Source organism: Zootoca vivipara, chromosome 8 (assembly GCF_965207765.1).
Source record: "Zootoca vivipara chromosome 8, rZooViv2.hap1.1, whole genome shotgun sequence".
NCBI lineage: Eukaryota > Metazoa > Chordata > Lepidosauria > Squamata > Lacertidae > Zootoca > Zootoca vivipara.
The window spans coordinates 65815076-66103433 of NC_142591.1; the positions used below are offsets into that span (position 1 = coordinate 65815076).

A 288358-nucleotide genomic window follows, 5' to 3' on the forward strand; every position below is an offset into this window, starting at 1 on the left:
ACTCATGCTAGCTCATTAGCTTTCTGTTAATATAAAATTCTAAAATGGGTTTAACGTTGCATCAGAGAAACCGAAAAGCTTGTTAGAACTGCATTCTGTTATTGCAGCTGCAGAAGTATTTGATCCATGCTAGGGATCATTTGGAAAGGGGCTGAAAATAAAAGTGCCAATATAATAATTCCACTATATAAATCTATGGTGCGACTGCATTTGAAATACTGTATACAGCTCTGCTCTGCTCTGCTCTGCTCACCTCACTTTAAAAGGGATACAGTGGTACCTTGGTAGTCGAACACTCGGCTCCCGAACAAATCGGTTCCCAAATGCCACAAACCCAGAAGTCAGTGTCCTGGTTTGCGAACGTTTTCTGGAAGCCAAACGTCCGATGCGGCTTCCGCTTGAAAGTTGGATAGTTACAAGGGAATGGTCTCAGTCGTCGGGTGCACATTTTTATTCTTATTTATTTATGATTATTACTTTGACAAAATAAAATAATTAAACTTAATTTAAAAATTTAAAAGGTGATTAAGAGGAGCTATGATAGAAGTGCCCAGTTACTTAAATGTACTGTGTATCCCACATGTAATCTTACCCCACTAACAAAGTCACGGAAAGGATGAAGTGCAGATACTGCTAATACTACTGTAGATCTAAAGGGGGAAAGAATCATTGTTCATTCAAATGCACATTAAAGACCATGCAGAATTTTGCAGATGTGGGAAATGCAAATAGCAATTTAAGAGCTGCTTGTAGAAACTGCTTATGTAAACAGACAACTTAGATTAGTAGAATGACCTAGCATCAGGTATCATTGAGAGAAATGTCAGCAAAGTGCAACACATTAAGAACATTTAATATGAACAAAGTGATTACCAAACGTTTGATTCTTCTCAACATCCACCTCTGCTCCTGCAAACACTTTTTTTTAAAAAAAAAAACACACAACCCAATGCATCAAAACACATCAAAAATACAACTAGGCAATAGTCATATTTCATGGCATTAACATAAAACCATTTCTTTAAATAGTCACAAAGAGTGATACCAAATGGTGTCCTTCCACTGATCTCTGTAATCAGTGCAGAGTAAGAGGGACATTTCAGCAGTAACCCTTGCAGCTGTGCACCCATTGGAAACTGCACCACAGGGGGGCCCAGTCTTCTAAAGCAGATTTGGGGAGGCACAGAGGGCTGGGGGGGGGGAATGGATTGTCCAAGGAGGGGCTGATAGCTGAGTGGTAAAGAATCTGCTTTGCATGCAAAAGACCCCAGGTTCAATCCCTGGTGTCTCCAGGCAGGGGTGGGAGAGAATCCTGCCTGAAACCCTAGAGTACAGCTGCTGCCTGTCAGTGTAGGTAATTCTGAGCTAGTTGGACCAGTGGCCAGACTCAGTATAATGCAACTTCCAATGATTCTCTATACCAAAAATTGCCACTCAATAAATCTGTTAGTCTTTAGGTGCAATAATGCTGTTTTTTAAATTTTAAATAGCCAGTTGGGAACAAAACATATGGGGCACGATAAGAACACTTTTTAAGTTCAATTGATTTGCAGGGAAGAGACTTGAGGTCATGATAAACTTTCTCATTAAAATCAATTGTATTCAAAAGTGTTTAACTTGGCTGGATCATAACTTGGCCCAACTGTTAGCTGGATCTATGAACATCAACATCAATTTGTGTATTCTGGAAGACTTAATGTTGATAAAGGAATGAATGAATTACAGCCGGTCATGCAAAATTCTACCTATGCACCAAAGCAATTCCGGCTCCTTTATGACAGGCAAATAAGACATTCAGTTACACCACCTCCATCAAGACCACAAGGGAAACAAGTCATTTAACTGAATGGGTGGATATAATTCTGAAAGGCTGGATAGCATTCATATGACATTTTATCCTCTCTGACATGTATCTGGATAATATCCTTCATATAACAAGTCCACCTAGTATAACTCAGAACAGAGCTACCAATTAAGATATACAGCAGGGTCTTTAGTTATTAAGTTCCTCAGAATACAGTAGACAACATGGAAGAATGAACTGGTGGACATTTGGACATGGATAAACCAACTGTTGGGTGTGTAGATAATTTTGGATTGTACTTTTTTATTGTAAAAATAAAAAACGGAAGCTACCTAGAAGGCTCTTTAATAGAATGTTGATCCATTGCTACTGTAATTTCTACTGAGAAAGGAAATGATCCTGATTGCTTATCATATGCCTAAGGAAGCAATCTGCCAAGAGATGGATCCGAACCAAATCATCAGTAGTAAAATTATTCATCATTTAACTGGAATGGTGAAAAGGGAAGGAATATCTAATATGTGTGGGTCCTTCCCACCCCCACTTCACATCACCTGTAACCTATAGAAAGAATAGGCTGTACTGTAGCTTTAAAAACAATATGATAAACACTGGTACAGAACTTGCAGGGAATTACAATCCCTCAGGAGTCTTCACATAGTGGGTTTTTCATATATTTCTAGCATTTGCTGAGCTACGGCCTCTGTCCTTAGGATAGCTCTTTCTACTGATACTCCAACATGCCAGAAAGCAAGAGGCAATGCCTTGATTTTCCTTGTATCTTGATAATCAGAATAAGAATGGTGCTAACAGACCCTCTTGCTAATATCATTCCCAACCATCAGCAGACACAAGCCATCTGGATCTCTCCCCCTTTGGCTCTGAGCAGCACCAAGATTTATATTTCAAAGGGAAGTTGAGCACAGATAGCTATCTTAAACCAAGGCTATTAGTCCATATAATTCAGTATTGTCTACACCAGGCATCCCGAAACTTCGGCCCTCCAGATGTTTTGGACTACAATTCCCATCTTCCCCGACCACTGGTCCTGTTAGCTAGGGATCATGGGAGTTGTAGGCCAAAACATCTGGAGGGCCGCAGTTTGGGGGTGCCTGGTCTACACTGACTAGCAATGAGCCTTTCCCTACCTGGAAATACCAGGGATCTAATCAAGGAACTTTTCCATGCAAAGCATCTGTTGAACTATAGCCATTCCCTTACACATACTTCATACTGTTGTGTTGATGGACAAAATCTCCACCCCAAAGTGGGGGGGGGGCGGCTGTAGCACATAATAGCACAATAAATAAGGCCAGTGCCCCCCTTTACCACTGAAGGAACCGGGGTACAAGCAAATTGCCCACAATAGTTTATTTCTGCATTGGATTGCTCCCAGAGTAGCAGCAAATCCATCATGTCTTCATGTCTTCATCACATTCCACACTTAAAGCTTTGGAGTTCCTGGGCAGGGGAAAACAAACCAGAGCATTAATATAACATGAAATAAAAGGTGACAACTGGATTCTGAATCCCATCAGCCCCAGCGAACATTGGTCAGTGGTCAGGGGTGATGGGAACTCCAGTCAAGCAAAAGATATGGAGGGTCACAGGTCCCCCAATTTAGATAATTCACAACTAAATACTATAGAGATGATCTTATTTGAATTAAAAGCTTAGAAATATCTCTACTCAAACTGGAATGAGTTTGCATGTTTTCATGCTTATTGTGCACAGATATGGTGAAAGACATTATAAATTGCCAATTGCCATCTTTACCACAGAGAAAAATAACACCTCCCAAGAAGAAAACTGATTTTCTGCAACAGCTTGATCCTATGTGTGATTACTTAGAATAAGTACCACTTTAAAAAATAAATAAATGAACTGACTGAAGTAAACATTTGTAGGATGGCAGTCTACACTGAACCAAGGGGGCTTGGGGATCGTAAAGAAGAAAATGCTTTGTAGCAGAGAAAGCAATCTGATTCAACATATGTTCACTCTCAAGAAAGCCCCACTGAATTCCATTTGACTTTCTCCCCGGTTAATGTGCACAATATTGCAGTCTTACAGCCTATTGCAATGCATGTCTATTTGGGATTGTCCTATTCTGCCCAGTGGGGTTACCTGCAGGTGGGAGTTCACAGGGTTGCAGCCGAAGAGCCCAAAGTGTAAACGAAATCAGTGGAAATGTTAAGTGCAAGCCTAAGTACACCCCACTGAGACCATCGGGGCTTAACTTTGGGCTGGGTAACACCCTCAGAGTGTGAAAATATTAATATTTATGAACAGGAACCCTGCTGTGTTGGCACGACGCCACTGTGCAGATGGGGAGTTCTGCAATAAGACTAATTAAATCACCAATGCCAGTGTTTCTTGTGAAAGTGGACTTTGGCAAAGCAAGAGGTGGAAGAAGCAAGCACAGCAGGAGCAGCTTCTCCACAGGGCAGGCAGAATGACAAGAGTATGAAGTCAGAGCAGCACAGACGATGATGATGATTTATTATTCTGGGCAGCTTCCAACAAAATATTAAAATACAATAGTCCATCAAACATTAAAATCTTCCCTAAACAGGGCTGAAGGGCTGCCTTCAGATGTCTGGTAGTTGTTTTTCTCTTTGACATCTGGTGGGAGGGCATTCCACAGGGCGGGCGCCACTACCGAGAAGGCTCTCTGCCTGGTTCCCTGTAACTTGGCTTCTTGCAGTGAAGGAACTGAAAGGAGGCCCTCAGAGCTGGACTTCAGTGTCCAGGCTGAATAATGGGGGTGGAGACACTCCTTCAGGTATACTGGACCAAGGCTGTTTAGGGCTTTAAAGTCAGCACCAACACTTTGAATTGTGCTCGGAAACGTACTGGGAGCCAATGTAGGTCTTTTAAGACCGGTGTTATGTGGTCTCGGCAGCCGCTCGCAGTCAGCAGTCTAGCTGCTGCTGGATTAGTTGTAGTATCCAGGTCACCTTCAAAGGTAGCCCCACATAGAGCGCATTGCAGTAGTCCAAGCGAGAGATAACTAGAGCATGCACCACTCTGGTGAGACAGATGGAGGCGCAGAAAGTGTTGGTGGACAGGCTGCAGCAGTACCTGGGCTTTCATTGCCAGTCTGCAAATGCAACTTAAGACTGCATCACTCATCAGGCTATTGCTCCATCAAGCTCAGCGTTGTATATACTGCCTGGTAGCAGCTCTCCATGGTTTTGGACAGGGGGTCTCTCACAACCCCAGCGAGGTGCCAGGGATTGAACCTAGGATGTTCTGCATGCAAACCAGCTGCTCTACCACTAAACTATGGCCCTTCCCATAACTTGGGCAAGCCACGTATGCAACAAGACAAAGATAACTTAATGAAGCACCAAGGGGATTAGCAAGGTATTGGTCCATGAAGCATGCAGAACAGCTACAACATTTTAGATATATATTTACTTCCTACAACAGACTTCCCTAGTCTGAGGCCCTCCAGATGACACCTCTGCCTTGAGCATCACCTGAGAGCATCAACAGTATTTCAGTTTGTTTAAAGTAGCAATAGGAAAACACAGTTTACTGAGCATCTGATTATATCACACAATTCAAACCGGAGAATTACGACCCCACCCCCCTTGAAACCTACTTTCACTATCTTTGGGATGTAATAGACGTTGTTTCACAAAAGCACTGCTGTAAGTTGTTGTGATCATGGGTTTTTCTGACTGATCGCTCTTCAGCGTGAGAAAGTTTGAGAGCTCTGAATGCCAAAGAAAGAAAGAAAGAAAATCCAAAAACGTTTCAGGCAATGCAGCGTTGAGAAATGCTGCTATTTTTTGTAACTAGCCCAGCAGAATACATGGAAGGCAACTGTTGTCATGATCTGTGGGACACACAGTGAGATGCTCTAGCAAAATTACAAATGGGGTGGGTGGGTGTAAACTGGGAGTACTAGATGGTACCAATAGCAGCCAGTTCCCCTCTCCCTCTGCCCTTCTCCTGCATTACAATCGTATTCTGCCTGTCTTCCTGCTTTGAATCTGCATTTCTATGTTCTGGCCTCCTTTCATAACTCTCCAGGAAAGAGGGGGAAACACACATTTCCCTATGCCCATGCTATTTCCCTCGAGAAAATGGAGACAAGCACTTCAGAGAAGCACGTCAAGGGCAGATGACTGTTCTCAGAGGTCTAAGCACTCTCATCCCCCCCACACCTCCAAAGGGACCCTAAACTCTGACAACCCTAGAACTGGTGTAGTTAATTCCCTCCTCCTGGCTACAATGTGGGTTGGGAAAACCAAAAAGCTTCCCAAACCAAAAAAAGGGAGGGAAGCTTCCTCCTTTCTGATAAGCCACAACAAGTCTGTGTAAGATAATGTCAATCCTTTTGCAAGCAAAACAGGGTTTTTTGTTTTGTTTTCAATGAAGCAGATTAAAATGCTGTAGCACTAGAGGCAAAAAGAACAACCAAAACCTCTATTGCAGCTCTCTAATAACCACCTGTGACCAGCAAGGCATATCTTTGAGATTCATGCAGTTGCTCCACCATGAAATCTTACTGCTACCACTAACAACCATCCTGCTCTGCCCGGGAAGCTCCATGAAAAGTATTCCATGCATAGGCAGCTGTGTTTCATACATTTAAGTGAGAAAATGAGTCATAAGTGGATCCACAGCAACCTCTCTCTAGCAACAGAACCTGATGAAAAGCTGACCTGTATACGCTGATGATGCTATTGATTTTTTATCCAGTTCATCTTGGATCTTCAGAAGAACTCTTTCCTGCTGGAGAGCTTCTAGGTACTTTGAATAAGACCAGGCCTACATTAAAAATAAAATAAAAAACCAAGAAATTAATTGTGGCACAATGGTTTAGTGGGCTTTTGTTTTGCTGTGTAAGATAATGTCAATGTTTTTGGACGCAAAACAGGGTTTTGTTTTGTTTTTAATGAAGCTCTAAAAAGGTCTATCATGCTGTAGCACCATAGGCAAAACAGACAACCAATTCCTCTGTTGCAGCTCTCTAATAATCGCCTGTGACGTATCTTTGAGATTCATGTGTATTACCCAACCACAATTTCAGCCTGTGTTGGACCTCTCCTGATTTATTTTGCACAAGTAAGTAGGAAAACCACAGCAGGCTGCGCTTTGTAGATGCAGTCAGATGGAACGCTGACATAGAGCTGTCCCATATGGTGCTGTATGTTCTCCAAATTCCCACTTTGGAGATAAGGGGCTGAAACTCAAGCAAGAGACGGTCCCATTTAAATGTATCTCACATTCCTATTGAACCTACAATTCCACCAGGCAGTTCTCTTGAGCAATCCCCAGTGAAATACATGAGAGCCAGCCTCGTTCATTTCAGTGGAGCTCACCTATGAGACGTCCTGTGAGGGCTTGTATATTTTGACTCAGATCTAAGTCCCTCTAAGAGGTGAAAATACAACCCTTCCTTCTGCAGCTACCATGAATGTGACCAGGAAGAAAACATAAGAGAGGGGTTTCTAGACAGGGTACCCGAGTAAAGTATGTTGGGAAGGCAAATTCCCTATATACCCTGGGTCCAAACCTGTAATTTTTCATTAAAATATGTCAATTTGGATTTGACATTGAATTAGCATTCCCACTTCAGTCCCATATTACGTAAACTGCTTAGAAATCTTGATTAAGTGGTATATAAATCTTGTTAAATAGATAACAATAATAATGGAGAAATCAGAAGTCATTTCTACAGCTCTGACTTCTCCGATTGTTAATAGATTAAATATGATAAGAAGTACCATAAAAATGATCATAATACCTTGCTATGGCATATTAATAGCTATTGGAGGATCAGTCCCTTTGCTTATCAGCTCAAAATACTTCAATATGTGTGGAATATGCTAGGCCACATTTTGGGCTTTCTTAGGGATCTGGAAAAAAGTGCTCATGGCCCTTACACAGGCCTAGTGATCCTGTATTTGATCTCTTATTTCCAAAGGACTATTTGTGTCTCTTCCTTCATCAAGCATAAGGACCATATGCAACAGAACAAAGTACATATGTTTTGGTATTACTGTCGTAACACTCAAGGGGTACTGCTTGCACTGGGTGTCACACCTTTTCGTTTTGCCTCTGGAGAAGTTCTAGATTGTGTGTGTGTGTGTTTTAATTAAGGAGGTGAAAAAAAATTGGGGTTTATTCATCTGTTTGCACCCCTTCAAAACAGTAAATGTCCCTCCTTCTTTTTACAATGCCCAGCATTTAAAAACATTTAGGGTATCATTGTTAGTGTAAACAGAGCTACAACTAAAAGAATGGGTCCTTGCCCAAAAGAGCTTACAATCTATATTTTGACAAAGTGGAAGACAAAGGTGGAAGGAGGGAAGGAAGAACAGAAACTACCAAGTAGCGGGGGGGGGGGATTAGCAAGTGCAATTACGTGTGGGCAAGCTTCATTTCAGTTCCATGTACTGTACGAATAATAATAATAATAATAATACTGAAATATTATTTATTATTTATACCCCGCCCATCTGGCTGGGTTTCCCCAGCCACTCTGGGCGGCTTACAACAGAAAAATGAAATAAAATAATCTATTAAACATTAAAAGCCTCCCTAAACAGGGCTGCCTTCAGATGTCTTCTAAAAATCTGGTAGCTGTTTTTCTCTTTGACATCTGATGGGAGGGCGTTCCACAGGGCAGGGCCCTCTGCCTGAATGAAATCAGTTGGATCAGAAACTGCTTGCAAACTGCTCTAAACAATATCACTGATTCATAACAGACTGTGATAAATGCAATTAGAAATTGAAGAACTAATAGGCATGTCCTCCGCCTTAGCCTTTGTACAAATATCAAACAACCAATTCAGATATGGGGCTAGTAATAGCAGCAGCTTCAACCTCCTGTTGACTCATAAAGGAACAACTTTACATAGTTTATCACCAATCACCTGTCGGCCATATTCAGTAAAGCTCGGCGAAGATGAAATCTCACTTTTACTCATTTTACTCTCAAGAACAGAACCCATCTTAACAGACATGGGAGTTTTCTTCCCTAATGCCTAGCAATAAAAAGAAAACTTGATTAATCTCAGTTTAAGGTGAGTTAAAGCACTGTACTTTATAGGCTTCATGAGATTTTTTAAAGCTTTGCTCTACACCCTTTTATACTTTATGTTTTCAAATTCCCAAAAGCCAGTAAGAGCAGGCATCCCCAAACTGCAGCCCTCCAGATGTTTTGGCCTACAACTCCCATGATCCCTAGCTAAGAGGACCAGTGATCAGGGATGATGGGAATTGTAGTCTAAAACATCTGGAGGGCCGAAGTTTGGGGATGTCTGAGTAAGAGCAACCTCTCAGTAATACCACCTGTCTGGACAGCTAGAGGAGATGCAGAAGTGTCTTTGGCTGCTACCCTTCAGTGAGATAACACTTTCCTTGCAAATCAAATGAGACCTGTTTTATACAACTCTTGAGACACCATCAACAGAAGAATCAAGAGCTTGGAAAGGAACTTCAAATTAACATTCACATGATGTGAACATGGATCAGACACAACACACAAATGTTCATTAATTTATATTTCGGGTGAGGGTTTTATCTTTCCTCCTTCTCAGGTGCTCAGCCTCCACCTTCAGGGTGACTACTATGGGGAGAGATTGGGCTCAGAGACAGCACACTGCCGCTGTCTGAACCTATTCCCCATCCCTTCTGCAATCACTTGAGGGTGTTCAGCCTCCTTTCCCCCCCTCAGCAACCTTTGGGGAAGAGGAGAGCATTTGCTGGCTCTTGTGTAGGCTGAAGGAAGCTACCAAAGTTAACCCCCCCCCACACTCTAATCCTGGTTCCTGGTCAGGGCTAGCATCTGCATGTTGCCTCTTGCTGCCCAGTGGTATTCCAAGAAGGATACATGCACCACTCATGGCTGCAGCTTGAATAATATCTACTGCTGGTAGATTTCCTATTCTAATCTACCTTCCCATCCAGTAAGGGCAAGGTGTATATCTGCTATTGCTAAAGACCCTGCCTGGATTCCTCCCCTACCTTCCCTTCTGCTGGGACTCCCAGCATTCCAGGTGTGGCAGAGCTACTTTGCTACTACATGTATATTTAGATGAGTGGGCCCATGTTCATATGGAAGCAACTCTCTGAAATGATGGAACACCTTTTCTCTGGAGATGCTTGAAAGCCCAGGGTTTTCTGGCATCGCTAGAAGCTGCTTTAGCTTGCAATGTTACATTTCAGCAACATTTCAATGTATGCTTTATATTAAAATATTGTACCTGCTTCAAGTTCCAAGGAGGGCTGAAAACAAACGTAATGAATGAATTAGATTAGCATTTATGGGAGGGGGGAGGGGGAGAAACAGAGCGAAAGAAATACTATTTTTTAAAATCTGGACAGTGGTGTCTTTCCGTTGACTTCAGCAGAATTTGAGTCAGATCCATATCAAAATCGTTTTCACTGTCCCGCCTGCCTAAAGTTGGTGATGCTCTTTTGTGTCTTAGCTTTTCTCACCCCGTCATCTGTTTCTCTTGTTTTTCTCAGCTTCTTTTCTCTTCGCTTCTCCAGAATAGGCAAAATCTTCTCGTCAGCCAAATTGCTTCGGAACTCACAAAATTGTGGCCAGAATTTAAACAGAAGAGCAAAAATAGTCATCTGAAGCAGGAAAAAGAAGAGGGGACTTTTATTTGTTTTAACAGCATATAGCAGGAGTACACAGAAGGTGGATCAGGGTCTACTAGAAGATCTCAAGCTGATCTGAAGCAGATTGACCGGGGTTCTGACTTCCAACTGTTCAATAACAGGAAATGCAAAACAGCTTTCCACACCTAAGTTGGGCTGCTGAAATGGAGAAAGCTAAGAAGGGTCTCCTCCTGATGAACTGTGTTAAATGATGTTTCATCAAGCATTATCCCACCTTTGCAGTATGCTTTCCCATCAATTTCCTTCTCACAAAAATTTCAATTTGGGAGTGGATTTCTTGAGCAAAATCTCCAAATCATCTCTAAACCTGAATTTGCTGGTACATGATAAGAATCCCACCTCAAAATAGGAACAGCCTGGAAGTGTGAAAGGACTTGGAGTTCAGATCAGCTCCAGTTCCTAGCCTTACAATGTGCTCAGAGACACCCTGTTCCTAAATTCTAGTTGTCTCTCTTTTACCCTTGGCTCTGGTTAGTAGATCTTGGGAGTTCTAGTAAAAACCAAAATAGCTCCAACAAGCCTGGCGCCTGCTCATCCCTGGTATAAAGAGAAACCGATGGTGCTGCAGACAATTGGAATATTTGCCATAAAAACAAAGCACATCTCTTTTTCCTAATGCCCAGCACAAACCACCACCTCCCTCCATATTGTTGCCCAGTATTTTGCTTCAGACCTGCACATACTTCTCATCAGTATGTGTTTATTGCTGATGAGAAACCTACCTAAAACCACAGTTAATAAGCATTTCATTAAAAGAATGTCCTAAATAATTGCTTGCATTAATAAAAGCACAGAATGGCAGGTTTTGGTTTTTTAAAAAATGTTTTGTGTGTGTGTGTGTGTGTGAGAGAGAGAGAGAGAGAGAGAGAGAGAGAGAGAGAGAGAGAGAGAGAGAGAGAGAGAATGAGAATCATGATGGTTGTTTTTAACCCAACTATTTTCAAGAATATTCTATTTACAAAGGCAAGGGAGCTTTTTAAAAAACTAAAAAACAAACAAACAAACAACAACAACAACACATTGCTTTTTAAGAGAAAGGGATTTCATCACTGTATAAGTTCTGAAAGAACAGAGCTGACAGAAAATGTTTCAAGCGATATCTTTTTGCAATGTATGTTTTAAACTAGGTGGGGAAACCCACACAAATCTGAATGCAAAGACCAATACTGTATTCAAAGGCTGGTCTCAATTAAAGCATTAACGCATGAACCTATGTTGTGCGGATACTACCATTATATAGTTTAGCCAATAGGCGACACTGGACTTAGTTATATCGGGGTGAAGTTGGAAGTCACTGTCCATCTAGCTCCCTGACAGGTGTGCCCTTTAAGCTTCTATGACAAATGACAGTTCCCAGGATTCTTTGGGAGAAGCTATGTCATTGTTAGCATTGTAAGCAGCCATTGCGTGGACAGGCGGAGTCTCCCAAAGCCCAGGCGACCCCCTGAGCAGAATACCAACTGGTGCTTGGAGGTAAGATTCAAATTCTATTGTGTGAGCTGGAAAGTCCCTCCCCTTACCTGGCCATCCCCTGGCAACACCTCCCCAGGCAGGATTGGACGCTAGGCTGGAGTAGGCAGAGACCCCTGGCATCCTACCTGGGAAGGTGGTGCCAGCACCGAACTACCAGGGAGTCGCCTTATGGGATCAGGGGGCTGCGCGTGACCACGCAAAGGTCGCCCCCCATTTGATGTGTCAAGCAGTCATTGTTATGAAGCTTTGTGGCCTACTCCAACATGCAGATTGCCTCTAATGATGTTAATGGCATATGATCCACTAGAATATTGTTGGTTCTCACAATAAATACGTTGAGTCCCAATTCAAAGAGGGAGATGTGAGACAAAGCACTAGGGAACACATTGTGCCTGGAGCTGTGCATGAATTCTTGGCTGAGGTGACATTTGAACCCAGGTCTCTTGGACTCAAGGCTACCCACTATCCATATCGGCCTGATGAAAGTATCCACCATGACCTGGATAAATTTGTCCGTTCCAAATGGCATCTCTGGGTTTAGCTGCATTTCTCATTCATACATTGGAGCCCTTTATCTACCCCACAATCTGTTCCGACTCTTGCCCTCAGGGATGTTTTACGGATTCATATTAATATCTGTTTAAAAGGTGAGGGGTGTTGGTAGGGAAGAACTGTTGGTGGTATTTTGTGGAAGTGAAGAATTAGCTAAATGGCCTTTCAAAACAGAAGCATAAAAGGTAGTCACTGCTGGTGGTCGACAGTACTAGTTTTTACAGATGACCCTATTTGGTCAGTACAGCAGAACAAGCATACTTTTTTAAATAAATAAAAAAAGCGGGGAGGAGGGGGAAAGAGCCTACAACCACATCCAATAACATCACTCATCTAAAGAAAAAGGGCAGTGCATCTGATCAAGTTAAGCTGCCCTTGTGCATTGCTGACATTTGCAAAATCCCTGACTCAGATCCAAAAATCCTTAGGTGTCTGCACTCACACAGTGGGATACACTGATTTTTCATACAGTGGTACCTCTACTTACAAATGACTCGACTTACGAATGTTTCTACTTACGAATGGAGCTCTGTCCGCCATCTTGGATGTGTTTTAGATAGGATTTTTTCTAATTACGAATTTTTAGATAGGGTTGCTTCTACTTACGAATTTTTTCTCCCAATGCATTCCTATGGGATTCGACTTACAATTTTTTTTTACTTACGAATGTGCGTTTGGAACGCATTAAATTTGTAAGTAGAGGTACCACTGTATTGGCAGCAGCTTTTATGAACTACATTGGTGGTAGAGGGAGAGAGAGAGAGAGAGAGAGAGAGAGAGAGAGAGAGAGAGAGAGAGAGAGAGAGAGTCCCCTAACTTTCTGGAGTAGTTTTATAAGGATCACAAGAAGCTGCAATGGGAAGGAGGCTTCAGCAGTGCCAGAGCATGGGCAGAGTTTTCTGTGCATGGCTAGAAGGTCAGTCTATGAGTGACTACTTCAATCTGAATCTTTCATATTTGTTACTTAATGCACTAAATTCCGATCTTGCCCATGAGTAAAGGTATGCCTATGGCTCCTTAAATCCAGTTTCATACACTAAAAATCTTGTGCCAATAAATAACTGTGGTGGATGCAAAGCTGTTTCTAGTTTTTTTTAAAAAAAGCTTTGCATCCACCACAGTTATTTACTGGCACAAATCTCAACCCAGAAAACCAGAACCTACCCCTAAGTCTCATTCTCAACACCTCCCAGCTAAACCCAGGGTTTTCATCATTCTGATTATACCTGTGCCTCTCTAAACACATAAGGGCCTAGCTCTTTCCTGTGCTCAATGATCTTCTGGGCCTGCTCCTCAGGTATGTCAATCTGAAGAGCTGGTGGGATGGCAGAATCTATGAAGCAGTTGATGATGGTCGTGATCTTATTCTGGATGATAGCACTGTCACAGTGGGAATGGCACAAGTCCTGAAACGGAAAAGTACAGTAGGCAGGGTAAAGACTCTCTGTAATATAAATATTTTATTTCAGGTAAAGACTCTCAGAGCAACAAACAAAAAAGAAAAATAACACAATGCAATAAATACATTAAGAGAACGTAAAGCAGCAGCAGCAACAACAAGAAGAGAAACAGATTAAAGCAATATAGAAGCAGATTTCTTTAAAAGCTGGGGCAAATAAGGCTTTACTTGGTGTTCAAAATACATTAGACTCCGTGCCAGATAAGCTGCCTTGGGAAGAGTGTTCCATCATTGGCATCTCGTCTATTCAGTTCCATTGCATGTACAGAGCATTTCCCAACATTGAGAGAGATGTGGCAATCTTATACTGTATACTAAAGCACATGGCTTCCCCCAACGAACTGTAGTTTACCCACCACAGAGCTAGAATTCCCAGCACCCTTTGCACACTACTTTTTAGGGGAAGCCATGCACGTTAAATGTAATCGTGTAGTTGTATTAAACACTAACCACACCCAAGAGTGAGGTCTATAGCAGGTGGATAAGCTCAGCTGGCTAGAGTGTGGTACTGACAACGCCAAGGTTTCAGGTTCGATTCCCGTAAGGGACAGCTGCATTTTCCTACATTTACGGGGGGTTGGACTAGATGACCCTCAGGGTCACGCCCAACTCTGTGATTCTATGAGATTTCTTTGAGATATCTATGAGATAAGCAGGCTTGGTGGTGCCCCAAGGGTTGAGGAAATGCATGCGCGCACACACAAACAATTATGTATATAAACAAATACAAAGCAGGGAAAACTCAAAATAGTCCAACAATGACTGACTCTTTTCTGGTTTTGAGCATGCTCAAAATGATGAGCGTCTGTTGGGGGGTGAAACAGGGGTTGGGGCATAGAATGGAGTATCATGGAAAGAGGCTGCGAGGTTGGCTGGAATTCTGAACAGAAGCACTCCACACACTGCAATATTCTGTTGCAGGTCCCGCTTGCCTACTTGAATGCCCAGACAAGCCTTCTGCATATACCGGTACATGTCTGGCTACCAGAAAAATGGATTCTGAAAACAGAGCAATTTTTCAAGTCTTATAGTTGCACGATGAGCCTACAAATGGATTTCAAACGTGCCTCATCTCTATGGCTGTGTACTAAGTATACCTTTACAGCACACCGGAAGCACATTCTCATTTCCCTCAAATCATTCCAGGCTCTATAGTTTATCCCTCACCGATGCACAATTCCAAAGCTGCCCTTAACAAACCATTATGTGGGCACAGACTTATGTTGAATACTTGTGGTCATCCAGACAAGGGCTCCTTGTTCCCTACAACTGGAGGGATGTGTCTCATTAAGAACCACGCGCCTGTCATCACAGAAGAATTCAACATCTTTGACACAGTCCCTTGAATCTTATACGAACAATGTGAGGCATTTTTTTTGCGTACAAAATGTGAAAACGAGCTACAGGCCCTCTGGTCTTCCGGCCACATACTTACTCCCTCAACTCTGCTGGAGGAATGATCTTTGGGGAAGAAAAGGAGGAAGTCTTCGCGATGGGTTGCATCGATAGTCTCAGCAGAAATAAAGCAATGGCCCATCAGCAACCCATATGTTGAATTGGGCCTCCTGAAACCCAGCCAGTCTACCAGCTCAACGGACTGTGTGTCACCAACCTACTGTTGGTGTCCTTGCCTCCCACACAACCAGTCCCAATGAGCACTGGTCACCACTAGACCCTTGTACCTTGTCGAATTCTTCCATCTGTTTGGCTAAAGTAAAGATGAATATTCAATATATAAAATGTATAGCAGATAAGCAGATTTACCATATGCTTTATCTCAGTTAAAAAGGTAAAGGGACCCCTGACCATTAGGTCCAGTCGTGACCGACTCTGGGGTTGCGCGCTCATCTCGCATTATTGGCCGAGGGAGCCGGCGTATAGCTTCCAGGTCATGTGGCCAGCATGACAAAGCCGCTTCTGGTAAACCAGAGCAGCACATGGAAACGCCGTTTACCTTCCCGCTGTAGCGGTTCCTATTTATCTACTTGCATTTTGACGTGCTTTCGAACTGCTAGGTTGGCAGGAGCTGGGACCAAGCAACGGGAGCTTAACCTGTCACAGGGATTCGAACCGCCGACCTTCTGATCAGCAAGCCCTAGGCTCAGTGGTTTAGCCCACAGCACCACCTGGGTTGTTATTATTATTATTATTATTATTATTATTATTATTATTATTATTATTACATCTGTTAGTACCTTTTTTAAAAAAAACTCAAGGCAACTCACAAAACAATAAAATGAGTGACAAGTTTAAAAACAACAACAACCCAGCCCTATAAAAACAACACAAAACATTAGCTAAAGCCACACTAGCCTATCCCATATTGAATCTGGCAAGCTCAGAGTGATGAAGTGTGTTATGATATCCAGCTCCAAATCAGAGGACCCTTAACTGTCATCCACCTAGTGTGGGGAGCCTCTTACTCCAAAAAGCCTAAAGGAATCAAGTGGTCAGGCCCAGCTTTCTCCTATCCCAAAGAAATACCATTGCAGACATAAATGCCACAGTTTATGAGAAACTGAGTTGTTTCCATTCCTTGATAGCCCTGTACCTTATATTTCTGCACCTCCTGCCAGAAGATCACTCCATTCTCCAGTAAATCTCCTTTCAGAGACACATAGCGTTGAAACTGATAGGCTGTGATTGGATTCAACAGGGCTTTGCGGAAAGTAATTATTTCCCGAGATGAAGAAACCCACTTACTGTCCAAATGCTGTCAAAAGGAAAGGGGGGGAGGGCAAGGAGAAAGCACAGTGAGTAAATTTTGTTTTGAAAAGCAATACTACAAGCATTAGTTAGGGTAAACTGCCTGATGCTTATCTTTGCACTGACCCCCAACTTTCAGTAGTTTATTACAGGGACACAATAAGAACTTGGCAACCATTTTCTCCCTCCTATTCTTTTGTTTGATTTGGGCAACATTTCTTTGGAAGGGACGAAAGGGAAAAGGAAATGACTAACAGTGATTTAGAACATATGACTCCATAGTGTAAGTATGGAAAGAGCCATCATTGTTGATTATGGCAAGAAACTTTTTTTTTCTTTTGCAGGCAGAGTGGAAGGGGTTATGAAGAGAAGGGGAAGAAGATCAGTTTGAGATCTTGTGGAAACAAACAAGAGCTGGGAAGAAGCGGGCAAACCACACAGCCTACACATCTAAAAACTCCCCTTGACAGCAACCTCACTAATAAAAGCCACTTTGAAATCCACTGCCACAAGCACAACGGAAGCTGAAGATTTGTTGTTTCTGGAACTCAGTTTCACCAACAGTAAAACACGATTTAATGTCATCAAGACATTTGGAGGATCTTACACTGAGAAAATAGGAACGCATAAAACAGGTGCAAACAAGGAGAAAGCTCAGAAATAAAACTTGAAAGAAATGGAGAGAATCTATGGGGATTAAATAAATGACAAAAATGACTGCATTAACAAAAAGCTTCCCTTCCCCTGTTCCAGCAAATCACCTTTAAGTCACTCATCACCAGCAGCAGTAGTCTGCAGTACAAATCTTACAGCAAGGTGTAAACCACTTAGGGGTTTATTTACAATTAAGCGGTATATGAATTCTGATAAACAAATAAATAAACTACATTTGAAGGTGGAGCTCTCACAAATACAGTGTAAGCACTCGCAATTCCTCTTGCCCTCCTCTGTCAGCATTTATAAGACAGGAAGTTACTAATGGGAATAGAAGACTCTGTTCCCTGTTTCAAAGCTATTCTTTACCTCTCATATGAAATCTCTTGAGCAAAGATCTCTACCCACGTTTTTAAAGAAACTTCCTACCTTTCTGAAACAGCCCAGACAGCTGGGAAATGAAGTAAGCAGAGATAACGGAGGAGTTATGAGGAGGGGGCTTCACATGGTTCACTTGCCCTCGACCCTCTTTAGAATTTACACAAACACACTTTCCTTTATTTCTCAGGCTCAAGGTGTGAATCACAATGCTTATGCAGCCAAAACAGCAGCACCCATATAGAAGATAAAGGTATCAGAAGGTTTGGGAGAACACCAGATTTTGTAGAAGTATCTTTTTTTAAAAAAATCATTGGGGGTGAACCCTGTAAAGGGGAGCCTGAAAAGCAGCCGAGAGAGAAATGAGCATGGTCAGTGGTCTCAGAATGCTGCCCAACTGTTTCCCGGCGGGAGGGATGCAAAAAGAGGGGAAGGAGGACAGACAATTGGAACAATTAGCAAGAGCACTCCACACCGCAAAATGCTTTAGCAGGCACTATCGTTCCTCAGCATTATACAACACACTAGAATTCCATCATTATGCTAGAGGAGATATCTATTACACTTTCTTTGGGCACTCTTGGAGCAATGTGCAAACTTACCCATCTCACCCGTTAGCATGTGTGAGGTGTGCCTGCCTCCAGGGGTCCCATACCTCCTACGGGGGAGGGGAGCATGAATAGGTTTCCCTGTTGCAGGGGTGCCATCTTGGATAAAGCATTGTGGTGGCCCAGGAAAGCCCCACCCTGCATAATCAATCACATGACACAGTGCACACACCCCATTTGAATAGGAACGCCCATCAACTTTGTAGGGACCCGACCCCCTCAAATTTTGGGGGGGGGGGCAAAGCCCCCATGGCACCTAGGAGTTGGTTCCTATGCCCCATTGCCCATGATACTGGAAGTGGAAAATGAAGAAAAACAACTTGCATATTAGGGCACATACTGTGTGCATTTTTGGATGTAGCCCACTGACTGTAAGAAATTACTGCTCAGCTCAGCTCAGTTCCTACAATAGGAAGCAGAAAGAGCTGCTGTTTGTAGGCTGGTTCTTGCTGAGAGCACACTGGCTTTGCATTTTACCAAGGATGGGGGAGCTGTGGTCCTCCTGATGTTTCTGGAGTAAAACTCCCATCATCCCTAACCATTGACCATCTAGCTGGGGCTGACAGCTGTTGAAGTCCAATAACATCCAGAGGTCCAAGCTTTGCTTCCTTGAATTTGCCTGGTGCTTTTTGGACCCTGCAAAACTTGGCTCTTGGCCCTTGCTGCCTGCCATGACGTGCTTCCCAGTCCTGCCTTTGCCTGTATTCCCTGGTTTTCCTACACCTGACCCTGCCAAGATATACCTCTCTGTTTCTGATCTAGCAAATTGCCTTCATATCTCAGCTGGCTCCTGGCACTGGCAATATGGAGCCCAGACAAAAAAGAAAAAGGTCCCCCACCCCTTGCATAATGTATACAACATGTGTTATGCAGAGCTTGCTGCTCTCTGACAAAGAAAGGAAAAATAGAACAGAAAGGCAAAAAGCCCTCCTGAGATGACATGTTGCAGTGCTTTAAGATGTTTAACAATTGATATGATCTTTGCATTAGAATGCAGTTCTAAATGAAACAGATACTGTGAGATATGATTAATCCTGCCCACTTTGCTACATGCTTCAGATTCTTTTTTGGTGACTGCATTTAATCGCTCTCAATAATAAATTATCTTCCAGATGCTGGAGAGAACAGCTTGTCCCAATGAGTTTGGTGAATGCAAAGTACTGAAAATGTGCATTTAGGTTACCACATTAATCCCTGACCTTACAGTCATGGCAAACAATTACATTTCACGGAAGTCCAAAAAAATAATAATGGAGTGGAGTTGTCCAGAACCCAGTTGTCTTCTTGCACATGCAAGAGCTTCCTCGTGTACTGCAGCTTTGCTGGCATGAAATGGGGGTCCAGATCCAAACCCCAGTCTGCCAACTGCTGGCATCTGCCTCAGAAGGCAATGCAATGAAGCAAAGAACTATGCACGCCTTTGCAAGAGTCTGCCCTTGCTCAAGAGGGAATACTGTGGCTTGCACAGAAAGGGATATGTCTAGCTCCCCAGGAATTAAAAATGCGTGCCTATCTCCTCAGGAAGCATTTACGTGCCCAGTTATGCAATGAGCAGTTTCCTGTGTTAGGTAATGAATGCATCTGCAAGTCGCTTCCATATATACCGGTATAATTATAAATCACCTTCTAAAAAACTGTCTCAAGTCAAGCAGATCAATAAAAACAGTTAAAAACAGCTAATACATTGAAAACAAAACTGAAAACATGCAAAGTAAACATTCGTGATAAAGACTCATTCATCCAGCTGGGGAAACCTGTTGGAACAAAAATGTATTTGTTCCTGGAAAGTGCAAGTAGCAGGCACCTGTCGTATAATAATAATAATAATAATAATAATAATAATAATAATAATAATAATAATATTTTATTTATACCCCGCCCTCCCCAGTCAAAACTGGGCTCATGGCGGCTCACACCAATAAAATTACAATAAAACATAAAAAGCAATTGATTAAAATACAGATTTAAATACAGTATTAAAATTTAAAATGCAGCCTGATTTTAAGTAGTCCATAAATCCAAGCCATGAGGGAGGAAAACACAGGGGTCAGACTAAGTCCAACCCAACCCAGGGATGCTATTCCACAGAACAGGGGCAGCTACACTAAAAAGCCCTGCTATAGTTACTGTAGAGTGAGCTTCTGGTATCTTTAGAGAAACTTTCAGGGAAAACTCTCCCACCAACTGCACCATTCTAAAAAAAATGCATACACTACAAATATACTTGTAGTGAACTCAGTTGTCTGGCTGCTGCTCCCTCTGTGGCCAAAATACCATCCATGCAGAAGAGGGAGGTTATCGCCAGGCTCAGAGGAACCCTAGGGCTTGCAGAGTACAAAAAAGAACTTGGTCGTGGGGGGAAGGACTCCTAAGGGTAGGGCACCTGAAAACAGCCTAGTGTGCATGCTCAGTAGCCACAGAATGCTGGCCGACTGCTAGAGGAGCCAGAAATAAGCAAATAGAAAACTGCAAGAGTGGGTGTGCTGGCATAGAGTTTCCTGGAAGAGAGCATGACTACCTGGCTAGAAACCTGAATAGGAGCAATCTGCTATCCTGCTGCAGATTTATTTATATTGACTTATTTATTTGTATATCCATGTTTGCAGCTCGTGGCAAAACATGCATATGGTACCCAAGTAGTCTCCCATCCAGGCATAATCAGGCCAAGACTTCCTTAGCTCCAGCAGCAGTTATTGTAGCTTATGCTTTCAGATCACGTCCCCTGGGCTCACTTAAGCTGGCACGCTACATCCTTCTTAAGTTAGCATTTCAGATGCAGGAGCGATGTAAGAGAGTACTGCTGCTATGCCATGAGAATGACTGACTGGCATCCAAACCGTGACCTCCTGTCCACATTTTGTGGAGCTCCATTACCAAACTGTACTGCATTATCAAACACAATGCTCACGTGGCAGGGGTTGGCAAACCAGGCAGTGAAGGGCAAACAAGGAACTTCGGCAAAGAGCTTTGCAGCCATTCAGGAACCAGCCTTGGAGCTGCATGCTGACCAGACAGGAGCCACCTTCAAGGTATGCTAATGTGTGAAGCAGAGCGTCTACATGGTGACTGCACAAGCAGAGGTAGGTGGCAATTCTGGTTCAGCTGATAGATGGGAGGGGCAAGGAAGTGATCTTGCCTATTTGATTTCTTTGCCTCCTGTGGGTTCTAAGCAATACACTGCAGCTCAGGTTGTTTTGAGATATCAGTGCCTGTAGATATCAGCAGCGTGGGAAAACAGGGTTTCGGCATAAGGAAAACGTTTAAAGACAAGATGACTAATTTAGAATGCAACAATTACTTTGAAGAATGACACCACTATGGCTTCCCCATGATCTGAAGGCCATAAGAGTTTAAGATGGAATACCCACAGACAGATAAATTAGACAATGCTGGATTCTGGGAATTATTCATCACTCAGCACGGTGCTGAAAGTAATAATTCCTCCTCACCTCCCTTTTTCCTTCTCACAGCCCCTCCCCTTTCCATGTTGCCTGCACTGCCTTTTGTTCCAGATACTCTCCCGAATGTTTTCTGGATGCACATTGGTAAACATAAGCATGTATCCAGGTTAGGGATAGAGGAGAAATTCAGTTTGGTTAGGATTTTAATGTGAACCTAACCAACTCCCACTCCCCTTCCCCCCCCAAAAAAAATCAACACTATTCTCACTATCCTTCAAAATGCTTACTCCTCCAAATTTTGTGAGGTCGTTCTCCAACCAAATTATGCGAACAAAAACACAGATATTAGGGGGAAGTGTCTGTGCAAGTGCATATATTAGTGAAAATAACATGAAATGCATTTTGTTGGGCAGAATTGTTTTCAATGATGTCTATATTAGAAGAAAATGTCACTAAAATTTGCTCTAACAATAACTTTCTTTAAAAATTGCAAACTGATGTGCAAATGTGGACATGGAAGTGTTAATCTAGTGACATCTGGAGGGCTGCATGTGCCCAGCACCAAGTCTTTGTGTCCAAATGTGCAAGGGTTTACACTGAAAGCACTGAGCATTCTTACTAAGAAGTAAATCCCACAGAGTTCAATGGGTTTTACTCACTAGAAAGTGTCCTTAGTACTGCAGCCTTAGAGGTATGTAAACCCAGAATACAATCAAGGACAAGAGGTAACAAACATAGCTTGCCTTCCACGCTTCTGCTCTCTTCTCAAGTCTTTGAATTAAGATATCTTCTGCTGCATCTTGGAAGTGTGGCTGCAAGGAGGGGGTAGGATGCAACACAGTAGTTATTGTTGATGATGTGCAACCTCATACTTTATTCAAGTGCTTGTTATAACAATGTAGACTGGTGGACAATGAATTCCGGGGGCAAGGAGAGGGTTGGTAAAAATTAAGAATGATTGTTCTGTCCCTAGGAAAGCAGGTGACAAGTTTCCATTGAAGTTAGGGAAATGTTACATTGCGTTTGCAGATTGCTTATGTTTGTCATCTGAAAAAGAACCTTTTCCAATCTGAGGACAGGTAGCTAACCTCATGGGAATTGTGGGCAGAGCTAAAAAGGTGTGTGTAGCCAAAGCCTACAGGGCCAGCTCACAATCTCTCTCACAAATGCATATGAACACACTTTGCAGATATACAACACACATACACACTCTCCCATATAAGCCGTCTTGTAATGGCAGGAGGTTGTGTGGGAGTCATCCTTAAAATATGACAGGTATGTGGGAAAACCACAAGAATTTGTTTCCTGAAATAATCTGAATCTGGTTGCTTTCAGAGAGAGAATACTGAACTGAACGGACCACTGCTGAAAAAGTACAGCTGCCCATATATCTGCAGATGCTCTTGCCAAAAGTGATTATCTTTCCTGGTCAAAAAACCCCCAAATATATAGAAGAAATCCTGGAAAACAAAAACAAAACCAGGTTTCACTCGTTCCTTGCTCTGGCAAGTGTGTGAACAGCCAGCAGCACTACCATAAAAATCAGTGAAGTGAAGACTATGCAAACTCAGTAGTTTTTTCCTCTCTGATGTGGCACCAGGCTCCGAAGCTCATCCCACCCAGTAGACTCGTTGTGCAATGTAGCAAATAATAATTCTTTCATAGTCTGTCAAAGGCCTGGCTGATAGCCAGTCACTGACATTGCCTTCCTTAACAATTGTGCAGAAGAAGAAGGGATCAGAACCATTCTTAAAAGAATAGATAGCCCCAGATGGGAGGATGAGGAGGGAGCAGTGTGAGAAACAGACGGGGTGGGGTGTTGGGAAGCCAGCTCATTTTCTTCGGGCTCAGGTTCCTCTGTGCTACTCAGCAACTTCCAGCTTCCAATGTGTGGCTGGATTGCATTTGTGTGCTCTAGAGAGGGAGGGACCGTGCATGGAGGGTGGAATTCTACAGCAAAAATCAAGCTCTCTGCACACGCAGAGCACTCCCCCAATACTCACTTCAAAAGTTGCCAGATGTGGAGCCAGATTCAACATGTCTTTGGTTGCTAATGGGAATACCTGCTAGATGGGGGTGCATTAGAAGCAAAACTGCATGCAAAGCTATGAGCCTTATTTGGCTTTCTTCACATATTCTCCTGTTTGCAACTGGCCATTCTGCTGTGCGTCTGCCTCACCCACAAGTGAACGACAGGCCACCACAAAGAAATAATGAGGCAACGCAGGCGGGTCAAGCCTTACCTTGACCCTTGTCTGTGGTCCTGATTCTTCGCTTGCATAAAACAGTGGCATCCACTGCTTCTCAAGTCTCCTCTGTACGTACTTTTGAACCTCCAGCAAGATCACAGGAACAACTTGTTCGTGAAGTAAATACCCCCAGCCTCCATTCGACTTCATTATCTAAGGGAAAAGGCGAATATATCAGCAAAATATATTGCCCTTTACCTTCAAAGCACATTCCCCCTCTCAGAGCAGTGATGTATTTATTGTGTCTGCCACCTCTGGGCAGAAAGATTTGCTGCCCTTGAGAAGAGAGAGCTGCACACAAAACTGTCTCTGATGTTGAGGTGGCAGACTCCCCAAGAGCCACTTCAGAGAAGCCACACAGCTGGTATCTATCAAAGGGGGCTGTGGTGAGGAGGCTCTTCTGACCTTCTTCTTTTGCCTCACTCTGAGGAAAGGGCCTCAATTGAGGGGCGCTACCCTTCAAGTGTCATTGCCAGTGCAACACCCTTGGCATGGCCTCCAGCTGCAGTGGCCCAGAAAACACCATCTCACTAGCAGGGCCAGCTTCTCTGAGGAGAGATGGCAGGGCTCTGATGGTGCTGCAGAGCAAGGAGTTGGAATAGGTGCCCGCATCCTGGTGCCTCTTCTCTCTCCCCAGCTGCGATGCGACGCCTCCTCAAATTCGCAAGTGCACCAGTTTGCCCACCTCAAGGGTGCTGTAATTTGTGTCTCTGTGAGGGCTAAACTACAATGCCCAGAATGCTTTGAGGGAGAGAATGTGCTTTAAAGGTACAGTATAGTGTGTACACAGCCATAGTCCAAAAACAACTAGAAAAGCATGAATAATTTCTATGAAAAACGAAGCCTGGCTACCATGCAAAGTAATAATAATAATAATAAAATTTTATTTATACCCCGCCCTCCCCAGTCAAAAACCGGGCTCAGGGCGGCTGACACCAACAGAATTACAATAAAACATAAAAACAATTAATTAAAATACAGATTAAAATACAATGTTAAAATTTAAAGTGCAGCCTCATTTCAAGTAGTCCATAAATCCAAGCCATGAGGGAGGAAAACACAGGGGTCAAGCTGAGTCTAACCCAAAGGCCAGGCGGAACAGCTCTGTCTTGCAGGCCCTGCGGAAAGATGACAAATCCCGCAGGGCCCTGGTCTCCTGGGAAAGAGCGTTCCACCAAGTTGGGGCCAGTACTGAAAAGGCCCTGGCTCTAGTAGAGGCCAATCTAGCCATCTTATGGCTCAGGATCTCCAGAATATTGTTGTTTGTGGACCTTAAGGTCCTCCGCGGGGCATACCAGGAGAGGTGGTCCCGTACAATCTAGAAATTCTCTTTCCTATCAAATAATTGTTTGTGCAGACAAAGCTAAACTCAGTAACGCCAGGATGGTGGTGCAGTGGAACAGGGTCACCAATATGACACCCGTGTGTGTCTGTGTGCTCACTAGTTCTCCCATGGCAGCTGTGAAATTATCTTAGGAAATATCTCCTCAAAAATCCAAAATGCACAAGAGACTTTATGCTCGCCCTGCTCATTCCCTGATTTTCAGCCTATTGCTGCTCTGTGTCAGCTTCATTTCTGTTCAGTCTGGATCATTCTGTACTGGCTTTTTAAAAATAAAAAAACACCCAAGAGCTGCATATAAATTGTGTGCACCTTTCGTATGCAGCCAGATGGGTGGAGTATAATTATATTATTATTATTATTATTATTATTATTATTATTATTATTATTATTATTCCCCTAATTTTATTTATTTAGTTCCATTTTTAAACCACCCTTCACTGGTGAAGATCCCAGGGTGATTTCGAAAACACAGCAAAGTCATTCAATTAAAAACAACAGAAAACCTTAATCTTTACCTAGAAACAAACAGACACAACAGCAGAAGGCAATATCAGTGTATCTGCCCTAAAACACATTCCTCTCTTAAAAGCTTGAAAGTAGAGATTTATATGCTTTTTGATGCATTCGTTCCCTCAAATATATGTTTTTAGAAATATTTTCCATGCAAAGCAAGGGATTTCAGTGCGGTTGGTTTGTTGTTGTTGTTTTTTTAACAGTGATTAGATTGCAAAATTTGGATGCACACATAACTGGATTAATTGCTGTGTCCCAATCCACATATAAATCCAGGTGAATTACATTGGTGAATTATGCTGGGTTTGAAATGCAGACGGAACAAATTTTCACCACTAGTGGAAGAATACTTTTGTATATATCTTGTCACCTTCAATGATTTTATACCAGGGATTTTATATATAACAGAAGCCACACAGAATAAGTCCTCAGTTCTTCTTGGTTCATACTTTATGGGTTTGAACTTCTCTCTCTTTTTTTTATGTTGATTGTAGGTCTTGGCTCATTAGGCAGTGGGAAAATTCTTGGCTGTTTTCACATAATATCTTGGCTAGTTTTTCTTCAATTCCCTTCGTCTCAAGGCTAAACTTAGCGTTCCCTGACTCCAAGGCACACCATAAAGTCTAATCTCTTTCTACACTGTGGTAAAGCCATTGAGGGATTATTTCAACATATCGATTTCTTACCAATGCAGAAATCTTTCTGCATTTCTTACCCCTCTCCCCGCTGCCACCACCGAAATGCGTGCACACACAGTGGCAGCTGATGGTACGAACCACGCTATAAATTAAACCTGAGAAAGAAGCACATCCTTGGGAATGTAAAATGCCAGCAGTCCACCAGATGGAGGTCAGTTTTATGTCATGGAGTTCCAGGAGTTTCCAGTCATGGGGACACAGCCAAACTCTCCACACACACCAAGCATGGAATGTTACTTTAGCTGCAGTATAACGGGTCACTGCAGCACAGTTTGAATGCTGTAATAGTACGGATAGGGGAGAATCGCTTCACTTTTAAAGCTGAACCTACCTACAGTGGTGCCTTGCTACATGGGCGTAGGCAGGGGGGCAGTTGCCCCCCCCCAGAAGCAGGGCCGCTGGCCAGCCTGCCCCACTGTCCGGTGCCGTCTCCCTTCTCCCTGGCTGGGCGTGGGGCAGGTGGAGGGAAAGCCAGCCAAACGCTTTGTGCGGCTCTGGGGCTTTCCCTCCACCTGCCCCACAGCCAGCCGGTTAGAAGGGATGTCTCCCTGGCTGGCTGTGGGGCGGGTGGAGGGAAAGCCAGCCAAACGTTTGCGTTTGGCTGGCTTTCCCTCCACCCGCCTCGGCAATCGCAGAGGGGGAGGAGGGGATCGGAACAGCCTGATTTCGGGCTGATCCTGGCGCCCCCTCGCCCCTGCCGATCGCGGAGGGGGTCGGAGGCAACCTCTGCTCGAAAAATCCTTTTGTTAAGCGAAAATTTTGTTGAGCAAGGCACCACTGTACATTCACACACTCCAAAACAATACACGAACCAAAGCACAGCAACCCTTTGAAATGCACACTTCTCCAAATTTTGCAGCAAGCTGGGCAAGGGGAAGGTGGCACAGGCCATTAGTGACTGTGCCGTGTGCCAGCTCCTCCTCCAACCTGGGGAATTGCTGTTGTCCTATCAGCTAGCCCTCGGGACCTGTGGCTGCTGCTGCTGATGATGATGATGAATGCCAGGTCGGCTCTGAGTAAGACTTCCTTCATCCATGATATGATTGTGGGTGAGAGGGCTGATCTGGTCTGCATCACCGAGACCTGAATGGGTGAACAAGGTGGAGTTGGTCTTACCCAACTGTGCCCACCTGGGTACTTGGAGCAGCATCAGGGCAGACTTGTGAGACAGGGAGGAGAAGTGGATGTGGTCTATAGAAATTCTCTCTCTCTCTCCAGGCTCTGTCTGGTTTATGGGGGGGAGGGGATCTTGTGCACGTGTTCCTGGCGTTGAGCAATCGGAACAGATTAGTGATTCTGCTGGTTTCCCACCTGCCTCGCTGCCCAGCAGTCTCGCTGCCTGAGCTGACAGAGCTGGTCTTAGAGACAGTGTTAAGGACTCTGAGATTGCTGGTTTCTGGTGACTTCAACATCCAAAGCGGAGAGACTGGTTGTGGAGGTGGTTCAGCACTTCATGGCTGCCATGACAACCATGGGGCTGCCTCACTCTGTTTTCTCAGCTGGATAGGAAGAGAGTGATCTGAAAGTGGGGGACATTGACCTCAGTCCTTTGTCATGGTCAGATCACTTCCTGTTGAAATTGAGGCTTTCAGGTCCTCTCTGCAGAGGCAGGGCACCTATTACGACGGTCTGCCCTAGGAGGCTGGTGGATCCAGTGGGCTTCTAGATGGTTCTGGGGTATTTTCTGGCTGATTTGACTGACGGTCCTGTCGAAGCCCTGGCCAAACTCTGGAACATGCAAATGGCTCAGGCTATTGACACCATCATCCAGAGCTTGGGAGTACATTTTCAGCAATATGCCGATGACACACAGCTCTACTTCTCTTTTACATCCGCAGGAAAAGCAGTGGAGATGCTGGACCAATGTCTTGCCTTGGTAAGACTGGAGGAGAGCCAGTAAACTGAAGCTCAGTCCAGATAAGACTAAGGCACTGTTAGTGGGCAGTTCCCTGGATGGATGAGAGGTAGCCTGCTCTAGAGAAAGTAAATGTTAATGCAGGGGTCCCCAAACTAAGGCCCGGGGGCCAGATGCGGCCCAATCACCTTCTAAATCCGGCCCGCGGATGGTCTGGGAATCAGCATGTTTTTAAATGAGTAGAATGTGTCCTTTTATTTAAAATGCATCTCTAGGTTATTTGTGGGGCCTGCCTGGTGTTATTACATGAGTAGAATGTGTCCTTTTATTTAAAGTGCATCTCGGGGTTATTTGTGGGGCATAGGAATTCGTTCATTATTATTTTTTTCAAAATATAGTCCGCCCCCCCCCACAAGGTCTGAGGGACAGTGGACCGGCCCCCTACTGAAAAAGTTTGCTGACCCCTGTGTTAATGCAATGCGAGAACTGGTCTGTCCAACACAGTCAAATCTTAAGCTCTTAATACCAACTGATTACCTGCTCTTGCTCCATTTTTGTAGCTGGACTGCCAGGCCCAAAGAAGTATTTCCTATTCAAATATTTATTCTTAATGTCCTTAGATTTTGCTTCTCTCAGTTCTTTATTTCTGTGAAGCATCCTACGGAACTGTTCAATGTCTAGCCAGCACGTGAGGTCAATGCTGCAAATAAGGTAAAAGAGTACTTATTTTCATCTCATTACAATTTCCATTGACCAGTTGACCAATTAGGTCCTCAACAATCAAATATCCATTATCATGTGAAGGCTACAATCTTCAACAGAAAAACCAAGGGGAATTGCTTCTGAGTAAATACACATAGGATTTACACCAGGAAGTCACTTTGTACCACAAGTAGTTTACCAACCAAATTTATTTTCCCACACCTTCACAGCAGTCATGAAGAAAGTCTGGAAATAGCGTGGTGAGAGCAACAAAGAACCTTCTAGCACCTTGATATTTAGCAACTCAGACACTATCTTCACTATGCATTTAAAGCTATGTAATACCAGAGTGAACAGTTGTGGCTTCCCCCAAAGAATTCTGGGAAGTTTGTTAAAAGAGCTGGGGTTTTTTTAGGAGACCTCTGTTCCCCTCACAGTCATACAATCCCCAGACGTCCCTGGGGAAGAGGTACTGACTGTTAAATACTCTGAGAATTGTTTTATCTGATAGTTAGATGTCATTTGTATATGTATATTGTTTTGTTGCATATTTTAGAATCTCTAACTCTTTGACTCCATCTGTACCTTACATTTAAAGCTCCCTTATACAGTGGTACCTCTAGTTGCCGATCCATTTCGGGGTGCCGTTTGCACCACGAAAAGTCCACAACTAGAGTGCCTCTTCTGTGCATGTGCATGGCGCAATCGAGCGCTTGTGTGCATGTGTGCAGATCGCTTTTGCGCATGCACGTGTGGCAAACCCGGAAGTAAACACTTCCGGGTTTGCCGTGTTCGTAAGCTGAAAGTCCATAACAAGAGCGGAACACATCTAGAGGTACCACTGTACCATTTTGACAGTCATGGATTCCCACAAAGAATGCAGAGAACCACAGCTTGTTAAGGGCCCCTCACAGAATCCCCATAGTTCCCTGGGAAGACTGATTGAGCATCCTTAACCCCTTAACCAACCATGGAATCCCAGGGTTTTTTTGGAGGAAGCCATGACTGTTAAATTCAGACAGTAGTACTTTAAATGTATGGCTATAATCCCAGAATCTCCTGCGAAAAGCCAGCCAGGGGAAGGGATTCTGGATGGAAAGCTTCAGCTGAGTAAGACAGCAAAATGTCTTGGACCAGCCTTGCACAGCTTTTATATTTCCTTTCAGTTATATTTTCCTTTCTAGTGAGAAATTACATCTGCGGACATGGGCGTACCCAGGATCAAAACTAGGGGGGGGCAAGGGGAGGGGCCAAGGCACGGAAGGGGAGGGGCCACAAAGTGGGCGGGAACAGCGAACTCGCGCTCCGCCGGGCTGTGCCCCTCCCTAGCAGCAGGGCTGGTGGGCGGAGGCGGAGCCCAGCCCAGCGGAGCGCGAGTTCAGCGTTCCTGCCCGCCGCGCCGCGCTCTCTGGTTCCCCGCCGCGCTTGGCCTTGCCAGAGGGCGCGACGGGGAGCTGGAGGGAGGGCGCAGCGCGGCGGGCGGGAACGGCGAACTCGCGCTCCGCCGGGCTGTGCCCCTCCCTAGCAGCAGGGCTGGTGGGCGGAGGCGGAGCCCAGCCCAGCGTAGCGCGAGTTCGGCGTTCCCGCCCACCGCGCCGCGCTCCCTGGTTCCCCGCCGCGCTTGGCCTTGCCTGAGGGCGCGCCGGGGAGCTGGAGGGAGGGTGCGGCGCGGTGCGGCAGGAATGGCGAACTCGCGCTCCGCCGGGCTGTGCTCCGCCTCTGCCCACCAGCCCTGCTTCTAGAGTAGGGCAGCTGCCCTAACTTGCCGCATGGTGGGTACGCCCTTGTCTGCGGATATAAACGCCATGTGCCTCCCCCACTGACATGAATGAGAAAGACATGATGAGCAGGCCGGAGTAGAGTGGAAGGTGCCCCACGTGTACCTGGGAGCATACATAAGGCTCTGGATTGGAACACATGTGTGTCTGTGATACACCAGCACCACCACATACCCACAAAACCCTTTCCTGAGATGGAATTCCGAGAAACAACTGAGAGGCTCATTCCTTCTGGGTGTATGAAAGAAATGACTTTTTTCATTACAAAAAATCTAGCTCAGCCTTCCCTAACCCAGATGCTTTAGACCAGACATCCCCAAACTTCGGCCCTCCATATGTTTTGGACTACAGTTCCCATCATCCCTGACCACTGGTCCTGTTAGCTAGGGATCATGGGAGTTGTAGGCCAAAACATCTGGAGGGCCGCAGTTTGGGGATGCCTGCTTTAGACCAGTGGTCCTCAACCTTGGGCCTCCAGATGTTTTGAGACTACAATTCCCATCATCCCTGACCACTGGTCCTGCTAGCTAGGGATCATGGGAGTTGTAGGCCAAAAACATCTGGAGGCCCAAGGTTGAGGACCACTGCTTTAGACTACACCACCTATGTGCCCCAGCCATATCTGGAGGGCACTACATTGGAGAAGCCTGATCTAGTCACTGCAGCAATAATTTTATCATCAAGATAAGATACCAAATATCACAGGCTCCGGTCAAGAAGGCACACTTGCATTGCAAGGACATACTAGCACAGAAAAAAATACCTTGCAGACTGCTGTTCAAGGAAGGTCCGGAAAGCTTCCAGCTCCAATTTCTTCTTTAACAGGTCCTGAATGCTGTATGACGTAACTTCTTCAGGAAGTGCTTGACTTGGGGGTTCTGTGACTACGGTAGGTTCAGGGTGCAATGGGATCTCCTCTTCTTTGACAGCTGAAACCTAATGAAAGAATTGTACCAAGCACTCTAGATAATCTAATTAACGACCCATTTTCATAAGCCTTATAGATTTTCCTCTGCCTTCCTCCTTTCTACAGATTGCTGTTGTTTTCTGCTTCTCCATGGAATTGCATTTCAGGACCAAACATGAAGGGGCAATTACATGTATCAAAATACGGGACAGGGTGCACTCCACCAAGGATGACTGCCAAGCGACCGACAGTTATTACAAAATGGCTTCTATGGGAGCCAAGCACTGATGAAGAGGAGAGGGAGATGTTTCCTTATCTCTGAGATGAGACTTATGATATGACTGTAGAAAGCCTTTAGATCACATTTTCTGGCCCAACCCTCTGGGGCTTGGCCAATCCTCTGGGGCTGCATGCCAGCAATGGATGTGGCTGAAAGTACATGCTGAGGTAGAAAAATAAAAGTTGGTAGGACCAGTTTAATTGCTCCCCTCAGAATACTACTGATTAAAGTGGGGACCCTGATGTAAGGAAGGAGAAGACATTGCTAGCTAACTAAGGCCACATTCACTCAGTATATTTTGAGCACTAAGATGCCACTTTAAACAGTCATGGCTTCCCCCAAATAATTCTGGTAAATGTAGCTTGTTAAGGGTGCCGAAAGATGTTGGGAGACCCCTATTCCCCCTCAAAGAGCTGCAATTCCCAGAGTTCCCTGGGAAGAGGGGTTGTTAAACCACTCTGCGAATTATAGCTCTTGAAGAGGTATCATGGCAATCAAGTATAGCCTATTGATTAAAATATTCAGAGGAGATGTGGCTCTGTCTTTTAAGGCAGCCTTTCCCAACCTGGTGTCCTCCAGATGGACTACAACTCCCATCAGTCCCATCCAGTATGGTCAGAGATGATGGAAGCTGTAGTCCAAAACATCTGGAGGGCAAAGGTTTTAAGGAACCCTGTTTTGAGGCAATACCCCATGGATTAATCCTCACCACCTAGACAATTCCATGTAAAAGTGATTTACATTCTCCTAGTGTAAAGACTTGGGCACTATCCACACTACTTGAAATGCAAGCAAATGGAGGCTGTCCCATGTGTCAAAGCTGTGCACCACTTGGGTCTCGTGACTTTTCATAGACCTTGTTTCTGTGTTTCTCCCCTCCTTTTGTAGTTTGCATGATGACTATTACTGATTTGTGTGGCTGGCCACTTCTCATGAAACACTTGCTATCTAAGTTTCCCAAGGAGATGACATGCTGTAGCTTGTTGTCATGAGCTGGACCTCAGCGTGGGTGGTGTGTCCCTCAAAAGCCAGTGGTGCCGAGCCACAGAGTGTACAAGTCTATAAGGGTCTCAAAGTGTATTTATCCCACCCGAGAAATACAAAGAGTTAACCTCCTGGTGCTAGGCAAAAATAAAGAGCTTGTTTTTGTTAATAGGTGCTTGCCTTACCTCATCCTTCTTGGAAATGCTGTCTCCATGCAAAGCCTGCAGCTTTCTAAAGTACACTGAGTCCAGCTGTCGAGTTTCTTCCACCAGCTCCACCTAATAAAAATAATATCTTATGTCATCCACACAGGACACATTATAGAAAGGAAGATGAAGGGGTTGGAGAGGCAGCCTGCCAGTGACAGTGGGTAGAAAAGAACGACATTTGCCAATAACAAGACAGATGTTTAGGAGGCATATCACTGGAAGTCGCATCCTCTGGAGCAGATGGTTCAAGGAAAGGATTCGCTGAAACAGCTAAAAGGAAATTCCCTCCCAGAGCTGCTGGTGCTTCTCACTCGGGGGCGAATGCACCAGCAAAAAAGGAAGCATGATAAAGTTGTTGCAAGCTTTGTGCAAGGACTGATTTTTTATTTTATTTTAAAAATGCATTCAGAAGGAAAACACAGCAATTTTATTTAAACTCATCCAGGATAATGTTTTATCTTTCAGATAAGTGACAAATACATATACATATATGTAAAGAGGAGTTATTCTGATGCTGGAGGCACAGAGAACTTCACTCCTTCTAATAGCGAGCTCAGGCATCTAGTGTCGCTAGGATTGTAGCCAAAACAGGAAACAAGGAAAACAAAAGTAGGTATTAGCATCCTTGGGGAAACCCTGAGATTTGCAAAATACCCAGAATGATAACAAAAAGAAACAAACAAAGGGGGCAAAAAATCTAAAACGCAGCCCAACATGGACTGAACACGCTCAGAAGCAAAAGGTCCCACCTGTGATGACTGAACATTCAAACAGCTGTTACTATATAATAAAAACTGGACAGTGTAGCATCTTGTTACCCACGCTGACCTGGATTTCTTTCTTTCTTTAATAATGTTTTTATTTGTTCTTCATGGTACAAAAGATACATTTTGAGAAAACAATTATTAAACCAGTCAACAGCGAACTACTTGTCCCGATAGAACTAGAGATTTTTGTCTTGCTATGTAATAAAAGTTTCATTTTATTACTCTAAAATACCACGCTAGATCTGGATGTCTTGTCGTGGAGAATTTGTCTAGCCCTCTCTGTGCACAATTGGGAAGGGCGTGATGACCATTCTCTCCCGGACAAACAACAACATCTATCACCCACGGGGCATCAACATTACAAGCAAGGGACCCGAGGCAAGATGATGAACAGGCTTAAGGTTAAATCCTATTTTATTAGTTGCTTAGAGCCCTCAAAAAGCCAATGAACACCCAGCATGCTAGAAAATACCAGTGCTTTACGGGCACAGATAATAAATTAAGAGCCGGCACTCAATTAGGGGAAAAAAGAGGATGAAGTTCTTTGAAGTATTTTGTAGCTTAAGCAGTGTTTCCCAACCTTGTGCCTCCAGATGTTTTGAGACTACAATTCCCATCATCCCTAGCTAGCAAGACCAGTGGTCAGGAATGATGGGAATTGTAGTCCGAAAACAGCTGGAGGCACAAGGTTGGGAAACACTGGCTTAAGGGTTGCTAGCCTCCATACACAAGCCAACAACCAGTTCAACACTGCATGACTCCAAATGCAGGGATTTCAAATGCAACAGCTTAGCAATTCAAACAAAAGGGGCCATTACCACTTCTTTCTCACTTCTTATAGTATATCCTTAAATTACCTGCCCATAAGTTTTTCTGTCTTGTTCTACCATCTTCATCCATGGATCTAAAAGAAGGGTGAGGATGTATTCTTCTGCCGAGTCAAAAAGATCCTCAAATGGTGGCTCAATTTTCTGGTAAATCTCACTTTTTGTGATCTGTTGTAGTCCAATATCCATGCTAGCAGAAGGAGCAATGTAATTGGCATATAGAAACTGTGTTAAGTGGGAAGAGAAGCAAACAGTTAGATTGTCATCCTAACAGACACAATAAATTCATTTGTCTAACCGCTTTGAGGTTGTTGTTGTTTTTAAACAATCAAGTGGTATTTACAATTTATGAAATAAATAAATAAGGGGAAAATATTTTAAAAAAACATATTTGTAATTTGTGTATTCTGCAACATTAACTCTCGTTTCCTATTCTCATTCTGCTATTAATTATTCCAAAATTCAATATCTGCTGCCAGTTGTTAAGCTGTTTATCAAAAATGTTTGGTTTCCCCTCCAAGTTTGTTAAAGGTGCTAGAAATGGTAGATCTGTGAAGGGGGAACTACAGGTCCCCAGGATACTCTGTGGGAAGTCATGTGCTTTAAATGTGCATTGAATCTGCTTTAAATGTACATGCTTTATTGAACATACAATTGCATAAATATTGAATATTAAAAACATAAATTGAATATGCTTTAAGTGTGGATTTGCTCTTGGGTGGCTTTTGTGATACACACTATTTTAGCACAACACAGGAACTCTGTGACCGTTTAAACACTAAAAGATTTGTTTTAACAAAGTTAATGTTAATTTGACATGCATGAAAAATGAAAACAAATTAAAACTAAGTAGAGCTAAGAGAAAGCAAAATGGAATGATATATCCCACCTCTTATTGTGCTCTACCGGCTGCAAAATAAAATGCAATTTTCAGATTCACAGCAATACTACCAAAACTTGGAACCTTTATGGAAAACTAATGCTACAGTTACATCAATTTTTGATATGATCTACACTGTTCAAATGTAAAAAAAACTACATTAGCAAAGAACAGAAAAAGCTTTTAAACAATGCAACATCTATAAATGTTTTTTCTTAGAAGGGGATTAGCTATTTTATTCAGACTGAGCTGGGCAGCTTCAAGGCTAAATTGATTGCCCTCCTATGACTCATAAATTAACACATAGGAGCTGAGAATAGGAAAGGATGAAAGAAAGAAAGTTTTCCTTGCCTTGCTGGAAATGTTCTCTCGCCAATGTGTGTGTTTTTAGAAGCTCAAATATCATCTTTTTGTTTTATTCGTTGGAAAAGTGGTAGAAGCAGGGCCGTCTCAAGCACGTCGGGCGCCCTGGCACCGTGGTGCGGAGATTGCTCCGGCGCCCCCGCCCCGCTCCGTTTCTTGCCACAGCTGATGGGCGGGCACCGCACACCGTGCGGCGCCCCCCTACCGGGCCGGCACCCTGACACCCCGCACCACCCAGACTACCCCTAGAGCCGGCCCTGGGTAGAAGCTGTGTATCCATTATTTACAAAGCCATTCTGCAGGCATGCATGTGCACTGTACAGAACAGTAATCCTTAAATTTTGTTACGTTACGAACATTACCTTTTGCATAGCAGTTGATACAAACAAGGCTGCCTGAGAAGCTTAAATTTAGAGGGCTTTTGGGCTGTTGCTGGGACGGCTGGGTTGGGATTCAGTTGCACTCCAGAAAATTCAGGCTGCACAATTAACACTGAATTGGAGCGCTTGCACCACAAACCCACTTCCCCCAAATATCAGACTTTTTGCAATAAGTAAAGTGAGGGGAATCGTAGAACCACAGAATCACAGAACTGTGGAGTTGGAAGGTACCCTGAGGGTCATCCAGTCCAACCCTCTGCAATACAAGAATCTCAACTAAAGCATCCATGACAGTTGGCCACCCAACCCCTGCTTAAAAACCTCCAGAGAAGGGGACTCCACCTTTGGAAAGTTTGGAGTAGCATTCGTTAGGCACAACATCATGCAACCCTCCCACAAACAAATCAGAATGAATGCTCAATAAATAGCTGGCCTAAGCCTGATATCCCTGAAAACAAATAAATAAACATGCTCAATAAACTGGCCATCTGGAAGTGACCCATATTCCTACTTCATTCTGATGCAGAAAAACATAGGGACATGGGAAGCTGCCTTATACCGAGCAAACACAGCAGCCCTCCAGGGTTGCAAAGAAGGGTCCTGCTACGCCCTATTTGGAGATGCCAACCTGGGACTTTCTGCATGCAAAGTCAATGATCTACCACTGAGCCACAGCTCTTCCTGAAAGGTTCTTTACTTGTCTGACAAATGTCTGAGTGGCACAAACACAGGAATCAGCTTTACTCAATGTCAGATCACACTGGTCTATCTAGTTCAGTACTGTTTATACTGGCTGGAAAATGACAATACGTAGGGCAGGACTGAGGAACCTGTGACCCTCCAGATCGTGTTGGCCTCCAACCCCTATTAGCAATGGACCAATGGTCAGGAATGATAACAGTTGTAGTCCATCAACCTCTGTAGGGCCACATGATCTCCCTGCATCCCACTTTTCTGTTAAAAGCAGAAGCAATTAAAACAGTGCAGTCAAAACCATACAAAACAAAAATCAAAATGAAGATGATGGAGTTTATGGAACTGGCTGAGATGACCGGAAGAATCCGCAACCAGGGAGAAGAAGTGATGGAAGAAGAGTGGAAAGATTTTAAATTATATCTTAAAAAATATGCTAGAGTAAATTATTAAGATAGAAATTAAGTGTAAATGAACTGTGGAAATTTTTCATATGTAAGATGATAGAGGAAAAATAGGATTTATAAGGTGATTAAAATGATATAGAATTTGCTAATAATAAATTTAATTAAGGACCACAGGGAGGGAAACCCGAGGGGGTCCCTATAGACAATGTGAAGGGATTAAGGGATTAATAATTTGATTTTGTATTTTTTTTTATTTTTTTTTATTTTTTGTAATGTTTCTTTTGTCTTTTTTCTGTGCTTTTTTCTCTTTTGTACTTTGGAAAACTTTAATAAAAAATATTTTAAAAAAACCATACAAAACAAAAATCAATCTATGCATAAAAGGTGGCAGGCCTCTCCATCGCTTCCCCTCGTATAAACATTCATTTCTGTGGTCCCACAGATATCTATGGCCCAACAAGTGTTGCAGTACCACACAAAGCCAGAGGTGATCACAGGGTACAATATAAAGTAATATGGTTACTTCAGGTAACCATATTTCTATCACACAACTTTCAATTTCAGCTCACGCAAAAAAACATCCACATAGTTTACATCCAGTTTAATAATGCAGCCTTTTTCTGATGCAAACCTAAGTTTGAACATATGATGGCAACAATTGACAATGTTGTTCTCACTCTCAGTGGTGAAGATTCTCCTTTAAAGATCACTTTATTTCCCACTCCATCTGTGCTTTCCAGACTTTTTCTGGGGTAGTCAAACTTCTAAATGCCCCATGTACAGGAGGAGAGGGCTCTGAACAATTAGAGTATGATACTGTCCATTACATGGAAAAAATGTTTTAATGGGGTATCTATAAACACCTGAAAAGTTCAGAGAAAAGTCACAGTACATATAACAACATATCAGACTTCATTTATTCAGCGATTTTTTTTCTTCAGTAAAAAGAAGAATGCATTTCCCTATATTGCCTCTATATAATTTCTCAATAATATAAAAGCAAATTCCAGATGTGGACTTGTGTTCAGTGTTTGCATCTTTATACTATTTATAAAGATAAAATCTGGAGGCAGTAAATTTATCCAGCACCTCCCCTTATTCCCAAATCAGGTCAGCATTCAGGTATAAAACCTTGATCCCAGGAAAGTAAATTGGGCATTGTTTTGGCTTAGTACAGACAAAACTTGTCCTCAAGTCTTTATTTCTAAACTCCCAAGTATCCTGGTTGAACCAGAATTAAGCATTAAATCTCTTTGAAGTAAATGAGAAAGTTAAGCATGTAATGGAATGAAATGTCCAAAAGTTAGGAGATATATTCGCGAGCACACACACACACACACACACACACACACAATTCAAGTTGTCAACATTGTTTTCAAGCAATTTAATTTCTGTACATAAAACAGCGATAGTTCTTTTCATCTAAAATTGTCCCTGGCATAACAGCAGCATATTTCCCATAACAGCATTACATTTTTCTACCTCTAAATAGCATTTCTTCCTCCGGCCCCGAGCAGATTTCCACATGTGTTTGTCGTTTTCCTTTTCCAATTCATTTTACACTTTACTATATGTACTTTTAGCAAAATAACCACAGTGCATTCCTTTCGCTGTGCATACAGTGGCGCGCGCGCACACACACACACACACACACACACAGACTGAACCCCCTGGAATGCATTGTTGTTTCTTTAATATATCACAAAGCTTGAACAGAAATAATCAAATAAATTATAAATGCTTTTTTATTTTTTTAAAAAAATCTAATTTAGTGCTTATTTTCAGTGGCATAATTAGCACTCCCACATAGCACATATGAAAGGCTTTGGGCACAGTAATTCATGCAGAAGTTGTCCTATGCAGGCCTCAACGGACGGAATGAGTTTTACAATGTCAAGCCCTGTGAAGTATTCAATTCGCTTGTACAAGAGAATCAATCCCATTCATAAGGCTCAAGGAAAGTTACAGCACAAAAGCATCCATTTAACAATAGGATAAAACCTTGTGCCCAATTATGAACTCAAAACCCTGACCACCAAAAGCCAAACTAAATAGAAAGTTCTTTAATGCTTCCCGTGGAGGTTTGTGAGACAGGGCTTACGGCAGGGGCAGCCAATATTATACCCTTCATGATGTTGGAATCCAGCTCCCATCAGACCCAACAAACATGGACAGTTGCAGAAACAGCAGCCTTTTGTCATCCCCAACATGTGGAGGGCACCAGGCTGATTCTCCCTGTTCTACAGCGGGGTGGAGTGGGGAATTGATCCGGCCAGTGGGCCAGATCCTTTTTGGCTCTGACACAAGTGGGTGAGTTCGCCCACCTGTCAAGCGCGATGTCATGATGACATCAGGAGACAGCTTCCAAGGCACACTGTCAGTCCTAATCAGACCACATATTCAGAACCAACCATCAGGTGAATCCAAACCACACCTACAAATTGCCATTTTTCCTCTGTAGGCAAATGCCGTTGCATTTCTACATTTCTTTAAAATGTATTAAAATACAATAATTAAACACTTTTTAAAAATAAGCATTTATATGTGGATTTGGTCTCAAGGCATGTATTTACATGCATGGTTTGATACCTTTAAGCTACTGCAAATTATTTTGCCACTTTCAGAGAAGTGCAAAAACCAATGGATTAGCTAAGTTTCATTCCACACATGAGGTGTGGATCAGATAGTTTTGCACAGGCATTCACAAATATCAAGTTCCTCAAACACCCCTTTTTGAGTCGTATAATGCCTAAAAATCTGGATCAGCCTCTGTGTTGTTGCCTAGCAGGGCTACCTTTCTTGGAAACAGCCTCTGAACACTCAAACATGAGTAAGCCCTGCTTACTCCTAGGTCTCCAGGCTCAGACTGGCTTCCTTCTCCCACTCCTATCTACAGGAAGTTCTGTCTTCAAGTACTTCCCCTTGACCCAGAACTAGTTATATACATAGCCTCTAGGCTGGCATGCTTTGCCCCAGGACTTCTTGCTTTTCATAGTCAATACTGTTTGCCTTCAGTGGGCTCTTTCAGATGTCACTATTAACAAAGATTTTTGGAGCTTTTGGTTATTTCATTTTACAATATTTTGATACAGTTTATATTTTAAAATTTCAAAGCGGTGTACAGAGACAACAAATGCCTAAAATAAAAGCACTGTGGAACTATAACACACGATTCATAATAATGTAAAATTCACAGTGACTACGGTAACTGGCAATATGGGCAACAGTAACTGGCAATATAGCCAAGAAATGCCTGGATAAACACATAGGTTTTCAGTCAGTGCATACCTTATATCTGTGCCTTATTTATTTACTTTTTGCTATGCTGGTTTTTATATTAATTGTAATTATTGTATTGTGGTACCTTTACTGATTGTTGTTAGCTACTGGCAGTATGTGGAAAAATAAAATAAAAATGGGATAAGTCAGTCTCTTAAGATATCTCCAGGGCACAAGTGACATAATTTGTTATAGTTTAAAGCTTTCAAACTAAAACAATAATGAACAGGATTGTGCATACTCTCCATTAAATATATATACCAACTGCACCAAAGTAACCCAAATTCTATGCCGATTTGAGCTAGTATACAGTACATATATTTTCTGTGAATTGGGCTACTTTGCATGCATTTGATTAGTTTGTACAATTTATTCTGCTTCTGCTATTCAAGGGGAGGGCTAAGGAGCTCGCAGAACAGTATCCCCCACCCCCAACCACTGAACCTTCTATTGAAGCCCACTTCTGATAACTATTTTCAAGCTTATCTTTGAACAGAGTTGAGGTAGAAACTTGCTCAAAAAGTGGGAATTCTCAAGACTGATGAATTCTGCCTCCAATGCCATTTACTGTGTCATCAGAAAACTGCAGAATACACTTAGCACTGTAGTAATAAATGTTTGAAATAGAAGCACAGAGAACACAATATGCTTCTCAAACCTCCCCATATCTGTTCACGGGCATAATCAGAATAAGCATATGAATTTCCATGCCAATGGTGAGGGCAGAGTTTGGAAAAGCACAGTGACCAAAAGCAGCCTCTTTTCTTGATTGGATGCAGCTTGAGACTCATCTGTGTTCCAATCGTGTTATATATATATATATATATATATATATATATATATATATATATATATATATGATCGTGGTGCCATAAAAAGCAAACTCAAGAATGATACCAAATGTTGCTGCACATGTGTTGATTTGCTATGTTACATTTGGGTTGTTAGTTATGCTAATGGAACAGTCTCACATATTGCATTTTGATGTATTTGCTTTTAATGGTCATGCGGATATCGCTTTCTGCAATTTCCTAGTTACACTCTTTGTGCAATGTTCTGCTGTCACCACCAGGCCCAGCATGGAAACAAGATTAAGAAGGAGAAAAAGAGTCAGGGGAAAGTCACAGCGCCTACATATATTCATGCACTGCCTGGCATATGCTCCAAATGCCCGAGTTTAAAGCAGTATTGAAATTGTACTAACACAATTTCTTTCTTTCGTTCTTTCTTTGAAATAAGGCTGACAGATCTAATTTACACAACAATTTTAAAAAAATCAAACAAGCATGATGGCTAAATGGAATGTTTAGGCAGACTAGGATTGTAGTTTGGTGACAGAACATCTGCTTTGCATGCAGAAGGTTCCAAGTTAATTGTCAGCATCTCCACCAGTCTGGTGTTGACCTATAAAGCTTTAAACGGCTCGGGACCACTTGCATGATAAGCACAGTACACTGTGGAAGCGAGGCATGGAAGTGAGAAATGGAAGTGAGAACAGAAAGAAGAAATACTATGGTACACTTGCATTGACACAACCGGATGCCTTCATCAGCCCCTTGTTTCTTGATCCATGATCAGCATGCTGGCTGGGGATAGGATCGTGGAGTTCAACCACACAGGGGACGACCAAGCTTTTGGGAAAGCTGGTTTAAATCATGACCCCCACCCCCTTCGAATTATCGTGCTTGTGATTGACAACATTCACACCCAAAATACGATGGGTGCAAGGAAATGCAGTAATAGCTACTGAGGCTCCATTTCAACTGGGAATAACTAAGGACATACAGTGGTGCCTCGCTTAATGAATGCCCTGCTTAACGAAATTTCCGCTTAACGAAAGGATTTTTCGAGCGGAGGTTTCCTCGCTAGATGAATTTGTTTTATAAAAAATTTGTCTAGCGAATCGCGGTTTCCCATAGGAATGCATTGAAATTCAATTAATGCGTTCCTATGGGCAAAAAAAAAAAAAATTCGAAAAAAAATCAATGCATTCCTATGGGATTCGCTAGACGAATTTTTCGTTATAAGAAAAGACCCGTGGAACGAATTAAATTCGTCTAGCGAGGCACCACTGTACTTCCAAGGCATAAATTTAACTGTTGAAGCCTGTGCTACAGAAATGGGGGAGGTCTTGTTGGACCTAATAACCATTCAACCACTCTGACTTTTTCACTGATAAGAGTGTGCTATTTCCAAATAACAAGCAGCACAGCGACTGCACAAGGATTACACAAAATGCCTGGAGCCCAGATACATATCTGAGCAAACACCATGCCCAGATCATCTACAGAAACCATTTAAAGCATCTTTTGTCGATAGTGACTCCAGAATAATTTCCTTGGGGATAGACATACTTGGAAGCAGTCTTACTGTATATTTATGACTTACTTGAGCTTGCTGGCCCACTTTGAAAGGATGGATGGTTTCTTGATAGAAAAGCTGGTGATAATCCTGCAGGTCAAACCAAAAATACGTGCTGTTCTTCCACAGCTACAGATGGAGGGGGAAATAGAAGTTATTGCTACCCAGTTTTTGTGAAGTTCCCCCCCCCCCAAAAAAAATATATTTCCAGGGTTAGTTGACTGCACAGCTCCTTGGGGTTCACCATAAATCACACTTAATTGAGAAGAGCTTGAGTCATGTGTTCCATACTGGCAGCAGGAGAGCTCACATAAAAGAGCTGCCACTGTAATACAAGTATTTCCAATACGTGCTCTATCTTTTATTGTATCCTTTTGCATATAATTGGCTATTAAAATTGTTAGTGTGGTGGTTAAGATTCGAAGATTAACCCACATTTGAATGGAATTAAGCCAGGGGTTCATAATGCACATCTGAAACTTGCGCTGTGCTGGGACAGCATTTTTCTGCAATTGCTGAGATCATGAAATGTTTTTATCCTGACTATCTTACATTTTTTAATTATGCGCCTTTCATCCGCCCCTCACTAAAACTTGGTGCTGTTGCGCAGAGCCAAGTATTTCCAGAGGGACAAAGCACTTAATGAACTCCATTACCTCAGAGGCTCTTGTCATTTTGAAACAAAATCAAGGAAATTTATTCCAAAATGTTACAACAGGCATCAGTGCCCCAGGTTTTGACACTTAGGTTTGAATATTTTGGCCAGCCGGAGCCAAGACAAATGTAAATTTTGACTATGACGTCTGCACTGTGTGTGAAATGATAGAGAATATTTTAGTAAGTCTGCTAGTTTGCTGGATTATGTTTTTAATTTATGTCCCTTTTTAAAAAAATCTGATTTATAACCTTTTCTGAATAATGAACAAGCAACCATAACATATTATCATCTTAAGAATTACACATCATCAAAGTATATATAAAAGTCAATATTACATAGTTCATACGTGGCATTTCTCTTGCAGAGCTGATTCCTTCAAGAGGACTTATACATCCCGGGGGGGGGGGTTGAGTTTCTGATTCTTAATTATTATATGTTCTGAAGAATTAAAAGTTTACACTACTCTCTGAATTGTGTCTGTTAACTGGATAAGAAATCCAAATGACTACAATGAAGAGTACTTCCAAATAAACCTGTTCAGAGTCTATATAGGTAAGTCTCACTGATATCAGTGGAGTCTAGGGCTTGATTACGTTTAATGTTAAAAGCATCACCTGGTAATATTGTATGAGGTATTTCTACTTAATAGTAAACACAGGGGTGAATTGGAATCACAACATTCAGACAGAAGTTTAACATTTATCTTCCCCACCACAATGCAGACAAAAACCACTCCTTGGTTAGCAATTAGCAACATAAAAGAAAGCTTCCATTGGTGCCAATGGGAGCTTCTTCCTGTTTCTATTTGTAGCATAAGGAATATTCTTTCCCCAGGTAAATTGGAGGTATGTGTGATGTGTTTCCAATTGAAAACAGACTCTGGCCTTGCTATTAAACACACACACACACACACACACACACACACACACACAGAGAGAGAGAGAGAGAGAGAGAGAGAGAGAGAGAGAGAGAGAGAGAGAGAGAGAGAGATCGCTATAGACGGTGCATTTTATGTCCCCTGTTGTTAGGCCCTAATTCCCAGGTGTGTGTTAAGATTCAAATTTTAGAATGAAATTTTAAAACACACCTACATGGAAGTAGGGATGAAGGAGCAATTCAATTCAGCGTTCGTGCAAAGAGAAAAAAAACTATTTACTCTTTTTGAAATAATATGTGAGCTGAAACAAAGCTATCCTTCTGAATTTACAATCCGAATTTTGCAATGCTGTTCTCCAGTCAAGAAATATGTACAAAAATGCTTATGCTAAGGGGAAGCATGCATAAGAATGCATGCTTTTACTATTTACTATTACTATATACTGTGTTTCTCATATTTTAAGGCATCCCTAAAAAATAAGGCATGGCAGGATTTTCATGACCTGGCAAAATATAAGGCATACCCCGAAAATAAGACGTAGCAGTACCGGGTTGTGGTGGGAGCAGGTCTGTGCAAAATACGGTACCGTAAGAAGACAAGGAAGATGCCTCCTCGGAACCGGATGCCGCTGCCACGTGGAGCTCCGTCCGAGTGGGAGCCAGCAAGAGCTGCAGCACGCACAGCAAGAGCCTCAGCGCGCAGCGCCGGGACCCTGCTAGACCCGCAGCTCAAGCCGCGCAAAGCCCGGCAGCCGGCAGGAGCCGCGGCGGGCAAAGAACAAAGGATCGGGACCCTGCTAAGCAAAGCCCCGGCAGCCGGCAGGAGCCTTAGCGGGCAGCGCGTGAAGCCCGGGAGCTGGCTGGAGCCGCAGCTCAAAGCGCGCTCCTGATAAGCCCTGGCAGCCGGCAGGAGCCTTAGCGCGCAGTGCGCGAAGCCCGGGAGCTGGCTGGAGCCGCAGCTCAAAGCGCACTATCGGTAAGCCCCAGCAGCCAGCAGGAGCCTTAGCGGGCAGCGCGCGAAGCCCGGGAGCTGGCTGGAGCCGCAGCTCAAAGCGCACTATCGGTAAGCCCCGGCAGCCAGCAGGAGCCTTAGCAGGCAGCGCGCGAAGCCCGGGAGCTGGCTGGAGCCGCAGCTCAATAAGACATCCCTTGAAAATAAGCCATGTTGTGTTTTTTTGAGAAAAAAATAAATATAAGACATGACTTATAATATGAGAAACACGGTATTTACTATATATTTACTATTACTATAAATACTATTTATGAAAATAGTATACAAAAAATTGCTTTGTAAAAGTGAGTACAGTAAATTGCATACAAAAAGGTGTATAATACAATTTTCATGAATAATAATTAAAAAAAAACCCAAACTGATGTGGAAACATGGAGAACGGAACTTAAGTTTGGGAGGAAAAAACCAATATTGATAGATTTGCCGACCCCTACTTTAAAGTAAAATCCCAGAAATCAATGGGGCGCACTTCCAAGTAAGCATGTTTAGGATGGAACTTCCAGGATGGCAATTATCTTGTCTTTTCTCACATTCAGTCCACCCTAAACAGAATCTCCTACATACATACGGTAGGCTTTGGAGGACTGGAATGGGTGGGATACTTCAAATGTTTGATACTGTCACTTGTCCTCCATGGATAAATCCTGCTTTTAAAATCCTCCAATGTGGATGATCCCTGACATCTCAGGTACCAAGTGACAGGAAAGACCTCTGCCTGGGACCTTGGAGAGCCACTGATAGTCACTGTAGACCAGACTTCCCCAATACAATACCTTCCAGGTGTTGTTAGACTACAACTCCTGTCATATATATCCATTGGCCATGCTGACTGGGTCTTATGGGAGTCGCAGAGCATCTGGAAGGCACAGGATTGGAGAAGGCTTGCTACATTTGTCCATATTTTTAAGCAGGGACTTTTTAGAAATACCTTCTCTAGCATCTTCCTTTACCAATCAGCTATTTCCCAATCCCCAGCCCAATCTAGCATCGCCTTATTTAAAGGGAGATTATAAATATTTAGGCATGATAAGATAGCTAATGTGTTTCTGGGCCTCTGAGGTTCAAAACCATTCTTAGCAGCTCAGTTCAATGAGTTGCCTTGGGCAAGCCAGCGTTTTCTAGCCTAGCCATCTTCACTGGGCTGGAGAGAGGCCAAAATGCTTCTGCATATTCCTAAGAAGAAGGTGCAAAGTACCCATCCCAATAATAAAATACTTTGATAAAGAAAAGATCCTTATACCTTATTTTTCGACTTTTCACAGAATTCAGTAAAGATGTAGCCTGATCTGCTCTCCACGTTAAGGGACTGAAGCATTCTTTCCATTACAGAACTTCCCAGTTCTGAAACGGCTGCGGTCGTTGTGCCCTAGGATGACAGAAAGCACAGTTCAGCAAGGCATAAAAGTCTCATTCTGTCTCAGATTTAAATAGCGGCAGCCAAATAAGCCAGATGAACGGTCTCATCTTGTTTTTTAATCTCAAGTTTCTTGAATGTGGTACTTTTATCTCTATAGTGACACATTGCAACACTTGCCTCTCTCATATGTCCCCATCTTCAGATCTTGCCCTACTATCAAATTTTAGGAAAGAATAGTTTTTTTTAATCCTCCCCGTGTGCCTGAGGAGCACTGGGGAACATGGTGACACTTCATAAATATATACTAATAATGAAATGGATGTTGCAGACTTAAAACATTTTCGTGTGTTTTTACTGCTTTGTGATAGGGCTGACAGGGTCCTTAGGGGCATCTAGAATCTGGGAAATCTTGGGTGATGTTTGGTTAAAAGGAAGTAGCATCACATCAACTGTCTTCCCTCCCGTGGGATTCTCAATTTGCATTCAGAAGGGAAATTAACTGAGTATGCATCTGGGATGTTGTAGGGCAGGGGTCCTCAGACTTACCCGGCTTTGGGCTGGTGCCCGCCGCACCGATCGCGCGGCGGGCCGGAGGGCAGAGTACGCGCCCGTGCGCATGCGCACACACACATACTGGCGCGGTGGCGCGCGCACAAATGATTTTCGGCGCTTTTTTCCTACATGGAAGAGTGCCGCCGCGCTGTGCGCCGTAAGAGCGGGCGGCAGCAGCGGGCTTCGGGAGTCGTCACGGGCCGGATTGGGAGGCCAATTGGGCCGCATCTTGCCCGCGGGCCGTAGTCTGGGGACCCCTGTTGTAGGGTAAAAAAAAAAAAAGTTGCCAGGAGGGAAAAGGAAGAGAAAATGACTTGTTGGGAAGGGCTAAATATCCCTAAAACTCCCCAACAACTTTCTCAGCCAAAATGACAACTTTTCTGAGACTGCTTTTCATTATTTCTTTTCTTTTCTTTTTTAAAATGCAGTGTCATGCAGTGGTTCCGCTCCTTCCTCCTGGGCCGTGTTCAGAAAGTGGTGGTGGGGGATGAGTGTTCAGACCCCTGGGCTCTCACTTGTGGGGTGCCTCAGGGTTCTTTTTAACATCTATATGCAGCCGCTGGGAGAGATCATCAGGGGGTTTGGGCTGGGTGTCCATCAGTATGCTGATGATACCCAGCTCTACCTCTCTTTTAAATCAGAACCAGTGAAGGCGGTGAAGGTCCTGTGTGAGTGCTTGGAGGCGGTTGGAGGATGGATGGCGGCTAACAGATTGAGATTGAATCCTGACAAGACAGAAGTACTGTTTGTGGGGGACAGGAGGCGGGCGGGTGTGGAGGACTCCCTGGTCCTGAATGGGGTAACTGTGCCCCTGAAAGACCAGGTGCGCAGCCTGGGAGTCATTTTAGACTCACAGCTGTCCATGGAGGCACAGGTCAACTCTGTGTCCAGGGCAGCTGTTTATCAGCTCCATCTGGTACGCAGGCTGAGTCCCTACCTGCCCACTGACTGTCTCTCCAGAGTGGTGCATGCTCTAGTGATCTCTCGCTTGGACTACTGCAATGCGCTCTACGTGGGGCTACCTTTGAAGGTGACCCGGAAACTACAACTAATCCAGAATGCGGCAGCTAGACTGGTGACTGGGAGCGGCCGGCGAGACCACATAACACCGGTCCTAAAAGACCTACATTGGCTCCCAGTACGTTTCCGAGCACAATTCAAAGTGTTGGTGTTGACCTTTAAAGCCCTAAACGGCCTCGGTCCGGTATACCTGAAGGAGCGTCTCCACCCCCATCGTTCTGCCCGGACACTGAGGTCCAGCTCCGAGGGCCTTCTGGCGGTTCCCTCATTACGAGAAGCCAAGTTGCAGGGAACCAGGCAGAGGGCCTTCTCAGTAGTGGCACCCACCCTGTGGAATGCCCTCCCACTAGAGGTCAAAGAGAACAACAATTACCAGACCTTTAGAAGGCATCTCAAGGCAGCCCTGTTTAGGGAAGCTTTTAATGTTTGATGGATTTCTGTATTTTAGAATTTCTGTTTTTTTGGAAGCCGCCCAGAGTGGCTGGGGAAACCCGGCCAGATGGGCGGGGTATAAATAAAACATTATTATTATTATTATTATTATTATTATTATTATTATTATTATTATTATTATTATTTAAAAAACTATTGGGGCTTTGTTTTACATTTGTAGTGCCTTAACATCAAGGTTTTGGCCTGAAACAGAAACGGCCAGTAGGACAATTCTGGCCCCTGTAGGAACTTCATCTGACTGCTGGTAGCTCTGCCAGTTTTTAATTGAGGCATGGTAAAAAGGTTTGCCTCAGGTTCACTTCTAAGGAAAACAAAACATAACAAAATAAAAAGGAGGTTTTGAAATTGTGGAAATAATATATTTCACAGTTTTATGCCATCTCTCCCTCTCTCCTTTTTATTTTGCATATAAAATAAATAATATGAAAATATACTTATTTGTGTGGTCAATGCTATGCCTGGCCACATGTGGTCCATTATAGTGAAACCCTTATAGTGTGACAAATTCATTCTGCAGCTTGTCTGATCATGATAGTGATGGGGGGTGAATTTTATGCAGCACAACGTACAATTCAGACCTGGAGAACAAAGTCAGCTGCCTCTTGCCTTTTGTAGCCAGATTTGATGTTATCAAGAGGGTGGGGACTCAGAGGTGGCTACCACAGGGTAAGCCCAAACAAGAAGCAATCATACCTCCACTCTGGTATGGAGGGCAGTATCATAGTCACCTGGTCACCAAACCATTTTCAGCAGATCCAGGAATTCCAAATGCTACTCACGGGGATCATTTCCGCGTAGGTGTATTTTCTATCTAGCTTTGGCATCAGATAATCTGTTTTGTCAGGAATTGTTGTCATATGAGCTGTTGCTGGCCTGGACCCATGAAGAAGAAATAGGTTCAAAAGATGCTTGAGGAGATAAAATAAGTGAGTTCACGGTTAGGGTCATTGAGTTCTACTCCAGGAGACCGTGTCCTTACCTTTAAATGTTCCAAGCAAAGAGAAGATGCAGACAGTGTACCTCCAAACTTATTCCTCCTCCAGCTCTTGCCCTGCATCCCAGGTGTGGGGAACCTTTGACCCTCCAGATATTTCTGAACTACAGCTCCCACCAGCCCCAGCAAATATGGCCAATGGAAAATAGCAGGGATGATGGGAGTTGTAGTCCAGTTACAGTGGAAGGAACAGAAGTCCCCCACACTTGCCTAACCCTTTCCCAACACTTGTTGGGGAGCATAATTAGAGCCCTGCTGGCGACAGCAGGTTGCAGGAGAAAAGAGGAAGGCAGGCAGTGGGGCTGGTGAAGGAAGAGAATGAGAGCCACCAAAATGGTGTCCTTTCTCGGTGCCTCTGAACATTTAAAGACACATTCACCATTTCCAGGCAAGGATCTATGACAGGTGCTTATGACAAAATATTAAATGAAGGTGCTGTCAGATGAAGAATAAGGAGGCAATGAATGAAACTAAAATGTGGTGGAACATATTTTGAATGAAAAGAATAAACGCTTTTTGCATACAGGCAACTCCCTGTTTGCGCCGGTGCTGCATTCTGGGTCACTGCACGTGCCAGTGGTCATGTGTAAGCCCGTTCCGCCCCCGCCCAGTTCTGTCCCCTGCTGGGGCTGAAGATGACACACATGCCAGCGGTCACACATCAATTAAACACATGCAAAATGGTGCATGCAAAATATTTTATATGTGGAGATCTGAGTGCTTACCGCTTCTTGTCAACATCCATTGAACTTAAGAGGAGGGTAGGATCTTCCTGAATAGCACTTTGGCTCCGGGGCAGGACTGCTGATAACAGCCTGGAAGGCATCTGCTGATCTAACATAGCTCCCTTTGGTGGTGGTGATGATCCCATTTCTCCTCTCTAGAGAGAAAGAACTCAGAATTAACTTGTCCTGTTCCCTCTACTGCATATCTGTTTTCAATAGATACAGTCTAGACTTAGTAAAAAAATTAAAATATTTTGTAATAACCCAAAATTATTTGTACTAAAGGTAACTACAGCATCAGACCGAAACCATGAACTGCTTTTTTCAATACAGGACAATTTTAAAGATCAGTTTGGTGGTTCTGTAGAAGAGACAGCTCTTAAAAAGAGAACTCACAGACACGTTTAAGTACACATACCCAACTGGCATGGCTTATGAATGCCATATATTTCTACTTGATAAAAACCATCAAAACAATGTGATGGTTCCAGGGCCAGCTTTTGTAGGCCAAGGGAGCTGCATTTGATCCACTAGCTGAGTCAAATTTCCTGCTAGCTGCCTTTCCCACCAGCACATTACAGGACTATCTTTCTTGACCAGGCCTCCACTATCACAGTTCTTGCAGATCAAGTTATATAATGGGGTCCTGCCCTGTTCACCACCTTGTACAGGCAACATCTATTATGGATGAAAGACCAAGAGTGACAGTAGCAGTACCTGGGGCTGTGCTATTTTTGGCATGCAAGATTTAGCTCTCAGTGGCAACAGTGACACCATCTGTGGGAACGGATCCACATCCATACGTGGCTTCTGTTGCCGAGAATGCCAGATTTTCAGTTTGGTGCTGACAGCCTGTGTGGCTCCTGTATGGATAACACAAAACCGGGGACCCCTGGAGAAGATACAAAGAAACAAGTAGTTAGATGGACATTGTAAGTGGGCTCAGGTGAACCAAGAGGAACAATACTGCCTTTTGTTTCTCTTTGTGTCAGAGAGAGCCCTTGACCAGTTCCTCTTGTTGCCCCCAACAGGCAGGGGTAGCAGGGAAATGGGAAGGATGACAGGAAATATGTCCTGCTGCAGAAACTGAGAGATGCTCTCACTGTTTTGGTCTCTTATTATTTATTACTTATTGGTCGCTTGTCACCAAACAGGTCTCCAAGCAACTTACCGCTGAAGAACACACACACACACACACACTTTAAAATAGGAGGAAAATCATATAAACATTGACATACCATATATCTACATCTATATACAGCCCCCTTCCTAACAGTAATAACAACAAGCAAGAATCTTCACTAGCTCATTAACTTTTAGGCCAGGCATCCCCAAACTTCGGCCCTCCAGATGTTTTGGACTACAATTCCCATCTTCCCCAACCACTGGTCCTGTTAGCTAGGGTATCAGGAGAGTTGTAGGCCAAAACATCTGGAGGGCCGCAGTTTGGGGGTGCCTGTTTTAGGCTACCTTTAAGGGCAAAAGTCACAAGGCAGCTTGCATAAAAATGTAAGAATAACAAAAATCAGTGCGCCAAAAGCCACCAATGAAGCAGCAATATATAGCATCACCCCATTAAAAGTAGCATAAAATACTAGTATAATTTCAAGCCAACAGACCATGACATCCTAAGAAAAAGCAGTTCGGTTCTTCAGTCATCAAGCTCCATGTTCAGCATTTAGCTGCTGATGTAGCAAATGTTTAGTGGCATATTTTTTTTCTCTCCTTCCCTCAACTTCCCACAAAGTGTTGAGACAAAACAGGATTTGATTGAATGGCTTTGATTTTCATCCTCTTACCAGTAAAGAAGCAAAGGTTTCACTACTTCAGGTTGAGCACGCCTTAAGTTATACATGTTCCACTGGTCCCCATCAATCAGGTTTAGCTTCATCAAAACTTCAGTGGTAAGGAAATAATCTCCATTGCTCACTAAGTAGATTTTTTTCATTTTATCAAGCTGTCTTGAATGAAGGAAAACATTCATACAGAATATGCACAAATGCACTGCAGCCAACAACTCAGAAGCTGTCATTTGCAAACTATATTTTCAGATAAAATTCCACACAGCAGAAGATAGAATGGTTCTCTTCCCCAAAAGAAAATAAAAAAATAGGTGTTTAGTATAGGGCAGTGCTGGGGAACCTGCAATCTTATAGATGTTGTTGGACCCCCAATTCCCATTAGCTACACACTGTAAGCATGACCAATCATCGGGGATGGCTGGAGCTATAGCCCATCCTGACATAGGGACCAATCAAACAAACAAACAAGATGTGTGTTAGCTAGGATGCTTACTACGAACTCAAAAATCAATTTTCCACAGATCTTCTTAGGTGCTAACTAAATCCAGTATTTGTTAACCTGGTGTCCTCCTGAGCTGGTTGGACTCCAACTCCCATCAGCCCCAGCCAGCACAAGGATGACGGGCAATAGAGTACAGCCCCATCCAGAGGGTACCAGGTTGACGAAAACTGGATAAACTGATTCAAAATCCCCAGCCTCTTTTGGAAGATCCGAAAGGCTCAAGTTATAAATATTCAAAACAGGAAATAAGGGAAATACCTTCTCTGTCTTTTAGGATCCCGCAGAACCTTTAGTCTTTCAATGTCCATCCAAAGCCGCAAGTACCTTTCTCCCAAAGTTCCTTTGATGAACCTCTTGAACCTTTCGAATTCATGCCTGTTGCCAATATCGTAAGTCTTGTGGCTAAGACACCAGGCAGCCCTGCTTTCAGTGCTATCCTTTTCAGATTTTGTACTAGTGCTTATTTCGCTCCCCTTATCTAGTATATCATCCGCAGGAAGTAGGGTTTTTGGTTCAAGTGGCTCCACGAAAGGTTGAATGTTTGCTACCTCAACTATAAACACTCTAGACATTCTGTCGAAGTCGATAGCAGTTGGGCTGGCTTCGGGCGGCTGCCCAGTAACCTGTGCTACAGAGCTTCTAAGTATATACTGAGCATAGGCTAATGAAAACTCATCTACTGTTTGAAAATACATGGGTTGTTGGTCAAGTTCCTTGCTCTTTCCTGCTTGAAGGGCAGCATCCCAGTCCTGCCCTACGTATGCTCTTAAGACAGTGCTTGAAGGAGTATCAGGAAGAGACAAAGAGTGGCCCTCATCTATGCTTCTTCTAGCTACTACCCTCTGAAGAAGTGATATACCAGATTGGGCGCGCTTCTTCCTCATCTTAGTTTCCAGTTCTGCATTAAAAACAAAAGGCTTTATTGAGAACTTAACTGACTCACCACCACCCCTTTTTTAATATGCAATAGTTGAATGCTGTACTGCATTCTCAGTTGCTTTCAGGTTTTTCTCCCCATTGTATCTGTCTTTTATTTTATTTTTTCTATTTCTGCATTCATTTGTATTGGTTACACTTATTACTTTTACTGTATTTGGTAAGAGAGAGAGAGAGAGAGAGAGAGAGAGAGAGAGAGAGAGAGAGAAAGAAAGAAAGAAAGAAAGAAAGAAGGTCAGTTTTGCAAAGCCCCCCGCCCCACCCCAGGTCTTTGCATAACCTAGCACTTGACAATGAATAGAATTGTTATTTATGGGCTTTGGGGCTACCGCAAGCCACTGGAATTTGTGCCACCTCTCACTTACCTGGCATGTTGTTGTTTTTCCCCTCAGCGCCTACGTGTGCACAAAAGAGAGTCACAATGTTGAAGCTGCTCAAACAGATTGCCATGAAGTTTCTGGCAATCCCAAACAACTTGCTTAAGACACCGGTGTGAGGGGCTGATATTGCTTGGAAACTAGCGCTGCAATACCTTTCCGTTTGCCTGCTTGCTTACCCTCTGCTCCTTCTGTGTAAGTTTTAATTTATTATTTTTATTATATTTATATCCCACAATTTTTCCAAAGAACTGAACTGCATGGCTCTCCCAACTTCTCATTTCATCCTTAGAACAACCCTGTAAGAGAGGTCAGGCTGATATACATTGATGGCTGGTTTAGGGTTTGATCCCTCGTCCCCCAGGTCCTAGTCCAGCATGCTAACCATTACATAACTCTGGCTTTCTTCTTCATTAAAAAGTAGCCGTCTATTACACACACAAAAATGTTTTTAAGTATTCAGTAATATTCCACCATTGCTAGGGGTCTGATGCTACAAGCCACTTTCATCTCAAAATTCCTCACACTCAGGGAAGTGGGGAGCATGGCACCTCCTTTTTCTCCATTTCTGCTTTATCCCAGCAAAGAAGGCTCCTACACAATAAATGCCACTTACCTCCAAGGGCAGCAGCATGGAGAACGGTGGATGAAACACTAGGCATCCCTTGTACTCCCCTGAAATCTAAAGTAAAGGAAATTAAACATTAAAATAATTACAAGATGAATCTCAAAACTATTAGCACCCACCTTGGTATTTCCACTTGGTTATTTGAACTGAGAAAAGCAATGACAAACCTAGACAGCATCTTAAAAAGCAGAGACATCACCTTGCCTACAAAGGTCCGTATAGTTAAAGCTATGGTTTTCCCAGTAGTGATGTATGGAAGTGAGAGCTGGACCATAAAGAAGGTTGATCGCTGAAGAATTGATGCTTTTGAATTATGGTGCTGGAGGAGACTCTTGAGAGTCCCATGGACTGCAAGAAGATCAAACCTATCCATTATGAAGGAAATCAGCCCTGAGTGCTCACTTTAAGGACAGATCATGAAGCTGAGGCTCCAATACTTTGGCCACCTCATGAGAAGAGAAGACTCCCTGGAAAAGACCCTGATGTTGGGAAAGATTGAGGGCACTAGGAGAAGGGGACGACAGAGGACGAGATAGTTGGACAGTGTTCTTGAAACCACAAACATGAGTTTGACCAAACTGCGGGAGGCAGTGGAAGACAGGAGTGCCTGGCGTGCTATGGTCCATGGGGTCATGAAGAGTCGGACATGACTAAACAACTAAACAACAACAACAATTTGAACTGAAGGACATCTAAAACCTGCCTATGGTGAGAACAGGATGAAAGACTAGATTGGCCTTTGACCTGATATATCTTATATTCCTATTACTTTTTGCCAGCCCTTCAGACCCCCCTTTCCCTTCTTGGAATTCCTGCGAGGTGGAAGTTTTCTATTGTAAGATTATTTAGACAGCAGACTGGTTTTGTTCCTTTTGGGATGGTACTTTCTGATTCCTCCTCTTGTTAAACATCCTTAATGTTTAACAACCCTATTAAATTTGGGTTTGACTGTGTGTTTTGATGTCCCAAAGATAAACTCCTCCATGTGCTAGCTCACTCTTTCCACACTAAGCATTTTGTTAAAGGGGAGGTAGATGACGCCAGTGGAAACTGGAAGTGTTTGCTAAATTCCCCCACCTCAACCTGCCTAGGCATTCAGATAATCTCAGATGCTCTCCCCTTCTGAGATGAGTCAGGCCACTATAAATGTCAGACAATTCCACTGAGATAAGAAATGGTTCCCGGAAACTGCATAAGTTCATGTGTCTGTCTGCAAACAGGAAAGGAAATCAGGCAGGCAAATACGATTGGTATTTGCTATCACCATTCCCCCCCCCCCCAGTCTGAAAATAATAAGGTAATGAATTACATAATCAAATTTGGCCACAGCAAACAGTGAGCTGAATATCAGACCCTGCAGAATCCGAACTGTAGCAGAACAAAACCAACACCGCATGCAACAGGTATGGGGTGGAATGGAAAACAATGTCTTTTTACATCCCTACACGCCGCGTCTGAGAAGACCAGCCTTTGTAGTGGAGACCTGCTTATGAAACTCCCTCTGCAAGGAGTTTCCTCTGGCAGCACCAAGCAGAGTCATTTTTTTACAGCACAAGCCTCTACATATTGACTCGAAAGTGAAGCCCCATTGAATTCAGTCAGATTTACTCCCGAGTAAATCCCACATAGGATTGCAACCTTATTTTCCCAGGCTGTTTCTGGTTTTTAAGTTCTGCATTTGAACTTCTTTGAACTTCTGCTTTCAATTGACGGGTTTTATTGTGATGCTATCTTATTCTGTTCTATTCTTGAGATTTTTATTGTTTTTATGTTTTGTTTGTAAACTGTCTTGGGAACCGTTTTTGCTGAGGGCAGTACAGAAGTGTTCCAGATAAATAAATATTGCTTCAGCTGGTTCCACTTCCACTTTTGGTAAGCTGTGTTGTCATTGCTGTTTGTTTTAGCTGTTCTGCTGCTGTTAACTAGTGCTTGTTTTTGAACTGCGGGTGGCGGCCATTTTAGGAGAGTTCAATTGATGCGCAACCACTGACACATGGGTCCTTTTGGACCTGGAAGAGGGAAGATTGGGGATGGAACGGGGTGGGGGGGTGGAACAGAACCCCCATGCAAAATGGTTGCTGCCTGTATTGGTTTTTATTATGATTGGTTTATACTTGCCCCAGGAATGGCATTACTGAAGGGCAAAACACATCATTCTGACATCAGGTGAAGTGACAGGTGAGCGGCCTCACCCCCTGTCAAACTTGACCCATGGATGTGGGGAGATAAAAATCTGGTCCCTTGGTCAGATCCTGTTCCCCACCCAATATAGATCTCAAAAGCTGCAATCCTCTGTACACTTTCTTAAGAGTTAGTCCCCCTGAAGACAGAGCAACTTAATTCTGAGTAAGCATGTATAGGGTTGCACTGCAGATAAAAACAGGCAAACATAAATATGCAAACAGCCATTAATTAACAAATGGTGATTTGCAGGATTTTGACAGGATCCGATATGCATCCAAGGCGCTATTGACCACAGTAGCCTAGAAGCATTCTGATATTCATCCAATGCTAGTCTTCTGCCATGGTTCCAATAAAAATGTCAGAGACTGACAGTGTACATATTTAGCCCTGCTCAAAGAATCTCAAAGGCTCTGGAGGAGTAATAGTGATTACCCAACACCTTATTTTTATATCAGTTCCCATCCCTGTGTGGCTCACTAACCCATAATCTAAAGCAATTTGTGGGCTGGGGGCAGGGTAGGGAAGACAGGGAAGAAAGGAAAAGAAATGGAATGTTAACATGATGTCTTACAAAGAGGATCAAATATGACTTTAAAGACAAATCAACCCTTTACCAAAATAAAAAAATGTTCCATATGGAGCAGCTCAACCATACAGGAGGAACCATAGCTTAGTGGTAAATAGGGATGGAGGAGAAATTTGATTCAGCAAGCATTTAAAACCAGCTCGTTCAAACTCACTGTTTCCAAGACAATATGGAAATCAAACAAAAGTACCCTTCGAAAATGCAATGCAGTTCTCCAACCAAATGACGTTTGCAAAAATGCTCATATTGGGGAAAATGTGCACAAAAATGATGACATTAGTGAAAATAACATACAAAATGCATTATATTAGGAGAAACTGCTTGCAAAAATGTGCACAATAGTCAAAAGTACATAGAAAAATGTATTTATTAAGAGAATATTGCATTAAAATGCTGATGAATTTTCATGCAAACTTTCTTTAAAATAAACCCACAAATGTGGAGGACTGAACTTAATATTCGAAAAATGAAAAATGGAGAAAACAAAAATGGACAGCTCCTTCCATCCCTAGCTGTAACATGCAGAAGATCCCAGATATGCCCCAACCTTCCCAGTTTAAAAAGCAACAAGTAGCAGGAGAAGAGAAAGGTCTCTATCATGGCAGATATTAGGTTAGGTGGACAAATAGTATGACAGCTTCCTATGTAGTCAGGAATGCAGATATGTGTAGGAAGTAAATTCCAAGGATATAAAATTGTTATTTAAACTTTTGGTATTATATGATTCTCACCATAGAGATGCATGGATAGGATGGTGCCCTATACGGGTCTTGATCAATAGTAGTGTCCAATTTACTACCAGAATCTCAGGATGTGCAGCAGTCTATTTTTTAAGACTATGGTATCTTTTGATACCCCTCCCAATTGCTAATTCCAGGGGGATGGGGGAGTTCACCTGAGTGCGGCTGCATGTTTTGCTTAATAACTTATCTATGTTGATGACATTACCTAGGACTGAAGATGACTCTGAAGGCCAAGGAGAAAAATGAACGTGGGAAGATGCCACAGGATGAGGAAAAGAATCCGTAGTAATCATACGCTGACTTAGCTTAGCTAAAGTAAACCAATCTCGCGTCTGGGTGACAGTAGCCTAAAAAATAGAACATTCAATGGTTTAAGTTTATTTCAGTGCAAACTTTTATAGGTTCAAAAAGAGGAACAGATTTGCAAAATTTCATTGCTTTGACACTTGTGTGAATAATCAAAGTAGAGGTTTACAGTATGAAGCTGAGATGACACATTGTAGAGCCCAATAACACAATACAGTGGTACCTTGGTTTAAGAACAGTCCTGTTTACGAACGATTCAGTTTACCAACTCCGCAAAACCAGAAGTAGTGCCCCAGTTTGCGAACTTTACCTCAGTCTAAGAACAGAATCTGAATGGTGGAAGGGCACCGGCGGCGGGAGGCCTCATTAGGGAAAGCGCGCCTCGGTTTAAGAACGGTTTCAGTTTAACAATGGACTTCCGGAGCGGATTAAGTTTGTAAACCGAGGTACCACAGTATGTGAATGTTTAAGCAGGTAAAGTTGTGTAAATGCAGTATATGCCAATTAAACTATACCGAAAGTGGTCAATGATAGCTACAGGTTACAATAAATAACACTACTGAGGTGTCTATCTGACAAAAATACATAGATCTGCATTGTGATGATAGGGAGCTTAATATTTGTATTCATCTTCTTAACTGTATCCCAGCATGTTGTATATGCACCAGTGAAGGGCATTCAATTCTATGTTCTTAAATCTGCATTGTTGTTGTTGTTTAGTCGTTTAGTCGTGTCAGACTCTTCGTGACCCCAAGGACCATAGCACGCCAGGCACTCCTGTCTTCTACTGCCTCCCGCAGTTTGGTCAAACTCATGTTCGTAGCTTCGAGAACACTGTCCAACCATCTCGTCCTCTGTCGTCCCCTTCTCCTAGTGCCCTCAGTCTTTCCCAACATCAGGGTCTTTTCCAGGGAGTCTTCTCTTCTCATGAGGTGGCCAAAGTATTGGAGCCTCAGCTTCACGATCTGTCCTTAAAGTGAGCACTCAGGGCTGATTTCCTTCAGAATGGATAGGTTTGATCTTCTTGCAGTCCATGGGACTCTCAAGAGTCTCCTCCAGCACCATAATTCAAAAGCATCAATTCTTCAGCGATCAACCTTCTTTATGGTCCAGCTCTCACTTCCATACATCACTACTGGGAAAACCATAGCTTTAACTATACGGACCTTTGTAGGCAAAGTGATGTCTCTGCTTTTTAAGATGCTTTCTAGGTTTGTCATTGCTTTTCTCCCAAGAAGCAGGCGTCTTTTAATTTCGTGACTGCTGTCACCATCTGCAGTGATCAAGGAGCCCAAGAAAGTAAAATCTCTCACTGCCTCCATTTCTTCCCCTTCTATTTGCCAGGAGGTGATGGGACCAGTGGCGATGATCTTGGTTTTTTTGATGTTGAGCTTCAGACCATATTTTGCGCTCTCCTCTTTCACCCTCATTAAAAGGTTCTTTAATTCCTCCTCACTTTCTGCCATCAAGGTTGTGTCATCTGCATACCTGAGGTTGTTGATATTTCTTCCGGCAATCTTAATTCCGCCTTGGGATTCATCTAGTCCAGCCTTTTGCATGATGAATTCTGCATATAAATTAAATAAGCAGGGAGACAATATACAACCTTGTCGTACTCCTTTCCCAATTTTGAACCAGTCAGTTGTTCCATATCCAGTTCTAACTGTAGCTTCTTGTCCCACATAGAGATTTCTCAGGAGACAGATGAGGTGATCAGGCACTCCCATTTCTTTAAGAACTTGCCATAGTTTGCTGTGGTCAATACAGTCAAACGCTTTTGCATAGTCAATGAAGCAGAAGTAGACGTTTTTCTGGAACTCTCTAGCTTTCTCCATAATCCAGCGCCTGTTTGCTATTTACGGAATTATACCAGAAAGATATGGAAGTCTCGTACACCCTAGGTAGTGTGGTTGCTGACCTTGAGCCAGACATCTTGGAGAGTGAAGTCAAATGGGCCTTAGAAAGCACTGCTAATAACAAGGCTAGTGGAAGTGATGATATTCCAGCTGAACTATTTAAAATTTTAAAAGATGATGCTGTTAAGGTGCTACACCCAATATGCCAGCAAATTTGGAAAACTAAGCAATGGCCAGAGGACTGAAGAAGATCAGTCTACATCCCATTCCAAAGAAGGGCAGTGCCAAAGAATGCTCCAACTACCACACAATTGTGCTCATTTCACACGCTAGCAAGGTTATGCTTAAAATTCTACAAGGCAGGCTTAGGCAGTATGTGGACCGAGAACTCCCAGAAGTGCAGGCTAGATTTCGAAGGGGCAGAGGAACCAGAGACCAAATAACAAACATGCGCTGGATTATGGAGGGATGACACAATTGTATTCTTCCATAGCTCTTGTGCCTTTAACATCATCGCAGCTAGAAAATGTTCAAGCTTTTCCAGCATCGCAATGCTGAGAAAACATAATCTAGTTACATTCCCCTGACAGAGTTGAAATTCCAAGAGTTGCCTAGGAGGAGGGATTGATTGTTAAACTACTCGGAGAACTGTAGCCCAGCGAGGGGAACAATTCTCAGCAAATTTAAGAAATTACACTTCCCAGGATTCTTTGGGAGAAATCACAATGGTTTAAAGTGGTTATGATACTGCTTTAAATGTAGAATGCGGGTGGAACCAAAGAGTCAAAGACTCTAAAATAAGGAACAGAACAATACACATATACAAATGACAAATAATCAGCAAAAAAAACTATTTTTAAAAGGGGGGTATCAAATAGATTACACAATTCTAAAAATAATAAATGCAACATAGTAAGACACAGATAGTCAACCTGTGGTCCAAAGTCTTAGCCAAATTTCATGCAGGTTGCAAGGAGAGATACAGCTGTACACATGGGGAAAGGCTATCCTGCACCTGTTTAAGTCACACGGCATCTATTTTACCTGGCCAAGAGAGACGTAGAACTTTTTCATAATTAAGTCATTTTCATTCTCTTCAGAGGCTTCTGAGGGTGGTAGGCTTTTGCTGAACCAAGGATAATACGTTTTATCTATAACAATGTTGACACCAGTTCTGCTCCACTCCACCTGCGATATCAGCTTAGCTAACCTACAGCGAGGTGACAAATATTGTATGTTTACTTAGATTATCTAACTGGTTTTAGCAGCAGCATTACTGTTCTCTTAAAGAAACAAAAATGTTAGGAGACACTTTAGCAAATGGCCTTGTCAGGATGCAACCCAGAGAACCCCTCCCACAATGCTTATTTCATAGCTGCCAAGTTTTCCCTTTTCTCGCGAGGAAGCCTATTCAGCATAAGGGAAAATCCCTTTAAAAAAGGGATAACTTGGCAGCTATGGCTTATTTCAGTCTACTGCCCGGTCGCTCATTCCTCCTATCTGCTAGGGAAAGCAGGGGATATTGTTTTTCACTATAGCAGACTAAGAAGAAGAGGTGTTAGGTGCAAGGACATGAAGGATTGCTGGGCTGGAAAAGCAGCAGATGCACCTAAATATGCATCTCTGGGAAGCTGCTAAAAGTGACAGAAGGATACCCTGTAAATACAGTGTGACCTTAGCCTCAGGTCATTCTGGAGATAGATTGCAAGTTAGCAGATTCCATCTGGGCTCTAATTGGTTTACAAACAAAATTACAGGTAGCACTGATGAAGGAGTCAAACCAGGATCAGTCAGTATGTATGGCCAGCTGGAACCCCATTGGCTCATGTCACCTGATCCCCCCCTGGGCTGAAAGCTGCAGTACATCCTCCAGTCCTCCGCTGGAGCTGTAGTGCCAGAGTATAGGCCTATGTTTCCCTCTGTTTGTCAGCTGCCCTGCTGATGCACTGAGTCAGGCACTCAGACCCTGCCTGCCAGAGTCCCCATTTAGAAACCTTTGGAGCACTAAACTGTAGCAATTAATTATTTTTAATTTTATTTACAATAAAATTGGACAACACACTCTCCCCCTTCAATGGAGATGTTCAAAGCAAAATAAAACAAATCCAATAAATTATAACAAGTAAAAACATTAAAAATAACAGCTCCTCCACACTAAAAACAGCTTTAGAAATCAAGGCGGGCAGAACCAACGCCAAACCGCATGGAAGCAGCTGTTCCGTTTGCCTTGATCTCCTTGTACTTATTGTAAAACAAATATATGTATTTTCTGCCATCAATCACTTCCATTTCCTCTATAGTTTTCTTGACGCCCCTGGCTACAGACTCTGTTTTTGTAAACTACCCTGGAAGCTCTGCTGAAGGGCAGTGTAGAAATATTTTTAAACAACTAAACAAACAGTGGCTAGATTCCCCCCCCCTAAAGAAAATAGTAGGTTAGAGGCATTGCTGCCCCTGGTGCTTGCACACAATTGCCAATCATCTGCCTTGCAGGTTTTATATTCGTATTAAAGGGACCCCTGACCATTAGGTCCAGTCGTGACCGACTCTGGGGTTGCGGCGCTCATCTCGCGTTATTGACCGAGGGAGCCGGCGTACAGCTTCTAGGTCATGTGGCCAGCATGACAAAGCCGCTTCTGGCGAACCAGAGCAGCGTATGGAAACACCATTTACCTTCCCGCTTGGAGTGGTACCTATTTATCTACTTGCACTCTGACGTGCTGCTCTGGTTCGCCAGAAGCGGCTTTGTCGTGCTGGCCACATGTCCTGGAAGCTGTACGCCGACTCCCTCGGTCAATAACACGAGATGAGCGCCGCAACCCCAGAGTCGGTCACGACTGGACCTAATGGTCAGCGGTCCCTTTACCTTTACCTTTAAACCATGCAAAGAGGATCTGCCACAAAATGAGGGAGGCTGAGGGAGGAAGCCCATGACCTAATGGCACACTCCCGCTTCTCTTAACCATGGTTAAGGAAGCTGCCTTACTATAAGACTACTGGTCCACCTAGCTCAGTCCTATCAACATTGACTGACAGCAGCTCTGCAGGGTTTCAGACAGGAGTCTTCTCCAGTCTTACTTGGAGATGCCAGAGTCTGAAGCTGGGACCTTCTGCATGATAGAACACATGCTCTACTGCTGAGCTACAGCACCCTCCCTCCCTGGATTATGTCTACACCTCCTCTTAGATTAGGGACAGGGAAACCTGTGGCCTGCCATAAATTGTTGGATTCCAGAGTATGCCTCTAAATGCCCATTGCTGGAAACCACGGGAGGGGAGGATGCTGCTGTGTTCTTGCATAGGCATCTGGGTGTCCACTGTGAGAACAGGATGCTGGAATGGTTGGTCCTTTGTCTTGATCCAGCAGCATCTTCTCACGTCCTTAACATTCATCAGCCCCAGACAACATCAGTGAAGATGGAAGCTGCAATCAAACAACATCTGGAGGGTTCCCCACCTCTGACTTAGATGCAGTTGCAATTTGTGTTTTAAAGAAAGGCACAGAGATATACGGAGCAGATCAGGCAAAATGAGCCACAGTGGGAAGGCTGCGGGAGAGATCTATTGATTAAACACATGCATACCAGTAAAGTTCGGTAATGATTAAATGTGGAACATCGTGTACAGGCGATAAATTAGGACTGCCTGTAAAAATTACAGAATGAGAGGCCATAAAAACAGCATCAGTTTCATTATTCACAGAAATCATTAAAATATGTAAGCTAGGCCAAAAGTATCTGAGAATTATTATCATATTTGTTCAAGAGAAATGTACAGCTTTAAAAACCTGCAATCCAATTAGAAGTTGCAGTACCTGTATTCAAAGTAACAGTCGCTCTCTAAAAACGATGGGAATCTCTCCTTCTTAATCCACGCAATAGCCTGCTCTCGGTCCAGACACTAACATACACACATAAAAACTTTTGTAAATTATCTTTCACTTCAGGTATCATATGCCATGTAGTCAATAAACAGATTTGCTTAGAGACTAAGGGAGCAATCCTAACTCCCTTCACCAGCAGTCTGGCAGGACTTTATGAAGCAGAGTGAGGCCATGGTGGAAGAGGGGGCAAGTCATAATTTGGCAGCAGTGGAGACAGCTTGAGATCCAAAGGTATAATTTGAAAATCATTGGATTTCAGAGGAATCCATACCCCACACGGTCTGTGGAGGAGATTAGAATAGGGAGAAGTGGTCCTCTGCTCCACACCCTGCTAGACACCCCCCACCCCACCCCACTGGCACAGAGCTCCCTATCTTTCACCTGCCAAAAGCTCTGAAACAGCAGTCTAATTGAATGCATCTTCTGTTTGACAGCTGTCCAGTCCAAGACTGGTTTAAGAATAAATAAAAATTAAAAAAGGAGAGAGGGAGCTTTAAAGTTGCCCATTGACAGCAACACTAGGACAGCAGACTGAGCAGCAACACGTGTCACAAGTCTCCCCCATCAGAGTGAGATAGAACACATTCCTATTTAAATTATAGTTATCATTTCTAAATTCACATCTCTATATATGAATCACCACATTCAAATTGGTGGAGTATTTTGTCTCCTTTTTTGTGATGTTGCAGTTAATCATGCATGCCTTCTTTGAAATGCAGGGTGAGCTGAAAACAACATGCTAGAGCAGGGATGGGAGAACACCTTCTGGCTGGTGGACCAGATCCTTATCTTCCCAACTCTGGCAGGCCAAATATGACAGGTGCTTGGGCCCATCTACCTGTCAGTCATCTAATGTCACCATGATACCAGATGACACTGCACTTTGAAGCCCTGGTTGTCGAGCGCAGCACAGGGCTGTTTAAAAGCCCTTTTGGAAACAGCTCCATGCTGCTCTTTGAATCTCTGAAAGCCAGACTTTTAAATAGCAATGCAGGGATATTTGCAAAAGGGCTTTCAAACAGTCCCACACTGATTCCGAAGCAGTACCCAGCAGTACTGTAGTCTCAATTCATCAGCTGGTGAATGAAGACTTCGAATCTGCTCTCTGCAAGGGTCTGAGCAGGATTTCATTCCCACCCTTCAGCTGAGCGTTTATTTATGTATTTTTATTTAATGAAGTATTTCTAATTTGCACTTTCACGAAAGTATAACAAGACAGTATATAGCTCACAATATATATAATGAAATCAGTAAAAGCTTAACTAAAAATATCAATAAAACATCAGTGAATATGGGTTAGTGAAAAATAAAAAAAGGCCTGTCTAAACAATACAGTTTCAGAGGATATCTAAAATAAGGCAGGGCTGGTTCCTGAACCTCTACTGACAGGGAGCTCCACAGGGCAGCAGGGTCTGTCACATTAAAGGCTCCATCCATAGTAAAGGCCAAGAAAACCTCGGGGGTGTGGGGGGAACCACCAGAAGTGCCCCATCAGAGCAGTGATCAAGGTGGAGCATAAGGAATCAGACAGTGCTTAAGGTATTTTGGTAGGTTGTCTAGGACTTTGTAAGTAAACACAAACACCACAAGCCCTTTTACATTTTCATTAATAGTCACCGCATTGGCCCGAAATTGCTTCTTTGTGTCTATTCTAAGTGGCAAGGAATTGTTCCCAAAGGAAATAGTGAAATTCAAGAAGCCCTGCTACTTGGCAACCTTCATTTGGTTCTATAGGGTTGTGTGGGAAGCATGCTCCCTGGTGCCCCTGAACATCTGCAGAGGAGAGGGGGGAAGCCTCACTCTAAACAACGTCCCAGAATAATGAATGCTGATGTTGGCCATGGATCACATAATACTTTTTGCAGAGGCAAAGGATGTCTGTTCTTCTCCTGTTAGAATATGCCCCCTATGGTTTACTGATAATGGTTCCTGGAAAGACTGAAGACCGCTTCTTTATTTTGGCCAATTTTTCTGGATGTAAGAAAATAAATTTGTAATTATTTATGTTCAGCTGAAACAAATTCCAGCCTTTTGTCTGCAGTGTTCCTGAGAAAAGATGATAATGCCAAAGTCAGATTTATCATGCTAAGGGAAAACAAACGTCCAAAGTTATGTTCTAAATTTAATAATATGGTCATCCTATGCATGTTTAACTGTTCACTGGGGTCTATTCCTTTGTAAGCCTATTTGGCATTGCACTGAAAGTGTTGTTGTTGTTGTTAAGCAGATTATAAGGGCAGCCATCCTATTAAATAAATATTAAGCCCTTATCACACAGCAAATGCATATGAAAGCTTGAAAGGAGAGGGTGAGATCGTGTCCACCAGTGCCCCCTTTCATTTCCCTGCATTCCTCCAGTGGGGATGTGCAAAGCATAATACGTAAAACTGTAAACATAATACTGTATGGCAGGCTCTATGATCATGCAGGGGGCAGCCCTTGGTAATATAGCACCCAGTGCAAGGCCAAAATTTGATACCCCAGCCCCAGCCCTGCCTTCCTAAAGCCACCAATTGGTTAAACACAGGACCCCACCAATTGGATAAATATTTTGGAATTGCTAATATATAGCACATCGTATTGGGTTAATACCTCTTAAATGCATAAGAACAACAATAAAAATAACAGCACCAATCATCATCTTACCATTGTGGAATAATTCGGGTCAAAATTTAACACTGGTGGGGGAGGGGGAACAGGTCTGAGGTCTGGAATTTCTTGCTTTGCTGGCCTTATGACATCGTAAATGGGATTCCGAGGTTTCTTTTCACGCAACATCTTTTTCAGCTGGTTTTCCAGATGCTGTGGGGCATCGGTAGTAACTTCAAAAACGCCAAAGTCAGGATTAAACTTAACTGGCTCTGCAAAGGTCTACAACAACAAAACGTAAAGATTATAATAATTATCACGGCACTGATCGGTTGCAGTACAGCTGTGTATTGGGGGGTGTTCCTGAGGATGGAAGTCCAGCTGCTTACTTACCTGAGTGCAAGTTCTCTGGAGTTCGGTGGGACTTACATTTGAGTAGGCTTGTATAGGATCGGGCTTTCTTTCTATTCCTTTCAACCCATGTGATGTAGTCATTTGCATTCTGGATGGGTTTCTCGCTGATTTTTTGTTGTTGATGGCATTAGGTTTTGCTTTAGAACATTCTGAGATTGTGACCCTTCACCGGGGATATGGAACCTGTGGGCCTCCAGATGTTGCTGGACACCCCCAGTTCCCATAATCCCTGACCCTTCACCATGATGGTTGGGGCTGATGGGAGCTGGAGCCTAGCTACACCTGGAGGCCCACAGATTCCACTTCCCCCTGCCTTTCACCTTCTAAACTTACTAGAAAGATCTTTCGTGCACTGTCAACATAGAAACCTTACTGGTTATGGGCATCTGGTGGCTGGTGACCCTCCTTCTCCTCCCTTCTCGTTTATGTTATTTTGACATTTCTTAACTTTGGGTAGGCGGGAACCTAATTATACAGTATTTGCAACGTAAGAATTTAAAGTTTCCTGCAGTTATTTAAAGAGGAGAGAAACACAAATAATAACAATAAATTCCAAATCGTTGAACCCTTGCTAGTTTATATGAGCATGCAAATGAAGCACGTAAATTCCATAATCTGGAGCTATTTGAATAGACACTAGATAATTTTAGCTGTACAATATTTACATAGAAAACTAACCAAGGATAACATTAATTAATCACTTGTATCTATTTTTAATTCAGTCCCTAGCTGTAGAGCCCAAGGGCCCATTTTCCAACATGCATTCCAATTAGCAAAATTGAAAACATCTGGTTCCTTTAATGTAGTTAAAAAAAGATGCCAATAACAATGTTTTAAATATAAATCGTATTGTCATTTTGGATGCTTCACCACCAATCACTTACATGATATATACAGGAATGGAATGAAACAACCAATTGCCTTCGCCAGTATGATTAGCACCAAACTACTAAGTTAATCAAAGGCACATTCCCGAATTCAACAACTGACTTCACTCTTCTGAACTGGGCCTCACACATGCAAAAGGGTTCAGTGGTATTGGACGAGACGCCTCACATTTTGCATCCCAGAGCATTGCACAAGCATGGCTGAACATATGAGTAGAACAGTGATGATCACTTGGTTGACTGACAGTTGGGGGAACTAAACCCATCTCTGCCCCCCTGGTGTATGGCTTACTGTGACTACGTGAATATGCTGGCTCCCAAAGAGGAGCTCACGTTCACTTTCCTCCTGCCTGGGCTTTTTACGTCAGTGTGGGATGCCTGCTAAGCCAAGATTTGACTTAGTGTATCAACTACACACGAGATCATGGTTAAGGTCTCCCTTTCTTAATCATGACCAGTAAACATATGACGAACCTTGGGTACAGATTGCAGTTAAGGAAGAGAGACCTCAACCATAATCCCAGGTTTAGACAACAAACTAAAACAAACCTTGGCTTAGCTGACATGCCCCAATGAACCAAAAACCAAGGGAGGAGCAAAAGGGCTATGATCTCCTCCCCAGGAGCTAGTGCATTTCAGTTAAGCCACCTGGCTAAACAAACCATGGCTTAGCATTATGCTCAAGCCACACCTATGAATAAAATTACTAAAAAGATCTCTATGCAAGAAGTGCCACTCTTCTCCCCCTTAGAAGTAGGCCATCCAACGACCACCATACCACTGAAATCCCCCACTATATAAAAATCACAATGTATTGGTTAATTTTGTCAGATGATCACTTCTGGCATCTATGTAGGCTAGCAACAATTCTTTCTCCTCAAGCGCATGCTTCCTGGGGTAGATGACATTCAGCCCAATGCTATTCCTTAATTTAACCTCTTGCCTACATAGTAATGCTGGGTCCTGTTTCTAGGCAACGGCTGCATAAGCACAACAAAGATAAAAGGCCAAATTGTAATGGTGTTTTAACAGGGGCGTCACATTCTTCCCGAGTAACTCGTGTGATGAGCTGCAGGAGAGTCAAACTGGAAATATAAAAATGTTCACATTAACCACATTAATGTTGACAAGAGAAAACCCTCCTGAGAAAATCAAATCATGATGAGGTCAGGATTTCTCAACAGCCACGTTCCATTTTGTTGCTTTGACATGCATTGTAACATTGTTCTCTCAACCTGGAAACCCACTGGGGTTTCCCGCATGAGATAATTCTTACAAAGTCAACATTCTCTCTGTGATATTTTCATGGGCAACCAACTATGTGTGCTCACACTTCGGAAATGCAGTTTAGAATCTGCAGTGACCTGGAGGCAAGCGGGAAGGGCTATTCCACTTCACCTATTCCACTTCAAGAATACAGACGTCACCCTATTACCCTATATTATCTCATAAACCAGTTAATATTCACAGTTAAGTGTTTAAGGAAACGTTTATATAAACATACTTACGGGGAGATTCAAGAATTCATTAAAGAAGTCTACAAGCATATCATCGGTTGCTAAATAATCCTCCTGCAAGGGCCAAAAAGAACAAAACTATTTGATGTGATGAAGCAAGAGCAGTTTACATCTAACAGGAGTAGGGATGTTGGGGAATTGAAAAGGTAGCAAAAATTGCTGCAGCGTGCACTTTCTTCAGGAATGGAAATCAGTTAAATATGATTTGTATTTGTTCACATTGTTGTTTCAAGTCTGCAAACTACATGTGGTTAATTATTTTTATAATCGGCTTTTACATTTCCTTTGCACTGAATAACAATACCCCGCCCATCTCACTGGGTTGCCTCAGCCACACTCGGCATCTTCCAATAAAATATAAAAGAGCACAACAAAACATCAAATATTAAACGCTTCCGGAAACAGGGCTGCTTTTAGATGTCTACGAAACAAATGCAAGTTATATAATTTACATTCAACAGTTGGCGGCAAAACTAATAATGTAAAATTTGGTTCAACAGAAACAGTGCAGATTGTGATGAATGTAGGTTGGAGTGGAAATTGCTGCCTTCTTAGAGGGGTTGGCAATTTCCATACTGTCAGTTTGCTGTTTGTGAATTGTTTTCAACTTTCTTTACAGGTAGATAGGAGGCTGCCACACCAGGTGAGACCGTTTGTCCATTTAGTTCAGTATTGTCAGACTAAACCAGGCATCCCCATACTGTGGCCCTCCAGATGTTTTGGCCTACAACTCCCATGATCCCTAGCTAACAGGACCAGTGGTTGGGGAAAATGGGAATTGTAGTCCAAAACATCTAGAGGGCCGAAGTTTGGGGATGTCTGGACTAAACCATACTAGATTAGAAGGATAAATTATCTGGCCCAATATACGGCCAGCAGCTGCTTACTGGACATTTACTACAGGACATTTACTACTACCTTGTTCGCTCACATTTTATGAAAGATTCTCCTCTCATGGTTTCTTTTTTATTATTTATTTTATGATTTTCAGTTCTATACATTCCAGTAATTTTATAATCATTTTAACATTTCAAAACTTGACTTCCTTCCCTCTCTTTCTGTGGTTCCTTAAATTTATTTTTAATATTTTCTGCATATCCAAATTACGGTAGCTTAATTCATCTACTTTAAATATATACTCATAAAACTGCAGGTTATTACAATAATCCTGCCAATGTTCTTATCTGTTTACAGTTCTTTTTGTAAATATTCAATAAACCATTTCCATTCTTTTATAAAAAGTTTGTTATCTTGATTTCTTATTTTTCTGGTAAGTTTCGCCATTTCTGCATATTCCATAAGCTTTTGTAGCCATTCTTCTTTCACTGTATCCATTTCGTATCCATTCCTTTCCATTTGTGGCCTCTCCTCTCATGGTTTCCATCTTGTTTCCATTTTTAACTAAATGCAGTAGCTGTGCAATTCCCTCACATGGCTGTTGCTAGTTACAGGTGCTACTGAAGGAATTTTTTTATTATGGCTGTTGCTGATTGCTCTAGCCATTTTCATTCTCTGTGGTCTGCTTCTCCTCTCTAGGAATCGGCTCCATCACTTTAGCTCTTCGCTCTTCAAATAGAATTGCCCTGATACCTTTCTCCTCTGCCCCTCTGAAGTAGGGGGCAATTGTGATGGGGAATGCAGTGAGGGTGTATTTAAATACCCTTTCCCCACACACAATGGTCTCAATGAAAATCATGCCTCCCTCAAACATTTGGGGTTGAGGAAATTGGGGGGGGGCTACTCACTTGGTGACTATTACGGTAGAAGTGTGACAGAACAGTTCCCATTCCAGCTAAAAAAAGGAAAGCTGGAAAGGGGTTGATCATTAGGTTAGGATTGCTTGGGAGTGGGGCAGCAGCAGCCTCTATCCCTTTTGAGCCCCTCAGCTGTTCCTCTCTCTTAGCACCAACTTGTCTACTGCCTCAGACAGCAAAATGCCTTGGACTGGCTGGCCCTAATGATTGAGTGCTGCTAAACCGTCCACATCTGGAAGTACTCAGGGTCTCTAGCACAGGTCTGTCCTTGCTATCTGATCCTTATAACAAAAGGAATCAGGGCTCTCCAGGGGCCTTCTACATTCAAAGCATGTGTTCTACCACCCAACCAAAAGTCCTTCTCCCAATGACTAGAATTATGGCATGTTTCTCCGGACAATCCGTTCAGAGAAATTACCCACCTGCACCTGAAAATAACTACCTTTAAAATAAAGGACATTGGAATTATTATCAGAAGGCAACTATATTCATCTTCCTATTTCAATTTCTCATACCTACCTAAAAACATCTGGGCCACAATGGTGCCAGATGCTGGGATTTAGAGGTTTGCACGAACCTCTAGTTCCTAAACTAGAAATTTTAAGATTGAGGATAGGGCCTATCCTGCTCAGAGGCAGATTTAGGGGAGTGCGACTGGTTCAGTCACACTGGATGTCAAGCCTTGAAGGTGACCCGGAAACTACACTTAATCCAGAATGCGGCAGCTAGACTGGTGACTGGAAGCGGCCGCTGAGACCACATAACACGTCTTGAAAGACCTACATTGGCTCCCAGTACGTTTCCGAGCACAATTCAAAGTGTTGGTGCTGACCTTTAAAGCCCTAAATGGCCTCGGTCCAGTATACCTGAAGGAGCATCTCCACCCCCATCATTCTGCCCGGACACTGAGGTCCTGTACCGAGGGCCTTCTGGCGGTTCCCTCGTTGCAAGAAGCCAAGTTGCAGGGAACCAGGCAGAGGGCCTTCTCGGTAGTGGTGCCCGCCCTGTGGAACGCCCTCCCAACAGATGTCAAAGAGAAAAACAGCTGCCAGATTTTTAGAAGACATCTGAAGGCAGCCCTGTTTAGAGAGGCTTTTAATCTTTAATAGATTATTTTATTTTATTTTTCTGTTGGAAGCCGCCCAGAGTGGCTGGGGAAACCCAGCCAGATGGGTGGGGTATAAATAAATTATTATTATTATTATTATTATTATTATTAGCACAGCAACTATAATTTAGTATGTAGAGCGAGAAGCTGGGGGAACCAAATTTTGGTGCCACACAGGCACTACTGAAATTTGAGTGCCCAAAGTCTGCTACTGCCCTGGTGAGCTACTGTGAGCTGCATATAGCTCTCTACGCTCTCTTTCAATTTCAGAAGGGAACAGGAGCCTCTGTGAAGCATAAGCCTGGGATTGGCAGGAAGTAAAAAGCCTGGCTCAGCCAGGTCTAGTCTTAAGATCAAGCCTGGTAGAAGACAGCAGCACATTTTCAGCATGCAGTTTCCCGGTCAGGCCACTGACTTCAGAATGTCAATAACTGGATTGAGGTACAATCGCCACAGCCCCATCCTGGCCTTGACATCCCCATTGCAAACACATTTCTCACGTGATTAGATAATGATGATCTCAAAGCGTAACAATCTCTGTGTAAACCTCTGAGATTAATGGGCTTCACACAGCAGCACACTAAAACAGGCAATGATCTGAGTCTTAAATGCTTAGTTGTGTTTTGCATGAAAAATTATTAGAAACAGGCCACAGTCAATAAACTGCCATATTTCATGTTTATTCAGTCATCATATGCAGATAGTTTAGAAATCACCCCATTGCAGATGACTGGATTTGAAAAATTAACAAGAAATGCAGATTTTTCTGTCCCCAGGGAACTGTATAAAACAAATCGCTTCTTAATAGAGGAATTAGAAACCCTTTAGAAATATGCAGACGTGTGCTTTTATTTGGCCATAACCATGTTATTTAGGGGACTAAAATATGGGTAAGAAATATATACAAATTGTATCAATTAAGATATTTTACTACATTTTACACACATTTAGCATATTAATGGAATTATCTTTTATTTTTTAATATAAACAAAACTTCCCCATAGATTGTTAATTGTTATTCCCCTTTTAAAAATCCACCTTTACTCCCCTTGCAACAATGGCAGCATCAGAGGGGGGGAAATAGAGAGAAGGGGAGAGAAGGAATAAAGTAGATTTTGGAGGGAGCAATTCCCAATTCACATCTTACAATTTAAGGCTTAATCTTCTCAGATGAAAACAGCTGCAGATATCACGTCAATGTGTTTCACAAGTTACTCAAAATTCCATAAGAATTAGATTTGAGCAATTACGTTTTGAACCGAAGCCTTGAAACTTCTAATTTAAGATTCTGTTTATCTTTGGATTTAGTTGTTGTCCCTTGGTGCTGGTAGAAACACAAATCTTTTTTTTCTGACTAAAGAACAATCCTGGGAAACCTTGATCCATCTTGTACAAATACGTTTGCTTTTAACAATTGTATGACAGAAGTTCAACAGGAGGAAGTTATTGCTAACACTTTATGTTACACTGATGGGAAACGTCCCTGGGAAGTCTTGCGCAACAAATCCATTTCCCTAAAAGACTGGAGTCTTAAAATAAGAAAAGTGATGAGGAAATACACTTGGAATTGTGAGTAGCACTTGCTTTGACACAAGGTCATCTAATCTTCCTGCAAATCAGAACAAATGCTTAATATAAACAGGTCATCTGGAAGCGACTGCAGTTTGGGATATTGTTACCTCCCTTCTCTTCCCTATTGCGTAAAAACTCATCCAAGGGTCGTTGTGTCCTCATCTCAGGCAGATTTAATAACAGAGTGCTTCGAACCCTTTGATAATACAGCACTTAGTACATTCTGGATCAGTCCTGGCTGTGCCTACAGGGAGCTATCCCACCTTTCTAGAACTGAGGCAAAATGTACCAAGTATTTTATCAATAATTTTGCTATTTTTTTGCCTGAGCCTTGAGTTTGAGCTAGCAGCAAAGACAAGTAAAAGCACTAGAAACGGACTATCTCCTCTTCAAGGATGTAAGATAGCAGAGACTTCTATTCTGACCTGTATTCATCTTAATCAGTACTGTTTCCTTTCCGCTGCATTTGGGTTTCTGCCAAATGCTACCATACTCATCTCACTGTCCACTATTTAACATAAATTGTATCAGTTAGGTAACTATTCATGTAACTTACCGGTATATTCATTTCCATGTAAAGGAAACATCAAAACAACATAAAAATGACTTAATCATTAATTATGCATCATTTGCAGACTTCAAAAAAACCACAACAACCAAGTGAATGAATACTGATCGTATTCACTTGACTGATTTCCACTCCTGACCATAGATGAGCTTCTTAACTGTAGCTATTTCCATTTCCAATTTCATTGGAATTCTCTGACATCCCTAGCTAACTGGGGAGAGGGCTCAAAGAACAGGTAAGTCAATTTTCATGGGGACTTGCTCGCCTTGTGATGCCATCTATACCTTGCAAAGATAAAGGGGAAAGAAAAACCTTACTATATTTAAGCCTATACAAAAAGTGGGTGGGCAAAAGAAAAATGGGAAAGTGTTGACAGGGCCAAGCTCTTAAAGCCGCAATGTAACAACACTATGAGAGCTACATGTTTAAGGGAAATGATGGATGATATTAACATGCAGCATTTCAGCTGCAGTTACAACCTAAACCTTTGTTATCTTATCTTATTTCAGGGCCCACCCTATTCCCATGATTGTAATCCAATTGTAATCTGTTTAAACTGTTTTTAATTTTGAACTTTAAATTGCTTTAACCTGCCTTGGGACCTGCTGGTGAAGAGCAGGTAAAATTAAAATTTAAAAAATGTGTGCCTAAGGTTGCAATCCTATACATGTTTACTGGAAGTAAGTCCCACTGAAATTCTGAATAGACAAGAATAGGATTGCACTGCAGGTATGTGTCTAGTAATTAAATGCATATCTGGCAAACCTTTAATTCACAGAATCAGAGTTGGAAAAGACCACAAGGGCCATCCAATCCAACGCCCTGCCAAGCAGGAAACACCATCAAAGCATTCTTGACATATGCCTGTCAAGCCTCTGCTTAAAGACCTCCAAAGAAGGAGACTCCACCACACTCCTTGGTAGCAAATTCCACTGCCGAACAGCTCTTACTGTCAGGAAGTTCTTCCTAATGTTTAGGTGGAATCTTCTTTCTTGTAGTTTGAAACCATTGCTCCGTGTCCGCTTCTCTGGAGCAGCAGAAAACAACCTTTCTCCCTCCTCTATACGACATCCTTTTATATATTTGAACATGGCTATCATATCACCCCTTAACCTTCTCTTCTCCAGGCTAATCATACCCAGCTCCCTAAGCTGTTCCTCATAAGGCATCATTTCCAGGCCTTTGACCATTTTGGTTGCCCTCCTCTGGACACGTTCCAGCTTGTCAGTATCCTTCTTGAACTGTGGTGCCCAGAACTGGACACAGTACTCCAGGTGAGGTCTGACCAGAGCAGAATACAGTGGTACTATTACTTCCCTTGATCTAGATGCTATACTCCTATTGATGCAGCCCAGAATTGCATTGGCTTTTTTAGCTGCTGCATCACACTGTTGACTCATGTCAAGTTTGTGGTCTACCAAGACTCCTAGATCCTTTTCACATGTACTGCTCTCATGTGAAAAGAGCAGTAATTAATATACAAATTAGTATGCTTTTGTTAGTTTAATTAGTCGGTAATGCAATTTATCCTATTGTCCTAATTTTGAAATTTGTCCTAATTTTGAAATTAATATCCCCTCTGCTTTGTAATTTAAATTTTCTTACATCTGGGGTCTAATCCTATACCAATTTACTAAGGAGTAAGTTCTATTGGACACAATGTGACTTACTTCCAGGAAAATATGCATAGGAAAGTGTGCACCATTATAAAGAAAATTATAATAATTTTGAAATAATATGTTTAAAGAAATCTTTTTTCCAATTTCTATCCCTGTCTTGTGATATAAGAAGCTAATTTTCTTGGTTGAGTGGATGACAACTAATAGGGAGTGGAGTGTGAGGTTTTGTTGCTCCTCTGTTCCACTCTTGCTTCACTTAAGTAATTGCATGACATATAGCAATTATATTTATATCATATTTATATTTATAATTACAGGTAGGTAGCCGTGTTGGTCTGGATCGAAGTAAAATAAAAAAATTCCTTCAGTAGCACCTTAAAGACCAACTAAGTTTTTATTTTGGTATGAGCTTTCGTGTGCATGCACACTTCTTCAGATACAGTGAAATGGAAGTTTCCAGGCACTTATGTAGAGAAGGGGTGGGGAGGGGTGGGGATGGGGAGGGGGGATCACTCAGAAGGGTGGTGGAAATGGGTGATTGACTGACTGATAGCTGTTGATGACCGCAAACGACTGCAAATGGTTTTGCATGAAAAAGCAAGGGTTGAGATGGCTGAAGATCGCTTATCATGTATAATGAGATAAGAACCCGATATCTCTGTTCAAACCAGGTCCCTCCATGGTTTTGAGCTTGGTGATAAGTTGCAATTCAGCAACTTCTCTTTCCAGTCTATTTCTGAAATTCTTTTGTAGTAAGACAGCTACTTTGAGATCTTGTATAGAATGTCCTGGGAGATTGAAGTGTTCTCCTACTGGTTTTTCTGTCTTCTGGTTCCTGATGTCAGATTTATGTCCATTTATCCTTTGGCGTAGGGTTTGGCCTGTTTGTCCAATATAGAGAGCTGAAGGGCACTGTTGGCATTTGATGGCATACACAATGTTAGAGGATGAGCAATTAAATAGTCCTGAGATGGTATGTTGGATGTTGTTGGGGCCAGTAATGGTGTTGTCTGGGTGTATGTGGCAGCAAAGTTGGCATCTGGGTTTATTGCAGGCTCTGGTACCAGTGTCCATGTTAAGTCTGGTGGTTGTATTATTGTGGGTGAGGAGTTGTCATGCAATTACTTAAGCATCTGTTCCAACTCTACAGACAGAGAATCTCACCTAAGAGATCTACAGCAAACCTTTTTAGAACTAAAATATCCACCTGATGAAGTTAAACAACAGATCAACAGAGCCAGACAGATACCTAGAGAACCTGCTGCAAGACAGACCCAAAAAAGAAAATAACAGAACACCACTAGTCATCACATACAGCTCCCAAGCTAAAACAGTACAACGCATCATCAGAGATCTACAGCCTCTCCTGGACAATGACAGCTCCCTTTCTCAAGCTCTGGGAGGAAGACCTTTCATTGCCTACAGACAGCCACCCAATCTTAAACAACTCCTCACCCACAATAATACAACCACCAGACTTAACATGGACACTGGTACCAGAGCCTGCAATAAACCCAGATGCCAACTTTGCTGCCACATACACCCAGACAACACCATTACTGGCCCCAACAACATCCAACATACCATCTCAGGACTATTTAATTGCTCATCCTCTAACATTGTGTATGCCATCAAATGCCAACAGTGCCCTTCAGCTCTCTATATTGGACAAACAGGCCAAACCCTACGCCAAAGGATAAATGGACATAAATCTGACATCAGGAACCAGAAGACAGAAAAACCAGTAGGAGAACACTTCAATCTCCCAGGACATTCTATACAAGATCTCAAAGTAGCTGTCTTACTACAAAAGAATTTCAGAAATAGACTGGAAAGAGAAGTTGCTGAATTGCAACTTATCACCAAGCTCAAAACCATGGAGGGACCTGGTTTGAACAGAGATATCGGGTTCTTATCTCATTATACATGATAAGCGATCTTCAGCCATCTCAACCCTTGCTTTTTCATGCAAAACCATTTGCAGTCGTTTGCGGTCATCAACAGCTATCAGTCAGTCAATCACCCATTTCCACCACCCTTCTGAGTGATCCCCCCTCCCCATCCCCACCCCTCCCCACCCCTTCTCTACATAAGTGCCTGGAAACTTCCATTTCACTGTATCTGAAGAAGTGTGCATGCACACGAAAGCTCATACCAAAATAAAAACTTAGTTGGTCTTTAAGGTGCTACTGAAGGAATTTTTTTATTATATTTATAATAACTCCCTGATTCATCTATAAACTGAGGGCAGGAGGAAAAAAATGTTTACTTACAAACTCATCATCTCTTATGCTGGGGGGCACTGAAACACAACACAAAAAGAGAAAGGGAATAAAAGTTATTCAGCCAAAGCATTTTTCATTTGTTTTCAATCTTACCAGAGATCAATGATCACTAACTATGCAAATGTCGTTGTGAATATTGCGAACAATGTACATTTTAGAACCAAGAACCCATTTACATATCAAAAAAGCAGCTATTTCACAATTTTTAAATAAATATATTCCTGATTATTTGCAAGATACAGACTGATATACTTGTTTGTAAAGGACAATAAGGAGGCGGTGGAGATATAGATTATTTTGGGGGACTCATTCCCATATTGGGGACCTCACTGAGGCCCTTTTCAGGATGTTTGGGTGTGTAAATTTAGCCTTGGTAACTGTCATCAGCTCGTTTCTTGTATATTTAAGAGCAGTTTGTTTTGCAAATACAGTATTAACATATCATCTGCTTATTAGCTCTATATACCACCCACACACAAAAAAGTTTCACCTGCTGATTCCTGCATGTGAAGCTGCAGCTAAAAGCAAAGGAACCATTTTGGAATGAGTTTGTTTTCTAGCTAGTGGCCAATTCTAATGCATTATTCCAAAAATTGATGTACAGAAGTGAAAACATGTAGTGGGCCTAAGCAATAAAAAGAACAACGGTTTCCTGAAATATACTTTAGGGAAATGACAACTGAATCTGCCAACTTATGAGTTTGCAGTATCCACCTATAAGATGCACAGACACTTGATAATTTGATTTGTGGCATCAAAATTAAAAGCAGAAGGCTTTTAAGAACATTTGCCAATGCATGTTGAATAATCCTCATTTCAAGCGCCATAGATGAATTCACTAAATCCTTGTCTAGGACTTAGTGCAGACTTAGGCAACCTTGGCTCTCCAGATGTTTCGGAACTACAACTCCCATGATCCCTAGCTAACAGGGCCAGTGGTCAGGGATCATGGGAGTTGTATTTCCAAAACATCGGGAGAGCCAAGGTTGCCTATGCCTGACTTAGTACATTCAAAATCTAATGGGTTCAACTCCTGGATGAATCCTGCTAACAGAGGCAATCCTGGATGGCCGATACAGTGGATACAGAACTGGACTCTAACCCAGGAACCTTTAAAACAGGTGCAGCTAACCTGTGGGCCACAACTTCCAACATCCCTGAGCATTGGCCATGATGACTGAGACTGATGAGTGTGGGTGCAACAACACCTGTAGGACCTTAGTTACCCCTGCTAACTAGGCTTTTCCCTGCACAGCCTCAGTATCTGACCCTGTGCAATAAGTCACAGGTTAATGCAGGCCCGGGTGGAAAGAGCAATGTTCACACGTGACGCATTCCAATCTAAAAAGCGCTTCTGAGCATCACTTGTGAACATGCCCTTTAGGGTTGTGGGGCTTGGCTGGCTGACAATGTATTTTCCTTTCAGCATCCATCTCTCTCCCTCCCACTGAAACATGATCTGTGTGATTGGATTAAAGCGGAGCGCATCCGATCCTCTTCATTGTCTGGCACGCTCTCCGGCCGCAGTACATACCCGTGGTGAGCTTCTTCTCTCGCATGGTGAGGATGGGCGCACTGACTCTGTACAGCGCCTGAGCTAAAGCCTCATGGTCCCCAGGGGAGCTCGGGGAAATAACTTCTGCTGGGCCCGGGGCAAAGAGACTGCAGCGGGCCTAAGCGTAGGCACGCACGAATTGCTCGGCGTTTGCAACTTGTCCTAGTTACTGGGCGCTATTACAGCCAAGCTGGGTTGCTATGGAGCTGCTGCAGGCCGTGCACAGGGAAAACAAGGCTTCTTGACTCCATGAACAAACATTTGTCTTCTTGGGGGCGAAGGCTTTCTCTCGGCTTGGCTAGCCAGCCGGATAAAGCGAGGCGCGCGGAACCAATGAGCACAGTTCCTTCCAATGTGCCTTGCCTTCACTTTCAGCCTCGAGGGGGCGCAGGACCGCCCTGCCGGGTCTGCAAACGACAGCGCCCTCTCCAGTCCTAGCCCGTTAGGAAACAGCTTGAGGGTCTCTCCCCCCCCCCCAAAAAAGTCCGCTGCGTTTAGACGGCTGCAAAGACTTGCGTTGGTGATAGGATCCTCCAGGTGTTGCCCACGCTGCTTGCAGCTCCCATCACCTGCAAGAGGAGGGGTTGGTTCGCCGATATTGTGATGCATTTAGCAACGCGTAATGCTGCCTTGGTGACGATTATACTGGGTAGAATTCTTATCTGCGCTTGCTTCTGGCAAGCCTCCCCCCTCTCTCCTTTAATCAAACAACTCTTTGTCATGACCCCTCGGCTTCAAAATAACGCCGACCTGTCTGGCAGGAGCACGTACATTCCTTCCATGGAGGAACTTTGAACAGACTTTTCTTAACTATCCTGGTGCAGATGCCATTAGGTTTAGGGCTAAACAGGGGCAAAAGGTCTTCTCCATTACTTGAAGAGGAACGCCATAATTTGAATGCAAAAAGGGTATGGCCTTTGCTCTGGATTGACTGATTCAGAATAAATACCTCCAACAATTCATCCTGGTACAGCTGAGATTCAAAATATCTCTGCAAAAGAAACAGGTGCTAATGACATTTCTAATCAGAGTTAATTCCTCCTTTGAGACCGAGTTAATTTTAAGGATTTCCAGGCTCCCCGCTGGCCCGCTCCATTTAGCATTCCCGCCCTCTTTAGCGATATGTGAAAATACGGATGGTTTAAAAGTGATAGTTTAATCCTGCGGAAACTTACTTTGGGCTATGGAAAAGTGAGAGGTGAATAGTAAGTAGCATCAAAGGGTTCCACTGTCTCACTAAAGTATTAATTCTGAATCCCTGCTCCTGCTTATGCCCTTATTTCTATCTCTGCTCATGGGTTGGCTGTCTGCCATTTATTTTCTTAACTCATGCAGTCTCCTTTGCGCTGAGATTAGTAGACTCGCTTTAAATTAATTTTCATAGTGGCCGTAATAGCCTGTAATTTATATTTCTCCATATAAATTGGAAATTTAACGTCCAAGATGCCAGTGGATTTGTGCATGTTAACACTTTGGTAAAGGTAAAGGGACTCCTGACCATTAGGTCCAGTCACAGACGACTGGGGTTGTGGCGCTCATCTCGCTTTACTGGCCGAGGGAGCTGGTGTACAGCTTCTGGGTCATGTGGCCAGCATGACTAAGCTGCTTCTGGCGAACCAGAGCAGCACACGGAAATGTCGTTTACCTTCCCGCCGGAGTGGTACCTATTTATCTACTTGCACTTTGACGTGCTTTCGAATTACTAGGTTGGCAGGAGCTGGAACCGAGCAACGGGAGTTCACCCCGTCGTGGGGATTCGAACCGCCGACCTTCTGATCGGCAAGCCCTAGGCTCTGTGGTTTACCCCACAGTGCTACCTGCACTTTGGTAGTAAACAATAAAATCAGATTTTATTTTATTGTTAGTAGAGTCTGACAGTGCAATCCTTTCATGTTTATTCAGAAGTAGCCCAACTCCATTCAAGGGGGCTTGCTCTCTCAGAGGAAAAAATAAGCCTTCTTGTCCACCCTTCTTCCATATCTGTGGGGGATTATCAGATGAAATTCATCAACATAAGTGGACAATACTGAGCTTCTGACTGCCTCGAATCCCAGCTTCAGACAACTAGAGTTCAGACAAATCAGATAAAACTATCACTGCAATCAATATACAGCTCAGGTTAAGTAGCCCATTTGCTTCTTATGCTAAGCTGTGTTGGATAGCACTTTACAATCATAATGATTCCAACGAAGACAAATCTTTTGACACTACTGTACAATGAAATTGATATCGAAACCTGACTTTACTGATGACCAAAGTGTATTATTATTTTATAATTCTAAGAGACCAACAAAACATCCACTAAATGAGAGGATATATTCCACAGAGTTCTGGAGGCCCATGGTTAGGCTATTCGAATCACACAATCACCACAAGGAAGCAACAAGCCTGGGATTTGTCAGCAACCTAATGACACCACAACTTATTGGAATACTTGTGTTTCCAGAGCTATGCTGAATATTCTTATTTCCAGCAAATGTCCTCCTATGCGCACTAAGCCAGCTGAGCTGTTAGGGAGACTAAGAAAGATGTCATAACTTAGTCCTGATGAGCCAGCTTCTTCCTGCCTTCCAGGTCTTTAACATGATCTCACTGAAACAAACAAAGACTTCTCAGAGCCATAAGTTATAACTGATAGCCAAAGGAAACACATTTTAAATATTAAATACTCATTGGCTATAGTTGGCAGGCAAGACTGGAGCAGGAACCTACAATGCTAAGTTTACAGATGCACTGAATAGCCTAAAAGCATTAGTTCAGGTTCCACACACCCCCCAAAAGCTTTTGCGAAGTATTTTTCGAATATGAATCTTTGATGTCCCCTAGCGGTGAAATTGAGTATATTTCAATGAACAATGCACAGAAGAGCGTCAGATATCAAACACCAAGGGAATAGAAAGATGTTTGGTACTCTGAACCTACTCACTCCAAACCCTCCTACACGCCTCTTAGCACAGGCTCCACTGAAGGTCCAAATTCAACAAAGAAAGAATGCCCTCCATTTCTCACAAGATCATCTGGCAGCAACTTAAAGTACTCAGAGGGGGAAGAGAGTAGGCGTTTCAGTGTCTGGTTTATATCACTTGGGTTTGTATGGCATGGATACTGCTGTAATTAATTTCATTCTTGTAATGGAAAAGCATAGGCAATTTGGAACCATATTTCCATGCTGCGACAGAACTTTTTTTGGAAAAGATTTATTATGGCTTGTTCTCTTTGCCCCTTTCTTATGAAATCTCATATCAACGTTATCATTATCTGCTTCAACATACTTCATGTTGAAACAGTTAAAGTTGCCATCTTCTTTCTATGTATTTTAGAAACACTGTGCCCTTATTTATGCCCATTACAAATTGCCATCTATGCTGACCCATAATTTATTTAGGTAAGCACTATTGTGCTCTCTCTGTGTGTGTGTGTCTCTCTCACACACCAAGGCATTTCCACACGCAACAACTGGTTTATGGACAAATAACCACCGACTATGTGATCCTGAAGCTGAGGCTCCAATACTTTGGCCACCTCATGAGAAGACTCCCTGGAAAAGACCCTGATGTTGGACAACAGAGGACAAGATGGTTGGACAGTGTTCTTAAAGGTACCAACATGAGCCTGACCAAACTGCGGGAGGCAGTGGAAGACAGGAGTGCCTGGCGTGCTCTGGTCCATGGGGTCAAGAAGAGTTGGACAACAACAAATGTGACTGCAGAAGAAAGAGGAAACACACACATCAGCATAGCTGCCAACCCTCCCTTTTTTTGCGGGAAACTCCCTTATTCCAAGCCACCGCTGTCAACTTTCTCCTTTTTTTGCTGGAAATTCCCTTATTCCAATGCCGTTTCTTGCTGCTATCCTGGATTGTTAGATATACCGTAGACTGTCCCCAGGACAGGTGAGGCTGCTGATCCCTTATTTTCAAATCCGGAAGTGGACAGCTATGCACGTCAAGGACTTTGAAGATGCACAAATTCAGGACAAAAGGGAGAAATGAGCTAAGAGGAAGGCACATTTGACAAATCCTCACCATTTATCATCAACTCCTGCTTGGATACCTATGTCCCCACTGTGGAAGGACGTGTGGATCCAGAATTGGCCTCCACAGTCACAAGACTGTGTTCATGGAAGACAATCTTACTCAGCTACGAAAGAAGACTGTGTCCATGAAATATACTCGGAGTCGAGAGTGAATTTCATGCTCTTCATTCAGCTCATAGTCATCAAGGAGAAGAAGAGAAGAATGGCCTTTTACCAAAACCATCTGCTTATATACATTATTTACACAATGGGCTTTGCGTGATTGGCTACTTCAGGGCTACACCTGTGGGCCAATCAGTTTGTGGATTGACTTCTGCCAGCGGCCTGATTGGCTGCTCCTGCAGGCCAATCAGGTTGTGGATTCACTTCTGCCAGCCACCTGATTGGCTGCTCCTGCAGGCCAATCAGGTTGCGGATTCACTTCCACCTGGAGTTGGATTGGGTGGCTCCTGCGGACCAATCAGACTGCTGGTTCTGGATCCTATTGTTCTATGATTCAGCTCAGTACATAACAGTCCCATTCTGGGCACCACAATTTAAGGAGGCTGACAAGCTGGAACAAGTGCAGAGGAAGGCAGTCAAGATCAAAGGTCTGGAAACCTTATGAAGAATGGTTGAAGGAGCTGGGCAAGAGGAAACTGAAAGGAGATATGATAGCCATCTTCAAATATTTAAAGGGCTGTCACATGGAAGATGGAACAAGCTTGTTTTGGCCTGCTTCAAATGGTAGGACCTGAACCAATGGCTTCAAACTACAAGAAAGGACACTCCAACTAAACATATTAGGAAGACCTTTCTGACAGTTGTTCAACAGTGGAATGGACTTCCTCAAAAGGTGGTGGACTTGCCTTCCTTAAAGTTTTTTAAGCACAGGTTGGATGGTGTTTCCTGCATTGCAAGGAATTGGACTAGATGATCCTTGAGAGAACTTCTAACTCTACAATTCTATGATCACTTGTAGAGCTTCACTTGCATTAGCAGCACAGTTGGTTAGGAGGAAATGCCTACTATCAATCAATTTCTGTTCCTGTTGAAGAGGATGTACAGTATTATAAACACAGCTTGGAATTAAAGCAGTCATGAATGAATAAATTACATTTGTTTATTCTAAATTGATTATTTTGATGTATTTGTATATCTTCCAGATTGCCTTATGTTTGATCTCTTGTGGTTTTATTGAGCTGCAACTGCCAGCTGCCTTGGAACTGTGGAATGGTGTGAAATGATGTTCTAGCAATAGCCATCAAGCAGGCGGCTATGGACTGCCTGCATGCTTCTGCATACTTAGAAGCAGGGAGTGTCACACCTCTGTCCAGCTCAGATGATACTGCTGAGATTATCAATTTAAGGAGTAACAAATTTTATTAACTTGCCAAAGGAAAGTATTCCTCTATGCGACAACAGCTGCTCATAGCAGTTGCCCATCAATAAAAGAATGGCAAATTAAACTTTGTGAATATATAAATTTGGCAAGATTCACAGCATTGTTAAGGGGACAATCGGACCAAAAATTAGCAAAAGAATGGGATTGTGTTAAAGAATATATGAAAACAAACGGTGCAAAAGGTATAAAGATAGAGGTAATTTACATTAGAGACAACAATTCAGAAAGATTAAAAATTTTGAGGTCTCAAAACAGAGGAAGGAAGTCAATATGTGTATATGTACGTAAAGATTATTATGATGGCGTGGTTTTCTTTGTAGGTTTTTCTTTTCTTTTTTGGTTTCTGTTTGTTTTGCTTTGTTTTTTGTTTGTTTGTATTTTGTTTGTAATTTTTGTTGTAATTTTGCATAGAAAAACACACACACACAAACCACCAATTTTATTAACTTGCAAGAACTGTTACCTAAATTTACTTGGTTTTCTCTTTCTTACCCACACCTTTTTCATATTGCAGTGTATCTATTAGATTGTTAACTTGGGCAACCAGGGAGTCTTATCTTTTGATCTCTGTATAAGACTTCAAAAATAATAATAGTGATGCTTGATATTAAATAAAATAACTTTTGCTTGATTTATGTATGTTTTGCTGTACTATTATCGCAATATCTTCTCACATTCATCATAAAATACTCCTTAAAATGTAACAAAAATTTAATTATTTTTAATTTACCATTGTGACAAGAACTGTATTTAAAATCTCAGAACACGGTTGTAAGATGTAGTGAAAACTACATTGAAAGTACTTTATTGAAATCTCATTGAATGTGCCTGGCAAAGTGACAAACACCAAGACAAAAAGAGTTTAAAATGTTTTCACTTTTTTTCTGAAATGTATCAAAAGTCAAGTTTAGGATATTTACACAGAGAATTAAATTATCAACTTGATTAATGGTCAAAATTACAATATGTAATACTTTCAAAATGCATAATTATTTAAAAGTGCTACCTATACAAATAGAGAATTGAGGGGGAGGGTAAATGCGTTGCATTCATTCGAAGATATTTAGAGACGTTTTAAGTTTCTCTTGCTTTTTGCACTTCCTGGCAGAGCATCGTTTATATTTTGTCGTTTAGCAGATGGACTGCAACAGTCTCTTGATCCATGGAAGGCATAAAGACATAAAGTGCAGAAGTCAAATGCACAGTCTTCCCGGCTACAGAGTCCTCTTTTTTGAAAGGCTTGGTATTTTGCAGGACACCGACATCTTGGACAAGGTTTTAAAGCTTCGTCACTGAAGAGGGATTGGGCAACCTACATCAGGGGAAGAGATATTTAAGATTTGGTCATGCATTCATTTTTATAAGGCTGCTAACTACCCCGTCCTGTTTCTTTAATTTCTAGAGAATTGCAACGGAATGAGTAAATTAATTTTCACTATAGAAATGTATCAAGACAGAAGAGTCAATAAAATTTTATCCCAGATGACGAGATACAGCAAAAGAGACAAATGGTAAATGGAACTTCCCCATCCTCTCCTCTCTCCCTGTGCAACCCCTAAATCTGTTATGGAGTTTCCCCCAGCCCTCTGGGGCCAACTTAGGGGGTCACATAGGAAAGGACAGAGTGAGGAAGGTCCAGCTAAAAGTCCTTGCACTAGCAGAACTGTCTACTTGGATAGCCCCATCACTTTCCCCTGATACTTCTTGTGGCTGCCTTCACTTAACCTGTATCTGGCAACATTCATTACTAAAGCAATCTTTCTCACACATACTGCAGTTTCCTACCTTTACACACATTTCTTTTTTACTAGCTGACCGAAGAACAGGGCTGCATCCACGAGGTGTCAAAGACTCATCACAAGAGGGCTGCATTTGTAATACAGCTGGTTTTGCTTGAGCCTGGACTGATCGTAGTGCAAATCTGGTCATCAAAAGTCTAGTGGCAGCATCTTCAGTATCTGGCAGGTGTCTCTGGTAAAATAACCAAACACCACAAATTACTTCCTCAAAGAACAAACCGAATGTGCTGTTTACTGTTCAGTGCCAGCTATGGCTTATAGCAGAAGCCCATACTGGGAAGAAGGGGATGCCATGCGGTCAGAACCACCTTGGGTGCTGGCAGGAGAGGTGGCAACACAGAGACTGGGGAGCACGGCTGGCTGCTCTAGACTCAAGCTGCCTGAAGCCATGAGAGAAGCAGGGAGAGACACCCTTGAGGGGACAACGCTGTAAGACCTGCAGCTCCCTCCAGCTACACTCAGGTTGTATATATGTGAATAAAACCACTACAGTCTACGCCACGTCTTGACACTCAATGGATACAAAACCTTGGGTGAGGGGCTGGAACCCCCCATAATTTTGTGCACTGCTTGGCAGAGATTGGGGGTTGGTGTGCCACCTTTGTTACAATACAGCTTGAAAAATAGTTTGGCACAGAAAGGAAATAAAGATGATTCGAGTATGGGTCAAAGGGAGACAACTATGAAAAGGACCAGGTTTAATCCAAAACTGATCTGCCAGAAGCATTTTAAAAAATCAAAAGAAACCCGCAACAAACCTCTAACAGGTCTTGAAAGAACTATTTAAAAATAAATATGCTAAATGTGTGGCTAGACACTAAAGACAGTGGGTTATATCCAATTAAGTCATACTGAGTAGGCCCACTGAAATCAATAAACTATTAATCTAGTTTATAGACTCATTTCTATTCTCAGTATTAATTTGTTAGTTATCACCCTAAATCTTTTAATCAATAAGTAGCACATGTAAGCAGTACAGTGAATTTCATCTGATGAAATGTCTATTAGATATGGAGTTTTATTTCTGCTTTCCCTCCTCTTCAACCCATACTGCCTCACCAAACACCCTCAATAATGCCCGTGCAGTGGTATATTACCTTAGCTTCAAGTGTCAACTGTTTTATGTACAACTTTCTCCTCCGATTTGCATGTCTATCTTGTATAACAATTTCTCGCCAGTTCTTGCTTACTTTCCACATACTAAAATAAAGAATCGCTATCAGCCACAATTCAAACATTTTGTTATAATTCAGAATGGGGCTGCTTTGTCCTCAAGGAACCTGATCTGCATTAATGTCGTCACCAAGAATGAATAAATCAGCTTCAATGATAGCTGCAGCACAGGATCAAGGGGACAAGTGCTCTGAAGCTGATATACATCATAGTATAGGGATATTTACATATACATATACATTTGTCACTTTTAACCATCATACCCTCTTGTCACAGAGGGACAGACAATATTATTTTATTTGCTAATATTTACCATTAATACATAGTATTTTTAAATATTTATGCTTCAACTTTGCGATGCATAATAGTTATATGCCAAATTCCCAAACCTTAATTAATGGAGGAATCCAAAAGATTTGTCATTTTGTAAAAGGTTATCATGATACAAAAAAATGGTATCCAAATGGGAAAACTGAAGTTGTAACTGCAACAAAACATGGAGTGCTTCAGGAAAAAAGGAAGCCACTCCCTTCCCTTTTTCCTTCCTTTCCCTGTTTTTCATCCCCCACCCCAGGCAGCTAACACCTGTGCCCACTAAGGATGTTCAGTCTTCTGTGGCTTGCTCTGAGTTTTCCTTAGAGCAGACATCCCCAAACTGCGGCCCTCCAGATGTTTTGGCCTACAACTCCCATGACCCCTAGCTAGGAGGACCAATGGTCAGGAGAGATGGGAATTGTAGTCCAAAACATCTGGAGGGCCAAAGTTTGGGGGTGCCTGCCTTAGAGTTTTCTCTAAATAATTTTTGTTCTTCTGCAAATTGTGATGCTCCCAAAAGCCTCATGGTGCCTCCCATGTGTGTAGATGGTGCCATTTTGGCTACATAAGCATAGGCACTCAGATAACTGAGTTCACTGCTAGTATACAGAATTTCAATTATGTTACACTTGTACAGTACAATGTCATTAGGGGGCACCCAGTGAAAGTCCCCAAGTTGTTTCTTTTACCTGCATAGGCTTTCCACAGTCAGGATATCTAAAATCAAAGTAAGAACATGTCTTAAGTCTCTGATTCTTAATTCTGTTAATATATCTAGTTTCTCAATGCCCATTTTCCTGCCAATGAGTTGAGCCACAATACACTTCAGCGCAGATATGTCAGCTCCATCAATTTCCTTCAACAGGTCATCTTGTTTTGTTCTTTTACTTCTGTTTTGCATAAAAAGTTCACACACTATCTGCAAAGCAGGGGTTCTTGACAGACTGCCCAAATCTGGAGTCATGCATTTGTCATCCTCATGAAAAACCAATTCATTGCCTTCGGTGATAGAGCCAGCTATCTTTAGTATGCATTTTGAATGAGCAACAGTGGTATCACAGTCCTCCTCTTTTTCTGATTGTGAACCACATTCTGAAAGTGTGGATAATCTTCTTGAGCGTTGTAGCTTTCTTACCTTTCTTTTAGAGTTTAGAGTGCCAGATGATTCCGTATGTTTCTGAAGTAGTTCTTGGAAAGATCCCTCATATTCTGACAAGGACTCCTCTGATTTATCTAAACTAAGTGAATTATAGCTGCTGCTGCTACCAGGGGTTGATAGGCTCAAGTCACTTATTTCTTTAACTGGAGGGGTATTTATTTCAGATATATTAAGACTAAATCCTTCTACAAGTCTATTGATGGGTGTGATAAATCTATCATCATTTGTCTCGGACAATGTACATTTAGGAGTTTCAATCAATTCTGGACAAGTGCTTTGATCATTAAAACTATTAAGAACATTGTCAATAAAAATATTAGGTGTATTTGTAGATGATTTAGGCTGGATTGGAGATAAACAACCTGGCTCGGACAAGCAGCCGCCTTTAGATTTTGAATCATCTATTGTAGATGTCCTCTGCTGAGAGAAAACAAGCCTGAGTTTCTGACAACCAGAAATAGGTTCCTCACTTTTTAAAGTACTAGTAGCCAAAGGCTTGTAGTTCTCTCTTGGAGAATCCAAGGGACATTTTGAAATTATTTCATCAAGACCAAGAAAGTGAGGTAAACATGCTTTTTTCTGACGGCTCCCTGAAGATACTTTTTTTTCAGAAGATCCCAAAGAACCAACAGAAGCTGATTTAGACACAAGCAATCTTCTGCGGAGTGACAAGTCTTTTTTAACAACTTTTGGCGTTTCATATAAGTCTGTATGTGTAATTGGTTCCTTTCTTTCTGATAAAAAGATAACATTTTCATGGTCAATGGGAGACAATGAAGTGCTTAAACTAGAATGTGCATGTTTTGAATATTCAGGCAGGCCTGTTTCATTCTGTTCGCCTTTATGTTCTGCATCATTATAATCAAAGCTTGGGTCTTTTAATGATCCATTGTATCCACTGTCATGAAATATGGAAGGGGAGCAAGAATCTTTAAAGCTGAAGTATCTTGCACTGTTGCCGGGAGAGGTCAGTCTGCCTCTTTTAAGAATACTGGATAGAATTGAGTGGCTTTCTGACATCTTGTGCTTGGAACTGGTTATGATCTGTAAAGTGAAAACAGCATTTTACAATTAATAACATCATACCTGGAATCTCTGGGTACCAAACAAAACACTTATCTGGAGCTATTTCATCAGAGAAGGAAGCCAGTCACCACAGTTGAATGCTGCTAGAATGAGGATTGGCTATGTGCCTATTATAAAGTTATAGGAAAAATGCTCCACTATGTTGGTAGTAAGTAAGAGGTCACTCAAGTTATCATTTACCATTCAGTTGCCTCCTTTAAAAAATCATGACATTACATATTCACAAATAAGGGTTATAGTTTTTTAAAAAGTTCATATTTAAGTAACTGGAAGCCCCCGCCGTGCAATCTTAACCATATCTAATCAGAAGTCCTATTTAATTTAATGGGGCTTCCCCCTCTGGTAAGTACAGTTAGGAATGCAGTCATAGCCTTCATTTGAGTGATATGGCTTAGTAACCTTGCATATATAGACAGAGAAAAACAAAAATCTGCCTTATCAATAAGCAGCAAAATGTTGTACTGCAAATAGAATGAGGGGCATTACGAGAGATTTCAGATTATGCTCCTCTGTGGTATAAAGGCTCTGCTTAACTACAAGCAAATGTGTCTTGATTTTTATAGCAGTCAGTTAATAAAAATGATTTTAAACATTGGCTTAAATTGGTCTCTGTTCTTAGTGATTTAAAATCAATCCACTCTGGGGGTGATGCATTCCATTTTGCTGCTTGCTGCTGCCTCGCCATACCACACTTACCTGTGTTGTGCGGCGGCACCCACAAAGCACCACCAGCAGTGCTGGCTTCCATGAGATTTTGTGAGATTTCAGAGATATCTCATTGGATACCAGCCCCACTGCCAGAGGAGGCAGAGAGGCAGGCAATGGAGGAGAGGTGGGTGCCGCCTATTGGTATTCTGCTGCTCAAAGTGGGCGCCTCACCTTGCCTTTCCAACAGGCCGGGCCTGAAACACTCCGCTCTCTCCCTAAGGCTTGCCAGTCTAATGGAATCGTTTTATTTAAACCGCTGACTCTCATGACAGATCACAAATTATTTTTGCAAATCCACCCAGTCTTACAAGTGGTTTGCCATGCACCTTTCAGGAGCTGTTCAAAAACAGCAACAACCCTGTTCTTGTGGTATAATAGAACTAAATGCTCAGTTCTTTGAATCCTGGCCAGTATTTGCAATGACTCTTCAACAAACTAAATTTTGTACTTACCCTGATGGAGTCACAAGGAGGCTGAAGTTAAATAAATACTCCACAACTGTACAGGCATCACCTAGGATGCTGAGGGACAAAAACATTTGATATTACAAAACATAGCATAGCTTTCTTAGACTTCAGTATATGGTATGCCAAAGTTTCTTATGATTGTATGGGAATCACAGATTGTGCAGAACACAGCAACCTATCCCATGGTAGGTCATCAGCTGACAGTATAAATGAGGTCTCCCAAGTCCTGCACTGCCTTCCAATTATAATCCAAGGTAGACCTATACAGTCTCAAAATACATTTGTAATGCAGTTACCGTACTACCTCCACCCTCCAGTTACGGTAAGTTTGTACTGTGTGCTTGGGATAACATTTCATGTGTTTGATGGGACTCTACAAAGGTATTGTGAATTATAAATGTTTCACTCTTTAAGGCACAAGACTAACACAACGACGCAGAGAACAAACTGACATTTTTAGTGTCTTCCTTGTTTAAAAAAATGGCTTAAGTAGCTGAGTTTTTAGCTTAAAGTAAAGACAGCTGAAGGAACATGACTCAGGATTATAAAAACCATGAACAATATAAAGAAAGTAACTAGAAGAAGTATTATTCACGTTCTCAACACAGGAGAACCAAGGGTCATCTAACAAAACTGGTTGTTCTGAACTTGCTACTAGGGAGATGGAAGTGCTTCAAACAATACTGTACAAACATTTACCTAGAGAATCAACTGTCACAGTTGTTGTAATAGCCACTTGCACAGATGGCTTTAGGGTTGTCAAATCACAACCCGAAGGTTCCCCCTGTACTTTTAATCTAAGACTGAATCAGAAGACTAGGTTAATTTCTCTCTCCCCATTTCCCTGTCTTTTTGCTTGTGTCATGTCCCTCTGTGTAAGCACTCCTGATCAGCTGCAAATCATGCATGACTAGTCTCATTCAGTGGTGGACTTAAAAGTACAGAGGAGCTTTTCAAACGAGACCTGGAAAGTGGAAACTGACAGTTTTTTAAAGGCTTAGATATATACACACAGTTTATTGCTTAGAAAAATTGCAAAGTGGAACCTCCATTGGTAGCAAGTTCTAATTACCAGCTATCTGGAGCAAACAGGAAATTATCATCACCTGTACACAAGATACCAAGTGTCATCTTCCTCACTTGCTTGGAAGATGTTTAGAATTTAGGACTATGATCCTCTGCTTTAAGTAAGAAAGAAAAGAAACAGTTATTAGTATAAATGCAGAGCCAGTAGAAGACACACAGAAGGCAATAGTGTGTGTTTCTGGAAACAACTAGGTTGGGATCATAATTTCTTAAGGCACCATCCCCATTATGCTCTATTTAAGTGGCCTGCACATTAATGTGAAAAAGGATAATTGTGCCTAAAAACAAAACTACAAATGTAAAGTCTTAACTTTATAGCTTTCTCTATAGTGACTTTTAAAAATACTGAATATAAAAACATGTTTGTCAATGTGTCTGTTTTAAGCAAGAGCATTAGAAAAGCAGGATTTTCTAGTGCAAAAATGTATTTTCTTCACTCTCATCATTTCATCACCTATACCACAGTAACAGTACAATCCTACAGGTGTCTACTCAGAAGTAACTCCCATTGTTATTCCCAGATAATTGTGTACAACCTCTACAGAACACTTTCTCTTCCAGCTAGAATTTCATTAACTCCATCATTCAGGACTGATTTAGAGAACAGTGGCTGTGTGAGATCTCCTTCAAAACACACAAAACATACTTACCTTGTGAATTTGAAAGGCAGGAGTAGCTTCTCATGAAGGTTGCCTTATTGTTAAAATCAGAATACCTTTTTAACCTGGGGAGGAGGGAACGGTGAAATGGAGGAAAGGCCTCCAAGATGGAAAAAAAAAGAAACAGAACAAGCCAAGCACTCTACCAAACATATAATCTTAATCATGAAACTGATAGGTATGGTTAGTCAAAGTATGTTCAAATAAATGGATTAGCATTAGAGCTAATTAACTGTACTGTTTTCTTTTAGTAAATGGCCTAAAATAACAGGGACAGAAACGGGACTTTGAGGGGTTCAGTAACCTTGAGTGCAAAACATCACCAGCAGCAGTTCCACACACCCCAAATCCTCGCACAAGTCAATGGAGACGGTGAAAAGGGCTCTGCTCCCAAATATGGAGCAAGAGATGGGGGGGGCTGGGAAGAGTGATTAAAGAGGGCTTTTAAAAGGCAACGAATTCGCACCCATCCTAAGAACTGGCAGGGACTGAGCGCAAGAACTATGCAGAAAGACCGCTGCTCTCTGCCTGTTGGAGAAAAAGCAGCAGCAGCAGCAGCTCTCGGCTTCCCCAGCTCCAGCTCGCCTCAGCCCCAGAGCGTTGCCCTAAGCCAGAAAGAAAAACGCCTCCCGCTGCACTGCCCGCGTGCGCCTGCCGTGGTTTTCCCTCGCTCAGTTTTGAACTACCCGCCTTTTCCCAACTGCTGCAGCTTCTCTCCTCCGCTCCCTCTTTCTCCGCGTTGCCTCCCAGGAGAGGAGCTCAGAACGGACGCCACGCGCAAGACCAGCAGAGAGAGGGAGGCAGACAGACAGACAAACAGAGGGAAGAAGTTGCAGTTGTGCATTAATTGCAAAGGACAGAAAGTTTTGTGAACTCAGGCTGGGCAAGGAGCAAGTGGCAGAGCTTTTCTCTGAAGGCGTGCTAGCTAAAACGCGTCCTTGGTGTGCATTTTTATAACCTGGGGGCCGTGTGAAGGAGGGGCTTTGGCCTGTCAATTTCCTATAGTTGACCTCCTTACCCCATGACCCACTTCCTTTCACAAGAACTGGATTTCTCCGACCGTCTTCGGTGTTTTTCAACCACACAGGAACACATTTTGTACTCCATATTAATTGAGGTGGATGTACACCTTCTCCCCCTCTTCCCTATAGTAGATTTCCACTTCCCGCCTATTAAGGAGCAGAGAAATGTCACCTTTCACAACAGACAGAACTAATGTTAAGAATGAGCCAGGAAGTCAAGGTCCAAATCCTGCAAGAACCACGGATTGTAGTTCCCTCACTCCACCTGCAATGTTGACTAGCTGTGACTGTATTTTTTAATTATATACTGTACTGTATTTGGTTTACTCCTAGTGAGTCTAATACTGTGTATAACTACTCAGAAACAAGTCCTGCTACGTTCTGTGGGGCTTACAGGAAAGTGCATAGCATTATAGCCTTAAGGGCACCTAACCATATGTTCAGTGATCTGAAAGATACAGAACTAATTTGCATTAAAAGACGCCTTGTGACAATACACGCTGCCTCCTAACTCTTTTTTTTCTTGGTGGGGGTGGGAATTGGCGTGGCTACTTGACGTGAGAAAAATACACGTTGCAAAGCTCAGGTCCATTTTTCATTTTAACTAGCCTATAAGCTTTTAGAAGAAGAAAAGGAGGGGGCGGGAAGTAGACTACAGGTGGTGACACAAACACTGTATAGATTTTGGGTCTCAGCTCCGAGCCACAGTTCAAGTTTTACCTATGAGTAATGTTCAAAACGTACGTTGCAGTGCAGTGTAATATTGGAAGTTAATATACTGAAGTTAAAACCGGGAAAAGTTGTTCAAAGAAAAAACTGCTCCTTTGAATTACTATAACAAAGCGCAATCCTAAAACATGTCGACTCAGAAGTAAGTCCCACTGAATTCAATGCGATTTAATCCCAGGTAAAAGCGATTAGGATTGCAGCCTCATAGTTTACTGAGTAATTGCGAAAGATTATAAAGCGCTAAATGGGGTTGCAACCCAGCTCTTTAACAACACGCCTGAACTACCGGTATAAACCTTCCTTTTGCAGAAGCAGCGGGGCGGGACTTGCCGGCTTGTTGCGTGTGCTTTTACGTCATCAGCCTGCGCCCAAGACCAGTGCTCATTAGGCTGCGCCCTAGAGCCGTGCATGGGAGATACGAACCGGTAACGGAGCTGGTTTTTAAAAACCTGTTTTGGGGGGAATTGTTTCTGTTGAAAGGTGATAAATTCCCTAATCAGGTCCTTCCCCAAATGTTGTAGCTCATTCGTGCAATTTCCTGCCTTCCGGGATGAGACTATAGATCGACCCGCGAGGGTTGAGTCATGGGTTGGTTTGGGGAGCGGGTAGATAATGTAGCGTCTTCCTCTTGCTTGGTTTTAAAAGTAAAAAATCGGCGTAGTAAAGAAATCAGGTAGAAACCTTCCCTTTTCCAGCCTGTAACACCATCACCCGATTTTATTTAACAACAAGCCTGAAGTGGACTTGTAAGAGAACTATGCGTACGAAACTCATAACAGATGTGAATGATTTGCCTTCTTTTTTCTGACAGACTATGGACACCCAGAAAGACGCTCCTCCTCCAAAGCAGCAACCTATGATATACATCTGTGGAGGTAAGATCATGTCATGCCTACGGTAACTGGTAGGAGTTGTCTTGGTAAGATGGTTGTTCCGTAGAGTGTTGCTGAAATTGAGTTTTGTCTCACGTTCATGCAGCCTGTCATTAATTGCATCTCAGAATTCTGTAGGTTTAAATGAGAGGGAGGGAGATGAAGATGACACAAGTGCCTGTGGCTGCTTTGATTGGGGGTCTCTGCTCCCCACCACAGGGCCATTGGCTACCAACTGTCCTGTGGAAAAGGAGTATCAGATCCCAGCTTGTGCTCCAGTGGAATTAATTTTATTGGTGTATCTGTTGTATTTTATGAATGCTCTAGGCCACTTTGAGGACTGATGAAAAATCAAAATATAAAATATAAATATTCTACATAAGTATTGAACTCAGATATTGAACCATTCTAATTTGACAAACTCCAATATGAAATGTTAAGAACCTTTCAGAATTCTAGTGTAAACTAATTTATAAAATACAGTGTGAATACAGTATAGGTTTTCTGGCCTCACAATCTAAAGCATAACTGAGGAGTAGAGGGGTTTAGCAGAGTGGCAGGGCTTGATCCACAACCGTGATTTAGGGAGCAATCCTATGCACACAAAACTGGCATTAAATAAGCTATTGTAGTTATACCAGATCCAAACCCTGTTGAGTAGCAGGCTGTTGCTGCTCTGTCGAAAACAGAGGGGAAACAAGCCTTTAAAATGGTGTTCTGCACTGGACACATGACCAAGCTGGACAAGTTTAGGATCCAGCCCAAGCCCCCCCCCCTTTCTGGTTGCAGACCAGGAACACCCCTGTTTTTGAACCTACCGTACATGGGTCTCGGCTCAGCTCCAGCTCAACCAAGATGAGCAAATTACACTGTTGTATCTTCAGCTGAGCTAGGAATTAGCCAGCTGAACCAGAAATCGCTGCATTGTAAGCTGCTAATCACAGCATGTCTTGCCATAGAATTTCCCCCTAAATTTGGATAATGTCTGCTGGTGGCAGAATCCCCCCCCCATTAGCACCTGCACCTGCATGTTCAGTGGAATGGAGAGTTGGATGCATCACTCCACAATTAGAGGCTGGTAAGGCTGGGTAGAGGGACACCTCCACTCAATCCAACTTTCCCCATAACCCCCTCAGGACTAGGATTGCAGCCTAACTTCTCTAACATTTTAGTAAAATGAGTTAGCCAGACTCTGTTCTTTTCAATAAAATGTGACATTGTTTATAATATTTTGTTTGTTATAATAAAAGGACAGTTTTCTCTCATGTTTCTATGCTTGTTCTCATTGCTTTGTGTCAATTTTCATTTTTAATATACTTTTAATATATTTTCAGAATGTCACACAGAAAATGAAATAAAAGCGAGAGATCCTATCAGATGCAGAGAATGTGGATACAGAATAATGTACAAAAAAAGAACAAAAAGATGTAAGCTATGTGGGCCTGTTCATTGCTTGATTATTGCATGCTGATCCTATCTACCTAAACTTTTAGAATTTGTTTAGAGTGACAGTAATGGCGTAATTTTACACTAATAAAGGCCTACAAACTTCATCAATACTAAAAATACTTGTGCTGCGGTACTTTGATCCACTTTATTTATTACAAATACATTTCCTATATAGATACTCTGGTTGGTAAATGTGTTCTTTGCCTGCCTTGGATGGATTAGTCATACTGTGAAGTGTAATGTGTAAACTAGTCAGTCATAAATATTTTCAACTAAGGTTGTTACACCACATAGCACCATACTTGTGCATATGTATATAGTGTACCCTAGTTGCTTTTATTTGCATGTCAGTGCCATTGCATTCAGGAGTGTTTAAATAGAACAGCTGACTGCAGAGGGAGATGTGAAAGTTACATCTTGAACATTGGAAAGCAGAGAGCACAAAGCACAAACTATTTCTGCTTCTTGCTTATGCCTCTTGTTGAAATGTGTTAGGAGTGTGAAATAATTATAACTAACCATTTTTTTCTTATGCTCTCCAACTTTTTTCTTTAACTCTACTATAGTGGTTGTGTTTGATGCCCGATGAAGAAAACAGAAGATGCATCTGATTTATCGCAATGTACTTTAGATTATTCATGTTAGACTTTGATTTTCTTATGGGCATATGCATTCTTCCATTCTGACAGTGTGTAAGTTATTCTGTTATGACAATAAAGTTTTATTCCAGTACTTGGTTGACATTTTTGCCAGTAATGAAATCTGAGAAAACTTTTAAAAATCTTTTAAAGTTCTATAATATCACCCACTACCCTAAAATCTAATTCTTTTCCTAACTGGGAATGAAAGGGATACTATTTTATATTAACTGGGAATGAAAGGGATACTATTTTATATTAATAATGATCCCGTTTCTTTGGAACAGCTGGTAACTAATACAGGAAATCTGAATTTAGAGTGGTTCCAGATACACCAATGACAACATTTGTTATTGGACCCAGGATTAAAAACACAGGCTTGTTGGCCATTAACATGGTTTGAGAATTTAATATCTATGTGTGACCATGTAAGGGTATGGTGTCATTAATTTATGGAGGATTTGTAAGCAATTTGATAGGGCCCTCTAGAGGGATTCTGGGAGGGTATGGGAGTCAGTTGTGAATGTGACTGGACACAACTTTAGACAAACCAGTTTAATCTGTCTCAGCATATGTTTGGGAAAATTCTATCAAGATAATCCATAGATGGTATGGACACTGGTGCAATTACCCCATAGGACATATGGACCTTTTGGGGGGGATGCAATCACAGGGAAACATGTCCCCTGTGATTGTCTTTCCCTATGGCCCAGGACTATTGATCGACAATACGTTCGGAAGTACTACAAATTATCCAGGAGCATGTGTACTTCACTGCTTAGTGTAGTGGTTATGAAAAGGAAAAAGAAACAACACACACATTTTATGCTGTTTGATGGTCATTTATTACATTGGCCAACAAATCAGGTTTACAAAACAACTTATCACCAACATCATCACAAATTTGTATGTCATTATATTTCTGCTCTGAAATTTATCCTTGGATATTTCAATCTCTTCTGGCTGAAGGAAATGGTGACATTATCTCGGCAATATACTCTGTAAGAGCAACACAGCAACAGTGACTATGAACGTGCTTACTTGGCTTCTGACATGGAGGGGGAATTCTTTTTGTGTTTCTTGTTACAGTCAATTTCTATTTTGTGACTTTGTATATCATTGAAAAACCAATTAAAATGGTTAAAAATTCATTTAAGGTCTAATGTGATTGTTGCATCTAAGTCAAACAGGTGGCTAAATCTTGTTGATAGAATCACTTATGTTTGAGGGGATGGAAAGGAGCATGGGGTGATGATAGTGGATTTAGAACCAGCCTGGTTAATGTAATGGTTAAAAGAATCGGATCTTCAAATGCTTGCTCAGCCTTGAAGCCCTCTGAGGACATCAGACCTATTTTTCCTTAGCTTTGTGTACTTTGCAGAGACCTAATAACTTGTCCTAAATGCTATTCCATCTGATGGTGCAGAAATAATACAAATTGCCACCAGCTGAGTGAAGAACCAAGGATTGTCTTATACCATCAATTTCTAGCAAGCAGATGGAGGAAAGCTGGATCTCTTTATTCTATTTTGTGTTAAATTGCAGCATAATAACCCTAACATCTACTCAGAAATAAATCCTGTTGAATTTAATTGAGGGTTAGGCTAAGGCTGCAACTCTAACTCCACCTAGTTGTGTGAGGCCCCATTGACTTAAATAGGATTTGCATCTCTGTGTACAGTACTGTACAGGGTTAGAATTGTGCTACAACTTGTGTATTTATTCCATTGTGCAGGTATCTTGTTTACCTCCTTGAGCCTACTAATGAAAAGCCACCTTTAAGGCAGCATATAGGTTGTACTGTTCATATAGCAAAAGTTTGGTCCTGGGTGGGTTGTTTTTTAAAAAATTATGCTTTTTAGTTGCTGAACTTCATTGTTTTTATTGCCCACTGGTTTTGCTCGGCGAATGTAAAACATGGTGGTATTGGGATATATTTAAAACAAATTCAATAGGCAAGACGAAACATTAAACCGTTTCTTAATTTAGGCTTTAATAAAGTGCGGGAGGAGGGGAACGAGCGTCTGCCTTCACAACGCTGGCAAGACGCCCTTTCCAGAGACGGAAGGGGGGGGGGGCCTGCGGTTGCGGCGGCGAAGCAGCGTCTCCTTAGCAACCGCCCCGCGCGGCCCTTGGTGGAGACTTCCTCGGGTGACGGCGCTGAGGAGGTGGTGGGCAGCTCGCCTCCTGCGCATGCGCTTGAGGGGAAAACGTTCTGTTGCTCGAGCGAATTCTGTTTAAAAAGTGGCTCTCTTGGCGGGGCCACCTGTAGGCTCTTCTCCGCCGCTGGCGCCGGTTCAAGGCCGCTCTGAGGGGCGGCGGCAAAGCGTTGCTGGGGTCTCTCTCTTGTGGAAAGGACGTTGGAGTGGCGGCGTTCGCTGGGGAAGGAAGCAGGTACAGTAGAAGCATCCGGTGCTGGGCAGGGGATGCTGTGTGTGGCCGTTTGACGATAACGGCAGGAGGAAGAGGGAGGGCGAGCAGTCGCGGAGGGTGGATGGGGAGGGCTGTGGGAGATTCGGGGGGGGCGCTTCTATGGTGATGCAAACGGGGAAGGTGCGATGAGGCTGAGAAGCAGCTATAATTGGTAGAACAGGCTTGGGGGGGGCAAACAGGTTGTGGGACCAATGAATGTTTTTCTTTTTCTTTTCTTTTTTTTAAAAAATGATTTTTCTCTCCAGTAAGTTCAGGGTATGCTCTTCTCTGACTGTCTTCACAGCAATCCTGTAAGGTAGGCAGATTGTGGTGGCAATTGGCCTGAAGTCACTCAACTACATGGGCGTAGCCAGATTTCCCTCCCCCCCCCAAAAAAATCAAGTAAATAAAGATACTTAAGTCACTGACCAATTGTGTCACAAGGAGCTCAGTTCTGCCCCCCCCCCAGCATAAATCCTGCCCCCCAAACATAACTCCTGGCTATACCCATGCACGGGCATTTGAAACTGCAAAACGGCTCAACAGTATACGTATACAGTATTAAATGGCAGCAGATACTCATGTGCTATTTCTGTTACATGCACAGCTGTATCTCTCATGCTCCTTTTCTTACCCCCACCATGGACCCCCACCAAGGGGGGCAGCTGCCCCCCAATCAATTAAAATCAATACAAATTCGAGGTTCTGGCCCACCCTAACAAACGCCTGCCCCCCTAACCAAAATCCTGGCTATGCCCATCCCTACCACCACCACCCTCATTGCTCGAGGGTGAACATAGGGGTGTGACTGCTGTTCCTAAGGTCAGTTTTTCATTTCTGTGGGAATTGGGGCTAAGGCTGTAGAAATTATTTTGATAAAGGGGTGCTGGCTAGGCCCTTAAAATATGGTACAGGTCCCTACCACAAATTTGTATGTGTTGCTATATACAGATAGATACAAACTTAGACCTCTGGGCACATTTAGATAGTTGGTGGCTGGAGTCTTGATAACTCTGTGCTTTACATCGATGCCCAGATGCCCTGTAAGCAAATAAAAGCATTATTTATTTATTTATTTATTTAAATAAGGAGAGGGGAGGAGATCGGGGACCCAACACAAATGATCCAGTCATTTCAGACTTTCATATAGAATAAAGTGGAATACATTCAAAATGTTGTTTTTTGGGGGGGAGCTTGCTGCATGTAGTGAAAAAGTGAGGCTTGCCTCCATGGTGTTGTGAAACTGCGTAGGGCAGGGCCTAATTTCAGGAGATGTTGATCTCCTGAAATTTCTGAGCTTTGTGGCTCCCTTCAGTACATAGCAACAGTTGCTAGTGGATTATTTATTTATTCGCTGCAACCTGTTCCTTTTTTAACTGTAGGGGGCATTGTCCTTGAATTATTCTTTATAAAAAATGTATTTCCCTATTACAGTGCTGAAATTGTGTTTTGATGCTATGTTGTGGGTTTAAATGATTCTTGTTTTGTTTTTTACATTTCAAAATGGGGAGGAGTCAAAATTTTCTGGCATTCCATTTTCATGGGAAATTACAGGGGGGGTTGGGGGGGGGGTTGTATTGATGCTGACATTTTGCACTTGTTAACCAGTACACGGTAAAATACTCAGTTTTCTTATAAACTGTAGCATTATAAACCATGTTCAGGAAATGAGCTTGTAGGTATTCTGTATGATTTGTATAAGGAAAACAGAAGGTAAATAATGTGGAAGATCACAACAGATAATTCACAATGTACTCTGAACCTATTATTCTCTAAGATCATCAGTCACATAATTTGCAGACATAATTCAATAAATGGATTTATTTATATGCAAAAGGATCTGAGAATAAATTCTCACAAATAGGATTATGTTCAATTACAGTAGTCTCTATTATGGAGAAAAGTTTTACATTCAGATGGCTGCCAAATCTGAATGAACATAAATGTTATGACATCTGCACTTGGCATGTTGTAATAAAAAGCAACTGTAATTGCAAATACAAGTAATAAAACAGTGGCTGCAAAGATTTAGAAACAAAAACAGAATTATACATGTGAAAAATTCTGAGGAAATTCTTTTCACTTAATCATGGTTTTTTTTCTAGCAGTAGCTATTTATTCATGGTGCGTAAAGTACTACCCACACAGAAAGTCCTGGTCCTATAAACTGTTCCATTTCAATGGACTGAAACTAGAAGGATTTAAAACAGTTGCACAAGCAAGTATGTTTGAAGTAGTTCGCAGGGTCAAAAATTAAGGCTGCAATCTAATAATCTTCCGTAACTGAAAAATATTTGCAATATACGTAAGAGATTATAACACATTCAGTCAGCTTACGCAATTTCAAAATATATATGAACACTGGAAAAATGTAAATATTACCTTTTATATTTCTAGTTATGAGTGCTGACCAAGTTTCATGCTTGTTAAGCCAAGGAACAACAAAAACATATCAAATTCCTATTGAGCATCTGGACTACAAATTCATTGAAACATGCAAAGATGTTAAACATTTGGAAAAGATTCTTAAGATATTAAGGTAAACATTTAAATTACATATTTATTTTATTATGGTTTACATATTTCTATTAATATTAACTAAACATTAACTAGAAACTAACAAGGCCAACACTTCTTTTGTAGACCTTGTCAGAAAACTTGTTTAAAAGCTAAATAGTGTCATAATTTAAAATACTGTAAGTGAAAATAGTTTATCCTTGCTACCATGGCATTAGTATAACATAAATTGGTTGTTTGGACTGAGAAGGTGATATATTTATACTAGCTAAGGCTGGGATATTCAGATTTAAGATTTTACAGACCTTTTGGTCATGCAGAATTGAGTTATTGAATGGTTATTGAGCTTAAAAAAACAATAGAAAACAATACAACATGTAGCAATGTCAGCTGTAAACTACTTACAAGTCTAGAGCAAATCAAACAAAAGTAGTGGAAGTATTTATCTCAGAAGGGGGTTATTATAACAACTCCTGAAGTTAATATTTATGGTTTATGCTTTAAAAATTGCTATGGGTGATATCCAGTGTTGTATGTGCAGAGGTCCACTCATCCAGCAGGACTTATTCTTTCTCTGCACACTCTCTTGAGTTTCCCCTAACCTGTCATAGCATATTTTGAGGATGCATTGGGGAGAAGAATGATAATTCCTGAGTTGATATAGATTTGTATATAACTGAGTTGAGACTGGGTCTGTGGGGGAATTTCCATACACAAGTCTAAGAGTGAGAAAGTGATAAGGTGGTGGAGTGACCTTGAGTTAGAAGTGTTTTGAAGCAATTGTTTTGAGAATAGACATGGCAGAGAAACCTAAACAGGAGTCAGTAAGACAGAAAATTGTTGAAAAGAGAAGAGCGTCAGCACAAGAGGATATTGAAAAAGTAGCTAAACACACATTCCAGAACTCATGACTTTATACTTTTTAGAATTAGGAAAGGGTTGGAGGAATCTATGAACAGACAGTTTTCGGAAGTTAGGTCAGATATAGGGAACTCTAAGGAGGCTCTATCACAGAAGTTTGACAAACTAGATGAAAAAGTAAATGCCCTAGAAGGGAAAGTGGTGAAACTGGGGGGGGGGGAAACAGCAGAGTTGGTTGAGGGTATAAAGGAGAGGACCAAGGGGTTCTTGCTGGGGCAGTAGGGGGAAGATTGAGAGACAAAATGAACTTGAACAACAGAGCCTACTTCTCCAACTAAGATTAAATGCAAACACGGCGCGAATAAGGATGTTACCGGAGAAGGCCTTGCTAGTTATGTGAGTGGGATTTTGGCGTAATGGAGTGGGGGAAAGGAGGGGATGGAAGAATTTATTGAGAACATTTACAGAGTTTGGATGAGAGCTTCAAGAGAGAAAAGACAACCACCAGATGTACTTCTGACTTTTGTAATAAGGAAAGTTAAAGATGCAGTAATGCAAAAAAGCTATGAGGGAGGTCTGGTGGTTGATGGACAGAAAGTTGACATCTTTAAAGAAATCCCATTCAAATTGAGAATTAAAAGAGGGAAATATGGAAATTTAACAACAATCCTTAGAGGGGCAGGGATAAATGACAAATGGGAATTCCCAGAAGGACTTTCCTTTACCTACAGAAGGAAGAGATACAGATTAGTAACAGAGAGTCAGGCACAGGAGTTTATACAAAAACACAGCAAGGATCCAGAGTTTCAAAGTTCAGGAGGAGATTCCAGAACCCCTTATGAGAGGCAAAGAGGTGAATTGGAAAAAATGGAAGGAGCAGGGCAAGAAAGCAAAAAAAAAATTAAGTGAAGTAGACAGTGGCAAACCTTAAATTATTGACCTGGAATGTGAATGGCTTAAACAATAATATAAAAAGAAACAGGGTGGAGCATTCAGGAGACGCATGTTGCGAGAAAACATGAGAAAATCTTGATTAACAAGAGATTAGGGAATGAATTCATTGCAGCAGATACTACTAAAAACATGGAGTGGTTTTTTACATTAAACCTTCACTTGAACCACAACTAATTCAAAAGGATGAGAAAGGGGGGAAATTGCTTATGTTTGAGGGGATGGAAAGAAGCATGGGGTGATGATAGTGGGTTCAGAACCAGGTTATCTTTACAAAAAGGGACCAGAGAAGATGACGACGTGGAAGATTATATCAAAAACAGTTACCAACAGTTACCAAAGATAACAGAGGAGCAAATGAGAAGATTAAATATAGAAATAATGTCCCAATGAGTAATTGAAGCAATAAATCAAACAAAGGTAGGGAAGTCTCCAGGACCAGATAGAATAACAGCTAAGTATTATAAAAAAACTGAGTGACCAACTTGTGAACCCATTGAAAGATACTATGAATGAGGTTCTAAAAACGGGAAGTTTCAGAAACATGGAAAGAGGCTTATATAATTTTGATACCAAAACAAGATTCAGATGTAACATTGGTAAAAAATTATAGGCCTATATCATTATTAAATAATGATTATAAATTGTTTGCATTTGTTTTAGCAAATAGATTGAAAAAGATTTTAAAATATTTTATTCATTATGATCAATCAGGATTCCTTCCAGGCAGACAAATTAAAGATACCTGTTAGGTATTTTAGGTCAAGATTTGCCGAAAGAGAACAGCACACTATTTATGTATGCTACCGGTACTACGGCAGCAATAATTTTGATAGCACAAAAGTGGAAGACTGGAGAAATTCCAACTAAAGAACAATGGCAAGAGAAATTGATGAACTATGCAGAACTGGCAAAATTGACAGACAAACTTCGAGAAAAAGACAACAGTGACTTTGAAAAAGAGTGGGAACCATTTATAACATACTTGCAGAAACAAAGGAATAATATTGACTTGATGGCAGGATTTAAATAAACATTCACATCTTTATTAACAAAGAACATTTAAAACAATATAATAAATGATATAGTAGACGTTTAAGAAACAGCAGCATGTAACAAGAGGGAAACAAACCAGAAGTGGAAGTTGGGGGAAGCCCAAGAGGGGGAGGGAAGATGGGATGTAACATAAATGTTATTGATATGAGATGTATGTAATGATAGAAAAAGAAAAGTGAATAAAAATTTAATTAAAAAAAAGAAAATTCCTGTTGTGCTTGCAGAAGTTCGTATAATGTCACATTTACTAATTTTCAGGTCTGGTGAAGAGGGCTTCTATCCTGATCTTGTACTATTTTGTGAAAAACGCATTGAGTGTTTGGCTCCAAATAGCAGAGCTCTCCGAAGAGATAAACCTGCAGCCACTGCTTCTGATTTTACTACTGAGGAATGGGAAGAAATAGAGAATGAAATGAAGGTATTGCACTTCTTCATTCTGTAGCATGCTAATTTTGTATGCGACTTTTAAATAACAAATAGTTGTTGCCTGGTTAAAAAAAACGATTTCAGATTTTGAAATATGTTTATGTTTTCTTTCAGAGCTGGATTACTGAAATGAAAGAAGATGAGTATAAAATGCGGTATGCTACAACAGAAGTATTCAAGGAGAAAGTGGAAAATTTGCCACCAGTTCGTAGTTCAGATAGCACTCTTCCTTCTAGACAGGTGTGAACTTGTGTTTCTATTCAATATTCAATACCCTACATTTAAATTCTGTGAGTGCCAATCCTGTAAAAGGAAGCTATCATTAGGTTCAGGGCATATCAAAGGTTTGCAGAAGTAGGGAAAAAAGTACAAACAAACCCCAATCAGCCCAGTGATGACAGAGCATTCCATGCCCACTAACTGGAGGTGAGGAAGGGAAAACTGGGGGAGGAGGGGCTGGATTCTTGTATGAGATAGCACTATGCGCTGCAATGTTTAATTGCAAGTCCCACTTGGTTATGTATGTTTGAAAATGATATGTTTGCAATTCTCATTTTTTCCCATATGAGAATTTTAAATATAGAAATATTGACATTTATTCTTAGTTGATAAGCACATGATTGTAGAAAGGATAGCAAGTGATTGAGTTACTTACTGAACATATGTGAATTCCAAGACCTCAGTTTGAAGTAGCTGAAACATGTTATAATGCTCATATTACATGAAATGAAAAGTAACAAAACAAATTCTTTGATGAAGCTTATTTTTTATATCTTGTCTGACTTCTCATTCTAGAGCAAAACTTCAAGAAATGGTGTAATAAAGAATAAAAATGTACCAAGGGACTATAGAGAGTGGGATAAGTATGTTAGATACCTTCTGCATATTGTTTAACTCAAATATTTTCTGATGTTCTATTTAGGTTGGTTTTGAAAAAGGAAGGTTTGTTTCCATGTTAATGTGCCCTTGAGATTCTCAAAATCTCACAGGGCTAACTATAGACAAATGGTATCCGAAAGTCTAGTATTAATGGAGACCTTTACACAAAAATTGCATGTTGGGAGAAAGCGCTCTAAATATGATGAGTTGTATTCAACATCATACTAAGGCAACATTTGATCTGTGCAAGAATTTTTCCTTGCACAACATCTTGCTTGCCCTGCCAATATCCTCAAATTGTGGTGCCCAGACCGGGACACAGTACTCCAGGTATGGTCTTTCCAAGGCAGAATAGAGCAGTACTATTACTTCATTTGATAGGGGCACTATACTTCTGTTGATACATGCTAGAAAGAGCTTTAGCCTTTTTTTCCTTTTGCTGCTGCATCACACTTTTGACTCATGTTAAATGTGTTGTCTACTAAGACAAGATCCTTTCCCACATCTTATATTTGTACAGCTGGTTCTCCCTACTTAAGAGTAGAACCTGCCAACTGCTTCAGCTCTGTTGGTTAGAGCGAGGTGCTGATAATGCCAAGAGCGTAGGTTTGATCCCCATCTGGGCCACCTGCATATTCCTACATTGCAAATTAATAGTCCATCATAGGTAAAGGAACCCCTGACCATTAGGTCCAGTCGTGACCGACTCTGGGGTTGCGCGCTCATCTCGCATTATTGGCCGAGGGAGCCGGCGTACAGCTTCCAGGTCATGTGGCCAGCATGACAAAGCCGCTTCTGGCAAACCAGAGCAGCACATGGAAACGCCGTTTACCTTCCCGCTGTAGCGGTTCCTATTTATCTACTTGCATTTTGACGTGCTTTCGAACTGCTAGGTTGGCAGGAGCTGGGACCAAGCAACGGGAGCTCACCCCGTCACAGGGATTCGAACCGCTGACCTTCTGATCAGCAAGCCCTAGGCTCAGTGGTTTAACCACAGCGCCACCTGGGTCCCTTAATAGTCCATCATACCCTTAAACTATGTCAGTGTGAAGTCTTGTTATAGTTAAACACACATTTGGATGTTTATTATTATAATGTAAATATATAAAATGCTTTTACATTTTTAAAGGTTTGATGTGGAAAAAGAATGTTCCAAAATTGATGGTTATGAGGAAAATAAGAGTAAACCCAGATTTAGAACTACTAACAAAGGGTTACCAAAAGCTGATATAGACACAACAGGTAGGTTTTCACTCAGTACTACAGTGATTTTGGTTGCTGTTGCCTTTTATCGAAAAATAAGAAATCTACTACTCATAGGAATCCCTGTTTTCAAAAATACTGTGACTTGATTCTCATATAGAATTATGAAAATTTTATATGAATTTGTTTATCAGTATTGTATGCATTATCAGTAACTCCTATATATATCCAAAGTCTGCCTGTTCTTTTCCAGAAACATTTTACCATGTTTCTTCAAAATTCAGTAATGCAGTCAGTATTGCTGAATTACACTATTTAAAAATCCTGTGTTTTTGATTGCATAATTCTGCTAAGGTAGTAGATAAATCAGCAATATAGCTAGAAAACACTTTTTTTGTAAACAGGGTTTTAAAATGTTATAACCCTTACCTTGAAAAAAATAGCATACCCTTAAACAATAAAGCAGAAAATTCCAAAGTGTAGTTTCAACCACTGTAGGCTTAGTGCTAAAAGAATTGAGTATATGAAGCTTCCTTATACTAATGTTAGACTGACAGTCAGTCTAGTCCATAAGTGCCTACTTTGACTGCTACTAGTATTTCAGGATCTCGGAGGTGCTTCCCAGCCTTGTTACAGGAGTTCCTTTTAACTGGACAGACTGTTAATTAAATTTGTTACCTTCTGTATACAAAGTATGTGTTCAACAATTGAGATACAGTGGAACCTCGGTTTATGAACACCTCGGTTTATGAATTTTCAGTTTATGAACGCTGCGGACCCATCTGGAACGGATTAATTCATTTTCCATTACTTTCAATGGGAAAGTTTGCTTCAGTTTATGAATGCTTCAGTTTATGAACAGACTTCCGGAACCAATTACACCCATGCTTCAGTTTATGAACGTTTCAGTTTAAGTACTCCGCGGACCCGTCTGGAACGGATTAATCCACTTTCCATTACTTTCAATGGGAAAGTTTGCTTCAGTTTATGAACACTTACTCCGCGGACCGTCTGGAACGGATTAATTCACTTTCCATTACTTTCAATGGGAAAGTTCGCTTCAGTTTATGAACGCTTCAGTTTATGAACAGACTTCCGTAACCAATTGTGTTCATAAACCGAGGTACCACTGTATAGCATGTTGCTTAAATGCAGCGGATTTCTGCCTGAAGTGGGTGGATGCTCAAATCAGAACAATAGAGCACTTGTATATTATGTCTTTTACAATATTCTCTCTCTCTCTCTCTCTCTCTCTCTCTCTCTCTCTCTCTCTCTCTCTCTCTCATATTCTTTCTCTGTAGTGTTAAAGAGAAATGTTTTGGGTTTTGCCTGCAATTTTTCTTCTTTTACTATGTAATAGATATTTTCTAGGTTTGACTACAAAGGAAAAAATCTTAATTGCTAATCGTGAAAAAGAAAAAGGAAATGAAGCATTTGTTACAGGAGACTACAAAGAAGCAGTTATCTACTATACTCGGTGAGTCAGCTACAGGTATAGTAATTATTAGCCTGCTGCAGTAGCTACAGTAGCAACCTGGATGCAAGGCAGGCATTAATATGTAGTCTTAAAAGTTACAACTTTTAGCTGCTACACTATCAACTTTGTTGTTTGAAAGTGGTTTAAACAAAATTTGTACTAGTATACATATATCAATTTTATGGTATGCATTTTTCTATGTACAGTGGTACCTCGGTTTACAAACAGTCCCGTTTACAAATGCCTCCATTTATGAACGCCGCGGACCCGGAACTGTTTACATTTGGGTTCCGCGGCATCGGATGCGCAGACGCGATCTGCACAGCTTGCACGTGCATGCGCGTGCAGAAGCGCTCTATTGGTGCTTCGCGCACGCGCAGACGGGTGCATTCGCAGAGCGAATGCCTCCGTTTACAAATGCCTCCGTGGAACGGATTGCGTTCGTAAACCGAGGTTCCACTGTGTATGTTGTTTAGCCACACAGCAATCCTCACAATAAGGCATTCTAGACTGAGACTGTACTGACAAAAACTTCAGGAACTTGAAAGTGTGACATGACACTATTTTTGGGCTTCTTATCCTGTCCTATCAGGCAGCAAAAATGGCTTGGACTGATCCCGATTGTATTGAATATGGTATATATAGATGCCTTCTTCCTGGTGGTCTTTGCAGTTGTGCTGGGCTTTGTTGGAGGTTTGAAACCTGGCATAACTGTGGAAATGACTCCCGCCCTTCTCCAGTTCCAACTTTGTAGGTGGATAACTAGAATTTGTTTCAGCTCTGGACAGCTGATGTTCTTGATGTACCTCTGCTGCCCATTACCCAAATGAGCCTATGCCAACCTTCACCTCCAAAGCCAGAAAGAAAACTTGTGCTTGTTTTGGTACTAGACAGCAGAGGCACTTTGTGAATCTTTAACTGCCCAAGGCCAAGCATTATGACTTGTAGTCAGTTTTCTATATTGAGTTGCATGGAATCAGTAGAGAATGAAAATGGCTAGGTAACTACAGAAAATAATATGTTCCTCTTTAGGTCTTTATGTGTATTCTTTATCTTCCTTAGCCATTTTCATTAGCAGATGGGAGGCCACACCCACACTGATTGGATCTTTTACTCTTTTGACCTGTACTTGTTTTCATTTGTACTCTGTACAGTATTGTAACACTCTTATCTTTTTCATTCTTGGGCCTTCTGGCTTTACTTTGTAACAACATTCCCGCACTTTAGGCTTTAAGGCATCACCTGACTCTTTTCTGAAGTGTCTGTGTTCATTTCAGCCTGCCTAATGCCTCAGTATTTTGCAGGAGCATATCTGCATTTCCCACTGTGGCTGCATACAATAATAAAGCTCAGGCAGAAATAAAACTTCAGAATTGGCATGTTGCTCATCAGGATTGTGAGACAGTGTTAAAAATGGACCCTGAAAACGTAAAAGGTAAAATTAAAGAAATCACTTTTGAAAAATTAATGCTAGCAAAAAATCTTTTTAAATTAATGGAGCAAAGTCAGCATAGGTGACAAACACTGTTTTTTGAAATTTGTGGATTGCATTCTGATTTACGTCCCCTGCATTAAGAGTACTGTGGAATAACCACTCCCAACGATTTATTTTTCCACTACTGCTATAGTGGGAAATGAATTGTTCAGCACAATAGCGGCTTAGTACTCATGCTAAGTGCTTTACATGGTTTAGTGGAAGGGAATTTATGGGGGTACAGTATCTGTGCTTTGCCATTAGAACCCTGAATATTTTCCCACTCATCTCCAATATTCAATGTAAAAGCTTGTATCTCTTCAATTCAAGGTAAATTCCGAGACAGGGCTAACCAGGCAATGGTGGGAAAAGTTTATTCCAAGCAACAAGAGTTCCCCTCCCAACTATTAATCAGCAGAAGGAAGTTCAGCCTACTTTGTCTAAGGCAATTTATTGCAATCCTGACATGAAAAGTTGGCTTTTCCTAGACAGTGTAAAAGGGAAGTCCCCACATGTCTAGGTACATTATATAGGTTATTGCAGCTGTAATCACATCTCTTTTAGTGGGTTAATTTTTGGTAACAGATTATACTTTGATGGGAGACTGGAACAGAGTAGAAATTTAGTACAATAATTATGGTATTAAAGTAAGGGTTGAGGATCCTTTTTCAACCTAAGGGCCTCATTTGCTTTTGGGCAGCCTTATAGGACCTTGTGCCATTGGTGGGCAACAGCAGAGGCAAAAGTGGGCTAAGCAACTACTGCCATTTTTGCCTTGTGTACTGTAGGTTGGCTTCTTCACACTCACACATCTCTCTGTATTCTCCACTGAGGGAAGCAAGAAGCCTTAACAGAGTTAAGGACACATTCCAGCCAGGCAAAAACACTAGAGTGCGGTATAAAGAAGGACTGGTGGTGGATGTGGGTCAGAAAGGGGATGTGGCCTGGGGAGAACTTCAGGGGCCAGATGGAGTGGCCTGGAGGGCTACATTTGGCTCCTCGGCCTGAGGTTCTGCATCCCTGTACTAAAATGAATCATTATATGTGAAGATGGTTTGCCTGTGTCAAATTGAGATTATTTTTAAACCATGCATCTTTATTACAAAGCTATATTGCAATAGTTGCAAGTTATTATATCATTAATGCAGAATTATTTTACATTTCCACTATTTCACATTATATTGACATATTTATTATGTAACTTAGAACATTGCAATAAAATAATGCATTATTTATTGATCTGCAGCTTTTATGCGCCGTGCCACTGTTTGCACTAAGCTAAATAATTTCAAAGCAGCTGCAGAAGATTTGAAGAAAGTGTTACATATTGAGCCAGAAAATGCTATTGCTAAGGTATGTATTAATTGTTGACTTCATGGACGTATTGTAAACTATGGATACTGTTTGCATTGGACATATTTACTATTGAAAGATGGTACACAATGAAATATATCTAATACAAATACTGTATTTGATACAAATACTGCCATCCCACAGACGGCGGCAGGTCAAACTGGTTTCTCAAAAGGGAAAAAAGCAATACGTTTCCATCAGCTGATCCAGAGTGGAGAGCACCACTCACCCAACTATTACAATACCATCTTTCTTCCAATTTTGATGCTGCTCTGCAAGCTAAGTTATCTGATTTGGAGGGAAGGTCACACATAAATAATTTGCACATTTTGAGGGTTCAAGAGAGATCTGAGCAATTGAATACCTCTGTGCTTGTACCCACTCTCTTGTGGATATTGCTATGGTTCTATACACTGAGTGGGCCAATTGCAGCCCAGTTACTTCCAGAATGAGTATCTCTTGTTCCAGTGGCATAGCACGGCTTTCAACAAATCCTGTAGCCCTCAACCAGTGGAGTACAAGATTTCTGGCTGAGCCATTGCAGCAGATTGAGTTGGGCAGTCTGGTATTGTGTATGCTGGGGATGTGGTATTGTGAGTTCATTGGCTCCCTATGTGGGTGTTGTCACTGGCACCGTCGCTGATTGGTGGGCTTTAGTAGTGTTTCTCTTGACACTGAAGGCATGTCAGCCTGCAGCTTATTTACCCCACTCTGGTTTAGTGCAGGTGACCTAAGTGGCACATACATGTCAGGAGAAGTATGGTAACGTATAATTGCTCCACACAATTTATATTTATTTATTAAATTTCTATACCACCCTTTGTCTGAGGATCACGGGGTGGTTTACCATTTTCACATGATGAATTTAATATAGAAGATATTCTAAATGGGAAAAACAGAGTCTAGTTTTTTGTGCCCTTTCAGTAGCTTAAGTTGGTGAGTGAGCCTTTCTAATACAGCAGTATTCAACAGATCTTTGTGCCAAATTGAGAGAGAAATCCTGAGCCGATTTCTAATGATGAGCTATAGTCACTCTGGTTCTAAAGGCCATCTTGATAGACTTGATAGTAATGAAAGCATCAAACAAACTGTATTCAGTAATATCAATTGTGGTACTAAAACAGCTGCCTCATTCAGGATTTTTGACATTTCTACTTTAACAATCTCCCACTACAAAACCACTACAGATAATTTAAAGCACCACTCCCAATATAATATTATAACTGTATTATCTGAATTTATTAGAGAACTACTACTGTACTGAACAGGTTCTTTTTAAATGGAATTTCCTATAGAGGTATATGTACTTTCAGTTCTAAGTACTTTGGTTCTGATCTCACTTCTGACACTAGGTTCTCTAATTTTCTCCTTTTGCAATTACAGTATTATGTAATGTTGAAAATGTTGAGTGTATCTTTCAGTGGTGGAAGAATTTGTGTATTTAAAATAATAATAAAAACTAAATATTGCTATATTACTACAGAAAAACTTGTTGGATATTGAGAAGAAGCTGAAAGAGTTGGAACCTATTTCTCAAACTAATAGCAAGGGGAAACAAATACTTATTCAAGATATAGAAGACTCAGATGGTGATGAAGAACTAGGAGGAAATGAAGCAGAATGTGAAAATGCCAGTGGAGATAAAAGTAATTTTAACTTGTTAATTGTTTTAAATGGACGGGCATGGAGCTGACTGTAGTGTCACCTCACTGGAAGATAGTACAGTGGAACCTCTACTTACGAATTTAATCCATTCCGAATGCACATTCGTAAGTAGAAACATTCGTAAGTCAAAATGATGTTTCCCATAGGAATGCATTGGGAATGGATTAATTCGTTCTGGGGCCTTAAAAAAAATGCACTTTAAAGGCCGGTGGGAGACAGCGATGGGCCCGATCAGGCCCTATGGCCGGATTGGCAGGTGGGGAGGCCGGTGGCTGCGGCGGCGATGGGCCGGATACGGCCCTCTGGCCGGATCAGCAGCTGGCGAGGTAGCGCAGGATCGGGCCCCCGCCGGCTCTGCTGCCACCGCCACTGTGAAGCCGGCCTCGTGCGGGATCGGGCTCTCGCCGGCTCCGCTGCGAGCCCCAAATTGTGGCGCGGCGGGGGCTTTTCGCTGTTTGCCTTCGGCTCGGGGACTGGCTTGGCGGCGGGGGAAAAATTCTTTTCCCCCCCCACCGCCAAGCCAGTCCGCGGTGGGGGCTTTTCGCTGTTGGGAGGCAAACGGCGAAAAGCCCCCGCCGCGCCGCAATTCGGCTCCGTCCCCCAGGCGCTTCGGCTTGGGGAAGCAGGCAGGGGGCAACAGCCCGAGAAGCTGCGGGCTGTTGCCGTCTCCCTGCCTGCTTCCCCGAGCCGTAGCGCATCGGGGGACAGAGCCGAAGATCTTGACAAGCCCGGCAAACAGCGCCCGCCAATCTTCGGCTCTGTGCTGTGTGACAGGCGGGGTGGGGGGAAAGCAGAGGATCGTTCCTCCGCTTTCCCCCCCACCCCCGCCTGTCACACGAAGATCGGTAGGTGTTGCCGATCTTCGGCTCTGTGCTGTGTGACAGGCGGAGTGGGGGATCATTCATCCGCTTTCCCCCCACCCCCGCCTGCCACACGAAGATCGGTAGCGGAGCCGGCGAGGGCCTGATCCCGCAGGAGGCTGGCTTTGCAGCGGCGCCCGATCCCGCGCGAGGCCAGCAGAAGGCTGGCTTCGCAGTGGCAGTGGTAGGGGAGCCGGCGAGAGCCCGATCCCAAGCGAGGGTGGCACACAGCGGTGGCGAGCATGGGGCAGCGAGGCGGTGAGGGCCCGATCGTAAGTCGAATAATTTTTTTTTTGAATTTCAAAATAAACTTTATTGATTCACTTTAAATCCATTACAATAAAAGAAAAACAATACAATTTCCTCCAAGTCTCATTACACAAATCAAGACCTTATGTATAAATAAAATCAGCTTCCAAACTTTAACACATCGCTTAACTCTATGATTCTCCCATATCTTGTGTTACAGTTCTCCTGTAACATATTCTTTTATATGTTCCTTTCTTATCACATTTCCCTCTAAATTCTCCTGTGATCCCCTAAGCCAAACAAACAACTAGTTCCGTTTTAATATTTTTTTCCCTGAAATAATCCTCTACATATTCCCATTTTTTGATTAATATTTGTCTTGGTATATTCCTGATTACGGCAGTCATTTTGTCCAAATTCATAAACTCCACTAGTTTTAACTGCCATTCTGATATTTTAGGTGCCTCTTCATTTTTCCACTTTTGGCCTATTAATAATCTTGCTGCTGCACAGCCATGAAGAAATATATTTTTCCTATCTTCTGGAAAGTTTTCGGGTAGCAAACTTAATAGAAAATATTCTGTTTTTTTTTTAAAGTAATATTTACCATCTTTTTCAATTCTTCATAGACTTCTCCCCAAAATTTATTAATTTTAACACAGCCCCACCAACAATGTATATAATCTCCTATTTTATTATGACATTTCCAACAATTATTATCTCCACTCTTATAAATTTTGGCAATCCTATCCGGTGTAAGATGCCATCGATATAGCATTTTCATCATATTCTCCTTTATTCCGGTACAGGCTGTGAATTTCATTGTTACCGTACTTTCCACAATCTATCCCACTGAACTTTATATATTGGCTTTCCCAAATCCTGGGCCCATTTGACCATTAAGCACTTTATTTCTTAATCTTTTAGCTCCCACTCCAGAAGAAATTTATAAATCTTTGATAAAGGTTTAACATTATTTTCAATTATTAATTCCTGTACCTTGGACTTCTCTCTTGCAAACCCTATTGCTTTATGTTCTTGCTTTATGTAAGTCAAATAAATTTGTAAGCCCGCCCCCATTTTTTCCCTTCGTAACTCGAAAAATTTGTATGTCGAGTCATTCGTATGTCGAGGTGCCACTGTACTGCACATCATCCCAGTCTTGAGCAGTGTGAGATTCCAGGGGTTCCAGACACTTACCCAGGGTTCGTGTTTCCTTCGGAATGAGGCACAGTGGAGACTGAGGTGTCTTTATGATATATGGTTTATTTACACATATATATGTACAGTATACCTGAGCCTACGATGGAGGGGTTCACAGCATTAACATCCTAAGAGGGTCTTGCTTCCCCGATAGCTGTGGCCTGGAATTCAAACAGAAATCAAATATCTCTCTGACTCACCAGCTTCCCAACTTGTTGTTTTTCCACATCTAGCTTCTTGCTCACATCTCTGAACTCTCAACTCTGACCTTTTGGTTTTCCAACTACCAGCCAGCTGACAGAGTGGGCTCCACCCATTTGTTATCTCACTCAAAGCCTCTTCCTTTGTTCCCTTTATTCCCTAGGCTATCACCTCACCAGGAAGCTACTGGTAGCTTGGCTATTTAAATACTTAGAAGGGGGCCCAGGCATTCAGCCTAACTCCCCACCCCAAAGATCATAACACCAGAAAGCTGTCTGTACTGGGTGAGACCTTCAGTCTATCTAGCTCAATATTATTTATACTGACTGGTAATGGCTCCTTTTCAGAAAAGAATCTTTTCATCTGGAGACTGAGCCTGCGATCTTCTTCATGTGATTAAATGTGTGCTCTACCACTGAGCTAAGTTTGTGTACAGTTCTTAGACATATTTTCAGTCTGTAATATTGCACATTATTCCCCACCCACTCCAATTTTCCTTTAAAATTTTTTTCATAGCATAACCTCAAACAGTTGTTTTGAATTCATGTGTCTTTTAACAGTAGATTTGCAGACACTGGAGCAATTTTAAGAGGGAAACCCTCATAAAGTTGTGGTCTTCTATTTTTGGTTTAAGATTGTATTAAACAATTTTGTTTAATATTTTGTGTCTAGATAAGTAAGAAATAAACATGTTCAATATTGCAAGTTTTACTTTTAAAATCTTGAATTATTTGTTTTAGGAAGATGCTGCAAAATGATTATTTTACCTTTTTACTATCTCTTTAAAATGTCTGCTGCAAGATGATTATTTCATACTATTATAGGGGCTAACTGAGATAAGAAGGGAGCCAGGTGGCGCTGTGGTTAAACCACTGAGCCTAGGGCTTGCTGATCAGAAGGTCGGCAGTTCGAATCCCTGTGATGGGGTGAGCTCCCGTTGCTTGATCCCAGCTCCTGCCAACCTAGCAGTTCGAAAGCACGTCAAAATGCAAGTAGATAAATAGGAACCGCTACAGCGGGAAGGTAAACGGCGTTTCCATGTGCTGCTCTGGTTTGCCAGAAGCGGCTTTGTCATGCTGGCCATATGACCTGGAAGCTATACGCCGGCTCCCTCGGCCAATAATGCGAGATGAGCGCGCAACCCCAGAGTCGGTCACGACTGGACCTAATGGTCAGGGGTCCCTTTACCTTTTTAACTGAGATAAAGCATATGGTAAATCTGCTTATCTGCTATACATTTTATATATTGAATATTCATCAAGTTTCTAAAACTGATCTCCAAATTGTTTGCTTTAAGCAATCTATTCCTTTTTTCAGAGAGTAGCAAGTGAATACAGCTCTACTAGTATAAAGACTGTTAATTAGTTTATCCTGTACCATTTTGGCCCCTGCTATCTATTCCAGACCATTTGGATATGACTAGAAAGCCTTTTGAAATAAAGGGTAGAAGAATTTATCCTGACCTTTTAGTGGACGTGAAACTTCACAATATAGAACATGGCTTAATCTTTTTATATGTTTGATATAATCTCAAAAAGGTAGGTTGCAACTGTGACTTAAAATGCAGTTGTGATTTGCTGTCTAATTTGCTTGTCAGGCCAAATTTTTAAGTTGGGCATCTAGTATTTAAAAGGTTAATTTCAAGGTGATTGTATATCATTCAGAAGGGAGCAGTGCCAGTTCTTAAAAAAATACTGATTTGACAGTGTTAAATTCCCACAATGGCAAACCGTTTACACTTAGCTGTGCAGTCTAAAAAGACTGCAGAAAATGTTGTCTTTCATTGAATTCATCTCAGTAAGCTAATATGTGTGATATACATGCTTTTAATCCACCCCTCCTTTGCTTTTACAATGGTTCCTTCTGATGATGCAGAGTCTAACCTAGCCGATTAACTTCCTTGTAGAAACTGCTGTGCTAGTGGGAGGAGAGATCACAACTGAGAAGACAGAAATGGGGAATGCACAAAAGAAGTCTCCCAGCAAAGGAGATGGCTGTAAATGGGAAAACAAGGAAGCACAGAAGCTCAGGGACCCTTTGGAGAATAGTGTTAAAAAAGGCACACCTGAAAAAAAGACATCCAAGGTTTTACGGGATTCTGAAAATGAAGTAAATGGCTTTCTGGGCAGTGACAAAAATAATACTGAAAACAAGGAAGTAATACAGAAAAATGCAGAATCTTCAGCAGCTGGGGAAAACAGTTCTACTTTGCTCCCTTCCACTGCAGCAACACTGAAAGCTGAAGGAAACGAATTATTTAAAAACGGACAATTTGGAGAGGCTGTCCTCAGATACTCAGAAGCAATTGAAAATGTAATTAGTTCTGGTGAGTTATATCTTTATGCAATTCTTATGGTGATTTTAAAATGTATCCTTTCTTCAATATTTTTCTAGGAGAAAGCTGAATTTCTCTGTAATATGCAGTTGTGAAAATATTCATATACAGTTGCCATGAGAATCAGATTTATCATGTAGAATTTCATTGTAACTGAGTTATGGCTGCATATTAAAGCAGTAGGATGTAGTTATAGGTGATCCACTAAAAAAAGATCCTTGAAGCTTTGCTTCATCAGCACAATTGCACTACTGCAATGCAACTTGCAATCTAATGAAGTATTTTATACTAATAAAACTTGATTTCAGTTATCATAATCCACCGTAATTTTTTGTAATTTAAGGAATCCAAAGTCCAGAGGATCTAAGTATTTTGTATTCAAACAGAGCAGCATGTTACCTAAAAGAAGGAAACTGTGTTGACTGCATTCAAGACTGTAACAGGTAAATAACAATCTTATGCAGATAAAGAATTCCCCCATGATTAAAAGAGCATTTAACCTTCCTTTAAAGAGTTTAAACAGTTTGAAATGTATAACCCCTATGAATATGATAGTAGGTGTTTCGTCAGAATGTGTTGGAAATCACTTCCTTGCTAAGAGGGAGGAAGATGAGAAAGATAGTTAATGTTTCTCCCAAATATAAACATGTAAGGTTGTTTGAATGTAAAATTAAAGCAAGTTAATTACAGAATTGTATGTAAGTTCCTATAGCTATTAATGCATTTTCCATTTGATACTTTAGCCTAGAATTATGTTTGATATTATCCAGAACATTTTAAAGTAGTTGCATCATAATTGCAACATGACTGCAATTGTGTTGCAGTGGTTCCCAGAAAACACATTCTTGGTCTCAAGTATGATGCAGTATAGAGTATAATTCTGAAGGCAAATGTCTTGAATCCCTTCTCTCATCTAGAACATGAGGGGAAGGGTGTAGCTCAGTGGTAGAGCATCTGCTTTGCATGCTGAAAGTCCCAGGTGCGGTCCTTGGCACCTCCAGATAGGAGTGGGAATGTTCGCACTTTGAAACCTAGGAAAGTCTGTGTATACAATACTGACCTAGATTGACTAATGATCTTACTCAATACAAGGCAGCTTCATATATTCCTAACTTGCTGCTGACTTTTCTGAAATGTATTATCTTATACAGTAAATGTATTTAATCAGTATCTAATGAGTTAGACATAGCAGCAGAGCTATAGCTGTCCAGGCCTTGCCTTGTTAACTGTAGACATTAGACGGTCAATGTATTTTGTACAGGGATAGCCAGTGTGATGCCCTCCAGGTGTTATTAGACTGCACTGTCTGTAAGCCCCAGGCAGCATGGTCATGATAAGGGTTGATTGGAGTTGTAATCCAATAACGCCTGGACTCTGGAGGGTGCCATGTTGGCTACCTTGTGTTAGGATTTCTGATTTGATTTCTGTTTTAATATAGTTAAATCTCTGATTTAATCATTTTTGGATCACAGTTTAATTTAATAGCTCTTGAATCTCACAGGTGACATATAATTCATAATTGTTAGGCAACTCACACAAGCTTTCAGGTGTCAGAGTTGTCTGAGACAACTAATCATTGTTATATAAAATTAAGTACAAATAGGTTAGCATCTTTAATTGCACCAACTTTTGTTGGTTTAGAAATTTGACAGTTTTAGAATTTACAAAGAACTTTTAGTAATGGGTAGTGATAACACTGGAGACCATGCTTAACTCTGTCATTACTCATTGCTCAGAACTCTGCCTTGAAAATAATGGACAGATAGTGTACCTAATCATAAAATTCTTTTCTGAGAATTTTTTGTTACTTAATGCTGAAGAAGGATGAGTGGTAGGAGTAGGGGCCAGTTTTAAATATTAAAACTGTACCCCAAATTACTGAATGGTGAGATTGGTGAGACTAATTTCTAAATATTATCCAGGGGAGGAATGGAATTATCTGATGCTTCAGGAGGGGCTCAAAAAAGGAAATCACCAGAAAATTATTTGAGAAATTTCAGCTGAGCCACTCACCCACCTGCTGAAGTTCCTCACCACTGAAACTATGAAGATAGGCTTGAAAGTTGTGTGTAGTGCTTTAAGTCTTAGAAGGCAGAGAGTGGCCACAGCAGGATTTCCAGAGCTAAGGACCTTGGTTTGGTGTTTGCATAACTCTTGTCCCTCCCTATGATTGTATGCAAACAGAGGAAATATTTCTAAACAGTCTTAATTTGCATAATTTATATAGGCCACAGAATTCAGCTTTTCTTTATTCAAAATGTTGATTTGAATTGAAGCCCTACCTAGCATTGTTCATATTATTACATAAATGCTTAGAATTATCAGAACAAGTGCTTCTCCCTCCATTATAAAAATCCCCAAATGTTGGATGCTACTCTTTCATGATATCTTTATTAAAGCTACAGAGTTCATAATAAAATGGGTGAACCATTTGTCGGTAAATTCTGTACATAGCAGTATTGTGTACCTTCACGTAGGGGTGACAAATTCAGGTAACATTACTTGTAAAGATATTTGGACCAAGTAATTGGCAGTTGTGTATATTGCTAGGAGAGAATAATAAATCAATCGTCAAGCTATTAGGCTCTGGGTGTACAGTGGTACCTCTCTAGTTGCAGACTTAATCCATTTCAGGGTGCCGTTTGCACCCTGAAAAGTCCGCAACTAGAGCGCCTCTTCCGTGCATGTGCGCGGCATGATCGAGCTCTTCTGCACATCCGTGAAGCGTGCAGATCGCTTCTGCTTATGCGCGTGTAGCGAACCCGGAAGTAAACACTTCCAGGTTTGCAGCGTTCATAAGCTGAAAGTCCGTCACAAGAGTGGAACGCAACTAGAGGTACCACTGTATTTTGTACCTGTACATACTGAATGTTCTGCGACTATAACAATCTGCAAGCTATATAGATATAGATGATAACAAAAACAACAAATAGTAATAAATAATAATAATTAATATAATTTATTATTTATACCCTGCCCATCTGGCTGGGTTTCCAGGGATGGGGAATCTGTGGCCCTCCAGAAGTTGTTGACCTCCAACTCCCACTAGCCTCAGCCAACATGGCCAATGGTCAGGGATGATAGGAGCTGTAGTCCAGTAGCATCTGGAGGGCCATAAATTCCCTACTGCTGACCTAGATACTACTTTAAGCGCGATAACCATTAATCCCCTGAGTTGCTTCTCTGCAAATAAGTATCACTCAGTTTAAATCTGTCTCTTATCTATATGATTAATAGACTTTCATTTATATTGTCCCAATATAAAAAATAATATAATAAAATAGCAATAGACTGCTTGGTCCATTATTTCCTTTTCCTTCAATTTATTTTAGGATAGGCCCATATCTGAAATATACATGTTTATAAGCATATCAAAATTCTGCATGTTTTTTTCTGTGTTTTTCTTTCAAATATTTGTAATAACTTCTGGCCATTTGTCCTTAGTGCACTAGAACTTCATCCATATTCTCTGAAACCTCTTCTGCGTCGAGCAATGGCCTATGAGTCTATGGAACGATATCGGCAGGCATATGTTGATTATAAAACAGTACTACAAATAGACAGTGGAATCCAGGTAGCAAATGACAGTGTTAACAGGTAAAACCATTTAAAACATGAACATAAAATTGTAGCATACCAATGTGGAACGACTACAAGCTTCAGTGTCAGTTCATCTAAAAGGACTTCATATACTGATCTGTTGTGTGGGGTCCAAAATCTTTTGTGGCTAGGTTCCTGTTTAGTGATAATATAATTCTGGTTATATATAGCCATATGATGGGTTGATATAATTAAAAATGGGGGCTGTATACTGCCTCATTTACTGTATACCCTCCTTATAAAATTAATCTACTTTTTTGTGCTGTTTTTAGTTGCTTTTATTCTGTTCTGTATGTTACCTTGAGATATATTTGTGGAAGGTGATTTAGTAAATATCCTCGCCACCATCAGTTTCTCTGCCTTATTTAGCAGTAGTGGTTTTGATGTAAAGTGGTTTGGAGTCTCCCAGGTTGGTGACCCTGAGGGAATTAATTATACATTTGTCTGGAGAATTTCACGATTTCATGGCTGCATGACCACCATGGGTCAGTATCAGTCATTATTGAGCTTCATGCTTCTGGCAGGTTATAATGTTGATCTGGTGTTTTGTACTTGACAGAATGATGGGTTCTAGGGAACTTGATGTGGTCCCTTTATCATGAACAGATTGCTGCCTCAAAGTGTTAAGGTTCACTGGGACCACTAATCTCTGCTGGGGTGGGGAACCAATTTAGAACACTTTGTCTGGGAATGGATGCATCCAAATGGATTCCTGGTGCTCCTTTGGGAGTTTCCTATTGCCATGTCTAGCAGTCCTGTTGGAGCCCTAGCCTACCTCGAGAATGGGGAAATGACTAGGACAGTTGACATGATTGCTTCTAAATCTGTACTTCACAGCTCCACAGTTTCTGGGATGATTGAAACAGTGAAATAGCAGATACATCAGCTAGACACACAGTGGTGAAATATTCAGAGTGAATCCAACCCAACATGGACTAGAGCCCATTTTCAGACTCATTGGTGGTACTCAGTGGTAGTGGTGATGGTGGCTATTAAAAGTTACTGTGCCATCATAATTTGGTCCATGTGATTTTGGCAAGTGTAACTTTTCCAGGTGGTGAGAGGGCATTTACCCTTTTGTAACTGATTTCATAGAGTATTATAATCATATAATTGTAAAGTTGGAAGGGACCATGAGGGACATCTAATCCAACCCTCCCTTCAATACAGGAATCTTTTTGCCTAATGTGGGGTTGAAACCCACAACCCTGAGATTAAGAGTCTCATGCTCTACCAACTGATCTGTTGTCTACACTTGTTTACAAGGCATTTCCTGCATAAAGTCGCTCACATCCACTCTGTATTGGATGCCAGAGTAATTGCACAATCATTACATGCATTTAGAACTCTTGCTCACCCTGTTATTATGGATACACTTCAGCTTGTGCATCACTGGAGGTTTGAAGCCTACAACAGGCAAGGATTGATTGTACACATAATAGCCTTATATCACCAAGGATCTTGCAGCAAGAGGTGGAACGATTGGTTGGGTGAATCAGCAAATGCTTCTTTGAGAGAAGACAGGAAATGAAGTTATGGTGAGAAGGTGACTTGCAATGTTTTATTGGAAGCCACCAGTCTGGGCAATTAGTAGTCTGTGTCCTGCATACCATTTTTGGACAAGGTGCTTAAGCATCTAGTGATGGCACCCAGCAACAACAAATATTTATTACAGCCGTAAACCAGCATAAATGACACCCAAATTCTTTATATTTCTAGATGATAGGAGGTATCTAGATCCTTTTCAGTCTGGTTTTTTGTTTGGATTTGGGACAGAGACTACCAGTACTTTGGTTGTCCTGGTAGGTGACCTTCATAGAGAACTGAATAGTGTCCCTCTTGGACAGATGCTTTCAATGTCTGCTGAAGACTTACGTTTTTGCCCAGGCTTTCCCTGACTCATAAAGTTTTACAAGTTTGAAATTGTCCAGATTTCTGCTTTATTTGCTTTTACGTGTTTTTCTATTTCTTATGGGTTTTAGGTTGTGTTTTTGTTTAATGAAATATTGTTCCTTTTTAGACTGTATACCATTAGTTTCTTTAAAAAATCTAAGTGGTATATATGTACATGTTTTTAAATAAAACATGCATATCATCTTGTGCAACATCCTTTTCTGTGGATGTAACTCCCATGTTGCTGGGGATATTTGTATGAAGTAAGGCTGTGTGTATTGGAGCAGAATATCATTGCCGAGGTTTGCTATGAATGTAGCTTTCAAAATGAAACCATTTGGCCTAAACATCTTGATTAATGTACTACCGTGTTTCTCATATTTTAAGGCATCCCTAAAAAATAAGGCATGGCAGGATTTTCAAGACCTTGCGAAATATAAGGCATACCCCAAAAATAAGACATGAGCAGGACCCGGCAAAGGCAGCAGTGCGCGCTTTGCCGAGCTCCAAGCCGGCGGCGGGCTGCTGCTGTCCCGCTCAATTTCCCTGCCCCCTCTCGCGAGACTCGCCGCCGGGTCCGCTCTCGCGCACATGGCCCGGTGAGAGGGAGCCTCCCCTGCGCGCGCGTCTGCGCTCACCCTCCCCCCTCCCTCCCCCTTTTCGGCCCAGCGCGCCGCCTTGCCTGTTCGTGTGCCGCGCGTGTGAGGCGAGCGGGAAGGCAGGAGACCCAGGAGAGCCTGGCGGCCGCCGAGAATCCCGCCACCGCTCTTCCCGCCCAGGACGAGGGGCCCGGAGGAGGAGAGCCCGGCGGCGGCGGAGAAGGAGAAAGAGGCGGCAGCAGCAGCGGCGACTCAGAGGCCGAGCTGCTGGACGGGCCTTCCGCGGAGGAGCCTGTGGGGAAGAAGGAGCTGGAGCCCGAAAAAGGCGGCAGTGAGGAGAAGGAGGAGGAGGAGAAGCCGCGAAGCAGCAGCCCGCCGCCGGCTTGGAGCTCGAGCCGGCAAAGGTACCGTAGCAGCGGCGCTTTGCCGAGCTCCAACAGAGCGGGAGCTGGCAAAGGCAGCAGCGCGCACTTTGCTGGTTCCCGCTCAGTCGTGGCTCGGCAAAAAATTAGACACCCCCGAAAATAAGCCATAGGCTTATTTTCTTCGAAAAAAAAAAATATAAGACATGTCTTAAAATATGAGAAACACGGTAATAAGTTTGCTTTATTGCTGTGATAACTGTATTGGCACAATAAATTTAGTGCACTTTTAGTTTCCCCATAAGTTGATCTCCAATGTACTGCCAGTTTTAATCTTAAGATCTGTACTGTACATTAATAGGGAGCCTTTAAGAAAAGTGGTTTGTTGTTGGCCACCCAGTTAAGTGTTTCATGCACTGAAGGCCAATTATTAATGTACATAATATACCTATATGTCTGTCACCACTGAAAGTCTAATATTAGTTTTGAGGAACCATAATAATAACCCCACACCACTTTTGGGACACACTACTTGGAAACTGAACTGACATGCCCATTAGGGAGCTATCTACCAAGATCTGCTACTGTAAAGTTTTTTTCTTCTTTCCTAGCCCACTTTGGATGTTATTAAAAAGGGGATAATCATTAAAAAAAATTCAAGTTATAAAACTGCTTATATATAATAAATAAATCCCTTTTATTTTTGTCACCTGAGATGATTATACATGTCTCTTAAGTGCTACCATTCTCCTTAATGCTGTATAATTGCTATTTTAGTTCATGTTTTAAGTTTTATTAAATTTGGCTCTTGTGATTTCACAAAGTACGGTATTACCGTATTTTTCCATCATTTCTCCAAACAGGTTAGGTTCGTGTTCACTAGAATTTTAATGAGTTTACAGTTGTAGCTTTGTAAGAGTTTAACATTCCAGCACTAAGTCATATGTGCAGTATTTCCATCTTCTCTTGTACAGTATTCATCACACTGAATTACATTTTTTAATGTTCAATGCAGCTAAGCATTTTGTTTCCCTTTATTGATTTCTTTCTACTTCTCAAAACATTGTGGGACATACAATGTATTTTAGACTAGCTTGGATAGCCTTTTGTATTGTGGTGGTCTGGCTGCAGATGTAAACCATTTGAAACTAAATCCTGTGATATTTAAATAGTAAATAAACAGTGTTCATGGCATGTTCATCACTCTTTGAAAAGTACTTGAGAGATTTGTGTCTTGCTTTGGTTAAACAGAAAATGTTTTATTCCATATTTGCTTTGAGAAATGGTGGGAGGCACCCAGTGTTAATAGACCCACTGAAAACTTTGGGCTTAACATACCGTAACTTGCCCATTGATTTCAGTTGTCCTGCTCTGAATATGACTGACATAAAACATCACTTAATATCTTTAATTGGTGCTATATATAGTCAGGTGTTTTCTGTCATGTGAAATAGATGAAGTAGAAATTGGAGGTCATAAACTTAGGATTTCCATTCTTTTCATCTTATATTTGCATTTAGATGTTTTAAGAATTGCTCCAAATACCTTCTACTTTCTTGCTTCTTATGATGGCTTCTCCTGCGTAATTCTGAACACATGGACTCCCCAGCCCCTCTCTAGGTCTTACTTATGCTTTTGCTTCACTGCTTATTGCTCTCTTCCTGGCAACCCATCTCCTTATTTCAGCTGCTTCCTTCTCCTTCTGGTAATTCATTTTCAGCTTGCAAAGTATTTGTTTCTGCACTATGTGAAATAGAATTAAATTAAGTTGACATGGTATTATAAAACATGAGGTTTGGAAAAAAAATACTCTTTTGGTTGGAATTTGATTCCTATGAAGTAATTACAGTGGTACCTCAGGTTATGTACCTGATCCGTTCCAGGGTGCAGTTTGTAACCTGAAAAGTACGTAATCTGAATGGCGCTTCTGAGCATGCGCAGACCGTGCACGCGGCAAAAAGCAGTGAAAAATACTTGCGGGTTTGCGGAGTATGCAACCCGAAAGTACGTAACCCAAAGCAAATGTAACTTGAGGTATGACTGTATTGAATACCTCAAAGTATATGAGTGGAATGCCCCTAGCAATACAAAATTAACAGAATCTGATTATCTTGGGGCTGATTTGTGTGTACTATGCAAGTGGTCCTCACAGGGTCTGAAAGAGATAAACAGTTCAGTGTGGCTTTCATGCTTATACTTAGCTGGACCTAAGTTGACATGTTCAATGGATAATGTTATTGTTACAAGCATTCTAAAGATAACATGGGTATGGATAATAATGTGATTTTTAAAAATATTTTTAAAAGCTTGAATGCATACGATTTAAATTCTTGCAGTTTTTTAATTACCTAGTTAGTTTACTGCATTTTATTGCAATCAGTGAAAAAAAAACACCTTGTTTTTCTCTAGGATAACAAGAACTTTAATAGATGTAGATGGCCCAAATTGGAGGGAGAAGCTGTCCCCAATTCCTGTTGTTCCGGTTTCTGCTCAGTTACATTGGTGGGATGGAGGAAGTGTAACTGCAGAGCCAAAGCAGAAGAAAAATGCAGCCAGGCATGGAGATCAACAGTCACATCTTCCTAGTATGTGTAACAGCATTGCTGATAAATAATTTATTGGAGAAAGCTTAATACTTGAGAAATTCCTGCTACTAACAAAAGAGCTGCATATATAGCTCCCATACTCTCACTGCAGTGTCCTTGCATGGGCTGGGGGAGGAAGTTCTTAATTTTTGCTGCTTCTACAATTTATTGTTCCCCCAAAGCCTGGATTATCCAGTGAAAAGTGTGATGGTATGAACTTGCTCTTAAGAAATAGATCCATACTCTATGAATTCCAGCCTTGCTTTCTGAATGCCGCAAAACTAGTGCATGATTGTTCTCCCTACTCAAGTTTGCCGATGACTGACAATCTCTTTATCTGTTTGGGAAAATAGAAGAAAAACCAGAAGAAATGTTCAAGTCACTTAAGAATAAAGGAAATGAATTTGTGAAAAAGGGTAACTATGAAGAAGCATTGATAAAGTACAATGAATGCATCAAATTAAATTCCCAGGAACAGACTATCTACACTAACAGGTAAGGAGAGGTTTAAAAGACTATCAGATGCAACCCAGCTTATTCAAATCAGCAGGCATTGTCATTCATTTTAGTGGGAAATTGATTTTATCCAACTTTTATAATTGAAAGCTAGTTTCACTGCAGTTCTGTTATATGAAAGTATGCCTTTATAGTAAGACGTTTATACTGACCATAAACATCCGGGCACACAATTCTCATATTGCCTTTCCAACTAGTACAGTTGTACCTCAGTTTTCGAATAGCTTAGTTCACAAACAACTTGGAACTCGAATGCCGCCAACCCGGAAGTAGATGTTCCGGTTTGCGAACTTTGCCTTGGAAGCCGAACGTCTGACGCGGCTTCCGATTGGCTGCAGGACACTCCTACAGCCAATCGGAAGCCACACCTTGGTTTCCGAATATTTTGGAAGTTGAACAGACTTCTGGAATGCATTCTGTTTGAAAACCAAGGTACAACTGTATATCAGAATCAAACTAAGTTGGCCATTTAGCCATTCTTATTGCTACAACTATACACATCATATACAAATAATGGGACTTTGAGAATTGGCCTCAGGGTTCTATGGGTGCTGCCCTATGTTCTTACAGTGCTTTTTCTTTTTACTCTATAGGGCCCTTTGTTACTTGAAGCTGTTTCAATATGAAGAAGCCAAAAAGGATTGTGATCATGTTCTTCAGATTGATGACTCTAACATAAAAGCTTTATACAGAAGAGCTCTAGCATACAAAGGATTACAGGTAAGAAAAGAGTTTCAGCTCTTAACTTGCTCAATGTTAATTTAAATGTTATCATTTATGCTATAACTATCAAAAGTTTGGAGGAGGGGGAATTCCTGTTATCTGAAGAAATAGAAATGGAAAAATGCTGACTGCTGATTTGTAGGGACACTGTGTGGTAGTCACAGCATCACTTGACCTAGTCATAAAGCCAGTTCTTACTACCAAGGTTTTGCTATGTTTCATATTTCTGAGTAGTCATACCTCGGGTTGAGTATGCTGCGGGTTGCGTACTTTCAGGTTGCGTACTCTGCAGACCCAGAAATGTTTACTTCCGGGTTCTGCTGCGCACACATGCGTTTTGTGCGCTTCGCGCGTGCGCCAAAGCACTGCTCGGGTTAAGTACTTTTTGGGGTGGAAACAGCACCCTGGAACGGATTGGGTACTTAACCTGAGGTACCACTGTATTGTAAATTTTGTGATATTCCAGCTATTCAGTTTATGAGGCCAATAATTGACTTTTTAAACATTTCAGAACTACAAAGCCAGTATTGATGATTTGAAGAAAGTTCTTCTAATAGATTCAAATATTGATGAAGCAAAGAAGGAGCTGCAGGAAACAACACAGTTGCTAAAACTGAAAAATGAGCATACAGTCAACGGGCAACAAAAGCAAAGGAAAAAAATTGAAATCCAAGAGGTACTGAGTTTAAAAAAATCATGTACTGGGCCTATAAGTGTCTAAGATTCAGACCTCCTTATGAAATGTCTGAATTGAACTGCTGAGTTCTCAAGCACTTTGTGGTAACTGGCAAGCTAAGTAAGTTGTTGCAAGGCAGTTGTAGCCCTGCTAGTTGTGGAGACTCTTTCCTGAGAAAATAGTGGAAGGCTAGGACCAGCTAGTCTATACCTTTGCAGATCATGCTTAGGGTCTTCTGGGCTTGTATTTTATTAACAGGATCCTGTTCAGTTTGATGTTATAAACAAATGTGGCTAGCCACCAACTGATTATCACATAGTAAATACCATATTAAAGTTAATAGTTTTGGCTTACTTATTGCTTATTATACAGCAGTCATATAGAGAATCCCATTACAGTACAGTATTAAAGTAAGGTAGTTTAGAATGTTGCTTATTACAGCCAAAGTATTTTTAATGATTTAAATACTGATGCTATATTTGAAATTTGAAATGCCCTCTTAGTCCCATTGCTTTCCTTTCTATATTACAGGTAACTCAAAACTTGTTTGCATCATGTGCTTGGCAAATTTTCTTTAAAAAAACTATAAATGTGAAAATTGAACCACCCTGAGATCTTATGATGAAGGGTGGTATATTAACTAACACACACACACCAGTATTTTTTCAACTTTAAACCCAAATATCATGTGTTCATTTTCCTTTTCACTCAAAAAGGGGTTCCCAGTTAATAATGATAAATGACAAGAATGTTTCCCCCCTCTAATTAAATGTTTTAAACTTTGCCTCCAATTTCCTTCGTGCATATAAGTCTATCTGCTGTGATCATATATTGAGATATTCCAGAATCCTTTTATTATGTATCCATTGGCCCACACCCAGTTCTGTATACAGTGGGACCTCAACTTACGAGCTCCTCGACATCCGACGTTTTCGACTTACGAGTGGAAAAAGTGGCCGCGCGCTTACAATTTTCTCGACATCCGAACGGAAAACCCGTTCGCGGCTAGATGTGGTTTCGACTTACAAATTTTTCCGTTTCCAATGCATTCCTATGGGAAACCGCTTTTCCTATGGGAAACTCAACTTACGAAGTTTTCGACCTACGAGTGTGCATTCGGAACGGATTAAATTCGTAAATCAAGGTCCCACTGTATTCAATTTCCACTTCCTGTTGTATTTGCTATGTTTTTTTCAGCCTTATCTAGTACTGACTCTTCCTTTTGTGTTTTTCTTTCCAAAAATAATGCCAGAGATCTAATAGCTTTATCCCTAGAATCACTCCAAGTCATAGGTAGAACTCTTTCTCTCTCAATTCCATTGATGTCAGATTATCAAGATCTCTCTTCATTTATGTCATTTTTGTTTCCCAAAATCTTACCTTCTCCAAACACTTGTATAGTGGGTACTTCCATTTCATCAGTTGTTCCTTCTAGTTTTGCCATAGTTTCATCTTTCAGTCCTGCCAGTTCTGTCATATTTGTCTCTATATAATTTCTGATCCTAATTTCAATTTCATTAATCTCTGGTTTAATTTCATTCCCCATTTTCATTTTTTGTGAAGCTTTATTATGATGATGATTGTTCCCTGTTTTATATACATTATAAAATTAAATAACTATACAATAGGCATGTAGAATGAGCACATTAGTATTTACTTGCACTTTATTTTAACTGTCAACGTTGTTATGCACTTGCTGTTGAGTCAGGATTATTGTCGAATGATTGGGGGACAGCAAAAGCCCAAATCAGCAAGTGGGCAGGATGGAAGCTAGAGGGAAATTCCCTGAATCAAGGGCCACCAACATTGCATTGCACACATGATCACCAAGGGCTTCCCTGGCATCTGCAGGGTCTCCTCTCCTTCACTGAAATTACTGTATTGGCCAAAATATAAGCCACACCTTTAAAATTGGAGGGGGGAGGAGAACCCCCCCGAATATAAGCTACTTCTGGCTGCATACTGGGTGGTGGCGGAGCCGTGCTACGTTGCCGGCGGCCTTTCCCTTTTCTCGCTCTCTCCCTTCCCAGCCTTGGGGGGGAAGAGGACGGGGGACTGCACGTGGGGCGGGCGCTGCTTTGTCTCTCTCCTGGATGCATACAATAAGGTTGCAAATATAAGCTGCACTTTTAACTTTTCATGGATGCACTTTTGGGGGGAGGTGAGGCCAATACGGTAGGTTTGAAAGTAGCCTTCTGTTGTAGCTAGTAGAATGTGTTACCGTGTGGGTGTGATACCCATGGCAGTTTCCCTGGTTTGCAGATGTGCCCACAGGCCTCCAAAGGTTGCTAACTCCTATCCTAGACTCAGCCCAGTCTCGCAGTTCTGAACAAAAGTTTTTTGTTGCTGGAGTTAACATTGAAACTGTTAATCATCCCTCCTTCACCCAACCTCTCTGATTTTGTACCATGTTTCTCCAAAAATAAGACACCGTCTTATATTTATTTTTCCTCAAAAAACCCCACTATGGCTTATTTTCAGGGGGTGTCTTATTTTTCCCCCTCCTCCTCCTCCTCCTGCCGCGGCTGACATTGCTGCTGCGCCTATCACTATGTCTTATTTTCGGGGTATGGCTTTTATTCCCTGAATGCTTAAAAATCCTGCTACGTCTTATTTTGTGGCTACGTCTTATTTTCGGAGAAACAAGGTAAGTGCACCAGTTTGTTTACCGCTTTTAGTATACGCTGCTCTGATCGCAGAAACCCCATCACATGTGCAGCCAGCTATGTGGAAGTCAGTTAAACATATGAGACCTGCACGGCATGGGCATGCAGAGGATGAACATGAGCAAATGGGTGGAGCCAGGCATGATTTTTACATGCTTCTTTACCATGCAGTCAGCACCCCACTGAGAGGGATGGAGCCACCACAATCAAGATCACCTATGTTATAATCTGGCAACTGCAATGTGAACAGGGTCAGACATTGAATATATCATTTTGATGGTGTCTAGGACAGAATTAACTTATGAAAATCTTTCTCCCAAGAGACCACCCAAGGTGGCAATAATTTCTCTGACTGTGCTCCTGCTTATCACAATTATTACAGAAATATTACATGTTGCATACATATATCAAAACTAACTGGGCATGCGGTTATTTCTTTGTGAAGGTGAATGAGGAAAAGGAAGCTACAGAGACCTGTGCTTCAGAGAAGGCTACATCAAATCATGACAGCGCTAAAGGAGAGCCTGATGCAGTGCCAAGGAATAGTTCAGAAAAACTCATTATTTCAAAGCCATCTAATGCCTATGAATTTGGTCAGATTATAAATGTTGTGAATGCCAATAAGGACATCGCTGCTTGTGCAGAGCTCTTAACAGTGATTGAGCCAAAAGATCTACCAGCCCTTTTAAGCAACAAACTAGAAGGAGACATTTTTCTGCTCTTTATCCAAGCCCTGCAGTCGTATGTATTTTGCCAAGACCCTGGACTGGTGTACCAGCATCTTGTCCACCTGAGTAGAGCAGAAAGGTTTAAGGTGAGGAATTATGGCATTTGCTGTCAATTCTTTCTGAAAATGTACATGTTCATGAAATGCTAGCATTTACTAGGCATTTAGACAAATACCATTTGCAGATACCATTTATAAATGCTAACCACACATTTTTTCCCTTTTCAGATGGTGCTAACACTACTTAGTAAGAATGAAGTAGAACAGGTTCAACAACTGTTTGATTCTCTTTCCAAAGAGCAAAACCAACAATTTTCTTTAGATGATCTGAAGAGCCTTAAGAGAGACTTTGAACTTTAAAGAACTTCATTTTGGAACTGCCTCTAGCATGCATTCCCTTAATGCTTGTAGGACGGGCATATAAACTATGCAGACTTGCATGAGGTAAAGTCAATCTTTTATCTGGACTGTTCAATACGCTGTACTTTTTTTTTACAGTACTTGCACATGGAAAAATCTGCTCTTCCGTCTTGTATATATTTTATCCTACAGAGTACACACGCATGGCTTTATAAGTAATGGGCCTGTTCACTCACCATTTTGTTCCTGTAATTATACAATGAGATTGGGAGCACAGGACTCAGGCTTGCACATTCTCTTCAGAGGGGAGAGAACACATGAGCTAGTGAGGACATGGTTCTCTGGGACAAATCAACAGTTTCTAAAATGTGGGTCCCATATATAACAGTATATTTATCAAATAATTAGAATGCATTCAACGACATCAAGTTGTATTAATGGGGCTGAATATAGCCACCTATGTTGTATTCCCTTTCTTGTAATACAGGAGAGTCTTCTGAAGATGCTACTATTTCAGAAATGTCTTTGGAAATGCAGCAGAATTGATGAACATCTTGTACAAAAGTCCCATTGACTGAATGGAAATTATGCATCATTATCTTTCAGTGGGGCTTATGCCGAAAAATAATCCTAGTGCATTTGTGCCTATAGCCTTCATTTTCTTCCTGCTAATCACATCTAACTGCAGTGCAGCTGAAACCTACCTAACTTTCCATCAGTCGCCAATGCACTTGGACAAACACTTGCATCTAGCTCCAATTCTGTGTGGCTTCAAAGGAAAACACTGGCACACTTCTTAAAATTCAATGCTAACTTAAATATATGCAGTAAAATGCTTTATGGTACTGAATGTGTAAGTTACATCTGCACTTTGGTAAGCAGGTTCCAAGAAGGGACAGTTTGGGCGTCTTCTACTTTGTGTCTTCTAGGTATGCAAAAAAATCATTTTATATGGCTTGTGGACTACTGGTGAACAGCAAAACTGGAGCAGGATAGACTATGTTGTTAAATGTTTTAAAGCAATAGAACTGTTATATTTTTAAACCAGATACTCGTAATTTATTGTTAGTGTGCATATGAAAATTTTATTATGGGAGGGACTGCTCAGGTACTTGCACTATTTTGAAGGTGATCTTAGTAACTTTCCCCATTATTAAATAACCTATGTATGACATTTCTGTTACCTTAAGACTTTACCTGGTTGAAAGTTGTTTCCTTGAAGAACCCTTACAAGAAAATATTTAAAAATAAATATATTTGGCATATTTGTGTTTTTGCCTTTTCCTTGCCCTAGCATAGCAAGGCAACAGTTTTAGGATGCTTTCTACACTGGAAAGACACCTTCTAGAAGACTGCGGTAATTTAGATATTGTTGGTAAATATGAAATGGGGACTTTTATGCTCCCAATTTAACTCTTGTTAATTGCCCAGTCCAAATGTAGGAATGTCCTCTATAATAATTTGGTATCCTCTGATAACTGGCTACCTCAGTTCTGTTCTCTCTGTCACATATCAGTTTCTAGCTCATTTTTAGAGGTCAATTCAAGTAATAACAAAGAATAGATGTTGCATTCTTAAGTAGGAAGAGGCATAAACTCTCTAAAGACAGCTCTCTTGCATAACAGCTTCTATAGGCAGATTCACATTAGAAACCTATTTGTGAGGTGATGCAAGGCTGTGTCCTAAAAGCCCATATAAACAAAAAATTCAGGGTAAGCAGTTCATCTGCTCCAAGTAAAATCTACTTAAGGCAGCTTTCACTGCCATTTATTATAAGCAGTATTTTCTTGTTTTCCTTGTATATGTTTTCTGGGGTCTAGGCTTAGCTTAGCAACCTGAACCATGGTTTCAGCAGATGTTAGTTAATAAAATACTGTCCACCATTAGTTCAAACCAAAATTAAGTGCTTTGCTTATACCAGACAACAGCATAAGCAGATTTAATTTTGAAAGATATCTGTACCTGAATGATTTGTAACTTATAGTGTTGAACATTATCCTAGTACCATGAAATTAGTTATTGTCCCTATTAGGTTTCATTTATTCATATTATATATTATCGTTGTGTGTGGGGTAGGTTAGTATTAAACATTAATCTTTTTAACTGAAACAAAAAGCTGCATTGTCCATAATGTCTCATCTCTTGGACAAATCTATCAGAAAGTCCTATCCTACACAAGACACATGCACACACAGCTTGCATTTTACCTACTTAATAGCCTTGATAGGTCTGATTACAAAATTCTCAGGGTATTGACAGCTATTAGCCATTGATAGCCCTATAAGTCATTATTTCGTTCAGTCAAAGGTTGACAATACTGAGGACAGAGAAGACAGTTTACCATGATCATATTGATATTCAACTTTTTAAAAGTACTTCAAAATCATTTTCCATCTTCAGTGTTTTGGTAGTTGTCACTTGACCACCTTGTCAACCCTAAGCTAGAGTTTTGTTCAGGGCTCTTCCATGGACACTGATTTGCAGATAGGTGCATGGTACGTAAATGGTATGGTTTTCTTCCTGGAATGCTAATAGGTTTACATTAAAATGCTACTAGTGTTCTTAATTTAGAACTTAAGTAGTTTTAGCTTACTCATCCTTTGATCTCTGGTTCATTTTCATCTTAAACTGAATTAACCTCATTATTGCAGTCTAAAAGTTAAGATGTGCTTCTTAATTAACACACTCACTTGATTTGGTATTTATTTAAAAGCCTTTATGTATCACAATATTTCAAAAAAATATGTAAGTTGTGGCTCTTAAAAGTATAGAGATTAATATTTCATGTGCAGTGCGGGAGGCACGTTCGCAACCCATGTCTGCACACGCATGGGTTGTGATTCAGTGCTTCTGCGCATGCGCAAAGTGCAATTTAGCGTTTCTGCGCATGTGTACACTGAACCCAGAAGTAACAGGATCTGGTAGCTCCTGAAAAGACATAACCCGCAGCGGGCGTAACGAGGTATGACTGTACAGCCTAAACATATATCTATTTCACCATATAAAGAACCTCTTTTTCTTAGAAAGTCAAAGAGTAACATTTCATTTCAGTACAGTCATACCTCAACATCCGAACGCTTCGACTTCCGAAGGTTTCGACTTTCTAAGTCGACAACCCCCGGAAGTCCTTTCGGCGCGCGTGTTAGCATGCGCAGAGCGCGAAATTCGTAGTGGCGCTTCGACATCCGAAAACCTCGACTTACGAAGACGGCCGCGGAACAGATCGTCTTTGTGTCGAGGTACCACTGTATTTTCTTCTAACTCAATCATTAGACAAAGGAGCATATTTCCTTTGCTCAACAAGTTATCCTGACTTGCAGCAACAGAGTCATCTAAACATCCTGCAACTTGCTCAAGGTTGGACAGCAAAATGTCCACTCTGAAGATTCATGTGATGGCTAACACATTGAATGTTACAAAATTGCTATATGAAGAATAAAAATTGCTATTGGTGTGCATGAATTGCTACTTATATATTTAGCATAGCCATATATATGAATACCTACAGCAATTATAGTAGTTATCAACAAGTGAGACCTATTGCAGTATATCCTTACCCAGTAACAGAAGTGCTCCTTTTCAGGAATCCAGACAGATGTCCATGCCTTCCTACAGAACACAGTACTGTAAACAGCTAAAGGAAGCCAGCCAAATTCCCAACCTTCAACTTTGTTTGGCTTTTCCAACTTATATAGCATTTAAGAAGCTCCTTCCAATGATCACTGAGGAAGGTCAACTCTCATTGGGCTGTTTAAGGAAGATGGTCCTGTTAGGGTATTTGCTTTTTAGATGTTTTGTACTTCTGGAACCTCTGGCATCCCCAAACATGCTAATCTCTCATTTCTCAGTAGCCCCACTTTTGATTGAGTGTATATTCAGATGCCATCCACACAGGTATGTTATAGAAGGCTAAAAAGCCGTAACTCCCCTACTAACTCCAGAGAAGACCCACTCTCTGAAAGCTTGTTTAGAAGTCTTCCACAAAGTAACAGAAATAAAACAAGGTCAGTAGAAATAGCCTCAAGGAGCTGGCAAAGACTCTGAGAAAAGGCTTATAGTATTAAAAGCTCACAGTTGATCTAATATTCTATGGAATTGTAAAGGCAATGCATATTCCAGTTTTCCATGGGCTTGTTCCACAGTCTGGCAGGTGACTCTCCTAAAATTTTAAAAATCTTTAAATCCTGCTGCCAATAGAGAACATGAATTTAGAAATGGCTACTAATAGTCCAGTGTCAGTCACAGATCCTTGCTTCATGCTTCCAGTCCCGATTTGTCTACCTATTCCCCATTGCTATATCCTTCACCAGTATGCAAATATAGACAAAGGTGCACACGTGCATAACTTACTGATTCTGTCAACATATTTAAATGCCAAAAAGTGGCATGCATATGCTGGTTTCTGGAAATACTGTGCCCATGGTTCTTGCAGCACAGCCCATCCACCTTCCTGCGGATATTCAGCTAACCTTCCATGTGAGGTGAATTAACAGCACTGCTTAAAATTTGGCCTTTGCTACTGATTGGTTGAAAGTGAGTTTGGAGAAAAGATAGCAACAATTATACTCTACAAAGAAGAGGGTATATTTAAATGGGCTTTTCAGGCAGGGCTTAAATGGAGGCATAGACACTGGAAGCCAAAAGCTATGCAAATGAACCCTGTATTAACACTGTCTTCCCATTTGAGGAAGGATGATTCACAACCACTGTTTTAATTGTACAGGTATGAAAATCGAGTAATAGAAATACTGAGCTTTCATAATTGCTTAAAAAGAATCCAAACCAAGAACTGCAAGACTCAAAACTTAGTGCACTCCAATGGAAATTCCATAACTCCTTACATTTAGTCAGGTGTGGAGTACGAAGAGAACGCATGAGCTTTTTTCTATCTTGGCAGCAGCTTCTTTCCTAGCCTGGGCCCTGCAGTCACACAGAAGCATGAGTGAATTAAAGAGATTCAAAAATGATGACATCTACACACTTCAAACCTTGTTGTGCAAGTTTCTTCCGCTATAGTGGTTCATAAAGCTAATTCTTTATAATATGTGGAACCTGTGATCTTACTTAACAGCACTGTCAGATCAGAGCAAAAGACTGTTTCCAACAGTAGCCAACCAGACATTTCTTAAGATTCTGTACCTTCAAGTATGGCCCCAGCCCTCAGGTGCTTGTCACCAGCAGCTGGGGTTCAGTAGTACAGTACACTACCTCTGACCAAGGAGACTCCCATTTAGTTTGTTGTCTAATCAACACTGACTGATAGACAAGATTCATGGATAAATGATGTATTTCCCCTTTGAGTCAGTGGTCATCACATCTTGTGGCAGTGAATTCCTTAATTATGTGGTATGTGAAGTACTTGTCTATCCTGAGTCTACTTTTAATGGATGACTCCAAGGTCTTCGTGCTTTGCAAAAGAGAATAATTTGTTTACCTACCCTCACCATACATTTTATAAACATCTATCGTGTCCCCCTCCCCACTTAGGAACTTTTGTAGTTTAGGGGAAAAATACTAACAGTTCAGTCTTTTATTTTTCATAAGGTACTGCATAGTGGGTCAGTAAATATATGGTTGCTGCAGCAAAGGAAATAACTGGGAGCACATACATACAGTTATACCCAGCCTGACATATGTCATCACCACTCATATGCTATCAGAAGTGAAACTACCCATTAGGAACTCCTACATCAAGCAGTTTTAAGGATGTTTTGACTATTTTGCAGTATCTGACTAGGAAGATAAGGAATTTAACAAAATTCCTACCTTATTATTATTATTATTATTATTATTATTATTATTATTAAGTCTTCTTACCCATCCTTCATCATAAGATCCCAGGGTGTGCTACACAAACTGAATATACAATTATAAAAACATATAAAACAATTAAAATGATAAAACACTCTTTAAATAAAATGTTCATGTTTCCAATAAAGTTTAAAAAAATGGCAAAACATGCCAAACTTTCGTTTCCAAGTTTACATTTATCTGTAGGATAAGACATACAAAATTATATTACACAGTGTTTGCCATAAAACAGTTTTAATGTAGTAAAAAATACTTACTGGAAATAAAAATAAGATGCTATATTGAATATTTTCTGTGAAATGTCACAGGAGAGATTATTTGCCCATGTAGCCCCGTATTGTGTACTCTGGCTGGCAGTAGCTCCCCAAGTCTGACAGACAGAGCAACTTCACATTCCCTGCTACCAGATCTTTTTAACTGGAAATGCCAGAGATTGAACATGACATTCTGCATGCAAGGCATGTATGTGCTCCACAGTTGAGCTATGGTTCTCGTCCTATATTCACCACAATAAACTATTTCTGATGGCCGCACCCCAACTCAATTAAGTAGCTGAGAAGGGAGAGGTGAAAATGCAAGACACACTACTTTTGGGGGGGCCATTATTTGAAACAGCTATTTCATCCCACAGCAATAGTGGATATGCTTGATCTCCAGGCTAAAGGTTCTTTGTTCAAATGGACAGAAGACAACTAAAATAGTACTCAGACATTTATTTCAGGTATGCAGTTTACACACATCATTGAGCAAAAGAAAGGAGCAAATATACAAATATTGTAACAAGCGTTACCAAATGACATATCTGGCACTAGTGTTATAAGCAGATTAAAGAAACTGGTGAAGGGAAGTCATGGAAGAGGGCTGCAGCTCACAGCAGCCGTCTTCCCATCCAACCAAACTTTCAGTAGCACCATAAATGGCAATACTTACAAAAAAACACAGAACAAAAATTGGAGGCTATTATGCCAAGGATAAACATTTTTTTTCTTTTGGGGGAGGGGCAGAGGGCACATATCATTATGGATTGTGTAGCAAACATCTAACAGTGCAGGCGCCCGTTTAGCTGAATATCTTCCATAAGGAAGATAACATGGGAAAGCCCCCAAAGCCAGCCAAATTTGAAGCCCAACTTTTGTATATGTGCAAGCTCTGCACTGTGCTTTATTTCTGTGCATGTGACTCGCAAAAGGGATGTCAGAAAAGTTATCCACTAAAAGCCTGAGTGAGTCTTTGGTAGGCTAATACTTCAGTATTATGATACCCATTAATCTACCACAGTCAGTTGATTTTCTGAAGTTTTCCTTTAGCTTCCAAAAAAGGTGGCAAGAGAAAACATTCTGGAAAACTGTACAGTGAAAGCATCAACAGACCAGGCACTTAAACCCCCAGTCTTCTCCAAAGGCACCAAGAATTAAACAGCATAACTGAAGTCTCCTGGGTGAAAGGAGACTATATCAGCTTCACTATAATGGATTACAAATTAAAATGATCTTAAATTTTACAAAAACTTTTATACAGCATATCATAACCTTACCTTCTGCTGTCAGTTGCAAATATAATTAAATTACCCCCACTTGCTTGATAAGGAGACGTCACCTTGCTACCTATCATATATCAAGTACCAGCTTTTCATACTTAAAAGGTATATTAAATGCCATAACCTTGCTCAAAGAATTTTGTGTGTCTCAGCATTGCCTAGAACAGAGTACATTCTGTCCCAGACAATATTAACAGCACTGAAATATTTGGTATGATAAATGCAACTTATTTTTGCTAGGTGCTATTCACCAGAGCATGAAGTTAAGTTACTGCTGGGGGCTTGAAACCACTTACTGAGTTTTTACATGATACCTATTAACAAGTGGTCACTTGCGCAATTGACACGAGTCAGCTTTTGCCCCTACCCAAATGCAGACCTTCAGCAAAGTTATGGCAATAATACAAAACATCAACATATTCATTTCTTTGTAATGCACTTGTTTACACCTTCATGTCACTTCACATAGTTCTGCAACAGAGTTCCACGCAAAGCGTTCTGCCTTAACAGAGAGATATATAAAATGTAAATTGCATTGAAGCTTTGCTTCTGATGGCCGCTGAAAGCTACCTGACCAGCTAACAGAAAAGGGCTCTTTCGTGGTAAATACATTTCTGCAGCACTTACAGGTTTAAATCTCAGTCTGAATTGCAGAGTTTAACTCCACAGCATGCTGTGAATGGTTGTTGTTTGCTTCTTTCAGTGTTTCACCAGTACCCATATCTGCAACACTTGAAGTCCCATTATAAACACATTCTTCAGCAATGTAACTCAGCTGTGGAGCCTCTGAGTTTGGAGCAGCTGGAATCAGCAACGAATTGCCACTTTGGTGTGGAGAGTTTTCTAAACGGTCATTTTCTACCTCTGGGAGAATGTTAACTGTGGTAAACCGGGTATGATAATCGCTGGAACCATGGCTACATGAGGTTTTCATACTCTCCATATCAGAGCAACTAAACTCAGAAAAATGACTTGAGTGGGAATCAGCTACAGATGGGATACTGTCACTGAGAGAGGGAGAGTCAAATTCACTGGAGTTTGTGCTTTGTTGCTCTAATAACTGAGCATCCATGTCCTCTCTGGTCTCATTTATCTTCATGCTACTCTTTTTTCTTAGTTTACCTTTGCATTTTTTCCCTGCCGATGCATCTTTGGACCACTTGGCGGCACTAGATTTGTTTTCTGACAAGCAGGCTGACGAACAACCAGCATTACTTTGACCTGCAGAACTACCATCGTCAACACTACTGCTGCCACTGTTGTGTCTGAATTTTGTGGGCTTTGATTCAATGTCTACTTGTACCTCCATACTGCTGCTATCTCTAGAAAGGGTAGAAGAGACAAGTATTCATTAAAAATGTTTCAATTTGTGAAATTAAAAATGGAAAAATGCAATTTAAAAGCATTTTAACACAATTAAATACAGCTTCAGAAAAAATGGTACTAAAAGCGTGGTGACTAATTCTGCTAATATTGCCTTTAATAAAATGATGCACTGTAATACAATACAAACACAACTATTTCAGGTGCTGAAACATTGCCTCTATTTATCTCTAAAAAGGTAAAGGGACCCCTGACCATTAGGTCCAGTCGTGACAGACTTTGGGGTTGCACTATTGGCCGAGGGAGCCAGTGTACAACTTCCAGGTCATGTGGCCAGCATGACAAAGCCGCTTCTGGCGAACCAGAGCAGCACATGGAAACGGCGTTTACCTTCCCGCTTGGAGCAGTACCTATTTATCTACTTGCACTTTGACGTGCTTTCGAACTGCTAGGTTGACAGGAGCTGGGACCGAGCAACAGGAGCTCAACCCGTTGCAGGGATTTGAACCGCCAACCTTCTGATTGGCAAGCCCTAGGCTCTGTGGTTTAACCCACAGCGCCACCTGCGCTACCCATCCTTTTAAGGAAAAATGAGCCACTATTACTCAAATATACGTTTATTTTCTTTCTTTTTTTAGAACTGCAGATATAAAGCCTTGTGAACTGCAACTGATTTATTTGTTGAAACTCTGCTTTAAGAAAATAATTAACACAACAGATTTCTCACTGGACCTATCTTCACTGCTCACTTCATGGATCAGTTGCAGTAGGGTTTTGCCTTAGCAGTTCTTGTCACAATCCATTTTAGTCCTTGAAGTGTCATAGGACTTTCCACTGCTTTTAGTACACATATCTAAAAAGCACATTATGAGAATTCCTTCCTAACTTTAATGTGCCACAGATGCACAAGCATACATTCCAGAGGCCCACCACCATTTGTAAAAAACATCCAGAAAGAAAACCATATAGGGTTCGATCCAGACATGCCAAATGGAAAAGGGTGAGGGGCAACTTTCAGCAATTCCTCCTTCCTCCTGCAGCCTGCCAAGAGTCAGAGGACTACCTGGAGGCATTGGGGGGGGGGGGCTGCAGGAAGAATTGGTGGAAATCACTGCTCCTGTCCAGCAGGAAGTCTCTACAAGACCTCAGTCCTTTCTGTGAATGGAATAAGTCAGAAATTCACAGGATAGCCAAGCTGGATCTACCTTTACCAAGCTTTGCAAACTGTGGGAGGTGGGGAGATTATAAAGACATCTCACACCAGTTTGTCAATAAAAAATAAATGTGCAAATTTAATTCTTAAAACCAAGCCAGGAAAAAAATTCTGCCAAGAGCTTTTATTCCAAGGCAAAACAGATGCACTAAGTGGATAGTGAAGACTTTAGATAGTTCTAGCAAGAAATCTGATTGACAAAGTTACTTCATAAAAGCAGAGATCCAAAGTTTTTTTTTAAAAAAATGAATGTAACAAGGTTTTGTATCTGCAGGTCAAGAAAATTATATTTAGTAATAGCAGCTCAAACCAAGAAGAAACTAAAAATCCCATCACCTCCCTGGCTCTGAAGGACTGAACTTCAGAAGGGCGTGGCAGAAATCTTCAGAAGGGTGGGGCAGAAATTGGATAATAAATAAATAATATTGTTACATCCAACAACAATCATACCAGCAATTTCAAAGAAGGGGAATTCATTAATGCTGCTTTTGCAGACTTCAAGGTATGCATATTAAATACTACATCATTCAATTAACAGAGTTGAATAAGCTGCATTTCTATTCACATTTCCACTACTTAATTCTTACCTGTCCAATGGGATATATGCATTTAAAATGGATCCAGCCATCGCTTTGGTGCTGGCATTGTCACTAACTGTTCCTAAACTAACGGTGCCAGACTCTCCACTCAAACTGCACCTTTCCTTCTGCACGTCTGCTTGAACTTCCAACCTTGGGGAGAAATTCAATTTTAGTTCTGTTATTATCTTTCAGCTTTCATATCACTTGGGAGTCTTTTAGAAGCTTCTGCTTGCAAGCTACTCACAGGCATGTGGCCAGAGCATGAGACTCTTAATCTCAGGGTCGTGGGTTTGAGCCCCACAATGGGTTGGATGATATGATCATGGTCCTTTCCAACTCTACAATACTATGATTCTATTATCTAGTTGGCTACTATCAGAACAAAAGCTTCCCAGACTACAAAAGACCCATGTTTAGACAATATTTTCCTGTTGTCCCTGAAGCCATACACATGGTAGAAGGCAGAACTCCTTATGCTATTTTGGTACATTGCTCACTGTAGTTGAGACAGAAAACCAACTACAGAATAATAGCACTATTTGGAAAGGGGGGGGAGCAGAACATATCATTTATTATGAGCCCAACTCATTTCAGAAAAGAAATCTTCTCTCAAAGTCCCCACTTTTTAGCAACAGTTCTGACACACCAAACACATTGCACTAAATTCTGTTGCCAGAAACTTTCAAAGTGGCCTATGTAATTTGTAGCACCTGAACTTCCTTCCCTTCCTTTAACCGTAATTGAGTAACCGAGAAATCAGGGATCAGAATTCTTCTTTAATCCATGTAAACAAAGTAACTGTTTTGGACTACATAAAATAAAAATAAAAAAGTATCACATCAGAATGTACAACATGAAAAAGTTCATCCTCTCAGAGCTAATTGTAGTTTGTATACAAAAGCAGACACAAAAGCTGAACTTTGGACACAAATTATCTTACCTGTTAAAACAGTTGACCATTGCACTTCCCGACAGACTCCCCGTTATACTGGCTCCAGCCAGGGCCATAGTGCTGGCAGTTTCACTCAGATTGTCTCGAATTGCTCCCATTCTGTCCATATGGCTACCACTTGCACTCAGGCTTCCAGTCAATCCTCCAACACTTTCTTCCCCTATGCTGGGGTTATTACGTGCCTCTGCTACTGATGTGGTATCTAAATATGAAAAGGGGTGGTACTTAAAATTAATAGGAAAAGCATTTAACTGAAACTCCTTCAATGTAGAGAAAGACATTGCTCTTGCAAAAGCTGGAACAGTGACTACTAGGGTTGCTGCTAAGCTTTTCCATGTGCCCTAAGAATCTGGGTTAGTGCTGGTCCTAGACTGATATAACTACAATGTCTGCAAGAAGAGAGCATGTATATCATCTATCAACTGAAGACACTGAGAAGAGACTGGAACAAACTTACCTACTGCTGCATTTGTTCCACCAACAGTTATATCATTTTCATCATCAAATTCTATTCTGACACCCTTTCCATTGCCAGCCGATACACCGCAACCTCCGCTTCGGCAGAGAGAGATAGGAACTACTCCATACACATAGGCCAACATAATAGGGACACCAATTCCTGCAATGAAAATGTAGAACACTATAATCAGTACAGAGTTGTCATGTTGTATGATATATATGTCTGTCTGTCTGTCTGTCTGTCTGTCTGTCTCACTCTCTCTCTCTCTCTCTCACACACACACACACACACAAGAGAGAGATCACTATATATCTCCTTATTGTACAATTTAATAGGCTATCACAAAAAGTGGCAAAGAAAAGAAAATCTGTATTACTACTATAAACACCTCCTGATGCCAGGAGTTTCCATGTGACACTGAGATCCTCTGCTTCTAATGCCTCACCCATTCATTTCAACTGATGAATCAGGTCTGTTTGTACACTGTTTTGTACCACTGGGTGTGTGGTTCTTCCACTGGAATTGATGGGGCTTGATCCCAGGGCTCACATACATATTGGAACACACACACAGGTATCTTGTACTGAGGCCCTAGTTTTCAGAGAGAATCTTACCAAACCTACAATAATTGGGAAGAGTGCTTAGGCACAGGGATTGTTTCAGCTCCACATACTTTTATAAGCTAGTAATGAATTTTTGAAAAATAGGGTTCAGAGCTGTAAAATGAACTGCTAGCAGCATCGATAATATCAATTCTTTACGCCTCACCTTTACAGCAAAGTGTAAACAAAGCTTTTTATAAACCAGTACAAATAACTAATTCTGAAAGGGCTTTCCTGATATTTAGGTAAAGGGACCCCTGACTGTTAGGTCTAGTCGCTGACGACTCTGGGGTTGCAGCGCTCATCTCGCTTTATTGGCCCGAGGGAACCGGCATACAACTTCCGGGTCATGTGGCCAGCATGACTAAGCCACTTCTGGCGAACCAGAGCAGCACACAGAAACGCCGTTTACCTTCCCACTGTAGCGGTACCTATTTATCTACTTGTACTTTGACGTGCTTTCAAACTGCTAGGTTGGCAGGAGCAGGGACTGAACAACAGGAGCTCATCCTGTCGCGGGGATTCAAACCCCCGACCTTCTGATCAGCAAGCCCTAGGCTCTGTGGATTAGACCACAGCACCACCTGCTGCACCTTTTTATCTGCACCTTTACTTACCAACAGTTACTGCAGCTACAACAGGTGAAACAATTACAGACAAGGTTACGCCACCTGCAATGGCCAAGTTCCTCTTGTGCTTTGAAATGTCTTTACCTTCATAGCGATTGTGAATCTTTAAGAAAAAAGAGCACTTCAGAATGCATCACACATCACATGGAGTGCTACAAACTTTGTTTTTATTTTGAGCTGCCTTTTCTTAAATGAAGCATCTTAATGCTACAGTTTTATAGACAGAAACTGTTTGCAAATATTACTAGCTTATTTAATTCTATGCTGCTGCATTATACGTTTTTTTAAAAAGTGTTTTTAAAAAATCATAAATTTTTCCTATTTCTAGGTACATTTTATTTCTTTATGCAAGTTGACTAAAGGCAGTATATACATATATATTAACTGTAATATCTTAAAGAGAGCCAGTGTGGTGTAGTGGTTAAGAGCAGTAGACTCGTAATGCCTTGAGTGATTCAGGTAGTGATAAAGCGGGATATCAAATTCCAAACTTAAAGTACATGTTGCTGTGTGAACAGGCCTTAAATATGTGTGCAAAAGTATCTAAGTCCTATGTAACTGAAGACTCTAAACACACACAGTCACCTTACCTTACGTCCCACATATACGGGTATTCCAATAATCATAGCTGGAATAGCAATGCCTGCTATTAAGGCGATTCCTACAGGTGCACCCACAAGCGTCCCTAGTTGCCACAGTATTTTCTTCTTCCGACTCCATGGTTTTTTCCCCCAGAATGTACAACCTGATGGACTGTTTGAAGAAATTTTCCATAAGTAAGGCAAACTTAAGACTCACAGTGAATAGTCTTAACTAACCATCAGTTTTATAAGAACCTTATCTAACAGAGAGAGCAAGTATCCTTGAATCTGCAATCCTGCTAAAAGTGTTAACATAATGTAACATTTCAGGTTGTGGGGAAAGTAATCTGAAACTAATATAGTACCAGACCAGCAGTACAACATTTATATCCAGTGCATTTTCTTTTTGGTTCCATCAGATCATGGCTCTTCCCAGGGCTGATGCTAAAATGTGCAACTCAGGGATTGGAACAAAGTTTATCCAACTACGTTTTAAATGAACCTATTTACTATGAATGGGGAAATATTTAGGTAAAGGGACCCCTGACCATTAGGTCCAGTCGTGACCGACTCTGGGGTTGCGCGCTCATCTCGCATTATTGGCCGAGGGAGCCGGCGTATAGCTTCCAGGTCATGTGGCCAGCATGACAAAGCCGCTTCTGGCAAACCAGAGCAGCACATGGAAACGCCGTTTACCTTCCCGCTGTAGCGGTTCCTATTTATCTACTTGCATTTTGATGTGTTTTTGAACTGCTAGGTTGGCAGGAGCTGGGACCAAGCAACGGGAGCTCACCCCGTCACAGGGATTCGAACCGCTGACCTTCTGATCAGCAAGCCCTAGGCTCAGTGGTTTAACCACAGCGCCACCTGGGTCCCTGGGGAAATATTTACCTTCCTCAAATTTAACTGAAACTTCTTTCAAGTTTTGTCTTTCTTCAGGAATTGTGTGTTTTACTTAAGCAAAAGCTCTAAGGCAGGCATCCCCAAACTGCGGTCCTCCAGATGTTTTGGCCTACAACTCCCATGATCCCTAGCTAACAGGACCAGTGGTCAGGGAAGATGGGAATTGTAGTCCAAAACACCTGGAGGGCCGAAGTTTGGGGGTGCCTGCTCTAAGGCCTGTTGATGAAGTGGTATGGCAGCAGCTGTCCCACTTGTTCTGAACACAGCTAGACACAATAACAAACAGAATGTCCTCTTTACAAAAGGCTTCTCCAAGCATGTGGGACATATGATGGGAGGTGGGGATTGTTGTGATAAATTTGATTCCGTTGCTATCTTTCCGAGTGAAATTTACTGCAGGAAGTCCATTTTATAATCTCCCACAATAAAATAAGTCCAATGTCACTTTATCATATTCTGAAGAGAGCTTCAGTGTGCATCAAGCTATAGAAAGTAGGGCACTTCCTGTAGTTGACACCCATACAATGGAAAGTCCTGCCTTATCTAATGTCAGTAAACTCCCTCTCAAACCATTTTTATATATACAGTGATACCTCGGGTTATGGAAGTAATCCGTTTTGGGGGTTCATTCTCAACCCGAAATTTATGCAACTAGAGGCGCCGCTTCTGCGCATGCGTGAGCAGCGATAGACCGCTTCTGTGCATGCGCACGCCATGGAGATGTTCCAGTACATCTGGGTTTGCCGCGGCCATAACCCAAAGATTCCATAACCTGGAGGTTACACAACACAAAGTACCACTGTATATAAAATCTAACCAGGTATGAAAATAGAATTCTACCTCAAACTAAAGACTACATCAAACGTGCATGATCAAAACAAATGTCACTAGTTCCGTCATGCATTCATTCATTTTAAAGGATTTATAGCCTAACCTGCTGTTAATTAGTGGGGTACAACACGAACTCTTTCAATACATACCTTAAATAATGCAAGTCTGAAATCTCCTTCATGCATAACCAACAGAATTCACATCCACAGACCGCACATGTCATATGATTGCAGCTTCCATCATTCATCTTTATTATATAAGCAGCACAGCGTGGGCATGGCTTTATGTCATCAGCTGTTTAAAAAGAAACTCAATGAACATGCTATGCTGCTTATGAGAACAAAAAACACTGAAAATTATGTCTGGAAATGTTTGAAAATTTTAACTGGTTGCAACCAATTCTAAGTTCAGCCTAACTTAATAAATAATGAATCTAAAGGGGGGGGGATTTAACTGGAGAACCCCGAGATCTGTGTATGTATACAAAATTAATAAATAATAACAGGTACATGCAGGTACCATTTACATAATTTTTGTGCAATGAGCTAGCTCAGTTGCTTCAGCCCATCGTTTGCAGTCAGCAAGGAAAGTCAGCAATGTTTGGACACCTGGGATCCTAAAGAACTTCTGTTTTCTTCTCACCTTTAGTGAATTATTCCTACATCTGTCTTATTTCAAGTACTGTAGTCAATAGTTTGGCCCCTTTTTCCCATGGCAACCAGGATACATCTATCCTATGAATAGTTACTCTCTAGAAGTTATTTCTGCAACTACTAGTACACAGTAAGCATGGGTGGAAGCTAAATAATCCCTTTCCCATATGGCAAATGCAAAACATGAACACTTTGGAAAGTGGCTTAGGCGTGTCTCTTGCAGTGCAGGAACACTCCAGGTACTCATTAAGAATTCAATGTACACTTAACTTACAGTTCAACAATACCCATGCCTCCTTCAAATGTAGTCTCTGTGCTTAATGGGGCTTACTCCCAGGTACCGGTAAGTGGATACAAAATAGCAGCCTTGGCTTTGGTTTAGAATTTGACACTGGGGGAAATGGGTGTTTTGTGCCTTTAACAGTTGCCTCTCCACAATCAAGACCAACAGGACACAGATCTTCCCATGATAAACATGAGGTTGAGGAGGTTGACTATGTTCTCTTATTTTGTGTTATACCATGCTCCTATGGCAGCCATTTTGTGGCAAAACATGTCCACTGGCATGGGCGTAGCCAGGATTTTTCTTAGGAGGGGTAGGCCTTTTGTTAGGGAGGCAGAACCTCAGTTAGCTACCGTGTGTATTTTTATTATACTCTAAAGGCGATGCCAACTCCTTCCCCTTGCCCAAGATTCTGATGAGGTTTCTGGCCGTCCAGTGTGAAATAAGTTCACTGACAAAGCAAGGCATTATGTGCAGTCAGTCCTCTTTGCACAGGTTACCAAGGAGCATATTATTATCATCATAGGTGAGTCAACAGATAGCCTGTTTTCTCTTCATATTGTATCAATCTTTTACCTTTAAAACAGGTAGGCATGGTTATCAGCTGCAGAAGTATAAGCACAGGGGAAGTTTTTTAAAATAATAATAATAATCTAGTACTGTATAGTAAGCTCTGTCCTTCACTTTCTACTTAAGTCATTGCTTATATATTGAAAAGTAATCATATAAAACAAAATAATTCATGAATAGAATCTCAAACAAAGACAATCATGAAAATGTCTAGTTTCACTGCACTGTGATCCTTGGATGAAGTACGGTATAAAAACTTATTAAACAACAACAGCAGCAGCAACAATGATATTGGTTAACCTTTCTTTATAAACATCAATAATCACTGAACAAAACAGTTATCTGATAGTTTAAAATGTTTTAAAGACACCTAGTATTTCAGGTAATAAATACCTGCTGCTCCAGACTCCTGGCTGTAGCTAATGGACGAAGAACGAATTGTTCGCAAGCGTAGACTCTGGGCTCTCTCCTGGCGAGCAGCATCACAAGTCTGGTTGGGATGCCAAATTTGTTTACAATGATAGCAAAATTCAGTTCCACAGCCTTCACGTCCACATGTAAGTTTAGGACAGCTTGCACAGCCAAAAGCGATTACAGCATACCTTAAAATGTTCAAGAATAAGTAGGAGGAAGATTGTTATTCTCAGTACAGCACAGTGGCAAGCAGAAGAGCTGACTTTGGGGTATAAATTAAGAAATATCCCTTATTCTGGAAACAAAACTGCATTGTCATTGTGATCTAGCTAACCCACAGCACAAAACTCTGAAGTTCTGAACCTAACAATCTAAGTCCTTAAGTATTTCACAGTCTGTGTAGCATGTACTCTTTTATCTAAGTCCCATGTTTAACAATAAGAATGGTACATGCTAGAGTCCCACATTTCTAAATGCCTGGTGCTGACCTCAAGCCATCTATAATAATGGTGTTATTTTTGAAGGTCTTTCAAAGTTGCACACATTTTAGTGGTTAAGTTAGCCCAAATAGACTGTGTAATTGTCATATTGCAGCTTGCAGTTGCTTGTGTTCAGTGAAGCCCACAGTAAGGTAAAGGTAAAGGAACCCCTGACCATTAGGTCCAGTTGCGGACGACTCTGGGGTTGCGGCGCTCATCTCGCTTTACTGCCCGAGGGAGCCGGCGTACAGCTTCCGGGTCATGTGGCCAGCATGACTAAGCCGCTTCTGGCAAAAGTAGAGCAGCGCACGGAAACGCCGCAGTACCTATTTATCTACTTGCACTTTGATGTGCTTTTGAACTGCTAGGTTGGCAGGAGCTGGGACCGAGCAATGGGAGCTCACCCCGTCGCGGGGATTCTAACCGCCGACCTTCTGATCGGCAAGCCCTAGGCTCTGTGGTTTAACCCACAGCGCCACCTGCATCCCACAGTAGACACTACAAATGACAAATAAGTAATCAATAGGTCTAATCTTAAATTCCCCAAACCACCTCATCAAACTAGGGCAAAAAGGAGTACCCACCAGTTGTTTGCAGCCATTTTATATAGTAACTTGAGTTGTGAGAATAAAATTAGTTATTCTCAAAACCTCTTAAAGCCAAACTATAGGGAACTACCACCCTCAAAAGTAACAAAAGGTCAATGTTGTGTAGCATGAACTAATAGAACTTTTTTTAAAAAAACTACTTCCAATCCTGTGACTTGTCTACTATATAAAATATGATTAATATAATAAGCCGCCCTGTTCAGGGAGGCTTTTAATGTTTAATAGATTACTGTGTTTTATTTTTCTGTTGGAAACCGCCCAGAGTGGCTGGAGAAACCCAGCCAGATGGGCGGGGTATAAATAATAAATTATTTTTTTTATTATTAGGACCATCTCAGGCTTCCTCATCATCACAGTGGCAGTCAATGACTGGAACAGAAGATCCCACTAAATTGCAGTCTCTGGTCCTGCATTCAAAATGTTATCTCCTTTACGTTCCCTCCATGGTGTGGAAGCATTGGGAGGAATGTGGAAGCCCAAGGTTTGTTCTGAATTTCACAATTTGTAAAATCCCAGGGGCCCAGGTCCAGCTGAAAACAAGTTTAGATTCAAAATAGAAGGGGAAGAAATGGAGGCAGTGAGAGATTTTACTTTCTTGGGTTCCATGATCACTGCAGATGGTGACAGCAGTCACGATATTAAAAGATGCCTGCTTCTTGGAAGAAAAGCAATGACAAACCTAGACAGCATCTTAAAAAGCAGAGACATATAGTTAAAGCTATGGTTTTCCCAGTAGTGATGTATGGAAGTGAGAGCTGGACCATAAAGAAGGCTGATCGCCAAAGAATTGATGCTTTTGAATTATGGTGCTGGAGGAGACTCTTGAGAGTCCCATGGACTGCTAGAAGATCAAACCTATCCATTCTTAAGGAAATCAGCCCTGAATGCTCACTGGAAGGACAGACCTGAAGCTGAGGCCCCAATACTTTGGCCACCTCATGAGAAGAGAAGACTCCCTGGAAAAGACCCTGCTGTTGGGAAAGATGGAGGGCACAAGGAGAAGGGGACGACAGAGGACAAGATGGTTGGACAGTGTTCTTGAAGCTACCAACCTGAGTCTGACCAAACTGCAGGAGGCAGTGCAAGACAGGAGTGCCTGGCGTGCTCTGGTTCATGGGGTCACGAAGAGTCGGACACGACTAAACGACGACAACAACAACAAAGTTCTCTGATCTTTGCTCTGGGAGCCTGTGCAATTGTGCCAAGCCATGGTTTGGCTTAGCGTGACATATGAACCAGGCCATTCACAGAACTTGCTAGTCAACAAAAAAGAACTGGTGTACTGTATATTAAAAATCAGCACACTTCTGAGTGCAGACTACTTATATCGGGGGGGGGGGGGACTCCAGGTCCAGGAGCTAAATGCAAGCCCTTCAAGCATTTTTATCTGAGACTTGGGACTAAGCCCAGCTCATGCCTCCTCCCCAGACTACACCAGCCCTACTCTATGCCTACCTTAATACCTTTTGCCTGGCTGGTTTTTGTGAGGTTGGAATGTAGCTGACCTCAAAGAAATAAGAGTCATCCATAGCCACATCCATGTTTTGTCTCTGACCCACCAACGACATGCATCCATCAGGTCACCGTATAGTGGCCCTCAGGATGCAAAAGACTCCCCATCCCTGGTTTATATTATTGCTTTATTTGTCATCTAATATGCTGCTTTATATCTTAAAATACTTTTAGACAGGGCAGTTTTTGTTTTTAATGCATGTATTGCCTTTTCGGCATTCCTCTTTCAAGAAGAAAAGTGGATATTTTTATCCCAATTTGTATTGGATATGTAATCGTTCTTCTATGTGCAAGTGTTTTTATGTATGTTTTTATTGTATTGTGAAATAGCTTTGAGATGTTTCACAGGAAGTGGCTTAATAACAACAACAACAATAATGATGATGATGATGCAGAGGCCTTTAATTACAGGCTTGACCAGAGTGACATGCAATCCAGTGCTGCAAAAGCAGCTCCCTCACCACTCTTGTAACGCATGAATCATCTCTAACAAAGCAATCTATATGCAAGGTCACTGAGAAGTAAATCCAAGTGTGTTCAATGAAGCTACCTACCAGAAAAGTGTATGCAAGATTGAAGCCCCAACCTAGGACACAAAACTGAATCAGAACATTACACAGGACTCAGTAGATTAAAATAAATAAAAGGTACAATCAACAAAAAATCATTTAAAATGAAGTCACTCAAATAATTCCATAGCATTGTGAATCAAAGAAAGGGGTTGTGAACAAAAACCTATTGTATTGTACTGATTAAATAATCAGGTAGCTGGTTCTATGGTCAATCAATTCTATTTCTCAAGGAGTTCCTCCTACTGTTTAACCAAAATCTAGCCTCCTATAATTTTAGTATTTTCTTGAAGATGTGTAGTCTTCCAAGTTCATAAATGCTGTGGGTGAGGCAGAGGAGGACATTCAAAATAGCTACAACGTTGTCCAGAAAACTGGCAACATCTCAAATTAAAAGAATTTTATCCTCCATACTTTTGGTCTAGGATTGGACTGATAAGAACAAGATGCTAAGTCAATCAAGAGATATTTAGTAGTATACTTTGGCCACCTCATGTGAAGAGAAGACTCCCTGGAAAAGACCCTGATGTTGGGAAAAACTGAGGGCACAAGGAGAAGGAAGGGGATGACAGAGGATGAGATGGTTGGACAGTGTTCTCGAAGCTACGAACATGAGTCTGACCAAACTGCGGGAGGCAGTGGAAGACAGGAGTGCCTGGCGTGCTCTGGTCCATGGGGTCACGAAGAGTCGGACATGACTGAACAACAACAACCCAACATATGCAGATGTGAAAAAACATGCTCATCTGTTATTCTCCATGGAAAACCAATTATTTCCCTACAACCAGCTCATTTTCCATGCTATTTTATTTACAACATCACTATACTTTTGCTCACCAGCCACCTGTTCCTAGCTACACACAATCTTCTTTCTTGTTAACATGATAATGCAGCACTTCAGGTCACAGTATTAGTACCGTATTTTTCGCTCCATAAGACACACTTTTTCCCTCCTAAAAAGGAAGGGGAGATGTCTGTGCGTCTTATGGAGCGAAGGCCTGCTTGCAAGAGCAGGCATAGGAGCAGCGATTGGGAGACGTGCAGTGCAGCGCGTCTCCCAACTACGGCTACCAAGCCTGCCCCTGCGAGAGGCAGTGGTGGGACCAGCTGCCTGAAAGGAGCCCTTTCGGGCCGCTCGTCCCTCCGTCGCTCGCAAGAGCAGGCTTGGCAGTGCAGCGCCTCTCCCAACTGCAGCTACCAAGCCTACACCGCTTGCTTTGCGGTGAGCCGGGAAGAAGGGTGGATGGGACTTCCGTCCGTCCCTTCTCCCAGCTCGGTGTCAAGCAAGAAAAGCAAGAGCCGCTTGGGTGCGGCTTTCGTTTTGCTTGAGCGAGAGCCGCGCACAGAGTTTGGGGAAGACTTTCTCCATTAAAAGCAGCCATTGGAATTGGGCACACCTGGTGCTGTCAAGCCAGGATCCTTGTCAGATGCTCAACCAGTCTTGCCCCGGTGAGCAATCTGGCTGCCCACTTCTGCACTGGCTGAAGTGTCCAAAGCATCTTTGGAGGCAGCCCTCCATAGAACACATGGCAAGATGTGGACCTTGAGGCTGTGCTTGCTTTATGACGAGGCGAGAGGAGGGACGGACGGGAGCCCCTTCCGCCCCTCCTCCCAGCTCACTGTAAAGCAAGCAAAGGGAGAGCCGCTTACACACTCTGCGCGGCTCTTGCTAGAAAAGAATATTTTTTTCTTGTTTTCCTGCTCAGGTGCGTCTTATGGAGTGAAAAATACTGCATGTGCTTTCAATGTAAAAAGTGCTTGGCTTAATGACTTCATGGATACTAATGCCATGTATATGATAAACACGAATGCATAAATTGGTCTAAACCACAGAGCCTAGGGCCTGCCGATCAGAAGGTCGGCGGTTTGAATCCCTGCAACGGGGTGAGCTCCCATTGTTCGGTCCCTGCTTCTGCCAACCTAAAGCACGTCAAAGTGCAAGTAGATAAATAGGTACCACTCCAGCGGGAAGGTAAACAGTTTCCATGCACTGCTCTGGTCTCGCCAGAAGTGGCTTAGTCATGCTGGCCACATGACCCGGAAGCTGTCTGTGAACAAACGCCGGCTCCCTTGGCCAGTAAAGCGAGATGAGCACCGCAACCCCCGAGTCATCCGCGACTGGACTTAATGGTCAGGAGTCCCTTTACCTTAACCTTTAAGCTGAAGTTATTGCTTTGCTAAGGATTAAAATCATCTGAAAATCAACAGAGGAGGACATGGTATTTGTCATTGTAACTAATTTGTGCTGGTTGGCATAATGTGTAAATTTTGTGTAGGAAGGTTTGCATGATTTAAGATAAGGTAAGTGTAGGGGGAGTAATAGAGGGATGGAATGTTTGTGTGTGTTGTGTGCTGATTGACAGGGTAGCATATGACAGAATAGATATGTGTCTGGGGAGTGACAGTTTGGTTTTGGAGGAAGTGGGAGTAGCTGGTGTGGGTGCTGAGGAGTAAGGGGTAGAGTAGGTTGGATAGGATACAGTTAGGAATCGAGGTATAAGCACATGTTAATATATAAAATAAATGAACACTGTTATTAAAACAAATCCCATAAAATCCAGCTTTTATTCAGCTTTTACTATACTAATGAAGTTTTGTTTGTTCCAATCACATTTCATATTTGGCCAAGCTATCACAGCTATGACAAAATAAGTCAGACATATGGTGTTTATATGGCAGCAGCAGAATAACAGCAGTTAGGAGATTGCTTGAAGTTTTGGGAACCCAGAGCTGGGAACCGAACAAGGCAACCGAAGGCGGGGAGAGTGGCGAGAGGAGCTTTACCAAGCAAAACAGTGATTAGAATGAAAAGTACCCTCTTGCTCCTCCCAAGTAGTGGGCTTGGAAAGGGAAGAATAGGACAAAGGGTACACTTTTTCTGGCTTAATGATGACAATCAAATGTGTTTCCTTGAATATTAAAACATTTGCAGCTTAGGAAAAAGTATTCTGGCATCAAGCAGCAACAACAAACTTACTGGCAGCCAATATTTGAGGTTTCTGGCATTAAAACTGCCAGTGCCAGGATGTGTAACTACAAAATTAACTTCTTTATTTTATAAAAACTTTCACAGTTTACACTCAAGAAACTGCTCGGTTTCTTTTAAAAGTGTATTAGTCACTCCTTTAAACACTCTACAGCGTGAAATAACAGCGTTTACAACAATAAATCTGCCCGTCTGTTCTTTTACTTTGTTTCATCTATGCCATGAAACAATAAGGAGTACTTAGCACAACCTGAGCAATATGAGGCACAAAACTTTCAAATGTTAAAATAGTCACAAATTAGTAGACAATTAGAGCAATTTAATGAGCTGAACAATATATTTCAGGATGACAAGATCCATGTGCTTCATTAGAATGGGTAGGAGGGGGGGGAGATAATAACTTACCCACAATCAGGAGCAGGACACCACCTACAATCAGGGTCTGCCACAAGCCATCTTCTAAGCATAAATTCTTCATATTTTTCCATCAATATGTCATCATTTAATATCAATCGAATATCATGGGGATTAAATCGCTCAGAGCACTCTGGACAGCTGATATTAACTCTGCTCTCAGAGATTTCTATCCGGAGATACTGACGTAAACAATCCACACAAGATCTATGGTGACAAGTCATTATTTCCGGAAACCTCTCCTTGGAGTGCCGCAAAAGGCACAAGGGACACTCCATGAAGTCTCCGCTCTGTTTGCTGATGATGGTTGTTCCATTGTCAGAAGACATATAGGCAGAGAAAATAGAGTTCTTGTCCATACACATTTCCGAATGTATGCTTTCAATACTTGCAATACCATCCACACCTCCGTTTATATCTCTGGATTTGCGTTTTGTATCCCTTTTTCTTCGAAAGAGAGACCCCAGTGAAATCCTTCTTTTCTTTGGTGCCTTTTTAATTGAAGGCAAGCTTACAGAGGAGGCAGAAGATTGCAAGTCTCTATCAGATCCCATTTGCCGATGTAAACTCATGGCTAAAACATTCATCAGAAATGGATCAAAGCATGTGTACTACACTGATCACTTTAAGGAAAAAATGCCTATTGAGAAGCAGCACACTTAGAGGTCATGTTGGGGAGGGGGCTAAGTCATGTTATACATGGTCAGGTCTGTCTTCTTCACATACAAAATTCTTCACAACATATAATTCCAGGAAACTCTGCACAGCAACTCTACAAATGAAAGGGAAAGACAAGAGACAGATTAGCATCACATATACTGTATTCAGGTTCTCTGTTGTTTTCAGAGGACTTGCATTACTCTGCTAACTCCTATTACAGCTACCTCATCAACTAAACCTCCACCTTGTTTGCTTCAGCCACCTGTGCACTTCTGTCAATTAGCAAGTTGATATAATCAAGGGGGTGGACCTTTTTTTGTTACAGTTTAATTATTATACTATATAAAATATATACAACAAGAAGAAATAATCTAACAAGGAGAATTGCTTGGGAGTTTTCCATTCTGGTGAAATTGATGCATTATTTAAGAACTAAGGAAAACAAGCAACATGATAACTTCATGGCAAGCTAGAATCCTTTTATTATCGTAGCAGCTTAATATGCTTTGTGGGTTTTTTTGGGGGGGCGGGATGTAAGACAAAGGGGCACAAATGCTGAATATGCCAAAAGGCAATATCCTATATAGGTGATAGAAGTGCACAAAAGGGAAGGGGGAATGGAAAATGATTGTTAATCACACAGACAATCCTCCCAAGTTACAGATGCATTTAAATCCACTATTTTATGGAACTCTTACAAGGGAGACACTGACTGTTATTGACTACCAGACCAGCTGATAAAGAGACCCCAGACAAGGAGACACCGACAGGGAACTCTCCCCTTTGGCCTGTGCATTTGGGGTTGCAACAAGGGTGCCCTCCTGCTGGCTGGGTTTCTATTTTCTGTGGTGTGTCTGATGTGGGTAGAAAATGTCTGAGGTTATTCTTTGGTGAGAGGAAGGAGTACCAGGGAAGGGTGTGTGCAGTTCCACCTATCCTTGGGTGAGAAATAGCAAAATGGGTGAGAGCCAGATTGCTATGAATTTCTTTTGATATTTTACAATTTTGACAGCTAATAGTTTCATTACGGTACCTCCTGGTGATTCTGCATACATCTTTAGCAGAAACAGTGGAATGATTGGTCACAGCAATGTGGCGAATGAGAGGGAGATATTGGAGTAACAGAGTGGATAATGTATTTTTAATGATGGATGTGTGTGAGTTGTGTAAGTAAAATGGGACAAGTGATACGGATGGGTAGGTGGTAGTACATTATTTGTATTTATGTAGAAGGGAAATTGATTGGGAATACATTTAAAATAGAATCTGGAGTGATATGCATGTATTACTGGAATGAGTTTTGCTTATTATGAGTAAATGTGTCCCTTGGTAATAAGAGTGAAACAGTTTTGGAACTGTTTCCAAAAAAGTACTACTGGTACTATGTTTTAAGATAAGATAAGATAAGATATCTTTATTGTCATTGTCCCCTTGCGGGAACAACGAAATTACTCGGTTGCTACATCCACTCAGATAAAGCATTCCGCATAATCCAAAATTACAAAAGCTAATTAAAAAACAGTAAATATACTACAAAATAACAAGTAAAATAAGATGACTTCAAAGTCCGGGCTTTCCATTTAAGGCCAAAATTGCTCTAGAGAAGAAACTGTTCCTGAGACGGCTCGTTCTTGCCTGCATTGTTCTATATCTCCGTCCCGATGGCAGGAGCTGAAAGAAATGGTGACCAGGGTGCGTTGGATCTCTTGATATATCTAGTGCTTTTCTATGGCACCTGGTGGTGTAAATTTGTTCTAAGGTGGTGAGTGAGCAGCCAATAATGCTCTCTGCTGTTTTAATAATTCTACACAGCCCTGCTCTGTCCTGGGAAGTACAGCTTCCGTACCACACACATAAACCGTACGTGAGCACGCTCTGTATGGCACAGTGATAGAAGGCAAGCAGCAGCTTTTGTGGAAGATGGTTTTTCCTTAAAATTCTCAAAAAATACAGTCTCTGCTGCGCCTTCTTCACAAGCCCTCTTGTATTAACACTCCAGGACAGATCCTCCTGTAACTCAATGCCTAGAAATCTAAACGTTGTTACCCTCTCCACACAAATTCCGTCAATCAAGAGTGGCTGGACCTCGTTCTTCTGTCTCCTAAAGTCCACCACAAGCTCCTTAGTTTTCTTTGTGTTTATGAGCAAGTTGTTGACTCTGCACCACTCTGTCAGCCGCTCCACCTCATCTCTATACTCAGTTTCACCCTCCTTATCAGAGATGAGCCCGATCACGGTTGTGTCATCTGCAAATTTGACAACCCTATTTCTAGGGTGGGCAGCGACACAATCATATGTATAAAGAGTATAAAAGAGTTTTGCTTTAGGCGGGAAGTTATTACGTATTTTATTTTGTATTGTAGTTTTTCAGTTTCATTGTTTATAAATATATTTGTTACTTTTGTAACCCCCCCCCCCCCTAAGACACTATCTTGGTATAAAATGGTATATAACCATATCAAATAAAAACTTGCAATCCAAAAAGCAGGAGACACACAGCTTCATATTTTCCAATACTTCCCTCTTAAATATTACCGTTTTGGCCACATAAGCAACAGCACTCACATAACTGAACTGGAATCAGAAGACAAAATGCTGGTTATTAGGAAAGAATGGAGCCATTTGTTTACAACAGCTATGGCCAGGGCTTTTTTGAGTCGGAACTCACCAGAACTCAGTTCCGGCACCTCTCAGGTAAGCGCCATTGCCATTGAAAGAGAAAAAGAGGCGTTCATTGTGAGTTCTAGCACCTCTTTCCCCAAAAGGTAGCACTGGCTATGACCATAATAAAACATCAAGATCATAGAATCTTAGAGTTGGAAGGGACCCCAAGGGTCAGCTAGTCCAACCCCCTGCAATGCATGATACGGCTTCTTTCCTGATGTAGGATTAAGCAGTGGACTTCTGAGAGCATATTGACAGTTGGAATGCAACAGAAGATTCAGTTTAGGGCAGAGATTTCCAAACTGTGTGTTGTGACGTTAGTGTGTTGGCTGCAGTGTTAGGTGTGTCGCATGACCGTTCCCCACGCTCCTCCCAGGCCTGGAAAGGGGTTAACCTTCGGTTTGCTAAATTACTGTGTTGCAAAATGATGCGTGTCTAAAAAGTGTGTCACCAAAATGAAAAGTTTGGGAAGCTCTGGTTTAGGGGGTTGAAGGAAAAAGGGGGACACTCTAGGAAAGAAAGACTCCTGTAACTAAAGTGACTAAGGTCTAGCAGTTCAGCATAAAAATAATGCAAAATTAAATACCACAAATTAGAGCACCGTGTTTTGTTTGTTGTTGATTATCTCCTTAACTTGGTTGACTTTGTGCACAGTGATGCAAATCTGTTATTGTTAGTTAAAAAGTAGAGTTTATGCCTTAAATGTAGTTTCCACATTGTTATTATCAAGGCTAACCGCTGCCATAGCAACAACCCAAGTTACATTTGTATATTTGAGGGATACATGGTAATGGAAATTCTTCAAGCAGTTGAAGTGGGCTGGTAATACCAGAAAGTCTGTACTCAAACCCACATGGTGTGTTGATATACATATTAACATTTTAAAATTATGTTAAATCGTTGGAAAGTAATGTTTAAAATCTGAAGAAAATTGAGTTTCTTAGTAAGAGACCAGCTATCACTAACAAAGTGTCTGATAGTGGCATTTTCCAAATAAAAGTTTTGCAATGGGAAAGGCCCAGAGAAATCTAAATTGGGACTTCGTCCAAATTCTCTCAAAATCATTCTATTGTTCACCAATGTGCTATATATTCCTCAGGCAAAGGAGCTGAGGAGAAGTTGCTGTAGCTCAGGCATCCCCAAACTGCAGCCCTCCAAATGTTTTGGCCTACAACTCACATGATCCCTAGCTCAGCGTTTCTCAACCGCTGTTCCGCGGCACACTAGTGTGCCGCAAGACGCTGGCTGGTGTGCTGCGACGTGCGGCGACGAGAAGGGCGATTTGCATTGTCACGTGCCTGGCGGCCGCCAATAGCAAGCACTAACCCACCGGAAAGGAAGCCGGCCGGGTCACGATGCGGGGCGAGCGCGGCTCTCAACAGCCACCACTACGGGAGGGTGGTTTTAGACAAACAAAGAAGCTGGCTGGATGAGCTCAACCTGAAACTTGCTGAGCAAAGGATTGTGCTGGCAGAGAAATCAGCGGCTTGTGAAGCCTTATTACAGGAGATTGCAACCAACACAGCAATTGGAAAGTGTTTCTTACAGTCATAATTATATAGTCAATATAGGGCGGCACAGAGTTAATTTTTTTAACTTTTTTAATGGTGGTGTGCCTCGTGATTTTTTTCATGGAACAAGTGTGCCTTGGCCCAAAAAAGGTTGAGAAACACTGCCCTAGCTAACAGGACCAGTGGTTGGGGAAGATGGGAATTGTAGCCCAAAACATCTGGAGGGCCGAAGTTTGGGGATGCCTGCTGTAGCTCATTTGCCAGCCATCACTAATTATTCGGCAACTTCACACTTCTTCACAGAGAGCTCATTCCCAGCTGATGCAGAAACATAGGTACTTTACTTAAAGCAGAAGCATTTAAAACTTAATTAGGTGGCTGTACATTTAAAGTCTGTCATTCATTTTTTCTTTCTGTAAAAACAGTTGAATAGGGGGGTTGTAAATTACTTTAAAAGACTTAGGGCACAGGCCTAGAACACATTTTTTTAAAAAGAAGCCGCTCTTAAGTATTGATATTTCCTTTCCCAAGTTATTCCCTCTAACTGTCCCCCCCATATCTAGTAATGGAGCTGAAATGAATAAATGTGGCTATTTAATTTAGCTGAAATGTAAACAATGTACAGTACAAAATTAGTAAAGTTAATGTATGCATCAGAGTTACTGTTGGCATTAGCGTTACTATAGATACAGCATTTGTTTTCACTTTTAATGCTTCAGCAAAAATGAAATAAATGTTTTACAATGAATGCAAATATGAAACATGATTTACATGAACTGTGATTAACAATCCTTCAAGGCACTTACCAGGGAAAGTTCCACTATTTATGCATCATCAACTAGCCAATGTTGTTGTCGTTGTTGGCAATTCCAATAGGTTCACTTTTATTTATTACTTCATACAATATAGTATAAACTAGCACATATTAAAATTTAATTTGCACCTATTTCCAGGATGTGAAATCTGAATCTCCCTCCTCCCGCCATCATATATCCTGCAGAAATAGGCCACAGCTCCCAAACCTAGAAGCTTTTAAATACTGCCTAACTATAACAACACTGGCATGAACAATAAAAACATTAAGAGTCAGGGCACCATAAAGAGTAGCAAATTTTAGTACAGTATAACAAAAGCCTTTACAATCTGCGGTCTACTTTGGCTGATGCATGAAATGATCTCTTAAAATAGACATGTGGGCACCTGGGGACAGATGGGAGGGGAAAACATGTAGTTTTTAGAGAGGATCAAGGAAAAGGCAGGGGCAGCAGTATATATTAGGGTGTGTGCAAGGGCTTCAAAGATTTGCCCTATAAATCAGCTCCTCTACATTTGTAAAAAGTCTTATTTTTTTCGAGTCACACTTTGTTCTGTAGTTCAGCTCCTGAGCCACTCTGAATGAAATGAAGTTCTGTGTTTTCCCATTCACTATAATGGGGAATCTATAAAATAGTCATAATCCCCTTTTGGCTGAAGTGGATGAAATTGATAGACAAAGGAGCCCCTCCAGAGTGCAGCCCCTTCCAAATTGCAGACAAACTGGTACAGAGCCTCAAAGGAATGTGGGGTTTTTTTGGGGGGGGGGGTTACTGAAACTTTTAACCTTGCTAGTTTCAGCATCTGCATATTCTAGGCAGGAAACTAGGACTCCAAACCAATTTAAGCATCAGGGAAGAGTACAGGCGACAAAAGGCATTATCCAACTTCATACAGAAAAGATTAGCACAGAAAGGGGAAGATAAACTGACAACAGCCCCACCTAATTTGCACTCTACAGGTCTGTGAAATACACATTTTAAACCCAAGGATGGGGAAAGATAGAAGAATGCCTTATTGATATTTAACTGAGCTAAATACCGTGTTTCCCATAAAATAAGACGTACCTACAAAATAAGACATGGCAGGCTTTTCACGAGTTGATTAAATATAAGACATACCCCCAAAATAAGCCGTAGTGGGGGAGCAGGTCTGGCAAGGAAAGGAAGGCGTTTAAGCGCCTTCGGAAGAGCCGGCAAGAGGCAACAGTGCGCTTGCTGGCGGCCTTCTCGCAATGGCCGTCTCTACCGCCGCCGTGCTTTGGCGCTGGGCGCGTGCCCACACCCACCTCCGCAACTGCGCTCCTGGGCGCTCTTGGCGCTTCCCCCGCGGCCGCCTCACTGTGTTTTGCGGGGGCTTCCCGACGATCAGCTGAGAGGCGGGCTGATCGGGTGCCTCTTCGCCACCGCCGCAGCGCTCAGGGCGCTCTTGGCGCTTGAAAGATCTACATTGGCTCCCAGAACGTTTCCGAGCACAATTCAAAGTGTTGGTGCTGACCTTTAAAGCCCTAAATGGCCTTGGTCCAGTATACCTGAAGGAGCGTCTCCACCTCCCATCATTCTGCCCGGACACAGAGGTCCAGCACCAAGGGTCTTCTGGCAGTTCCCTCGTTGCGAGAAGCCAAGTTGCAGGGAACTAGGCAGAGGGCCTTCTCGGTGGTGGCGCCCGCCCTGTGGAACGCCCTCCCAACAGATGTCAAAGAGGAAAACAACTACCAGACTTTTAGAATACATCTGAAGGCAGCCCTGTTCAGGGAGGCTTTTAATGATTAATAGATTACTGTGTTTTATTTTTCTGTTGGAAGCCACCCAGAGTGGCTGGGGAAACCCAGCCAGATAGGCGGGGTATAAATAATAAATTATTATTATTATTATTATTATTATTATTATTATTATTATTATTATTTCCAAAAAGATGCCGAGTGCCTAACAGCTTTTAAGGTCTTGCAAGAACCTGCCAATTGTTCATGTTTGAAAGATACAGCAAGACTGTCTTACCAAGAAAATATTCATTATTGAGAAATTACTTCCAGTAAAAGTGTAAAATGTAGGCCATAATAGCAGTCTTGTCTTCAAACTGCTTGCATTTCATACAACTGTCCCAATTGAGAGGGAAAATAGCTAGCAAGCATAAACATTTTTAAAACAATAAAATTACTGGTAAATGCAGTCTCATAAAAAGGGATAAAGTGCTTTTTTCAGTTGATAAATCAGAAATAAAACTTTATCTTAAGGCTTTTGTTGTTAAAAAAAAAAAGTGAAGAGGAGAAAGCATCTAAATGAAGTTGCACGTGAACTGGTTTTTCCACAATTTGAACAAGTCCTGTTTTGGATTTCCTATTTTCCTGGGGAATTATATATAAGAAAACAACAACACTACAGGTAAAAACTGGATATCATACATCTTCATTGCAAACTTTAAACCACTTAGGTCCGCTGTAAAACAGAAAAAGAACTTTCCGGGGGAAATGGTTTGTTTTGTATAATTAGAAACCATTACTTTTATATTTTAAACATTACCATCTCAGCTTTCCATAAGTTAGGGTAGCTAACAAAGTGCATATGTGTGTAATTTCTAGAAGAGTTAGCTTGGCTGTTGATTAAAAAATATATATTCATGAATCATTGTTTTAAAGGACTAAACAGAAAACCTCTTCAGCAATTCAACTAAACCAGGGGTAACAAACAACCACAGCCCAGATCAAGCACACAAAGCCATTTTAAATGGTGCACCAACCCTCATTTTACTCAGCATTAGGGCATTAGGCCAGGGGGAATTTTCACCCACCCATGCCACACAAGTTAATTGAGATTGTTTCCTCATCCTAGCAGTGTTAACAGTAGGAGCAAAGAATGCACTCCCATGAATGCCTGGTGGAGGAAATCTCACACAGCAGGGAAGGAGGGAAAGTATTCAGCCCATTACAGTTCTGGGGTCTGTGAAGACATAAACCTCTCACAGCTAGCTTAGTGCTGTGATGAGGAACCCAGCAGAGCTGGACTGAAAGGAGGGACTTAAACCTCCAAATCCAGCTTTAAACCTCTGTTCTCAGCCCAGTGCTATGAGGAGAATGAGCGTGGTTTGTCCCTGCATGTGTTTGTGCGTATATGGATATGGATATGTGCACTGTATGTGTACATTTGTATGCCATATGCACACACAATATGGTGTGTTTGATGGCCACTTTGGCCATTATGACTGCTGGCATGCTGTTCACAGAGGACTGACCAATCTTGAATGTGGCTGAGACAGAAAAAGTTACCTCTCCATAGCCCAGGGGTCCCCAAACTACGCCCCCCGGGCCGGATGCGGCCCAATTGGCCTCCCAATCTGGCCCGCGACGACCCCCGCCGCCCGCTCTTACGGCGCACGGCGCGGCGACGATCTTAAAAATCGGCAAAAAATCGCCGAAAATCCTTTGTGCGCATGCGTATGGGCCTCTCCCGACCCAGAAGAGGTCATTTCCGATGCACTTCCGGGTCGGGGGAGGCCCATACGCATGCGCACAAGCGATTTTCGGCGATTTTTTCCCGACCGTGCGCGTGTGCGCATGCGCACGGGCGCGCACTCCCCCGCCCTCCGGCCTGCTGCGCGCGCACTTCCCTCCCCTCCGGCCCGCCGCGCGGTAGGTCTGGGGACCCCTGCCATAGCCTAAGCCCAATCATTTTTTAAAGTACAGTATCCAATTCAATAGAGTCAGGAAGTCATGGATAGTTGTGTCCCATTGCTGGCTATGCATCTGCTTATGTAGCACAAGATATAGAAACTGGTTAACCATTTCTGCCATTTGTATTTGAACATTACAGCCGACATATGAAATTATTTAATGTGCTTGCTGATCACAAGGTCGGCGGTTCGAATCCCTGTGACGGGGTGAGCTCCCGTTGCTTGGTCCCAGCTCCTGCCAACCTAGCAGTTCGAAAGCACGTCAAAATGCAAGTAGATAAATAGGAACCGCTACAGCGGGAAGGTAAACGGTGTTTCCATGCGCTGCTCTGGTTTGCCAGAAGCGGCTTTGTCATGCTGACCACATGACCTGGAAGCTATACGCCGGCTCCCTCGGCCAATAATGCGAGATGAGCGCGCAACCCCAGAGTCGGTCACGACTGGACCTAATGGTCAGGGGTCCCTTTACCTTTACCTTATTTAATAGTCTTCTTTAAAGTTTGATGCAAATTGTTAGATTTCTTACTTGCCCTTCAACATGAGGTTCTAGGGTTGGTTGCAATAATTTTAAGATACAGTATTTTAAAATAACGAATTACAATTCAGAGATAGGGTGTCAAGGGCCAGGGTAAAGAGATGTCTGGGAGATGTGGCAGTGGTCTTTGCCCATCCATAATCCGTTTAAATCTCTAGAGCACAAAACAAATCTGTTAACACTATCAGAAAACAGTATTAGATTAAAATAGAAATAATATACCAGAAAACATTATGATAAGATGCTTTGTAAGCATTTGTTACTAAGGCCAAACAATTGTGCTAAGGCTCTCTGAGAAAAAGGACCATCTGAAACATATGAAACGGGATCACAATACAAAGAAATAATTATCTACCAGGATATTTTAAACTGCTACTTTGTTCTTATATATTTTCTGGTGCATGACTTTTGAAGCAGGTGAGTAATATCCTGTTCTCTTCTAATGCCTGAATCCACAGATAGTCTGTTGTTGCCTGTGACTATGTACAGAAAACTATGCAACTATTCACGTATGAATAGCTTCTAGAAGAAAGCACCTAAAATTTGAGACACACTGCTGCAGAACCAATAAGGGAGACTCATAGTCCAGGAGTTAAATGAATACTTAAGGATGAACAAAGATCAGGTTCTTACTTGCACTCATCTCACCATTTTCAGAGTGGTGGGTTCATAGCTCCAGTGCACCCTATTGCTTTTAGAATTTGAAAATTGGAAAACAAAAAAAGTTCAGAAATTTTCCCCACAATCAACAGACCTTTATAACTACTTGTAATATATTTAAAAATGGCTGAAAAATAGCTGCTTTCTGCTTTTGGCAGTGTAATAGATGAATAACAGGAAATGGTTCAGACTACAAAAACAACTGTTAAAGTTAAAACACATGCATTGGAAAGCATGTGATTCAGCCATGAAAAGAAATGATTTTATTATGGGAAGTGCTATAAATTTCATCTTCAATTTTTGAACATGAGAAAGAATATAAGCAACTCAGTGGAACAGAATTACTTGTAGAGTGTCAAATATATGCTGCTAAGCTAACAACTAAAAATATCTAGCTGCTAATATGGAAAAGATGATAAAGCAGGTTAGTAGCCAATACAGTCGTACCTCGGGTTACGACCACCTCGGTTTGCGAACAGTTCGGGTTACGAACTGCGCAAACCCGGAAGTGTTTTCGCCACGCGCGCGCGATTTGCGCATGCGCAAAATGGCGGCGCCCATCGCGCTCGGTTTGCGAACTATTCGGGTTACGAACTGCGATCCGGAACGGATCGCGTTCGTAACCCGAGGTATTACTGTACTAGTTTTGCCCAAAGTGAATAAAAGTTTGCTACAATTCAATTTCTATTACTGGAAGATATACATTTCCTTTTTGATACTTTTGCTCTGAAGTTAAATCTTTTTAAATAAGTAGATTCCAGTTTATCTGGAAACAATTGGTGGCACTCTGGAAAGTCATATGGAATGGGAAGGGAATGTCATCCACCAACTCATACAAATTCCTTTAATCTTTTAAGAAGTGTATATTGGGTTATGTGTGATCGCTGAACTTTGAACACTATTTTAGTACCTACTTAAATCCTCACATGTATAATAACACTAGTAATTACAATGCACTATTGACATTATAAAGTGACTACCATTGAGGCAGTCAATGGGTGCATCAGCTCCATAGATGTTGGTAACATGGCAGGAGACAGAGCCAAGGAAGCTATAAATACACGGATTTCCTATGAATACTAGACCAAATGATACAAAACATCATTCATTTATTCCAAAGACTTCCAATTCACCAAAAAGCCCGCAAAGTAGCTACGCAACCTGCATAGAAAGTAACCTTCTAGATAACACAGATGCTCCTTGATAGGGGTGAGGAACCTTTGTCAGCTTTAAGGGCAGCACTGTTCTAGGCAACTTTCCAGGGCCTACATGCCACTGCTGGATGGGGCCAGAGGTGAATGTGGGTAGACAACTGTAAATTTTACCAATGTACAGTAGGCTAGTTTCTACACACAACTTGTGCCCTTCACTATTGCCCACCTTGAGAAGGAACCACTTGAGGGTATTAAGTAGGAATGGTAAAAGGTGTGGCCTGGGGAGACTCCCAAGTGCAAACAGAAAGGCTAGGGGGCTGCATTTGACTCCTGGACCTGAGGTTCCTTACCCCTGTTCTAGAAATATTATTCTTATGATTATGATTGCTGCTGAAGTTGTGTTAACTTCTGATTTGATATGACAGTTGTGTTTTATGGTGTATTTGTGTTGTTATTGACTGTTTTTAAATTTTGAACTGAGTGTTTCAAATATATACAACACCCAGAGAAACTTTGTTATCAAACAGCTGGTAAATGGAGTAAATAAATAAATGGCTAAGGTCTCAAACCCTTCAGAAAAGATAAATGGCCTATGGAGGGATCAGAGCAAAGCAGCAGACACATGCAATTCTGAAGCCCAAAATGCCTTGGCACCTATGACCAACATGTAGTAAAACAGGGTGAAAAATTTTCCACAGGAAGTTTTCTACTACTATATTTTTCCATTTAAAAAATGTTACATTCCTAAAAGTACATTTTTTCCATAAAATTGTTTTAACATAATGAACTGATACAACAGTAAAGTTGCACAGTTTCAAACATACAATTTAATATTTTAGGTTCCTAGGAACCACAGCCTGCCTACCTTTGTGCATGCCTGCATACCCATATCTCCAGCCCATTTCTGAAAATGGGGTAAGATAGCAAAACTAAATGTCATCCAACTATGCCATGTCAGATCCCAGTCTATTCAAGGCATTTGAAATTTTCTGAACTAAAAGTGCCCTAAAAAATGCATCTTTGTCAATAAGTAACCTGCAGAAGTAGTAAAAAACTTTGCAACTTTTTTGCAGGGCAACATCAACTCTCAATATCAATTGTAAGGATATATGCTTCCTACAGTTATGTATTTTATTCATGATTTTCCTAGTGGCTTTAGGGGACTTTCTTGGTCACACTGATACTAAAAGTGTTAAAAACCTCAAGTGAAAAAAGATATTGATGAAAATCTAAAATTTGCTTAATATTTAGACTCCGTAAGCCCTTGGAGATTCAAGTTTGGAACTCCCATTTCCAAAACCTTTAAACACACAGTATGGCATCATGGGTAAATATTTAAATCAACAATTGACAGAACCACACTAGCACATGCATAAATGAGCCGAATTTTTGTATGGTATTACTGTGGGCTTCATATAGGACCCACTCACTAGCAAATAGTAACAGGTGCTGGGATCCAAGGAGATACCATCCATATATTTCTAGAATAATCCATTCAACAACTGTATTCTTATTTTAGGTCCTTCAACTAACTTATCTCTGCAATTTGATTCTACTAACCAGAAAGAATGAACATTTACTTCCCAACTCATGAAGAAATGGCAGTTTGTACAGTAACTGATATGGCTTATGAAAAGTTCTGGGCCCAATCTTTAACTAAATAATCTTGCCTAATATTCCTGCACAAAGACAGCCAAACCAAAATCTGCCTGCCTCTAAGCAAATATAATTCTGCAGGGTATGCAAACTACATGACCGAAGGTTCGGGTTATGTTCCTAGATTGTAAAAAAGCTCTATATATTTTAATTGCTATAGCAACCATATTTATTAACTTGCTATATTTGTTTGACTGCCCAACATGTTCTCTAGAGGCTCAAAAAATTAAATAAAATGCCATATCAAGAACACAAGCTAACCAAGATGTTTGTTCAGGAAATGTTAAATTTCAAAATGGAAAACTTGATTTAAAAACCAATCTACCCTGTTTCCAGAATGTACAGTGTCCCCCATGCAACATTTCATTTAGAGCTTCCTCCCAAAGTTGCCTCTTCCTTCCCCCAATGATCCCCCTGCCCCTGCATAAGCACATTATATTCCAAGATAAGATGGTACAGAAACAGTACTACACACATGGCCATTAGAAGCATACATGTAATTTTGCAATTCATTACAGGGTCATTAGGCAACTTCCACATGTCTTTGTACAACATCTGGAAAAAATAACTTCTCTATTACATTAAGGACTTGCCAATGAGTCCTTATGGATACAAATTAGCCAAGCAAGTTTGCATGACAACCCTATACATGTATATTCAAAATTTAAGTCCCACTGAGTTACTCCCAGGTAAGTGTATAGGATTACAGCCTTCAGTGTCTATAAAAATAGAATAACACCATTTCAGATACTTCCCTCAATAATAGCAGTTCGTATGTAAATATAAGCATAATAAAAATAAACAACTGAAGCATCCTTATGGGGTAAGGGAAAGGCAAAACATTTCACTTAAATTAAAGTGCAGTGACTCTCAGAGCATGAACAATGAAATACAAAACTATTTTTACTGTGAGAGTAGTGATAATTGTTAACGCAAAACTGAATAATGTAACTGGATGCAAGAAACATTTTTTAAATAAGAAGCTAAGATAATTACTGATATGCTAAAAAGCATAGATTAAAACTGCAGAGTGGAAGGAAAGGAGGACCTTTTTCTGTCTCCCCACTTCCAGCTACTGTGAAGATTGGAGAATAGACCCTCTAGGAATATCAGGGGGCGGGGCAGAGGAAGGACTAGAGTCCATACCATGTGAAAGATGAACATATTTAAGCTGCAGTTTATTCATTTTCAGCTTTGTATTCTTGTTATTAGAAAAGTGTGCCTAGACATTCCATTGTTGCGCCCATAACTTAGGTTTAAGGTGCCATTTAGCTCCTAGCTTTCATATCTGTTTCTAACACTGCTTTGTTCTTGAAACAAAAAGGTGAACTTGATCCAAAATAAGTGTTTATTTTTAAAAATACTAGACAATTTTGTCTGTTGGTTGTCCAATACATTAGGCTAGAGTATTTTTTAAAAAACTGAATGCCTCAGTTTTTTCTAGTTTAAAATAAATGACATTACTGTACTTCTATTGTTGTGATAAAATGGAGGTAGGAATTTATATCATCTAATCTGGATGCATTCAACTCAAAATATTGCCATCACACTTCTACTGTCTCACATGTAGCTTTTACAGTGCAGTGTCTATTACAGAAAAGCAATCCCTTTTCTCTCCAAAGCAGCCTCCAGGGCACATCCTCAAAATGTACAATAATTGAAGGGATGGAACAGGAGCAAGGTGGCCATAATAATGACAATTTTTTAAAAGGCAGGCTTAAGTTATGGTATACCTGCCAAAAAGCTAGGGAGAATTTGGTAGAATAGCTCTACGCAATGTAGGTAAATAAGCTAGAAATTTTCCCTATGGAAATGTACACGAAAGTTAAATATGATTAGCAGAGCTACTGCCATTTCCCAATTCCTAAAGGATGTCCTCCAGTCTTTTTGCTGAGGATCTCTTCAGGACGCTATCTTTTCTCTAGGGGAAGGAAGTTATACAAACAAGCAAGCAAATAAATCCATCATATGAAAAGGTGTTATTAAAGCCCCTACTAAGTTACTTAAAGTAACTTACAAGACGGAATTGTGTAATTAAATATTTTTATTAAAAATTTGTCTGATTTGCAAGCATCTTACATTTCCAGGGTTGTGGCTACACAAGGGTAAGAGTGAATTCAGTTTTGTTTTCTTTCACCTATGTGCGCAGGACTTTCCACCTTCTACAGCAGAATCTGACACTACCATATGTAAAGACACAGAATACTGGATGGGAGAGACTTCTATATCTATACAATATTTCCTTTTGGTGATATATGGCACATGGTTGTGCTTCATGTTAGGCTAAGAATAAAATAATTCTATGCCAGGTTAGATTGCCTAATGACAGATTTAGCAAAAGGTAGCAGCTTACATATTTATCTTGCAACTTATGCAATTTAAGGAATTATGTTTATTGCAATAATGCTGTGCAAAAACTGAGCTATAAGGACATAAGGTTTTTGGTCTTGAGAAGTTAAAAGTGAAAGCAGATCAGCTAGAAAAAGAACAAAATGCAGGTAGTTTAGGAATCATATCTTAAATAGGATTCGTACAGTCAAACCTCCATTTGCGACAGCTTTGGTTTCCGACCACCGCGGACCCGGAAGTGTTTACATCCAGGTTCCGCAGCACTCGGATGCGCAGAAGTGATTTGCGCAGCTCGCGCATGCACAGATTTCTATCTCCGCTTCGCACACGAGCAGAAGCGCGCCTTGGGGAGCAACCGGCTCCCCGGAACCAATTGTGGTCATAAACAGAGGTATGACTGTATCTCAAAAGGATGGTACATGTCAAAATATAGCTGAAAAGCTTGGCATTTATTTAACATAGCTTCTGTGTTTTCAATAATAATTTATTAATTTATGGGAAAATGGAATGATAATTGCAATGCAACTCAAGAGACTTATTACCTTCTTGGAGGAAATCAACCTCCATGTGCCAGTCAGATGTACATATTAAGCCAGGGAACCTTAAAGATCATACTCAATCTTGTAATGCTGTCATCTGTTGAATTAGTCCATTATATCTTTTGCCAACTAAGTGAAAGTGGAACTTTAGGGCTGAAATACAAACAACAGGAGAAAACAGCATTAAGCCATGAACAATAGAAGGAATCCCCTCTAACAATATACAAAAAACTGTCTCAAGCAGCAGATGCAAATTCCATAGGAAGGAAGGGAAAGGTGGACTGGAGATGGTGTAATTTCATACATCAAAGAGACCAAGCTATATATCCCCCAAAAGGGTAGCCACCTTCACAGAACTACTATGGGTAGCAATACCAAGGCCAAAAGTGTGATTCAATACTGGGGATGTACCATGATACCCCTGACCAAAATGCCCACAATGATCTTCAGGTGGCTAATAAATCAAGAAGGTCCCTAAAAGATGACCTTGCTGTAGTAACAGGAAACTTCAATTACCCTTCTAAAGACTGGATACATACATGCATGTTCTATTTATGACAAAGAGGTAGAATTTCTAGATCCCTAAATGTCTGTGGATAGGTGTAATGCGAAGTGTATGGGGTGTCAGCAGAAGAGTAGTACCTCTGGTGGGGACACAACATGCTCTTTCTGGGTTTTTTTATCCACCTATGGTCCCCACTCTGCACTCAGCTCTCACTTGTGGCTCCTAGAAGCTGTTAGCATGTGACAGAGCCACAAGGCTGAGAGGGGGCCTTATAGAGTTCATTAGTGCAGCAAAAACAATGTGTGAGGCAGCAGTTTTAAGTTACCAGTCTCTGCACCCATAGCAGGTGCGGTGATTGTCCAGCAGTTTCATTTTACCCCTGGAGACACACTCCATTGTCAAAAATGACTGTACCTAAAATAGTTGGTCATCGAACAAACCAGAGGGGCAAAAAGCCTGGACTTTTAAGTAGTGTTCAAGACTTGATGCAATATGTAAGTGTTGTCAAACCAACTGGCCACAACAACTACATAGTGCTATCAATATATGTAAGTGGACAATTGCAAAAAAAAAAATCCAACAGTCACACCTGACTTCAAAAGAGGAAACTTCTTTTAAAAATGGATTGGTAAAAAGGAAGTTGAGAGGAAAAGTGAAGACCATCACATCTTTCCAGAGCACCTAGCTAGAATGTATATGGTACCGCAAACAAGGAAAGGCACCATCAAGGCGAAAGGGCAGTCACCATAATTAATGTGCAGTGTCAAAGAAGCTTTTAAGAGGCAAGAAGACTTTCTTCAGAAAATGGAAGCCCCCTCCAAATGAGGAGAACAAAAGGGAACATGAGCTTTGACAAAAGAAATGCAATAGTGATTCAAAAAATAATTTGAGGAGTAGCGAATAGCTAATGAGAACACTTTGTTCTTTCACTGTTTAAGTAAATCTATCTTAACAAGCTTAGTTCAGAATTCTAAATTTACTTTTATGAATTTGAACTGATGACCAGTGATCATAGACTTCTGTTTTCAACCTAGTATTTAAAAGAGAAAAGCTATAGCAGAGTGGTTGAGCATCCTACCTCCAAGCAGAGCTATTAAAAGCTGCTGCCTAAAACCTTAGGGTGTAGACAATACTGAGCTGCGTTTTACTATGTCAAACCAATGGTAGATCCAGCTCTGTATTATCCACACTGACTGGCAGCAGCTCTTCTGCATTTTAGGCAGAGGTCTCCCCTAACCCTACCTGGAGATGCAGGAATTGAACCTGGGGCCTGCTATATGCAAATCAGGTGCTCTACTACTGAGCTATACCCCTTCCCCTTCAAATGCCAGTGCCTATGATTACGGTGGACCCAGGTGGCTTTGTGGGTTAAACTACAGAGTCTAGGGCTTGCTGATCAGAAGGTCGGCGGTTCGAATCCCTGCAACGGGGTGAGCTCCTGTTGCTCGGTCCCAGCTCCTGCCCACCTAGCAGTTCGAAAGCACATCAAAGTGCAAGTAGATAAATAGGGACCGCTCCGGTGGGAAGGTAAACGGCGTTTCCGTGCGCTGCTCTGGTTCGCCAGAAGCAGCTTTGTCATGCTGGCCACATGACCCGGAAGCTGTCTGCGGACAAACACCGGCTCCCTCGGCCTATAGAGCGAGATGAGCGCCGCAACCCCAGAGTCAGACACGACTGGACCTGATGGTCAGGGGCCCCTTTACCTTATGATTACGGTACTCTTTTTAATCAATTTAAAATCATAAGACTAAAGCTGGACTTCTAAACTAAGCCTGTTAGTTTGGACAAATTCACAGAAATAGTGACTGAATGAAGTGTTCTCATTCACTATTCCATCTTTCTTAACATGTTAATTAAGACAGTTAATCTGTTTAGTCGGAATCTGCTTATCATGAACACTAAATACTTTATAGTGGGTAAAAGTAAGACAAACCCAAATACCAGTCCTTCTACTTGCACCTTTTAAAAACACCAGTTTTTATTTTAAAGAGAGACTAACAGAACTTCAGCAAGGTTCTGGGGATATGTATGATTAGCACATTTAGTCCTACAATTCCACAGTCCCCTCCGAAAACACCCTCTGAACTTTTTGCAACTCTCAGTGACTAACTGCACTGATGTGACACACCAGTGCCTACAAAAATGTTTAACATTAGCAAAATCTGCTGTGTCTACCAAGTGGAAATAAAGGTGGATTGTAGTAGAAGTTATACTATTGTCAGTCCTCCCCCACACTTTTACAATCAGCAGCATTCCAATCTGGGCACTGAAAGCACACACTGAATTTTTGGTTTCAAACCCAGAAACTAGCAAAAAGATTCCTCAGGCAGTACAGTCTTGGTTGCCGGTGAAATACTATGGGGAAATTCCACATTACTTCATGTTGAACTCTTGTGCAGTTCATTTGATCAGAAACAACTCTCCTTTCATTAGACTTAAGCTTTTTAGATGCACTTCTGATGCCTATGTAGCTCTCAGGGCTTAATGTTAAAGCTCCCATGTCCACTTGTATGAAAAGGATCCCACTTCCGCAAGCTACTAAGCTGTACTGTTACTCATTAAAAACTTTTCAGACATTGTTATCACCCAAGTCACCCTCACAGGAGTTCCAGGCATAAGTAGTGAAATGCCAGTGGCCACCTACAGGGTGAGTTGTGTTGTACGTAGTTGCCTTTTTCGTTTTTTAAATTCAGTACTCCTCCACTGAAAAATACTGTACAGTTCAATAAAGTACTGTATTTAAATATGTCAGGCTGCCCTTTGAACACAAGCTTCTTTAAAGCGATTACATTTAAGGCTACCCAGCTTATTCAACCTCCCCAAAAGGCAGGATAGGGGAGGCGGACGGAATATCCACATTCGCAATAAAATGTAATCCGAGGGGAAAGGGAAGTAGTAGTAGTAATAATAGTAGTAGCATCAGCAGCACTGCAGCCTTTATAGGACAAAAGTTTGCTGGTCTCGCCCCAATTTGGAGTGGATGTGGAAATTCCCCCCCCCCCCTCCCCGGCGAGTGAACTTCCTCGTAGTTTCGGCTGTGCGTGTGTTAATGTGTCTTCCTAACGCTTTCGGTTTTATAGAAAGCACCATTTCTGACAGAAAACGGTTCTATGTCACAACTTCTAAAAGGGGTCTTTAATAAAATTACTAATTTTTCCCACAGATTCCGCCCCCCACCCCACGGCAAAAAAAGTACCTTTGTTTTACAAGAAGGAAGTGCAATAGAGACGCTCCGAAGCTGTAGGAGATAAAAGAGAGGGCGTTTTTCCAAAGTCCTTCCCTCAGGAAAAAAAAAACTTATTGGGGTGTGGAAGCGATCGAATATGGAGTTTCCACACTCCCCCACCACCACCCCGAGTTTCTCCTCGGACTTCGCCCGCGGAGTGGATTAGGGTTTCAAAGTCTGTCCCGTATTGCCCCCCCCGGGGGTGGGGGTGGGTGGGAAAGAGAATTTACCCGGCGGCTTCGGAGAACAAGGCGGGCCCCACGGCTAGTTGCTGGCCTCCCCCCTCTGGCGGCCCAGCCGGGGAGCTGAGGGGAGACAATGGCCACGATGACTTCACCCTCCAGCAATGCGAGGAGCAGCAGCAGCAGCAACGGCCGCCGCCGCCTAATCCCCTCTGAGCGCCCGTGAGCGGCGGCCTGGGAGGGACCCCTCAGTGGAAGCCTCCCCCCCCCCGCCACCACCTTCAGGCGCCAGTTTGCTCGGGGAGCCACTCCCGCCCGCCTCCCTGACGGGCGGCTTCTTCGGGGACCCCTCCGCCGCCCCCGCCCCCCCCCCCCGCGACCAACTGCCGACACCTCGAGCCCTCACGGCAGAGGCCCTCGGAACGTGAACCGACGCCCGCCAGTCCCTTCCCAATACCTTTTTAACTCCACCGAGGCAGCAGCAGCAGCAATCCCCGCTCTCCACCCGACTGGGCCCGGCCCGGCCCCGCGCAGGAAGTGCCTGTGAGGAGGAAAAAGAAAGCGGAGCTTGTGAGGGAGGCGGGCGGGGGAGGCGCAAGGCGAAGCGAAGCTACCAGGCCCCAGGCAGGGCTCGGGTTGGGCTTTGCCCGGCCGGGAGGAGGCTTCTTTCCGCCTCTCTTTCTCCCCCTGCTGAGATCACAGACGAGGCGGGGCCGCCGAACGGTTGAACCCGGTGTCCGTCCCGCGGGGGAGGAGGGAAGCCTCGTGGATGAGGGGGGGGGAAGGGGCAGGAGGAGGCGGCATTTTATCCGCGCGCCTTGGAGGGCGGAAGCTGCTCCCGATTCCTTTACCTCGCCGACACCTGAGAGGTGCCGCGCTCCTCTGCCAGGGGATTAAGCTCACCGGATGCCCACACACCCGGAGGCTCAAGGACTAGGGCTGCAAGCTCCTCCACGTATCTGCGAGTAAGCTCCATTGAATTCAATGGGGTTTACTTCTGAGTAGGATTGCTCTAGAAGAGGTTTTATTGCGGCGTGTGGTCCACCCCCCCTTTTTTGCACTGGAACCCACTCCTGTCACAGTCTGTTAGCCTTGACGGTAGGTGCCCCCAAATTATTATTTTTAGTTATTTACATAGTAATACAGTACCTGTTCTTTATTTAGGCTTTATTCATTGCCTCTGGCATTATGTCAGCTGAAAATTAGTGCACTTTTAAAAACATTGGGGGGGGAGTGCTCTCCTAAGTATGTTTATGCAAAGTTAAGACAGTTTCCCCTAATAAGTGTGCTTAGGCATCCATGGGAAAAGCTGAATTTTTCCTTGGTTGTTGTTTAGTCGTTTAGTCGTGTCCGACTCTTCGTGACCCCATGGACCATAGCACGCCAGGCACTCCTGTCTTGCACTGCCTCCCGCAGTTTGGTCAAACTCATGTTCGTAGCTTCGAGAACACTGTCCAACCATCTTGTCCTCTGTCGTCCCCTTCTCCTAGTGCCCTCAATCTTTCCCAACATCAGGGTCTTTTCCAAGGATTCTTCTCTTCTCATGAGGTGGCCAAAGTATTGGAGCCTCAGCTTCACGATCCGTCCTTCCAGGGAGCACTCAGGGCTGATTTCCTTAAGAATGGATAGGTTTGATCTTCTTGCAGTCCATGGGACTCTCAAGAGTCTCCTCCAGCACCATAATTCAAAAGCATCAATTCTTCGGCGATCAGCCTTCTTTATGGTCCAACTCTCACTTCCATACATCACTACTGGGAAAACCATAGCTTTAACTATACGGACCTTTGTCGGCAAGGTGATGTCTCTGCTTTTTAAGATGCTGTCTAGGTTTGTCATTGCTTTTCTCCCAAGAAGCAGGCGTCTTTTAATTTCGTGACTGCTGTCACCATCTGCAGTGATCAAGGAGCCCAAGAAAGTAAAATCTCTCACTGCCTCCATTTCTTCCCCTTCTATTTGCCAGGAGGTGATGGGACCAGTGGCCATGATCTTGGTTTTTTTGATGTTGAGCTTCAGACCATATTTTGCGCTCTCCTCTTTCACCCTCATTAAAAGGTTCTTTAATTCCTCCTCGCTTTCTGCCATCAAGGTTGTGTCATCTGCATATCTGAGGTTGTTGATATTTCTTCCAGCAATCTTAATTCCGGCTTGGGATTCATCTAGTCCAGCCTTTCGCATGATGAATTCTGCATATAAGTTAAATAAGCAGGGAGACAATATACAACCTTGTCGTACTCCTTTCCCAATTTTGAACCAATCAGTTGTTCCATATCCAGTTCTAACTGTAGCTTCTTGTCCCACATAGAGATTTCTCAGGAGACAGATGAGGTGATCAGGCACTCCCATTTCTTTAAGAACTTGCCATAGTTTGCTGTGGTCGACACAGTCAAAGGCTTTTGCATAGTCAATGAAGCAGAAGTAGACGTTTTTCTGGAACTCTCTAGCTTTCTCCATAATCCAGCACATGTTTGCTATTTGGTCTCTGGTTCCTCTGCCCTTTCGAAATCCAGCTTGCACTTCTGGGAGTTCTCGGTCCACATACTGCCTAAGCCTGCCTTGTAGAATTTTAAGCATAACCTTGCTAGCGTGTGAAATGAGCGCAATTGTGCGGTAGTTGCAGCATTCTTTGGCACTGCCCTTCTTTGGAATTGGGATGTAGACTGATCTTCTCCAATCCTCTGGCCATTGCTGAGTTTTCCAAACTTGCTGGCATATTGGGTGTAGCACCTTAACAGCATCATCTTTTAAAATTTTAAACAGTTCAGCTGGAATATCATCACTTCCACTGGCCTTGTTATTAGCAATGCTTTCTAAGGCCCATTTGACTTCACTCTCCAAGATGTCTGGCTCAAGGTCAGCAGCCACACTACCTGAGGTGTACGAGACCTCCATATCTTTCTGGTATAAGTTGTCTTTGTCCATGGAGTTTTCTTGGCAGGGATACTGGAGTGGCTTGCCAGTTCCTTCTCCAGGTGGATCACGGCTAGTCAAAACTCTCCACTATGACCTGTCCATCTTGGGTGGCCCTGCATGGCATAGCTCATAGCTTCTCTGAGTTATTCAAGCCCCTTCGCCACGACAAGGCATTGATCCATGAAGGGGTATAGTACTGGTATTCCTGGGGAAGGAGGTTTTAGCAATCTAATTCAATGTAAAACAACCTAGTAAAATATAAAATGCCCTATAATACATTGAATTAGAAGAATAAAATAAAACTTATCTTACTTAAGAGTGATGTGTAGTTTCTTTTATAAACTTTATACTGTAGGGTTCCTATTTTCTAGTAAAAATGTTGACTTGGACATTTTCACGATGGTTAAGCTTTGGTCTTTAAACATTATCTAAAAAGAAATGGCGCTTCCCTACTCCAGTGGTTTATACCCAGATTGTAGTGTGTTCCAGGATGCAGATAGGTGTTCCTATGTTTCAATACAGCTCCATATAGAAAAAGATAACATGCCAGGGAGAAAACTGAACTGAGCCATTCTCCACACAAGGGAGTTTTGTTTTAAAGAAGAGCATTCAAGCAAGTCAACTTCTACCTGCTTTTTTCCAGCAAGCACTAGTCACTGGATTCTACTGGATGGATTTTACTGGACCTTACAGCTTTTGGAAAATGCCCTTCTGTTTTCTTGAATGGTGTTCCATGGTTGCTATGGGGAAACTGGAAATGCTGGTCTGCATGTGTTCCTTGTTTCCAACCTCTCAGCAAAGACATATAGTTTGAAATACTTATGTCTCTTTTCTTTCTCATGCAACTATAATTAATTACTCTCCACTCTGCAAGTGTCAACGTGGGCGAGACAACAGAAAACCCAGTAGTTCCATCATCCATAAACCACCTCCTCATATCCACATTTTCTCAGAAGTGCACTTTAATTAGTTTTTAAACCAGTAGTAAGTATATTTATTATTGGTCCCCACACTCATAATTTATGACTAAATCTTAGAATAATTTTCTTTTATGCTTCCAAACAGGCCATACTATTACACACCCACACTGAAAGTGTCTCAAAAATATTGTGTAAAGTTGTTCCACTTGCTGATTTTAGTTCACACACATTGTGTTTCCTCAGTAAATGCATGATGGAGAATTTCCATTCTAAATTAAAGTCAATGTCCAGTACAGAGGACTAAATATTAAAATTACACACATACCCAACTATATTATTTATGGACAGCTAATCCTAACTGACTCTTTGCACACATCCTTGGAAGGTGTGTGAAGCTTCCCCAGTGAAGCTGAACTCTTGGTAAACTTATGACCAGCCTGTGTTCATTGCTTTTTGTATTTCCTGCATGCACACAGTGACAACACACATTGACGCTGTTTTAATACATGTTCAAATCTTATGCTTTTGTTCTTTTGACAACTGCCTTCCCATAATTTCCTCCTATAGGAAAAGCTACATTTATATGCTTATGTATTTCTAAGGAACATATAGTGTGATACGTGACTGATAATGCATAACTTTAATAATAACTGGTTGAGAGCAACAGGAAATAATGTAATCACTTTATCATTGAATTAGTCACATTTCTTAGAACTTCCCTTTGAATTAAAATTACTTTCCTTTGTTACATGCGGCATTAACCATATGTTCATACCGAAAGCTGTTTGACCCTCCACAAGCCTTCTGTTGTTCCTTACCAATCAATATGCCACAAGCAAGTTTGCATACATGGAATGCAGCCTTAAAAAAGAGTTGGGGATGCAACTGTGTAATGAAAACACAGGCTGTATAGCCATGCCTTATGTATGACTGTGCAGTCAGATTTATATTTTTTCTTGTGTCGTATTAACTTTTTAAGGACTACAGCAGTAATTCAAAGTAGTTAGATTACTTTTGGACCTCATGTTCACTGATAAGTAAAAATACAGAAGATTGATACTTGAATAAAGCAATATTGTTATGTACTTGATCTGCTAATTGGATTTTGGTTAAATTTTATTTATTTCATAACATTTATACACTGGTTGATTGTAAAAAAAACACCTCAGAGAGGTTTACAAACAGATAAAACAAAAACTTCCCAACCATACATGCCAAAACACAATTTTCCTTAGTTTTCATGCCACACCTTTTGCTTCACAAATAACTGTATCATGCTTCAAAATGTAGCTTGAAAGTTTGTTCCTCTAGGTTTTTTCTTGGGCATGATGAAGTACAGAAACAGATCACCAGCAAGGACCAAGGTTGATGAAATATTATTCCTCCAAGGGAGAATACTCCATTGAAGGATCAGGCATGAAAATCCTATGAAACGTTCATCGCAATGCAAAATCTATAGAATTTTGTAGTTCAGTTGAACAGATTTGTAGAAATGCCTCTGTGAAGGCAAACCCATTAAACTGGATTGACTAGTAATAACAGAGGCAGGATTATGAGCAAAATGAGGGGTGAGCTGGCTTGATGTTGAAGCCACAAAGTCTACACGTAGCCAGGGTCTTAAAATGAAATATAGGAGAAGACTGCAAACTCCCAGCTGCAATTTTGTACTTATAGTACTTACCTGGGTGTAAACCTCATGTTTTTCACATAACACCATTAACTTTTAGAGCAAATTGACACAAATGCCATGATGACCAGTAGGTGAATACAGGGAAGTTGCCTCATACAAAGTCAGACTTCTGGTCCATCAAGGTCAGTATTGTCTACTTGGGATGCAGGTGCTCTCCAGGATTTCAGATGGGATTGCTCCCAACACTACCATGGGGATTCAACCGGAAACGAATTGCGTGCAAAAGATTCACTTTGTCACTGAACTGCTTGCTTTGAAAGCAAAAACTAGGACCTTTCTAGTGCTGAGGAATGCTTATTTTGCTTAAACCATCTTTCAGGAAAAACTATCCCCTGCTTCTGACCTTCCTTGATGAATCTGGCTAGCACTTTGTCATGACAAAGAATGCTAATGTAGATGAACTGTTGGTTTAATGCAGGCATCCCCAAACTCGGCCCACCAAATGTTTTGGGACTACAATTCCCATCATCCCTGACCAGTGGTCCTGTTAGTTAGGGATGATGAGAGTTATAGTCCCAAAACATCTGGAGGGCCGAGTTTGGGGATGCCTGGTCTAACGGTACCAAATATGGAAATCTTGGCACTGTTAAGGGCTTGTGCTGGTTTTATAACCACTGAAGTTAGAGTGGGCTCTGCTTATTGTCTCAACTTTTAACAAATAATTAGCAACAAACTGCTAATTTCACATACACGCAAACCTATAAGCTATATGTTTTATTCCCCCCCCCCGCTATTTCAGCTTTGTCATTCAGTTCCACAAATTTGTGTTATAGCAAGCGCAAGCAGAAAAATAAGTAACTCAGAAGAATTCAGATATTTCTTCTATTAATAAATGTAATTTTTTATTTAAAAGAATTCAGATAGTTCGTTACCAGAGATTTCATCCTTCTGGCTGCTTTTTACCCCTATGAATGAAAGCTCCTAAAAAGAATGATTTCTAGATTAACTCAATTTACTGTACTAAAGATATAAAAGGGAGAAATCTTGAAGAATAGAAGGAACTGATGAATAATCCAACAAAGGCAATGGAACTTGCTTGACATTCCCATGAATTGTGAAACCAGATTTAGGCCTGAACTGTGCCATTGTAAAGAGAGAAATGAAATTTAAATTGTCAGGGTTTGCTGTGCACAAACTTGGATTTGTATTACCAAGTTACCCACAATTGCATTAAAGTTGGTTTCAGCTGCTATGGTGATTCATCTGAAAACTTTCCAAACCGAAATGTAATAATAGCCTAAGTTGCTGAGCTAAATATTGTCAAATTATTGTTCTGGCTGAGTGATGCCCTTCAGAGCAGATTTTTTCTGGTCGCTTCTCTGTAAAACAGGGATGAAGAACTTCTGGCTTGCAAACAAATCCTGGCCCACCATGAGGTCTAATTTGGCTCATGAAGTTACGTTTCCCAGAGTATAAAAGGTGCCAATTTCCTGATCCAGTCCCTACACAAGAGTCAAAACAACTTTGCATCAAAAGCAATCAACTGAAACTATTAGTATCCCCCCTTTTTTCAGTTTGGAACTCTGAACTTGAACTTCATTGGAAAATACATTTTTGAAGCTTTTTAAAAATGGTAATGTAAAAATGAGAGAGATGAAGGAAGAGACTGGTACTCAAGGATAATTTATGCCATCTGCTTATTTCAGTCTGTCAGAGGTTGCCAAGAGAGGTTGCCATGAGAGTTTGCTGTGCTTAATGGCATGGCTCAATTGCCTACCCTGGGATGCCCAGTCCTTCTGACCCAAAAAAATGGGTCATCTTATAAAGACTATAATGAGATGGAGTTTGAAGTAGGTTCTGTCTGGATCATTTCTTTCCTGTAGTTCACATTGCTTGTTTCCAACTGCCCCATCAGGTCCAGGTCTAGTAGTTGTCTGTTCTGTTCCTTTTAAATGCACTTTAAACAAATTCTGTTGCAAGGAAATGGCAAAACAATCCAGGCAGAAGAGAGTAAGGACTTATTCTTCTTCCTTTTAAGCACAAAAGGAGAAGTACAGAACTGTCACTAAAGGTAAGGGCAAGTTTGGCAACAGGGCTGTAATTAAAAGAGCAAATAAAAATACACGTTCGGGGTGGGGGGAGAAATCTGTAGGAAGGAGCCTTGAGGGTGGTGACAGCTTTGACTTCTCTACAACAACAGCTCTTGCTGTGAACAACATGGATTAGTGCTCTTGGGCTCTGTCTGCCCCCGCTTAAAAATGCTGGACGGAATTGTTAAATACTGGCCGAATGCCAGCGCTCAGCCAACCTTCATAAGCTGCACCAAATCATGAGACAATTGTGTGTTGGCTATGTGCTGATGTGCAGCTAAGCCAAGATGTCTAGATAGATTCCAGTCTGATGTGATTAAGAATGCCGTCATGCCACTGGGGCCCAATTAATTTATTTTGTGATGCAGTAGCTGACAAAAAGATGCCTTCCCATGGCCAGGCTCCTACATCACTGATAAAATGTGAAAGCACTAATCATGTGGATTGTCTAGGACTCTAGGTCATGTGGTAACTCCTATGCCAGCTTCAGAAACCCCCAGTTTGGGTCGTAACCCTGATCCTAGCACATGATTCACATTTACAGAATCTTACACCTATTTGCTACTAGTCTGTTTCTCACTTGTTGAAGATTATTGGACCTCAAATGAGTGAGAAAATCAGCTGTGCTAGGGAATACAAAACACATTTGTTTATCATCTGTTAGTTCAGGCATAAGCAACCTTGGCTCTCCAGATGTTTTAGAACTACAACTCCCATGATCCCTAGCTAACAGGACCAGTGGTCAGGGATCATGGGAGTTGTAGTTCCAAGACATCTGGCAAGCCAAAGTGTTCAAACATTTTAGAAATGTGCAGTATTATGCAATTGTCCATTATCAACATCTTTGAGAAACATTTTATGCTAGCCCTACTCAGAGTAGATCAACTGGTGTTTTCAATAATTCTAGCATTGCTGTTTTTCCCCCAAGTTCCTAAGCCTAGTGTGCTCTATGGATCTGTTGGGCAAGAAAAAGGTCCTGACTGCTGGTCAAAGCTGGCCTGCCAGGCCTTACCAATCTGGACTGCCAGCTATGAGGACCCACAGGATCTCTCCCACCCCTGCCCCCCGGTGTTGGGGGCTAAGTATATATTGCAAATAGATAAATATACAGACCTCCATACATTAATAATAAGCACCAAAGAGCAGTGTATCTGGTGAATGGGCAGTGCCAAGGCCTGGCTAAACATGGCCTTTGATAAACTTGTATTCCAGATCTACCCTTACATAGTGGGTAGACCTGCTGCCCATCTATGCGTAGATATGGCATCTAGACATCTTTCCAGTCACAACTGAAACCCTCGATTGTTTTCTGTGGGGTGGCAATCACTTCTCCACCAGCACAGAAGGCTTAAAAACAAACCAGGAAGTTCCTTCTCTAGAGTCTGGACAATGGGTGCTCCACTCTAGCCTTCCCTTTGTCTAATTAGCTAGATCTGCTTTCCTAAATGTCAGCCATTGCTCAGACTTCACTCATTGACTGAAAATGCAGACAGGCAGGTATAGCCTAGTTTTCCCCAAAACAAATTTGGTGAATAGTACCTGCACAATGTGTCTCATCACTTGCATTCTACAAGGGCTAGAGACTTGGGTTGGGTTTCCCCCCCCCATAAAAGCTGAGAATTGGGGAGGGGGGTATGGCTCACCTGGAGTGTGTGTGCGTGCAACTGTTCCTCCTTCCTCACTTGACATGTATGCTGCCAGCCTCTTCATAAGCACCATCTCCTCTGCTGCTCTGCTGCTCCTGCTTTTCAGCTGAGAACAGTCCTATGGAGGGAGTGGAGTGGTGATACAGTATGAGGACCATCTCTTCCATCATCACCAGCCAAGGATGGTGTCCCATGTAGTTCAGCTTGTTCTCACAGTGGCCAGCCAGATAGATGCCTGGGAAAACCCACAAGAAGGATCTGAGCACAAGAGCCCTCGCCCCTCCTGTGGTTTCCAGCAACTGAAATTTGTTAGCATTACTGGAAAGGCAGCTGGAAAGGCAGAGCATAGCCATCATAGCTAGTAGCCACTGGTAGCTCTCTCCTCCATGGATTTGTTTAATCCTCCTTTGAAGCCTTCTAAGTTGGTGGCAATCACTGCTTCCTGTGGGCTTCTTGTTGCATTTCCTCTCTGTGCACTAGAAAAGCTTTTTCATATCTCAGCATGCTGCACAGAGAGAGAGAGAGAGAATCTGTGAAAGGGGAAAGCACGTGGTTCTCTGGTGTATCTCTGGTTATGCCACTGCAGTATGCACTGGGGTCAGGGCAGCACTGATGGAGGATGCCTCTGTAGCATATGTTTGTTCGAGGGGAGAGTTTCCAAGCGCACTTTGGTTACAGGTAGGTAGCCGTGAAGTGTGCATGCACACGAAAGTGTGAAGAAGTGTGCATGCACACGAAAGTGTGAAGAAGTGTGCATGCACACGAAAGCTCATACCAAAATAAAAACTTAGTTGGTCTTTAAGGTGCTACTGAAGGAATTTTTTTATTTTACAAGCGCACTTTGTTATTGCATAAGCATATTTCATATTGGCACCTGCCACCTGGATAGGAGACTTCCTGGAAGCCCCATACAAGCTGCTCTTGAGCTTCTTGAAAGAGAGAGGGAAATGCTATGTATTAAAAACAACCCCGTGATCAATAAATGATAAGGCCAGCAGGAGCAGGACCTTGGCTCAGATGCCTGTGCTCCAAATGGCTCCATTGCTGAGTGCTCCGTTGTATCGAATAACATCTTTTAAGAAATAAGGCAACTAGAATAAAAAGTACTCCCTAATAGCAATGCAGTATTATAATGTGCAGGTGCCCCCACCCATGCTCACGCTGCCACATAAAGAATTATACCCAGTGCAACCCTATAGGTGTCTACTCAGAAGAGGCTTATTCCTATATAAGTGGGCATGGAATTGCAGCCATAATACAGTATTACAGCCCTTGAAACACAACAAATTGTCTGAAGGCCTCTGGTGGCCTTTGAAACAAGGACCCTCAAAGCTAGAGATAGCTCAGTCAGTACAGCATGAGACTCTTAATCTCAGGGTTGTGGGTTCAAGCCCCATGTTGGGCAAAAGATTCTTGCGTTGCAGGGGGTTGCACCAGAAGACCCTTGTGCTTCCCTCCAACTCTACAATTCTATGAAAGCTGATAATCCTGCTTTGAGGCATTGTTCTGCTGCTATAGCAGAAACAGGCAGAAAAGTTCACTTAACCCATGGGTCGGGAAACTAAGGCCCGCAGGCCAGATCAGGCAAAATTGCCTTCTAGATCCGGCCCGCAGACAGTCCAGGAATCCAGGCAGCCGGCATAGTGCACGCGTGCAATGGTTTTTGCGACTCAGCCAGGCTTGGGCGTCAAAAGTGAGGCAGGCAGCTGCTCGAGACAAGCCTCTTCTCCATCCGTCGCACGCGTGCAGCAATCTTTTCTAGCAGAGTGGGGGGTGGGGAAGAGGAGCCACAGTTCGGATTTCCACCATGGAGCTGCTGGCGACTGACTGACCTCAGGAAGGGCAGTTGCAGCGGCAGGGGCTCAGAGGCACCTCGGGAGCGATGCCCGCCGGTGTCTGTGGTGGCAGTGCTCCCCGCCAGAGGAAGTGGAGTGTGCCTGGGTCGCTGCACTCCAAAGCAGTTCTGTGCTCTGCTGGGGAGGCCGCTTGTTAGCTACACGGTGCGAGCCACGGAAAGGTAAATAGCTACCGCTGCCCGGTCTTCCCTCACACGGGGAAAAGAATGTTTTTGCTTGAGTGGCACCAGCCTGATTTAGCATGGCCAACGGCTTTCCCCTTCACCCACGCAGGCGCACACGCTCTCCAGGGCTGACAGGAATGGCATTGGCACACTTACTTCAGCCCCCCACCCCACCTTACGAGAGAAATAATAACTGTCAATGTGTAAAACGCAAAGGAAGCAGCATGGGTGTATAAGGGAACACACACACACACACACACACAAAATCACATTTGGCAATGTTGGGGTTGGTCCCAATAAGGATTTTTGCAACAACAACAACAACAAAATGTGGGTCATAATCATGGCAACATATAGTCTAGCCCCCCACAAGGTCTGAGGGACAGTGGACCGGCCTCCTGCTGAAAAAGTTTGTTGACCCCTGATAGTCCGCAATCCTATGCATACTCACCTGGGAGAAAGTCCCATTGAGTAAACATGAATAGGGCTGGTCTGCTAAGCAATCACATAGATCAGAGGTTAGGGAACCTGTGGTCCTTCAGATGTTGCTAAATGCAACTCACATCATCCTTGATGTGGCCCTGCTGTCTTAGATGAGCTGACAGGAGGTGTAATCCAGCAGCATGTGGAGAGCTACAGGCTCCCCACCCTGACTCCTGACATTCCTGACATTTATTATGAAGTTCTACTCATCTCATGTCATGGTGGGTGGCAACTTGATAGAGGACCATTGTGGGAACACCCTCTTTGAGCAAGTGCCTCAGGCATCAGAGAAGTGAGATTGCAGGTAGATGTGCATACATACCAAGGCAGCTTTACAAGGTATATGTCTATCAAGACATAGTAAAGGTAAAGGTAAAGGTACCCCTGACCATTAGGTCCAGTTGCGGACGACTCTGGGGTTGCTGCGCTCATCTCACTCTCTAGGCCAAGGGAGCCGGTGTTTGTCCACAGACAGCTTCTAGGTCATGTGGCCAGCATGACTAAGCCGCTTCTGGCGAACCAGAGCAGCACATGGAAATGCTGTTTACCTTCCTGCCGAAGCAGTACCTATTTATCTACTTGCACTTTTTGGCGGGCTTTCGAACTGCTACCGGTAGGTGGGCAGGAGCTGGGACCGAGCAACAGGAGCTCACCCCGTTGCAGGGATTCGAACGGCCGACCTTCTATCGGCAAGCCCTAGGCTCAGTGGTTTAGACCGCAGCGCTACCCCCGTCAAGACATACAAGGGTGTATTTATATCCTATTAGTGCTCCAAGGAACTCATAATGTTTTGCATACTATTTAATTAATTAATTTCTACCCAACTGTTCAGGTAGTCCACAAAAAAGTTAGAAGACAAACATACTAATGAAAACTTTATCATATATATATATATATATATATATATATATATATATATATATGCTTAGCAGGATCAACCATTCCTTTAGGCCCACTTAAAGCCTGAAAGAGAGGGAGCTAACCAGAATTCTCAAGGGATGGAATTATACAAGTGTGGGGGCCACCACTGAAAAAGGCCCTGTTCCTGGTAACTGCTAAGCTGGTCACTTTATCAGTGGCGCACAACAGATAGCAGGGCACTCTGAGAACAATCTGAGGACCTGGGCAGATTCATATGGGTGTAGGGAAACTCTCAAATAATGTGGTTCCCAACCATTTACGGTTTTAAAGGTTAGTACTAGTACTTTAAACTGAGCCCAGAAATGAATGGGCGATATAATCAAATAGGCTTGTTCCCACAAGAATTCTGGCAGCTAAATATTGTACCAGCTCAAGTTTGCAGACTATCTTTTAAGGCAGCCCCACATAGAGAACATGACAGCAATGTAGGCTGGGTATTTAAAAGAGTATGCATAAGAAAGAAGCCCATTTGCCTCAGATTGTGGTCTTTGGAGTGCTCTTAGTTGGGCAAGCCCTCTTCAAAATCTTTCCTGCACGGCAAAGGGGCTTGCAAATTAGATGCTAACACCCACTATCAATTCTTGCAAAGAACATGCAGGTGGATGCAGAATGTATTCCTGTATTTAAGCAGGCCTATCTTTTTCTCCTTCATTACTGATGAGGATGATGAATTCTCTTTTACTTAAAAAAAAAATCCTTCCAACTAAGTTTGTCATTGGTATGAGCTTTCGTGTGCATGCACACTTCTTAAGATACACACATGGATACACACATGTGTGTATCTCTTTTACATGTGTCTCAAGGCCATTTACAAACACACTATTAAAACAGCGAAAATAGTTTTTAAAACAGTGCAAATGCAACAACTAAAGCTAGGTCTTAAAACAGTACAAAAATAACACCCAAGGCCTTTTCATCCAGCTTGGAAAGTGTGTCCAAACAAAAATGCCTTCAGTCGTTCCCGGAAAGGACAAATAGTGAGTGTCTGTCGTATCTCAACAGGGACTCTGTTTCGCAAAACGGGGCCAGCCACTCTGAAAGCCCTGCTCCAAGTTACTGTAGAACAGTGGAGAGAAAGGGAGAAGATGACTTCTGGAGAGCGTTGACCTGGAAAAGAAATGCAAGAAGAGTATCACCCGGGTATAATAACCGCTGGTGGCTGCATCAGAGCCTCTCTCTTTAAACAAATTCTCCCCATGCCAGCAGCTCCCAAGCAGAGTGCTTGAAATAATAGCCACATGGGGCACGTCACTAGATTTTCCAAGTTCTCCGTGCATAGCGAGAAGAAATATGCATTTGCTCAAAGCTTCCCCTCTATTAATTGCTGTGTGAACTTCCTCTATAAAAATCACCCACGTCTCAACAGTAAAATGTTCCAAAAATAAAGACAACAAACCATGTTCACATTGCAGGTCTAATTTAAATGTAAAGCAAGCCAACGGCAAAAGCAAGCCAACGTCCAATAACAACAGCAAACAAAAAAAGCACTCAGCAACCACAGAAAACAGCACAAATGCATTTCTAAAGCAGACACAGATGGCAGAACGGACACTCTTTCAATCACCTGGGTGCTTTTACCTCTATTGAAGGAATTAACATACTCAAAAACCATGTTGGTTATATATGACACAGGTCCGAATAATCTGCTTATCACAGATGTTTTCATGGATTTCCCCCCTCTCTCTTTCTAATGTCAGGGAGCTGAAGCACTGAAATTCTGATAATCCTCACTGTACCTGCTGCTGCTGCTGATCCTTCGTGTGGAGGTTATCACTCCACAGATTAAAGTCCTTTTGAAATGCTATTTCAGTAGGCTGCTGAATTCTTCTTGGCTTCCTACAATTATTTCAAAGTTCACTGGATTCTCTCTCAATGAATAAATGATACCGTGTGTGTTGTAGTATCTGGTGGGCAGCACAATCCAACCCCCCCAACACACCTTCCCTTAGCCTGGGATGCTGTGTGTGTTGAAATAGGTGGTGGTATCCCTCTGCCAAGCCCTCTCAGCCTCCTGACTTTCCCTGAATACAGGAATAGGTGTTAGCAGAGGGAAACTCCTGCAATGGGGTGATCTGAGGGTGGGGACAGGGTGGGCTGTGGTGGCCCAGGGTTTGCAGGATCCCAGTTTTACAGCTGCCATACAGTGGCATCAGGCCCAATCTAACTGACTGGGTACAGATCAGGCCTGGTCGTCCTGCACCTTCTATTGGAACCGCTGCGAGCAAAAGGGGTACAGATGTGGCAGTGGTCCAGCTGCCCCACCACCCCCTGTTGGTGGCAGGTAGGAGTTAGGGTTGCACCCTGAGTCATGCTCAGAATCGACCCATTGAAATCCGTGATTTTCAAAGCAACCTACTGGGCACACGTGACCAGTTTGATGAAGTTTTTGAGGGCTTGCAAAAGCACGCTAGAAACTCAGTCCTTTCTGTGGCAGGTCCACAGAAGTTAAATTCCTTTCAACCATACAGTTTCAGAGATGTAACTGCATCGTGGTAATTTTCCATGTGTCCATTTTATTCCACTGATGGCAACTCATGGATGTTTTCTTACCCCTCCTCCTCCTCCTCCTCCTCCTCCTCCTCCTCCTCCTCCTCCTCCTCCTCCTCTTCTTCGGAATGTCAAGCCGGAAGTTATATACCTTATTCACAATCACCCTTTTAAGAGTGGCAAAAAGCAGCAACGCATTCAGGTGGCATCAGGTGTGCTTAACATGGAGAGCACATTAAAATATTGCTGCGAGCCTAGGGATGTGGCAAGAGATTGATAAGGGGCCACATCTGGCTAATTGCATCCTTTGGTTAGGTAAACTACAGGTGATACATTGACACTGGAACCAAACAGTTAGTCAACTGCCTCTTGATACAGGATCTTTTGGGGAATGTTCTGAATATTCAAAATGAGCAGACATTCCCGCTTTCCAGGAAAGGTTGATGCAATCCAGGTGTCTGTGTGCAAAGGACAGGCTGTGTGTCTGGCATGAGTCAGAAACAAAGAGAAGGGATCTATAAGGGTTTGGCTGGAATCTTATGTGGGTGCAATGTCCAATTGTTTGTCTACAGAGGTGGGTAAGCTTTGCCTCTACCTATAGTCAACCTGTCTATTTGAAAGTAAGTAAGTACTGCAGTAAGTAAGTAAGTACTGCAGTAAGTAAGTACTGCAGACCTGGAATTTCTCATTGCTTACCGAAGAAGAGGTATGTAAGTATTCTTCAGGCCTGTGCCACCAACCCTCTGCTGCCAAGCCTGCTGCTCTTTGTCCCACACCTCCCATCGGCCTCAGGGCCCCAACATCTGCGCCACCATGTCATCCTCTTGAGACGGCAATGAAAGAGCATATCCCATTTCACAGAACACATATAGCAGTACTATGCCAAAAAGTTGAAGAAGCTAAAGAGGCATTTTCAAAATGTGGCCTGACATGGTTTGGTTTGCCATATAAGAATTGAAATGTCTTTCGTAATCTGTGTATGATGCAAGAAATGTATCTGCAGCAGCTACACTTGCAACCATCTTTATGGCCTAGCTCTCACGGAGGGCATAACGCTGTGTCTGGTCTCTGCCACTTTAGACTGCTGGTCGGAGGTCGCAAGACCGAATGAGCTTCTGCCACAATCCCAGCATCAAGTAGCAGCCAGGATTCAACCAGCATGATGGAGGTGAAGGAGCTGGATGAGCTAGTGGGATCTTAAGTCAGACCTGGGGGGTCAGATGCAAAAAAAGACAGGGCTCCTGCACCTCTAATAGTTGCATTAATAATTGTGTTAGAAGTGCAGGAGCCCTGCCCTCTTTTACATCTCGTTATCCTATCTGCAACAGCCACACATCAGTGCAAGGAGCCACCAGGTGGGAAGTAGCAAAGAGGTGAGAGCAGGTATCCCCAAACTGTGGCCCTCCAGATGTTTTGGCCTACAACTCCCATGATCCCTAGCTAACAGGACCAGTGGTCAGGGATGATGGGAATTGTAGTCCAAAACATCTGGAGGGCCGAAGTTTGGGGGTGCCTGGTCTAGAGATTTTGCTTTCAAGGAAATCCATTCCTCAGCAAGGGTGTCAAACAGCCTGGGACAAGAGAGATGAAAGCCCTCAATTGGCACAACTCACTTCTCAGTTCCCGTGATCTGTGCGTGATCCTGCAAGTGCTGTGTCTGATCATCCTTATTTCCCAAGCCCTGGACATGCCTGCCTGCTTGCTACCCTTGTCTTTGTGAGTACCGGGCCGGACTGTCTGGTTTGCTGATCCCAATTATCTCCAGCACCCCAGTCGACTGACCAACCCTCCTTCCACCCTGGTTGTGTCTGAGTTCTGGCTTCCTCAAGACGGACAAACAAGCCCCCCTGCATAGAAAACTAGCTGTCAGGGATATTTATCCCCCCCTGACACCCAAGCCCTCTTCATGTGAAAGTCATGCATGCAACTAACATGTGGAGCAGGGAGGGGGTCAGGGTGATGCCCCGAGTTTCATCCACCCATGGCCTCCACACGTTCAGCTACAGATGTGCATAGAGACCTACAGACATACAGTTAGCCTCCTATCTCAGGTTATTAAAGAGCAAAGGGTGTGCTCTTTTATATATATATGAAAGTGAAACAAGTGAAAACAACTTTGGGAAATGATTTTGGGCAGGGAAATGGCTAAAAGGGGGAAAGGGTTAAGTGCACCTTCTCTTTCAGAATCTAAAACTCCCAAATCTGCTTTTCATTCTTTTAAATATCAGGGCTTTGTTGCTCATTTTTCCATATAATGTACGGTAGTTTGCCAATCAAGCATTCATTTCCTCAGGCTTCCACCCACCTATTCACATTGCCTTCTTTTGCCACTTCTTCCCAGTCCGACAGTCAGTTCCCATATTATCCCTATTTGGGCATTCTCCCTCTCACAATTAACAAACATGTAAGCAGAGGGGGGTGAGAGCAGAGGCAGCACCCGCCGGCCCTGATGTGTGCGGAAACATCATGTCTCTGCTACTCACACTGGAAGGACACACCTGCTGTACGACACACAGGCTCTCCGTGATTTACAACCTTGTGATTTATGATCCTGTTAGTCATATGAGGGAGGACACCCACACAGGGCTATTGCTTTGCAGTTTCTGCTGACTCTTTAGAGGAAACAGACCAGGAATAAGGACTTTGGCCGTGCACTGAAAACAGCTCAGATGTGAAAGTGAGCATATGGAAACCACACGGTTGACTTAATCACATGCCACTCACTGCACAATCCACCCAGAGATTTGGGATAACAGGTCCCCATCGGTCTACCTAAGAAGAGGATCATATGGCTCGTGATTACCGTACATATTCACCGCCACATTTCACAGGCGAAAAAAGGTTAGCCTTGTATGCCTGTAACATCCCTGTGTCCAAACCGCCACTTAACTCTGCACACCCAGGTATGAATTGCTGGATTTCCCTGTATTTATTGACTCTGAAATAATCCATCTTTTGCTGGATTTTGAAGCATAACTGTTTCCTTTTATAACCATCTAGGATTTTTTTTTTATTGCCTATTTAATCACAAAGCAGAATGATTGCAGAATGGCAGCAACACCCAACACATTTACTATCTCAATTGCTAGTTATGGGGCGATTGAAGCAAAACAACCACAAGCTGATGTGCCAGTGTGCATACTAACAAAAGTTTTAACAGGTACCCCAAAAACATCCCTGGAAAGGCAAAACAAAGACAAAAGAGACACCAGAATCAAGACAAGACAGCAGGGGAACAGGCCACTCCTGGAAAATCAGAACAGCTGGGCCATATGTAACTGTGCTATTAGCATTACAGTACAGTGGAACCTCGGTTTATGAACACCTCGGTTTATGAATTTTCGGTTTATGAACGCCGCGGACCCATCTGGAACGGATTAATTCACTTTCCATTACTTTTAATGGGAAAGTTCGCTTCAGTTTATGAACGCTTCAGTTTATGAACAGACTTCCGGAAACAATTACACCCATGTTTCAGTTTATGAACGCTTCAGTTTAAGTACTCCGCGGACCCGTCTGGAACGGATTAATCCACTTTCCATTACTTTCAATGGGAAAGTTCGCTTCAGTTTATGAACGGTTACTTCGCGGACCGTCTGGAACGGATTAATCCACTTTCCATTACTTTCAATGGGAAAGTTCGCTTCAGTTTATGAACGCTTCAGTTTATGAACAGACTTCCGGAACCAATTGTGTTCATAAACCGAGGTACCACTGTATAGTGAAAACCTCACTTGACCATTTTTTAATCCAAAACTAGACTGCCTCTTCTAACAGGGGAAGAGGCCATAGCTCAACAGCACATCACATGCTTTGCACACAGAAGACCCCAAATTCAATCCCAGGCATCTCCAGTCAATGCTGGGGAGACTCCTGCTTCAAACATTGAAGAGCTGCTGCCAACCAGTGTAGGCAATTCTAAACTAGATGGACCTGTGGCAGCTTCCAAGTCAGATGTCGCCATGGGGGAAATGATGTGAAGTAAGCCTAAGCCAAATGCTGTTTTGTACGTGCAAGATGTTAGCACATGACGAGGTCGACAGAAAGAGAAATTAATTATTGCACACACATACACACACCCGGAACAGGAAGAGCTTATTTGATGTGCTTTGTAGCAAAAAATAGCAGAGGGGAGGAAAATCTCTTTGCTTCAGATTTAAAACAGAGGCTTTAAAGACGACGCAAGTGCTTTACTCTCAGCAGCCAGGAGCAAGCAGTTCATGTAAATACTTTTAACAGCATTAATGCAGAATCTGCAAAGGACGAAACAAGCATACAGACGGAAAGATAATCCACAGTTTTCGGGGCTATAACTGGCATGATGGGTGGAGGGAGCAATAGCATGCAAAACCAAGAGAAGAATGTAAGTAGGACTGAGGCATTCCTGGGACAATTTACCCTTTATTACTTAAATCTAACTTTGCTACTCTCCTGAATTTTAATCACGTTGCAGACTTTGGTGTTGAAAAGACAAAACTGAAGCACATATGTAGCAAAAGGAAGATCATTCCAGACAGAAAAATCCCTGCCCTGGAGCTGAATTTTATAGGAATGCATCTCTCTCCCGTTACAAATTTATTACGGCATAAGGTTTCATGGACTGCGCAGTCCACTTCTTCAGGTACATGGAGTGTTATCTTGAATACACACACACACACACACACACACACACGAATTATAAAGAGTGAAATCAGAGAAAATGAAATGCAGAAAGCAGAGACAGTGATAATTAAGTTATTAACAGTGGCCATTCACAAAACAGTTGTTGGTAACAACACAGGCACCTTGGCATTTAATTAACACATGTAGTGCAATGGAAAAAAATCCTTCTCCAGTGTCAAGCCAAAAAAAGTACAACCAGCTTGCAATCCCAAGCGACTGGTATTCAGAAGCACATGACTTCCACTACTGGGGTAATATAGCCATCACGGTCAATGGCCATTGACAGCCTTATCCAAGATGAATCCATCTAATCCTCTTTTAAAGCCATCCACATTGTGGGGGGCCAAGTCCATAGTTGTGTGAAGAAGCACTCTTCCTTTTGTCTTTCCGGAATCTCCCAACTTTCAGCTTAATTGGCTGAAGCCTGGTTTCAGTATTACGAGAAAGGGAGAAGAACCTCTCTCTAGTGACTTTCTTCATACCATGGATAATCTTATAACCTCTTCCATGTCCCTTCTTACTTGCATTTCCTCCCCCCTCTCCTTGAATTAATAGAGATGCTCTGTCTTTGGGATCGTTTTGGTTGCCCTTTGAGAATGGTGGCTTGAAAGGAAATCACAGGCTGCATTCACACAGCAGTTTATTCCATCTACCTGACTTTCCCCTGATTGTTAAATTCTACACAGTATTCGAGCCACATGATGTAAACACCACTGCCAGACTGATGCCAACTGCTCCCCCCCAAAAAAACCCCAACCCAATAGTGCAACTTTAGTGCTCATTTCCATTGCAAATGGACTTTTTCTGGAAGCACATAATGAGCACTAAACTTATGCTACATTTCTGGAAGAGCTTTTTACCAGTGTTAGAAACTGAGATATGAAAACTAGGAACTAAATGACACCACAACGGTATGTCTAGGCACATATTTTTTATAACAAGAATACAAAGCTGATAATGAATAAACTGCAGCTAAAATATTATGTTCCTTTTTCACATGGCCTAGTCCTTCCCCTGTCCACCCCCTACCACTCTTTAGAGGGTCTCTTCTCCAGTTTTCAGAGAGTAGCTGGAAGTGAGGAGGCATAAAAAGGTCTTCCTTTACTTCCACTCTGCAGTTTTAATCTGAAATCTTAGGCTAGTGCTGCGCCCAGAGCTCAGGAACTGCTGGCTCAAGGGGAATTTCGAACACTGGTTTTTACATTGTGTGAAATATAATGCAAAAATTAAAAGATAGGGAAATGGAATTGACTGTCATGTGAATGCAGCCACAGAGTGATCTAGGAGGCTAAATGTTTCCCCTCCAGTTTTCAGAATCTCCTATTTCTGATGCTATATTTTTATTTATTTGTCTTCAATGTTCCTAAGAGCAGTTTACAAAGTATTAAAAATCACACTGCAACACATTAAAATTGCAGGAAAACCACATAACACCACATGGGTAACATCTCTTCCCATTCCAGACCGCCTGTGCCTCAAGATCTTTCACAGAGCCCCTTCTCAAAGTACTTTCTCTAACAAAGGTACATTATAAAAAAATTCCTTCCAATACCACCTTAAAAAGGTAAAGGTACCCCTGACTGTTAGGTCCAGTCACGGATGACTCTGGGGTTGGGACGCTCATCTCGCATTATTGGCCGAGGCAGCCAGCGTACAGCTTCCAGGTCATGTGGCCAGCATGACTAAGCCGCTTCTGGCAAACCAGAGCAGCACATGGAAACACCGTTTACCTTCCCGCTGTAGCGGTTCCTATTTATTTACTTGCATTTTGACATGCTTTCGAACTGCTAGGTTGGCAGGAGCTGGGACCAAGCAACGGGCGCTCACCCCGTCACAGGGATTCGAACCGCCGACCTTCTGATCAGCAAACCCTAGGCTCAGTGGTTTAACCACAGCGCCACCTGGGTCCCATACATACATACATACATACATACATACATACATACATACATACATATACATACATATGTTCTGTATTTGACAGTGTACACCACAAACATTCTTCCTGAGAATACTGAGGCATGAGAAGCCAGCCGATACTGTAGAAACAAGCAAAGAAAAAGAGCAGTCATTTTTGACTCCTGGCCAATCTGCTTTGTATATACTAAATCAACAAACTGGACAAGTACATTTGTGGTTTTTCCCTTTTAGGTACCTTAACTGGCCACATCTAATCTATATGCGCATTTCCAACGACTATTAAATTATTTGCTAAGACTTTCTAAAAGCTGGAGCAGACACAAGGCTATCTCACAAGCAATAAATGCTGCCAGGCCTTAGCAACAGCAGTTTATATAGGTGTTTTGGATGCCATCCAAAGATTACATCAAAACCGCTTTGCTTATTGAGCGATTGAGAAGGTGCTAATCACTATATTTATATATATATATATATCAAGCAGACTGTGGTTTTTCCAATGGTTGTAAAATTAAAAAGAAAAGAAAAATCCATGTATTCTTTGAATCTGAACTTCAGGACATTCGTTTGCAGTTAATATGTTTGGTGCAGTGTATTGTACACTGACTGGCAGTGGGTCTCCAGGGTGTTTTGAAAGGAGTCTTACCCAGAATTATTAGGAGATGCCAGGGATTGAACCGGGAATATTTTGCATGCAGAGCATGCCCTATGCTACCATTGAGCTATGCTCCTTCCCCAAAGGCCAAGCCTGAGACTGTTCTTTGATGCAAAGAGACACACATTATCTTAGCCAATGTGTGAAGTGAGGGAGGAAAATGGATTTGAAGGAAATGGGATGGTTTCAAAGCGGGAGAAAGAAAGTGGGGTGATCAGGCTAGACTGTCCCCAACTCCTGCTGTGTCATGGTTGAAACAAGCCTGAATTGAAACACGGTTTGTTTCCTCCAGACAAATCACAACCAGCAACCAAGGTTTGTTCTTGCTTTGTTTTGGGGAGGCAAATCAAAACCTGGATTCAGATGACACAAGAAGCCAAACTCTGGCTTGTTTCATCAACAGTGCAGCTGCAGAGCGAGGAGAAGCAGAAAAAGATCACTATTTAATCTTTTGTCAGGGTGCACTGTGCTGCTTGTTCACATTAAAACCATCGTTTGTTTGAAACTGGTTTATTGTGGCATGTGCATTGGACCAGTGTATGCATTCTGAAGCACCGTAAATGTGAAATATAAATGCTAAGTGCTTCTATATGTTTTTCACTTTTGCTGTGTACTTTTTATATGTTTTGTTTGCCTTTGGGCTACAACAGGCAACCTTTCTTCCTGGTGTACACAGCTCCTTTGCTGAGAATGAATGAAATGGCTTGCAGCGCTTTTCCTTCTCTGTCTCTTCCCTCTGAAAAAGTCACCTCAATGCCTCTGCCTTTCATCTGTCAGTGCAATGCAGACCCCAGGCTGGAGTTTTTAACAGGGACCCATCAGAATATTTCCTTGCAGGTTATTAGGGAACTATGTATTGACAGAGATGACAATGGGAACATTATACTCTCTGCCAATCCACCAGGCACAGGCAAGGTGGTAGACCATAGAGTGACAATTACGTAGCTCCCTTTGAAAGAGTTCTCTTGCAGATGAAGTAAGGAGAGATGAGTCAGCCTGAGAATGCAGAAGTGTTTCACTGGAGATGAAAATAAGCCTGCTGTTCTGGGAGGGCCATCTTTCATCTGTTAGTGACTGATAGATATTTCAAAGATTGACCAGCTGCTCTGGGGTGATTTTAATAGGCGAATGTGCATATCTAGAGTGGTTTAATACAAGGGCTGCACTGCATTCCCTTATGGCTAACATTCCTGGGGCTGCATGCCAGCAGTGTGCAGGAGGAGCCAATGCAAAATGGGTGGGGCTATGCCCTGCCTCTCACACACAACACCCACATGCACCCATTCAGATAGAGTGAGGGAATATAAGCCTTTTAAAGCCGCCCAAGTTGATGACCATCACTAATTCTAGAGTTTAGGGAATTTTAGAGTTTAGCTGTTGTTGTTGTTGTTGTTGTTGTTGTTGTTGTTTCAATTTATATACCACCCTTTATCAAAAGATATCAGGGCATTGTACAACTTTTAAAACAATTCAGATCAAAGCTAGTTTTTTGAGGAGGGATGCAGGACTGCATAAGAAATAGCATTATGGATTGCAGCTAATGTTATTTATATACCACTTCTCAAACCAGTGATGGGAGTGCAATGCATTCAAAGTAAATGGGTGAGCTCCCGTTGTTCGGTCCCTGCTCCTGCCCACCTAGCAGTTCGAAAGCATGTTAAAGTGCAAGTAGATAAATAGGTACCGCTGCGGCGGGAAGGTAAACAGCGTTTCCGTGCGCTGCTCTGGTTCGACAGAAGCAGCTTAGTCATGCTGGCCACATGACCCAGAAGCAGTCTGCAGACAAAACACCGGCTCCCTCGGCCAGTAAAGCGAGATGAGCACCGCAACCCCAGAGTCGTCAGCGACTGGACTTAACGGTCAAGGGTCCCTTTACCTTTACACAGCCTATGTCCAGTCTTTATTGAGCATGCATTCTGATTTGTTTACAGGGTGGTTCTATGACAATGAGCTTAGAATCACAGAATTGTAGATTTGGAAGGGACCACAAAGGGTTATCCCTGTGAAATGCAGAAAGCTTTTGCCCAACATGGGGCTCAAACTCTCACAACCCTGAGGCTAAGACTAAGAGTCTTGTGTTCTACCGACTGAGCTACTCACATGCCTGTGGGAAGCTTGCAAGCAGAAAGTTCTAAAAGACTCCCAATTGCAAAGCAATTTAAAAGCTGAAATATAATTACAGAACTAAAATTGAATTTCATCCTGAAATTGCTAGCAGGGTGTTTACACATCTCCTCATTAATCAGTCATTCATCCTACACTTTCCCCTATCACTTTCCAAACTGCAAAAAGGTCTTTAAAAAAAAAAAAAAGTGGGTCCATTTTTGTGCTAAGGCAACAACGGAGCACTTTAATCCACTTTAAACATTAAATCCTAAAGTTGTGGAATGTGCTTGAATCCCTCTTGCAAAATACAGTCTGGAGGCACCCTCATAACTTTTAGTGTGTGTGGGGGGGAAAGTACTTCCCTTTGTCTGCTCAGAACCTACTGCCAAACAGCTCTCCACTGGATCTGAACATGAGAGAGAGCTATCATTGAACTGAGCATTCATTTTAGAAAAAATAAGAGTGCCTCCCACCCACGTCTTTGCCGAACTAGCCTGTTAATATTTCCACAGTATGATAATTAAGAAAATATGTGACAGGTTGTTCTGGTTTCGAATAGGAGACTAGAATGTGACCTTCTGTTCCAAAGTTCCCCACTTTATCACTTCCTTCTCCGAAATATCTGGTTTCACTCTGTTTAACTAAGAACTCTTTCTGCCCAGTTGAATACCAAAGACAGTCTCCAGGTCTGCTGCTTTTCACAATTGGCTGTAAGCCAGGGAGGGTTGTCTTGCAAGTAGCTCACATGATTAAAAATCAAACCAAGGAAAAGGTGCATCGTACATGTGTCTACTCATAATAAAGTTTGATGAGAAACCCAGACAAGCTCATTACTGGGTAGACCTTCGGTGAGATTTGGAAGAGTACTGTAAATATCAGAGAGAGATTGTGTGCATTATCTGATTAACTACATTAACAGAGATTGCATTAATTAACTTTTTACAGCTTAACATTCCCCCAGCTCTCAGCATCTGAAAATATTTGCCACAGTTGTATCTCACCCTTTCTCCAAGGACAAAAGAGCACTGTTTTAGCCTGATAACAACCCTGTGAGATTGGTTAGGTTGAGAGCAAGCCTCACCACAGCCAAGCAGGGTTTGTTTATTTTTTTAAAATGTTTTAAAACCTTTTCTCTCAGGAGCTCATGGCATTGTTAATGCAATGTTCTCCCCTTCCCCTGTCCCCATCATTACAACTCTGTGAACCTGGATTGCCCATTTACCTCTGGATGTTGCTAGACTACAACTTCCATCATGTTCACATTGGTCATGTCCACAGAATGAAAGACGATTTGCTCCTTGGGGAGCTGGCTTCAGGCACCAGGTCCGTTGGCAGACCAACTCTACGTTGCAAAGATGTCTGCAAACCAGACATGAAGGCTGGCAACATTAGCCGTGCTATGTGGGAAGCCCTGGGAGACGGCTGCAGTGCCTGGAGACAGACAGTCAGGTCATGTTTTCCATAGCAGTGACCACAGGAGGAACAACCGCTGGGAGGAGCACAGAGAGAAGAAAGGCCACGGTGCACCTGCAGCGGCACAACCAGACGCCTTCATCTGCCCCAGCTGCAACAAAGCATGTCTCTCCCGTATCAGTCCCTGCAGCCACAGCAGTTGCTGTAACCCTCCAGCCAAAGGTGCGCTCCTCTTTTGTCTCCTAAGGCAGACGGATGCCAACAGGGACAACTTCCATCATCAACCACCATTGGCCATGCTGGCTGGGCTGATGGCATCTGAAGTGTAACGTGTCTCCTAATGCTGCTCTACATTCTAACTCAGGGGTGGCTAATCACAGGCCCGAGAGCCAAATGTGGGTGTTTTCTATCTGGTCCTCAGGACTCTCCCTAGGCCAGACTCCTCACCGGCCCTGCTTCACACAGTCCTTGGGTGTTTATGCCTGGCTGGAATATGTCCTTGAGTTCTGATACTGAACTGTTTCTCACTTGTCTTAGAGGGAGGATACAGAGAGTGGGAGGTGTGGGCATGTATAGTGAAGCCCTGACTAGGGAAGTTTTTAATGTTTGATGTTTTATTGTGTTTTTACTATTTTGTTGGGAGCTGCCCAGAGTGGCTGGGGCAACACAGTCATATGGGCAGCATATAAATAATAAAATTATTATTATTATTATTATTATTATTATTATTATTATTATTATTATTATTAGCTTCTGTTGTTCTGCCAGTTTTGGCTGCTGGCCCTGCTCACCGTAGGCACATGACCCTTCAGTGGTTGCCCAGAAGGCATTGCAGAAGGCGAACCACACCTGTTCTAGTAGCTTCACCACCCAGGCTCTCTCTGTTGCTAAAAAAAATGATGGGTAAATTCCACACATATCCAATCCTCCCCTCCAGGGTAAAACAGAGCCTAAGTGTGCATAACACAGGCAGCAATAAAGGTCACAGGGTGAACTTGGACTAGTCATGCACTCTCGGCTTAACTTACCTCACAGGGTTGTGGTGAGAATACAACGGGGAGGAGAACTCTGCACAGCACCTTGCGTTCCTTTGACGACAAAAGGCAGAAAATAAACATAATTAAAATTTAAAAATATTTTCTCTTGCTGTTACCATTGCTTCTCTTTCCTCTCTCAAATTTCTGATTGCTTGCTCCTAGGGGCAAGTGTCCTGCTTTGTGGGGGGAAACCTCCATATGTACTGAAGGCAACCATTCAGCCTCTACTCGGCATTTGAGATTGTACAGCCTGGCTGGGCTCAAGTTGATTATTTCTGCATTGCAGGGGGTTGGACTAAATGACCCCCAGGGTCCCTTCCAACTACAATTCTATGATTCTGTAAGGAGAGCATTTCCAAAAATGCAGAGCTGGTATAGGCTGCTTCTTCCCATGTCACTTGTTTTACTATTTAAAGAAGATATTGAGCATTTCTCCTTCAAGAATCTAAGAAGCCACTGCTGTGACAGCTGTGGAGGATTTGTTCTCATTGGGAAATTTATTGGTGGAGGATGGGGCAACAGATTTAATTATGCAGGGACAATTTCTAGCTATCTTTCTATGGTAAATACCCAGATGCAAACAAGACCACCCAGAATTTCCTGTGTCTGGATCCCCTTTCTCTTTAATCCCCATTGAGTAAACTATCAGGCATGCTTGTCCTCAATCAATAGCCCATCAAAAGTGCCCTGGTTTTGTAAAACACCCCTGATTTCTCAAACTAATCGGCAAGTCATTGAGGAAAGGGCTTGCTAAAGGAAGACAGCACAGCAGGAAGCAAAGCGCAAGCAATCAGCCATTCCTCATGGAATTGCCAGGACTGGGAAGAATAGAAATGGAGCTGCTCTAGCAAGATGCAGCTATATTCAGCACATCCATGTTAGGCACTGGTGTGTGTAAGAATGGACAAGTTCATGTTTGCTTCCTTTACATAAACAACTTAATTTTTATCACATTTCCCTCTTGTGTTAGGGACAGGACTACACTCTGGACTGTAACCACTTGGAGGCCCATGGGAGGGGCAGTCCTGTAGCTCAGTCCACCCTTTGTGAATTTTCAGTTTTCATTTAGAAAACAAAAAGCAAACTTCTGTCTCTTGGCTTTTTTTGTTGTGCCTAAACTTGCTCACAGTATTTTGCCCAGTGAGTACAGATGAGGCACTGTGATTACTCACAAAGTGCTAGGCACTTATTCTTAACTTTTAGGACATTTGACATTATTTTATTTAATGTTTAATACCATAAAACCTTCCTTTATTTGGGTTCTGGCAGTTCAGCATCAGTTCAGTTCCCAACCTCATCAGGTTTGTCAGGCAACAGAAGGACTCTGATCAGTTGGATCCGAGAGCTGCCATTTAAATTTCCCATGATACCTTGGGAAAAGCTGTATCATGGGCAAGTCTCACAGCTCACCAAGGGCCATCGTTTCTGTTGTCATGCCCTGGAGAAGCACCGTGAGGAATCCCTTCACATTACAGAGGATTCTAGGAATTTGGTAGTACTGTAACTCAAGGTGCACAGTGGGGCCTGAACAGACAGGCTGGGCCTTATTGTTGCTTAATGTGCCTTGCACCCAACACTTCCCTGCACAGGAGATGAGTCAGGCCTGGTGGGCAGCTTTGTCCTGGGTTCCTGACCTTATCACTGCATGCAGAGAGTCAAAGCAGTGTTTGCTATACTATTATCTCCTTCATTTTCACAAAGTGGAGATATGGGGTGTCAGGCATGGTCAACAGGAGGCTTATCTATGGCTTGACGACTCAGTGTTATGTTGACCTTCTATCTGTTGTAGCTTGCCTACAGAGACATGGGCTATCAACAAGCAAACTCCTCTGCATGCACATCGGCATTTCTGCACAATTCAACCTTTTCACCCCACAAGCAGGCAGACAACCCACACCAGCCCACAGCAAAACAGTTTGCCCAGGAAATCCTCATGTATCTTGACATTTGGTTTGGATAGGAGGCGTGAGTCCACTGAGCCAGCTGACTGTGAGGAGTCTTCTGGAGATGGGAGTGTATTATATTTGGTAGCCCAAAGCTTAGTTTAGAATTTGCACCCCAGCCCTCAGTTCCTTCTTTGCAATGGCCAAGAGCATTGTGAAACAACACACACACCAAGCCTAGCTGTTTGGATTGGAGAGAATTCTTGCGGATCTTGAAGGGAACTGTTTCTCAGTCAAGGAGATACATACAGGACTCATTCTACGGCCCAGGGACACAAATGTATCAACTCCAGTTCTTTATTCAGGTTGCCCATTCAGCCCTATTTTGAACTTTTATGGGAATAAGGAACTGGAAACGAGTACTCCGTTTCAGCCTGGCAGATATCCTCATGTGCTTTTTGGGATTGCAACCTCAGCCCATGATAAAGTAGGGACAGTGGAAAGGATTTGTCAGGGTCTGAAAAAGAAAAAGAAAAAGGTAAAGGACCCCTGGATGGTTAAGTCCAGTCAAAGGTGACTATGGGGTTGCGGCGCTCATCTCGCTTCCAGGCCATGGGAGCCGGTGTTTGTCCACAGACAGCTTTCCGGGTCATGTGGCCATGACTAATCCGCTTCTGGCACGATGAGACACCATGACAGAAGCCAGAGCACACAGAAACACCGTTTACCTTCCCGCCACAGAGGTACCTATTTATCTACTTGCACTGGCGTGCTTTCCAACTGCTACGGTAGGTTGGCAGGAGCTGGGACAGAGCAACGGGAGCTCACCCTGTCTCGGGGATTCGAAACACCGACCTTCCAATCTGCAAGCCCAAGTGGCTAAGAAAGCTCCCCTTTGTTTCTTTGTCAAAATAGTGAGCGCGTGTTTGATTATCAGTTGAAGCAACATTTCTGCAATAAACACCACTTGCCTACTGGAGCTTTCTTTAACATCCAGGAGGAAACAATGGTATTATACAAATAGGACTGGGGCAGAATTGAGTAAAAGCTTAATCACTTAACCAACTCCGTTTCACATTCATGTTTACATCCTTGTAGCCTCCTATTGTTTTAAGCTTTTGATTCCCTTTCTTGAAAGAATGCCCCTTGTGCCCCTGTGCCATCCCACCCAGAACCCTATGGGTGCCTATCCTCAGGATGCTCTAATGCCAGGGTTTAAAGTGTTCCTGTAACCACCACCCTGCTGGGGCTGGGTGGCCACCCAGTTAATTGCAAATATCCTTTCCAGGCTGTGGAACGGGTTCAGCGCCTTGCAATGACTCAACTCGTGGTGGAATGTAAGGCTGAGGATAGTTCCCCAAATATGTACTGTGTGTCTCATGAATAGCTTGGCCACACACAAGCTCATAAAACTTAGTAAGAACAGATCACAGGGCTGTGTGAACTGCAAAATGTGAATTTCAATAGATAAATACAGTGGGAAGTTTGATTCAGGTCCAAAATTAGTTGGCAGTCGTTCCCATCTTCTGCCCACAGTGGACATTCAAGAATATTAGCTGCTGAACAAGTGAAGGCATGCAGCCTTAGCAATGCTGTGGGTGCATGCTGCGATTCTACACAAGCACAAAAGTCATATACAGTACGTAGAACTTGGCAAGGAGTGCAAAGCCCGAAGTTCTGAGAAATCTCAGTGGTTGGTTTTTTGTTTGTTTTTTAAAGAATGTTTCCAGCCTTCGTCACTGGAAGGCGGGATTGAAATGGGTTTAGTAACATCTGATGAAATAGTCAAAGCTAGAAGTGACTTCAGCAGGAATTCTAGACATTCAGGCCCAAGGCTGCAGTCTTCTTGCCCTTTTCCTTAGTTATCAGAGGTGAGAAATCTACAAGGTGGAGAATAAGCAAAATAGAGAACATGCCTCATTTGCACCATTTATATAAATTACAGAACTCACTTATTATTCATTCGGTCACAAATTGGGTTTCCTTGGTGTGTAGTTTTAAATTCTTCAGGGTGCACACAAATGAGGGTTGTTGTTGTTGTTGTTGTTTTACTAATGGCTCCATGTTTCAGATGGTGTATAAGCTTGACCTTTTTGTTGGCTTTTCCCTCTACCTCTTGCTGCATCACATAATCCTTAGATCCACAGGCCCTTATCATACTGGGTAAAAGTTGCTAAGCATAACACAGGACATTATTGCGTTCAGCTCAGTTTACAACTTAATATTCACTGTAGTTGCCCAGCAACAATAGACTATTTTTAACATTTCCGTTAACGTTCAAGCTCCAGCTTGACAAGATTTCCAAATAAGCGGAATGGAGGGCACCAATGTATGTATGCATTCATTGTGAGGGAGGGGGAATCATAACCCCTCACTGCATACATAAGCAATCTAACAAACCCATTCTTGTCTAGCGAGGGTGAGAAACACTGCATGCCAAGGCTAGACTCAGAGTCTCCCAACTCTCACGATGTTTTAAAAAGTCAAAATCATATAACTGTGAGAAGAGTCCGGCTGGATCAGACAAAAAGCCCCTCTAGCCTGGCATTCTGTTCTCGCAATGGCTAACCACAGGCCTCTGAGAAGCCCGCATTTCCCCCACCTGTGATTCAGAGACATACTGCCTTCAACACTGGAAGGACGCAAATCACTTACCCACCAACTTCCCCGTTTTAATCAGGGCACCCCAGAATCCCAGATGCCAATCCCAGCTTCTGTTCGATTCCTGGATGTCCCTTTTTTGGGGCCTGGCGCTCTGGTGTGAGTCCTTGCACCATGGGACCAAGAGACTCTCACTCTGGCACTCATGAGCAGGGTCGCGCCAGAGTGCTGAAGATACAGCAGTCTGGTGGTGCAACCCTCTGATGAGCCCAGAGCACCAGTGCTGTGCTCTCTCGACCCATGCCTTGCTCTCACCCTGAAAAAACTGGGGCATGTGACCCAATGTGGGTCCCAATTTCAGGCAATAAAAGGTTGGACAGCATGAAATCATAATTACCTTATTCGCCCTTTATTTCCCATAACAGGAACTCAGAATCCATATATGGGAAAATCAGGAATAATTAAGAGACATGTCTGAGAAACAAGAAACAGGAGGGTAGTATGGTTGTTGTTTTTTCCATTGCCAAGATGCAAACTAGGTTTAAAAGCAACGGACACCTTTGTAATTCAGCACTGGCTAGGTTTCGTACCATTTTTATGGGGCCTTCTAACAAAGGCAGCAGGTACTTCATTTCTATCCTAAACTGCTCTGCTGGTTGCTAAGAAGTTGCTCTTTATGGGATGGAAATGTCCATACTACATTCCAGAAGCTCAAGAGTGGCTACTGCAAATAGCTGGTTTATCAGTAAAGAAAGAACAGTTTATAGAAAACAAGACAAACTCGATAAGCATGGACAAATTTGGACGTTTTTCTCTTCATAGTGTTTTGGAAGCAGTTCAGGTTTGGTTTTGGTCACTACTTGTTCCAATCTTGGAGGGTGGTTTTTGGAGTGGTTTTTTTTTGGTTCGGTTTGTTTTTCTTCTTTTCCCTAATAATAAAATTATTTTGCAGACAATTTTTAATGTCTTCCCACACATTCCTGCTGGCTGTTCTCTGCTCATATAAATCCTTACCCAGCACAAATAATATCCTCCCTTCTACTGCCCAGAAAGCCCCCCAGAGTGGTTGGGGCAACCCAGTCAGATGGATGGGGTACAAGCAATAAATTACTACTACTACTACTACTATGGGGAAGGGTCACAGAGCACCTGCTTTGTATGCAGATGGTATTGGGTTCAACCCCTGGGACCTCCAGGTAGGACTGTGAATGTCCCTTGCCTGAAACTCTGGATAGTCGCTGCCAGTCAGGGTAGACAATACTAATCTAGATGGACCACTGGTCTGAGTTGGTATAAGGAACTGTGTTCCTGTGGTCCCTTGTGAATTAGGAATAAGGAACTGGAAACTAGCAACTGATGCCAGTCTCATAATGGGCACATAAGAAGAGGCCTGCTGGATCAGGCCAAAGGCCCATCTAGTCCTGCATTCTGTACTCAGGGTGGCCGACAAGATACTGGTGGGAAGCCCACTCTCCCACATATGTTCCCCTGCTCTCTATAAATGTGCTCTCTATAAATGTGCAGCTTTTGGTGCCTGCTTGAGACTTTGAAACCAGAGGGACTGGCAGGCTGCAGACATAGCCGGCCGACTTCATTCGTCTTGGTGGGTCACAAGTTGCAGAATCCCGGAGTGGCTCCTGTGGATGTTTATTTGTCTGCATTTTGCGATGTGGGTCCACTTAATCCTGCCGCTCCTTTAGGAGGCCTGGAGGTCTGCATTCCATTCTTTGCAGCGCAGATGATCTGACACACATCCTATTTGGAACGCCTTTTTTTTTGAAGAGAGTTTTCTCTGGCCACATGCCCAACCCTGCAAGTGCAGGATCAGGATCTCATTTCATCAGTAGCGCTGGAAATAAAATAGCTATTTTAACATGCGCCTTCCATGAAGAGATGGCCGCCAGTTTAGCCCGGAGCCCGGTTTCTGATCTATCTTTCATTTTGGAGCATGCCCAACATTGCACAAAGTTAAACCAATTTCCCTAAAACATTCTGCGTGTGTTCTTATGCCGCAGGAGTTCTTAACCGTTTAAAATCATCCTTAAAAAAAATAAAATGTGTTTGAGTTTTCTTTTTTGATGTTTATTGTGACTTTTATGAGATTAGTATTGTTGTTTTTAAGTCTTTGGTTGTAAGTCATTTTGAGAGCTGGTTTGGATGCCAAGATTATTCTGTTTACAAATAAAGATGTACGCCAATAAATCTTGCGTCTTGACAAAGCTTTGCCTTCATTTCGTCCCCTCTTATTTTAATATGCATTTTGACAAACAGATAAAAGACAAACCGTAATATTCAGTCCTTTTTGAGGAAACGTAGGCTGAGTACACACCATATATTTTAAAGCAAACGAAAGTATGCGGCTTCCTCCAAAGTTTACTGGAAGCCGTAGCAGAGCTACAGTTACCAAAGTCCTGGAGAGGAATGGCAGCTTCAAATATCTGGGCCAGTGCTGACCTCAGAGAGCAGCACTCCTCAGAGGCGACCATTTTAATGTACTTATTAAGCTGGAGGGCAGGAATCATGTTGTGCACTCATGGGGTTGGGGAACTCATTGTATGACAGCTTCACTCCGCGTAGTAAGAGTTTTGTAATAGGCTACAATGTGAGAAATGGGTCATTTACCAAACCATGCTGTTTTTGGCAGCACCCTGTGGTAAAATAATGTGAGCTCCAAGTCTCAGTGATGATTTCTTTCTTTCCTTTTTTCCCCTAAGTGATGATTTCTGAGACCGTTAAAGCTCTTCCAACTTGGTTGCTTCACTATTCAGTTTTGTGTGGGGAAATGTTTGCCTCGCGCAGGCATGAAATACTGTAATGGCTCATCGTGACAGAGAGGCTGATCGTTCTCTCCAGTTGCAGGAAACGTCCGACTTCTGCATGTGGCGCTGGGTTGCTGTGCTCCAAACAAGCACACAGAAATTGAAGAGGTAAAGGCCGTAAACTCATTTTACCCGCTCGGAAATAAGATGTCTGAAAACCAGCCCATTGTTTGTTTAAATACACAGGGGACTCAATTTTCTGTCAAAGTTAAAGGGAAACAGAGCTGGAAGAACACAGATTCAATTGCAGGTCATTCAGCTGAAACTATAAATAAGAACAATAGATAAGAATCATTCCAGAACAGGATGCTCCAGGATTTTTGCCGAATAAACAAATGCAAGTGGAGAGCAGATCAAGACGGCATAAAATGGGTGCCTAAGTTTCTATTACACTTTTGGAGGTAGTCCAAATTCTCCCCCTTCCCGTTAGTATGCTGTTAATCGATTTACGAAGCTTCCTGAACACTGTGTGTGTGCGCATGCGTGTGTAGATCACACACGACAACTTGAAGGTAAAAGAGAAATTACAAGAAGGGCTATGTTGGTAATTCTCTGCTCTCTTCCCCAAAGCCTCTGAATACCCTCCCCCAGCAGAGGCCAGCTTGTTGGATAAAATCATAACTTGTTACACACACACACACGCTTACCACCCAATTTTTGTTTCCTGGATTGAACAAAGTGGGAATTCAATCTCTGGCTACTTCCAAACATTACATCTACAGTTCTGTATTCTGCCTCATCACGGAACAGAATTGGAGTTGGGTTGGTTTTTTTTTTAAAATCACCTGCTTGATCATGTGAATGATATAACGAGCATATCAATGTAAGGAAGTACTGGATCCCAGAAGGAGTGTACTTCATTTGTGAATGTTATTATTAAATTATTTGTTCATTATTATTGTTATTAACGGGAAGGCTGTATTAACGGGAAAGCATCCATTGATGGTTGACATGGGTCATCACTCCACTCTGCTCAGCCAGTTTCTGCAGGGAGATGACAACCATGACTCAGCAGAGAAGGGACTCCACAGCTGGAAGCCCTGGCTGCTGTCTGGGCATAGTCCCAGTATGATGAGGTTTCTTTATAGAAGACGTGGCGGGATGGAGGGAGGCAAGGAGAGAGACAGAAAGCACAGAGAGAGAGAGAGAGAGACAGAAAGAAAGCATAATCGGATAACATGCTTCCAGATTTGCAACTGCGAGAGTCCCTCCATATAATTTATTTGTTGAGCATTCAACCCGATTTGGTTGCACAAAGCTTACATGGAGGTTAGATTATAACCTGGAGTTTAACTAAGCATTTATTATGGTTTGCTTGTGGGGTGTTCACACACCTTCCGATTAGTGATTCGTTCAACACACACTTTCCAATGTATTTTCCCATCGGTTTCCAAGCTGGGGGGGTGGTAAGGATCTATTTTTAAGTGGATTTGTTGCACTAGGTCAATAGAGCCCTTTAATCCACTTTACTTGTACAAACCTAACAGTCTAGTTAGGTGCCAGAATTCCACCCACAAAATAGTGACAGTCTGGAGGCATTTTCAGACATGCCAATTCGTAATATCTGATATGGTCAAGCCACAAAGAGACTGTGATGATCCCTGAGCTGACGGTCAGTACAAAAACCAACCAGCAGAATAAATAGTGCTCAGCCAGCCATCACCCTGCTGACACTTTCCTTACTAGGAAGCTTTGACATCCAGAATGGCTCAGTCACCCATTATCACCCAAAAAGACAGAACTGCTAAATTAACAGCTGGAACCAATTCAACAGTTTATTACGGCCTCACCCAAAAGGTTTCCATGACCCTCTGATGGATCCCATCCCAGCATTTGAGAATTAATGGTTTGGTAAGCATACTATGTAAAAGGGACGCGGTTGGCGCTGTGGGTTAAACCACAGAGCCTAGGGCTTGCAGATCAGAAGGTCAGCGCTTCGAATCACCACAACGGGTTGAGCTCCCTTTGCTCGGTCCCAGCTCCTGGCAACCTAGCAGTTCGAAAGCACGTCCAAGTGCAAGTAGATAATAGGTACCGCTCCAGCGGGAAGGTAAACGGCGTTTCCATGCGCTGCTCTGGTTTGCCAGAAGCGGCTTTGTCATGCTGGCCACATGACCTGGAAGCTGTACACCGGCTCCCTCGGCCAATAAAGCGAGATGAGCGCCGCAACCCCAGGGTCGGTCACGACTGGACCTAATGGTCAGGGGTCCCTTTACCTTTTAAGCATACTATGTACACCAAAATCCCCATACTTGCATGCACAAGCTTAAAAGAGGCCTGAACTCTTTTTCTTTAAGCAAGAGAGGTCACATTTCCTTCACGTGATTCACAACATCAGTTCTAGTTGGCTTTGCTAAATGTTTTGTGATTACTTTAACCCTAATCATTGACACCAAAAACAGAGGCTTTGACCATGTTATAAATTGCCACCCAGTTCAGAAGCAGGTGAGAGTTCATGCATGCCTTAAAAAATAGTAAGAGGAGGCAACATGCCATGTTCTGCTCTTTCCAAGAAGCAAGGACTTCTGCGTATTTCGTAGCTTTTATGCTCTAAAACCAATGCCACTGGCACCACCCAGAACAAAGTCTCCTGTATTTATCAGACGTCCTGGGAACTGTGCAGACATCTTGGTAATGTTCCAGCAATTTAGCTCAAAATATACCTAGACCAGGTTGTTTGCAAGGAACTGCTTGCTGTGTTCAATATAATGAACTCTGAAGGAAACTGTGCCAGAGCTGACATTAGCCTGTATTACTGTGATCTTCTTTAATAATACTGCCAAGGCCACAAAGGGATGAGATGCCCTTATTATTATTATTATTATTGTTGTAGTTTAGTTGATAATTAAAGAAGTGTCCTCAGTGACAACTAGTAGCTTTAATAGGTTTCTTTAGTGGGTTTTTATGGCTGATAACTAGCTGCTGCTGTACGCATCTAATAGGCTGAGTATACATTACCACTTACTCTGGCTCCAATGTGCTCCCACTGGTAGTGTTTGAAGCTCTGTACACATGACATTGGCCACAATCCATAGTGCTATTAAGTTTTTCTGGGCAATGGTAGTCTGGATGAGACCCTGTATGCCTTCCAAAACTGTGATCCTGCATGTGTGTGTGGAGGGGAGAAATGTATAAGGGCAAGCTTGCCAAACCAGTTCCTTTGTCCAGGTCAGTGGTTTTCAACACTGGCCTCTGTCCCTCTTTCTTTTTCTCCCTCCTCTGATGCCCTCTCACCAGTGGCGGAGCTACCTGCTCTGGCACCAGGAGCGGCATACATCTGGAGGCGTGGCTGGCGCGCATCCCAGGGGGCGTGGTGAGCGTCCGGGGGGGGGGGTGCGCAGCAAGTGGAGCACGTCCTGGGGCATGCACAGTGAGCGTCCTGGGGGTGGCCGCGATGTCATCCCCTCCCTAATGGCACCCGGGTCAAGCCGCTCCCCCAACCCCACCTTTGTCCACCAGTGCCTCTTGCATCTCTGCCTCCCAAAGGCTTGTACAGCTGTTTGTGGCAGCAGCCCTGGCTACAAGCTCCCCAGGTGAATGGTACCTCTGGGGCTGGCCAGGGGGTGCTTCCCAGGCCCGTGGGGCATGGTGAGCAGGCACCTCTCTTTGGGGCAGGGGGAGCAGCTCAGAGACCAGAGGGCGGGAGCTGCGGTCGCCCAGAGGACTCCCAAGAGGAGAGGAGTTGAGATGAGACAGAGGGAACACTCCACAAGGGAGGGCGTTTGAAAAAGCGTGAGGAGGGGCTGCCAGCTCTGCAGGCAAGGGGTGACATAACTGGGCTCCTGAGCCCCACAGGGTTGTCACAGAAAGAATGTAATTGGTCATGGGAGCCATAGACTCAAAAAGGTTGAAAGCCTCTGGTCTAGGTAATGGCTTTGGCTGACAACTAGTCTGAGCCCAGTTATGTCACCCCTTGCCTGCAGAGCTGAGTAACATGCAGAGCTAAGTAACATGATTTACAAGTCCAAAGAGGTTGCAATAGCTACAGCTAAGTGATGGAAAGCAATAGGTCCAAGGGGAACTGGTCTAGAGAGTTGTGTGAGCAAGTGAGCTGGAAAATCTGAATGCAAGAAGTGGCAGAGACAGAGACACATGTTTAGCTTTGTGCTGCTCTGTGTTGGAGCTGTGCCAGGAACTGAATGAGGAAGCAAGATCTGTTGGGGCTGCCAATGCTGTGAGCCCTTCCATCCTATGCTCAGGTTGTATATATGTGTAAATAAAACCATATATCCTAAAGACACCACAGTCTCTTATTGAGCGAGTCTGACCGCTCAAAGATTGGGGTGGTGTGTAACAGCATCTGCCCTGTAGCTTCTTGAGAAACACTGCTGGTTGATGTGTTTTCTCTCAAACCAGCTGCCTTGCAGTTTGGAAATTTAACCCACAATTAAGCCGAGGTGGGTGCGTTTGAGACGGCCATTTCACATGTTGTGGTCATGAAGAGCATCTATCCATCAGAAATGGAAGAGAGGTTTCTGGTAGAGTCTCACCTGCTCTTGAAGCATCCATAAGCAAGTATGCCTGACAATTTGAGAATCCTGGACCTACCAGAAGTCTTTATAGAAGAAGTGCATGTTGCAGAATTGGCTCCAGGTTCCTGGGTCCTGGATCAACTGTGGACTCGTCAGTGCCATCCCAATGAATCTACCTTTGTACACCGTACTCATTGTTCTTTACACTTCACCTGCACTAACAGAAAAGCATGGCATTTTTAGACAGGGCGGGAAATGCTTCCCTGGTCTAGAAACAAGCAATTTGAGCCTTTCCCAAGAGTAGCTCAGAGAAAACAAGCATGACTCAGCGAGCAGAACTTGCTCTTATCCCAGGCACAGAGCCAGGTAGATCAATGGCAAAGGGGAGGAATTTGGCTAGCCTTTAATGTCCGTTAGTGTTCAAGGAGGGAAAACTTTTGCAAAATGTAGGCAGCCCTTCTAATTCTAGTCTTGAGTGCATTAACCCGGTAAGCGGCGAGGAACAAAATGAATTATTCTTATTGTAGAAATTCTCCCAACATCGCCCCCCCCCCGCCTCTTTACCCAAGCAAGACATTTGCAAAGTGATCAAGCTGTTGCAGGCTAGATTTCATTTCATTTCAGCAGGAATGGAAATGGGAATAATGCACACTCTTGGGTCAATGGTGGAGACGTCCCATGCAAAATGATTTGTATGATATAGGATGGCAATGAGGGCTTCTGTCAATTAGTCTGTACTTCTTTGAAGACAATGCAGCAGACGAAGTAATCTGCATGTCTTGCATTCCTACTGCTCTCATACTAGATGAAATCCCATTGTCACAGTTGGTTCCAATGGCACATGCTCTACCCATTTTAAGTCACTCACAAATATCTGGTTACAGGTAGGTAGCCGTGTTGGTCTGGATCGAAGTAAAATAAAAAAATTCCTTCAGTAGCACCTTAAAGACCAACTAAGTTTTTATTTTGGTATGAGCTTTCGAAGAAGTGTGCATGCACACGAAAGCTCATACCAAAATAAAAACTTAGTTGGTCTTTAAGGTGCTACTGAAGGAATTTTTTTATTTTACAAATATCTGGGTTCGACATGGAGGTTCTGTGCAGTGCCTCAGTGCTTTGCAAGACCCAACCATCAGCTGTCAGGTGTTGTGGAGTGTTTTGCAAGGGGCATTGCAAGTGATAACCAGCACTTTGTGGGCTGTACCTTTGCCTATATGGTTTGAGTTCAAATTATCACGCAGGCAAAAACGGGTCACCTGATCTCATTATGATACCAGGTTGGTGGCCCTGCCTTCTGGGATGGTCATTTATCATGCCTCTTGTAAATTCTGAAAAAAAGCATTTTAAGTCAGTAGCGTATTAGTCAACCTTTGATTCCAACTTCAGCTCCTGCCCCCTCCATTTAGAGGGGAGAACCTATTTATTGAGGATCCATCCTCATTTGTTTGCACAATGCTTCTGGGAAGGTTAGACAACGTCAGCTTTCTATTGAGTATCCATTCTGATGTGTTTTCAGGGAGATTACAGAGGTCGGATGACGTCAAGCAAATGTTAGCCCACACTTCTGAGTGTATTTTCTGATGACTGTCTTTATCGAAGAAAGGCCAATTTTTTTAAGGAAGCTGGTCTCCTTGGAAGAGCTCCAAATCAACTAAAATTTGCCAATAAAATATTGAATCCTACCCCAAAATAGTAACAGCCTGTGTAATCAATTGCAAGATGTCAAAAAAGACTCCCGGTCGCCCTCACTCCTAGTATAACACATTCCAGATGTAAAATCCTTTGTGTGGGTTTTAACTGTAAGTCACATCAGGGGCAAATCTTGTCTGAAGATTAAACAGGATCTATATAAATTCCATCTCTAAAAGAGGCTCACATGTCATCAGCTGTGAGACTGATATTCAAAATCGATTCACACAAGTTAAAGGCATAAGGGAATTCTTTTTCCAGCTATAAGGGTGGATGATTTGAGGTCCTGAACTGCAAAAACAGCTGTTACTGAGATAAGAGATGCTACCTGAAGTCTCAAAACTCTTATTGATCCCACAATTACTGCCTCCCCACATTCAGGAACAGAAAAAAGCAGCATTGCCTTTAGATTGCAGGAGGCAGGCTGTGATACACAAAGGATGAACGTTGTTACATAAAACTTGATTTCTCGTTTGGCCCCAAAATAGAAGCAGACATGAGTATATAGTTGGATGGCCTACTTTTCTGATGAAAAACACAGCTTGTAAACACAGCATATCACACCAAAAACCTGTTCCCTAAAGTCATTTGAACCTCGATTTCTAGCTTATGCTTCTGAGTGGGAGAGAGTGGGAATTTATTTCTCAAATTGCTTCTTAAAGCTTTGGTGAATGATTCTTGTACTTAGCTTGGATTGTAAGGCTATGCATGGGTACCTGAGAGTAAGGGTCTTTTCGCAGGTGGATTCTTCAACATGTCATTGATGCAATAATCATGCAATAGTGGTGGATTTATGCTGGAGCATCCACACATCATTCCATATTATTAGTTTTGTGATGCTTCTCCAATGATGGTGCTTTGTTGCTATCTGGAGGGGCTCTCTTGTGCTATAGCTCAACAAAACTGGAACAAAAGACAAACAAAACCGGTACGTTTGTGGCATAAAAAGGACTTGTCCACACCAGAAATTACTGTCTGCAGCTTTTTGCATTCCCATTTAATCAACATATTCCACACGGTGCTACCCTTAATACCAATCTTGATGCATGTCTCCTGTAAATTTGAATTTCTCTGATATGGGAATATTCAAATAAATTGGGGGGAAATTAGGTGTTTGCGGGGGGGGGGGACTCCTGTTCTATACTTTGGCCATTGGCCTAGGGCAGGACTGGCTAACTCACTGCCTTCTAGATGCTGGACTACAATTCCCATCATCCATGACCATTGACTATGCTGGTTGGAACAGATGGAAGCTGGAGTCCATTAACACCTGGAGGGCCACATCCTATACTATCCTGCAGGAATTCCACCTGGTTCCTCCATGCCGATTAACAGCTGTATGAAACTTCTGGGCAAGATAAACAATACAAAATCTGATGAAGTGTGCATGCACACGAAAGCTCATACCAAAATAAAAAACTTAGTTGGTCTTTAAGGTGAAGGTGCTACTGAAGGAATTTTTTATTTTGTTTCGACTCAGACCAACACGGCTACCTACCTGTAACTAATACAAAATGACGACGATGATAATGATGATGCAGTGCATCACATTTCCTTTCCTTCCCCTGCCCCAAAGCTGAAACAGATTTCCCTGCTTTCCAGAAGAAAGAAAATTTAACACATTTATGTGATGGCGGCGAACTCCTGGAAAGTCACTGGATATTTATCAGTGGTGACTACAACAAAGAGTTTGACATGAATTTTGTTTCACGCTGTCACTATTGGCTCAAAACACATAGGGTGGGCAGACTAAAAAAAAAGTCTATTTGTTTTGTATTAGTGTGCTGATTATTACTTCTCCCTTACAAAAAGGAGCCGCTAGCTTTACTGAGAGGTTTCTCAGGCTGTGTTGCTAGGCTCCTCTCTGAGCCAAGAGAGAGAGCTACTTGTCTCCCAGCCCTAACTTGAACAAAGAACAGTAGGGAGAGAGGGCAGGGGGAAGAATCACAACTGAAATACTGGCTGACCATGTGCATTCTTGCCTCTGGCCCAGGACTGGGCAATTCAAGAAAGATACAAATAACTTGTGAGCTTCTGTCCTCCATGGGACAACTGATGCCCCTCACAGGACAGGAATTTGGCAGAGTACAATTGTTTGCCTTTTTCCTTGGAGCCCCTTACTCAGTTTACCACACAGGCCTCAGCCAACCAGCCAGCTACATACACAGGCAAGACAGACAACTCTGTTTTTCATCACCAGATGGCCATTGACCATCCCTACCAAGTGCTGATGAAATATTTCTTACTACACATCTGCACCTGATCAGAAATCTGGAGAAGCAGGGGTGACAGAATTCTCCTTACAACTTGGTGGGCCGTTATAGACAACAATAGCAGTAGCATTTGTACATGTGTAGGGCTTTTCAGCAAGTATCTGAGGCGTTTCGCATGCATTATGGAGAGTTGCAATCCTTACAACAAAGGCAGTATCTTCCATACTGCAGATATAGAGAACGAGGCTGAGAGGAAGAGAGGCTCACCTAACACTATCTGGTTCAGACCAGAGTTCAGACTTCGGAGCCCAAGTTAGTGCAGATGTGGGTCCCAGGCTGTTTCCCATCCAGACCACTGACTGGACCCTGACCTGCTTAGCTTTAGCGGCGTTGTGGCCTCACGTGTCCCTTCACACCATACCCTGGGACTGGAGATTTCCTGAAGGACAACTTGGACTCTTAGCAGTTCCTCCAGACTTGTGTTTAATTGCAGGTGGGTTCTCCAACATCTTAACACAATAATAGTGTGCTAGTGATGGATTTATTCTGCTTTATTGGTCGTTCTGCGATGCAAGCCCATTAGAATGACTAGAGAATGACTGTAGCTCAGTGGAGAGCCTATGCTTCACGTGTTTAGCTGAGGGATCAACAGATCAAAAGAATTTTGCCTTCCCTTCAAAAGAAAAGGGAAGGCAGAATTTAAGAAGCATCAGCTGACATGATTTGAAGATGGCACTATTTCAAAACAAACAGCTGTAAATAAAGTTCAAGTTCTAATAAATACCTTAGTATTAAAATGGAAAACACTGGGACACGTTTATAAACATATTTAATCTATTCCCCTAGCAGCAATTCAGATCTCATGCACGTTTCCCTCGTCCAGGTACAAGGAATTTGTGGCCACAAGACTTGGTTCTAACTGACTGCTTTTTGCATCCTCCTCCACTCCACCCAATCCATCGGCTGTTCCAGGGATTCGTAGCAAGCACCATAAATGGGAAAAAGGATTAAGAGTTGGATGAGGAATGGGATTGGCAAGGCCGAGTGGCCCAAATCAAAACCCTGGTCAAAGTGTGCTCTCCACTGTCCGCTCCTGTTTCTGTATAAGATTTCTCCCTCTCCTTCCAGCTTCCAGCTGCAGCATCCAACTTGCCGAACTCTCAGCTTCTGCTCTATGAACATCTGTTTTCCAAGTGTGTGTTCTGAAAACATTTCACAATGATAACTGCCAGGCAGGTCAGCTGCTGTTGAGAGCTATACAGGGACGTCCTCTGCCAAAGATATTAACTCTTATCCTGGAAGGAATGAACCCACTAGCCTTTCATAGCAGCACCAAAACATCTTTCAGAAAGCTATGTGGTAGAGCGGCACTTGGGGGAGTGTAACTTCATTTGAAAAACACCTCCAAGAGAGAAAACTATTGTTGGTTTCCTTGACCCAAAGCAGGAATTTATTTTGGAAAGCGTTTTCTCATTTGCTTTGAAAACAAAAAGAACACACACATATATATGTGGCATAAATGTGCTGCTAACATAAGAAATGCAAGAGACTGCCATTTCCTTGGAAAGTATTGTATGACAAAACAAGTATTAACGCGACAGCAAGAGGCTTTTCTTAGGAATCTGAAAGATATAAATACCTCTTAAAGCAGCACGAAGAGAAAAAAAACCCAAGGCCAGGCAACATCTTCTAGGGTTTCAAGGAAACCAAATTACTATTATATGAACCACAAAGACACTTACATGGGAAGAAGCTGAATCCAGCAGCCCTTGGCGCTCCTGCTTCTATGAATGATTAAAGCCCAATATAGTTATGACATGACAAAGGTATGCCTGAGTTGCTTAATTCTTTGTTGTCATAGTAACAAACACTCTTCTAAAGCTTTAAGATGGATGCAAATCAAGCTCCTGCATTGGGAATACTTTGCATTCACAGAGATCAGAACAGTGGCCAAGTGTGGCTGTAATCTACGCTTGGCTTCCTCGAGGCAGGGATTTCTTACAACCCTGTCTCAATCTTCAGCAAAAAGAATGCTAAATGTTGTCTTCCCTCCCACTATGCTGGTTGTGCAGAAAAAAATGCAGGAGAGGAAGGACCCATAGGATGTAGTGCAGGGGTGTCAAACTCAAATTCATCGGGGGCCGCATCAGCAGTTTGGTCACCCTCAAAGGGCCGGTTGTATCTGTAGGACTATGTGTCCACTCTTTATTATCATAAATTATTGTCACTGCATTCAATTATTACTGTTTTTTGTAATAATGTAAGTAATAACTAGCTCTGAAAGCAGAAACATAGTCAGAATAATGGCAAGTAGATATTCAAATGTACAATTATTGTACAATTTATTGAAAAATGATTTTTGGTAACTGCACTGGGTGGTGGAGGCTCGCTAGGGTTTCATGCAGGACCTTTGCAGAGCTACTAGTACCTGGAGATGCTGGGGTCCTTCTGCATGCAGGACAGCTGTTCTGCCAGTGAGCCACCACCCTTCACCAAAGGGACTGGCTGAGGTTGACTCACTGGAGCTGCTCTCCTGGTTCCAGGGTTTAAAGGCCAGAAGTATAAAGCAGCATCCTATGTTTCTGAGGAGAGGGAGAGGGTGAGGAAGGAAGGAAGGAAGGAAAGAGGGAGTGGGAGGGAGAGAGGAAGGAAAGAAAGAGGGGAGAGAAAGAAGAGTAGGAAATAAGGAAGGGAATAAAGAAGGAAAAAAAGAAAGAGGGAGAGAAGACAGAAAGGGAGAAAGAAGGAAGGAAGTAGAGGGAAAGAAAGAATAAGAATGAGGGAGAGGAAGAAAGATGGGAAGGACGGAAGGAAGAAAGGAAGTAAGGAAGAAAGAAAGAAAAGAGGGAGCAGGAGGGAGAGAGGAAGGAAAGAGGTGAGAGAAAGAAGAGTAGGAAAGAAGGAATAAAGAAGGAAAGAAAAAGAAAGAGGGAGAGAAGACAGAGATAAAGAAGGAAGGAAGGAGAGGGAAAGAAAGAATAAGAACGAGAGAGAGGAGGAAAGAAAGGGAAGGGGGGGTCGCCGCCTTGATTCAGCGCCAGAAAAGAGCGCGAAGGGACCCAGGGGCAAAAAGCATTTCCCGTGCAGCGTGAGGCAGCGGGTGTCCATTTTAGGAGAAGGGCGTAAAGCCTCAGAGTTGCACGTTCGTGAGGCTGAGCTGCTGCTGAGCTCACGTTCATGAGGCTGAGCCGCGGCAGGAGGAGGAGGAGGTGAGGCAAGAGGAGGAGGCGGCTTGCCGGGTCGGTGCCCGGCAGCGCCGTGCGGAGATTCCCGAGCCTCTGGGACGCAGCAGTGCTCTGTAGCACTTTGAATCCTCCTCCTCCTCCACACGGCGCTGCTGGGTGCTTTGTCTGTGCTTCAGCAGCAGCCGTTTCCAGGCGCCGAGCCGTGGCAGGAGGAGGAGGATTCAAAGTGCAATCCCGGCAAGCTGCCTCCTCCTTCTCCTGCTGTGGCTCGGGGCGCTCCACGCAGCGCTGCTCTGCCCGCCTTTCTACCCCCCCCCCAGCCCCAGCTGTTTGTCGGCGCTTTGTCGGTGCGGCGCTTCAGCAGCAAGGTCCCGCTGCTGGGTCCCGCTGGCTGGGGCGCTCGGCGGGCCACATGACGAGGTCTGGCGGGCCGGATTTGGCCCCCGGGCCTTGTGTTTGACACCCGTGATGTAGTGGATTAAATTCAATGGACTGAAGGAGATGGAAACCTTTGAGAACTTGGGAAAGGTAGCTAATTATTTGCATTATATCAAATGGGGTAGGAATAAAAGCACATCTTTTATCTGAATGACTCAACAGGCAGTGTTAAAACCAGCTAGTTATCACTGACTGCAAATATTTATAGTAAGCCCACAACTTACACAGGGTTTACGTTCTGGGGATCGTGCCTAAAGCCAAAATTGCATACTGTATAGTCAAAATTGCCAAAGTCTTTCTTCCTGGACACCCACCCCCTTTTTAATTCATTCTTTTCTCCCTGCAAGGTGCTTAAAGCTGAATGTGCACAAGTTACATGTGGCTAAGTTTTGGGCTAACTATATTAACTCAAGCCAAATATATACTACCCAGTGCCAGTTACAGATTGGAGGCAGGGCTTAAGAAGGCAGCCTCTCTTTTCCAGATCCTGCATCTGTGAAGCACAGAAAATTGCACTTCCATTTAAAAGACACCTACAGTTCTCAGGGTTTAAGAGCCAAAGGTCCCCAGGGAAGTCCCCCAGTCTGATACAAATAATGGGGGAAACTTACTGCCCATCTCCTCATTTGTGACAAGGCAAACATGCCTCATATTATATGTCGACAGGGTTATACCGTAGCAAATGAACTCATCTTTCCATCCTTCCCTATCAATGGGTTTTAGTGCACTCGCCTGAAAAATAACATGGGCTGGGGGAGAACTACTCATACTGCTGGTACTTCCATATGGGTCTCAAATATCATAACTGGTGCATTAAAAGAATCCACCGCATCTCTAGATTTGCCTGGTATATTTGATCCAAGTTCTTTTTTGCTCACTGTGTCAGCCAAGCAGTCTCATTTCATCTGTATTCAGGACATCCTCTGGAAGCATTATGGATTCCTCCAGATTGGAAGCTGCTATATTAATTTCTAACTGCACTAACATAATAAAGCCATCAGAATAAAACTTCATTAAAAAGCCAAAGCAACCATGTTCTAATAACCTATTTATTGGAGTCAGGAACGCTACAGATATTTGTGTCTGCAATACCTATTTCGAAACATCCAGTGTGCAGACCTGATCCAGAGACAACAGGAGTACATAGATTGCATGGTTATTATGGTCTAAAACAGTACAGAAAATATACATGCACACAGCTGGCTTATACACATTTATTAGGAGCATCTAATCATGCTTAAAATACAATTAAAGCTTATTACAGAAGCATAAAAAGAGAATCTGTAGTGAAACAATACAGATGACTACACCAAAATAACTGTTGAGAAGTTACTTTGTACCCCAGTATTGGAGCCTTCTCAATTCATTGTATATTATCTAAAAATGATCCAGTGATTTTTCCACAACTCCAGAATTAAACACAAGCTGAATTTTCTCTTCAAACTCAATGGGGTCTTTAAAAGCAATTAACTGTGGCTGGATCATTTTCAGATCAGGTAAACCATACCAAGAAGATTCCCAAACTGGCATGCGTGTGCAGAGTGCTTACCATTTTTGCTACCTTTAACTTAAAGAAAACATTGAGATTAGATTACATTGCCGGGGTGGGTGGGTGGGTGGGAACAACTCTCTTCAGACTTCTGCCAGAGAAACAACACCACACAGAATGCACTTACCCTGAATATACTCACCAAGTATTTCCTTCCATTTCTGAGTTTAAAAATGAGTATTTTATGTCCACTCATGTGGATTTACATGGATTGTAGCTTACCAAGCAGAGAAATGAACCATTATTCTCCCTCTTGCAATTGTGTGTTTAAGAGCACACACCCTGTTCTGTTTATTAGAAAACTGTTGCCAAATTGCCTTTAAAATATCTGCACTACTTACCAAATAGTTGCACAATTTTTGTAAGAGTGTATTAATGAAATCTCAATAAAATTAGTAAAAGGACCTCAAAACTGTATTACTGAGACAGATTTCAGGTAATCCCATATATTAAAATGTTAAAACACTTGAGTGTGTCTCTGTTGTGTTAGCTCTCTATCATGTTAGCAGAGAAGGCATCCCATTAGCTTTTAAGTGCTATTTGAAAAACAAAGTACTATAAACCTTTTCACATTCCTGCCTCCTAATGGAACTTCAATGAGATAAATATTACTTTCTAGCTCATAACAAGAATGTAACAGACTAACATCTCACACACAAATATGCTTTGAATTATACAGCAGATGAATGCCATATTAAAAATTATTTGTGTGCTTTTGAGAGAGAAAATGGCTTCCCCAATAGGGAAAAAGAACCCCACTCAACATATTTAAAGTCAGAAGATGTTTTCATCCACAACCAACAAAACAAGTTAAGGTCATTAATATTAATATTGTGCACTCTAAAAAGAAACTAGGTGATTGCCACGGCTTGAACCAATAAACAGAAAGACTGGCAACATTTCAAATAGAATGCAAGGAAATGATGTTATGAAGTGAGCCTACTTTACAAAAAAGCACCCTTAGATGAAAGAAGTGCCCTTGCAGTATTATGCTATGCATATTTCTGGTGGAAAGTTAACACTATTAAGCACCCACAAGGATAGATGTGATCCAATAAAATAGTGATGACTTGCTCCCATATCCATCTTTCTATTCAGTTTGTCATGCTGTTCGGGGGCATTTAATACCTTTGTATGTTATCAGTAGAGACTGCTAGTAATGACGTTTTACCCAAAGCCAAGACTCATTAGAGGTAGCTCAAGGCAGCCTTCGGTAACCTGTCATGCATCCACACCATACATTTAAAGCACACTTACACCACCATCACAGCCACTGGCTCCCCCAAAGAATCCTGGGAGCTATAATTTGTCTCCCACAGAGCTACAATTTCCAGCACCTTTAACCCAGTTCCCAGGGTTCTATAGGGGAAGCCATGTGCCTTCAGCACATGGTGTGAATGGTCCCCTGGTCCCCTCAAGCTGCTTTCGACATCAATGCCCATCAGCCTCAGCCAGCACTGATGTGGAGGGCGGCAGGTTGGTGAAAGTTGATTTAGGATTACCTTTAGTTGAAATGAATGCATCCTTGCTCAAAAGGATTTCTCTACAAAGGAACATATGTATATATGTCAAGGACAACAATACATGCAGCCGCTGCTACCTGCACCAAAGAAAACAGACCGAGAATATAAAAAGAATGGAAAGGGCACTCTTTGCCTGCGTCGCCTCTAATGCAGGAGTTCGGGCTGGTTTTCTACAAAAGGAAGAACTCCACTAACATAGTATGCAATCCCCAGAGAGAGCAAGGCAATGACCACCAACAGGAGCAGCACCCTCCAGACGCCGAGGTCCTCCACAAATTCTTGCCAGGTGGTTCGGAAGCTGGAGAGGACTCCCTCACCTTGCTGCAGGTTGGGGTTGAGAAGCGAGTGGCTTTCCATTGCACTATAAAAGGAGCACAGGTGAATTAAGGTTAATGCATCAAGCGAAAACTCCAAACCACAGAACATTAATATTGACTTAACTGTGCAAGCAACATGCCAAGGGCTTAGAGAGCTAGGGTTGGGTTTTGGATGTGGAAAGCCCAGATTAAAATGACCAGGCTGCTTCACACTTTGGTTGGCTGCGTTTGGCAAAACTACAAGAGTGTTACAGTGGTATTTTCACCAAAAATACCCACACTAAGTGAATTCTGTTTATGGTTTAACCAAAAGTGCATAACCACCGTTTTTACAAAATATATGCTATTACACAATACACTGCACAAGGAGCCTTGGTCTCTGACACAGACCTGCTGCATGTTAAAAGAAAACATGTTTGATATTCCCTTCACAGATGCGGCCCTGTAGCAAATGTGGTAAACACTGGTTGTGTAAAGTGACTCTCAGCAATTAAACTGAGGGGTGTCATTGCAAGAGAAAGAAGTGAATGTAACAGGACCAATGAGGAGGGATGAAAAAACTGGGGGTGGGAATAAGATACAAGTGGAGAGTGAAAAGAGAATGGGAGTAGATATTTCAAAAGATGGGCAATGAAGCATGCGATGGTGTGGGAAGGAAAACATAAAAGAAAAAGCTTTCTCTACTTAGATGCTCTAGGTCTACATATTCTGCCTAAAATGGGGAGGCTGAGTCACAATGCCTGCACAGCAAATGCCTGTACTTAGTTTGAGGAAAGCTGAGTTATGGAACTCCTTGTCACAAGGAAAATGCTGCGGCAAAGAAATTTCCAAAGATAGATTAGATAGCAGTAAAATCATTATGAATAATTGCCAGCTGAGTATGACAAACTCTGCCTCCATGTGCCACCATTTTGTGACTAGTGGGCCCCAGTAATCTTTGGCAATCTCAAGTGGACAGGGGGGGGGGGAAGCAGAGTTTGAGAGATTATTGTAACCTTATCACATTCAGTGACCTGATTTCTGATTGGCTGGGATTACCGCTGTTATAAGAATTTTAAGGTCATATATATATATAATAATTGTTCATAAAACATGTACATGAATGTACAGAAACATGTCTGAAGCAGCACAGGAAGATAGGCCTGACTGACACCATTTTGACTCTCTCAGACCTGGCATTCCTCTGCAAGGAAGAAGGGGGGGGGAACCTTCTCATTGTCTCAGGAATTAAAATGATAACCCTGGCATCCTGATACCTGAGTGCCAGACAAAAGGGTGTGATTAACTTGGCTGGGAAACAGGGAAATGTAAATATCTCTCAATTTTGTTGATTAGGTTTTGGGGGCAGGGGGCAGGGTCCAGACTGCTCAGATTACTGCCACCAGACCTCCCCTTTCATGATGTACCTATGATGAATCTAGGGAGGGGGGGTCTTGGGCTACACCCCTTCTGTGACATATGGATGATGCTTCTGGGGGGTGGGCTGAAACCAATTTCAAATTTCTTTTTAAGGACAGGACACCTTTGTTTGGGTCCTTCCTTGTTCTCCTGTGTGAGAGGAAGGACCCTGTTGCAACAGCGAAAATAAAAGTGCCTTGCTTCGTACGTCCTGGTTTGGTCTCTGTTATTTGGTGGGCAGGAGACGCTTAAATTCGTCTGCTTGCCTGGATCCTCGGGCTCTCCCTGGGTCAAGATCCATTTCTCTGGGTTCATAGGAACCAGTCTAAATTTTACAACACCGCTAAAGATGGTCCCAAGGAACAGCACGGGAGGAGGAATAGTGGTTGCAATCAGCCATAAAAGATACACAGAAAATGTATTAATTGCACCTCCTGAATTTTAAAGAAAGTTGAATGAGAATATTTGGCTATTCAATGGCCAGAAGGTGGGAGTACATATACCGCTTGCCAAGTAACTGGGTAGAGTGTGGGTTTTTCTTTACACTTCTGAAAGGAAAAAGGTTAGAAACTTAAATACACACACACACTTCTAAAAATTGGGTAAAAGGTCATGGAGTGAGGGCCTGCTCCTGCCACTATGCAGTCTACACGACTGCCCCATGGCAGAACACAGGCACAGCATCTTAGAAAGAGGAGAAACAGACAGAAAGCACCTGAAAGTTGTAATACAATTCCCTACTTTTGTTTTTAAACATTTACTTCCCTGGAAAGAACCTTGGTGTGTTTGCTACTGCAGAATCCAGCCATTTCACCCTTGTTATCAACTCCTCTAACACACAACAGGAATGTTTACTAATTAAGACTCAACATGTTAATCTATAACTACTATAGAGGTTAAATAAAGGTATGGTGTATTTTAAGTGAAAAGATCACATGGCTACTGAAAACAAACTAGGCCTCTTTCTTTGAAAACAGAAAAAGGCTCACCGAGAAACCACCTGTGCTATTTTCCATTACCACCAAATTAAACTCTCGGCACTAAATTGTTAGGAAGTGCTGGAATACCAGCTATTTTGGAAGAACTTGGGAAGTGACGTGAATCCCAGATGTTGTTTCTGCTGCTAAGAAAAGCAGGCTGCATTTTTGTTAAATGTTGCTACCAACACAGTGGTTGGCCATTAGTTACTGGGCTTGCTAAGGCTAAGTACACAAGGAGAACACATCCTCAGAGTTAAAATGCCTCCAAGCATACTCCACACTAGAGTAAAAGGGTGAGAATAGTTGGGAATCCAAGCTTCAACTGCTAACAGAACGAGAGAAAGAAAAACAATTAATTTGGTGAAATAAGAAAGCAGGAAGGAGATAGAACGCAGGGCAAAGAATCAAACCCTAATTGCAGTCTTCTGTTTATATACCGGATATTTCTATTAAACCACAAAGGGTACAAATATAAATGCATCTTTGAGCCCTAAGTATACCTATTGTTGCCATGAAAAGTCCTGTATAAAAAGATGGTACTTAAAAGACTGTAGAGCAATTCTAGGGACATAGGGAAGCACATTGTTTAGATATTTGCAGCTCAATAAGGCATTTTTCTTTGCCTTTCATGAAAAAAAATTAGGGGATAAGGAAGCAATGGATTACGTTTAAATGCATTAGATGCACAATGCTGATTTGGAAACAAAAGCTCGATTAGAATTGAAGGTACTTCTTGAATGGAAGAAGTGGGCTGCATCTATAGAACAGGCAAAGAAAACCACTGTTTTGATTTACCTGATGCGTAAAAGGATCTTGAAAAAAACCCATAAAATGTTTAAGAAATAAAGATCTTGCTCCCCTTTCCCATTGTGTTGATAAGGATTGGGGGAGGGGCATTAAAAAGTCTAGCCCAGTTTCTACTTGAAAATAATTTTCAGGATGAAAACCTGAACATATCAGTGTTCCAGCTGCTTCACTATAAATATGAAGCACATACATTTCCAAGGTAGATAGTATTTTCAACTTGCCCCCTAGCAGCTGGGAAGGGGCCTATCTGCATAAAACAGCAGGGATGGTGGAAGTGAGATCTCCCTTGCTTCCCACAGAAAGGCTATGGAAAGTGTGTAGCGCACCAGTCAGACAACTGCAACCTGCAGCAGGTGCCTGAGGCTTCCTGTGCTTACACAAGCATATCTCCCTTTCCAATAACACAGCGTTCATTGAGAGACACACAATGGACACTCTGAAAGCAGGTCTGTCACATAGAACACGAAACGACCCTCAGAGACTTTCTACTGCTGAAGCCACTCACTAGAGCCTAGTTTGGGCTGGGCTGGGCCGCTTCAGAATGCAGGCAGGGGCTTGCATGACTGAATGCTCCTCCGTACAAAAATCACTATCTGCCCGTGGTTTTCCAACATGTCAGGGAGAAAGTTAAGCTAGAACCTGTCTCCCTGACATCTAATTTTTTCTGTCTAGGGTTTTCGTTTTTTGGTATGGAGGAGAAGTCAGATCACGTGAGCCTCCTCTGGCGATCTGAGATGGTGTACAGGCTCATTGAGAACTAACCATATGTGATTTTGGCTGACTACCAAAGTTCATGAGTCACATAAGACACAGGCAGTCCAGCTTTCGAAGAACCCGAAAGATCAACTTGGAAACTAAAGCCCAAACAAAGAGGAAAGGTTCTATGGAAACGCTTACAATAAGCCCTGACCTTTTTGAATACGCAGAACAAGCTCCAAACATGAGAACTCATTCAGCTATGTTGAACCAGTAAACAATACTGATTTTTTTGTTTTTGTTTTTGCAATACCTTTCACTCTCAGCAGTCTGCATTGTTTCCAGCTTCGAGTGAGTTCCTCTGTTGAATCCTTTCACTTCTTGCTCTTCCAAAGATTCTAGCAACCGGATCACATCTTTATTTACACCTCTTCGTTTTGCCAGAACAAGAGGTGTAGCACCTTGGTGATTGCTATATTAAGCATAGAGAGAAAGAGCTCACAGAACTGTTTCTACTTGAAACATGGATAGATGCAATAAAACTGTTGCCACATTTGCAAAGCTAAGTATGGTTTCGAATTAGATGAGGGACCGCGTGTTGAGATTCCTGCATTCCAATAGGTTGACTAGGTAGCCCCCGGGGATCTCTTCCAATGCTACAATTCTATGACTTCTATATCACAACCATTTTTAGGGACATTCCTTGCATTATGAGGGAGATATGTAATATTTCAGAACCGTTTAACATGTGATTCCATCCAATAATACAAAGGTGCAGCATGGCAGTCATCTGGATGATGCAGCATCAACACTATTTAACTCTAATTTAGACAGGTGAAACAGGTGGAAAACCATTTCCCAATGTTATAACTGCCATATGAAAGCAATTTTTGGAGGTGTAAGCATGCAAGGGTAAAACATTTCAAGTGGCCTTCAAGTAGCACATTATTGCAGTGTTTTATTACTACTTGAGTTTTTTTTTTCTAAACAAGCACCAATGTAGACAAGATAAATAGCTCCTTCATTTTATTATTCATTAAAAACTCTTTTAAATTTAATACTTACAATGGATGGAGAAAAGGGAAAACGAAGAATTGTTTGGGATTGCAAGATGTAGGTTTATTATTTTAAGTCTGTACAATTCCATTTGATTACATTTTGCTCTGCCCGTTATCTTTCCTCTTGCATTTTTGCTGTCTAATTTTGCCCACCAAGGATTTGTTTTATTTACGTACCACGTACGTCAGTACCATAGCTGGCACAAATTCTTTTTCAGAGCTTCCTGTTGCATTATCAGAGGATCTATCCCAAAGTTAATTATGATGATTTTTATTGAATTCATGCAAAGTACAGGTGAACTTACTAAGATTGCACTGTCTTTAGATCTCTTAGCCCAGGCACATCCAACAGGTAGATCGTGATCTACCAGTAGATCACTGGACGTCTGTGGTAGATAACTGGCTCCCCCCAAAGAAGCTCAGCAACGCTGGCTCCCCTAAAAAAAAAACATTCTAGCCCTGCAGCCCTAAAAAAAAGCTCAACAACTTTGACCTGAACCCCTAAAAACAGGGCTTTCCTTCCTAAAAAAAAACTCAACAACTTTGACCTGAACCCCACAAAAGGGGGTAGATCACTGCCAGTTTTAACTCTGTGAGTAGATCGCAGTCTCTTGGGAGTTGGCCACCCCTGTCTTAGCCAAATACAAGTCAATAAGATAAAATGTCAAAATATAGCTCAAAAAGATAAAAAACAATAGACTTAAGCCTGACTGTAGTTTTTCGACAATAATGATATGTGAGCAGTTAGTTCAAACAAGAAACCATTCTGGGACAATTGTGAAATGTGTTTATTTATTCAGTACATTAAGTGCTTCTGTCCGGGCAGTGGCATATGACAGATGCTGGGAGCCTGGCAGAGCAAATATGCAGTATTTCAGAGAAAAGACTGAATCACAAGCTCTGGGAGCAGGTAAGGTGAACACTGGAAAACAATGTTATCCACAGCAATGAAAAAGAACTGGGGAACACTTTTTTCTTTACACTGAAACCAGCAAGTAGTGAAATGAGGCCAGTTATTTTGAGATGACTCCGTACTTCATCTCCACATTGAGGATCTGTATCAGAACACCACCACCACCTATGACCATAGACATTATTCCTTTGTCAGGTGTGCAAGTGCTCATCTGACAGTATCGCATGGAAGGCACTGGAAATAATCTCTGCCTGATACCGCTTCCATGGTACCACCACAACATGCAGTACAGGTAGTACTTTTACCTTCTTATGACAGTGGCAGCAACCATCAAGAGGAGGCAGTGGTACTGAGGAAACCATCCTCAAAATCAGCATTCAAAATTCCCCAGATGCCAGGCACGTTCTGTTACTGGCGCTGGTTCAATTGTGACCACCTGGGAAATCCCTGGGCGCCAGGTTGGCAACTGACATCTCCCATCAAGCCAGTTGACTCATGCGCAGCAAAAGATGCGTGATCTATGTTTCTGCACTGCCATGCAAATCATGGACCCTATTGCTGGGCATCTTAGTCCTCCATCATCACATCAAATAAAGTAAGAGCAGGGCTGGGCACACATATATTTGACAGAGCTGCAGCCTTTCCACAAGCCAGCCAAATGGAACTCACAAACCACAGTTTATAAACCTCTGCCTTAGTCCATAGTTAATACCATTTCCATTTCCACCATGTGTTTCTCCTTCTTGCATACTGGGACAAATGAACTGTTGTAAGAGTCAACAGTCAAGCAATGTAGTTGAGATCACAGAATCATAGAATTGTAGTTTTGAAAGGGACTCAGAGGGTCATATAGTCTAACCCCCTTGCGAATAGACATTCCGTTGTGTCGAACTGTAACCTAGGTTTAGGGTGTCATTTGGTGCCTAGCTTATATATCTAACACCGCTTTATATGTGTGTTACATATCTAACACACAGTTTCTAACACTGCTCATAATGTGGGAGAATCACAGTTCCTTGTGCTACACAGTCATTGGGGAGGAAAAGCAAATCCATTATAAGCTATAATAATGGACCTGAAGACCTTTCCAGTTTCTCCTGTGTCAGCTCTGAAAGAGCTTTTGTTTTTTGTGCAGCAATTTAGCCCAGAACTATGCTGAATTTCTACTCCGGCAAGGCTGCAGAATAAACTGACATGTTTCAAATCCCTTGCATGTTCCCTTGCGTGGCCCAATCTGCCTATTACAGCAACAGGTTTTTTTTTTTTTTTAAATTCAAGATGCAGGGTTCCAGCATACTTACCAAATATCTATTTTGAGCCCGTTGGACACGAGGAATTGAATGGTATCCACATGCCCACACAGGTGAAGGGCTGTGTTACCTTGATAATCAGTGGCCAGCAGATCAGCACCAAATTTATGCAACAACTGACAGATGTCTACGTTTCCTCTAGCCGCTGCTAGGTGGAGGCCTGTTCGGCCACGGCTGTCGCGAATGTTTGGGTCAAAGCCGCTCTCCAAGAGCCTCTTGGAATAGTTAAAATCTCCATCAATGCAAGCCTGCAGCAGAGGCACATTTGTCTGTGAAGAATCGTTTACAAACACATAGGACATGTCTGTTTCTGGGAAATGCAGCAAGCCTGTAGTTGAGAATGAAATGAAATGAAACCAACGGTGAGACTATGCTAACACTTCAAGCAAGCAATTATTTTCCTGAATGAGAAAAAACTGTCACATGGAAGTCAGATCCAAACTGCTGTACAGTACTGTATACATATAGTGCAGGATTCACCTAACATGTCACATCAGCAGAAGCCCTGAACAAGGATCTCTGCTTATGCAACAGGGTCCATCCCCACTCCCCTCAAAATTGGCTCTTGGGGGGAATTGGGAAAACCCCCCTGGCAAGCTGCAGTGCTTATGCAGACAGAATGTTCATAATAGCACAACACTGAATTTCACCCATAGTGCTTCAGATTTCACTCTGAATGGAGAACCCCTTTAGTCCTTTCCCCCCCTACAAGGATTAGTAACTCTCTCACTTCTGAGGGTTGGTTCAGGTCACTATGATGAATGTCAGACAGTTGGTAAATCCTTACTAAGAAGAGATCTCCCTGACCTCTGCAGCTTAATTTCAGAATATAAAGGGTGATCAGGAGGGAAGGAAAGATCCCTTGCAAAGAGGCTTGCCCAGCTCCCATTTTATGCCCCTTCTGGCAACTTTTTATTTTCCAAGGCATTTTAATTTTAAAATTTGTTCCTGCTTTTCAATCTGCCATATTAAATAGCTTGGGTATTGCTGATTTTACCTATTTCAGTTTTTGCGGTAAGATTTATTCTGTTTTTGCTCCATGTTTTAATATTTTACTGTTCACTTCCCAGAGATCATTGATGACTGGGTGATATACAAATATTGCTAATGATTATAAATTTGAAAAGCCTAGTTTTCTCCAACTGTAGACGGGTACACGGATATACCGGTACATTATGCAGTCTCCAGATAAGAGACAGTGATGCAGATGAGACATTCTTATACGTGCTATAAATAAAACCTCTCTTAATGCGATTTCATTTCTCATTTATCCGTTCCTTATTTACATTTGAACTTCAGCACATAAGCACCGGTGGTGTGTTTTTGCTTAAAATACCATCCTCCCTGAATACATCAGCCCCCTCAGACTTACTTTAAATGTTACCTTCTCTAATGTACTGTCACAGTGGCGGTGGTGGCTACTCTAGAGTAACGACTCCTCACAGCTCTGCATTTTTATCCTTTTATTTAGTGCAGTCTATTTAAAGTGCTGATACAGTGCTATGTACATGCTGTCAGTCCGGTGCAGAACCTCCGAATGGAGATTCCCGCGTCTTTCTCCAGCAAAGTAGCCTGGGGATACTAAATCTCCGCCCCCGGCGCTTCTTACGCAATTCCGGGGTCGCTGGGATCGGTCTTCTTCCCGTGGTTTCCCTGCTTCCCCCTTCCTTTCCCAAGCGTCGCCTTGGCTCGGCTACCCTGCCTGAGCCCTGGCTTCTGCTTCCTGATTCCCCGCTAGAAACACCCCCCTCCCCACTCCCACTTGCACTGGGTGAAGAGCTTGTGTTTAAGATGGGAGGGGGCTGTCTATAGCTTCTGTCCCTCACATGTACATTTCATTTACACAAAGATTTCATTCAACTCATGGGCATCAAATGCCCAATGTAGAGACAGAGAAACAAAAGCAAACCATTAAAAATGTATGCTATGCAACCTCCATTCCTTTTCAAAGAGAGTTCTACAATTGTACAGTCTGTTGTTGTAACCTACCCTGGGACCTTATAACAAAGGACAGGTACGGAATATCATAAATAAATAAAAATCTGTTGGAATTCATGGAAGTTATGTAACAATAGTGCTTGGTGGACCACATACATGGCCACCAAGTATCCTGAACTGGGTATCAGTAAAGGAAAAGCAGTAAAACACAACCCGAAGTGGAAAATATTCAGGTTGAAGCTGTGGAAATGTGAGAGGTAATTACACAACCAGAATAAGAATCAAGTGAACAACTGGATCTGTTTAATGTGTTGAGTCCACTGCTAATGTGCTGTTCTACTATCTAAGTATTTTAGTATTTTTCTTGAGGCTTAAAAATTGGATTAGGGAAAGGAAAATATGGATTTTGGATGCTCAAGACTCAATATTTTCCAGATTCCCAGTATATTTTACACAATAATTCTGAATAAATATTTGGATCATTCTGATTGTACACAAAGACTCTGATCCTAAGCACTCTTGTATGAAACCAAGTTCCTTTGAAATTAACTGGGCTTACTTCTTCTAAGTCTAAGCAAATATAGTGAAGAGTTGGTGTTTGTTTTTTAATATTCTATAAATTGGGTCTTCCCACCCCTTGCTCTTTTATGCTTACTTTTCAAGTTTACAGCAGCAACAATCCCCCCCTTTTTTTATAAAAAAAATCTGTTTCACAAGCATTGGGATTTTAGCAGTTATGTATTCCACATACAGGAGCTAGTCTTATGACTAGACTTCAACAACTGCAGTGTGGCACTGCCCTCTGGCGACCATGTTGAGTGACAAGTTTCCTCCCAACTTTGAAGCTGCAGAGATGGGTGGGAATTGACCTGGTAGCTTTGTGGCAATTCTATTTCCAGCTCCTAGACGGGAGAAAAGCTGGCCATGCTCCCCACGCCCAATAGAGAGGGGCAGGTGAGTGGGGAAGGCTTCTTTAGCTGTTGCCCAGCAGAGGAGCTCTGAGTCTTGCCACCAAGCAGCGGCTGAAGCCCTCACACATCTGTCTCTATTTCCTACATGAGAAAGAGGTTGGGGGGGGGGGTGCATTCAGAGAAACAGCCAAGCAGCAGCCGAAGCCGAAGCCCACATTCCCTCTGCTTCTTGTTTCTAAGAAAACAGGCTCTGAGCAAGGCCAGTCAAGAATTGCAGGCTCCTGCCTATGACCCTTAACTGCAACCTGAAAAATGGGGCCTACTTTCAACTTTTTAAGCACACACGTCCAGCTTCCTGCTTTTCTATCAGGACCAACCAGGTGTAAAGGAGGCGGTCAGGGTTCCCTATTCAATATGGCAGATTGAAATCTGGTTGGCACAGCTTATCAGGCAGGGAGTTAAGAAACACTGCACCTTCTGAAATTCCTTCTTCTATACAAAGCTGATTAAAAAAACAAAAAACACCAGCTGCCACCCCCTTGGAGGTTCTGACCCACTGACTGAAGATCAATGTCCTGCAACAGTTGAAAGTTACATTATCTAGAGACAATAAAACCAGCTCGGCAATGGAAAGCCTGAATTTAATACAGAGTGATGGTAGTTGAAATTGTTCCAACTGATTGTGTTTCCAGCATCATGTTACTTTGCATTTTATACATTGATCAATTCCAAAAAGTGTTTATCCAAACCCTTCTAGATAGTTATGGTTTACTACAAATACAGAAAACAAACTCTGAAATGAAAGACGTGAAAAGTACAGTTCTATTACTGCATAATTTGTGATAAACCTCTTTGAGGGATTTCCCCCAAATCAAGCGGTGTATAAATTTTATGAAATAAATAAATAAATAAATGTCAAATGAACATATTTATTCTGTAAGTGCTATTCATCTACAGAAATGGTTTGTTGTCTATTCAGCCTCCTTTGAAAACAAAACAGTTTTCACTAAAGGGACTAGACAGAATTCGTAAGAGATCACCAGTGCCTTCTAGAGTAGCAGCTGCTTCCACTATATCTGGAAGAACAAAAACTAAGCACAGAAAGCTGCTTTCATTTCCAGTCTGTGATGCTGGGCTCATCCATGCTGCCATTTAATGTGGATAGTAAGCTTCCTGTACTTTCACAGATTCTCCATTGTCCAGATGACATTCTCCTCCAATTCATTGCCTTCCCACACTTTCTGCTTCCTCAATCCAGATTTTCTCATACCAGGGATACTCTGAAAAGTAGAAGGTATGAGAACATCTGGAGGGGGGAGGAAGTCTGGGAAGGCAGTGTTTTAGAGGAGAATGTCATACCGGCAACAGAGAATTAATGGAGCTACAGAAAGCTTACTATCCACATTAAACTACAGTATGACTGAGCCCACTGTTAAGAACTTTAATGAGCTACATAACTGGGGGTGATCATTCAAAGCCAGCCAGGCTTTCTGGCCTAATTCCCAGCCAAAATCTGAAGAAGCCCAACTCTGGCTTCATTACATCTTTGCAAAACAACTGTCCTAATTTCTAGATGCTTACAGGCTCACCCTGCTGAAGATGAACTTTCCCCCCTTCAGATCTCAGTCTCAAGTTTGCTGCAAACTAAAATTACAGATTGAGATACTGAAGTGATCAAGTAGTAAATAATGTCTTAAATACTCACTTATTAAGAAAATATAAAGCCCTGTCTTCAGTAGGTATGGTCTACTCACAAGGTTGTTAACATTCGTTCTTATCACATATTTTGTGGTCCAGTACAAACCTGTAATAGAACAGAAGAGTCTTACCAAGTAGGGTTCAGCATTCCCCAGTAAGTTTTAAACTTAGGACAATACACCTAGAAATGTAATGTTATTTTACATTTCTCCAAGCACAGAATTTCTTGCAAAATATAATCTACTACTCAGAGATGCCATTTGAGCTTCATGTTATGCTAATCTAAACAACATATTAGCACAAATATGTGGGTGTTACTAGAGAGGAAATCAAGGCCATTGCACTCCTCCCAAATTCCTGCACTGCTACAAGTGAAGACAGGGTTTGGTTTAGCACAGGGGTCAGCAACCTTTTTCAGCCATGGGCCGGTCCACCGTCCCTCATACCATGTGGTGGGCCAGACTATATTTTGGGAAAAATATGAACGAATTCCTATGCCCCACAAATAACCCAGAGATGCATTTTAAATAAAAGCATACATTCTACTCATGTAAAAACACCAGGCAGGCCCCATAAATAACCCAGAGATGCATTTTAAATAAAAGGACACATTCTACTCATGTAAAAACAAGCTGATTCCCGGATCGTCCGTGGGCCAGATTGAGAAGACGATTGGGCCGCATCCGGACCACAGGCCTGAGGTTGCCTACCCCTGGTTTAGCAAGTAGTCTGAACCCAGGCTTGTCTCTAGACCAGGGGTCGGCAACCTAAGGCCCATGGACCGTTAGTGGCCCACAAGGCTTGTCTAAGTGGCCCATGGCGACCCCTGGTGCTCCCTGCCCTTACTGGCGCAGCACGGGGACTGACTTCCGGGTTGATGGATCCGACCCAGATGTGGCCAGAAATAGCATGTGAGCATGTGTGCGGGATGGAGAAGCACCTGTGCACATGCACACACACTATTTCCGGCACACTTCCGGGTCGGAGGAGCGTCGACCGGCCCATCCTCTGATAAGGTTGCCAACCTCTGCTCTAGACACACTCTGCAAAGCGCTGAACTCCCTCGCTAGACAAATGAGTGTAGATTTTTTTTTTGCTTTCCAAGTTAGGTACGTGTGTGTGTGTGTGTATGTAAAGGATGACACACCAAGCTGCCTCTATATAGATCTCATGTTGAATAAATATACTGTACGCAGTTTACTCATGTAATTATTCTGCTTCTGAAAACAGTGAGTTTAGGAATCTGCACATACTCTGAGCTCAGACTGAGTGTTTAGTTTAATGAGGACTTGAAGCTGTTTATGTCCGTATTTTATTTTAGTGGTATCTGCATTATATCCTCCTCATCCAGGTCGCAGCGTACACTCCACCCTGCACAAAAATTGAATTTTCTTGTTCCATAGATAATTTGATAAGGGAAGAAAATCTAATATAACATTGCATGTTACTCTGAGTGTGGATGTGCGGAAGCACAATGTGTGGATGGGTTGTTTTTAGTGATGTTAAATTCTCAAGAATAATCTTTTGTAGGATATTCTTGAGAATATTCTTGATTAATGAGATTAGAGAATTTTCATTTAAAATAGGAGAATATTTATTTTAATGCATTCTAAGGTGATGGCACCAGTAATTGTCATGTTAAGGTTTGGTATAAGGAAACTCGGTAGTTAAATCATATTTTATTCTTCCATTAGAACATGTACATGTTATAGGACAAGTAAAAAAATACAATTGACATGTTAAGGTTTGATCCAATACATTCAGTAATAGGCTATCTTGTGCTTCTGATAGCTCTAACACTTAATAACTGTTTTGGTGACTGAAACACAGCTTGATAAACAAAACTATATGCATACATATAAAAAAGAAGCCATTAACATTAAATATATTATCATTATATGATAATATATTTCAGTATGCAATCTCTGGTAAATGAAACCTTGTACCATTGAATGGCACTGCAAAAACCAGTTACTGACACTAAATAAACATATAAAAACATCAATTGTTTAAATCAAGGCCACTTCACAAATAAAATTAAACCTACATACAGCAACAGTGTTTTGCTTTGTGTAGGCTCCTATGATTTAAATAATGGGCCCCGCCTGCTAGCCTTTTGTTATGTGCAAATGGCTTTAGATACCTATTAGGTCCATAAATGACCATAGAGCATATATTCAACAGAAAAAAAACAGCGACAATTTGTTGTTGTCAAAGGACAGCTGGACATATAAAGGGCCCCATTACCTTCAGTAGCTCAGAGCCTCATCAAACCTAAATCTGGCCCTGGGGGAGAGACAGCTTCACCTGTTTAATTCCTGCGCGTCCAAACTCTTAAAGGGGGCGGGGCCAGGGTTGGGACACGCTCCGAACCCGCCACCTGTAGTGATGACATGGGACCACCCCCTTCCCCCATACCTGCTTCCGCAGAGGCGGCTCCGCTTGCTCCCCCCCCCGCAGCCCAGCTGGAGCCCCTCAAGCGAACCCGCGTCTATTAAATCTCTGGCAATTCTTCCCCGCCTTCCCCTCACGGCCACCAACGCTCAAGGGCCGGGCAACAAAGCACCGCTTCCTTCCTCGCCTCCGGCTGCGGCCCACCGAGAAGGCCGGCGCTGCCTCGCCCCAGCCCCGGCTCCTTCGCCCCTACCTCGCTCTCGACGGGCGTCGTCAGCTGCTGCTGCTGCTGCCTCCACCCAACGGCCAGAAACCAGGCCCCGGTTGCGACAAAGAGGTAGAGGCGCCCTCGCGAAAGGGAGCCCGACCTCGCTTCTCTCTTCCGGTTCCCGGTTGCAGTTCCCGGAACTCTCCTCTCGGAGAGCGCGTTGAGATCAAATGGTGGCGCTCGAAGGGTTAGAGCGGAAGGCGCCTTTCTGCTGCTTTGAAGAAGAGAAGCAGAATTGCAGAGTTGGAAAGGACCTCGAGGGTCATCTAGTCCGACCCCCTGGCAAGGCAGGAACCTCAACTAAAGCATCCGTGCCGGGTGGCCATCCAATCTCTGCTTAAAAACCTCCATTGTCAAACAGCTCTTACAGTCAGAAAGTTCTTCCTGATGTTTAGTCGGAATCTCCGGAACAGGAGAAAACAAGCTTGCTCCCATCTTCCCTGTGGCGGTTCTTTCGATATAGGGAGATATCTCCTCTCCGTCTCCCCCCCCCCCAGGCTAAATATCCCCAACTCCCTCAGCCATTCCTCAAAAGGCTTGCTTTCCAAACCCCTGGCCATCTTGGTCACTCTCCTCTGCACATGTTCCAGCTTGTCAAAATTCTTCTTAAATTGTGGTGCCCAGAACTGGACGCAGTATTCCCGGTGGGGTCTGACCAAGGCAGAATTAGGTTGCTCACTTCCACCACGTTTTTTGTCAATTTGATGAGAATAAGCCCCAGATGGCTTCTGGAGTTTATTTTACTTTATGGAGTTAAACATGTCTTTTATGTATGGAGTTAAACATTTATGTATGGAGTTTAACAAACATTTCTGGGGTGTGTTTTAAGGGAAGGGTAGGGTAGTTGGTTTCTTGGGGATTAAAGTCTGTCCAGCTGCCATGGGGTTTCTTACTAGAACCTTTTGTTGCTTTACGCAGAATGGTTTTTAATTAACCCTGAAAAAAGGAGTGTTGTATCTGCCCAATTTCCCCGCCTCGTCCTATTTTTGTGTGAGACGCACACACACACACTCAGAGAGATAGCAGGCATGCTTAATTAAAAATAAAAAAAAATCAACAAAACGAGCTCCTTTAACCAGCCTGCCTTATTCTGGGTACCACATTGGTTCCTGTTTATTCCCAATGACTCTCGCTCCGCAGGTTAAGTGGATTCTTGGAGCGTCGATTGCGGACCATTGCTATGTATGCAAAAAGCCGCTTTGGGTTTTCAGCGCTGCCTGACTCAGGGAGCGGAATGATGTGGAGCAGAGACAAGAGAATGTCTGGCAAAGCGAGATTGATCCAGCAGCGCCCCTTGCGGGCTGACTGATGGAGAAACGTTATGCATCAGCAGAACACACACCCTTTGCTGTGTCTAGTGAGAGGCGAATTAGCTCGGTGGTAGATAACATGCTTCGCATATATTGCAAGTTCGATCCCCAGCATCTCCAGTTAGAATTGCAAAAGGAGTGTGTTTGCCAGTGTAGATGGACCAGTGCCTGATTCCGTACTTCTAGCACTTCCCAAAGGCTGTTTCACCTGCCCCTAGCATCCTCACTGGTTGTCTAACACAAGACTATGTTGACTCTAGCATATTTGCAAAGCTAAGCAGGGGCCAATATGATTTCAAAAATTGGATAGAATCTCATAATTTTAGAATTGGAAGGGACCCCGAGTGTCATCTAGTCCAGCCCCCTGCAATGCAGGAATATGCAACTGCCCCAAACGGGGATCAAACCTGCAACCTTGGCGTTATCAGCACCACCCTAGCCAACTGAGCCATCCAGGCTATGTGTTGAGATGCCTTCATTGCAGGGGATTGGACTAGATGACCATCGGGTCCTTTTCAAAACTACAGTTCTATGATTAGCCCATAAGACAACTTTTCCAACTTTGCATCTCCATTAGTTGCCTGAGTTTGTCAACTATTCAGCAGTGGAGGGACAAAGGATGATCTAATGTAGCTTTCCCCAATCTGGTGCCAATCACCAGGGATTACGGGAGTTGTAGTAGTGACACCCAGTGTCCATAGTATTTTCAGCTTTGTAAGAAGTGTATGGGGGTGGGGGGAATAACGACATTTATAATAATTTCACAGTGCTTATATTTAACATAATCACAGGTTGTTTACCACAAGTTATCTCCCACCTTGCATATTTTTTTAAAAAAAACCCTCATACAAAACATAGTAGGTTAACAACAACAATAAGAGACCAAAATTGTATTATGTTGGGGTAGTTAAAACTGGAGCATTCCTAACAGTCCTGAGGGTAATTATTCCAGTAGTCAGTGCACAGTTGGGATGCAGGAATGGGTGGAGATAATCAAAGGCATGTTGGATGAAAATCTGCATTTAAAAAGATACTGGAGGGAAATAGGGATCATTGTAAGATGATGTACTTTGTACATAGGAAGACCTTACCACAAATTCAGTGGCATTGTGTAATTTATCATTAAGCTGAAGACCTGTGGGGAGAGTGTTTGTATCCCGTGGAACAGAACAATGGTAAACATTCCAGAGGCCAAAGATTAACTGCTTAATGTCAAAGACTTTAAAAGGTGTTACTTTGATCCAATATAAGTGATATGTTTCCCATTTTTTAAAGGTCCTGTACATTTTTTTATAATAAAATGAAATATATGTGCAAAATATTTACAGTCTTCCCGTTATAACAAATTCTGGTTCCCAGGAGCAGCTAACATGTTTTTTTTTTAAACAAAAACAAGTGAGGAGTTAGAAAATGTAGACTGCTATTAAACAGAGGACAACTGCTGTGATAAGTTTGCTATTCCTCATTAAAAAAAATAATAATCCAGAGGCAGCAGGATCTGAAGTGCAGGTCACAAGTCTTCTTCGCATATTTTCTCAAACACACAGTCATCCTCATTTGGTCTACTAGCGTTCGGTTTTTTTCTTGGCTTAAAACCAGAATGAAATATCTGCACAGAATCAAATACAGGATATGTTAAACCGAGAGATCAAAAAAACCTCTAGTCAATAATGCATGAAACACACACCAGTAGAACACCACCTAATTGTGTGTTGGGGAATACCACCAGCAGCTATGCTAATGATATGTAACAGGGGGGAAAAGGTTTGTGAAAGCCAGCAACTATCAAGGTTTTTGATCCTGCTTTCTCCAACCCAGTGCCTACAGATGTTTTGGCAGCATATGCGAGTCATAGTCCAAAACATCTGGAGGGTACCAGGTTGCAGAAGGCTGTGGATGTGAGGGCGATCTGGCTGCGACATCTGTCACCCCATTGATTGCCATGGATGATTCGGCTGGCTAGGCGGGTGTCCCCTTCCTCCCTCACTGTTCCATGTGCATCCCCCCTGAAGCTGTGCACTCGGTGGAAGAGGACGACCATCCCAGATAGAAGGAGTGTGCAGAAGGCTGTCCAACAGGTATTCTAGTTATAGTACTGCAGCAATTGTATTGAACTGACATAAGCAGTGGCAGCCTCTATGGCACAGTGATAGTAACTGTTTATATAGCACTATGATGTGTACAGAGCACTTCCGATAATAAACTCAGTAATCCTCACAACCACCAGGAAAGGCATGTCAGCTTCACCATCCGCTTATTGCAGATTGTGTATGTGTGGCAAGGGTAGGAGAGGAGAACCACAACTTGCATTAGGGACCCTAGTCATCTCCTTTCCTAACCAATCCCTTAAAAAAAAAATTCAATTAAAATTATCTTTATTTAATATTAAACATATTATCCATAAAATCAACATAACTCAACATAAATCAATACAAATCAACATAACTCAAATGCAGGTCAAAATTATACAAAAGAACCAACTTCTCTTTTTCTTTTTTTCTCTATTTTCTCCTTTTTCTTCTTCCCTTTCCCTGTTTTATTATAAGTTGGTTCCTAACCAATCCCAGTCCCTCTCAGGTCTCCACCCAAGTTTATGTGATTTAATTCACAAACCTGACTTGGATGGATGCTTGGTTTCTTAGCTTTCCCTGGTTCAGGAACTTCAATCTGCTAAAACAGATTGATAAAATGTAAAGATCATTGCTAGGCAGAAAGATAAACACACAGAGGCAGGCAACATGTAACTCAAGTGTATTCACACAGGCGAGACACTGGCAAATACACTATAGTATCAGCAATTTTAATCACATTTCTCTTTGACCTTGTGAACATAATTTCTATTGACATCAAGCACAAGTAGCATTTATATGTGGAGAAGTGGATGAAAGCAATGGGTTTGTTTTTTGGTCTTTTCCTTTAAGCAGTGAACCAATTTCTGTGGTGAGCCTAGAATCTACAGATACCACACAATACTCACCCCTACTGAAAAAGAAATCATTGCTAAAGTTACCCTGAATATGATATATGAACCTTACCCAAGAGGATGTAGCATTCTATAGGTTGATGATCAAATGTTGAGCAAACTTCCCTCTCACTAGGTTCCCTGGCCTCCCATTAATAAAATGGAAAGTATGCATCTTGATTCCAGATGCATGTTTACTTGGAAGTACTTTCTAGTTCCATTGAACTCAGTAGGATTTGCTCTGAAGCCTGTATATGATTTCAGCCATAGGGTGGGTCAAATGAGGATCTCTGGAGCCAGTATTGGCTGGTGCCCACCAAGACTGGCAAGACAGAAGGCAGGGAGACCAACAGCAGACCCAAGCCAACAACAGGCAGAGCCACCTTCTGATTGGTTGTAAGTAAGGCCCGTAGGGGCTGGCTGAGTTTGGTGAAACAATGTCCCAGTTGCTCTAATCACCCAGACTCCACAGTGCAAGAGCCAAGAAGCTCACATCAACAGTCAGGCAAACTCGATTGTCAAACTTTGCTCACCATTTCTTGATCACCTTTGGTTGCTGTCATCAGCTGCTCTGATATTATCTTTTTTAAGCAGCTGCTTAGGAGAAATGCCTAGATGTGGGATAAATATATTGATTTTAAGTAACAAAATACTTTATATGCAGAATTGCTGCTTTCCAGACTACATCAGCCTTGCTCTGTGGTTTGAATGTTTTGTTTTGTTTTGTTTTACTCCCAGCTTAATCTATCCGATTGCAGTCCACTAGCCATATCATTCAATTTACTCAGGACATACATATGAAAGTAAACCTGAACAAGCCTTTCCTGATGTGAACCTGAACATATAACAGCCGGGGGGGGGGGATATTGCCTCTTGTGAATTGTCATCCATAAGTAACAGATATAAGGCAACTTTTCCCCCCCTTTCTATTTAATACTAGGTGGAAGAAAGCAGGGGGATGAACATGGCTGTAAAAGCACATCCTTTACATCTAGTGTCTCAACTTCAACCTCTGACATTAGCAAAATGAAGGAAGATGTCCGGGTAAGGCCTTGTTGAGCTGTTGCCTGCAATGGGTTAGGTCAGGGGCAGGGAACTTTTGGCCCACAGACCTAATTAGGCCTTACACGAGTACCAATTTGCCCTGTAAGGCTATTACCCACAAACCACACCCACCTGCCATACCTGATGTCATATGTGACGTCAGGTATGGATAGGGCTACAAATAAATGGTCAGGTGCTTGAAGTGGGCTCCAGATTATTCCACTGCAAGCAGATGTCCTTGGGCAGAAAGCCCCACTGGGATCAGATGGACCTAGGGATTTCCTCCATTGGGAAATGCACCTTCAAAGGAGGTCTCTAACTGCTAAGAAAGAATTCCCTCTGAACTTTGGTGCTGCAATTTCAGCAGGCACACAGCACATAGTTGTTCACTCTTCAGGCTTCTCCTTTTATGTACTTTATGTACATTACGTTTGTATTATGTAATACAAACCTGCTTTGTGTTAAAGGCAATCCATCTCCAGGTGTCAGAATCGTTGTACTCAAACCTGAGCTCCAGGAATTGGTCAAGGCCTTGGCCTGTAACAGATCCCTAAGTAGTTTTTTTTTAAAAAAAAAAAAGAAAGATGCAGTAATATTAGTCAAGAGATCCTCCAGCCTATACTGATGCCTAGGCACTACGCTACACTAATATTCAGAGGATATCTCCAATGTTTTTTTAGAGAAGACCCACTAAAATTGTTGCATGCAAGTTAGAAATGCCCACTAACTTCAGTGGGTTCACTCTCAGCAGAACTTTCATCCCTTGTTTTCTACATGCAGCTACAGTATCGCTTTCTCCTAGGTCAGAGGAGAGTGCTTAGAGGAATCTGAAGTAAGGCAAGACTGCAGAAGTTGATGATAGTTGGAACACAGAATGTTAACAATGAGCAACTTCTTCCTAACATGTGTATGTGCAGCAAGAAAGGTGCATAAAGGCAATCTAAACTTAGAATTTGTGTTATTGCTTACAAGGCAGGCCCTCCCATTTAGGGATTTTTTTTTCTCATGAGACTCAAGTTTAAAGGAGAATCCAGCACAAGGAAGTTAGCATGAAACAGTGTGGTTAAGTAGTGAAGTTGCTCACAAGGTACTTACTAGAAATGTGACCTGCCAGCACCTCACCCTGTTGATCTTGAAGCTGACCTCTTTGATCTGGTTGCTAGGCAACTTTATGCAGCAGCTAATCTCATTATTTCCCACGTGAATAGCAGCAGTACAGCCTGCTTCAGGATAGTCACAGGAGCAAGGAGCGAGTTTAATGTATCCGTAGTGCTGGACCTCCTGAGCCAGCTCTAAAAACTGTGCAAGAGAAACAGAAACTGGAGGACAACAGTGGGTTATATACTGTACCACAGGATGCAGGAAGGTACTGAGGGCTAGCAACTTCAGCAAGTGACCGAAAGCCAAGGACTCTGTCACATCTCACATATAAAATCAATGCAGGAATTGTCCTAGTGCTCATTTGAAAATATACATGTCAATGTCAGGTGGGGAATGATTAACACGCTGGAAAAAAATGTGTATGGCAGTGCAGATGGAACACCCGACACTATCAGCTTTTATCAGTAATTCCTTTCCAAAGTCTTCGGGCACAGCAGTAGCTTAAAGGGGTTGGACCGTGAGAAGAAAGGCAGTACTCAACACTGCTGTTCTGCTAGCATCGTGGAACTTCTTCCTCTTTTCCTTTGCAGTGCACCCTCAAAATCTGTTCCAGAGGGCTGGAAGATCCCCCAGAGCGCATTTTGAGGGTGCACAGGGAGAAGAGGAGGAAGGGGAAGTCTACTTGGGCGAGAAAAATTCCACATGAGCAGTGTTGATTGGAACAAGTCTCCAGGTCTCATCCACTTAAATCTGGAGCACTCTATAAGAGTTGTTCTAATCTTGTAGCAAGTGATCTGCAGGCCATACTCCTGCTTTGCATGTCTAGAAGTTTGTCATTGTACAAATGCTACAGGAAATTCTGCAAAACTGAATTATTATTTCTCTGTTGCCTCTCTTTGTATGCTTACAACAAACTGCATTTTCACCCATGAAATAATTAAATACCGCAGCAGGCATTCTGTCTATGGAGGGAGAGCTGGAGGTGCTAATATAGAGTATACTGGGGTTGAAAGATCAGATCAGATCAGAAGGGAAGGGGTCTGGGTCTCTAGGTCTGCTCTTTCCCTTCTCTAGGCCAATCTCACATCTCATCTCCTGACTCTGCAGGAAGAGCTTAAAGGAAAAGCCAGACGGGTAGAAGCCAGTCTGAGTTTGCCAGAGAGAAACCTTTGCAATAGCTTTGATGCAGGCAAGAGAGCTCATCTGAGCTCATCTTCCTTCCCTCCTAACACATGATTTGTGGTATGCATGGGAAGTTAATGCTCATCCAAACTTTAGATGGGCCTCAGCTGATTTTCATGAACAGCATCAACAGAATCTAACACATCTGGACAAATTTTGTTAAATGGAGACTAATTTTTTGTGCAGCTGGGCTTGGATTAATAGAAAGAGTTTCCTATCCTCATCTCTCCCAGAGACCCCTGGGCAAGCCACTCTGTTGGGGGGTCCAGCTTGAGCAAACTGGGGTGGGGTGGGGCACAAGGAGAGGATAGAAGATTCTTCTGCTTACAGAATAAAATAAAAAATCCTTGGCAGAGCTGAAGAACACAGCAAGCCTTTATAAGCAGATGCTCTCTCTGGCATCTTTGCATCACAGCAAGCACCCTGAAAAGGTTAAAACGCTGTATTACCTTCATTTTGTTAGGTGCTTTCTGTAGCATTTGAAGCTTCTGCATCTGTCCGTCTGTAGGCTTGATCCAGTTCTTCTCCATTTCCTGCAGAACCTTAAAAAGAGAAAAAAAAGGTACGTATTAAAGTCTCTGATACATTGTTATCCCTGACATAAGAGTCTTAGCAGCCAAACCACCAGGCCAATGAGCTCCTCAAATTGCCAGTCCTGGTGTTCCATGTGGGATCAGGTCGCTCTGACATGGCAGAATGGGCACAAGAATGGTGGAGCACAGTTCTCTGAAGCAGCATAATCAACATGACTTTGCAAAGAAATTGTGGCAATAGGATCCTGCAACCCTAGAGTCCCACCATGGCCACCAGGTACTACTAGGCTGCAAGAAGCTACACAGTTGCTAGTTCAACTGTCTGCATTACTGCAGCTAGGGTTGCCAGATTCAATAGAGGACAGGACTTCTGTGCCTTTAATTGCCCTGCTCTCTTTTGAGTCTAGAAACCTTAAAGAGAAACCAGCAGACCCTTTGCTTGGAAATTAAACAAAGGGTCTGCTGGTTTCTCTTTAAGGTTTCCAGACTCAAAAGAGAGCAGGGCAATTAAAGGCACAGAAGTCCTGTCCTCTATTGCAGCGTTTCTCAACCGCTGTTCCGCGGCACACTAGTGTGCCGCGAGAGGCTGGCTGGTGTGCCGTGACGTGCAGCGACTAGAAGGGCGATTTTGCAGCTGCAAACTCCACCTCCCTGGGCGTCCTATTTCTTTGCCCCTTCTAGTTTCCACAGACCAGGGGTCGGCAACCCGCAGCTCCGGAGCCGCATGTGGCTCTTTTGCACCTTTGCCACGGCTCCGGGCAACTGGCCATGGGCCAACAAGGCTCCGCCCCTTATCCACCGGGTGCACTCCGGCTTCTCTCGAGCACACGGCTAACTGCCGTTCTGCGTGAGAAAGCGTGCGCACGCACTGTCGCCGGGCGACCTCCACTGCCGCGCGCAGTCAATGGCATTTTGAAGAGGCGCGCGCGCTTTACCCAGCCGGCGTTCTAACGGCACAGAGCGAGCGAGTGAGAGCCGAGAGAAAGCCCGTCCTGCTTTCCGAGGTTCCCTGGCACTGACATGGCCGCCGGGGGCGGCGGGAAAGAGAAGGGAGGGAAAGAGAAGCGAGGGCAAAGGGAGGAAGAAAGAAGGAAGGTGGGGAGGAGGGGGGAAGAAAAAGAGGGAAAAAGAGAGGAGAAAAACGCAGGGAAGGAGCAGTCGCGGTTTCAAAGCAGCGAGGCAGACCGAGACGCCACCCGGTATGCAGCACTACCCTCAACACTTTGCCCCGCTTTGCTTTTTTAGGCTGAGGGCAGGCGGGGAAGCGGCGAGAGGCCGGGCGGGGCGGGCGGTGCTTACGGGACGGCGGGGTCGGGTGGGGTGGATCAGAAACCCGGATCTTTTAAGAACTCGGCAGCGCTGACCCGCCGGAAAGCAATATTTGGCAAGTGTTTCTTACAGTCATGATTATAATATAGGGCGGCACAGAGTTAACTTTTTAAACTTTTTTTAATGGTGGTGTGCCTCGTGATTTTTTTCACGGAACAAGTGTGCCGTGGCCCAAAAAAGGTTGAGAAACACTGCTCTATTGAGTCTGGCAACCCTAACTGCAGTTCAAATACCTCTCATGATAGAACTGTGATATAAAAAACAGCTGTAACATGCATTGCAAGCACCAATTTATTTAATTTCAACCCAACATGGTGGCATATCATGACTCTCACACAACTATTAAGCAAGCATTTAGCATGGTGCTAAAAACTCTTACCTTTTTTGGGGGGGGGCAAGTATTAGAGTGCTAATCTCTAAACCAGTTACTGCTGGATTACCCATTTCCTCCCTTCCCCACATTATGGGCAGAACTTGAAGTGACCTGTGGCAAAGTTCACTTGGGGTTAAACCAGAGATGATGGCAGCAGATTCAGCTGATGCTTAAACTCAGATCTGTGACAACTGTACGATTGTAAACAACAAATGGGGTACACACAGGTGATGAGGGGTTCAAGTCTTCCGCCACCCACTGCGGAATGAGCTGTAGCGGTAGAGCACATGTTTTGCATGCCAAAGATCATGGTTTCAATCCACAGTGTTCTCCAGGAAGGGCTAGGATGAATTCCTGCCTGAAAACCTGTAGAGCAGCTGCCAGTCAGTGTTGGCCATACTGAGCTACCGTAGATGGACCAATGGTTTGACTTGGTATAAGGAAGTTTCTTAAATTCCTACATTTCCTCCCAGCCAGGCTCACGTCAGTTTCAGTAATATCCTAATGCCTGGGAGGGAGAGAAAGAAGCCACGGGGAAGTAATCTATGAGGAATATTTACAGCCCTTTTGCTATGAACAACCCCCTGTGATGTGGTTTAAACCCAGATCTATCACTCTTACATCTAGTTGGGCCAGCCTGATCCTTAGGCACACCTATTTTGTTATATACTGTGCATCAGATAGCATTGATGAATGGGAGTTAAGAAGCTCTGCTTGTTCATGAAAGCCTACTTTTAAACACAACAAGAAGTCAGTTTCTTTTCATAATAGTATTTCAGAAGTAGTGCTTTCCTAGAAGGAACTCACCTGCACATGCAAAAGCCTTACCTGTATATAAAGTAAGTTCACTGAAGTTCTGCAATTCATAAGCATTTTATCAAGGGATGGGTCCATGTACCTGTCCAACAGGGAGAGGGAAATGGAAAGCTTAAACGAAACAAAGCCACTGGTCCAGGGAAATATCTACAATGAGAGCTACTACTGAAATATGTTACAGGTAGGTAGCCGTGTTGGTCTGAGTCGAAGCAAAATAAAAAAATTCCTTCAGTAGCACCTTAAAGACCAACTAAGTTTATATTTTGGTATGAGCTTTCGTGTGCATGCACACTTCTTCAGATACTGAAATATGTGTATTTCTGCCCTTCCTCCAGAGTATTTATATATTTTAGTGCATCTTGCTAAATTCACATCTTCATCTTCCTTGCTTACCACTTTCTGATCCCAATCTTACAAGGCGATTCTTTCATGCTCTGAAGACTCACATAGGGAAGTTCAAATTCTGCCAGTTTTTTCAATACTAGAGGTGAGGGGGAAGAAAGGGGGAAGGCGGGAGGTAATTTTTGAAACTGTTTTTTTTTAAAAAAAGGTGACTTTTAAATATATATATATCTTTTAAAGCACACATTTGTCTCCTTCATGCAATGCATTTTAATATGTGCTTGCTAAACACACAACTTGTGGTGAAGTAACCCCAACCTCTTCCAACTTAAAAAGGAGAGAAATAAAAGGGATGTTGTTCCAGCAAAAGCAAACCAAAAGTTCTTGCATTTTTATGATAGGATAAAAAAAAGTTTGTCTCCATGCAACATACAGGCTTTGTTTTAGGTTTTAAAGTCAACCAAAAACAAAGAGGAAAAACCAGAGTTCAGCCAAAACGTTGCTTCTATACAGCTGTCACCCATAAAACTTTCCCACACTGCACAAATAGAAAGGAATGTGAATGCAATGTCTAATGTACTAAACAATGCACCTCTTACCAGACAGCTCCCCATTGTTGTGATCTTGAATAAGGAACAAGCTGAAATAGCCTATTAATTCTCTTGAAAGCTCAATCTTGTACGATACAACCTGGAAGGGGGACAGGGGGAGAAGAGAGGTACTTTCCCATTAAGATTATGAAGGAGTTACGTAGTTTAAGACAATGCTTTAAAATGGCTTTTGTATCAGGGTGGATTAGAAAAATGCAACCAATAAATCTGTGGCTGTTCCCCCACAGAGGTTTAGAGAGATGAAATAGAAATATTGCAGGTTTTCACATTCTTCATAACTGTTCATCATGAAAAATAAGCTTTAAAAGACTCTTACATATCTACCTCGCTGATTCTATCTATGGGTGTGTTTGTACAGGTTCATTCTGCCAGGAATCACTGGTTCAGTCCAAATTACTCCATTTCGTTTGGGCTTGGCCACCAAGAAATAAGTGGTTTTTTTAAGCTAGTACTTTCCTTGAGATATTTGGACACAACAGCAACGTATTGCTCAACAAGCTTGTAAATTGGTTCATATGAGATACTGTAAAGTACATTTGAAAAATCACTTGCCTCTAGCACTCTTTCAGCGGTATCCGATGTCTGAATATCAATTCTGAGATACCGTCCATCAGCAAGATAAACATCCAGAAAAGATTGTTGCGTTTGGATTTTAAATGTATCCTGCAAGACATGAAAACATGGGATTGGAGTGCCTATATATGTGGTCCTTGCATCTATCTGAAAGTGAAGATTCCAGCTTCTTCACTACAGGAAAAAAATACAGCGGATCATTAAGCAAACTGGGTCAGAAATGGATGGTCAGTGGTTGGGGCTGAAAGGAGATGTAGTCCAAAATATCTGAAGGGCTACATATTTTCTAGCCCTGTTTTTGATCCCCAAAATCGTAAAAATGGGCAACTGACTTTGGTAAGATTAAAAAAGCAGATGTTGAAGTCTGCAGCACTTAGTTGATTGATTTTTTTAATCAATTAAAGAAGTACACGAATTAAACTGTTTATTTTTAATCTAAATGCTTATAGATCCAAACCCTTCTGAGAGCAGAGGGAATATCTCTTCTGATATGGTCCGCTGTGACACAGGAATGCAAGCATCTGAAAAAAACTATCTTCTTCTGAATTGCAGCTGTTCATATAAAAGTTTGTGCAGATTTGATTAATTATATCGAATTGATTAAAGGCATACCTTAAATCAAGCAACAGCACTGCAATAAAATATAGTTGTGGACCCCAGGCATTTAGTTACAAACACACACATACAAATTTCTTATCTCTCTTCATGATCATAGAATCATAGAGTTGGAAGAGACCACAAGGGCCATCCAGTCCAACCTCCTGATGATGAGAAGCAACTATTTTTAGAACTAATTATGAGCATTAAGGAGTGAAAGGTGGCAGCTTCTCCTTATAGGCAGTTCATCTATCTCATTGCTTTCAAAGTAGTTTACTTTCTACAAGATGTGCTTTGGATTACAGCCTTAGTATGTACTAAAGGGTTGTATCCAATGCTAGTTCTATTCAGGTCTAGCCAACAAGGTGGCATTATCACGACCCTCACATAGCCATTAAACAAGCATTTTGTTGTTGTTGTTTAGTCATTTAGTCGTGTCCAACTCTTCGTGACCTCATGGACCAGAGCACACCAGGCACTCCTGTCTTCCACTGCCTCCCAGTTTGGTCAAACTCATGTTGGTAGCATCGAGAACACTGTAAACAAGCATTTAGCACACTGCTAAAAAAGAACCTTACTTTTTTTTTGCAAGTGTTAAGAGTGTTAATCTCCAAACCAGTTACTGCTGGATTATTCATTTTCCCCTTCTCCCCATTATGGGCAGAAATTGAATTAACCTGAGGCAAAGTGCACTTGGTGTTAAACCAGAGATGATGACAGCAGATTCAGTTGATGCTTAAACTCAGGACTGTGACAATGGTGTCCAATTTCTAACAAAAAATGGGGTACACACAGGTGATGAGTGGTCCGAGTCTTCCACCATCCACTGCTTATCTCCCTGTGTTTGCTCTGCTCATGAGGAATAGGCTGTAGCTCAGTGGTAGAGCACATGTTTTGCATGCAAAATGCCATGAATTCAATCCAATGCATGTGTCTGGGCAAAAGAGTCTTGCGTTGCAGGGTGTTGGGCTAGATGACCCTCATGGTCCATTCCAACTGCACAATTCTGTGATTCTAAGTACCTCACCACTCTATGGTCTTGGAGATGTTGAAGGAAGAGAGCCCTGTTTCACTGCCAAAGATGTCCTCAACCCATGAAGAGTGGCCACATGAAATGAGGAATGCTTGAATCTGTGTTGCCATGTTCACAGCCCATTTCATCAGCAAACCTCTTCACCAAGCTCTGTACCAGGGGTCCCCAAACTAAGGCCCGGGGGCCGGATGCAGCCCAATTGCCTTCTCAATCCGGCCCGCGAACGGTTCGGGAATCAGCATGTTTTTACATTAGTAGAATGTGTGCTTTTATTTAAAATGCATCTCTTGGTTATTTGTGGGGCATAGGAATTTGTTCATTTTTTTTTCAAAATGTAGTCCGGCCCCCCACAATGTCTGAGGGACAGTGGACCGGCCCCCTGCTGAAAAAGTTTGCTGACCCCTGCTCTGTACTTAGAATATCACAGTAGATTCCTGTTTTGCTCTTCCACTACACCATCAAATTCACACCAATAGTCACTTCTACTGTACAGTCACACTTACAAGGATATTTCATGCAAGTGTTAGTTACAGGTAGGTAGCCGTGTTGGTCTGAGTCGAAGCAAAATAAAAAAATTCCTTCAGTAGCACCTTAAAGACCAACTAAGTTTATATTTTGGTATGAGCTTTCGTGTGCATGCACACTTCTTCAGATACACTAGAAACAGAAGTGTCAGACCCTGTATATATATATAGGGTCTGACACTTCTGTTTCTAGTGTATCTGAAGAAGTGTGCATGCACACGAAAGCTCATACCAAAATATAAACTTAGTTGGTCTTTAAGGTGCTACTGAAGGAATTTTTTTATCATGCAAGTGTTAATACTGAAGAATCCTAGGAGGGAAATAATGTGCTAAATATTGCCACTACATTTATGCAGCAACTTAAAACAAATAAATTGGAGGATGTCCTCGGGTCATGCTGTACCAGTAGAAATTTTACAGAGGGGAGGAAAAGGTTTGTTCAGCCGTTTTACAGCTCCTCATTTGCAGGCCATTGCAGAAAGGCCCTATAATGGATCCTCTATAAAATGTTTTGCAAGGAAACAGCACTGAGTATCAGAACATCTCTATTAAAAGCTATTTGCTTAGAATCTTTCATGCTTGGACAATGTTTACTTAGCCTTCAATTGCTGTTTTATAAATGCAATTACAAGTACATAGTGAAATACAATGGACACTTGCTGTTCACACATAATTTATGGTCCTTCCCATAAATCATCTCTCCTACTGAAAAAAATGACATATTGAGATTTAGGCTATGTGTTTGGCATCATAATGGACCATTGCCACACCAGCTAGCCCACCGGCATTTGGTGGAAGGAATGCTAACTAGGGATTCTATTGCATGGCTCGTCTTGTGCATGGATCACATTCCTGGACAAAAGATCTGGGTTGGGCATGGGAACAGCTTGAGTAAAGTACAATCTCACATTTGTGATGTTCATGAACTACACAGAGAAATGAAAGTAGTAAAAACTTGGGAGTTACTTTATTTGGAAGCCATATACAACATGGGTACACTGCTGCAGGCCTGAAAGTTGTTTTCTCCTACAGAATATTAAAGTGTGTTTGGGGGGGGGGAGGCTCCAGTACAAAACTGCTGAGCCGAAACCAATAATGAAATTTAATTCCATTTGGACATGAACGAGGTAAGGACACTGTTTTCACTTCCCACTACATTTAATTAAATGTTAGGAGACTTATCACTTATGTTATCAATTCAAGTGCATACCAGAACTATGGGTTTGTGCACTTAAAGGAGATTAAATGGTTGTTCCCTTAGAGCAGGATTGAGGAACTAAGGATCTACAGATGTTATATGACTCCAAATCCCATCAGCCCTAGCCAACATGGCCTATGGTTATTGATATAGTTGGTACTGTATTCCCAATGACATCTGGAGGGCTGCAGTTCTCTGTTATGCAACAAATGTCGTTTTAAAAAACAACAACCTGACTTTTTGCAGTTTGGAAAGTGATGGGGAAATGCATTGAATGTACAGAATGAAAAAATTATTAACGAGAAGACACAAGGACAGCTTGCAAGCAAATCAGAATGAATGCTGAATGAAGACTGGACATAATTGTAAGTTTTGTACAAGCAAACCAAGATCAATACTTAATGTGATCTGGAGGTGCCCTGAATATAACACTTCATGCATCTGATTGAAGTGGGCTCTAGTCCACGAACACTTATGCCATACTAATAAAATGAACATCATTTAAATGTCCTTGCTATCTGTGTTACTAAAATGGCATGATTTTAACTGAGGGCCAGAAAATATTGAGAAAATTACTGAAACTAAACTCTGCCATCATCTTTCCAACCTTGCAAGGCCTTAGGACACTGCAGCTCCATGATCATACACCATATTCACACTGTTTCTACTAAGTAGAATATAGGCAGAGAGGCTAGAAGTTCAAGTTGCAACACTCTGGAAGTACGTGCCAGACTGCAGCTGTCGCCACCATTACAAGATAAAAAGATGTTGACATTTTCACATCAACACACTTATCGTTTCTTGTCCCGACATAACCCAAAGCTATTTTCTTGAAGCCAAGTCCCAAGGAGCATGCTTTCTTTTTTTTAAAAAAAAAGTGCTCACAGCGTTTTCTGGGAATCATCTAGTGACCAGAAAGGCATCAGATCTTTCCTCAACATAAATAACATAAGCAAACCCTTTTGCCACACTTAAAAAAATCCCAACCAAAAACATTAGGGGCATGAGAATAGCATTAGCTTTTAAACAGATCAGCTTATATCAAATTGCAACTATTGCCAACTTGGTAGCTAATGCAGCGAAGTAGGCAAAGTTGAGCAGTAAGGATCTATTTATCCTGCACACTAATATCAAACTCCAAGTGTAGGTCAAAACACCACCATCCAAGCATGAGGAGGAGGAGGCAGCAGCAGCAGCCTTGAGGGAACCCTTAAGGTTTGCAGAAGTACAAAAAGAAAGTGGGGGGTGGGTGGGCCCTATAGGAAAGGGGGTGGAGCCAAAACATTGCAAGGAGAACTGAGCATGCTCAGTTGGAATGATGGCCAATTGTTGGAAGTGGGAAGGAAAGGAAGGAAAACTAAGAGGGAAGGATGAATGGAACGGAGTCCCCTGGATATGGTCATGGCTTCCTAACAAAAGAGAAGTCCACGCTATGGTATTTTGTCCCAGGGCCCATTTGTTACTTTCTAAAAACAAGCTGATTTTTCAGTTCGTTTTAAGACAGAATAAGGTGCAGAGAGCAAAATTACCTGCTGCAATTTCCTAAAGAAACTAATAAAGACATCGCTGTTCGTAATACTAGGATCAATCGACACTGAAAAACAAAAGCACAAAAATCAGGACCGACAGCTTAAAGGATTATCTATATATGTAAGCTTTCAGTCATTTTATGACTGAAAGGGAAACTAACAATATAGTTATGAGGGCAGTACATGCATATTCAAGACAAACACAGTAGAAAATAATTATTAAGTGTGTATTATTGAATGTGGATTTTTTAAAATAGCACATTGGAGGAACCAGAAAGGATTGCGTAGAATGGCTTTCAGGAATAATGATCATCACATTTCATAAGGTCCTGATGAAAAGGCTTATAAATCAACATACACAATGCTTTAGATGACCACATTTTCTCCTTACCCTTTCATTATTAAGTAAGGAGTTAGGAAAAGATTTAATTTAGCTATTGGGCTTTTTAATATTTTTAATGTTTATATCCCATCTTTTTCTCCAAGGAGCTCAAGGTGGCATAAATAAATTCTCATTCAATCCCCACGACTACCTTGTAAGGTACGTTAGGCTGAGAGGCAATGACTGGCCCAAGGTCACCCAGTGACCTTCACAGCCAAGTGGGGTTTTGAACCCTGGTCTCCTGGTCTAAATCTCTTAACCTCTACACCACACTGTATCCAATTCAGCTCAAACAAGGGGCATTTCCTATCCCCATCCCTCCTGAACCCTCCAGTTCCCCCTGCCCAAGGGTAAAAGAGTCCATTCCGGCAAGCTGCTTCCCCCCATTTCCCCCCAATCTTCCCTCTCACTGCATCCATTCACTCCAAATCCTATGCCTTTCCTGAGAGTCCCCAACTGAGGCCTACACCGTAATGGGTGAGGAGGAAACAGGGGGATCCTCTCTCTTGTGCACGGCATCAGATGCAACTCTCATTATATATCAATTTGAATTGTAGCGGTGGTGCTTTTGGAAAGTTGGCCTGGAGGCCATTGGCTAATATGAGGAAATAACAATACTGTGCAGCCTTTATTTAGTGAAGGTTTTAAAGAACAAGATAGACCAGCATCTGTAATAAATAGTTTGGGGCTAAATAAACATGCTTAGCCCATGAGAACAGATGATACCATCTAACAGTTTATGATCCGATGAAATCATGTACCTGTATAAAATTTACATTTGCACCATGTGTCATGAACCACTATTGACGTGTGTGTGTGTATATTAAGGATTCACTGTACCATTCTGTAGATATTGTTCAAGTTGAGCTCTCCTTTCATCAGCCATTGACTTCGTCATTGCGAGGTAGAATTTTGGAGGGAACGCAGGCACACCTTTCCCAAAGACCCGCCTTAACTGAAAAGACAGGGCAACTGAATAGAGCACTTTACTTGTTAGAGACAAGAATGACAGACTTGCTGGACTGGAAGAGCAAAGCAATTCTTACATTCTTGAAATACAAGGGGCTAAACGATCCTATGAATCTGGAGAAGGAGAATCGACAACTCATGTTCTAACGCATTGCTCTTTTTATCAGCATAGATGTACGATTTTTACTGAACCCTTTTAATGGAAATTCCCAGGATAATCAGATGCATTTTATGTTTTCTTTCTTCCTTTCAGTTCAGAATACATCCAACTCTTACACGGTGGCTTAATTATGAGCTGTTGTGTGTAAAACACGTTAGGGACTACTAATTTTAGTAAACTTTTAACTTATGCCTGGTGTTCTACATTACCATACAGTTACTAGTAATTCACTGTTATGGTTCTCCATTTCAATCAATCAGTATCAGTTTGCTGTTCTAGCCAAAGGCCATGACAACCCCGTAGCAACCGTACCAGTTAAAACAATACAGATCATAATATGACCCAACATCCATGATGCAAGAGAGAGGTCGCCAGAAACACCAAGGAACTTAAATCCAGCCTGATTTCAAATTAAACCTCCAAATCACCACAACAATTTATAGTGACTTTATCTAACTCCTTTTTCCTGATTTTTGTTTGTTTGTTTTTACAGCCAGTGTATAGAGGGCCACTCTGGGAGCTTTTACTAGAGCCAGAGTATTACAACAACAGAATGCAGGTGCCTCACATGGTTCAAATATAAGAAGGCTGTTGTAATAATGTTCATGGACGTCATGCAATATGGTTACCTGGATTTTTCTGATGGGGGTACGCTAGGAATCTGTTATCAGTGATAGCATCTTTCTGACAAGAACACTGAAGCTGGGTGCTGGTGGCTAACACAATCTGATTTTTCTGACAGATAAACACTGAGAGGCCATTGTCTCTCATGCCCAGGGAAGGTATTTGACATAGTTTATTTCATATTGCTGGTTACAAGGTGTTCCCACCTGTTAAAGGCACCTGAAAAATGAGAGAAACCTGTTCTTCTCAATGTTACTCAGTTCTCCTTTCATAGCTTTTTGGATATTCACTAATGCCAGTTGGGATTAAAAGAAGAAACCTTAAGCCTTTAATGGGGAATCTGAGTAAGCAAAAAATCAGCAGAGAGGAACGAGAGAGAAAAGAAACTTTACTTCAACTCTACATGACTTTTCCCCTTGCTTTTTTACTTTGACTTGCCCTGAAACATATACCTGCTATCCTGACATTAAGCCTGAGAGATCCACCACAGTTCAGTCCATGTTATGACACTGAAGTCACTCTAGTCCAAACACTGGACATATTGCGATACATCCAATGTAAGTTCTACTCAAGAGTATACCCAATGAAGTCAATGGCTATGATTAGGTCCATTAATTTATATGGATCTAGTCTAAGTGGAACTTTCCTCTCCATCCTTACATTCTATTCAAAACAACCATGTTCCTAAGCTCTGGCATTTTTTAGTCAGTTGAAGTAGAATGCAGCCTATTATCTTAAATTACAGTCGTACCCCGGAAGTTGAATGGAATCCATTCTGGAAGTTCGTTCAACTTGCAAAACGTTCGGAAACCAAGGCATGGCTTCCAATTGGCTGCAGAAAGCTTCTGCAGCCAACTGGAAGCTGCAGAACCTGTGTCGGATGTCCGGGTTCCAAAGAACGTTCGCAAACCAGAACTTCCGGGTTTGCGGTGTTCAGGAGCCAATATGTTCGACCTACAAGGCGTTCAACTTCCAAGGCACGACTGTATATGCTTTGCTTTAGCTATAAATTAACAAATACCGTATGTCCATATTGTTCCAGCCTTAGAGATTTATTATGAAAATTATTTATATGCCACCTTTGGGGATATAGCCCTGACAAGTTATCAAAATTGTAAAGGTAAAGGGACCCCTGACCATTAGGTCCAGTCGTGACCGACTCTGGGGTTGCGGCGCTCATCTTGCATTATTGGTCGAGGGAGCCAGCGTACAGCTTCCAGGTCATGTGGCCAGCATTACAAATCAGCTTCTGGCAAACCAGAGCAGCACACAGAAATGCCGTTTACCTTCCCGCTGTAGGGGTCCCTTTACCTTTAAAAGTGATAACTAGCATTCTAAAATTCAACTTCGCCAGTGAATTACAAAATAAACTACTAGAACACAGAGGGCACATCCAATTACAAAAACCTTTGTACGTTTCCTACCTGTATAACTCTCACAGCTTCCCCTTTAAGTATCGTGGGAACTGTAGTTTGGACAAGCTGCTGCAAATCAGAAATCCCTTGCCCCTTTACAGAACTCGTTCCCAGGGGGAAATAGTATCCAATCACTTAAGACTGCAAGACAGATACGCAATGCCTATTGACGCTATGAATTTACCTTGTCAGAGCCCTGAGTTTTGAATTTCCCCCTCTGCAGCAAAGCTCTTCCATGCACATTTATATTTATAACTCCTACCCACCACCCACCTTTTCATTGGAACAATTAGCACTGCACATGTGCTGGTATTATTTGCTCTTAAGAAGTATTGGCTGCATACTGCCTAATACTTACTGTCCTTGACCTTTGTACTTGGAAAGGCAAAACTAATTATCTATTTCTAATTCTGAGAATATTCTTGGGGAATGTTCCCCAAGTGCATGAAGGGAGAGCAGAAATGTACGGTAATTAAACACTTTTGAGGGGCACACACACAAAGTTTCATTTGACAAGAAACTGCTAGCATGCAGATATTCTCATTCATTCGTGTAAAAATTCAGATGGATATCAAGTGCTCTGAACAAAGGAAACATTTACATATCTACCTATCGAACCTAAACATTAGAACCATATGTTCCTAAATTTAGATGACACTCTCCGCTCACAAATCAATGAACATCAGAGAACAGGGATGGGCGGAAGGCAGATCATGATCTACTGGAAGATCTCCGGGTGATTTGTGGTAGACCACAATGATTTCTGACTCCCAATTGCGTAGCTATAGCAATAACAAAATGAACACTTAGAAAAAATTAAGACTGCAGAAATGAACAAAACTTGGAATAACTAGGGATTGGTTTTTACGTGGGAAAACTGCATTCATCTCAGTTCTGGAACTCAGAATAAAACCCTGTACACAGCAGTAGCTCAGAGGCACCATATTCTTTCATTCTAAGTGCAAATCTTTTGTACCTTGCTCCAGCTGGTAGATCTCAGGACTTTAGTAAAATACAAAGTAGATTGAACAAGGGCTGGAGTCTGTAGAATGTATCCCACTTCCATGTAAAACATATCCTCTGAAGAAATGTTTTCTGGCAGAACATGAAAAAGGAGCAGCGATAAGCGAAAGGGGAAGGTGACCAATGAACCGGAACATCTTACCTGTTCATTCCAGTGGTGCAACTGACTGTAACGCACCTTGCAGAAAAGGAAGCCTTCGAGATACACGGAGTACAGCTGAAAATACACAGATTCTCTAAATAAATCCTCTTGGGAGAGGGGAATTTATCACTTCCTATAATTATCTGCATTTCAAACTTTCTTGCATAGAGCCCCACAATTCTTCTCATGCAGATCCTGCAAATTCCCCAGACCAGGACATCCTCCCATATGACGGCACACCCACCACGCCTCCTCACCCTACAATAGACTCACAATTCTCATCACACTGCTATTCATTCCCATGCTGTCCCCAAGTACATTTAAAGTACATTATGTCCCCCAAAGAACCCCCTAACAGAGCTGCAATCCCCAGCAACATCAACCAACTACAGTTCCCAGGATTCTTTTGGGGAAATAATGCACTTTGAGAGAGCATTAAAGGGTGTATATGAAGGTCTCTGCCTACCCTAAGCTTGCCAGATGTATCATATTTTAAAAGACTGGTCGCTCCAAATCATTTGATCATTTCGGGTATTGCAATGGGGTGCTTAATACAAATGAACATAAGCAACCGTAATTTCTTCAAATATAGGGCGAGAATCTCCGCAGTTTACTTGAGAAGAAGGGCACAGCAGCGTTTTATATTTCCCCCTTCTTTTTGGCCGTTGTATAGTCTGAGCCTGCCCCCCTCCTTTTTCTTACACACACACACTCCCCCCAACCCCGTGAAACCACGTGCCAACCACATTCTACGCTCTCAAATGCTTCTCTTTCCTGGCGCATCAGTACCAATCTGTGCCATGCAGGCACAGACCCCTCCAATTCTTTACTCCCGCAAAGCCCACCCTCCTTTCCTACAGACACTATTCAGGTTATTTGCCTCTGGGAATCACTCCCCACTCCCAATTCCTTTCACATAGAGGCTGTGCATCCCACCCACCCCCACCCCACATGCCACGCAACCCTCCGCCTCCTCCCGTCGCATACACACACGCCCCATTTCCCCCACCTCAGCTGCGCATAAAGCACCCCCCAACCTCAGCGCCAAACGAAGCGGATGGATCCCTCAACCAACTGCCTGCAACGGACAGCCAAATCCACGCTCTCCTGTGGAACCCCCCCTCCACCTCCCCCCTCAGACCCTCCCCACCGCGCCCCACAACAAGCAGCCCCGCAGGGAAAGGCGAATGATGCAAGGCGGCTCTTAACCCGCGTCAGGTGCGCGCCTCTTGCCCTCCTCGGTTGCGTTTCTTCAGCGCGCGCAGCGCTGGGCAAAAAAAGGCGCGGCTCCTGCCAACTTGCGGGCAAAGTGGCGCTTGCAGCGTCTGGTGCAGACGCGGCGGGTCTCCGCCGCCTCGCTACTTCCACACACACACACACAGAGCACAGGCGCGCGCCTCTCTAACCCGCCCTCCTCCTCACCGCAAGCGCGGCTACTACGGTCGCCCACCCGCCCTCCATCCATCCCTCCCGCTTCCTCGCTACTTCACCACATAGCGGCCGCCAAACTTCTCCAGCAGCTCTTCGGAGAGAGGGATGCTGAAGTGCATCTTCATGGTGCCGGTGCCGGCGGCGGCGGCGGCGCGAGGGAGACGGAGAGCAGGCGCGCGCCGCCTCGCCAGCAGCCCAGACCCCGCCGCGTGCCTGGTGGCCAGGCTGTGCAAATGGGGCAGGGCGGCCGCGGGAGCATTTGTTTTTCCCACGTGATGGCGGAGCCGGGACGCGGCTGTCTCCTCCCTCCGGAGGGCGGGGAGCAGCAGCAGGCGAGGCGAGGCGTAGCAACAGCAGCAGGTGGAGGTCGTGGGGTGGCCGGGCCAGGGAAATCTCTTGGCTCTGGCTTGGTTTCCCTTCTTGAGAAAAACAAACCGGGGTAGGGGAGCCCTCACCACTACCCAAAAGGCATTACTACACGGTGTATATTGGATTTTAGGTTGGAAAGATGAGAGTAGCCTGAGCAAGTGATGACCCCCTTGTTGCAGGGCCGGATTTAGGTTTGATGAGGCCTTAAGCTACTGAAGGTAACGGGCCCTTTCTATGTCCAGCTGTCCTTTGTCAACAACAAATTGTAGCTGTTTTTTGTGTTGGAATATTTTAGGTAGAAGGTGGGGCTCATTACTTACATCATATGAGCCTACACAACACAAAACACTGTTGCTGTATGTAGGTTTTATTTTATTTTTTAATCTTATATTTTGGAAATGTACATCCATTTTTTTCCTTTAAATTTTTGTGGGGGTCCCAAGAGAGTGGAGCTCTAAACTGTAGCTTGTTTAGCTTATACGTAAAACCGGCATTGCCTCATTTTATGAAGCCTCCCACGGAAGAATTTGCTAATCTATCCTTTTTATCCATTTAGTACATTTATATCCTGCCTTTCCTCCAAAGTGCCAGGGCTGCGTTAGCCATTAGGTCAGTGGTTCCCAACCTTTTTGTGGCTATGCCCTACCTAAGCATCTCTAAAATCCTGACACACACCCGCCCCCGTGACATATACTGTACTGTAGTTCTTATTATTCAAAAAGTGAACAGTTAATAACTCAATTCTCGAATTGCCGCCCTTAAAAATCAAATTGCCCCCCTGTACATAGCTGGCAAGTTATCCCTTTTTTACAGGGATTTTCCCTTATGCTGAATAGGCTTCCTCGCGAGAAAAGCGAAAACTTGGCAGCTATGCCCCTGTGGTGTGTGTGCCCCACATTGGGAATCACGGCATTAAGCAAAATAATGAAGCACATGCTTCATTAGGGCGTCAAGGGAAGGGGGGCACCACATTGCTGGAAAATTTCCACAGACCATGTGGTACAGCTGAACAGGTTCCACAGGTAAAGGTTCCCACAATATGTGCATCATAGGTTCAGTGCAGCAAAAAATGCAAAAACAAGATTCAGTCATGCTGAACTTTATAAAGTGATTGCAGAAGACAATATTTTACGGTTTATTATTGTTAATATTTTGAATTAGATCTACATGGAGGCACCCAAATCTTTTAAGTGCTATGGGCCTCTAAAGGTCTTAATCAGTCCCTGTGAGTTGCTCATAGAATTATAGAATTTTTGAATTGGAAGGGACACCGAGTATCATCTAGTTCAATGCAGGAGTCCCATGTGGGGACAGAACCTGCTCAAGGCATGGCGCTATGGTTCTGCCCCATCCATTTTATCCTTACAACAACAGCCTTGTGTCTGTGGCAGGTTCAATTGAGAAAGTGTGGGTGCTTCAAGACTGTCCCTATTTCTGGGTGGAATTCAATCAGATACCAGCAAATTCAGGACACACAAATTGGGTTGTGAGGAGCTCTTGCACAACAAACCTGCTCCCTCCCCCCACCACCAAAATTGTACTTTTTTTGAAATGAAAGCAATTGGAAATTGCACTGGGAAGTTGGATTAGCACTTGCTTTGATGCAACATCCTATTGACCCCACAACCAAATTCACATGAATGGTCATTAAACAGCCAACATCATCTAATCTCTGCACACAAGGACGAATGCGCAGGAAACAAGTTCTCTCTTATCTAACACTCAAGCCATGGGCATGGAACCTGTGACCCTCCTGATATTTTAGAATATAAGTTTCATCATCCCTGACCAGGCAGACTTGGACTGATGAGAGTTGGAGTCTAACAGCAAAGTTTCCCTTGGGCAGTAAAATGTCTTGGGTCAGCCTTGACTTCTAAGAAACTAGTAATGAGGTGCATGGACCAATAACAGTCTGTGTCAGTATAAGGCAGTTTCCTACATTCCTGGGCTCATTTAGATTATATAGAGATAGTAAGGTTATCACCTTTTGTTCCTGGGTCTTTAAAAGCTGCAGGACGGAAATTCAGCAAGGGAACAAAAACAGAGAGTTGAGACTGTCTGGTACACAGGGAGGTGGTTTATTATGCTCAACACATCTTGACAAAGGACTTCTTCAGGGGAATCATGAGACAAAATTGTAGACAGACTGACCCTAGTGTGCTTTATGTATCCTATTTTCAGCTGGATATTGATTCTGTCTACCATTTTGTTTCACGCCTGAAAACTTTTATCAACATGCATTTGGCCTAATAAACCACTTCCCTGCATACATTTCTGTTGTTTTAACTTTTTTTCTGAATTGATGTTCTTCCACCATTTATTCTTCTGTGTGCTGTCCTGAACATGCTGTCGTTGTCCTGAGCATCCATAGTGGATGAAGTGACCATTTTAATTTCTGTGTAAGGTGGCTGTTAAAGGCCTGTAAAACACAACCGTTGAACCCCTCACCAGCTGCAGTACATGTCCATCATATTTGTTAAATGTAACATGGACTGTGGTTGCAGGAGTGGCATCCTTGAGCTTAGGCCATTGTTTGTGATGAGGATGTAAGATACTTCCCCCCCCCCTTGCTTAACCACATTCCATTACTTGTCCAAGCAGGCTGTGCAATTTTGTGATATATATAGAGAGAGTGTGTGTGTTGTTGGACATTGTACACACCCTTATTGCCTGTCCGGGTTTGATCTCTGTTTGATGCACAATGGAGTACAATGCCAATCACACAGGCATTGTTAGGACATGCTTTTTTTTGCTCTCACCTTGTAGGTATTGAAATCGTTCCTTCCTCTAAAATTCTGTATTTCTTTCTGAATTTAAAACTACATTCAGCCTGGTAGCATCAGAGATGTCTCCTTCTTCTTCACTTGTTAGGCTATGCGCACATTAGTGGTTTGAAACACAGCAAGGTCATTTCCCTCCACTCAAGTTTCAAGTGGCATTTGCATGTTGCTGTACACACCAGAAAGGGGTTGGGAATGTCTCCACCTGGTGCATATTACCCATTTGCTTTCCCCACACCTGAACCCACCCCCAAAGCAACTTTGTGCATGCAGCCGTGATCTGCACATGTGCAGTGGCTATCTCAAGTGTACACACCTCAGCCGAACTGCAGTGAACGTTGGCTGACATTTTCAAATCAGATGGAAGCTGGTTTGAGGAGGGACACATCAAACAGCAGTGTGTCTCAAGAAACTATGCATTGCAGCTAACCCAGAGGTGGATGTAGGGCTGGGCGACTGGTGCACATGCACTGAGTGCTGAGCTGAGGCAGCACCATCTTAAAAGCCTAGGAAGTACAGAGCTTTGGGAAGGAGGTGTAAGGGTTGACAGGTTCCTTTCCAAAGCCTAGTTAGTGCTTTTCCAGCTTTGGAAAAGGGCTGGGAGGGCTCCAGGACGCTGCCAGAACCCTTGCACCTTCTTGCACCTCCTTCCCTGCCATTGGGAAGGCAGCACAAGGGCTGGGGGGCGGGCTTGCCTCTCACAGAGCATCATAGTACCCAACTCTGCCACATGGCTTCAGACCCCTCCAGTGGGAGCACACTGGGGACCAGAGTAAATAGCAGCGCATACACAACCTTAGTTAATTCCTCTGCTTAAAGGTAAAGGGACCCTGACTGTTAGGTCCAGTGGCAGACAACTCTGGGGTTGCGGCGCTCATCTCGCTTTACTGGCCGAGGGAGCCGGTGTACAGCTTCTGGGTCATGTGGAAAACCAGAGCAGCGCACGGAAACGCCGTTTACCTTTTTGCCGGAAAGGTACCTACTTGCACTTTGACATGCTTTCAAACTGCTAGGTTGGCAGGAGCAGGGACTGAGCAACGGGAGCTCACCCTGTTGCGGGGATTCAAACCACCAACCTTCTGATCGGCAAGCCCTAGGCTCAGTGGTTTAGACCACAGCACTACCCGTGCCCCTATATTCCTCTGCTTAGGTCTGTGTATATTCTGCAGTTCCATGCAGTCATAAGAAATGCAGAATGCAGCATTTGGTACAAAACTCAAGAGGCTCAGCAGGTAGGCTTCCAAGTTTATGAGGAATTCCTGGTGAAACTGCCATAATTAGAGAAAGACTCAGCAGGATTTCTAACTTCCAGGGTCCACTTGGACCAGATAGTGCAGCTATCTGAATGAAAAAAGCTACATTGCATTATTTTTAATGGTGGTTTATACTTTATCGTTGAACACCAACCACCCTGATATTTAATTATATGGTGGTACAGAAATACTTTATAAACAAACAATGTAAAATAAGGCTAGACTAGAAGGCCCTTGTGGTCCCTTTCAATGCTATGACCCCTTCCAATTCTATGATTCTATATGAGAAATATGCATAATTTGTTATGGTTTTTGAATGAAACTTTCTTGGTGCAGAATTTCAGGTAGATTTTGTTACTCGTTTTTTGTGGTTTTTTTGCTGCAGTGTACCACTGTAACAGAGTTAGAGTGTGTTGTTCTCTAATTACAATGACATCCTTCAGACTGATGCAGCTCCCTATTTTTGAACAAGAGTTCTTAAATTATCATTGTTCAGCCGGTTTAATTTGAGTTGGCTACATTTCCCCATCCCTTTAGTACATGGAAGAAATGCCCAGCAGGTTGTAAAATGAGACAGATAGACTAATGCTAGGTTATTTTCAGCGCAGCTTTCGATTATCTTAAACCATTTCACAATTTGTGGAGAGTGGGCAAGGAGGCAGGAAACAGAACCTCTCCATGCCTCTGAGTGTGTAGACACAGAGCTGTTTTACAGAGAACAAGGATATATATGGGATTAGAAGAGCTTCCAAATTATGCATGCAGTTGTGGGCTGGTGCGCCCAATGGCACTGTTAGGGCAGAAAGCTGGAAGACCAAGACTCCCAGTAAGATGGCAGTCTGGCTGAATCCAGACTGAGGTTGGCGGAGCAGTGCTCCACTTGCCCCAGTGGACCGGCCTCCACTGTAGGCAAATGAAACTTCCAGGTATGGTTTAACTCTAGCATCTCTCTTAAAAATTATGCACCGTGGTCAAAGGACTGGACGGCTAGTAAAGCAAGCATAATTGGTGTAAGTGCACATACTAGCAAGTGAGTCAGCTCTCTTCCAGCTGGGCTAATATGAGCCTTAGGAAATCTACGGTACCGGTATATATTTAAAGATGTATCCCACTCTTCAGCCTAAAAAAGGTTCCCAAAGTGGCTTACCAATATATATAAAGAGCCTACCTTCAGGGTTACAGTGTTAGATGACAAAGGAAAATGGATTGGGAGGAAGGAGGAAATAGGCAAACTCAGTTTTTACTTAGGAATGAAATGTCCGTTAGTAAGACACGAGACAGAAGAGAACCGCTGAGCAAGCAGGATAACACCCAGAAAAGAAAATGCTGACTGTTACACACAAGCAGCAGTGAGGGGAGCTGCAGCAGATTTTTCACAAGCTCTGTGTAAAAAACAAGGCATTCATAGACAAGGAGAAAACCTTAATGCAAGGTTGTCTTGATTTGATATTGTGAATGCGAGAACACAAATGTTCCGTTTGTTGAAGTTTAATGTTGTAACAGAAAACAATAAAAATTATTTTTTAAATGAAAGTGAAGCTGATACATCAACATTATTCTGTTTGGAAAGTGGGCATCCTGCCTTACCATACTAGGTACCAAACCAGAGGAAAGGACAGGGCTAGATGGAGGAACCCGTTATATCCAACAAATCTCTTATTTAAAAAGACCTGCCCCCGCACCAGCATGGACTCACATGCTGCCAGAGAAGGGTTGCAGATGGCTGATGTTTCTCCCACGTGCAAAAGATTCTTTAAAGTAGAAAGGGCAACACCACCTTGAATGGTGAAGGACTTCAGAGTTGATTCAGAAGCCTCACTGAATGCACAGCAAATGAAGATGCATCTCGTTAGTTACAGCATGGTGCTGATAATGCAAAGGTTGAGAGTTCGATCCCCATATGGGGCAGATGCATATTCCTGCATTGCAGGGGGCTGGACTAGATGATCCTCAGGGTCCCCTCCAGTTCTAAAATTATATGTTTCTATCCTTCATCTTAATGTGCATTCATTGCTTTTGCAATGTGATATGCCAATAAACAGCATCTACACTGGAGTGCAAGCCAAGAACCCATATACTGTATGTGACTGCAGAGATGATTGGACATGAATAGGACATAATTTTTAAAAGCCGCAAAGCAAATTATGATTTGCTGGACCTCCAAGTAGAATTCAAAACTATTATCTTAAAAAATGTCTTAGTTCTTCAAACATCCCCCTTTGTTCTTTCTTTCCCCTCCCCTGTCGGCCTTAAACTTAAAACCTTAAGAAAAAATTCCCACCTTTACATGGTAAGTCCATCCTCTCCGGTTTCAAAATCCTAAGTTATAATTGGATAAAGAAGTATTTCTGAAGAGAAACACTAAGTTAGTCACTTCTGTTTATTGGCAGGATTTATATAGTGGATTTAAAGCACTCTGGGTTGGATCCAGAGGAGCTTTTCTATATGTCAATGTCTTTGAATCACAGAGGGACTTAGGTTTAAGTGTTGTATGACAAAAGGGAAACTAAGGCTGTGTACACACACATTTCCCTCAATGAATTCTGGGCATTGTAGTTTACGCCTCACAGAATTGCAAGTTCCCTACAAACGACAATGATCAGAATTTTTAGAGGCAAAGAATGCACTTTAAATATATAGTGTGTGCACAGTCTAAATTCAAAATATATTATTGCATTTCTGAAAGCATGTGCAAGGGGAAGCACGAGAGCTGCCAGAGCTTGCCTACTCCAACATTGCATGAACTATTCTACTATTGCTTACACAAGCATTTGTAGAATACTGTCGCTGGCTATTTTCCTTATACTCCATTCTTTGGATTGAGCAATCTGTCCTGCAAATTATGCACGGCTCCTAGCCAGCCCAAGGGCCAAGTCTTGGCACATTTTCTTATCTGAACTCCCTGCCAAACCACATCCATTGGCCTCAAAGTCTTATTTCTCACCTCAGCATTCTCACACCTGGGTGATGGAAGGAAACAAAGGAGAAAGGAAAACCACAAAGATACCCATTGCTTAGTGCGAACCGCCCATGTCATACAATAGTGCAAGAATATGAAATGAACTCAGCTCAGATTGATTCAAAATTGAGCAAGAGTTTCTGAATTCCTGACAGCTGGGGATAGTTCTGTGCTATAAATTAAAAGGCACATCTCAAATGTAGAAGCATACAGGTGACAAAGCAGCAGTTAATTTTTTAAAAATCCCAAGTACACCACCTACTGTACAGTATATGGAAATTTCTGGGATAGCACCACCCAGTGGCATATAGACTCTTGCACAAGGCACTGTATGTCAACCCTGGGACCTTCAAATTTGCACTACATTGTGTTTGTTCATGTGACTAATTCCAAGGAATTATTCTGAAGGCTTGATTAGCACCCTTGTTCCTTGACATACAAATGACTTACAAGAATACAGTACTCCTGTGTCAGCTACTCTTAAGCTAGGAAACTATCTCATACCCATGGTTTACCCGAGCTCTGCAAACGGATCTAGAAAACATTGAAGGTTCACCAGAAAAGCAGCCTTATTTGCAGGGCACCGGGAAGGGGTGGGTGGGTGGGTACAGACCCAGAGAGGCATTCACCTCTAACTGGGATTGGCTTTTACAGCACCACAAGCCAAAACCCCAGGGTTTAACTGCAACATTCTACTTCCTACAGTTCTCTATAGCCTGTGCCCAAATGGAATCTTGATCCTGAGATTGCTCTAAACAGTAATTGTACTCATTCAGATGTCAATATATACACCCGGGGGGGGGGGGGAGAGACGCAGGATAAAACCCTACAGCAAAACAGATCAAACTTGGAGTTATAAGGTGCATGTTCTAACAGGCTGTATAGAAGATAAAGTGTTGCAAAAACTTGGAAATGATTGTTCCAGTTTTCGAATGATTTTTGGAATCCGAATGTCCAGCATGGTTTCTGATTAGCTGCAGGATGCTCCTGCAGCCATTCAGAAGCTGTGTATTGGAAGTCAAATGTTTTGGAAGTCGGACTTCCGGAACAGATTCCGTTCAACTTCCAAAGTACGACTGTACTTACAAACATGTGTAACAAAGCACCAACTTTTTATTGCTGTGAAATGCAGCCTCAAGAGGGCACATTTGAGCAGGAATTGAAGGGGGGTTGACTTAATCCTTTCCCTTACAGTTGATTTTAATCTCAAAATGATCTTTTGAGATGCTCCCCCTCTCCAGTTCAATATATATATATTTTATGTGCACTTACTTGGGAGTCAAGTCCATTTGAACTCAATGGAGATTGCGTCCTAACAAACGTGGCCTGCATTAATGGCATTGTTAGCCATTGTTGAAGGATAAGATGTCCATGTCTACTGTCTAGAATTCTAAGAGCATGCACTTATCCCATGTATTTTAATTATATTGTAATGTTTGTGTAAATGGCTTTTATCACTGTAAACACTTAGAAGTCCATTTTAGGTTTAAGTGCTATATAATTCCTTCTCAATCTGCTTACTACATACTGTGCTGCTGAAATGAGCAGCTCTTTTGTCCTTGATCATTCCTCACCACGCCCAACACACAGCCGTCACTGGGCTCTTTTTTTGGCAAGGTCCCCTATTAATCTGCAAACCTTGGGGCCTCCCTCTCAAACCTATTGATATCTCCCTCTTAGGCATGGTGTCACACTGGCCATTTCAGCAATGGAACTCACTTCTGAACATTGAAAATTGAGGTGGTGGGTCAGAAAAACCATCCGGGCATGTGGTAGCAACTAAAGAAATGTCTGTAGAGGTCACGTCACATGCAGGACTGCACTTTTATGTCAATGGTGACCATTAGAGCACTGGTGGGGAGGCTCAGGCCTGGGAGCCAAATGAATCCTGTCTCTCTCCCCCTTGGAAATCCTTCAAGTCACACTCCTTCGAGAACAGCACATAATAGGGTCACCAAACATCACTCCTTCCTCACCCTCCATTAGTTATCAGGGCTGGGTTTATTTAAACGACTAACAGATTCAGATATCAAAATATCTCACCTGTACCAATAAACTTTTCTGTAAGCTCCTCCCCTTTCTTGTTCAGTAGGTACTCTCACCTCCAACGCACTCAACCCCAGCCTTGCAGAATAAGGTACAGTAAGTCCCCAAGTTATGTGAGGGTTGTTCCAAGTTTCCACCTTTCTTGATTTTCAGCTAAAAACTTCCCCCAAAGCCCACTAACCAGACCTTGCTTATTTTGGGTTGCAACTCAGCTTGTATTGTAGACAAATATACCTGCAAGCGAAGTGCAGAGAAACCTCCAAACTTCCTAGCAGTGATTCAGAATTGTCAGCATTTTAACTCCATATGCCAACACCTTATTCCAACTCTTCCAATTCTTTTTAAAAGCAACCAGTTCTTATCAGCATCCATTTTTCTCTTGCAATACCACTTTCTGCCCTTCAGCCAAACCTCCTTCCACCCCATTCAATTCCACTCCCTTTCCCTGACCACATTCCGTTTTTTCCATATTCCAAGGAATGCTTCTAATAATTACTTGTACTGGTTTTAACTCTGCTAAGATCAGACTATATTTAGTGTGCTGTTTTATTGCTTAATATTTTTTAGTAAATGTGCTACAGTACTTCCCTTTTGAGACAATAAGCTTAATTTCCTTCTCATTTCTGCTGCCTGTTAATTCTATAGGTGGTGAACACTGGAGCGTGTCATTCTCTATCAAAAGATCCCCAAAACTGAGTGTCAGGATTGCATGTGGGTCCTGAAGCATACATGTAAACTGCATACCTAATAGTAATATATGACAGCTGGACCATGTTGATTTGCAACAAAACGCAAGCACGGTTCTATTCACTCCACTACTGAATACATATCTTGTTCACCTACTCCCCAAATCTACTCTGCTCCTTTTTGTTAGGCCTTGTTGGGCCAAAATGATCTATTTTGATTTCCAAGCTTAATTCAAGCCTACTCATCTTTACTTAACTTCATGTTGTCCCCAGCTCAACAGAAATATGCATACAAACACATTATTTCTATTTAAATTTCACTACAATAAAAAAACTTTGTATATTCAGCTCTAAAAAATGCTGCCGAGAATTTTAAGCTACAAGAGATGAATCCAGTTGTTCATCCATTTTAGTGCTTACAGATACCCCATTAACAGGTGGCTCAATGTAGGTTAATCTCATCCACAACTGAATTTGCTGTATATCTACATTCAAACTCTACTGCTGACATCACAACAGAAACATAGAAATAAAATGGCAATTAGATCAGTGTTTAAGGAATTTTTATTAAAGCAAGAATTTTATAATCCAAATTATGGTTCTTTGCTCAGCTATCAATTCCTACTGTTAACTACAACAGTAGTGATATTCTGAGCGTTTTCCACAGTAAATTACAAAATTAAAGAAAGGAATGCTTTAAATTTTTGTACTGTGCTGAAAATTCTTTTCCTGGGTTTATAAAACATTAATTTGTTTTTTTAACTTTTGCTATTTTTTTGTATTTTAAATCAATAGGTAATCTAGGACCAACAGTTTTGCTGGTCCTGGCATTTGTTGTGTACATAAGCTTCAAAGTTTCCTTTCCTTTTTTTATTTATTTTATATTTTGCAATGTTTTTCTCAATATTTAGTAGTTTTTCCATGTTTAGATATTTTTCTTCGGTGAAGCGAAATTATAATGCGTAGTCCCGGATCTTCTGTAATGAAAAGAATTAAAATATTAATACTGAAATATATTTCCTTTAGAAAAACAGATTTGTATAATTTAACTAAAACCAAACAGCATACTCTGACCAGAATCAGGTGTAATATGGGAACATGTCATAAGCTTGTTTAATCTTTTTATCAAGAGAAAACTGATAAACTGTGTCAAGCCCACAGAAATCATGCATTAGAATTGCATTTATTGCACCAAAGTTACTTGGACAAAGATATGAAAAACAATTGAAATGCATTCCTTTAGTTCTTTTTTGCATGCTGGGTAACTTCCACAGTCCCATTTGTTTGGACAGCATGGTGAGAAGTGTCACCAGGATAATTGCCAAAATGTCATACTCAAGGCCCACTGAAATCAACAGACAAGGTTATTGGATTTCAGTGGTTTACACCCAGTATGGATATCACCCAACCTATAGTCAATAACGCTACACAAGGGCAAAAATTCAGCTAACATCTTTTCCATTTGCTAAATTATCAGTCCTTACGACTATTAGAGATAGCCCTAGTTTTGGTTAAAAATCAATGCACGTTGAATACTAATCTTTGATCTAGAACAGTGGTTCCCCCCTGGGATCCAAGGAACCCATTTGATGGATATGTGCCATGGACCCCCTAACTATCCAGGTCATCTCATTTTGGGGGGACTGTGTCCAAAAACATGCTAGATTCTGCCAGACATGTGTCTCGTGTGAGATCACAGCACCCAAAACTACAAGTTTTTGAGCACCATACTCTCACATGTGACTTGCGTACAAGTGCAGCCTGGAAGACGTGCAATCCAGTTCTTCACTGGGACAAGTTGGAGGATATGGTGGCATCATAATAAAAACTACCAGAGAGATATCAAGGCTTTCAAAAGTAGGGGGTCTATGGCTTGGCTTTTGAAAAACAGGTTTGCAGCACTTAGCTAACTGGGAAACTGATATCTTCATTCATGGTTGTGTAAGCATTCAGATAGGGGATATGGTAGTAATACATATTTGAGGGCGCACGGTGCAAGTTAAGGAAAACCTCAGCCCACAGTCCAGCGTGACAATCTCCGCAACAGAGGTGGGACTGTTAGTAATTATGATGCTCCAGACAGAAGATTTATTTCACATACACAGGTGCATCTATGCCTGCATTTGAAGCAAATTCTCCAGAATACGTACATTAGACACTTGGAACACCCGCTGGATTGTTAACTGCTTTTTGAGCAGCTTCTTTAGCTTGGTGGGCTTGCAGTACGGCTACAGCTTCATCAACCTAGTTAAGATAAAAACAATGTTATTAATATTGCTGTAAAGGCAAGCTAGTTTAAGCTGCATTTAAAAGAAAAGCACTTAAAGGAAAAAATACCATTGACAAAAGAATCCCTACCTTCGAACGAAGAGATTCAGGAGACTCAAGCATATGGAGGAGTTCAGAATTGTCAATCTCTAACAACATACCAGTGATTTTACCCGCCAGAGTAGGGTGCATGGCGTGAATAAGAGGGAAAAGGCGTTCTCCTAAAAAACAGTTGAGAAGTTTGCACAGTTTATATTTGCATCTTAATACTATTTCAAATAGATTTCCTTTTAACATGCCTCAAAATGAATATGTTAGCTATCTACATATCAATATTTTTTTACCCGTTCAGCAGAATGGCAGAAGTTATTTTAAAAGAATAAACCCAATTAAGTTACTAGAACTGGAAAACTATAATAATTAGCCAAGCAGACATTTATGGTTAAAACACAGATCCTTAATAGTAGATGCCCATTATCAACTTAATAATTTGTAAGGTTATGAAATCACATCCCTTTCTCCACTTATACCTTCTTCCACCTAACACACTCAGGGAGTTTGCTCACCCAGGTTCTAAACTCATCAGATTTATTATTTCTCCCACTCCCTGGATCCTCATAATCTCTTTTCTCTGCACAACTTCCCTTCAGAGTTAACCGAGCCCTCAGTAGTACACCCACTTTTCCTAAGCAATCCCAGTGGGAGCTACATTTCTAGAAATCCTGGCCCTGCAGGGTTGGATCCAAAAGCGCACTTACACTGGGGTAAATGCATAAGAAAAGCAAAACTATACCCAACGATGATTTCTGCTTGTGCAGAAGTGGAAAAATAAGAACTGCTGAACAGCCCACCTATCACTGCATGCGCCACTGCACAATTTTTTGGATGAAAGCAGCAGCAGCTACTTCCCCAACACTCATGGGTCATTGGACTCAGCCCTAACTTTTTGGACTTCTCAGGAAGACATGCCAAATGCTGCTGCTGCTATCTGTCCTCCCCCACGCATGGACACCCCAACCCTTACCACATGAGCCCCACCTCTCCAAATACGGACTTACCCAACATCTGCTTTTGTTCCTGTGGAGGGGCAGAAGCCAACATGGAAGCAGTCAAAGGTTCCTGACCTTGGACATGGACAGCAGGCTAGAATTTGAAAAGATTTAACAGGATTAAAATGGAGTACATAATTTGTGCAGTACGTTCCAAGTTACATTTGCATTAATGTCACTCATAAAAACTATTTCTAACCCCATACAAGTCCACCTAACCCTATTGTTTTCAAAAGGCTTGGGCATGTCGAACTCTGCAAGTACTCAGGTTATTAATATAACCAACCTCATACAAAAGTGCTGCTGTAACTTATGCTTACCTGCTGCATAGCAACCTGAGGCTGTGTATTAAGGTGTTGCTGAGGATTGCGAACACCTGCCGCATACTTGTACTGAGGAACCGTGCGTACAGCTGGAGTAGCTGCGGCAGCGGCGGCAGCTGGACGTGGACCCATTGTTTGTGTTGATGTGTTTGCTGAAAAAAAGGACTGTTTTCAGGCCAAGCAGCATATTCTATTCAGACTATTTCAGACCACCTTTCATAGTCTAGAGCAGGCATCCCCGAACTGCGGCCCTCCAGATGTTTTGGCCTACAACTCCCATGATCCCTAACAGAACCAGTGGTCGGGGAAGATGGGAATTGTAGTCCAAAACATCTGGAGGGCTGCAGTTTGGGGATGCCTGGTCTAGACAGTCTTTTAAAAACACATTACATTCCAATTTTCAGACAATTAACAGCATGCATTAGTTAAACCAAACCAGTACAGTATACTTAAAATAACTGATCTCCAGAACTCACCAACACGCTGTGTTGACATTACTCGTGGAACCTGTGATGAAGCTGGCCTCATGGTACTGAATGGTGGTCTGGGAGCTGCTGGGCGGATGGCACTTGGCATGTTCTGGAAAGCTGCATTTGAAATTAATTCATGGTAAGTATGCATTTCTGAACCAACACAAATCAAGCCTTGGTCAAATCCAAACTCCCCCCAAATCCCTAAGAAAAGCAAGTCACTTACGATGAGGTCTGGCACCCTGAGTAGTCCAGCGAGGACTTGGTCTGAGCTGAGCAATTTGGCTAGTAGGATAGTATGCAGCACGGTTTTGCATCTGTCAAAAAATAATGCATTTGTTTCATTCATCTGCTTCAGTGCTTTGCTGTACCAGAAAAAAATGCTTTAGGAAATTAACAATTATTCCATTCAAATTAAAATGCCTGATTATTCTTTATTGAAGTAGTAGTAGTAGTATGGGCTTTTTAAATCTTCACACTCCACTCAAAGCTCATTTAAAACACACCATGTATCTAGTAAGTCCATTGCAACCGTACGCGTTTGTACTCAGTAAATATAAGAGCAAATGTAATAGGGAACATAGTGTAAGTCATACCTGTGGAATAGCTGCCATGACATAACCTGAAGGAGGCGCTGGCTGGTACGGGTTGATGACTGGATTCGGCACTGCTCTCACACTTGCCATTCTCTGCATGTACTGGTTGGTGAGGTGAGCTTGGCGTTCTTCCTTACGTTGGGCTAAGGCTACATAAAGTGGTTTGGTGGCCACAATTCTACCATTCATTTCTGTGACTGCTTTGGTTGCTTCTTCTGGTGAAGAAAAGCAGACAAACCCAAATCCTTTACTGCGGCCCCCTTCCATCATAACCTGTAAAAATGCAATGTAGAGAACATTGGACAATGTTATTTCATGATACTATTGCAGCTTGTGATTGAACATAATCTAACTAATCACGTGTTACACATTTCTTTTTGCTGCCAGAAGCATACCTAGGAATTTTCATTCAGGGGATGCATCTGTCAGCAGAATTCAGGAAACTTTTGCAGATTCCCTCATCCCCCTCAGAATCCCCCACTTTGGAGGGTTAAGGTGTAGCAGATGGTGCTGAGAGAGGAGGAGGGAATAATAATAAAAAACTCACTTCCCACTTTTCCACAGTGGAATAATCAAAAGCCTCCTGTAGACAGAATGTGTCTTTTTGTTCACAACAGTGAAACCTGGGTCTACATTAATTTCTCTGAAGTTTTAAAATAAAAGCCAATCAACAGCTTTTGAAAATCTAGCAGCATAGATTTTGTTCTGCTGCAGACAAATCTATGTATAGATATAGAATTTATTGTATCTACTGTATTGCATCTACTTTCAAGTAGATGCAATGAGAAGAAGCTTGTAATTTTAAAGTAAAACTAAAAACAATTCTTGACAGTTAGTCTCCCTACAAGTCACTCTAAAAGCTGATTAAAATGCCATTTACCTTTGCACTAGTGATGGTACCAAATGGTGAAAATTCTTTGCGTAGGCGCTCATCATCAATTCCATCATCGAGGTTTTTCACATAAAGGTTTACACCCTGAAATATTGAGTTGGTGAAGTGATCAGTATGCAGAACATAAAACCCAGTGAAAATATATTTTTTTGTATTTATTAAATTTGTATACCACTCTTTACCTGTAGATTTCAGGGCAGTTCACAACGTAAAAATATCATATAAAACCACAAAATACTTAATAAAAACAAGAACCTCCCACACCAATAAACCTCTCCTCCCCCAAATATTCAGTTAACATCCTACCTGGTATCTGGTGATCCTGTCCTGCTTCATTTGTTCAAATTTGCGCTTCAGCTCTGTTTGTCTTTCTACTTTTTTCTGAGCTCGACCAACATATATTTGTTTTCCATTGAGTTCCTTTCCGTTCATCTCATCTACAGCCTTCACAAATAAAAAAGGTACTTTAACTTGTTTGTCAAAGCTAGAGCAAGTAAAAAACAAGGAATCTAAACACACATAAACTAGGTGGATGGAATGTACAGACTGAGGCAGTGTGCTTCTATCTTCCTAGCACATGAGAGGGAATAATACACTTTAAGAACACTATATGAAGAAATAACTTGGCAACAGATTTACAGCAGGACTGGGGAGATGTGTTTGGTCCACTAGGCCAGATCTGCATCTCACTCACCCTGTGAGCTAACTCTGACAGGTGGGCAGGAATATTTATCATCTGATGTCATAATGCCCAAATTTGACCCAAATGAGTGAGGAGATTGGTCAACCAGGATGAAAATTCCCACGGACCTGCTGATGCACGTGGAGTTTTTGTAGGGTTCAGGGGCATCAGCAGGTTCCAGAGAACTTATTTGAGTTCCTGAACCAAGCAAGAGTGAACCCTTCATGCTGCAGTTGAAACAAAAGGAGTTCAATCCTGCTTTCCAACCACTGGATCCAGCTCCGTCTCTACCTACCGTACACCTGACATCACATTTGACATCAGGTGTGGGGTAAATGGGCAGTTTGGGAAAGGTCTGATGGGTCAAATGAGGAAACTTGGCAGACCAAATTTAGTCCATGGGCCAATTCTTCCTAGCTTGATTTAGAGGACAGATTAATAATCCATGGATCACTATTAGACCTGTTTTAGAAAACCTACTATCTATAAGAGAATCAATTAATATAAAGATATATAAAAATAAAAATTAGGCATATTCTGTTTTAGATCAGGTTATACTAAACGAGAGTGTCCAAAACCATCAGTTTTAATTAATTAGTGACCACTCATAACACTTGACAAATTCTTTTAAAATATATTATAGACTTACTTTCTGAGCATCCTCATGTCTTTCAAAACTGACAAAGCCAAAGCCTTTGGATTTCCCACTCTCATCAGTCATAACTTTCACACTTAAGGCAGGCCCTAAAAAGTACAAAGATTTATTTTACATTTTATTTATAATAATATTAATATACCACAGCATTAAAAGGTATCATGGCAGTGTATAATAAAAGCATTACCGTAAATAAAATACAGCACAAATGACCAACACTGATTCAAATTAAATCTCTAAAAAGGCTTGTTTTCAGCAGACATTTTTACTTAGAATATTTATAAACTGACAACTTGCAAGAATACCGTGTTTCTCATATTATAAGACACGTCTTATATTTATTTTTTCCTCAAAAAAACACACTATGGCTTATTTTCAAGGGATGTCTTATTTTTTTCCTCCTCCTCCTGCCGCGGCCGGCATTGCTGCTGTGCCTATCACTATGTCTTATTTTCGGGGTATGGCTTATATTCCTTGAATGCTTAAAAATCCTGCTATGGCTTATTTTATGGGTATGTCTTAAAATATGAGAAACAGGGTACATGAATACCCCGTGTTTAGAAAGAACGCACTCTGTACAATATACAACACACAAAATATTAACTAAATCATTTGTAGCCAAGGCAACCCATTTGGGAGACTAATTTCCTAACTAGTTATACGTTAGTAGTCTGACAAATTACATGGCTATGTCAGGCTCTGGTTGGCCTTGTTGATCTCATTTTATAATGAATGCCTTGATTTCTTGAACATACTATAATATTAACTCCTTGAAGAAAATTAACACCGCAATCATGGACTGAACAGACTATAATTTACAATTACAGTATTAGTAACCCAACAGTAAACTTGCTTTTGTTATTGTGCTAGATAAAAGTACACACATTCTGCCCTGCATTAATTCACTTGGCTATTTTCAGTGTAGAAGAATAGAATGATTTTTCTTGTTTTATTTAATGCTGCTAACTTACCGGTACCAATTGTTAAGATGACAACAAATAAGCAGCTGTGTTATCACACATACTCCCCTTAATACCTCTGTTCTTGAGAGCAAACTATTGTCTTTGGCCTTATCAGAGCTTACAAGTTACATTGCCAAGACCTTCAGATTTCCAAGGATCTGAAGCCAGTTTGGAATCTTGGTTTCAAATCCTTAAGTGGAAGCTCTGGTTAGTTCCAACGGCAATCAATAGTGCTGCAAACCTAACACATATAGGTTGAAATCAATGGCAGGAATCTGCACTCCAGAAGGGAGTAAGAGGGCACAAGCAAGTGGTTGCACTGTCTCAGTTCCTGCCATCTACAGCTAAAAGGTTAATAATAGCCCGACTCTGTATAAAGCAGGTTATTATCAAGCTGAAGTTGGGTGCAAGCACTATGATCACACCAGGTCCTAAATCATTTTCAAAAACATGAAAAGGAATGACATTACCAAACTTGCCAAAGAGTTCCTTAAGTCTCTCATCATCCATGTCTTCTCCAAAATTCTTGATGTAAACATTGGTGAACTCCTTGGCACGAGCCCCAAGCTCTGCTTCACGTTCTTTACGGGATTTAAACCTTCCAACAAACCTAGTTTAAAAAGCAAGTTGAAAAGCTGCTTAGATTTGATAAGATTTAGGGCATTATTTTCTTTCTATTAAGGAGGTACTCTATATAGTAAAAGCCTGGTGCCTACCGATACCCTGTGTCAGCTCCAGGCAAGCGAGCTGCTGCCATAGCACACTGCAATATTCCCCCGGTAAGGGAAACAGCAGAGTAAGCTACTCCCAGCCTCTCTATCTGTCATGGAAGACAAATTGTTCAGAATGGGGCAGCCATACTACTCTGCTGTGCTTCCCCAGCCAGAAAAAACATGGCAATGTGCTATGACTGCCCCCAATTGTGACATACTGTCGCTCTCACAGTTCCTGTGCAATGAATGAAATAATTCCCTCCCTTTTGTTTTCTGAACATATATTTCCAATTACTGAACCAACACTAGAAGCAAGAAACTATAATTGATAAAATCTCTCTTCTAAATTCATTTCAGCGTTAAAAATGTTTTTTTTAAGCGTTAAGGAAACTCACACTTTACGATCATTAAGAAGCATTCCATTCATTTTTTCAATAGCTCTTTCTGCAGCTTCTTGTGTCTCAAAGTGTACAAATCCATAGCCTTTGGATCCATTTTCATCACATACAACCTATGAAAATTATTAGGATAAGTCAGATGACTGGAATGTAATTATGCTAATTTCAATGCTGAATCACTGTTCTAGGTTCTTTTTCCTTTCAACTCACCTTGCAAGAGAGGATGTTTCCAAAAGCAGAAAATGTATCATACAAAGCTTTATTATCAATTGACTTATCCAAGTTTTTAATGAAGATGTTTCCAACACCACTCTTACGTAGAGATGGATCACGCTGAGACCACATGATACGCACTGGCTTGCCTTTAATGACATCAAAATTCATAGTATCTAAAGCTCTCTCAGCTGCAAAAGAAGTTAGTAAGTGTTAAAATTATTTAAATATTTAAGGCAACACAAATATCACATAGATATCACTAAGAAAAGTAATTGCTAATGTCTTTGAACCCACTTACAAAATTCCATTTAATATTGGCTTCTGGATCACCACCAAAAACAAACACTGTTCTAGTTACAGGTAGGTAGCCGTGTTGGTCTGAGTCGAAGCAAAATAAAAAAATTCCTTCAGTATCTTCACACTTCTTCAGGTATCTGAAGAAGTGTGCATGCACACGAAAGCTCATACCAAAATATAAACTTAGTTGGTCTTTAAGGTGCTACTGAAGAAACACTGTTCTAATTTGTGATGTTCAGGAAAGGCAGTGCAATTCCAATGAATGGGGTAAAAACTGGACTCAGGGTAAGCATTCCAAGGAGAAGACAATGGGCAATATTCAGTAAAGAGGCTTTGCTAGTACAATGATTTTTGGTTGTACAATAGAACCTCTCTCCCACAAGCTTTCACTTTTAAATGTATTTCAAACCAATGTGAATTTCAGTACTATTTTAGCACAGTTCCATACACACAGCCATCAAACCTCTTTTTCTATTCTTGTGCCTCTAGGCTTTCTGCAGTTCTGTTGCACGGTCCCAAAATGATGTTAGCAGAGAAATCCTCAACCCTCAAGTGTTACTTCTCCAAATCCCAAATGATGCTGCACTTTCCAGAGTGGAAGCTCAACATTTCGACTTATCCACTATGGTGAAAAGCCATAGAAAACAGAAGTTCCCAGGTTCAAGCCCCAGCTACAACTGGGAATGGCCCCAGCTTGAGTTGCTGCTAGTCAATGTAGACAGTACCACCCTAGACAGACCAGTGGTCCTATTCAGTATAATACCGCTTCCTAAGTCTGTTAATGGCATGATTGAGCCAACAAGCAATAGGGTTACATATCAGATACATGCATTGACACCCCCCCCAAAGAAATTAACGTGGCAAGGAAGGGGCAAACTGCCACTTGAACAGGAAAACTATGTCTGGCTAGGCTCTATGAACCAGGTGGCACCTTTCTTCCCTACCCACCCATGCTCAGAGCAATGAAACAAATGGAGAAGACCCACTATTTCTCATACTCCCAAGCTGCTTTTCTGCCCAGCAGCTCATTCAAGCATTACCAGGAGCTTTTGGCAGCCTTAGGAACTGGCTGCGCTAAGATTTAAATATGAGCTATCTATCTGTAGAAGTCAATGCTGTTACATCCTTTCCCCTGTATTACTGACCTTCCACAATTACTGCAAGCAGTTAAATCACCTATTCTATGTCATGATGCCTGGATATGATCCTGTAAATTGCAAGCTACCCAAGCTGTGAATTCAGTTAGCCAAACAGTGCCACCAAATACCTGTGCAGACTGAAAAAACTTGAGCGGAGACTCCCAGTTAAAAGTTGCATTTCTGTTTAAGAAGCTTATCGCTCTGTAAAGAGGCAGAATTTTCAACTCAGATAGCAAGCCCCAGCTAACAACCCACTGGAAAAAATAGCCAGTCTCTGACAGTTGGCTATTCCTCTGGTGGAGAGAGTGATGCAAAGGTAATGGCTCTGCAAAGCTTTCTGTATACCTTAGCTTAGGACACGGAGCCAGCCAAGGCTGTCATCTCTGTTTTGTACAAAGCAGCGCTGAGACAACAGCTCTGCTTGCCTCTCTCTAGGCAGATTGCACTGTGAGAACTGCCAGCTCAGCACAGCCTCTTTCCTTGCCTACATAACCTGCAATGAAGTGATAAGGAGCTAGAATTCAGCAAAGAAGAGCAAAGCATGGGTGGCTATTTCTTGTGATCCTGTTTGCAACACTGTTTCAAGTGTGTAGTCACTATAAAAGTGTAAAATTCCCCCCCCTATTGGAATGCTTGTTCAAATTACCGGTATTAAAAAGCACAAAAGAGTGTCTTATTCTTGTTAAAGTGACAATTGTTGAAGAGCTCTCCCCTCCAAAGGAGGTTTATTTTGCTTAAGCAAGTTTTCTGTGAACTCAGAAATATTGGTCATTGAAAATATGCTTCTTCACATTACTTGAAGAATTTACAATGGTCATTTTTTACTAGAGTCTACACAAAGACAAAATATGCTGCTCCATCTCAGTAGAATACTTCTTACAAAGAGTTTACTAGAACTCTGGTTGAATGAACCACCCAGCTGAGGAAAGGACAAATTTTGAAGCTGGTAGAAAAAAATAGCAAAATACTTAAAGAGAAAAATACCTACAGGTAAGCTCACTCCTGGTCAGTTTAGACGCATGTATGTGAATTGGCTTACTCTTGTCAAGTGAATAAACGTAGGACCAAAGTACGCAGACTCTCCCATTTCTCTCACTTAAAGATAAGAGGTCTAATGCAACCTGGCAATAAGCTGTCCAGACACACACTATTTGGTGTAGGACCGATGTGTCCACAGAAAATTATCACAACTGTCTGACATTTGATAGAAACTAAACTGGTTCAAGTCATCAAAGGTATATTTTAAAAAAAACATTCTTCTCTACGCATCACTGCAGGTCACCTGCTCTCAAAGTGTCAGCCTCAAGGTAAGACTAGCAGATGGGCTTAGCAAAGAGTTTCTCAAAAACCCCACTCCCTTCCCATTTCTGGTGTCTTAACTGGGCAAATGCTCACCTTCCCCTCATCAACCAGCAATGGTCAACAATATTGGTCTCTTAAAACCCTGTTTGCCAGCAAGAGGGATGGGTGTTGCAACTTCCTGTCCTGTCTGTGGGCAATCGACCCCCATACACCAATTTGA

General features: G+C 42.2%; 9 protein-coding genes and 1 long non-coding RNA gene across 24 annotated transcripts in view; 3 read left to right on the forward strand and 7 right to left on the reverse strand.

Moving 5' to 3' along the window:
• Positions 1-436: 436 nt before the first annotated feature.
• Positions 437-80964, reverse strand: RGS22 (regulator of G protein signaling 22). Of its 3 annotated transcripts, XM_060277686.2 has the most exons (29): positions 80462-80963; positions 78916-78944; positions 70013-70075; positions 67261-67485; positions 64546-64631; positions 61776-61941; positions 58775-58916; positions 55045-55110; positions 54417-54446; positions 53374-54013; positions 52611-52772; positions 51529-51703; positions 50812-50966; positions 49872-49965; positions 46951-47076; positions 43192-43293; positions 34832-35026; positions 33184-33276; positions 31591-31763; positions 28885-29047; positions 23931-24089; positions 22431-22499; positions 16492-16653; positions 13708-13887; positions 10268-10408; positions 8701-8811; positions 6484-6589; positions 5415-5528; positions 437-3265 (listed from the first exon to the last, which is right to left on the reverse strand). In XM_060277686.2, exons 1-29 carry the CDS (start codon positions 80484-80486, stop codon positions 3249-3251), a joined length of 3969 nt encoding a protein of 1322 aa, XP_060133669.2. In that variant the 5' UTR covers positions 80487-80963; the 3' UTR covers positions 437-3248. The 3 variants fall into 3 exon arrangements, with proteins under 3 accessions (XP_060133669.2, XP_088531867.1, XP_088531866.1); XM_088675741.1 differs by lacking the exon at positions 22431-22499 and having other exon boundaries at positions 80462-80964; XM_088675740.1 differs by lacking the exon at positions 54417-54446 and having other exon boundaries at positions 80462-80962.
• Positions 80965-86670: 5706 nt separating this feature from the next.
• Positions 86671-95151, reverse strand: FBXO43 (F-box protein 43). 3 transcript variants are annotated; one of them, XM_088675743.1, is made up of 7 exons: positions 94345-95151; positions 93715-93786; positions 92594-92662; positions 89878-91391; positions 88798-88900; positions 87687-87872; positions 86671-87213 (listed from the first exon to the last, which is right to left on the reverse strand). In XM_088675743.1, the coding sequence occupies exons 4-7, from the start codon at positions 91365-91367 to the stop codon at positions 86965-86967; spliced, it is 2028 nt and encodes a 675-aa protein (XP_088531869.1). In that variant the 5' UTR covers positions 91368-91391; positions 92594-92662; positions 93715-93786; positions 94345-95151; the 3' UTR covers positions 86671-86964. The 3 variants fall into 3 exon arrangements, with proteins under 3 accessions (XP_088531869.1, XP_088531868.1, XP_034982120.2); XM_088675742.1 differs by having other exon boundaries at positions 93715-93789; positions 94345-94959; XM_035126229.3 differs by lacking the exon at positions 93715-93786 and having other exon boundaries at positions 94345-94445.
• A 1348-nt stretch (positions 95152-96499) lies between these two features.
• Positions 96500-99157, forward strand: POLR2K (RNA polymerase II, I and III subunit K). Of its 2 annotated transcripts, none has more exons than XM_035125384.3 (4): positions 96500-96584; positions 96916-96979; positions 98311-98403; positions 98992-99157. In XM_035125384.3, exons 2-4 carry the CDS (start codon positions 96919-96921, stop codon positions 99012-99014), a joined length of 177 nt encoding a protein of 58 aa, XP_034981275.1. In that variant the 5' UTR covers positions 96500-96584; positions 96916-96918; the 3' UTR covers positions 99015-99157. The 2 variants fall into 2 exon arrangements, with proteins under 2 accessions (XP_034981275.1, XP_034981274.1); XM_035125383.3 differs by having other exon boundaries at positions 96500-96529.
• A 2048-nt stretch (positions 99158-101205) lies between these two features.
• SPAG1 (sperm associated antigen 1) lies at positions 101206-136157 on the forward strand. Its single transcript, XM_035124672.3, has 19 exons — positions 101206-101457; positions 103873-104014; positions 107119-107278; positions 107401-107526; positions 108082-108149; positions 109295-109407; positions 110740-110845; positions 112150-112280; positions 113566-113672; positions 115156-115318; positions 119757-120176; positions 120529-120628; positions 123630-123782; positions 129049-129224; positions 129578-129719; positions 130334-130460; positions 130975-131139; positions 134251-134619; positions 134761-136157. Exons 2-19 carry the CDS (start codon positions 103875-103877, stop codon positions 134890-134892), a joined length of 2898 nt encoding a protein of 965 aa, XP_034980563.3. The 5' UTR covers positions 101206-101457; positions 103873-103874; the 3' UTR covers positions 134893-136157.
• A 5244-nt stretch (positions 136158-141401) lies between these two features.
• On the reverse strand, positions 141402-179527 carry RNF19A (ring finger protein 19A, RBR E3 ubiquitin protein ligase). Of its 3 annotated transcripts, none has more exons than XM_035124674.3 (12): positions 179381-179527; positions 178712-178753; positions 175014-175163; positions 158795-159575; positions 152215-152423; positions 150465-150609; positions 148591-148753; positions 147989-148103; positions 146767-146928; positions 146298-146511; positions 145364-145507; positions 141402-143562 (listed from the first exon to the last, which is right to left on the reverse strand). In XM_035124674.3, the coding sequence occupies exons 4-12, from the start codon at positions 159388-159390 to the stop codon at positions 142872-142874; spliced, it is 2439 nt and encodes an 812-aa protein (XP_034980565.1). In that variant the 5' UTR covers positions 159391-159575; positions 175014-175163; positions 178712-178753; positions 179381-179527; the 3' UTR covers positions 141402-142871. The 3 variants fall into 3 exon arrangements, with proteins under 3 accessions (XP_034980565.1, XP_088531870.1, XP_034980570.1); XM_088675744.1 differs by lacking the exon at positions 179381-179527 and adding an exon at positions 178972-179112; XM_035124679.3 differs by lacking the exon at positions 178712-178753 and having other exon boundaries at positions 179381-179523.
• A 354-nt stretch (positions 179528-179881) lies between these two features.
• On the forward strand, positions 179882-183843 carry LOC148684884 (uncharacterized). The gene is made up of 2 exons (XR_015951557.1): positions 179882-180021; positions 182477-183843. It is a non-coding gene; the product is annotated as an uncharacterized LOC148684884 (long non-coding RNA).
• A 5074-nt stretch (positions 183844-188917) lies between these two features.
• Positions 188918-226007, reverse strand: LOC118090051 (uncharacterized). The gene is made up of 5 exons (XM_088675751.1): positions 220001-226007; positions 217672-217812; positions 205812-205871; positions 200657-200731; positions 188918-192650 (listed from the first exon to the last, which is right to left on the reverse strand). The coding sequence occupies exons 2-5, from the start codon at positions 217788-217790 to the stop codon at positions 192539-192541; spliced, it is 366 nt and encodes a 121-aa protein (XP_088531877.1). The 5' UTR covers positions 217791-217812; positions 220001-226007; the 3' UTR covers positions 188918-192538.
• A 148-nt stretch (positions 226008-226155) lies between these two features.
• ANKRD46 (ankyrin repeat domain 46) lies at positions 226156-242943 on the reverse strand. 5 transcript variants are annotated; one of them, XM_060277685.2, is made up of 5 exons: positions 242866-242943; positions 240275-240324; positions 235663-235999; positions 232704-232862; positions 226156-228553 (listed from the first exon to the last, which is right to left on the reverse strand). In XM_060277685.2, the coding sequence occupies exons 3-5, from the start codon at positions 235971-235973 to the stop codon at positions 228337-228339; spliced, it is 687 nt and encodes a 228-aa protein (XP_060133668.1). In that variant the 5' UTR covers positions 235974-235999; positions 240275-240324; positions 242866-242943; the 3' UTR covers positions 226156-228336. The 5 variants fall into 5 exon arrangements, with proteins under 5 accessions (XP_060133668.1, XP_034981258.1, XP_088531874.1 ...); XM_035125367.3 differs by having other exon boundaries at positions 240226-240324; XM_088675748.1 differs by having other exon boundaries at positions 242466-242943.
• A 1996-nt stretch (positions 242944-244939) lies between these two features.
• Positions 244940-266324, reverse strand: SNX31 (sorting nexin 31). 4 transcript variants are annotated; one of them, XM_088675745.1, is made up of 14 exons: positions 266143-266324; positions 264653-264727; positions 261160-261274; positions 259938-260002; positions 255036-255146; positions 254472-254562; positions 253924-254011; positions 253543-253612; positions 250929-251021; positions 249292-249495; positions 248648-248746; positions 247686-247763; positions 246804-246857; positions 244940-245799 (listed from the first exon to the last, which is right to left on the reverse strand). In XM_088675745.1, the coding sequence occupies exons 1-14, from the start codon at positions 266206-266208 to the stop codon at positions 245701-245703; spliced, it is 1308 nt and encodes a 435-aa protein (XP_088531871.1). In that variant the 5' UTR covers positions 266209-266324; the 3' UTR covers positions 244940-245700. The 4 variants fall into 4 exon arrangements, with proteins under 4 accessions (XP_088531871.1, XP_034981372.1, XP_088531872.1 ...); XM_035125481.3 differs by having other exon boundaries at positions 246804-246860; positions 266143-266323; XM_088675746.1 differs by lacking the exons at positions 264653-264727; positions 266143-266324 and adding an exon at positions 264464-264610 and having other exon boundaries at positions 246804-246860.
• A 10398-nt stretch (positions 266325-276722) lies between these two features.
• Positions 276723-288358, reverse strand: part of PABPC1 (poly(A) binding protein cytoplasmic 1) — a 13339-nt gene continuing 1703 nt past the window's right edge. The window contains exons 2-15 of the mRNA XM_035125295.3: positions 285395-285588; positions 285182-285297; positions 284544-284683; positions 283106-283200; positions 282081-282218; positions 281763-281858; positions 280883-281155; positions 280513-280603; positions 280293-280403; positions 279814-279968; positions 279503-279587; positions 278535-278665; positions 278327-278420; positions 276723-277153 (exon numbers count right to left, since the gene is read on the reverse strand). Coding sequence (XP_034981186.1) covers positions 278328-278420; positions 278535-278665; positions 279503-279587; positions 279814-279968; positions 280293-280403; positions 280513-280603; positions 280883-281155; positions 281763-281858; positions 282081-282218; positions 283106-283200; positions 284544-284683; positions 285182-285297; positions 285395-285588 — 1718 coding nt within the window. The 3' untranslated portion in view covers positions 276723-277153; position 278327. The remainder of the gene's footprint in view (positions 277154-278326; positions 278421-278534; positions 278666-279502; positions 279588-279813; positions 279969-280292; positions 280404-280512; positions 280604-280882; positions 281156-281762; positions 281859-282080; positions 282219-283105; positions 283201-284543; positions 284684-285181; positions 285298-285394; positions 285589-288358) is intronic.

Bases quoted from the DNA above. Each gene is read 5' to 3' on its own strand.
- SNX31 (XM_035125481.3), bottom strand. From the start codon at position 266,208: ATGAAGATGCACTTCAGCATCCCTCTCTCCGAAGAGCTGCTGGAGAAG. The intron at 261,275-264,652 runs GTAAGATGTTCC...CTGTCTTTTCAG, and splicing joins TGCACCACTGGAATGAACAG to TTAAGGCGGGTCTTTGGGAA. The intron at 254,563-255,035 runs GCAAGTGATTTT...TCCCCCTTCCAG, and splicing joins CCGCTGAAAGAGTGCTAGAG to GTTGTATCGTACAAGATTGA.
- FBXO43 (XM_088675743.1), bottom strand. From the start codon at position 91,367: ATGTCAGAAAGCCACTCAATTCTATCCAGTATTCTTAAAAGAGGCAGA. The intron at 88,901-89,877 runs GTAAAAGAAACA...TCTTTATTTTAG, and splicing joins ACTGTGGAAAGCCTATGCAG to TATGTGGAAAGTAAGCAAGA. The intron at 87,214-87,686 runs GTAGGAAACTGC...CCCCTGATGTAG, and splicing joins AAAAAGAAATGTGTGTAAAG to GTTGCCCAATCCCTCTTCAG.
- ANKRD46 (XM_088675750.1), bottom strand. From the start codon at position 235,973: ATGTCCTATGTGTTTGTAAACGATTCTTCACAGACAAATGTGCCTCTG. The intron at 232,863-235,662 runs GTAAGTATGCTG...TGCTTAATATAG, and splicing joins GGGCTCAAAATAGATATTTG to CAATCACCAAGGTGCTACAC. The intron at 228,554-232,703 runs GTATTGCAAAAA...CTCCTTTTATAG, and splicing joins CAGACTGCTGAGAGTGAAAG to TGCAATGGAAAGCCACTCGC.
- RNF19A (XM_035124674.3), bottom strand. From the start codon at position 159,390: ATGAATGTTTTAGCCATGAGTTTACATCGGCAAATGGGATCTGATAGA. The intron at 150,610-152,214 runs GTATTTATTACC...CTTTTTAAACAG, and splicing joins CCAGGAGTCTGGAGCAGCAG to CTGATGACATAAAGCCATGC. The intron at 148,104-148,590 runs GTAAGGTGACTG...TTTTTCTTAAAG, and splicing joins CCGTATATGTGGGACGTAAG to ATTCACAATCGCTATGAAGG.
- LOC118090051 (XM_088675751.1), bottom strand. From the start codon at position 217,790: ATGAGTACGGTGTACAAAGGTAGATTCATTGGGATGGCACTGACGAGT. The intron at 205,872-217,671 runs GTAGGTCCAGGA...TTGTCGTCAAAG, and splicing joins TTCTTCTATAAAGACTTCTG to GAACGCAAGGTGCTGTGCAG. The intron at 200,732-205,811 runs GTAAGTTAAGCC...TTGTTTCTACAG, and splicing joins TCTCACCACAACCCTGTGAG to TATCGGCTGGCTTCTCATGC.
- POLR2K (XM_035125384.3), top strand. From the start codon at position 96,919: ATGGACACCCAGAAAGACGCTCCTCCTCCAAAGCAGCAACCTATGATA. The intron at 96,980-98,310 runs GTAAGATCATGT...ATATATTTTCAG, and splicing joins TATGATATACATCTGTGGAG to AATGTCACACAGAAAATGAA. The intron at 98,404-98,991 runs GTAAGCTATGTG...ACTCTACTATAG, and splicing joins CAAAAAAAGAACAAAAAGAT to TGGTTGTGTTTGATGCCCGA.
- RGS22 (XM_060277686.2), bottom strand. From the start codon at position 80,486: ATGCGAGAGAAGAAGCTCACCACGG. The intron at 49,966-50,811 runs GTAAGCACTCAG...TCATGGGTCCAG, and splicing joins ATGGATGTTGACAAGAAGCG to GCCAGCAACAGCTCATATGA. The intron at 16,654-22,430 runs GCAAGCTATGTT...TCCTTTTGACAG, and splicing joins AGAGAGCAGAAGCGTGGAAG to CATTTGGACAGTAAGTGGGT.
- SPAG1 (XM_035124672.3), top strand. From the start codon at position 103,875: ATGAGTGCTGACCAAGTTTCATGCTTGTTAAGCCAAGGAACAACAAAA. The intron at 109,408-110,739 runs GTAGGTTTTCAC...GATATTTTCTAG, and splicing joins AGCTGATATAGACACAACAG to GTTTGACTACAAAGGAAAAA. The intron at 131,140-134,250 runs GTACTGAGTTTA...TTCTTTGTGAAG, and splicing joins AAAAAATTGAAATCCAAGAG to GTGAATGAGGAAAAGGAAGC.